The following is a 288,358-nucleotide window of genomic DNA, read 5'->3' as shown; positions in this document are numbered from 1 at the left end:
CTCCCTCACTCCCGCGGTCAGGGGCGCGGCGCGCGGCCGGGCTCCAGGCGCCCCGCCCCCGCGGGGAACAATGGGAGCGGGTTGAAGCGGCGCTGCAGCCGCGGCGCTCGGAAAACCGCTCCGGAGCGCAGAGCGCACGGCCAGCGCTCCTCTGGGGCGTGTGTCCCGCGGGCAGGCGGGCGGGCTGTCTGTCTGTTCCGCCGCCCGGGCTTTGTGGCCAGCAGCTCGCGAGCTCGCCTCGCTTCCTCTGGCCGAGACCGGCCAGCACGTCCCGGGGCTCCCGCTGCAGCCGAGCGGAGCCCAGCGGCCCGCCGGGCTTACATCAGCGGCCGCCTCCCCCGGAGCGCCCTCCGGCAGCCCTCGGCTCCCGCGCCCCGGAATATTCATGAAGCCGCCGCAGCTCGCGGGTTGCCATAGGAGCGGCTCCCGCAGCCCGGCCTGCCTACCTGGGCTTCTTAAAGGGGCAGTGGCGCGCGGGCCAGGGGCCGGGAGGGGGGCGGAGGCGGGCCCGGCGTGGGGCGCAGGGTGGACCCGTGCCGGACCTTAGGGGCCGAGGTGAGAGACGACCTTATTCCTCAACCCTCGAGTGTCTTTCCTTGGCCAAAGGCTGGGAGCGCGCCCAAGCCCAGGGCGCGGGCTTGGGTTGCTAATTCCCCACCCCAAGATAGGGGGGTGGGGCGGGGTTTCCCGGTCTCTCCTTCTCCGAGCTCCGGGCTCGCCTCTCCCCCGCGGTTATGCTTTTCAGCTGGGTCTCCGACCCTCCTCCGGGGAGGCGGGCCGTCTGTTGGCGGAGTCCCGGGCCTTCCCGCAGCGCGCCTGGAGAGGGGGTTTCCGGGAAATGCACTGCGTCGGGGCTGCTCCTGGGGTTTTCCTGTGACTCGGGCGGGGGCGAATCCCCCGCTGGTCTTTCCCTTGCGGAGCCTCGCGGCGACCCGGCCAGGAGGGCGTGGGGGAAACTCCAGGAGGCACAGGGCGCGCGGGTGCGACCCAAGCCCTTCGAGGTAAGACTTCGAGGAAATGCGCCTGCAGCAGTCACGGATGCGGGGTCGGATCACGCACTCCGGGGTGCTTCCGATGCGGGTTTCCGAGACTAGCTTGCTGCAGCGGGGAGCCAGCAAGCGGGCTCTCCTGGGCGACCTGGCATTCCGGGACTGGCTGTGGACCTCCTTCTCCCTGGGTTCTCCTGCAAATTGTGGCACCCCAACGCTAGGGGAGTTCCTGCTCCACCCCGGCCCCTACCCCTGAGCAGAGCTACACAGCCCCCACTCCCTCTGGGTCCGCTCCCCACCCCCACCCGCAGGCCCGCCGGCGATCCAGCTGTGCAGTCTCCGGGCTTATGGACAAATCCCACCAGCTCTGCCAGAGATACAGCGGTACTCCTCTCCAGCCCACTAAGAGAGCCTGACAGCCTGACCCCCATCCTCACAAGCCGGGCTGGCCAGACACCCCCCCTCCCCGGGGCGGGAGGTGGTTGCCGAGACGGCCCAGGGGTTACTTAGACCCTGTCAGGGCCAACGTGTCAGATTAGCTCAGAGATGAGATGGGAAGGGGTTGGCTGGCGAAGGCTGGAGGTCGTGTTAATGCTGAAGTGGATTCTCAGCACTGACAGGGGGGAGGCGAAAAGGTCCCCCAGCCCTGCCACCTCTCTAAAGAACAACATCAAGTTTTTCTTGAAAGAATTTTTTATTCTCATTCTTAGCTCACTTGTGACCATCTCTCGCACCCCATTCAGAGCAGAAATTTTCTGCAATCTGGCAGAAGCTTTTCTGCTCTCTACCCAGGACTACAGGACCTCCCAGGGGGAGAGGGAATGACTAGGGTGATGACATCACTGCTTGCTGGCATTTCTACTTTTGAGCGGTTCTGAGCTGACAGTTCTCTGCACAGATGCTGGGAGGCCTAATCCCTGAATGTCCTTGGGTCTCCTTGAGGAGGAGTGTTTTTATCCAGTGGTGAGCCCTGCCTGCCCTGGTGCGCCATTTAACTCACTTCTTTGGGTTTCTGTGTCAGCCGGGAGTTAGGCTGCCCTACCCCAGCTTCAGGAAGTCAACCCAAACCAGCTCCCCAGTGACCCATGGCAGGGACATCTCCTCATCTAGGAACCCCTTTCCTGACCACCCAAATCTTGGCCATGTCCCCACTTTTGGGTCCCATGTCCCAGGAGCTCCCATCAGCCTGACTATTGATTACACAGTACAGTCCGTGTCCCCTTTAGGGGTGAGTTCCCTAGGGGGAGGACAGGTCAGACTCGTCTCAGGGAACTCAGCACCAATTCGGAGTTGGGCTGGGGGGGGTGGGGCGGACAGAGAGCAGATCCATAATGTCAACTCAACACATGAGTGAGGGACCCTGGAAATTAGTTAATGTCACTGAAGGGGCTCTGTGTAGTAGATGGTGGATTCAATCAGGGTTCTGCTTCCTGGCACCCTGGTGTCACAGGCTGGCCAGGAGTCAGGGTCCCTTAATTCCTCCCCATCTAGCACCTCCCCTCCCCTCAATTTAATTAATACCACCCATTCAGGGCCGTCTAGGACCACCCTTGTGTTAAGAAATGACTGTTTATTAAAGCAGGTTCATGGAAACCCCTTGTGAAGCCTAGTCTTCTCCCTGTGAAAACTGTAATAGAGGATAGCTGTGGCATGCCAGCAATCTGAGGGAATTAGGAGGGGGAGACCCAGGTCTTGCCCTTGATGGGCTCCATGTTGTGGAGAATCTACATTCATGTTCCGGAAAGAGGAGAAAACTCAAGACAGAAAAGAAGTGTGTGCTAAATCATGCCTTGACCAGTGAGATTTGAGGAGGGGTACTTCACTGAGGCTTGGGGGTAGCTAGGGAGCACTTCCTGGAGGAGGTGTCGGATTTGGTGAAAGACCATGTATCCAGCACTTTACAGCTTACACTTCATTTATTAAACTGCACGAAATTTTTGTGGGCCAAATATGGTCAAAACTTTCCAGTTTCACCAAGCTCAGCCTAACATTCATACTCCCATTTGCAACCCAGAAAACTAAAGCACAGAGGCTTAAGTGACTTGCTAAACATCCCACAGCAAGAATATGATGGAACTGGAGCCACACCTAGGGCTCTACGGGTCAGCCTCTTCTCTGCTGAGCAGGTGACTCACACAGATGGGGGTGGGGGCAGGCCCAGGTACAGGAGGGAGAGGCAGATCTGAGTCTAGTGTGGCTAAAGCAGAGAGCAAGCAAAGAATGGAGCCCCCATATCTGTAGTCTCCCCACTGCTTCACTCAGGTCTCACACACTCTCCCTTCCAGCACTGCCTGGAAAGCCTGACATCTGCTCTGCACTGATCTGGTAACATAATACACAGGATCTGGGGACCCCAGCAAGGGGAAGGCCCTACCTCTGGACTGAGATAGGGAGGAGATCTCTGACTCTCCACTGCAGTGGAGGACTGAGTACCTCTGGGAGACAGATGTGTACCCTGCCAGGCTGCAGGGGGCCTGGGTATGCTCGGAATGCAAACCCAGAAAAAAATCTGGGTCCAAGAGAGCATGGGCTGGGGAGAATAGACTTCCTTCCCTAGAAGGAATGCTGAATATCAGAAGACCTGCTGGGGATAGGGTGGGGATGTAGCTGATTATATACATACCAACCGATCAGTGCCACAACAGTGGCAACCTGCATGGGCAGAGAGGAATGGAAAATTCTGGAAGTTTATTTGCTCACGGTCTGCTCTAGCTTAAAGGGGCAACTCTGGGATAGGGCAGTGGCTCCCACACTGTGTAATGCCAAGGTTTTGGCCAGTTCTGCTTGAAATTTAACCAGAAAAAGAAAGAACAATGGAGGATTTTTAGGGTAAGGTTGCCAACGTCCTTTCTTAAAAAGCTGTCTTTATCCTACCATTATATCCTTGTTGCATCTTCTGTGTTAAAATGCCCCTTTATGAAATCATAGTGCTGGGAGAGGGTATTTTTCATGTCCTTGGCTAAATAAAAAGTTGGCATAGGATTTTGTGTTTGTTCCCCAGAATCATTTTTGAAATGTTATTTGTGGATTCCAAAAGCCTGGAAGCCCCTGCTATAAACAATAGAGCGTGAGACTGGAAAACAGAAGCTGTAGAATGAAATACTGTCTTTTACTGCCCATGTATTCCTCAGTCTTCCTTGTGTATAAGATGGGTTTAATGATATATACTTCCTGGGACTTCCCTGGTGGTTCAGTGGTTAAGACTCTGCCCTTCCACGGCAAGGGGCACATGTTCAGTCCCTGGTCAGGGAATTAAGATCCTGCATGCTGAGTGGCATGGCCAAAAAGGGGGGGAAAAAAATGATGTGACTCTCCTAAATTATTTTGAAGACTACATGAGAAAACAAATGCAGTGGGCATGGCTTCTCATGTGTGGTCTGTTCTTAATAAACACTGAGTGGTAGAATGTTGAATGAAACCTGTGTTAGCCAACAGAGGGGGAGACACTTGGCCTTTGGAATTCAATTTAGGTCATATATTCATCTTAAAAATTGCTATTGCGATGAAAGGGATGTCTTGCTATACAGATTGCTTTTTTCTGAATTCTCCATCCTTGATATGGCCTGGCTAGGTGTCCAGAAGGCAGGCTTTCTTCTCTCTGGGGTAGGTGCTTGTTTAAGTGGGATCAGAGGGAACTGACTCAGAGGTCACACCCTTGAGCCTGTGCTCGAGACCGTGCCCCCAATACATGTACAATTGCATCTTTCTGTTTATCATAGATTCCATTCTCCCCATGCACCTTCTGCTCTCCTCTGAGGCAGGTCTGCACTGTGGGCTGGATCAGAGATGTATCAACTTCCTACCGAGAGTCCTGATCTGGGGGCTAGGCCCCCAAGAACCCATTATATTCCTTCAGGTTTCCTATCTTCAGGCTTCCTGGTGAAGAAATGGGAAGTGGCGGTGGGACACACAGGGAGCTGGCCAATTGGTTGTACATGTATGGAGAGAAGAAGTCACCCACCCCCAGTCTTGACCAAGCCCTTGGCTGTCCACCCCTGAGCATGGCCACAACATGGCTGGAGGCCAAGAAGGCAGACAGATTCCCTAGCTTGGGCAGTTCCTATCTGGTTGAAGCAGAGAAAGGCTATCCCACCCAGAGGTTTGTAATCAAGGATCAGAGTAAGTAGTTCAGAAGTGCAGAGCAATGGTGCTCCTGAGCATGTATGGTCCAGGTAGGCTTCCTGGAGGAGGTGGAAAGTAAACCAAGTTTTCTAGTAGGGTTTTCTACTGGTGTATGTTTCTTAGGGGAGAAACATGTTTCTAGTAAGTGGAGCAGCCTGGTAGGGGTGAGGCCTCTCTCAGCGGGGTAAACAAGGCAGGGTCAGAGTAAAGATCCAGTTTAAGGGGTCACTAACCTGTTGTCCTAAGCTTGTCTTAGGAGAAAGTCTGCTGTCCCCATAGAAAAAGGGTATTGAGTCCTTCCAATCCCCTCTTCCCAACAACCTCCCCCAGGAGCCCACATGCCTACCCTTTCCCAGTGATATTAAGGCACTAGTGAAAGATAGCCCCCTGCCAAGTTCAACTTCCTGTTGGCCTTGCCAACTGCTTTCTTCTCAGCTCTGCCTGGTTTCTTTAGGATCTGGGAGTGTGAACTCTCCTACTGTCCTCTTCTCCACCCTCACCTCTGTGCAGGACCCCACCTGGGAGTGCCCGGTGCCCAGCTGAGCCCAGAGGTCTTTCATCTGCAGGCCAGCCCCAGTCCCTTATCCTGCACTCCCAGCTGTTCCCCCAGTACTCTGCCAGAGCCCTGGCCAGGACACCAGGCCCCTCTCCTCCCAGGGAGGCAGAAGAAAGATGTGCTGACAGCTCGGCCAGGCCTGGACTGTGTCTCTGTGTCCTGCTGGGGCTCCAGGGCGTCTGGGCCACCTGGACTCAGAGCCAGGACAGAGAGTGAGGCACTTGGGGTGGGAGGAGGCCCCCGAGGTGCTGGCTGAGCCGAGCTGCCAAGAAGTAAGTACTAGAGACTCCTCTGCCCTATGTCTGGAATTCACAATCTATCAGGGCTGAAGTGAGTTTAGACAGGGGCCCTGGGGGTGGTTTCAGCAGCCTGGGCTGGAGGTGTCAGGGAGGGAAGGAAGAGACAGGATGGCCTGGGAGAGGGGGAAGAGTATGGGCAAATGGGGCGAGATGGAAGGGGTAGTGAGGAGAGCTGGGAAGGTGGAGCTCACCCAGGAACATGAGGTGGCCCAGGGAGTGGGCTCATAGCCCCCCACAAGCACTGGACTCCCCACTCCTAAGCTCTGCTCATGCGGTCCTCCCTGACATGCCCTCTGCCCACCCCCCCCAATGCCTCTGCATGTTCTCCTTCTCCCAATTTCACGTCACTCCTTTCATTTGTTTGGTCACCCACTGGTTTATTTATCTAGCCCAATGTAGAGAACCTCCTATATGATGCTAGAAGGTCCAGTCCCTGAGCTCTAGGCACCTCAGCTGTGGAAGGAATAAGACAGATACAGAAATTCCCATCTGGAAGCCAGGGACGAGGGTCATGTGATGTGGACAAGTGGCTGGAGAGCAGAGGAAGGAGGGGGGAGGGCATAGAGGAGGGGAACAGGGCAGACGGTCATGTTTGAATTGGTCTCTGAAGAAGTCATGTGTGGTTTGGAAGAGTGAAGGCAGAGTGGCGGGTGTACCAGGCACCAGGGACCCAGTGCACTGGGCTGGGTCTGGGAGACCTCAGCCCTGGTGTTGGGGAGCAGTGAGCAGCCATGGTGGGTTCATTCTGGAGGCAAACGGAAGCAACTGGAACCAATTCAAGACAAACGAGGACTTTGGGCGTGACCTTCAAGTTGTGCCCTGGGAGCCCAGCTGTGTGCTCAGCTCTGCCGTGAGGGAATGAGAAAAAAATGACAGTCTTCGCTCTTGAAAGCTCATAGTGGGATTGCAGAGACTGAAGGAAAACCACAAAACCATTTAGTCATCCTCCCAGAGACAGAGACATGGACCCCCTCCCCCATCCCAGCCCCTGGGTGCGGGGAATGTGCCACAGCCAGGGCCAGGAGGCTGATGGGGAGATCTGTTCTCCAGCTCCCTGCGAAGCACATCTTTTGTATGAGCCCCACGGCCCAACCTCCCTCCCACAAGCCCTGCACATCAGGATAACCTGCTATTACATGAGCCTTCTGCTGGATGCCTTCCAGGGAGAGACAGTTCCGCTGTGTAATGAAAGCGGCGCCCCACAGACTACCCTGCAGGGTCTAGAGCGGAGTCAGAGTCAAGGAGAGGGTGATAGAGACTGTGACAGAGACTGATGGGGGCTATTATAGACACTGTGAGAAGACTGTGACAGAGACTATGACAGCGGCAGTGACTGGGGTTGTGACAGAGACTGATGGGGGCTGTGACAGAGACTATGACACAAGGTGTAATAGAGACTGTGACAGGGGCTGTGACAGAGGCTATGACATAAAGTGTAATAGAGACTGACAGAGGTATGACACAAGATGTACTAGGGACTATGACAGAGGCTGTGACAGAAACTGACGGGGGCTGTGACAGAGACTATGACAGAGGCTGTGACAGAGACTGTGACAGAGACTCTGACACAAGGTGTAAGAGACTATGACAGGGGCTGTGACAGAGACTATGACATAAAGTGTAATAGAGACTGACAGAGATATGACACAAGATGTAATAGGGATTATGACAGAGGCTGTGACAGAGACTCTGACACAAGGTGTAAGAGACTATGACAGGGGCTGTGACAGAGACTATGACATAAAGTGTAATAGAGACAGAGGTATGACACAAGATGTAATAGGGACTATGACAGAGGCTGTGACAGAGACTATGACATAAAGTGTAATAGAGACTGACAGAGATATGACACAAGATGTAATAGGGATTATGACAGAGGCTGTGACAGAGACTCTGACACAAGGTGTAACAGAGACTGTGACAGGGGCTGTGACAGAGGCTATGACATAAAGTGTAATAGAGACTGACAGAGGTATGACACAAGATGTAATAGGGACTATGACAGAGGCTGTGACAGAGACTGTGACACAAGGTGTAAGAGACTATGACACACGGTGTAGTGGAGACTATGACAGGGCTGTGACAGAGGCTATGACATAAGACGTAATAGAGACTATGACAGGCGCTGTGACAGAGTCTATGACATAGGTATAATAGGGATTATGACAGGGACTGTGACAGAGGCTATGATAGAAGCTGTGACAGAGACTGACAGGGGCTTTGACAGAGACTATGATACAAGGTATAGTAGAAACTATGACAGGGGCTGTGACAGAGACTGTGATAGGGGCTGTAATAGAGATTGTGGCAGGGCTATGACAGGGGCTGTGACAGAGACTGTGATAGGGGCTGTGATAGAGACTATGACCAAGTCTATGATAGGGGTTGTGCCAAGAGCTGTGATAGAGACTTTATGACAGGGACTTTGATGGGCTGTGCAAGGGCTGTCACAGAGGCTGTGACAGAAGTTGGGACAGGAACTGTAATGGGCTTTGTCAGAGGCTGTGACAGAGGCAGTAACAGAGGCTCTGACAAGGGACTGTGACAGGAGCTATGAATGAGGCTGTGATAGAGATTGCGTCGGGGCTATGATAGACCCTGTAACGGAAACTATGATGGAGGCTGTGAGGCTGACAGGAACTATGACATGCTGTGGTAGAGACTGTGACAGGACTGTGATGGAGACTGTGTCAAAGGATGTGACACTGTGTCAGATGTTGTGACAGGGACTGGGCAGGGACTGAGACGGAAGTGTGACTAAGTCTGGAGCCACAGTCAGAGTTGGGACAACAGTTCCTGGAGCCCAGGCCCACACTCCCACGGCCGACAGCGCAGTTGGCGGTGACAGCAGCAACACTGCAAACACACAGGCCCAACCAGGCCCAGGCGTCTGTGGAACCGCCAACAGGCTGAAGCTGCCACAGGAAGAGAACGAGAGGGAGGTGAGTGAGACCGATTTCCACCAGCTCTTCTGAGCATTCCTGTTCGTCCTTCCAGGGGCAAGTTTCTGGGTTGCTGTTTCCTTACTATGCCTGCCTTGGGGAGAGTCAGATCACAGGGTGAGACAGGGGATAATGTGGACTGACCAAGGGGCCCTGAGAGACTTCGAGTTATTGCAAGGGGTCCCTGAATCTCCATGGCCTCCCCAAGCACAGGCTGCTGACTGAATAAGAAATGTGCCTTCCATGGATATGAACAACCATTTCCCCCGTGTGTGGGTGCTAGTGTGATGAGTAAAACAGAAATGTGTTTTAAAGCATAACTGAATTCATAGTCATGATAACTAACATTTAAGGAGTGCCAGGCGCTGCGCCAAATACTTAGCATGGATTAGCTTGTGTAATCCTTGCTAGAACCCTGCCAGGTAAGGGGTATTATCCCCATTTTACAGATGATTAAACTGAGACTGGAGAGGATGCCTGAGTTGCCTACCCTCCCATGGACAGAGGAAGATAGAGCCAGGGTTTGCGGGCAGTTACATCTGACCCAGTCTCTTACCCTCGCCTACCACTGGCAGGGTTCATTGCAGCTGCTCCCATGTCAGATATATTTTGAGGTTTCAAAGTCAGAATTCTTTTTTTTCGATGAAAAAGAGGCCCCTGTACTCCAACTGGACCTACTGGGAAGCATTCCTCCAGTCCATGGGCATTTCGGAGCTCATCTTGTCTCTGCCACTCCCTGTGGTGGTGGTTTAGTCACTAAGTCATGTCCAACAATTACGACTCCATGGACTGCAGACCATCAGGCTCCTCTGTCCCTGAGATTTCTCAGGCAAGAAGACTAGAGTGGGTTGCCATTTTCTTCCCTAGGGGATCTTCCTGAACCAGGAATTGAACCCAGGTCTCTAGCATTGCAGGGGATTGGTGATGAGCAGGACATGATTTTCTGCTCAAGGAGAGCACAGAATAGCTATAACGATTCCAAGGCTGTGGTGGTCATCACAGCTTTTGATCAGGCCCTCACTGACTAACGTGGGTCATACAGTTCTAGACGAGGAGTCACTGTCCTGTCTTGCTGTGCTAACTCTGCAATCTGTTCTGATGGCCCCTTGTCTCAACACCGTTCTGGAGTCATGTTCAGAAGGGAATTCTCAGTCAGGTCCCTTGAGAACACAGGTCTCTTCACAGAGACCACCCTCCTCTGCTGTCCTTGAGGGATGGATTACAGACCACCCCCAGCCCGAGGTCAGGGGTGGTGACAGGGCTAGTCCCTTTGGCTTCTCCCAGACCACCGCAGCTCTACCATCCACAACACTCTACCCACCTGCTCCTCTGAGGCTTGCAAGCCACACCCCGTCATGGCTGCCTCCAGGGTCATTCCCACCTGGCTTCCTACGCACCTGGAGAGGGCTCCACATGAACCATGGCCCTGACTCTGGATGTCCTGAGCCCTTCTCAACCTCAGTCACCCACTCCATGGCTATCACTTAGCACTGCTCCACCTTCTGCAATCTGAAGTTCAGGCTCCCCGGTCTGACCTCAGCCTCCAATCCTTCCACCTTCTCTGGATCTTCCCTTTACACCTGCTCTTCGATGGTACAGCGAGCTCTGTCCACCCACCTCCTGCCTCATCCCTTCCTTCCCCAGCTTCGACTTCAAGACCCACCAACCACCTCAACATTCACCTTCAGTGCCCTCTACTCTCTTGTTCCAGCTTCACAATCTTTTTTGATTGTCAAATTGGAAACACTAGCCCTGGGTCAGTGCAGCCACCCACCTTCTCTGAGGTTCATGGGCTACAGCAGCCCTGCCGAGGTGATCAGGGAAAAAGTCACACAGCCACTCAACTTTGTTCTCCCTCAAGTTCATAGTCTAGTGTGCCTCAGTGTGACCCGCCTGGCAGCCCCATTATGTTTTCCTATCTGCCTTGTCTTCATCCATCGGTTACCAATTCCCCACAGTGTTCAACTTCTTCCTGCAGGATCCTTCCCACCTACATTTAAACCTAAGCAAATCTTTTCTCTCCAAAAAAGGTCCTCCCTGAACCCCACTGTCACTTTCTGTCCTGTCCCTAATCTTCTTAAAGGGTGGCCTTCACTTGCCTTCCTTTCTCAACTGTCACTCATGCCAGGCGAGTTTGGCCTTGGAGTACAAAATTAAGCAGGGCAAAGGCTAACACAGTTTGGTCAAGAGAATGTGCACTGGTCATAGCAAACACCCTTTTCCAACAACATAAGTGATGACTCTACACATGGACATCACCAAATGGTCAATACTGAAATCAGATTGATTATATTCTTTGTAGCCAAAGATGGAGAAGCTCTATACAGCCAGCAAAAACAAGACTTGAATCTGACAGTGGCTCAGATCATGAGCTACATATTGCAAAATTCAGGCGTAAATTGAAGAAAGTAGGAAAAACCAATAGGTTATTCAGGTAGACCTAAATCAAATCCCTTATGTCTATATAGTGGAGGTGATGAAGAGATTCAAGGGATTAGATCTGGTAGACAGAATGCCTGAAGAGCTATGGACGAAGATTCGTAACATTGTACAGCAGGCAGTGACCAAAACCATCCCAAAGAAAAAGAAATGCAAGAAGGCAAAGTGGTTGTCTGAGGAAGATTTACAAATTGCTTAGGGAAGAAGAGAAGCAAAAGGCAAGGGAGAAAGGGAAAGATATACCCATCTGAATGCAGAGTTCCGGAGAATAGCAAGAATGGGAAAGACTAGAGTTCCCTTCAATAAAATTGGAGCTATCAAGGGAACATTTCATGCAAGGATGGGCACAATAAAGAACAGAAATGGTAAGGACCTTAGAGAAGCAGAAGAGATTAAGAAGAGGTGGCAAGAATGCACAGAAGAACTATACAGAAAAGTTCTTACTGACCTGGATAACCACAATGGTGTGGTCACTTACCTAGAGCCAGACATCCTGGAATATGAAGTCAAGTGAGCCTTAAGAAGTATTACTATGAACAAAGCTAGTGGAAGTAATAGAATTCCAGCTGAACTATTTCAAATCCTAAAAAGTGCTGTTAGAGTGTTGCACTCAATATGCCAGCAAATTTGGAAAACTCAGCAGTGGCCACAGGGCTGGAAAAGGTCAGTTTTCATTCCAATCCCAAAGAAAAGCAATGCCAAAGAATGTTCAAACTACCATACAATTGTGCTCATTTCACATGCTAGCAAAGTAACGCTCAAAATCCTTCAAACGAGGCTTCAGCAGTACATGAACCAAGAACTTCCACATGTACAAGCTGGGTTTCAAAGAGGCAGAGGCACCAGAGATCAAATTGCCAACATCCGCTGGATCATAGAGAAAGCAAGGGAATTTCAGAAAAGCATCTACTTCTGTTTCATTGACTACACTAAAGCCTTTGACTGTGTGGATCATGACAAACTGTGGAAAATTCCTAAAGAGATGGGAATACCAGACCACCTTACCTGTCTCCTGATTAACCTGAATGCAGGCCAAGAAGTAACAGAACCTTACATGGAACAACTGATTGGTTCCAAATTGGGAAAGGAGTACATTAAGGCTGTGTATTGTCACCCTGCTTGTTTAACTTCTAGGTAGAGTACATCATGAGAAATGCTGGGCTGGATGAAGCACAAGCTAGAAGCAAGATTTCTAGGAGAAATATCAACAACCTCAGATAGGCAGATGACACTACCCTAAAGGCAGAAAGTGAAGAGAAACTAAAGAGCCTCTTGATGAAGATGAAAAAGGAGAGTGAAAAAGCTGGCTTAAAACTTAACATTCAAAAGCACTAAGATCATGGCATCTGGTCCCATCACTTCACGGCAAATAGAAGGGGAAAAAATGGAAGCAGTGACAAATTTTATTTTCTTCTGCTCCAAAATCACTGCAGGCAGTGACTGCAACCTCAAAATTAAAAGGCGCTTCCTTCTTGGAAGGAAAGCTATGACAAACTTAGACACATATTAAAAAACAGAGATGTTACTTTGCCGACAAAGGTCCATATAGTCAAAGCTATGGTTTTTCCAGCAGTCATGTACAGATGTGAGAGTTGGAGCACTGAAGAATTGATGCTTTTGAATTGTGGTGCTTGAGAAAACTCTTGAGAGTCCCTTGGGCTGCAAGAAAATCAAACCAGTTAGTCCTAAAGGAAATCAACCCTGAGTATTCATTAGGAGGACTGATGCTGAAGCTCCAATATTTGGCCACCTGATATGAAGAGCTGACTCATTAGAAAAGACCCTGATGCTGGGAAAGATTGAGGGCAGGAGGAGAAGGGAATGACAGAGGATGAGATGGTTAGAAAACATCACTGACTCAATGGATGTGAAGTTTTGCAAACTCCAGGAGATAGTGAAGTACAGGGGAGCCTGGCACGCTGCAGTTGATGGGGTCACAAAGAGTCAGAAAGGACTCAGCGACTCAACAACAACTACTATTCATTCCTTAGCCCACAGACTGGGCTTCACTACACACTGTGTCTTCAGGAAGGCCAAATCCACATTTCATTGCTATTTCTATGTGGCCCCTGAGCATCATATGATGCTGCTGACCACTCGTCCTCCCCCATTCTTCTCCCTTGACTTCAGAAATACATACTCTTCTGATTTTCTTTCTATACATCTGGCCAGTCCTTGATTTCCCATGTGAGGGGAGGAAGGCCTCTTCTTCTGGCTCTCCACCTGTTGGCGTTTTTTCTGAGTCTGTTGCCAGCCCTTTATTCTCTCGTGTGATCTGTATCCCTGGACACTCACATCCAGGCCTTCCCATCCTTGCCTTCAGCCCAGACCACTCCCCTGGACTCCAGACCTGTTTGACCAATGGCCTCTTGAATGTCTTACAAGTACCCCTCCACATGCTCTTCTCCAAAGACCCCCTGTTCTTCCCACTCAGTGAATGATGCCAACATCCTTCCAGTGGGTAAAGCCAGAAACCTGGGCATCACTCCTGATGTCTTCCTCCACCCTCCACTTCCCATATCCAATCAATTCAAACATCTTGCTATTTTTCTGTTAGAAGTATCTCTCAAATATATCTACTTCTTACCATGCCCAGTGACACAACTTCAGATTACTTCTTGCCTAGGCTATGGCAACAGCCTCATAACTGTTCTCCCTGCATCCAGCCTTGTGTTATTAGAATCCATGATCCACAGTGCTGCCAGAGTGGTTTTCCAAAATGTAAAAATGGCCATGTCTACTGAAGACTCTTCAGTGACTTCCTCTGGAATTAGGATAAAACCCAAAGTCTCTAACTTGGTAAGCAAGCTGCTTTTTAGCCTGGCTGACAGTAATTCCCCAGACTTCCCTCTCAGCAGTGCCCTCCTTACCCTGGCACCCTCCACCCATGCACACTCATAGGCTTTCAGCTTGTGGTGATGGGGACTCTGTTGTTAATGGCTGAGCTGGTGATTATGGAGATGTCAGTTGTTGTTGATTATGGTGATAACTTTAAAACATTGCCCACCTCATTTCAAAGGCAATCCTTGGAGGCAGACCCCATTCCACAGTGCTCCCTTGCTCCTGTCTCCTGTTTGTTTATGGGTGCCTGTCGCAGGACCATCTCCCCAGGGATTATTTTAGGAGTCTCTGGTCAGGCCTGTTGTCCCATGTTGACTCTTAGATATCAGTCCGAGCCTACATCCAATGTGCATCTCTTTCCAGCCTTGAGTTGGGCTCAGCATGTTGTTGAAGGAGCAGCAATAGCAATGATGGTAGAGGAGCAAGGTGATACATGTAAAGATGCAGCTGCTGACAGGACTCGGTGGTGAGGCAGATAAGATCTGCCAGGGGACTGTAGAAAAGGGCTCCAGCCAGCTGGTGCCCCAAGCCCTGTCTCTGCTGTGACTCTGTGATCAGCCTGCGGGGTGCTTTGTCCTCAGAGGCTTCACTCTGTAGCCCTGACTATCCGACTACCCTCCATATACAGTCAGGACTGGTGGCCTAACCCGCTTCACGGGGCACTTGGTTTGTCAGGCTAGGGATCTGATACTCCTGGTGTGGACAACATTAGCATTTATTTGCATATCTAAATATGCATGAAGGTGATTTTCCTAAAGTGGGGAAGGTGGTTGGGGTTAGGAAGAAAGGCGATGATGAAAAGGCATCTGCCCCTTTGATGGTCTGAATAACGGTCCCCAAAGATAATTACGTCCTAATCCCTGGAACCTTGTGAATGTTACCTTACATGATAAAAGACACTTGGGAGATGTGATTAAGGATCTTGAATGTGGGGAGATTGATTTTTATTTTTTGGGCAGGCCCTAAAAGCACCTCTTATAGTGTCCTTATATAAGAGAGAGGCAGAAGGGGATTGACACAGAACAAAAAGACAACATGACCCCTGAAGTATGATGCTATGCTGCTGGCTTTGACTATGGAGGAAGGGACCACGAGCCAAGAAACACAATGTGGCACTAGAAGTTGGAAAAGGCAAGGATTCTCCACTAGAGCCTCTGGAGGGAGTGCAGCCCTGCCAACATCAGCCCAGGGAAACTGATTTTGGACTTCTGGCCTCCAGAGCTGTGAGAGAACAAAGGCGTATTATTTCAAGCCAGTAGGTTTGTGGTCATTTTTTACAGTGGTGATGGGAACCCTTTTCATCCTCCCTCTCTGCCCCCACCCCCCTCCCCCACGTCTTCCTCTCGAGTTGGGCTAATCCCCTTGGTGTTAGCTGGGAGGCCGGATACTGGGTGGTAGAGGATGCCCAGTGCACTCTGGCTCCAGGAATGGTGGCTTTGGGAACTTGGGAAGGGAGGTGCCTCCTCAGAGCAGTATCACACACAGGTCACTGTCGGAATGGCTTTGCTGGCAGCAGGCACTGAACTAGGACAGAAGAGGAAGAATTCTGAAGATGCCATATGGGGATTGTGGCTGCTGGGGTGATGCTTCAGCATATGTGGGCTCCCTTTTTGGAACTCCCAGAAATACTTGTGGCAGAGGAGGAAGAGGGCAGAGGTCCTGTAGGTGCCAGAAGAGAAACAGCAGGAACTCTGGGTGATGGATGTTAATGGAACTTTATTTATAGTCCCAGACGGGAGGGTTTGATAACATTTGTGTTCTGTCACTCTTCCAACAGACTACACCCTCCCTGCCTTTATCCAAGGTAGCTGATTAAGCAAATAATGACTTGCAAACCCTTCTCATCCCTTTCCCCCGCTTTCTATTTAGTTTTCGTCTTTTCTTTATAGAGTTGAAGAAATGCTTTCTATACTGGGGAGAATACTCCCTTTTTCTATCATTTATTGCTACAAATACTTATTCCCCATCACCCTGTTTGTTATTTAAGTTTTGTTATGGAGTGTTTGTCATGCAGAAATTTTCATTTTTATGAAGTGAAGCATATCAGACTTTGCTTTTATGATCTCTGACCTAGATAACATACTTAAAAAGCACCTCCCGACCTCAAGAAATATTCACTTACATTTTCTTGTCTGTAGATGCATTTTCATATACACATGTAATCCATCTTCCCCCATTAATTAGTAATGCCTCTTTTCTCATATACTACATTTCTATACACATTTCTGGAGTCTATACATGCTCCATGATTTCCTTTCCTTGTGCTATTCCTATATCACTTCTTGCCCACCCATTACTGTAATGTACTATTCTCTCTTTTTTTTTTTTAAAGGAATCTCTATCCTCTACTGCTCATCTCTTTTAGAATTCTCCTAACTATTTCTTTTACCAGATTAACCATAAAATTATTTGATTGTATTAAAAATCATGCTGGTACTTTGATTAGAATTGTGCTGAATTTATAAATTAATTTAGGGGGAATGTATCTATATATATCTTTATATCATGGCAAGAGGAAGGTCTGTCTCTATTTAAATCTTTTTTGTATCTGAGGAGCATCCTGCCATGGTTTCAGCCCTGGTGCAGCCTTTTCTCTCATTTTTGTTTCTTTTTGTTCATTTCTGTCAAGTTTGGGGTGGGTAGTTTTGTAAACCTGCATTTAAGCTACCATGATTCCAGAAGTCTTTAGATTTGCACTGAATTGAGGGCGAAGGCGGGGATGATGAGCTGAAGCTGTGGGTGTGGGTGAAATTCAGAAGGAGAGTAAATGCTAAATGAGAGCAGCAGAAGCTTGCAAGGCTCCAGCATTTATGGGAAAAGTGAAAGCGGTGGAAGTGAATGAGAGCAGACATGTGGAAAGGAGAGGTGAGAAACCAGCGGAGAGGTGTCAAGTAAGTCAGAGGAAGGGAAAATTTCAAGAATGGCATAGTCAGTAGAGGCCAGTGTTCTGGCAGATGGTGGAGAATGACTGGTGGAGCTGTCGGCTGTGTTGGTTGTAGTTGGTTACTGGTAAGGTAACCTTATCATTTAGTGTTTAAACTGGGACACTTGGAGAAGACTCTTGGACAACAGGAATAAACCAGGATTATTCCTGGCAAACTGGAACACATGGTGACCCTGGTTGGTGGTGACCTCTGAGAAAGTGGTCTCAGCTGATGATGGCCGAGGTGCCCAGGTGCATGGGTTGAAGAGTCAAGACAGTAAGAGTAGATTCTCACTTCTTTTCAGAGGTTTGGGTAATGACCTATATGCTATATGGAAAAGAATCTGAAAAAGAATGAATATGTATATGTATAACTGAGTCACTTTGCTACACACCGGAAATTAACACAACATTGTAAATCAACTGTACTCCAATAAATTTTTTTTTTAAGTTTGGCCAGAAAAGTTAGGAGAGAGTTGGGTCGTAGCTACAGGGAAATTAAGACTGGAAGAAGGTTCATTTGCTTGTTGGTTTTGGAGTCTTAAGGAATTTGTCTGTCTGGGTAGGAAAAGAACTTAGTAAAGAGGGAGAGATTGAAGATGCAAATATAGCCATGATAAATAATAAAGAGAAGACATATATGAGGGGATGGAAGGACTTTAACAGCCCATGCAAGACATGAGTTGAGCTTGGAAGAGAAGACAGTTCTGTTATATGAGAGGCAAATAAAATAGTGCATGACAAACCAGTGAAAAGTTGAGGTGCAGAGTGAGAATTTGAAGGAATTTATTTAACTTCTTAAGAGTAGTGGCTGAGAAGGAGGGGGGCCAATTGATATCAGACCAAAAGCCTCCAAGGTGGCACTAGCGGTAAAAAAAAACCTGCCTACCAGAGCAGGAGACATAAGAGACTTGGGTTTGACCCCTGACTGGGGAAGATCCCCTAGAGGAGGGTATGGCAACCCACTCCAGCGTTCTTGCCTGTCCACCCATGGACAGAAGAACCTAGCGGGCTCCAGTCCATAGGGCCGCAAACAGTTGGACATGACTGAAGTGATTTAGCATGCAAGCATGCATGCAAAAGCCTCCAAAAGGAAAGGACTGGAAGCATTTAACTTCTTCCCTTTCGAGATCAACAGGTCAGACTCTCTCTACTAGAAAAGGATTGTTCTGAAGGAGGTCCACTGGTGGTGGGAATTGATAGGCTGTCCAAACTCAGTGCCAGGCACTAAGTTGTCAGGGTTCTGACTTGTGTGTATAGAGCTGGGAGCCCACCCATTCTAGGTGCTTTGGCACACCGAGGGCCTACCTCCATTAGAGAATTACCTTAGCGATCTCTTAGAAATCTGGACAGTGAGGACATCACTGCGTTGGTGGACAAAGATGTTGAGACTCTACAGAACCACGTTATACAGGGACACGTTGGGAGTAGCAACAGAAGTCACAGGTAATCAAAGGCTCCAGCGCTCTTATCACCTGGTCTTTGGATGTACCACCCTTTCAAGGAAGCCATTGATTTGCTTGAGTAATTCAGGCTGGAGGATGAACTCAAGAGAGATACTGTATTTCTTTTTACTTCAGATGGGCTTACCTGGTTAATGAAAAAATGTTTATGAAATATTCATCTAATTTATACCCCAACTTGATAAAGCAGGTTCATGTAACAGAATGGTATGCATCCATTCAAAATGATATTAGAAAAAAATAAATGTATTTGATAAAGTGAAAAAATATTCAGGATGTGTGCATTGAAAAACTAGCATAAACACGACAATCTGATTTTTGAGAAGAATATGTAATAGGTGTAACTATGGACAGACATAAGATTGTAGGAATATACACCAGGTAGCAGTGTGTGTTTCTGGGTGGTGCAATGTGGAATCAAGGTGATTTTTCTTTGTATTTACCTTTATTTTCTAAATTTCCTATGATGTGCTTGTATTGTGTTTTTTTTGTGTTTGTTTGTTTGTTTTTTGGTCTTTCTTTTTTGGTAAATTAAATAGCATGGTTATTTTGTGAAAAAATTGCTAAGCAGCAATAGGGCCCCACCTGAGCCAGAGGGAGGAATCTGTTGAGGGGCTAGTGGATGCCATTGGAGGCACTCTGTCCAGCTGCCCTCAGCAGCTTCTCTTTCCGAAGGGGAAACAACCTAGCCAAATTTAGCAATGTACCCAGCCCAGTGCTGCTGGGTGTCACCCATGGGACACGTCCTAGAGGAGCTGTCCTACATTGCCCATCTGGGGCTCCACAGACAGCCCACCATCCTTAAGCCAGCATCTTCAATCCAGATGCCATAAATGAAATTTCCTCCCTCCTCCCACCGCTGCAGATGACTATGCTGAGCCCATGTGTGCCCAAGACCAAAGAGAGAGGAGGTTTTAGGAAAACTGAAATATCCAAGGGATTCTTGGAAGGAATAGACTGCTGTTTGCTGTGGCTGTGACTCTGATTACGTGAATGCTGTGTTCGTTCCATTGTACGAAGCTATGGTTGTACCGACAGACTGTGGACAGAGGAGCAAGAACTCTGTTAGAGTCAGATAGTTTCCACAGCTGTGTGGGGAAAAGACACATGGCCAGACCAGAACCCAGCACTCAGAGGAAAGGCCCTTTCAGTTTTAGCCAGAGTCCTTGGCGGGTCCTATTCAGCATCCATCCTTGCGTCGGATGGTGAGCATGCTTATTCTGCCTTGGGGTGTTGGCCCATCCTCCACATATCAATGACGTGACTCAGGAAAAGTCTTTGGGCAGTTGCTGGTCTCAGAGGCTTTGTTCCAAGTCAGCCTCATTGGAGGCACTTTGTACCTGTATCTGGCTAGTGTGTGTCATGGCATAGTTGATGGGTATGAGTGGGACTCTACTGGGCCATATGGAAAGGCCTGGGGGTTACCTGGCCCCCTGTTCTTTCCAGACTTCTGAGCTTTGGAACACAATCAGATGTCACCACCTGTCCCATAGAAAGACTGTGAGGCAGCCACAGACCTCTCCTTGGTGCAACAGGGCTTGTCTCCCAGGAAAAACACCTTTGCTGAACAACAGGAGGAGTGAAATGGGCAAGTGATGAGGGAGGGGCCTCCCCTGACCCACTCCGTGTGTGTGTGTGTGTGTGTGTGTGTGTGTGTGTGTGCGTGCACACATGCTCAGTTGTGTCCAACTCTCTGCAATCGCATCGACTGTAGCCCACCAGTCTCCTCTGTCCATGGGATTTCCCAGGTAAGAATACTGGAATGGGCTGCAGTTTCCTACTTCAGGGGATCTTCCTGACACAGGGATCAAACCTAAGTCTCTTGCATTTCCTGCATTGGCAGGCAGATTCTTTAGTCTGTGTCACCTGGGAAGCCCAAGCCACCTCCATGCCAATATGAAATTCTTTGTCATCTTTGTTAGCCGCTAGCTCTCTCTGAACTTCCCACAAAGGCAGTGAAGGAAATGGGCGATGCATCTGTGACTCATGACAGGCATTCCATAAATATTTGTTGAATAAATAAATGAGTGTGGTAGTGATTACCTAATTTCGTGGGCACAGAGGCCTTATGTGGATGGACAAGGAGATGTATTCTTTTTAGGACGGGGACAGTATATAAAAATACCTATGGTTTTTGGCCAGGATTAAAAAGAAAGACTCAGATAAGGTTTGTGACTGTGATTCAAAACTTTCCTGTATTAGTCATTTGTATGTATTAATCATGGTACTTTAAATAATCTTTCCTTGGCAGTAGAACCATAGATTATCACATCCAATCAAGTCTAAGTCTCAGATAAGAAAACTTAGGTCCAGAAAGAGAAGAGAATGTCCAAAGCCACCAGGCTGATGGAATGAAAGTGTGATTCAGGCCTCTTGGCTTCCACCTTGCAGGGCTCTTCCCACCCTTGATGCCTATGGGATTGGGGTCTTCTGCTCGGGAAGGCAGTTTCTCTTATGAATAAACGTTGGTTGAACCCTTACTAGATGTTGCATACCTACTGTATGTCAAGCAAGTCACTAGATACTAGTGATGTGATATAATAGTAACTAGATAGTGCCTTGATAAGAGAAAAGACAGGCAGCTATGATAAAGAAGGTGTACCCAGCAAGGGGAGCGTAGACTTGGGGTGATTGTTTGGGTTGGGGGAGCTTGGGGTGGGGAGCAGACAGTCCTGTTAGAAGGAGCCTGTCTAGGGCCACCTCCCTAGCAATCCAGCATCACTCTGCCCCCTGCTTCTCCGAGACGCCTGGCTCCACAAGCCCAGGCACCCAGATAAGAGTCACAGCTCAGAGTCTAAGGGGACAGATAAGTGGGGCAGGCTGCTCAGATGGCGGGGGGCCTCAGGCAGGGGTGTCAGGCTCCTGAAAAGGAAAGGACCTGCTGTCCTGTTTGAGGAGGCGTGGTGTGGGAGGTGTGGACCCCACAGTGGAGGCCTGAGCTCCACGGCCCTCTCAGCAGCCTCTTCCCACAGGCGGTCAAACTGGGTTCTACTCTTCAACCTCGAATCTGTTTTGTTTCGAAACTAAAACTTCTCTAGGAGGCCCTAGATGCTTCCTCATCTCTCTGCTCTCCTTTTTCACCTCCATCCTCCCACTTTCTGCCTCTCCCTCTCTCTGACAACTTACCTGCTCCTGCCTTATCAGCTCATCCTGAGCTGTTCCCTCCAGTCTTCTTAGCCTTCTTCGTTTGGATCACTCCTGGTACTCATTCTCTTCTGGGGAGGTTTGGAGGCAAAGACAGAGATGAAAAAGAGGAACACCCATGATTCCTCCTCCTCCTCCCAGCCCTAACAGGAGGGCTAGCCAAGGCAGGGGCCTTTGTGTCAGTTGGGTCCCCACAGGACAGGGAAAGCATATTCACACTAGGTCATGGTTTGTTGTTGTTTAGTCATTAAGTCGTGTCCGACTCTTTGCAACCCCATGAACTGTAGCCCACCAGGCTCCTCCGTCCATGGGATTTCCCAGGCAAAAATACTGGAATGGGTTGCTATTTCCTTCTCCAAGAGATCTTCCTGATCTAGGGATCAAACACACCTCTCCTGTATTGGCAGGCAGATTCTTTACTGCAGAGCCACCAGGGAAGGTCACGGATTAGAGGTTAATAAAGAACATTTATAGGGACTTCCCTGGTGGTCCAGTGGTTAAGACTCTGCACTTGCATTGCAGTAGGTGTGGGTCAATCCCTGGTTGGGGAACTAAGATCTTACATGCCTTGGAGTGCAGTCAAATATGTGTGTGTGTGTGTGTGTGTGTGTGTGTGTGTGTGTATAAATATATATATATATTTATTTAAAAAATATATATATTTATTTAAAAAAATATATATATATATATATTTATATTTATAAAGGGAAACCAACAAGGGACATTAAGAAACAGCATGAAGCAGCTTCCGCCCCAGGCCTGACGGGGCAAATGGAAGGAGCAGCTACTAAGCCTGGAGTGAGGATGTTTCCAAAGAGGGCCACTTGACGGAAGCTGTGGTCTCTCACAGAGGGACAGAGCCCACCCACAGTGGCTTGGCAGGGAGGATGCCCTGGAACAAATGCCCCAACCTGCCCTCTGGTCTTCTGTGGTCGCCTCCAATGAACAGATCCAACCAGAGGCCAGAGGGCAAGGAGATCCTCTGATGCAGTCCACAAGGTCAGCTTCTCAGACATGCCACAGTAGGGTGGAGAAGTCCGGAGAATGGGTCTGGAGGGACCAACTGAAGGTCTCCAGTTCATCTGACTATATGCAGGGCACACAGTGCCACATAGATCATCTCATTTAATGACCATGACAGTGCTCTGAGCTATGCATTATCCCCATTTTAGAGAAAAGGAATCTGAAGGTCAGAGAAATTAAGGAACTTACCCTGATCCTCAGCTAGAATACAGATTTGAACCAAGGCAGCTTGGCACCTAGACTGTGGTTCTGTCTATGTCTTTGCTCAAAATCTGTTGAAACCAGACAGAATTTTCCACAGTGATGGGAATATTCTATAACCATGCCACCCAATGCAGTAGCCAGTGGCCACATATGGCTATTGAGCATGTGAAATGTGGCTATGTGACTAAGTAAGAACCTGAGTTTTAAATTTCATTTCACTTTAATTCATTTTTGTTTACATGGCCACATGTGGCTACCGTGTTGGACCCAACAGGTCTAGACCTTACTCTGTGGATCTTTGGCTGTTGGACCCTGGAGGGAAGAATTGCTCCCCATGTCACTCTGCAGCTCGTAAGATTTTGGGGAGGGTGGATTGATTGTCAAAGTCATGGTGCTGCAGGTTGGGGTAGACATGGACCGAGAAAAGATGAGGAGGCATTCAACTGCGCTTTCCCATCTCAGGCTGAAGAAACTCATCAGATACATCCCTCCACCTTCCCCTGGCCGGGAACACTCTTGGAGGCAAGAAAACTGTGGGTCAGCAAGACACTGGGAGGCAGGGTTCTAAGGGAAAGGGGACTGTGGTAGGTCTGCTATTCTGAGATTTTACTGCTACTGCCACTTGGCCTGAGGCAGGCCCCTGAGCACTTTTCATGCTTCTTGATCAGGACTTCTTAACTAGGCTTCTAGGGTTCCATGCATTGTTCCAGGGGAGTCTCCTGAAATTGTGTTCAAAGATTCACAGACTTGCACATGTATCTCTGTCTCTAGGAGAAGGCCCACAGGTTCATTAGATTCCCAAAGGCATCTGAGACACACAGATAGGTGTGGAGCCCCTCATCCAGGTCTTTGCAGGGAGAAGTCCTCCTGCTGGCCGGCCACTTCCCTGGAGGCCCGCCCTCCCCTCTGTGTTTCTTCCACTCCTGTGGTTCCGCTGGCAGCCCGTCCCCAGAGCCAGCTGGGGCCGCGTGCCTCTCTGCTCACCTGGACACAGTGCAGTGCCTCTATCGACTGCCCTATTTAGGAGCTGCCGAACTGACTGCAGAAACCAGGTCTGCATCCGCCCCCTCCAGAGGTGGCCAGGCTTTGAGGTGGGGTGTGAGCAAAAGTCCTCTGAATCTCGGGGCTTATAGGAAGAAGCCTGAGTCCTAGAGTCAAAAAAAGAATTGCACTTCACCCTGGATCTGCGCCTCCTTGACTGACGAATTGATGAACCTCCCTCAAAACTCTGTTTCCTCATCTATAAAATGGGGGGAATAATGCCTCCCTACAGGGGCTGTTGTGAGAATTAGCTGAGGTAATGGTTCTATAGCGCCAGGCACTCGATAAATGTTAGCTGTTATCCGGCACAACTGGATCCAGAAATTTTCTCCACAGTATTCCTGGCAGAGGTTTGACCAGCTCTGCCCAGGGAGCTGCCGAGTCCTGCGGCAGCCCAGGCCCCATTTGGACAGCTCTGACTGTGAGAAAGTCCTTACGTCAGTCAGGAACTCTTTGAGTTGAAGTGACAGAAATTCAACTCAAATGGCTCACCAAAAAAAGGGAATTATTGTTTTAAGAAATCGGGAAGGATAGGAATGGAGGTGACCTCAAGGGCTCTAGAGAGCCGAATAACGTTGTCACGACTTTCCTTCTCTCCCTCTGCAGCTCTTGACTCTATTTTTCCATGTGACTGGGGAGAAGGCAGTCGACAACTCTCAGCATATATCATCACATCTTTGTGAACCAGAAGAGAGCTTCTTTCTCCCAGTGACCACACATCCATTCATAGGGAATGATTAAAACAGACCAGCCTTGCGTCACATGCCTATCCTGAGCCAATCACTGTGAGCAGTGTGTGTGCTGGTAGCCCAGTCATGTCCAACTCCTCGAGACCCCATGGACTGTAGCCCACCAGGTTCCTTTGCCCATGGAATTCTACAGGCGAGAATACTGGAGTAGGTAGCCAGTCCTTTTGCCAGGGGATCTTCCAAACTCAGGGACTGAACCTGGGTCACCTGTATTGCAGACAGATTCTTTACCATCTGAGCCACCAGGGAAGCCCCTGAGGGCAGGGCCATGGACAGTTATGATTGGACAGGCCCTGTCATGTGACTGAAGGATGGGAGACAGTGTATCTGTGTGGTAGCCATGTTGGAACTGTGTGGAATGTGGGAGGATAGGGTCCCCAACAGGAGGAATGCTGTTTCTAGAAACCTGTGGAAAATCAGTGGATGTTCACCACTCTTCCTTACATCGGGCTTGATCTTTGTCCTTCTGACAGCCTTCCGTTCAGCACCAGCCTTAGCTCTGTCCTCCTGTCCTGCATAAGGCAAGGCTGACAAGTTCCTCAGAGACACGAAGGGTCATTATGGGCTGCCCAGTCTTCTTTTCTCCAAGCATAGTTGTTCTAGCTCCTCCATCTCTACGAGTACAATGGGTTTCCAACCCCCTTCCTCCTCCACTCCTGGGCGGAAGGCAACAATCTGGTAGAATGGGGGCCAGGCTTGAGAAGTAGCTTTTGGAATACTGGTGAAAATAATGGGGACTTTACTATCCATTTGTGCAGGTCACTGCTGCTGCTGCTAAGTCACTTCAGTCGTGTCCAATTCTGTGCGACCCCATAGACGTCAGCCCACCAGGCTCCCCCATCCCTGGGATGCTCCAGGCAAGAACACTGGAGTGGGTTGCTATTTCCTCCTCCAATACATGAAAGTGAAAGTGAAGTTGCTCAGTCATGTCCAACTCCTAGTGACCCCGTGGACTGCAGCCCACCAGGTTCTTCCATCAATGGGATTTTCCAGGCAAGAGTACTAGAGTGGGGTGCCATTGCCTTCTCTGTGCAGGTCACTAGCATGATGTTGTCTTTAGCCGCACAAGGGCAGGAAGGACAATGAAGAGAGAGAAACTGGGTGAGCAGAGGGAGGAGGGTGAACAGGAGAAAAGAGAGGAGAGGAAGGAGGAGGGGAGGCAGAGGAAGGAGAAGGAAAGGACCTGGGGGGCGGGGAGGTGATGGGGAGGGAGCTTCAGCACTCTAGAAGCTCTCAGGCTGGAAAGGACCATCAATTCCTGTCAAAGGCACCCAGCTTGTGTGGCACAGACTGGAAATGGAGAAGGCTGGGAAGCATTCCCCTGACAATTTAAGGGAGGCTTCCTGAAAGAGGGAGCCTTGAAGAAAGACTGCCAAGCCTGAGCCTGGCTCTGGGAACCATCTCCTATTGCCCAAATAGAGAGAAGGGGGAAGGTGGCAGAAGGGGAAAGGGCTTCCTTCTCATTGCCCCCTCCCCACCGCCCGTTGTTCTCCCATTCCCAGTTGGGCTGCTCTGCAGAGGTCACCCTGAGGCTAATGAGAAATCTTCCTGAAGTTTAAAACCAATTAAGCAACAAACGTCTTCTGATTAGTTATTTCTCTTGATGTGAATTTTAAAGAAGCATCTTCTTTCCCCTCCCTCCCTCCCAAGCACCCTGGGGGTTAACCAGCCTTTGGTCTGCCTTGAAGAGCCCTCAGGGGTGTCTGAAAAGGCTAAAGAGGAACAGGAGAGGTGCTAGAATGGGGTCCAAACAGTTTTTCACAGCACAGCATGCTCCTCAGCCAGTCAGCCTGCCTTTCCCCTAACATTTCAGAGTTCCACTGTGTCCTAAGGCAGGGGCTGCTCTCAGAGGGGAAGGGGCAACAGGTGTGAGGGGGGCATCGAGAGACAGTGGGATAGACAGAGGGTGAGATACAGCCATGAACCTCTGCCAGCTAACTCTAGTCAGAGACTGAGCTCAACATGTAAAAAGTTAGCCCATGACAAAAGCTAGAAGCGCCCTGCGAAAGGCGTGTGACTAGGTGGGGAGTGCCAAGCTGCGGAGTGGCACAGAGGTGGGGCCGGGGCTGCAGGAGAGGGCAGAGTGGTGCAGTGGGCAGAACTCAGTTCTTTGGGGACATGCTGAGCAGCTCTGAACACGGGAACCTCCCATTCTGGCTGCTTATCCTTTTGGAAATGTAGAGATGTGAAGATGCTGGCTCTAGCTTGGCTTTCCCTTGGGGACTCCTGTGACCTTCCCATGAGAAAACCCAATGGAAAGTTTAGTGTAAGCCAAAAGGAGACTGGGGTAGGATGTGGGAGATGGCGGGGCATTTCTTCTTTTCTGCCCTGAACCCTTAGCAGGAGGACCCCCAGGACAGCATCTGTTGGACCCTATTCAGTTACACACACAGGCAGCAAACTGAGGCCCAAAAATGCAGTTCTGTCTTCAGTATGCAGGAGGGCCAGCTGCAGAGTCTCAGGGTCTAGCTCTCTCCATCCAAAAATGGGTATCCTTGAGGACAGCCATCCCCAATCTTTTTGGCACCAGGGATCAGTTTTGTGGAAGACAATTTTTCCATGGACTGGGGAGAGGAGGATGGTTTCAGGATGACTTAAGCACATTACATGTATTGTACACTTTCTTTCTATTATTATTACATTGGCTCCACTTCAGATCATCAGGTATTAGATCCCATAGGTTGGAGACCCCTGCTCTAGGATCCTTCCCTAGAACCTAAAGCCCCTGGGGGCAGCTGAGACCCAGAGGGGTGCTCAGGAGCCTTGCTGAGCCCGCCTGTTCAGCCCCATACTCCTGACCACTCCTTCGAGCTGAGCAGAAAAGCTCTTTCTTAAAGGGTGAATAAAGTTCATGGTGTCTGCTGAAGGAAGGAAAGGGGGAAGAACCTCTTGGGAGCTGCTGACAAAAGAAATAAAGATGGATTTTTCTGCAGATTCCTCTTCCCTATCTCCCTTTTCCTCTCACTTCTCAGAGTACCTCTCTCTCCTCTTCTTCTCCTCCCTGCCTCTCTCCCTCCCATCCTTTCTTTGCTCCCTAGCCATGTTGGCTTTGAGGAATGACTGGCTGAGGAGTTCTGAGGGATCTGAGTAGGCCCTGGACTCCCAGGGAAATTCTAGTGAATCTCACAGCGATTCCCTGAAAGTCAGCCCTGCTGCCTAGGTCAGAGGAAAGGTATCATTTCTGACTCAGGTATTGGAGTGATGACAAATTTAGAGTGGCCACCCCTAAGCCCAGCCCCTTTGGCTTCCGTCTTGGGTACCAGGAGCCAACCTAGCCCAGAAGTTTGGCTTCTGATCAGGGCTCTGCAGCCCAGAACTGGGGCCGGCTGTTCCAGGTCTGAGATTTCCCTGAACTTGGCCCCATGTCACCACCAAGCACCTGAGCCTCTCTGGTTGGCTTCACTGCCCCAGCTTTCTGGAACATGCTGGCTCTGTCCTCCTCATGCAAGTAGTGATGGATGAGGGGATGGATTGGTCAGGTCTCTTGGTGACAAGGGAACCCAGGTCATACTACCTTGGGCACAAAAGAGACTTTACTGGTAGATGGGCTGGTCCCAGATTGTCCCTCATGAAAAGCTGGCTGGAGTCACATATGGGATTCTGGTAAAATATTCCAACCTGAAGAAGCATTGCACAGTCAGCCTAGAGGGAGCAGGAATACCACTGGGCCTCTGGAACATTGAGCTCAAGTCTTGAATGATGCCAGGAATTGGGGGCCTTACATCTGCATTCCTGTCTCTGCTTCGATCTGACTATAGATCAACTTCCTATACCTCCCGAGCTTCATCCCTAACAGCCTTAGCTCCTTGAAGGAGGTGAGGTCTTTATCTCAGTACCAGTTCAAAAAGACCCAGAAAAGACATGAGACTGGCTCAGCTTGGGTGTTCCTGCCTCTGGAGCTCTCAACTGTGGCCAGTGGACTAAATATCAAAATGGCAGCTCCCATGGAAACCCTATGGTGGAAAGGGGGAAGGAGCAATTTACTAGAAGAGGTGGGGCTCTGCCCAGAAACTCAGAGGAGGAATGGAGAGTAAGTATCTGCTTCACCCGCCCTGTCACTAGCAGGCCTGTGGAATATATTTGCAGTTCCTGTTATAGAAGTTTTGTGAATATTACTCTCACCAGCTCTGGTTTGTTAGGGCCACAGACAAGCTGGATGTATTCCCTTCCCTCCTTCACAACCCCTAACTTGTCAACCAGCCTCATGGACTGCTCTCACCTGTCACCCCACATGTTGGCCCTGGTGACCCACACCTGCCATCTGCCCTGACATCCTCTCATCTTAGTCAGCTTTACTTGAAAGTGAAAGTGAAAGTACTTGCTCAGTAGTTGCTTAGTTGTTCAGTTGTGTCTGACTCTTTGCGACCCCACAGACTTTGTGACCCCATGGTCCATGAATTTCTCCAGGCAGGAATACTGAAGTGAGTTCCCAGTCCCTTCTCCAGGGGATCTTCTCAACCCAGGGATCAAAACGGGGTCTCCTGCATTGCAGGCAGATTCTTTACCAACTGAGCCACCAACAGTTGGGATAAAATCCAAAAATAGAAGCCTGGGATTTGAAGTTTGCTATACCTGAGTTTGAATTAAGTGTCACCATTTACTACCTATTGGATTTGTTTGTGGCAGTGCTGCATGGCTTGTGGGATCCTAGTTTCCTGACCAAGGATCGAACCTGGGTCCCTCTAGTGGAAAGGCAGAATACTAACCACTAGACCACCAGGGAATTCCCTACCTATTAGATCTTAATTTCCATGAGGTCCTGATTTCTCACCTGTAAAATGAAGAAGATAATATTACCTAATCAACGGGGTTATGGTACAGGTTACAAAAGGTAGTGGATGTAGGCTCTGGGCACCAAGTAGGCACTTAATAAGTGGTAGCCTGAAGAAAAGCCATGCCAAGGTATAGAGTCTTTTCAGCTCGTTTTTCAAATAGCAGGACCACTGTACCAGAGCAGGAGCGATTTGTGGCTGGTGGTAAGGCTGGCAGGATTATCTTCCAGTTCCAGGCTCCTGGAAGCAGGCTGGGGGAGGGAACTTCAATCCACCTCCCCAGCTGAGTCCACACACATCCCTTCAGGCCAACTCTGGGGAGCCCCTTGTTTGCTGAGAGAAGGCCAAAGCCAAGCTGATAGCTCTCAGGCCTGCCAGTGGCCTCAGGGAAAGGACTGATTCCCTGGAGTCTGGACTGAGAGCAGAGTGGATCAGGGGCCCTGGACACCTCTGTCCAGAGTAAGCTTCAACTTCCAAATGTTTCAGGCCACAGTGCGCGTGCATACTAAGTTGCTTCAGTCATGTACAACTCTTTGCAACTCTATGGACCGTAGCCCGCTAGGCCCTTCTGTCCATGGGATTCTCAAGGTAAGAATACTAGAGTGGGTTGCCATGCCCTCCTCCAGGGGATCTTCCTGACCTGTGTCTCTTATATCTGCTTCAGGCCACAGAGAAAACCCTGAACACAGGATCCCATGGGACCATGGTCTGCATCTGTGTTCAAAGCAGCCTTGTACATCAACACTAGCTGCCCCTTCTGAGGAGCTGTCCCTGACCAGGTATGGGGTATTGGCAAAATACATCACCCCCTCTTGCTTGGGCCAGCATCCTTGAGCTTCTCGATGGTAGGCATAGGAGTGACAGATGGCGGGGCGGGGTGAGGTGCAGCTAGAAGGATCAAAGACATGAGCACACACATGCACCCACACACTGCCGGCCCTGTGTGCAGAGGGAAACAGATGGCCAGGACCAGAAGCCCTACCTGAAGCCTCCCAGATGCCTAATAATAATAATTGAGCTGTATTTACAGGGCACTCACCATGTACGAGGCTCTGGGATAACCTCTTTGCCTTCATGATTTCCGTGAATACTTTCCATGACCCCTAGAAGTGGGCATTAATGTCTCTGTTTTACAGATGATGGAATAGAAGCTCAAGGGTTAAGTAACTTGCCCAAGGTCATATGGAATGTGGCAGGGCCAGCTTTCAACCTCAGATCTTTCTGATTTCATAGCTCTGTTATCTTACTGCCCACCCTGTATTTCAACAGACACAGTTTTCTGAAGGAGAGATTCAGAGGGGTCAGAGCATCCTCAGGGCAAATGCATGGTTTCTTAGAGGGAGATCTGGAGAGGACCAGCTTCAAAATCCTTGGAGGAAGTTGCTGAAAATGCAAATTTTGGGGTTCCATCCCCTCCCTCGAGGCACCCCCTTTCTCTGGGAATTGACTCAATGGAGTTGGGGGCCTGGGAATATGCATTTTAGCAAGCTGCCAACTCCCACAAAAATATCTTCCTGTCTCATTATAAAATACAGTGATACTGCTCACTGTAAGATCTCTGAGTCCAGTGGGGCTCAGGACTCTGCGTTTGCAATACATTCTCCAGGAGAGACCTATGTTCACTAAAAGTTTAAAAACGCTTGTTCAGGGATTTGAACACGTGGCCTTTCTTAGGTCAGTCCCAGGGATCTCTACAGTTTGGAATTTGGGAGGAGGGTGCTCCTCAGGCTCCAGTAGACACGGTTGTTTCTGTTCTTCAGTCACTAAGTCATGTCTGACTCTTTGTGACCCGTGGACTGTAGCCCACCAGGCTCCTCTGTCCTCCACTATCTCATGGAGTTTGCTCAGATTCATGTCCATTGAGTTGGTGATGCTATCTCACCATCTCACCCTCTGCTGCCCCGTTCTCCTTTTGCCTTCAGTCTTGCCCAGCCTCAGGGTCTTTTCCAATGAGTAGGCACTGTAGACCCAGGAGTACAAGAGGGGCAGAGAGAGTAGTGAGCTCTGCTTAGAAAAGGCAGCTCAATTGGGCTTCCTTGTCTATGAGCAGGAAAGAGCAGCAGTTTCTGCAGGAGCCCATCCTCCTCTGCTTCTCTGCCCAGGACCCTCTCCCTGGGAAGCCTAGGGCCATTCCGTGGATCCCTCCATACTGAGCTCCTCCCACACCATTCTGCTAGACTCACAAAGCATCTCTCCCAAGAATGTCCTCCCCTGGGTAATTGGACCCTCAGGCCATTGACATTTAAAGAAATGTTCTTGACCTTTTCAGCAGTTCCATAAAATCACAAAATAGAACTCTAAATATTACTGCAGACTCCTACTTGCCCAGACCCTGGCAAAGACTCATTTTCCAGGCCAACTCAAGAATAAGAGAAAATAGCAGAATTGCCCGGAAAAAAAAGGGGGGGCTCTTCTCAAAACATCTCCCATTTGGTAATCATCCCATTATGGACTGCTATTATCTGCATCGGAACTCCGTCCTCCCCTACCACCAGCACCATCAACACGCTCCCCCCACCATCACCACTCATGATCACCCTCACTCTGTTCCCATCAGCACCGTAATTACATTCCATTAAAATACAGAGGATTTATGCTCTTGAATCTCCACAGTGTGAAAAATCTGCTTGTCTTTTAGATATCTGATCCAGGACTTCTCCCCACTTCTCTTCTTCCTCCATTGATATGGAACCAGATGAAACAATGGATAGGGAAGGACCAACTACTGGCTTTAGAGGGAAACACAGGAGAGGACAGAACCTTGGGAGGAGAGAATGAATGTGTTAAACACATTTTGAAAAAATCAAAAAAGTTTAAAAATAGATTAGATATTAGATCAGGAACATCCCTTACATTTACACAGGTCAGACTAAGACCAGAAATATAAGTTATTTTTTCATATGTTTCAAAAAAAAGTTTTGTCATCTAAAAAGGAATCTGTAGGCTCCAGTCTGCAGGTCAGATTCAGCTCTTGGCCTGCTTTTGTATGGCCCTTGGACTTCCCCTGTGGCTCAGCTGGTAAAGAATCCGCCCGCAACTCGGGAGACCTGGGTTTGATCCCTGGATTGGGAAGATCTCCTGGAGAAGGGAAAGGCTACCCACTCCAGTATTCTGGCCTGGAGAATTCCATGGACTCTATAGTCCATAGGGTCGCAAAGAGTCGGACACAACTGAGCCACTTTCACTTCACTTTCACTTGAGTCCTTTTATATTTTTAAATAACAGCTCTGTTGAGATATAATTCACACACCATAAAGTTCACCTTCTTGGAGTGTTCAGTGGTTTTCAGTATAGTCACAAAATTATACAATCATGACCACTATTTAATTACAGACTATTATATTTTATCACCCCAAAAGAAATCTGTACCTATTAACAGTCACCTCCCATCCCCCATACCAGCAGTCCCTGACAACCAGTTATCTACTTTCTGTCTCTATGAATTTACTTATTCTTGACATTTCATCTAAGTGGAATTGCACAATATGTGACGTGCTCTACCTGAATTCTTTTACTTAGCATAATTTTTTTTAAATTTATTTTTTATTTGGAGGAAAACTGGTTTACAGTTTTGTGATGGTTTCTGCTATACAACAAAGCAAATTAGCTATAATTATATATGTTTTATTATATACAGCTATATAATGTATACATTATATATAATATAATATATAAACAGCTATATATATATTAGCTGTAATTACATATATGTCACTTCCCTCTTGAGCCTGCCTCACCTCCCTGAGTGGGATGAATGGAGAAAGTAGCATAGACTAGCATAGAAAGTAGCATACACTACCACGTGTAAAATAGATAACTGGTGAGAAGTTGCTGTATAACATAGGGGGCCAGCCTGGTGCTCTATGATGATCTAGAATGTAATGTTTTTAAGATTAATCCGTGCTGTAGCATGTGCCATATAAGTAGTGCATATGAATAATGCACTATCCATATCCATAGCCATAGCCATGCAAATATGCATATAGATGTCATGTTTTCTGAAGTCACTTCTGACACCACATGTGTGGTTTTTTTCTCGGATACCAAATACATGTCACTTTCCCACCCCAACAACAAACCATTCTTAGATACCAGCTGCAGGTCCAAACTTCAATTCAGTTCTGATGCTAACTATCTAGAGTTAGCACAGACCTCACAGTTTAAGGTCTCAGTCCCACAAGACCACCCCCATTTTATATTACTTTATTTTCAAAGATGTATTTATTTTTGACTGCACTGGTACTTCGTTGCTGCATTTGGGCTTTCTCTAGTGGCAGTGAGCAGGCCTCTCATTGTAGCAGCTTCTCTTGCTGTCGAGCACCAGCTCTAGGCGCACGGGCTTTAGTAGTTGCAGCTGTTAGACTTAGTTGCTCCTCAAGACTGCCTGCATTTTAGAGGCTGACCACAAATGAGGTGCCCGGGTTACTAACACTTCTGACTACAAATGCAGGAGCTGACCTCCCTCAGGTTTGGCAAGTCACCAGAACAACTCATAGAAGTCAGGAAAATGCTTTACTTATAATGACTGGCTTATTACAAAGGCTGCAAATGAACAGCCAATTGGAAAAAATGCATAGAACAAAGTGCAGAGTATAGGCAGTGAGGCATAGAGTTTCCATGCCCTCTCTAGGGGGTACCATCTTCCCAGTAGGTCATTGTATTCACCAACCCAGAAGCTCTCTGAATCTCCTGGCTCAAGAAATTTTACACTGAGATCTCTAGCTTGTCTCTCCTCCCCAGAGGTCAGAGGATGGGGCTGAAAGTTTTCCCTTTCTAACCATGTGTTAGGTCTTTTATGACTACCCCCCATCTTGAAACTATCTAGGGATTCCCACTTTGGGTCACCTCATTAGCATAAAATCATATGTGGTCTGAAAGGTCTACAAAGAACAACAAACTTCTATCACCCACGACATTCCAAGAGTTATAGGAGCTCTGTGCCAGGAACAGGGGACAAAGACCAAATGCATTTTTTATCATACCACAACATATCACATTTTGATTATCCATTCACCAGCAGATGGACATTTGGATTATTTCTGCCTTCTGACTATTATGAACAATGCTGCTGTAAATATTCACACGCAAGTTTTTGTGGGAACATATGTTTTCCATTTTCTTAGGTATACATCAAGGAATAGAATTGCTGGGTCATGTTTCACTTTTTGAGGAACTGCCAAATTGTTTTCCAAAGAATTTGTACCTTTTACATTCCAACCAGTAATGTGCGATGGTTCCAAATTCTCCACAGCCGTGTCAACACTTATTATTGTCTTTCTTATTTTAGCTATCCCAGTGGCTATAAAGTGGTATCTCTTTGTGGTTGGCTTTTAAATTTTTGAAGGGTTGTAAAAGCTACAACCCTAGTGGTTCAGTTGATAAATAATCTGTCTACAATGTGGGAGAGCCGGGTTCGATCCCTGGGTCAGGAGGATCCCCTGGAGAAGGAAGTGGCAACCCACTCCAGTGTTCTTGCCTGGAGAATTCCGTGGACAGAGGCGCCTGGCCGGCTACAGTCCATGAAGTTGCAAAGAGTCAGACACGACTGATTGACTAACACTTTAACTTTCAAAAGCAAGCAACAAAGACTATAGAACAGAAGCTGTATGCTATATGTAGGCCATTTTTTTATCTAGATTTTTACAGAAAAGGGTTGCACACCCTTCATCTGAAATATTCTAAGTTATCTATTGAACTTAAAAGGAAAAAGTACAAATATCAGGAATTTAAATCTAAATTATTTAGCTAAACTTGAAATTTTATTTTCAATATTCTATCTTAAGTATTTTTATAAAATATTCATAATTTTATACAGCAGAAATTAAAAACAATATTGTACTATACTTCAATAGAAATTTTTTTCAAAAAAAATTCATGAGAATTCCCTGGTGATCTAGTGCTTAGGACTCAGTGCTCTCACTGCTGGGGCCTGGGCTTGATCCCTGGTCCAGGGAACTAAGATCTCTCAAGTTGCAATGTACAGCAAAAAAAAAAAAAAAGAAAAAAATCACAATTTCAGCATTCATTGTTTTTCTAGGTGCTAAAGTTAAGAATCAACATCATATTTCAGGGCTATCACATCTAGATCTAACATAAAAATTTAAGAATAACACGAATTATTTAATTTTGCAAAATGTTCCTCAGTCATCATGTACAACTATTGCAACTACTGTGCAAATTCATGAGTGACTCCAGAACTGTGAACTAGAATATAAAGAGAAGCAAGAAAATGATCTCTTGGCACTACTAGGATGGATGTGCATTGTGTAAAATCTACCACATTCATGCTCTCTAAGAGGAAGGATTTGACAAGTTAATTAATTTGTCTTTACTTAAGTGCTTCTGCTGCTAAAATCCTGTGGGTTCTCAGCAGTGGACGCATCTCCAACCTTAAGAGCAGTATAGTTCAGATGGCTACTGAGTATTCAAATGCGAACATTTTACCTAGAGGTTCTAGGGCAAAAACATTCCCTGGGGCTTGAAATGTGTTAGTTATAAGAGTGGATGTTAGGGCTTTGGGTTACTTGTGCCAGACCACAGTGCTGTGTTTACAGGGGTAGAGGTGCCCATGCATTCCTTAATGAATTTATGTTCTGTGTGTTTGAAATATGTGGAAACCTCTAAAGAACAGGGACTAGTTCATATCTGAAAGTAATATTGTATTATTATATCAGAAGATATTGGGGTATTATTATTGATTTGGCTAGGTGTGATAAGGATCTCATGGTGATTTTTAAAAGTCATCTGCTAGCACAAGTATTTATGGATGAAATGAAATGATGTCTAGGATTTGCTGTATAATACTGCAGCAAAAAAAAAAAAATCAGGGAGATAGAGGAAATAAGATTGGCAAAGTATTAATATTAATCATTGTTGAACTGGGTGATAATGTGAGGATTCATTTTACCGTTCACTCTACCTTTATATGTTTGAGATCTTTCCTAATACAAAGTTAAAATAAGGACAGGAAGATTGTGGGGGAGAGGGGAGAGTGCAGAGAGGTTCCTGCCTCCTGGGTCACATGCTTCTCCCCAGAGTGGAGGGGGAAGGCAGCAGGGTCACCCAGGAAGGGGCCCAGATGCAAGTACCTTTCCTAACAACCAGCTTCATAAAAGTGGAATGATAGAACTTGAACCCAGTAAAGGACTAATTAATCCTTTCCAGTATTCCAGCGGTACATGCTACGACCTGACTGATGGTATGGTGATTTTGATGTACACTCCCTTCCACAAAGGGGGTTCTATTTAGGATCAGGTTACACCAAGAAGGGGCTTCCCAGATGGCTCAGATGGTAAAGAACCTGCCTGCAATGCAGGAGACCTTGGTTTAATGCCTGAGTCAGGAAGATCCCCTAGAGAAAGGAATGGCTACCCATTCCAGTGTTCTTGCCTGGAGAATTCCATGGACAGGGGAGCCTGGCAGGCTATAGTCCATGGGGTCGCAAAGAGTCAGACATGATTGAAGGACTAGACTTTCATTTTCTACACCAAGAAGACTGAGGATTAGGAGACCAAGTGTGCCTGGGGTGACAGATGACAGAAGAGTTCCTGAGAACTTAGGGATTGACCGCCTTGGTAGCTCTTTTCCATATAATGTTAAAAATTAGAGGACTCTTCTGGTGGTCCAGTGGTTGAGAATCCACTTTGCAATGCTGGGAACGCAGTTTTGATCCCTGGTCGGGAAACTAAGATGCTGTGCAGCAACTAAGCCTGAATACCACAACTAGAGATTGTGCGCTGCAGCGAAAGATCCCACATGCCACAACTAAGACCCAATGCAGCCACAAAAAAGAAAACAGGAGATAGTTCAGGAACCAAAAAAAGTATATAAAACAGTTTGAATTAATATCCATGCACCTACCACTCAGCGTGGCAAATCTTAACATTTTGCCATCTTTACTTGATATCTTTTTAATAAATTGAAATAAAATATTAAGGATACAGCTGAAGCCTTTATGAATTGTCTCCAATTCCCTTCTCTTCCCTTTCTCCTCCAAGGTAACCACTAGCTTGAATTTGGTGTCCATCATTCCTATGAAAGTTTTCATACCTAAACTATTTAGGTATGTATCTAGATGTAAATGATAATTAGCCTAGTTTTAAATTTTATATAAATGGTATCACACTCAAGTATCTTTTGGCAATTTGCTTTTTTTCCACTCACATTTTTACAAGATTTATCTGTGTGGATCCTGATTATATCACAATGTATTCAGTTATTCTTCTGTTGATGGGCATTTATGTCAACTTAAACATTCCTCTAACACAAACTATGCTAAAATGAAAATTGTTGTACATGTTTTCTCATGCACCTGTATGCAGCTTGGAATTCTATATTGTTGGTAGTAAAAGAACTGTTGATTTTTGTAGTGTACACATCTTATATTTAGTAACTTCTCTCCAAAGTAGATGTATGAGTCCATGTTGCATCAGACTTCTTAATTTTTGCCCTTCTGTTGAGTATGACATGGTATGCCATATTGTTTCAATTTTGTGTCACTGATTATTTGTGTGGTTGTGCACCTTTCCCCATGTATTGGTAACTGAAACTTCCTATTCTGTGAATTCTGTGTTCAGTCAGTTTTTCTCCATTGCATTATTAGTCCTTTACTCATTGATTTGTAGAAGTTCTTTGTATATTCTATACGTTGACCCTTGGTTGGTTTTATGTGTTACACAGATCTTCTCCCAGTCAATAACTTGACTTCTTAATAATCATAGCTCTTTTGTACAAAAGTTCTTAGTTTTTAATGTAGTTGAATTTATCTGATTTCCATTATTGTTAATGCATTCCTCCCCCCCAACTTCAGACGTGCTTTTCTGCTCCAAGGTCACAGATACTCTTTTATATTTCCTCTGAAAGTTTTGAGGTTTTGACTTTCAAAATTAGATCTTTAATCCACCTGGAATTTATTTTTGTGTATGGTATGAGCTACAGTTCTTTTATACGAATACAACCAATGTTTTCAACAGCACTTCTCATTCAAAATTCTACTTCTATCATATATCAAACATCCATTTAGGCACAGACATGTTGATGGGCTCTCTATTATGTAGGGTTTTCAATTTGTTAATGTTTATTCCAATAATACACTCTCTTAACCACAATGTGTGCATGCCAAATCGCTACGGACTGTAGCCTGCCAAGCTCCTCTGTCCATGGGATTCTCCAGGCAAGAACACTGGAGTGGGTTGCCATGCCCTGCTCCAGGGGATCCTCCTGAACCAGGGATGGAATTTGCATCTCCTGTGGCTCCTGCATTGCGGGCAGATTCTTTACCAGTGAGTCGTTGAGGAAGCCCCTTAACTACCATAGCTTTATACTAAATCTTGATACCTAGTTGGGGAGTTCTCTCCTTCAAAATTTTCTCAGCTGTTTTTTATCCTTCAACATTCCATGTAAATGTTAGGATCAGATTGTGTAGTTTCACTAAAAACCTTATTGAAATTTTGCCTTAAAGTATATTGATTATAGATAGTAAGTTTGAGATAACTGCCATCTTTATAATTTTGATTTTACCCAAATACAAATATTATTAATAATAAATATTGTTAACAAATTAATTGAATAAATATTATAATTATCCAAATATAAATATTATATATTTGTATATAAAAATATGTACACACACTTATTTAGGTCTGTTTTAAAAATCTTTCCAATAGTGTTTTATAATTTTCTCCATTAAAGGCCCTTAATATTTTGATTAAGTTTATTCTTAATTACTAGTTTTTGTTTTGTTTTGCTCTTTTACTTATATTTTTAAACAATATTTTATAAATATTAATGCTACTGTATATGACTGAAATTGATAATTGAGTATTTTCATTTTTCTTCTATTCTTAGTTCTAATAATTTAACTGTGGATTGTCTTGGATTTTTATATGAAAATAATTTTCCAATGCAAATTTCTCTGCCAAATAATGATAGCTTTGCTTCTTTATTTTTAATACATTTTGACAGCTCTGTTAAAGGTATCTTTTTTTTCTTTCCAAGATTTTTTTTCTTTTGCACTTGCTGGAACCTCACAGTACCTTATTGAAAAGAAGTCACGTTGGTGGCCCTGCTTGTCTTATTCCTAATTTTTAAAGGAACGCTTTTTGTGCATTTGCTCTAGTTTTTTTTTTTTTTAATTAATATCCTTTATCGGGTTGATGATGCTCCCTCCTAGACTTATTGTGCTAAGAGGGTTTTGGTTTTGTTTCTGTTTTTTTTTTTTTTTTTTGTAAATCACAAATGAGTGTTGAATCAACTGCTTTTTCTGCATCTCTTAAGAGAGTCATATGAATTTTCTCCCCTAATATGTTCACGGTTCTGAGTTTCAGAATTTTAGCATTGGCTTGTATGCATGCTAGATTCACCTGGCAAGGATGCTGGAGGATGGTGACCACCACTAATAGAACAGGGTGCATTTCCTCTTTCTCCAGTTCCAGTTAGAATTCGTGATAATATAGATCAGGCCTCACTGACTCAGGCAGTGTCCTCCGGCTTCACAGATGCCTCTCTGGAGAACCATTTTTCCTCTCACTCAGAAAATGGGAGAATCTCTCTGAGCAGCACTCACATATGCAGAAAACCCTTTGCCAGGGATCCTTCTGCAAGTGGAAGGCCCCAGTCTGTGGGGAGACATGCACCTTCAGAGCAGCAGGGCAAGCGGAGGTGGAGGAAGGCTGGCGTGGCCCGGGGTGGTGGTAGGCAGGTAGATGGCTCTAACGGGTGGGTCAGGACTCCGTAAAGACCAGAAGTGCAGGAGATTGTTGTTGTTCAGTCTCCAAGTCATGTCCGACTCTTTGCAACCCCATGGACTGTAGCACACCAGGCTTCCCTGGGGAGGAGATGGGGAACAGAAAAATATGCAAGAGGAACCATATTAACCACATGGGGCTAAAGACTGGACTCCAGATAAACCTTGGGATACAAATATGGCCCAATAGTGAGGGAGAAGGAGGCTGAGCCTTGGGGCAACATGGTGAGCATATTTTTATATGTTAAAGGGTCGAGGTGCTTCAGAGATTGCTTTATTTTGGCCTGTGAAAATAAATATATGTGAAAATTCCTGCCTCTGAAGGTCATGACTTTCATTTATATCTGTCATAAGGTCAGATAGTTTTGTTTCCTTTGATCACCTAGACCAGAACCTACTCCACGAAAGGCATGCTACCTTTCTGATATTTGTTAAATAGATGTTCATTGACAATTGAGTGAAACCTGTACACAAAGCAGCGCACAGCGATGCAGAAACCATCATGGCAACTCTGGGCGCTGGTTGGAGAGCTGTTAGGTGAGTAGAGACCCTGAATGACTTTTTAGCCAAGTCTCAGACAGAGAGTGTCTTCTTGACCAAGCCCAGGATGAGAGCATGGTGAAAGGGCAGCTCCAGCCTCTCTCCCCGCCCCTTCCCTGTGCACACCCTCTAAAGTGCAGTGGAGCCAGACAAAAGACAAGTGACAGGAGCATGTCAATTCACAGAGGCTGCTCTCCTCAGTCTGACTTCCCCCAGCTCATCCTTATTTATTTCTGTTTCACTAAGAAAATGAGACACATACGAGCATGTGGGCTGCTTTCTCCTTTCCCAGGAGCTGTCAGCTTGCCTGTCAGAACTTATTCTTGCAAAACCATCAGTGATTAGAAAATACCGTGGTTGATCCCCTTTCCTTGGTGCCTGCAACAGAACCGCAGGAAGACATGGATCACAATTTTCCCTCCCTCCCCTCGTTACCCATCTCCTCTCCATGTCCCTGCTGGGGAAGATTGGCCTCTCAACTTCCATTCTACCTTCTAGTTAGATTGATGAAAAAGCTAAAAGCTGTGTTTCTTAGACTACTTTGCAGCTAAGCTCCTGGATTCAAAGTAGCTATCACCAATAAATGCTCTCAAATTACATTTGGAAATAAGAAGTGAGGGGGAGGACTTCTTCCTGCTATGGCAGCAGCTAGACTCTGATTTCTTGTGTCCAGTGTCCATATTTGTGGGACTAAAGTCCAGTTGTGGTATCTGTAGAGGTGGCAGCAATAGCAGGTTGCTGATAACTTCAGTGATGTGTTCATTTATTCAGCAGTCTGGTGGCAGAACCCTGACTTCTATACCACAAATCTCTTCCCCAGACATACTTAATTCCTTGTATTAAATCTCCTTCTGGACAAAATACTTAGAGTGATTTCTGTTTATTGCACTGAACAGACTGATGCATCTGTCCTCTGCTAGATCCCCTAAGAACAGGCAGACCTCAGAAATACTGCAGGTTCAGTTTCAGACTACTGCAATAAAGCAAACGTGGCAATAAAGTGAATCACAACAATTTTTTGGTTCCCTGGTGCACATAAAAGTTATGTTGACACTATCGTCTATTAAGTGTACAATAGTATTATGTTTTTAAAAAATGTACACACCTTAATCAAAAATACCTGGGCTTCCCTCATGATCCAGTGGTTAGGAATCTGCCTTTCAATGCAAGGGACACCAGTTTGATCCCTGGTCAGGGAAGATCCCACATGCTGTGGGGCAACTAAGCCCATGCATGACAACTACTGAGCTTCTGTGCTACAGTTGCTGAAGCCTGTGTCCCTAGAGCCCATGCTCTGCAACAAGAGAAGCCACTGCAATGAGAAGCCCATGCAACACAACCAGAGAAAGCCTATGTGTAGCACTGAAGACCCAGCACAGCCAAAGATAAAACAAGTAAATAAACAGAAATTTGAAAAACACTTTATTGCTAAACATGCTAACCATCATCTAGCCTTCCAAGTTGTAATCTTTTGCAATAGTAACTCAAAGATCACTGACCATATATCACCATAAAAAATATAATAATAGTGAAAAATTTTGAAATATTGTAAGAATTACCAAAATATGACCCTGAAGACACTAAGTGAGCAAATGCTGTTGGAGAAATGGTCCCAATGGATTTCTTCAACGTAGAGTTACCACAAACCTGCAATTTGTAAAAAATATAATAAAGCAAAGGCTAAAATAGGTATGTCGGTATGAAACATTTTGCCCAGGAGAGAGCTCATTTCAGTTCAATTCAGTCTGTATTGACCTCCTCTCTGTGCTCAGTCCATTTTCTTGGCCCCTGTCTTTAGGAAGTATCTAGTCTGTCTAAAGAAGCAACAGGCTCACACACAGCCGTCTATAATAATAGCTGCAGAAGGTACTGTTGAGGTTTTCCATGCATTCTTCTTTATTTCTTATTACAACCTTGTCATGTAAGTGTATCAGGAATGCTTTTGGCCACAAGCATTAGAAAACCCTTCCACTTACTCAGACAAGTAAGGAGTTTATTTTTTCCCCACATGAATCGGTTTTCAAGTTAGGAAACTCAGCACTGTCTGGCTGGTTAAAGTCATTATGAAGAACTAATTTTCTTCTGAAAAGTGAAAGTGTTAGTCACTCAGCTGTGTCGGACTCTAAGACCTCATGGACTGTAGCCCGCCAGGCTCCTCTGTCCATGAGATTTCCCAGGCAAGGATACTAGAGTGGGTAGCCATTTCCTCCCTCAGGGGATCTTCCTGACGGATTGAACCTGGGTCTCCTGCATAGCAGGCAGATTCTTTACTGTCTGAGCCACCGGGGAAGCCCAATTTTCTTCTATCTACCTATTTTACCACCATTAGAGTGTTTTTCTTTCTTGAATAGAATAGAATGGATGCTGCCCCTCCAGACATCCCATCCACATTACAGACAGAAAGAAAGGGGATTGAGTGATACAAACTGTAACGGGTAAAGAGCAACAGCCTCCTCCTTGTCAGACATTGCCTTTTTTTGGAAGGAAAGGTCTCCCTGGGGTCTTCTGCCTGCATCTCATCAGTAGAGTTATGTCATGTCATGGCCATCTCTATCTGAAAATGAAACTAAAATGTAACTAATTCACTGACCAGTCTCTGTAGTAGAATAAGGCAGAAGATAATATGGTTGAGATGAATGCTGAATCAGCTAATCTACAGTAGCTGCCAGGGCAGGTGTTGTCTGGATTTTCCAGATAAGGAAACTAAGGCTGAAAGAAGTCACATGATAAGCCTGAGTGAACTAAGACAATGTGGACCACAGGCTGTATGTCAGTCTGTCCTGCAGAGATTTTGTGCATTGCTCAGAGAGAGGTGAAGGAGTACCCTTCATCAGTGTCTACCCCAGCCTCCTTGGTTCAATGTCCCTTGCAGTCATCCCCAGATCTTGGACAAGCAACATGGACTTGTAGAATTCTTGAGGCCACTGCATATCTCTTGAGAAACTGACCTTTCAGATGGTGGTGTTGGAGCATTACCATGGGGGTGTATGCTGCCAGCAGACCAAGGCCACATGCCAGTAAATTTGTGTGGCACCATCAGGGCTAACAGAGAATTTTGCTCATGGTCGAGTTGGTGTAGAGGTTGGTTACAGCATTTGGGATAACTTAAAAGAGAAATGGTGAAGAGGAAATGGCTTGAGGAGGTAGAGGTAGAAGAAGAGTCTTTGTCCCTGTTGGACTGGCTTGGGCTTGAGTGGATAGAGAGACCTGGGGTGAACGGTAGTGCTGGAGAGGAGCACTGAGGTAGTCCTGGGGTCTGTAGCTATTTGGATGGTCCACTACAAGACCTCAAGGAAGGTAACTATGAATTTTTGAGAGATTTAAGGAAGGCCTAAATAAAAAGATACATGCCATAGTCACAGACTGGAAGCCAATATTGTAAAAGTAGAAGTGCTGTCCCTAAACTGATCACTAGATTCAGTGCAATCCCAATTAAAATCACAAGATGCTTTTATGGAACATGACAAGATGATTCTAAAATTTGTGTGGAAATATAGAAAGTGAAGATTAAGACATTCATATAAAAGGACAAGATAAGGGAAATTGTTTGAGCAGATATCAAGATTTACTATGAAGTTACAGCAAGTAAGATAGTATGATCTTGGTGCCAAGATAGAAAATTGAGCCAGTGGAGTAGAATAGAGAACTCAGGAATAGCTTTTGCATGAATATATGAGAAAAATAATATTGCAGATTACTGGGGAAAACATGAGAAATGAGAGGTGACCATGTAGATAGGTATCCATGTGTGAAAAAAATCTGACCCTATTCCCATATCATCTATAAAAAAATTTTTTTTGATGAATTGGAACACTCTAGATAGATTGGAGTCCTAAAAAGTAAAGATAGAATAGTATTTAAAAGATAATATGGGAGAATACCTTCACGACCTTAGAAAAGGAAAAATTTTCATAAGAGATACAAAATGTACCAATCATAAAAGAGAAAATTATTCTACATTAAAAATTTCTGTTTATCAAATGCACTATTAAGAGGGTGAATAAACAAGACATAGAGTGGAGGGAGATATTTTCCACACTTATAACTGACATTATATAAAGAACACCTACAAATCAATAAGAGAAGACAACATAATTTAGAAGTAGGAAAGTACTCAGATACACTGTAAAAAGGAGGTCAAAATGGTGAATATACTTAAGGAAAGGAATTCAGTCTTGTTAGTAGTCAAAAAATACAAATTAAAGCCACAGTGAGATTCTGTTACACATCCATTAGATGGGTTAAAAAAAATTCTAAAGTCTGGCAGCACTAAGTATTGGCTAGGGTGGGGAACTCTCTTACACTGTTTTTATTTATTTATTATTTATTTTCCTTGGGGTATAGTTGCTTTACAATGTTGTGTTGGTTTCTGCTCTACAACGAAGTGAATGAGCTACATGTATACACACATCCTCTCCCTCTTGGATCACCTTCCCACCCTTCACCCCCCCCCCCCCCCACCCATCTAGATCACCACAGAGCACCAGGCTGAGTCCCTGTGCTATACGGCAGGTTCCCCCTAGCTATCTATTCCACATATGGCAGTGCGCAGACATCAGTCCCAGTCTCCCCGTCCATCCCCCATCACCGTGTCCACAAGTCTGTTCTCTATGTCTCTATTCCTGCCCTGCAAGGAGGTTCATCTGTACCCTTTTTCTAGATTCCACATATGAGAGCATAATTCTGGTGCAACCACTTTGGAAAACTGGCATATTTGAATAAAATTAAAGATTTGCTAACCCTGTGACTCAGAAGTTCCGGAATAAGAATGTACATGAGCAAGAATGTTCGTAGCAGTATTGCTTTCAAAAGTATCAAACTGGAAACAACCCACATGTCCATCAACAGTAAAATGGATAAACTGTATTATATATTCAATGCATACAAATGAATATTATACAGCAACAAAATGAACCCAGCTATTATATGCAACAACATAGATGAATCTCATGAACACAGTTTGACCAAAAAAGCCAGAAACAAAGGAATAAACACTACATGATTTCATCCATATGACATTTAAAAACCAGCAAAACTAAACTACCTCAATTTAGGCTTGCATACGTAGGTAGGATGTGATTATTGTACATATCATGATAGTGTACCCCTCTTGTGGAAAAAGGGGGGATAATTAGAAAGGGACATGTAAAGGTGCTCCAATGGTGTTAGATATAGTTTCTCTTGACCTGTGTTGATTATCTGGGTGGTCACTACTTGAGAATGATTAAAATCTACATTCATGTTTTATGTACTTCCCTGGGTATTACATTTCAGAATTATACTCAGAAAGACTTTAAGAGACCTTCTGATTTAAACCCACCCCCATTTTCTGATGAGGCAACTGAATCTGAGACCTTTAAATGGGTCATCTAAGGCCATTAATTAGTAACCATCAGAACCAGGAATACCCTCTTGTCTCCAGGGTAAAGACTTTTCCATCTACTTTACATTTGTCTCAACTCAAACATCAGTAGTTCGGTTCAGAAAGGGTTAGCCACACAGCTGAGAGAAGGGCACTTCTGGGTGACTTGGGTCATCACAAGGGCAGGTAAAAAATGCCTCATTCTTCTCCTAGGGTCCCAGCCCCATGCTGATGGTCCAGGCAGTATTAAGCTGGGACTCCAGTATTAAGCTGGAAGCTTCACCCTGGTGTACTTAAGGATTCCATCCATTTAAGTCATTCAGCCGTGTTCAACTCTTCGTGACCCCATGGACTGCAGCACACCAGGCTTCCCTATCCATCACCAACTCCCAGAGCTTGCTCAAACTCATCAAGTCGATGAAGCCATCCAACCATCTTAACCTCTGTCGTCCCCTTCTCCTCCTGCCTTCAGTCTTTTGCAAAAAGACCCATCAAGGTCTTTTCTGATGAGTCAGTTCTTTGCATCAGGTGGCCAAAGTATTGGAGCTTCAGCTTCAGCATCAGTACTTCCAATGAATGTTCAGGACTGATTTCCCTTAAGATTTACTGATTTGATCTCCTTGCAGTCCAAGGGACTCTCAAGAGTCTTCTCCAACAACACAGTTCAAAATCATCGATTCTTCAGTGCTCAGCTTTCTTTATGGTCCAACTTTCACATCCATGACTACTGGAAAAACCATAGCTTTGACTATGCAGTCCTTTGTCAGTAAAGTAATGCCTCTGCTTTTTAATATGGTGTCTAGGTTTGTCATAACTTTTCTTCCAAGGAGCAAGTGCCTTTTAATTTCATGGCTGCAGTCACCATCCACAGTGATTTTGGAGTCCAAGAAAATAAAGTCTGTCAGTGTTTCCCCATCTATTTGCCATGAAGTGATGAGACTGAATACCATGATCTTAGTTTTCTGAATGTTGAGTTTTAAGCCAACTTTTTCACTCTCCTCTTTCACTTTCATCAAGAGGCTCTTTAGTTCCTCTTCACTTTCTGCCATAAGGGTGGTGTCACCTGCATATCTGAGGTTATTTCTCCCTGAAATCTTGATTCCAGCTTGTGCTTCATCTAGTCTAGCATTTTGCATGATGTACTCTGCATATAAGCTAAATAAGCAGGGTGACAATGTACAGCCTTGACATACTCTTTTCTTAATTTGGAACCAGTCCGTTGTTCCACATCTGGTTCTAACTGTTTCCTCTTGACCTGCATATAGATTTCTCAGGAGGCAGGTAAGGTGGTCTGGTATTCCCATCTCTTTAAGAATTTTTCACAGTTTGTTGTGATCCACGCAGTTTTATTTCCCTGCCCTGCTCCACATTCCTTGGATGGCACTTTTGGACCTAAAAGATCTGGCTGGTGTAATCAGCTCTTGTGAATTATATGTTTTATTACCTCTCAGTCAAGAAGACAACAACCTAAGAGACATAGAGTATAAGCTCTGAGAGGACAAGAACCATATTAGACTTGTCCAAAAGGCACTGTATTCCCAGTGTCCAGCACAGGGACTGGCACAAAGAAAGAGCTCCAGCAATACTGATTGGTCATTTGTTAAATGAGGGTTGGGTGGTCATTAATTGAATGGCCAGCCTCGGATGGCTGTTGGGCAAGAAGGAGCTGGGAGTGAAATGGGGAGCTGAATAAAGGTCCCATTCCTTACCTAAGGCAGTCCATGGTCAGTATATGGGCTTTGTAAGTAAGCCACCAGTGCTTGGAGGAGGGAGAGATTAATGTAGGTTATCTGGTTGAAGAAATCACATTGGAACTGTCTTGAAGGATAAACAGAAATTGATAATTGGCAAAAAAGAGTGGAAGATATTATAGCATGGGCAATCGCAGTGATGTGGGGAAACTCCAGCCAATTTTGGAGACAACAATTGGTTTGCCCTCAGCAAATCATTCAGGTTGGGGAGTATCAATTCAGTCAGTGTGTCTCTCTGCCCTTTCTGACTTGGCATTCAGGAGAGCTTTGCCCCATGGCTCTCCCACATCACACCTAGCTTCTGCAGGGTGAGGTCATGCTTCCTCTATAGGGTCCAGCCCAGCCCTTGTTGATTCCCATCTACTCTGTACCTGGAACAATGGCTGCCGCCATTCTCAGTGCTGGCCCTTGATGCTCAATAACTAGTTCAGTGGCTTTGCCGAATCCCCCTTTGATCATCGGGTTCTCTGTCAGCAGTGTTTTTCCTTGTGACCATATGAATTCCAGATGACAGTTCTTCCAGATGTCCTGGATTGCTTTTTTAACAAGTTGAAGTACACAGTTCCATCCTGGCCGTCTCTAAGGCCCCAATCCTTCTGCATTTGGTCCCCTGGCCCCCCATATTTTCAGCAACCAACGTAATTAATGTGCTGTCTAATTTGTTTTCCCAGAACTGTGATTATGCTCAAGGTATCTCAAAGCTTTTTACAGTAATTACTGGGAAAAGGCTCAGAGAGTGTGAACTGTGCATGTGGAGTGAGCTGTCATCTGGCCCTTGGACACTTAGATATTAAAAATCTCTCCAACTGTGTCTGCCTTCATTTGCATTTCCAAATTTTTAGGTTAGAGGGCCTTTCAGTTGATTGAATAATGGGTTAATGGCATCCTCGCTCTAATTAAATCGAGATTGTCTCTTTGTGAAAGTGCACACTTGATAGTCTCTATCTGGATCATTCTAATTGCATTCTGAGAAGGTGCCATGGGGGCTCTGAAGAAGTGACTGTCCTGTGTGAGGGTAGAAACTCTGTGTAAGGGGAGAAGAGCAGGTCCAGGAACACTTACAGGCTCTCTAGTACTGTGTATTCAGTGTTGCTATAATACAAGACTTGGGAGAGCAGGGACCTGCTCTGTCATGTTGAATCCCATATATTCTGTACCTTGAACAATGACTGCCACTGTTCCCAATGCTGGTTCTTGATGCCTGATAACTAGATCTTTTTTCAATTTTTATTTATTTTTAATTTTTTGGTTATGCTGCATGGCATGCTGGATCTTAGTTCCCCAGCCAGGGATTGAACCTGTGTCCCCCGCAGTGGAAGCATGGAGTTCCAACCACTGGACTGCCAGGAAGTCCCATTGATGACTAGTTCTTAAATGAATGAATGAATGAATGATTTGCAGCTGTGTTGTCATACTAACAATCCAGTGGGGTAATCTGGATAGTCATTTGGATATAGTTTAAATCCCATATTTCAAGATATGATTTTCAGATCCAGAGCATGAGAAGGTTCTGGACATAGGAAAAACTGTTTGAGCAGTTTCTATATCTCTCCAAATATTGAATATATGAACATGGTCCCAAAATGAGCATTCTGTTATAACGGGAGAGGCAATCTCCTCAACAAACTCTTGCCTTGCTAATAGCCATCTCATTTCTATGCTAGTTATTCCATATGTCAAAATCTTTTATGTGAAATCCTATCCTGATACCAGTTCTAGCTAACTGAAAACACATTGTTCCCTCTAGCCGTTCATCTGTATACTTAACTCTAATCTGTTTTTCCCCTTAACCCTAATAATCCTTGACTGCAGAGAAAGACTCTGCTGTGGTGGGAAAAGTATTCTGGGTATGTCCACTACAAACACTTTGGCAAAAAATATAACAACCAGTATTATTTTTTAATGTGTGGTCTAGCTTACAAGAAAGAAAAGTGAATCTTTCGTTAGCCATCAGGGGAATTCAAACTAAAACCACAACGAGATACCATTTCACACCCACAAGGATGATTATTAAAAAAACAAATACAAAATAACAAGTGTTAGTGGGATGTAGAGAAATTGGAACACTTATACATAACTGGTGAGAGTATAAAATGGTGCAGCCACTGTGGGAAAGTTTGGCAATTTCCCCAAAAGTCAAACATAGCATTATTATATTACCCAGGAATTCCACCCGAGAGAATTAGAAAACATGTGTTCAAACAAAACCTTATGCACAGATGTTCTTAACAGTATTATGCATAATAGTCAAAAATTAGAAACCACCTAAATGTTAATCAACTCAAATGGATAAACAAAGGATAGTCATGCAATGAAATGTTAATACACTTTATCTCAGGTTGCTTTTTCCCTCCACAAAAGTTGATGACCAGATGTACCACATAGAGTTCTGTCTATTAGGAGGTTTATGGCCTTGAGTAGAGCCATAATGGGTCAGCAGTACATTTTTGGTTCACAGCAACAAATCATTCATGAATGAGAATCAGGTTTTTAAATTTTGTTATATTAGCTGGTCATACAGAACTCCCCATGAGGTCTTAGGTCTGAGATGAGGGAGACGTATTAGTACCACAGAAGGAGGTGGTGTGGGAATTTGGAACACCTGATAGTGTAAATTATTTGAACTCTCCAGTTTTGTTTGAACTCAGTTCCTTCATACAATTGATTACTGCTGTGCCTCTCAAGCTTGTGACTCAGTGGAAGTTACAGGATCCAACCTTCATAAGTTGCATTGTCATCTGGTGCCCCATGATCATACACTCCGTTTCTGCTAGGGCTCAATGGCATGCCAGGAGCTATTGCTTGAATGATGGATATCTCTCTGCTGCAGACAGCATCAGTTCAGTTCAGTTCAATGGCTCAGTCGTGTCCAACTCTTTGCGACCCCATGAACTGCAGCACTCCAGGCCTCTGTGTCTATCACCAACTCCTGGAGTTTACCCAAACTCATGTCCATTGAGTCGGTGATGCCATCCAACCATCTCATCCTCTGTTGTCCCCTTCTCCTCCTGCCCTCAATCTTTCCCAGCATCAGGGTCTTTTCCAATGAGTCAGCTCTTCGCATCAGGTGGCCAAAGTATTGGAGTTTCAGCTTCAACATCAGCCCTTACAATGAACACCCAGGACCAATCTCCTTTAGGATGGACTGGTTGGATCTCCTTGCAGTCCAAGGGACTTTCAAGACTCTTCTCCAACACCACAGTTCAAAAGCATCAATTCCTCTGCACTCAGCTTTCTTTATAGTCCAACTCTCACATCCATATATGACTACTGGAAAAACCATAGCCTTGACTAGATGGACCTTTGTTGACAAAGTAATGTCTCTGCTTTTTAATATGCTGTCTAGGTTGGTCATAACTTTCCTTCCAAGGAGTAAGTGTCTTTTAATATCATGGCTGTAATCACCATCTGCAGTGCTTTTGGAGCCCCCCAAAATAAAATCAGCCACTGTTTCCACTCTTTCCCCATCTATTTGCCATGAAGTGATAGGACTGGATGCCATCTTAGTTTTCTGAATATTGAGCTTTAAGCCAACTTTTTCAGTCTCCTCTCAGCATAGCTTTGAGTATTCCAGAACTCAAGAATTTGTACTGCTACTGTCTCCCAATAGAACTTGCCAGAGATTCCATGCAGCACATTTATCTACCACAGATACTTCTAGCCCCATTGACCTCTGCTGGGTTATATGAGCCCAGAGCCTTTTGTGACAGCCTGGACCTACTGAAGCACCCTGTCTGCCTCTAGGCTCCACTCAACACCCACAGTTTTCTGATTCATCTGATAAATGGGACTGAATGATATTCCCAACCATGGTATGTGTTATCTCTAAAATCCAAAGAGACCTATCAAGCACTGTGGCCCCTTTTCAATGCTGGGGGTATGAGGTGCTATAGTCTCTCCTTTATTTTGGAGGGGGGCATTCCAGCACACCCCAGACTATTGGACCCCCAAATACTTCACAGTGTGTTAGGCCTCCTAAATGTTTGTAGGATTTATCTCCTACCTTCTGGCACTCGGGTGCCTTACTAAGACTTCTAGAATACTTATCATTCCCACTTACCAGCTCTAAGTAGGATGATTTCATCAATAGGGTGGACCAACCACCATGAGGTTCTGTGGAATGTGGAGATTATCAAGGTGCCTCTGGACTACAATGAGACAGACCCTAGGAGAAGTAATCTAGCTCTAGGGCAAGACTATGAATGTGTTCTTCTCTCTGTTGGAGGTTAATGCAAACTGCTGTTGATTTGCTTTTCTGATGGAGATTAAAAATAACACCTTCACCATTTCAGTAGATGCTTTTCAAGTACCACAGGCTGTATTGATCTTCTCAGTAAAGATACTGTATCTGGCATAACAGCTGGGATTGGGATTATAATTTGTTTAGATTTATGGTAAAAGCAATGAATCATCTTTGCCCTGATTCATTTGATTTTTAGGTCTTTCAGGGTGGCACCATTCTCTGCTCTTCCATGCTGGATGCAGTGTTATTTCTGATTTACTATCATGCCCAGGAGGCAGTGGTTTAAACCTTCCTTACTATAATGACTCTTGCCCGGCAGGCCAGGGAACCAGATGCTAAGTATATCCATCTCAATTATGCAATCAGAGACTGAGAAAATGAACCTGGGCCAGGACTCCACGTAATGCCTGGCCTCCACATACCCCATCCCTAGGCACGGGGACCATAATGGCATTTTTGGGGTCCCCATGGTAGCAGTGTCAACTAAAATCCTATGTCCAGCAGCCTTCAAATATCCGGATATTCTCACTGCATCAGTGTGCAATTACACCAGTGACTGTAGGTCCCTTTGGAGGAAGGATTGGGAGAGTATCTGCTATATACTCTTGATGCAGCATTGCAGGGTTCCTCAACACAGCTCAGCCCCTTCGAACATGTGCTCTAAAATCTGGCTCAGATTTGGAAAACAGGTGAGAAATCATGACTTTTTTTCATTGCAATCAACCTGCTGCTCACCCTCTACTGATTTATTTTGATCACAGTAGTTAAGCAACATCTTCATTGGCTCTCCACTTCCTGCCCTTAGAAACATCAGTGTCTGTTAGCCATTGCCCTGATCCCCAAGGATCAAGGCCCTTGATTCCAACTGACTTTGATGTTCATTATGGTAATTACACCTGCATTGTCTCTGAAGTTAAGTGTTGCCTCCTGACCTCCCTATTCCAGAATTCTATCATCTCGTTGACACTAGGGACACCAGTTCTGCAGCAGCATCTCTTACCATCAGCCCTGGCCTCTACAGACAGCACTGAGCCCTCTCTCTAGCATATTCCTCATTGCCTTAATGAAGGAAGTGTCTTCTGGGCCTTCCCAAGGATCACAGTCAACTGGAGAGGTCTCTGGCATTACAAAAGAAGTCCATTCAAATGCTTACCTCTTTGAGGGTTTTGACCTCCTCCTTAACACTCTGCCAAGGCATCTCTACCTTATTTCCTGTAGACCATCATTGATTCCAAACTTCAAGGAGCCATTCCAACAGCTTATTTAGTGCCAGCTCCAGGCATCCTTGCCATGATATCAAAGACAAAGTAATTGAAGTGTCAGGGCTTCCCAGGTAGCTCTAGTGGTAAAGAACCCACCTGCCAATACAAGAGACATAAAAGACGTGGGTCTGATCCCTGGATCAGGAAGATCCCCTGGAGGAGGGCATGGCAACCCACTCCAGTATTCTTGCCTGGAAAATCCCATGGACAGAGGAGCCTGGCGGGCTACAGTCCACAGGGTCACACAGAGCCAGACACAACTAAAGCAAATTAGCACAGCATGGCACAATGGAAGTGTCTCCATATCATTAAATCTTCTGTTACCAGCCTTATATCAAATCTTTCTGTCCAGTAATCTTGAGATTCATCTCCATATATATATTTTGTCATATATTTGTCACAATCTGAAGCTCTTTTGGGGAATAATTTATTATGACACAAAAAAGACAATATTTACCCCCTAAAGCCATGCTGAAACCCAACCCCACTTATCAATCTAGGGGTGGTAATAGAAAGCTACTCTCCTAGAAATGTGGGGTACCTCTGCTGGTCCAGAGGATTCCAGGTTCTCAAAGGCATCTATCCAAATATGCCTATCCTGTGTGTCAGGATCCTGATTTTATCTTACCAGGGCTGTGATTTTAGCATAGATTTGTTAGGGCTATGAATTCATCTTCCTTCACAATCAGATCTTGGTATGATTTTTAGCACAATCTGTCCTCTTGCTAAAGGTAATGAGAATCACTTTAAATATTGCCATGCAGGCTTGATGGACTTCACAATGTGTCTTGATTTGAGAGTAGGCTGTCATGAGCTTGTTATTTATGTTCCTTCTAGATTTCTATGGCAGTTTACCAACCACCTCTGCTTTTAGTTGCAAGAAATGGAAAACCCAAATTGAGCTGGCTTGAAAAATAAAGGGGATCTATGGCTTCCCTGGTGGCTCAGAGGGTAAAGCATCTGTCTGCAATGCAGGAGACCTGGGTTTGATCCCTGGGTTGGGAACATCCCCTGCAGAAGGAAATGGCAGCTCACTCCAGTATTGTTGCCTGGAAAATCCCATGGATGGCGGAGCCTGGTAGGCTACCATCCATGGGGTCACAAAGAGTTGGACACTATTGAGCAACTTCACTTTCACTTTCACTTATGGGTTCACATAGATGAAAAGGACAGAGGTGAGTGGAACTTCAGGGCTTATTTGGTTCAGGGGTTCAGTGATGCTGTTCCCCTTCAGAGTCTGGTTTCCCTCCCTCTTTCTGCTCTGCCTTCCAAGGCTCCAGCTTTATCCCAAGACTGGCTCCCTTCATGGTGCCAAAGTGGCTACAGAAGTTCTGGGCTTTGCATCTGCTTACCATAATGTGGTGTTGGAGAAGACTCTTGAGAGTCCCCTGGACTGCAAGGAGATCCAACCAGTCCATCCTGAAGGAAATCAGTCCTGGGTGTTCATTGGAAGGACTGATGTTGAAGCTGAAACTCCAATACTTTGGCCACCTTATGCGAAGAGCTGACTCATTTGAAAAGACCCTGATGATGAGAAAGATTGAGGAGGGGAGGAGAAGGGGACGACAGAGGATGAGATGGTTGGATGGCATCAGCAACTCAATGGACATGGGTTTGGGTGGTCTCCAGGAGTTGGTGATGGACAGGGAGGCCTGGCGTGCTGTAGTTCATGGGGTCACAAAGAGTTGGACATGACTGAGTGACTGAACTGAACTGAACTGAACCGTAATGTCCCAGGGAGAAGATCCCTCTGCAGGTAGCGCTTTCAAAATAAAAGAGGAAGTTTCTTTCTCATATGGCCCAAACAGTTGACACTTGAATCTCGTTGGTCATATTGTGTCACATCTCCATTTCTGAGTCATTATCCTGATTATCCCCAAATAATCAGGACCCACCCAAAGGAGATGGGCTACCATCAGGAGGGCGAGATGTCTGAAAAAAAATGTTGGGTATTGCTAGAGTTGCTGGCTAGGCAGCTAACAGATAAAGATAGTTAAGTGTATTCCAAAATTTTACAAAGAAGTTGTATTTCTTTGGGAACTGAAGAAAACATAAATGTAAAAATGCTCTTTGATATTCATAATAATACTGTTCTATATGCAACAAAAAATATCAAACTCCTTTTACTAGCCTTTTTCATAGTAATGTACAGAATGAGGCCAGCATTCTAAAGTCAGACTTCACTTAATAATACAATTAGGGGTGATGTTCAAAATATTTAATGAACAGCATGGCACAATTATAAATCAGTCTGAGTGGTCACCCAATCAATCAGGGACCATTGGCTCTTAATACTGCATCAGTGATCTCAGCAACAATTGTAGTCATTATCACTTAGCAGTCACTGTCAACAGAGTACCACATCTAACCATCTGGTCTACCTTCAGTCACCGGTGCTGGGCACCTCATTGTAGCCCAGTGATCCTTACTGACACCCAGCCTTTCACCATACTTGGACAGAGGATCCCCACAGCCAGACACACACTTCAAGAGAGATCAGGACTGTTATTGTAAAACAGGAAGGGAAGTATGAGCTAAAGAGAATGAAAATAAAACTCAGAAAAGCCTTCCTGGTCCTCTGTTGGATTTAGTGAAGAAAGACAGCATCACAGTCAAGAAAAGCCAATGTCAAAATGAACCTGATCATTTGCAGCAGTGTCATCTTGGGTAAGCTACTCCACCTTGCCAAGCTTCAGTGTTCACATCTATAAGTAATACAGAATTGCCTTGAAAATTGGTTATGAACATTTCAGTTCAGTTCAGTCACTCAGTTGTGTCCAACTGTTTGCAACCTCATGGACTGCAGCCTGCCAGGCTTCCCTGTCCATCACCAACTCCCGGAACTTGCTCAAACTCATGTCCATCAAGTTGGTGATGGTCTAATGAACATTTAGAGGTAATGTAAATAAAAATGATCCTCTGGAGAAGGAAATGGCAATCCACTCCAGTATTCTTGCTGGGGAAATCCCATGGACAGAGGAGCCTGGCAGGCTCCATGGGGTGACAAAAGAATCGGACATGACTTAGCAACTAAACACACATGCACAAATAAAGTGTTTAGCTAAGTGCTAGACATTTTAATTAATCATTGAGTTAATCGAACATAAGTATCTGTTACTACCATCTCGAAGAGAATGGTTGGAAAACTTCAGACAACTCAGGGATTAATTGTAGGATTAGTCCTCTGATTTCTAAAGTAAAGGAAACTCAGGCACAGACCTCTCCATCATTTCACCCCCATTTTGGGCTTGAACCATCCACTCATCCACGCTGCCCTGTCTCTATAAATATAATGGGCTGACAGCCACTAGTGCTGGAAACAACTCTTCCTGAACTGGAATTTCTGACAGCTAACTTCCACAAGCTGTTCATGAGTTATTTCAAGGGACATTTTGCTGTCAATCACTTACCCCTGAAGTGGACTGCACAGCCTGCTCTGCACCCAGGATCATAAGAGGGGCGGGAGCAACATTTGTTTCTTGGAAATTAGAACACTAGTTCATGACCCATAAAAGGAAGTTGAGAAAAGGACTGTGATGCTAAACAAGAAAAGGAAACTATTCTCATCAGGAACTCCATATATGTGAAGCATTATGTTACCTTGCAGAATCCTCATAAGAATCCTGGGAGGCAGGTAATAGATTCCTATCTTACAGGTCGGGAAACTGAGGCTCAAAAATGATAATTTGCCCCACCTGGTAAAGGGAGGTGATAAGTTTCAAGTCTGGGACTTTTGGGGTACAAAGTTCTTCCAGTATTTCTCAGAGGTTGTGCTATGAGTACGATTCTGTTTTGCATGTTGTCTAGCACCTCTGGCCCCTGGGCATTAAAGGTCACCAGCATGACCAGGTCATTGTAACAATTAAGATTGCCTCCACACATTTTCAAACCTCCCTTTGTTGAGGGGTGGGATGCCCCAGGCTGAGAACCACGCAGATAGATAGATCTATGGTGAATTTATCTGTAATAAAACAGCATCAGATTTCAGAATGGGATCCTGACAGAGTCAGAGGAGGGAGGACAGTTGCAGACTCCCACAACTTGTGTGGAAACATATTTGTGAATCTGAGTGGGTGTCTTCCTACCTGGAGCCAGTAATGCTCCTCTAGGCATAGTGTGTGCATGCAAACCAATGTGCACATGTGTGAAGCATGCCCTTGACTATGGAGTGTCAAGTCCTAGTTTCCCAGGCCCCCTACTCTCTTCCTCCACATTCAATCAGTCTCTTCTGTCCTGTTGAGTCCCCCTCCTAAATACACTGCATACACATTCCTGCTACCCTACTCTTCTTCAAGCCTGATCATCTCTCATCTGGAACATTGCAATGGCCTTCCCTCTAGTTGTAGATACCACCCGTTCACTCTTCATACTGCTGCCAGCTTGATCTTTCTAAAAGGCAAATCAAAAGACCACATCACACTCTAACTCAAAATTCCTCAGTCACTGCCACTGCCTTTGCAGTTTTAGAAGCAGACCCTGTATCTAAATGAAATCTTCAAACAGAAGTGCAATATATAAAACAGATAAATGCAGGACTGCTCTGTTGAATTATGTAGACTCCTGGAGACTTCACTTTCACTTTAGCAAGGCATACAAGGTCTTTCATGATCTGTCCCCTGCATACCTCTACAGCAACATCTTTTAATTCTCTAGGATGGGTGTGGTTTGGTGGCTAAGTCAAACCACCTACATTCAAATTCTTTGCCACTTAATAGCTGTGCAAATTTGGATGTATTGTTTTACATCTCTGTCCCTGCATTTCCTTACTGGTAAATGGGCTAATAGCACTTCATGGAGCTCTTTTAAGAATTAGAAGAGTTTATATTTGTGAATCACTTGAAACAATCCTGGCACATAGTGAATACTCAGTAAACATGCACTCTTATGACTTTCTTCTTTTAATTTTAAAAAATTTCATTCATTTATTAGGTGCGTTGGGTCTTATTTGCTGGCATTTAGGACCTTTTAGTTATGGCACATGGGGGATCTTTAGTTGCAGCATGAAGACTCTTAGTTGTGGCATGTGGGACCTAGTTCCCTGACCATAGATTAAACCCAAGGCCTCTGCATTGGGAGCATGGAGTCTTAGCTACTGGCCCACCAGGAATTCTCTGACCTTTCTTATATCTTACCCGGAATTACCCTAGATTCCAAATTCCCTGGTGGCTCAGACAGTAAAGAACCTGCCCGCAATGGGGAGACCAGGGTTTGATCCCTGGATCAGAAGGAAATGACTACCCACTCCAGTTTCTTGCCTGGAGAATTCTATGGACAGAGGAGCCTGGTGAGCTATAGTCCATGGGGTCCCAAACAGTTGGACATGACTGAGTGACTAAAACTTTCATTTTTCACAAGTTCCCTAAAATGTCTTACCCACTCTATTACTTTGTACACTGTATATGAGTGTGAGCAGTTGTGCGGGGCTTGACTATAAGACCTAGAGTCATGAGGCCACACGTGGACTGATATAGCATCAAAAAGCTCTCCAAGACTTGAGGGGACTCCAGCCACCAGAGGCTTTAACCAGGTGCCCTCTTCTCTCTGAGCACAGGCTTCTACTCTGACTGGACAGCCCACTCTGTATTCTCTAAATTCTTATGGAATTCAGTCTGATTGAATTCAGTTTCCAGTGCCTGCTAATTGTGCAAAGCCCTTTGCGCCCAGTTACTTCATTAGACATTAGACATTATCTACTTGTCAGGAGGTCATCTCTTGTGCAATCAGTGGCCACAGCACTTCAGAGAATGGCTTTGCTTTTCTTCTCTGAGGCAGATCTATGGATGAGGCAGTATAGCTGGTAGGGAGGTTGTGATCAGGCTTCCCACATTATATCCTACAACCTCCACGGAACGGACACCTTTCCACCTTTCTGCCTGGCAAACTTTGCATTCACCTATCAAGTTTGAACCCAAGGACCACATATTTCTTCGGCCCCTCTTCTCTGATTCTCCCAGACAGTACTGGGTGCTGTTTTTATACATGCTGGACCTTGGTACAACTCTCCATTGAAGGATCTGTCTTATCAACCTCTGTACTCCTCTCTGCCCGTTTTTCCTCAGATACAATTCATATGTAACATTGTATTAGTTTTAGGTATGCATGATCCTCTTTTCACAAGAATTCCTCCTGTGTCTCTACTACCTGGCACACAGTAGGTGCTTAACTAAAAACTTTATTAGTGAATGAAAGAAATTTAGGTATTCATGCAAAAGAAGGTAAATTTCAGCCCATGTTTGTTCCATTTGCTTCATGTGTTGTTGGTCATGTGTTAGCTTCTCCAGGAACATGTCTTTGATCTCCTGCCTTCCCGGACCTGAAAACAGCATTCCTCTGTGCTCTATGTTAAGTTTGTGTGGTACCCTGTAGTTTGTCTGTTTGTTTTTTCACATTTATCACCTAGGATGGAGACTTATTTCCTTATATATTTGTCTTTTTGCCTAGAAGGGAGCTCACTGAGGGCAAGAAGTGGGACTTATTCATCTCTAAAGCTCCTGTGTCCTCAAGATACACAGGAGTATCTTGTGTACCCAAGATACTTCTTGAAATAGAGCAGGTGATCAATACATGTGTTTTGAATGCATGAATGAATATAGGCTTCAAAGCTATTCCAAAATAGCAGAAAATTCCCAACCCATTAGCTTAGTCTTTGCAATGTGATCTTCTTGCTGCAGACCTCCTTTTTTCATTGTGTTTGGTTCAGAGTAAAACTACTTATTTTCTTTTCTCATAGTTTTCACAATGTCCCAGAACATATTTCAACTGACTAGAGGGGGTGAAGGGATGGAAAAATATCATCAGTGTTCCACTGTAAACAACTGAAATCCACTATAAACCTCTTCAAAGTGGTTTTTGTATGATTGCTTTGCCTACACAAAGTCACAGCGCTCACAACTGAACGATATGTGGAATTCCTCTACTATCCCTAGTTTCTTCCTGCTTCCTCCCTCCTTTGCAAACTCTCTGCCATTTCTAGTCTGACACATGTGCATTATGCAAAATGCCAAGATGTTTTTGAAAAAAAAAAAAAAGCTTCTTCTCAATGCCTATTAGCTCAAAAACACCTCAAAAATTCCTCATACCATGCATGAAAATAAATTTCAGATGTATTAGACCTAAATGTGAAACCAAACTGTAAAACTGTGAGAAGGGAAAATAAGTTAATATCATTATGAGTTTCTAAGAAAAAGAGGATTTCTTAAATAAGGCACAAAAATTATGAACAATAAAAGAAAAAATAGATTTGAATCCATTAAAAATAAAAACTAATTATCATAGACAAAGTTAGAACACAACTAAAACACCAGTAAAAATACGTGCAACATATTTAACAGACAAAGGAAGAGTATCTAGAATATATGAAGAATTGCTAAAAATTAATAACAAAAAGACACACTCAATATAAAATAGGCAAAGGAGCTGAACAAGGAATTCACATAAGAAGAAAACAAAATGGGCAGTGAGCTTATGAAGAGCTGCTTAATTTCACTAGTGATCAAGGAAATGGATATCTAAACAATAATGACTATTTGCAAAAATTAGAATCAGACAACATCAATATTGAAGAAGATGTGGGGAAATGTGAATTTTCAACAGTATGGACAATGTTTTAAATTAGTACAACTACGTGAGAAAATAACTTGACAATTGTTAATAAAATTGGAAATGCACACATGTGATTGAGCAATAATATTTTTAGGTTTATACCCTAGAGAATAAATTACACATGGTTACATGGAAACACATAAAAGAATAAAGGATTTTTTTTTTGGTAATCTTGATAAATTTGGGAACCTTTGATGTAACAGTGTAGCTCTCTGTGAAAGTCGCTCCGTTGTGTCTGACTTTTTGTGATCCCATAGACTATATCATCCATGGAATTCTCCAGGCCACAATACTGGAGTGGATATAGCCATTCCCTTCTCCAGGGGTTCTTCCCAACCCAGGGATCAAACCTCGGTCTCCGAATTGCAGGCAGATTCCTTACCATCTGAGTCAGCAGTGAAGCCCGTCATAGTGTAGACTGACCCGCAGAGCAGAGACAAGGAAAATGACTTGCTTGCAGGTTTTTTATTTGTTGATTCATTAACATAGAACTCAAATCCCACAACACTATAACTCATGTCTGAAGGATGCTTATCTGTGCTTAGTCACTCAGCTGCATCCGACTCTTTGCAACCCCACAGACTGTAGCCCACCAGGCTCCTAGGTCCGTGGAGATTCTCCAGGTAAGAATACTGGAATGGGTTGCCATGCCCTCCTCCAGGGGATCTTCCCAACCCAGGTCTCCTGCATTGCAGGCAGGTTCTTTACTGTCTAAGCCACCAGGAAAGCCCAAACACACTTACTTTCTTCATAAGGCACATCTCTTCCTGAGCTCAGGAACACCAGCCAGCACTTCAACATCATGCTTGGGAGTCATTTTAAACAGTGAAATCACCAACAAAGGGCATGTAAATGTGAAAAACGTCACAGTAGGTAGACTACAAAAAGTACCCTAATTTATGATATGAGAGTTGAAACAAGAAGGCCGAGTGTTGCCTTGTTCCATCTTTGGTGAGACTACAAGGATCTGATGACTCAGAATTTTCCCCTCAATGTGTATCTATGAAGGACCATAAAGGGGAGGTATATATTGATTGGGGGAGTTACAAGGAAAGTTTAATGAGTAGCCAAATTTGCAAATATAAAATCTTCAAATAAAGAGGATTGACTATATATGTAACAGTGGCTTTTCATGAAATGAAGACATTCATGTAACAAGCACCCAAGTTAAGAAATGAAACATTTAGCCCCCCTTTGGGCTCTCTTTCAAGGACAACCACTCTCCTGACTTCTAACATCATAGATTAGTTTGTAGTATGGTTTGTTTTTTCTTTCACATTATATCAGTTTAAGCATGTATTGTGTACTCTTGTGTCCAGCTTTTTTCAGTATTATATTATCTGTATTGTTAGACAAGTCTTCCCTGGTGGCTCAGCTGGTAAAGAATCTGCCTCCAATGCAGGAGTAGGAGTTCCCTGCATTGGTTTGATCCCTGGGTTGGGAAGATCCCCTGGAGATGGGAAAGGCTACTCACTCCAGTATTCTGGCCTAGAGAATTCCACGGACTGTATAGACCATGGGGTGGCAAAGAGTTGGACACAACTGAGCGACTTTCACTTTCAATACAACTTTAATTGTTACATACGATTTATAATATAATCTATGAATCATATTCATCCATGTTGTATTTATCATTTTAAAACATCTTTGTCAGTCTGTGTTATTCGATTAATTTTTTTCAGAAGTGAGTTTATATTCTTATTGTTGCTTCTGTTGTCTTTCTTAGAACTAGATTTCCTCATGTGTTTTACACTTTTGATTTTTAAGGTCATTTTAAGTGACCTTTAAGCAGGGAAATTCTCTGCTTCTTCACCTTTCCTTTTTTTTAAATAAAAAAAAATTTATTGGAGCATAGTTGATTTATAATCTTGTGTTACTTTCTGCCATACAAAGCGAATCAGTTATACATGACTCTTTCCTTTACTTTCTAGTAGTGGAAGGGGTGTGCTCCTGCCTTCCTCTAACTCCCCAAGTTCCAGTTCAGAACTGATAATAGGCATGTTTCAGCACCCCTCTTCTGCTGCAACTTGGGGCTATTCAGTCTCAGAGCCTGCAGGAGACTTGGCTCAGGTCCTGGTTGTGATGTTGTATCTGTTCTGCTGTCTCCTTAGGTTCCTACTGACCTGGAAACAGTTACACCAAGAGGTAGGGTGGCAGCCTTGCTAGTGAAAAGTGAAGTCGCTCAGTCATGTCTGACTTTTTGCGACCCCATGGACTGTAGCCTACCAGGCTTCTCCGTCCATGGGATTTTCCAGGCAAGAATACTGGAGTGGGTTGCCATTTCCTTCTCCAGGAGATCTTCCCGTCCCAGGGACTGAACCCCGGTCTCCTGCATTGTAGGCAGACGCTTTACCGTCTGAGCCACCAGGGAAGGCCTTGCTAAGCCCCCCTCAAAGAAGGGGCACTGACTCCTACTCCTGGCTTCATGCGGGGAGCCTGACTCTCTTCCGGCCTTGTGTGGAGCTCTTTGGCTCTTGTCTCTCTTTTGGAATGGGTCTCCTGCCACCATTGTCTGGATCCAGACTTGGAGACCAGCATGCCCCTGGCTTTCACCCTTGCTTGCTATTGCGAATTCCTGGTCCCAGAGATGCTTCCCTTGTCTTTGATCCCAGTTATCTCTTTTTGGTTATCTTTTAATATTGGACCTGTCCTTGCTATATTTCTGGAGATGGAAGAAGTTGTAGAGCAATAAACAACTATATACTATGGTGCCTAGAAGTCTGTGTTGCTTTGCTTTACAAGGATAGCAAAGCCATTTTTATTCAGCTCAATAAAGCACTGTTCAAGAGTCTCCACCTAGGTGGAAACACCCCAAATGTCCATCAACTGATGAACAGTAAACAAAATGTGGTATACTTATATAATGGAGTATTAGTCAACCATTAAAGAGAATGAAGTACCAATGATACACGCAATTACATGGACAGACATTGGAAATATACTAAGTAAAAGAAGCCAAACATGAAAGGCTGTCTATTGTATAATGCTATTTATAGGAAATATCCAGGACAGGCAAATCCATAGAGACAGAAAGCAGACTGATGGCTTCCAGGAACTGGGGGAGCAGAAAAGGGGGAATGACTGCTAGGAGGTATGGTGTTTCATTTTGGGGTGATGAGAATATCCCAAAACTAGATAGTAGTGATGGTTTTACAACATTGTAAATGGACTAAATGCCACTGAATCGCACACTTTATAATGGCTAAAATAATGAATTTTGTGTTATGTGACTTTTACCACAAGACAAAAAAAGAGTCTCTATTCTGCACAACTTTCCTACTGCTTCCATTTGAATGTATCACTCCTTAATTGCACCAGCACAATACCTGGTCTGTCCCTTTAGTGCGTATCTTCCACATTACATTGCAAATTACCTGTGTCTGTCCCTCTGTCAGACTATAAGCATTTTCAATAGAAGAGCTGTGTCCAATTCAGATTTGTTTCTCTGTTACCTTGCTTAGTGTCTGACACAGAGAAAGCCCAACAAATGCTTGCTGAATCAATGAATGAACAAATTAGCTGAACTCAAACACAACCACTCAAAAAAAAAAAAAAATCACCCTTCCTCAGGGTCTGTCAATTTATTGTTAGAATGCTCCCCTGGGGAAAGGATTTTCATTCAGAAACATATTGTGACACTCTCATGGCTGAAGCCTTTGGTGTGAGAAAACAGTGCAAAGGGCCCTGACCATTCCCTGGGGTCCCCTGAAAATGTTGACCTCCTAGCTTCTGCCAGCCCTGACCTATCATCTGCTGGAGGTGCAACTGCAATGGCTGCAGGCTCAAATATTCAAAATATTCTCAATAACAAAGCTCAGAAATGCTTCTGCTGAGTCATTCTCCAGCACAAAGCATTTTCTTTATGAGGCTCTCATCTGTCCTCTGAGGCGTAAATTGCAAATATCGCAGCCTCATTCTTCAGAGGTGCGTTAAATGACTTCTCCTGGGTCAGGCAACAAATGATGAAATAAGTGATGCATCAAATTGGGAAAGACTTCAAGGGGGTCTTCCTGTCTATGCTCCTATATATGATTACATATTTGTAGGCTTTAGGGTTATAAATTTCCTGAATACACAGCTCTGAGACTGAAATTTTGAGGTACAAAAATTTCTTCCTCAACTTTAGCTTCAGTTCTTTATGATATGGCTGAAGATGTTTCTTCTTGTTCCAACTTGTGTGGAGAGGAAGATAGGAAAGGGTTATTAACCACCTCCCCCACATCAGTGCTTTATATCCTCAAGTGACTTTTAAATTATCCCTTTCACTCTTCCATATTAAAATGTGCAATCTTTTTGTTAAAAATAATTGGGGACCTACCATGTGCCAGGAACTCTGGATTCCAACCTAAGTAAAATATAAACCCGCCCTTCAAAGTGGAAATTCAGTCTTTCTTTAGGGTTTGCTTGAAGTTCCTCTTTCTGACTCTAATCCAACTTGCTAAAATGTGCCCCTAGATCTACCAGCAGGCAAACATTTTACTAGCTTATTATTCTTCTCTGTGTGTTTAATAAATGGAAAGAGTCTGTGTTAATCTCTCTTCATGTTGTGCCAATGATCAGCAACCTGTGGACAGGTTGGGATTGTCTGTGCCCAGTCACATTGAAATCCCTTCAATTACCTGAAATGGAGCAGTTAGTTTTTGCCTGTGAAAGAAACAGAGCAGAAACCTGAAAATAATTGCTTTTTACCAGTGAGTGTAGAGTTCCATGGAAACATCCCCTTCTTACACATCATCCCCAGGTCTGACATCACGGAGACACCTCACCTGGCTTGACTTATGCAAACAGGGCTCTTCTGGGAAACCCCACAGACACCAGCAGTGCCCTGCAGTTTCCAATCCCTGTGTGGTTCCTGGAGCTGTGGCTGAGACACAGCAGGCACAGTCAAGATGTGTATTTCTCTGTCATCTAGGAGACTGAAGCCATCGTTTTCTTTGCTGTCTCATCCTCCTAGCAAGAAGGGATACATGGGGCCCCTAGCCTGCTTTGAAAAAGACATGCTAGGATTCTGAAACTAGCCCTGCAGCTTGCCTCCAGCATGATGCTAACTACTCATGAGACAAGCATCTCTGTCATTGTGCCACCTACAAAATAGAGTTACACAGTAAAAGGATTTGGGATTTAAAAAAAATGTTTAAAAAAGCTGGTAACAGTCTCCTAAGAGGGGGTCTGAGTAGCTCATAGTCACCTGTCATTCATGAGTCCGGACCACAAATACTGTTGTCCTACTGCTGTTGGTCAGCAAGGTATTGAAGGGTCTGCTTTGGATGTGGCTTCTCTCCCCTCTCAATGCCTGTTGTACCATCTTCTTGCGTGTGCCTAAATTATAGCTAAATATACGAAGGCAGGGGACTGTCTGCCTTGTTTGTCACTCTCTTAGTTTGGCTTCCCCGAGAAACAGATGCTGGGACAAAAATTTAAGTGCAAGCAATTTATTTGAGAGGAGATTACAGGAAACACTGGTAGGAAAGGCAGGCAGGGAAGCCAAAAAAAGAATCATTACCAAGAAGTTATATCAGGGGTAACTGGAGCCTGATCCCACGGGTGAAGCCTGGGAAATGGGATATTATACAAATCTCAGAGTTGTCCTACCTGAGGAGTGAGGAAACTGGGGTATTTATATCCCAGTTTCCATCAGTCATTGGTTGAGGGCAGGTCCTGTATAATAGTAATTGTATATCAATGCAAAAAAAAGAAGAACCTTAATTCTTACTTCACTTCATGCAAACAATTTAATGCAAGGAGGGTCATATGTCTAGATGTAAAAGACAGAACTATAAAGTTTTCAGATGAAAACATAGGAGAATATATGTACAACCTCAGAGTAGTCAGAGATTTCTTAGGCAGGACACAAAAAGCACTAAAAAAAAAAAAAAAAACCCTTAAAAATTAATAAAATTGACTTCATTCAGAATTAAATACTTCTGCTCTTTGGAAAACATTGTTAAGAAAACAAAAAGGCAAGTAATAGAATGGGAAGAGTATTTTCAATACATATATCTAACAACAAACTTGTATCCAGAATATATAAAGAACCCCCTAAAAATCAGTAATGATAAAGATTTGAACACATACTTCATGAAATAAAATATACAAATGGCCAGTAAGCTGTTTGAAATGGGGCTCAACATCATTTGGTATCTGGGAAAGCAAATTAAAACCACAGTGAGATGTTACTATAGATCCACTAGAGTTGCTAAAACTGAAAGGACTTGACATGCAAATGTCAGCATGGATAACTGGAACTCCCATATTTTGCTGGTAGGAGTACAAAATGGTACAACCCCTGTGGAGAACTCTTCGGCAGTTTTTTATGGGGTTAAACATATCTATCTCTAGAAACCAGCAATTCCACTCCCTTGGTATTTAATGAAGATAAATGACAGCACATCTCTACAAAAAGACTAATACAAAAAATGTTTACAACAGCTTAAAAAGCCAAGCAAACAGAAAACAATTCAAATGCCTATCAACAAGTGAGGAACAAATCATGATATAATCATGCAACAGAATGCTATTCATCACTAAAAAGAAATGAACTACTGGTTTATACAACATGGATGAAGCTAAAAGACAAAATTACACTGAACAAAAGAAGATATAAAAGAATATATCCTGTGGTTTTATATATAGCTCTCTATATAAATATATATATATATATATATATATTTGTGGCTTCTCAGGTAGCTCAGTGGTAAAGAATCTGGCTGTCAATACAGGAGGTCCAGGAGATGCAGGTTCAGTCCCTGGGTTGGGAAGATCCCTTGGAGGAGGAAATGGCAACCCACTCCAGTATTCTTCCCTGGAAAATCCCATGGACAGAGGAATCTGGTGGACTGTAGTCCATGGGGTACAAAGAGTTGGACACAATAGAGTGACTGAGCACATACATACATACATACATATATATATATATATAAAGTCCAGAAACAAAAAAGCTTATCTACAGTGATTAAAGTCAGATCAGTGGAAAAATTCAGACCAATGGTTGCCCCTGGGAGTTGGAGACTGACCGGAGGGAGGCACTCCTAAGGGAACTTGGTGTTCCAAGTTTGGAAATGTTCCATATCTTTTTTGGATGGTGCTTACATGAATGTATACAGGTGTTAAAACTTGCCTAATTGAATATATAAGATCTGTGTTTTTTATTGTATAAAATTTTTATACCTGAATAAATATTACAGACATATCTTTAAAAATGAAAACACAATGGCCATTAAAAACATGGATTAATTTGTGTTCTGTCTACCCCACCCCGTCAGCCACCCGGTCGTAAGCTTCAGGTGGACAGAACATCTGTTTTATCTTCTGTATTCCCAGCACCTACTACAGTGTCTGGGATCTCTTGGATGCTCAAGTCACATTTGTTAATATCAGAGGTTTTTAAGAGCCTCTGTGCATTGAGCTGTGGCTTTGTATCGAGCTGTGGCTTTGTATCTCTCTCTGCAGACATGATCCATTCTTGGCAGACACTGGTGGCTCCAGAAACTCAAGCACAGGTGCATTGTCTAGGAAGGGAGCTTGCAGGTGGGAGCCCAGCAGGGCCCTGGGTGTCCTTGGGCACTGACAGGGTCCCAACTGTGAGCACCATCTGCTCCTGTGAAGGGTGTCTGACAGCATCCACAGCCAGGGACCTGGAAGGTGAGCGCCTCTGAGACTGAATATCAGGCTCCCATCCCCATCCTCCTGCCTATGGGGGTGCATGGAAAGTCACTTTAACCCCACAAACAGAAAGTACCCACACATGTGCTGCTTTGTAATTTACCAAGAATTTTCCCACAGATGATCTTACTTTATACTCCCTAAGACCCTGGAAGATTGGTATTGGCTAACTCTGTTTCACAGAGAGGTTAAGTGACATCCCAAGGTCACATAGCTGGCAAGTGGTGAAATTGGGATTCAAACCAAGTTTCTAACCATTTACTACTATATTAAATGCAGTACTGCTGTGTCATTTAAGGAACTTCGGAAGCCATTTCTCAAATCTGACCCCTTCAAGCTCTACTGGACTAATGGAAAGATAACTAACAAATACCCCTTATCTTGAATACAAGTTATTCTACATGCCCCTCAAAGATGAGCCTGCCTGGACCACCACTGTGATAGTGTCACTTCTCTACGTCAATTTTCCATACTCTTCACCATCTACCAAGTAAGATTCACTCTCCTTAGCTACTGTTCAGTACTCTTCTGCCTAACTCATCTTTGTGGCCTCATCTTCCTTAAAACCCCTTGCATTCTAGCTGGTTATGTCACTATCCTCATTTCTGCAACTTTACTCTTCAACTTGCCCTCCACCTGGAATACCAGTTTCATCCATCTTCCCTTGGGATGCTTTTACTGACCTTTCAAGTTGGGACTGAAATGCCACTGCCATTCCAGATTGTAGAGTTTCACATTACCTGAATCCTTAAAGCACCTTTCACTTGGCATTAACGTCATATATCATGGGTACCTCTCTTTGTCTTCTTTATTAGATCCTAAGGTCCTAGAAGGCTATATTCATGCCTAACATATTTCCATAATCCCTGTAGTTACTAACATAACTATATACTGTAGACATTTAAAGGTGTTTTGTTGAGTGAATAAATGACCCCTTCTCCAACCATGGCCTATGCATTTAATACCCTTTGAAATGCATGGTTTTAAAAATTGTTTGCATTTTAACTTTATGTGTTGGATTAACACAGCTTCCATCTTCCACACACAATGCTTCCAATTTGACCCAGCCTGCACAGATACCCAAATTCTTTGCAAGTGGGGTAGACTCAAGGAGAGATTGCAGAGTCCACAGTCCTACACCGGCTGCACAAATTGCTTCTACTCTCAGGACACTATTTTGCACCTCCATCTATTCAATGAGGGTAATAATCTCTGTTTTGCTTTAATTTACCACAAGGTTGTTGAGAGAACAAATAACAGATGTAGAAGTGCTTTGTTGATTATAAATCATTCAGACCTGTTACTGAGTTGCACCTGCTGTTTGAGCCTCATCCCATCGTTGGCAACATCCCACCCATTTGCTCCTCTCTTTTAAAGAGAACTGGACCATCTGGAGGGAATATGTCTAGGGTTTCCTGAATGGTGGGTAGAATTGGGGCTGTGTTTTGGTGGGGTTGAGGTGGGCAGGGCTGTTGTCATCTGAAAGGCTGCTGTGAAAAAGGAAACCACACTTGTCCACATAGCGCAGAGACGTAGCCTAGTCCCAATGTGTAGAAATCTCAAGGCCAGTTACCAGAAAGGTCTCAGAGCGGCAGATGTCCTGGGCTTCCTGACGGAAGTTGAGGGCCGGAACTACTGAAAGGCCAACTACCATTTATAAGCGTCACAGTCCCACTTGAAGGTGGAAGTTACCAACACCACTTTGCCCACCAAGATGAGATGCCCAAGGTCCAGAACTACGCCCTTAACCAGAGGACAAACGCAACTCCCTACTCGCCCCACCCTCACGCGAGTCTCTGGGGTTTGTCCATTGGCTTCCACTCTGGGGGAGGGTGGGTCTTGGGTCATTTCGCTTTCTGATTGGCTAGCTGCACCGATTGACAGGCGTGCTGCGGCTGCCCAAGCCAGGAAGAGAAACATGGCGGAGGCGGGAAAAGAGCACGCGAGTCTCGGGTTACGAGCAGGAGACGCGGCACAGTGGCCTTTGCAGCGGTATGGCCGCTTCATGCCCTCCGGCACTGGGGAGCCGCCTGGGCCTGGCCAGGAAGCTGGGATGGCTTCTTCCCCGACATGGAAGGTGAGGCCTGAGGGCGGAAAGGGTTGGGGGGCTCTCACCCGACAGGGAAGGAGGGACGACTGCAGCCTGGTTCCTGAGGGACTGGGATTCTTAACCACTGAGCCACCTAGGAAACCCCTACCTTGTTACCTTATCTTAAATTAGAGATAATAATGGTACCCACTGGGTGGTATGGTTGTGAACTCTAAGTTAATATATATGAATCACTCAAACAGTGCCTCGTATAAAGTTATAGAAGGGTTTTCTGATAAAGTTATATAAGTGTTTATTTTGTCCTGGTGATATGTTTTAATGCCACGGGTTGCTGATCATTCACTTCCTTTTGGTCTGGTTTCACTGCTGGATGTGGACCCTGGGGTTTTGGATTGTGCCTGTGTATGTATGTTGGTATGATTTGGGCAGCAGTGGGTAGGAAGAAAGTAAAAGAGAATGCAAATTTCAGATAAAGGATACAACATGTGCAAAGGCCCTGCACCTGTACAACCTCAGAGAGTGTAATGTACAGACAAAAAGAGTGAGTCTGGTGCTTAGACAACAAGGAGTCAGATACCATGGGATGAGATTGTCTAGAGAGGTAGGCAGGTACCTTATGAACAATGTCCTAAAACCAATAGGAAGCCACTAAAGGGTTTTAAGTTGGAGCATGTTCATCTTTGAAAGATCACTCTGGTTGAAGAGTGGAGATAGAATTGGAGAGGAATACGAGTAGAGTTCAGAAGATTCCCTGGAGAAGGGCTAGGTTACCCATTCCAGTGTTCTTGGGCTTCCCTGGTGGCTGAGATGGTAAAGAATCTGCCTGCAATACAGGAGACCTGGGTTTGATCCCTTGGTTGGGAAGATCACCTGGAGGAGGACATGGCAACCCTCTCCAGAATTCTTGCCTGGAGAATCCCCATGGACAGAGGAGCCTGGTGGGCTACAGTCCATGGGGTCTCGAAAGTGGCGGACATGATTTAGCAACTAAATAACAACAACAGGTAGAGTCAGGAAGATCACTTAAAATGCTTTTGCAGTGTGGTGGGCAATAGCTGATAATGACTTAGGAGGGCAAGGGTGGGAGGATAGGGAGGGAGAATGGCAGTAGAGATGGGGAGACCAGGCATGTTACAGCTATGTTTTGGAGGCCAAAATGACCGGACTTGGAGATTGACTGGATATGAGTGGTGAGAATAAAGAGCTCCTGGGTTTCTGGCAGGAGCAACTGGATTGGGAAACATTGGAGGAAGAATAGTGAAGGAAGGATCCAAGACTTCAGTTTCAGATGTATTGGGTTTAAATGCATTTATGCAGCATCCAAGTGGAGATGTTGAATGGAAAAACATCTGGGCTGGAGATGTAAATGTGTCATCAACATGAAGGTGACATTCATAGTTAAGAGATGATACAAGATTTCAGGACCAAGCTTCAAGGTAGGTCAGGACAGGTAGAGGGGACCGAGTCCCTAAAGCAGATTGCCAAGGGTCAGAGAGTTGGGAGATACCAGGAGAAGGCAAATCCATCAAAGCTACAAAAGATTATTACAAGAGGGAGAGAACAATTAACTTTGTTGAATGATGCTGCAGAGTGAAGAATAATGATGACTAAGGTGTGTCCTTTGGATTTAGCAACATGAAGATCCTTAATGGTTTTTACCAAGAGAAGTTACAGTAGAATGAAGGGGGTGGAAGCCAGATAGGGGTGGGCTGAAGAGTAACTAGTAAGTGAGAAAGTGTGACCAATGTGTGTGGACAATTCTTCTGAGAGATTTGACTGTAAATGTGAGTAGAGATGGGGCATAACGAATTGTTCACCAATTTCTAGACTGTTAGAGCTAAGACCATTAAAAAAGGCATTAACTACTTAGTTGTATTCTGTAGAGCACATCCTGAGAAATTGTAATAGTTATTGTTCAGTCGCTAAGTCGTGTCTGACTCTTCACAACCCCATGGACTGTGGCACTGCAGTCTCCTTTGTCCTCCACTTTCTCCTGGAGCTTGCTCAGATTCATGTCCACTGAGTTGGTGATGCTATCTAACCATCTCATCCTCTGCCCCACCCCCACCCCCCTTTTCCTTTTGCCTTCGGTCTCTCCCAGCATCAGGGTCTTTTCTTCCAGCATATCTTTTTGCCTTTAATACTGTCTATGGGGTTCTCCAGGAAAGAATACTGGAATGGGTTGCCTTTTCCTTCTCCAGTGGACCATGTTTTGTCAGAACTCATTATGACCTGTTCGTCTTGGGTGGTCCTTCAGGGTATGGCTCATAGCGTCATTGAGTTATGGAAGCCACTTCTCCATAACAAAGCTGTGATCCATGAAGGGGAAGTTGTAGTATAGCTTGCAAATGCAAAATTGAATGAATAGCATTAAATTGAAGAATCACTAATCTATCATAGGATCTTGAAAGAATGGAAACGTTTGAGGACAATTAATTATTGAAATTGCCCAGCAGGTTCCTTGATACCATCTCTTCACACCCTTATAATTCTTTCTCCTCAAGCATCTTTGTTGGGTGCACAGCCTCAGATGCAACTGGGTAACTATTAGACTCCTATCTTGCAACCTGGAGGTCAGGGACATTAGACCATTCTAAGGAGTTATTACATTTCTTTCCTCTTCTTTGCAAGGCTCTTCATAATTGCTTATAAGGAGCAACACTTTTCAACAGTTTTCAAATGTTTGGCATAAAGCCACAGCTACAGTGACAAGAGATGAGGTTTGCTTTTGCAGTGCTTTTGAAAACTGAACATTTGTACTTTTCTTTGAATCTGTGCCGAACCATCCTACCTGCTGTGATCAGTTTCAGCCTAGGTCTGTCATTTTGGGAGGGAAAAACGAAAGAGAAAACAAGATTTGTTCTATTTTATGTGTTCTGTGACTATTGTGCAATAGTAATGATAAAAGATGAGCCATCTAAAGAACTGCACTAAGTCCCATGTGAATTTCTTATTTTAAAAATGTGGTACCTCTGCAGTAAGAAAAAAAAATGTGTGTTAAGTAAAGCATAAAAATATATTATTTTGGAGAATAGAGTCATTCTGGTCTTTTTTTCTCTAGGGGACTTTTTAAGTTCAACCTTGGTTGAATCTGTTTTGAGTTTTTTCATTTTTTCTTAAAATTGTGGGGAGAATCTGATTTCCTGCTCCTGTTCTATATAGTTGTTTAATGACAAAGAAGACTTTCATCACAATGGCCACAATGCTAAGGCAAAAATGTTGATTAAGAGAAAAAAATGAATAGTACAACAAGTGTAGTACTTCTAAGACTTGGAGTCCTGGTTGAGAGGTAAGGTCAAGTCTGAGACATCTTATATAGAGACTATGGAATGTATATGTATATTGATTTATTTGTCTGAATTGAATTATTCTTATGAAAAGTTATTATCTGTAGATAAGTTAGCTACAGTTTGGAAGCAGATAAACTTTATTTTTAATTGAAGGATAATTGTTTCACAGAATTGTGTTGTTTTCTGTCAAACCTCAACATGAATCAGCCATAGATATACATATGTCCCCTCCCTTTTGAACCCCCTCCCATCTCCTTCCCCACCCCGCCCCTCTAGGTTGATTCAGAGCCCCTATTTGAGTTTCCTGAGCCAGACAGCAAATTCCCTTTGGCTATCTACTTTACATATGGTAATGTAAGTTTCCATGTTATTCTTTCCATATATCTCACCCTCTCCTCCCCTCTCCCCATGTCCATAAGTGTATTCTCTATGTCTGTTTCTCCATTGCTGCCCTGTAAATAAATTCTTCAGTACCATTTCTCTATATTCCATATATATGCATTAGAATATGATGATTATCTTTCTCTTTCTGATTCACTTCACTCTGTATAATAGGTTCTAGGTTCATTCACCTCATCAGAACTGACTCAAATGAGGTCCTTTTTCTGGCTGAGTAATATTCCATTGTGTATATGTACCGCAACTTCTTTATCCATTCGTCTATCGATCGGCATCTAGGTTGCTTCCATGTTCTAGTTATAAATAGTGGTGCAGTGAACAATGGTATACATGTGTCTTTTTCAATCCTGGTTTCCTCAGGGTATATGCCTAGGAGTGGGATTGCTGGATCATATGGTGGTTTTATTCCTAGTTTTTTAAGGAATCTCCATACCGTCTTCCATAGTGGCTGTATCAATTTACATTCCCACCAACAGTGCAAGAGTGCAAATAAACTTTTTGTAATACTGCAAAAAAAAGTGTGAAAAAAATCAACAATTCAGAGACTTACTTGGTGGACCAGTGGCTAAGTCTCCACACTCCCAATGCAGGGAACCCAGGTTCAATCCATGGTCAGGGAACTAGCTCTCACATGCCGCAACATGCCAGAGATTGAAGATTCTGCATGCCACAACTAAGACCCAGTGCAGTTAAATAAATAAATATTTAAAAAATCAACAGTTTGGGACTGTGCTACTCAGATGTCAATGTGCATATCCGTCATTTTGTAAATCCTGACTTAGTAGGTCTGATGTGAGCAGTGAAATCCTGTAGTTCTAACAAACTTCCAGGTGATACGGGCTGTTGGTTCAAGGACCATACTTTGCAGAGCAAGAGTTTAGAAGACCTTGAATGAAATGGCAACCCTATAGTAAAATTAATAAAAATGGATTTGTGGGGTTATGAGGTAAGGCAATCAGATTAATAATGAATATGCAAGTGTTTTATTAGTAGGGTTAATATTTAAACCATCTGTCATTTAAGTGGAATAAGCAAATGAAACACATCTTGAACTTGATTTTAATTCCTTACATCTGTTAGCCCAGCCTTTCTGAAAGAATTATCATAAATAATAACAGATTGGTCCATTTTATGTATTTTATGCTTGAATGTAATTTAGTCTACTAATTTGAGAATAATTTTGAAAGGTGATGTTAATTGCAAGTTGCTTTTAAATTAAAGTTATACCACATTTTCCACACTCCAAGGATTTCTCAGACATGCCCTAATTGGTTGAACCTGACAGTGTCTTGTTTTTTTCCTTTCAAAAGGGGGGAAAAATCCTTTAGTTTTTATAGAAGGAACTTAATATAATTGCCCTACTTAGAAATTAAGAAATAGAAAATGAAGTTTGTACTTAAAATGAAATTTTTAAATGCAGATTCAACATAAGATATACTTTGGGTCCTCTTAACAGCATCCTTTGTATTTCATGTGCCTGCATATTACCTAGCATATGATAGGTGCTCAGTAAACATTTGACTGTGTGGTAGCTTACTTTTCTTAAGATAGTGTGATAATTATGATGTGATGATTTAGTTGCTCAGTTTCGCTGACTCTTGTGACCCCATGGACTGTAGCCTGCCTGGTTCCTCTATCTGTGGAATTTTTTAGGCAAGAATACTGGAGTGGGTTGCGATTTCCTTTTCCAGAATCTTCCTGACCCAGGATCAAACCTGGATCTCCTACACTGCTGGTAGTCTCCTGCGTGGCAGGCAGTTTCTTTACTGACTGATCCACCAGGGAAGATATTTCTACTATTTATTGTTTATTTTGGTATGTTTCTTACAGCAGTCCTATGAAGCAAATATTATTATACCATTGTATAGATAAGGGAACTAAAACTCAGAGAGGTTCAGTGACTTGCCCAGGAACACAGAGAACTTAAAGAGAGAATTCACACCCTGGTTTTCATGCCTCTAAAACTTGTCCCTTTAACCACTATGCCGTTTGTCTTAGAACTGTTAATATTTCATATGAGGACTAGCTGTTCAGTAATATAGATGAGGAATTTTGAGATTAACACACAGGGTGAAAAATGATAAAAATGATTGTAGCTTTTTTTTTTTTTTTAAGGAAAATTTAAGATTCAATAAAACCCCAAGAAAATTATTTTTTAAAATAGTGAAGTAGTAGTTCTTCTTTGCCTACCTGGTAATTTTTGATTGGATGCCTGATGTGAATTTTGCCCTATTCGGTGCAGGATATTTTTGGATTCCTATAAATACTCTTTGAGCTTTTTGCTGGGATAAGTTATTTGGAAGCAGTGTGATCCTTTCAAGTCTTGCTTTTGAGGTTTGTCAGGTGTGACCAGAGCAGCATTTGATCTGGAGATTTTTTTTTTCCCCCTCCCAAGGTGAAACTCTTGAACATACATGCTCTACCCAATGCCTTTACACTGTGAGGTTTCTCTCTCTGGCTGATAAGAACAGACCCTGTTCCCTGCTCTGTGTGAGCACTCAGGATTGTTCCTGAAGTCCTTCCCGGTGGTTCTTGGCCCAGACTCTGGGCCTTTGCTCCCACACGTGTATGCGCTGAAGATTTGAGGAGGGGTCTCTCTTGGCGTGGCGCTCTACTCTCTGGTATTCCAGCTTGCAGACTCACCCTGACCTTCCTGGACTTGAGGCTGCGTCCCCCCCACTTAGGGACAGCTAGCCAGGTTCTGCCCGTGCTGCTTCTTGTAGCTTGGCCTGGAAACTTTCTCCAAGAAGTATTCTAGGTCAATGGTAAGACTCACTTCCTTTTTTTCTGTTATTTCTCAGGAATCATGTCCTTTAAAAACTGTTGTTTCCTCTAATTTGTGCAGCTTTTTAGTTGTTTCAGGCAGGAAGGCCTGTTACATACATTAGTTTGACCAGAAGTGGACATCCATAGTGGGTCATTTGATTCAGCCCCATTTTGTCATTTTTCAATTCAGTTCATCAGTTCAACAAAAATTACTGATTTATCTACCGGGTACTTGTCATTTACTTAGGCACTAGAGGGGCTATGGAATTATCCTTGTGTTTCGTCACAGTCTTCAAATATTGGGGCACTTGAATACAGGATTCCACGTAAGGTCTGATCACTGAAGTGGTGTTTCTCAAGGTGTAATAGGCAGACTATTTTCACCAGTCCCTTGAGGTGCTGGTTGAAGATGCAGATTCATGGTTCCTGCACCAGGCCTAATGAATCAGAATCTCTAAGGATGGCTCTCCAAGTGATCCTTATGTACTGCAGTCTGTCTTCATGCCCCAATTCTGAAGGAAAGGTGAGGGAGAGGGAACAGTTGATAAAGTAGTACTGATATTGTTTAATTATTTATAATTTATGTAGTAATTTCATAAACCTCTTCCCACTAATTCTCACATTTAATATCTCTATTTAAATCTTATTACCCTTTTATACACAAGAAGCTGAGCTGGGCTAGGTTAAATAGCTTGCCAGAGGTTTACAAAGAAATGGAAGAACTGATTGTAAAACTCTTGTCTTCTTCAAGCCATTCTGCTGTATACTGCTGCTTCCTTCAGTGGTACCTCCTTTTATGAAGATGTAGGGGGGATGGTCATCAAGAGTTGTTATTCTTTCATGTAGGTTGCTTTTTTAAAAAGTTGACAGATTATGTTGCTTTATAATTTGTATTAAGATTGGCTGTGAATAACAGAAAATGCAAAATAACAATGGATTAAATAAAGTTTATTTTTTACATGACAGCACAGGGCTGGTATGATACTCCATAGTGTCAGGAAATGAGAATCCTTCTATTTTGTTCCTGCCATGTCTCTGTCTCACAGTCCGCAATAGAACTGATATTCTGAATGGCCTGGTGGAGGAAGGGATGAGAAAGTAGACAAAGGAAGTAGACTGCTGTCCCGTAAGGAAGTTTCTGGTTAGTTGCCACATGACACTTTCTGCTGTAGCCAGAATTTAGACCTATGGTCGTCTTAACTGTATGAACAGTTGGCATATGTAGTCTGAATTCCATGAGATCATATGTCCAGTGAGAATCAGGGGCTCTCTTACCATATAAGGAAGAAAATGGCTATTGGAAAACAACTGGAAGTCTCCGCTAAGAAGTGACAACTCATTCCTGGTTGGAACTCAAAAAGCATTTCTAATAACAACAGCAACAAGCAAAAAAACTTATTTAGTACATAATTACTATATGTCAGTACCTAGAAAGGTGATTGACAGACATCCCCCAAATATTTATTGAATCAATGAATCAAGGTCAGGTATTCTGGTAAATATCTTATCTTACATGACATCATTTAATCTTTTGATGACCCTATAAGGTAGTTATTACTGTTTGTATTTTATAGATGAGGAAGTAAGTGTACTTGTAAGTTGCAAAACAAGGATTTGATCCTAAATCTTTCTATTCCAGATAGTAGTAGTCATTAGTGTTGTTCACCAGATTTTACTAAGATTGCATATCCCTGGTCTCTTTTAAGTTGTGTGTCATGTGACTGGTTTTGACTAGTTAAAGGTGAGCAGATGAGCAGAAGGTGCCTATGGAATATGCAGGAGCTTTAAGAGCCAGTGGATGATTCATCATCTTTCTCTTTGCTTCAGTATGGCAAGTATTGGCTGCCCTAAGTCCTATAGTGAAAATGATAGGCAGTGTGAGGTAGGGTGGGAAGACAGGTAGAAGGATGCATGGGTACTGTGAGTGAGAAATAAAACCTTTGCTTTGGGGAGTTGTTAATTTCTACAGCACATTCTAGCCTACATCTGACTGATACAGAAATAATTTTTATAATTGTGGTTGTTTAATTGAATTGTATGTCACATACAGCGTACATTGTAGATTGCTTAGGCTTTTCTGGAAGGATCTTCTAACAGATGTTCTAACATTTTTTTTTTTCTTTTGACAAAATCATCACTTGTTCCAAAGTACCAGATTATAAATACATATTTCCAACTCTATTCTCCTTAAAAAACAAAAAGTTAATTTGATTGTATAACAGGCATAGTTTTCATAGAGGCTATGGCTTGTTTGCAAACATGGTTTAAGGTAGAGTTTATCTAGACAAATATTTTGAAGAATTTTTTTCAGTTTAGTGGTTGAAGAAGTCTCAGAAGTTATAGTTTAAAATGAGGCCTGAGAAAATAAAAATTCATTTATGTTTAGGATTTGTTCCCTGCCTGCTTTGTGCTGGACACTGTTCAGCGCTCTGTTTAGAGATGATTAAGGCATCACCATTGGGAAATACAGCCAGTTAAGCTCAAGTACCTGCTTATTTGGAATATAGGGTGCTTTTCACCTAAAAATGACATTATGGCATCTGAGAAATAAATTAGAGTGTTTCTTTAACTAGATTTAGAAATACAGTTTGGATATTGGAACTGTTATAGTTGTGAATGAACCTTGTTAGTGAATAAATAGAAGATAGTGACTATGAAGATAGCAAGGCAGGTGCAGAGGCCTAGGATAGGTGTGCCAGTGGGAGGCACTACTTTCTAGTATGCTGCTGCTAAAGTCGCTTCAGTCGTTTCCAGTTCTTGGCAACCCTATGGACCATAGCCCACCTGTCCGTGGGATTCTCCAGACAAGAATACTGGAATGGATTGCCATTCCCTCCTCCAGAGGATCTTCCCAACCCAAGGATGGAACCTGCATCTCTTATGTTTCCTGCATTGGCAGGCAGTTCTTTACCACTAGCGCCACCTGGGAAACCCTTCTTTCTAGTATAATTGGTGATTTTTATAGTATTTATTAGTTTGGGAGATTTTCAAGGATTTCTAAATGTATTGGAGAAATGTCCTATAACTGTGTTTTATAGAAAGATCAATAACCAGAGGGACCTTGATTGGTAATCCGGCCATAAAGTCATAAAGATCTTATTCCTCTGTTGGAAGGTAGGTATTTTGAGTAAATATATTCCACTTATGGCTAGTAATCAAGGTGAACAATTTAACTTCAATAGCTAGGTTTAAAAGCACTTGAAAATTTTACAGTCATTTATTTTATTGGATATATGTGGTAAAAAGAAGGGGAATCACATCTCTTGCTCTGATGCATGAGATCATATTTTTAGATTCTAAAGAAAAAACAAATTGCCCAGGTAGTTTTTTTTGGTTTGGGTGTTATGCTCTTAATAATTGTATGTGTTTTTGTTATTGTTAACACTTTACATTTCTGTGAAACATCAGAAGCAAAATACTGAATTTTACAGTTTGGTAATGGTTGTATAGCAGGACCACTTTTATTAGCATAATATACCCTACAAGTTTGTTGAAATAATTTATGAGTCTCTTTAGCTACCAAGAGTGAGTAAGGAGGCAGCTAATAGTCTACTTAGCAATTTCACACATTTCCATATTTTATGATGCATAAATCAGCAGTTTGGGCCAGTATATAGAGCTGTGACACTTTCTAAGGGGTCTTAAAAGCAGGAAGAAACTCAAGTACATAATTTAGTTTGTCCCATCTGACAGGTAATGCTAGCCTTTTGTGTAAATATATTTTAAGTACATTTGAAGTACTTTTCTATATTTCCATATATTTCTTTTAATCTTTTTGATAGTTTTAGATTAGTCCTATAGTACATTCTTGCACAAATACATGAATTTAAAATAGAAGACTCTCTGATCATTTCACCAATATATTAATAGAAGCTGTGCCTGAAAAGCCTGCTTGTGATAGGCACGCTCTGTATCTCAGTGTGTGCTACTGTGTTGATGGCAAAATACTGCATAGCCAGAGGTCAGGTTGATGTAGATCTTTCTTTCCCCAGTTTTATTGCAATATAATTGACATTTAACAGTGTATAAACTTAAGATGTACAAAATAATGATTTTATATATATATGTATATATATACGTGTATATGTATATATGTATATATATATGTGTATATGTATATATATATATATATATAGTGAAATGAAAGGTTAAGTTTAGTTAACCTCCATCACCTCACACAGTTACACGTTTTTCCCTTGTGATGAGAACTTTTAAAATCTGTCAGCAACTTTCAAATACACAATACAGTATTGCTAGTGTAGTCATGATGTTGTACATCTCCAGAACTTATTTATCATATAACTGGAAGTTTGCACCTTTTGACCACCCCTACCCATGTAGCTCACCGCCCTCTTTTTTTTCCACCAGTCTGTCCTGTTGCTATGAATTTGTTTTTTTCTTTTTTAATTCCACTGTGATATCATCCAGTATTTGTCTTTTTCTGACTTATTTCACTTAGCATAATACTCTCAGGGTTCATTCATGTTGTCACAAATGGCAGGATTTGTTTCCTTTTTTTTAAAGGCCCAATAATGTTCTATTGTGTATATGTGTATCCACACACCATATTATTTTTTACCCATTCATCTGTTGATGGACACTTAAACAATTAAATAATGCTCCATGAACATGGGGTACAGATACCTCTTTGAAATAGTGATTTTGTTTCCTTATGATGTATTCCACACAGAAGTGGAGTTGCTAGACCACGTGGTAGTTCTACTTTTAACTCTTTTTTTTTTTTTAGGAAGCTCAATACCGTTTTCCATGGCGGCTGTCCCAGTTTACATTACCACCAGCAGTGCACAAGGGTTCCCTTTCTCTACACCTACCAGCACTCATTACCGCTTGTCTTTTTGATAATATTAATAGCCATTCTGACAAATGTGAGGTGTATCTTATTGTGGTTTAGATTTTATTTCTCTGATGGTTAGTGATGTTGAGCACTTGTATCTGTTGGACTTGAACTAGTTCTTTAGAAAAATGTCTTTTCAGATCCCTTTCCCATTTTAAAATTGGATTAATTGGTTTTATGCTATTGATTGGTATGAACTCCTTGTATATTTTTTTAATATTAACCCCATGTAAGATAGGTGGTGAGCAGATATTTTCATCCAGAGCTTGTCTTTTCATTTTGTTGGTCATTTTTTGATGTACAGAAGTTTGTTGGTTTGATGTAGTTCCAGTTGTTTATTTTTGCTTTTGTTGCTTGTGCTTTTTTTTTTCCATTTATTTTTATTAGTTGGAGGCTAATTACTTTACAGTATTGTAGTGGTTTTTGCCATACATTGACATGAATCAGCCATGTATTTACATGTGTTCCCCATCCCAATCCCCCCTCCCGTCTCCCTCTCCATCCCATTCCTCTGGGTCTTCCCAGTGCAACATCCAAAAAAAATCATTGCTGAGACCAGTGTCAAGGAGCTTTTTCCCATTGTTTTCTTTGAGAAGTTTTATGGTATCAGGTCTTACATTTAAGTCTTTAACTCATTTTGAGTTAAATTTGTGAGTGATGTAAAATAGGGATCTAGTTTCATTATTTTACATGTGAGTATCTGATTTTCCCAGTATCATTTATTGAAGAGACTGTCTTTTCTCCATTGAGTATTCTTGGCTCCCTTGTCAAATATTTGTTGATCTGTATATACCTGTGTTTTTTCCTGGATTCTCTATTGTGTTCCATTGGCTTATGTGTCTTTTTTTTTTTTTTGCCTGTACCATAATACTGTTTTGATGACCTAAATCTTAAGCCACTAGAAAGAGAAGATATGAATGTGATGTTCTGACACATTAAAATGATCTTTTTTTGCGAAAACTTTGTCATTAAAAATAGCTTTTTAAAAAATTTTCTGTTGTGCTAAAGTGAACATTCCAGCAAAATGCTAAATTTTCACCCATTAAAAATATTTCCCAAGAGCCATAAATAAGTAATTTTTTTCTCAGATTCCTAGATTGTATTAGGCATTATGATATTTGGAATTTCTTGGATGGGTTAGGATATTTCATGTAGTACTCTACTACATGTAAGCTGAATGCTTTTCTTTACCCTTTACTTAATCAACAAAAAATCTTTAGTAAAACTTTTGATTATGCTTGAATTTCTTTAATAAAGGTAAATAGAAGAGTATAGTAGACTCACACGTCCATATTAACAGCTTCGACAGTTACCAACTCATGGTCAATCTAGCTTCATTGATACTCTTTCCATGTCCATCATGTTTGACTGTACATGGTCTTAGTTGCAGCATATGGGATCTAGTTCCCTGACCAGAGATGGAACCTGGGCCCTCTGCACTGGGAGCACGGACTCTTAGCCACTGGACCACCAGGGAAGTCCCCACTATGTTATTTTGAAGCACATCTCAGCCATCTTAGCATTTTATCAATATTTTAGTTTGTATCTCTAAAAGATAGAAACTTAAAAAACCCCACAATCATAAAACCATTTTTTACCCCCCCCAAAAAATAACAGTTCCTTGATACTATCAAATAGTTCATGCTCAAATTTCTAATAGTTTCATAAGTTTAATAATTCTTTTAAACAGGACCATACATGGTGATTGATTAGTATTTGTTTTAATCTTTAAAGTTTCTTCCATATGTTTCCCTGATCTACCCCTCTTCCTTCCTTGCAATTTATTTGTTGAAGAAACTGAGTTCTGAAGAGTTTCTGACTATATGATTTTGTGACTGCATCTCTGGAGTGCAATTAATGCGATCCTTAGTCCTCTGTATTTCTTGTGAATTGATAGCTGAATCCAGAGGCTTGATAAAATTCAGACTCAGTTCTTTTGTTTTGGGGGGTTATGGCTAGACTGCCTGGTAGGCACCACCTATTGGAAGTGTGTAGTGCCTGTTCACGTCTCTGGAGTTGCAGCTGTTGCAGCACAATGCCTTTTTTGTTGTTCAGTCTCTCAGTCATGTCCTCTCTTTGCGACCCCGTGGACTGCAGCACACCAGGCTTCCCTGTCTTTCACCATCTCCTGGAGCCTGCTCAAACTCATGTCCATTCAGTCGGTGAGGCCATCCAACCATCTCGTCCTCTGTCGTCCCCTTCTCCTCCTGCCTTCAATCTTTCCCAGCATCAGGGTCTTTTATAATGAGTTGGCTCTTCACATCAAGTGGCCAGAGTATTGGAGCTTCAGCATCAGTCTTTCCAATGAATATTCAGGGTTGATTTTCTTTAGGTATGATTGGTTTGATCTCCTTACTGTCCAAGGGCCTCTCAAGAGTCTTCTCCAACACCACAGTTCAAAGGCATGAATTCTTGGGTGTTCAACCTTCTTTATGATCCAAATGTCACATCCGTACATGACTACTGGAAAAACCATAGCTTTGACTATAAGACCTTTGTCAGCAAAGTAGTGTTTCTGCTTTTTAATATGCTATCTAGGTTGGTCACGGCTTTTCTTCCAAGGAGCAAGTGTCTTTTAATTTCATGGCTGCAGTCACCATCTGCAGTCATTTTGGAGCCAAAGAAAATACTCTGCTACTGTTTCCATTGTTTCCCCATCTATTTGCTATGAAGTGATGGGACCAGATGCCATGATCTTCGTTTTTTGAATGTTGAGTTGTAAGCCAGCTTTTTCACTCTCCTCTTTCACTTTATCAAGAGGCTGTTTAGCTCCTCTTCACTTTCTGCTGTAAGGGTGGTGTCATCTGTGTATCTGAGGTTATTGATATTTCTCCCTGCAATCTTGTTTCCAGCTTATGCTTCATCCAGTCCAACATTTTGTTTGATGTACTCTGCGTATAAGTTAAATAAGCACGGTGACAGTATACAGCCTTAATGTACTGCTTTCTCAATTTGGAACCAGTCTGTTGTTCCATGTCCAGTTCTGTTGCTTCTTGACCTGCATACACATTTCTCAGGAGGCAGGTCCAGTGGTCTGGTATTCCCATCTCTTGAAGAATTTTCCACAGGTTGTTGTGATCCACACAGTCAAAGGCTGTAGCATAGTCAATGAAGTAGAAGTAGGTAATTGTTTTGCTATTTGTTTAATCATTGCCTTTACTCTGTTTCTCTTCTTCCACTTTTGCTCCTGTTTTTAAGATTTGTTCTCCTGTGGCTGAGTATTTGTTTCACATTATCTTGTACATGTGATTTCTTCCTCTTTGTAGTTATGCTCTGTGTTTCTGAATATTTCTCCTACTTGATCATTCAGACCATTAATTTGATCTCACCAGTGTCCATCCAGTTCTTCAGTTAAGCTACTGAATTTTTATATTTGTAAAGCATGTTTTTAGCTCCAAGGCGCATTAAATGTTATTTATAATAATAGTTGTTATTTTTTGGCTCAAGTTGCTGTTGATCTCCTCCTGCAGTGTGTTTACTGCTCAGAGCTACGTGTTCTGTGTGTTCTGTTTGTTCTTTGTCTCTTTAGCCTATTTGATATGTTGTTATTTTCCTTTAACTTATGCCTCTTCTTACCTTTGGGGCTCAAGCCCAGTATACCTTAAATGTTAAGTGTTGGAGTGTGCGTGAGTCTCACCTTCTAGGTCTTCTGTAGAGGAGTACAAAGGACTCAGCTGAGTAAGTTGCCCAGCTCCACTATGACTCCCTAAAGGCTGGGAGAGCACTCAGAATTTCAGAATACACAGGCTAATCTTCCTGGCATAGTCGACCAATTTCTGTGAAGCCCCAAATGGATAATTTTTAACACTTTGCTCTCCTAAATGATGAAATTATATATCACAAAAATTTCATAAAGAAAATTATTTATTATGCAAACAGCAAAAGTTCTTTTATTGAGATTCATTATTATAAGCATGGCAGTGAGATAATTAAGGAAAAGGAAATGCACACAATAGTGTAAGGCAGGAAGTAAAAGCACAAATGCTTAGCCAGTTGTTTTTATATCTATTGAACAGCTAAATGTTTGAACTTTGCTTCTTTGGTTAGAGGCTGATACTTTATGTAATTAATTTCTTTGAGAAGTGATTTAAAAAGGTAAAATTGAAAATCTCCACAGGTACAGTTTAGGCAACTGATGATAAAATTGCTGATATGTTTTATTCTCTTTTTGTTATTTAGTTTGGAAACATTTAATGTTGTAAAAGAATAATGTTTTAATATTAAAAGTATTATTCAAATTTAGTAAAATATTTTGAGTGTGAACTAAAATTTTCACTTGCCAAACAAAAACATTCCATCTTGTTGCTTGCACTTTGGTTGTTTTAAAATTTCCAACACAAATATAAATGCCAAAGAGAAGGTTCCATGAAATGACAGCTTTGTAGTAACTTAAGTTCTGTTTCCTAGTCTTTATAATCCCTGTGCTGTCACTGTTTATTTTGAATCTATGATTTAAATGTAGAAGAATGTTGTACCACAGGGTTCAAATCAAGTGCATCCTAAGAAAGGGTTTGAGACAAGAACTTTGCAGCAAGCTTGAAGTATATCAAAGCCTTGTGAACTTCTCTTGAGGCAGATATATGTGGTTAAGTCTGCATATATGTGTGCCAACTTTATAATTGGGAGTTTTCCAGATGAATGTCTATGTAGGAAACAAAGTTTATTAAAGAATAAATAATAATAATCTGAAAATTTGAATCTTAGGTAATGTATTGTTTATTTATTTATTTTTTGTAATGTATTGTTTAAACTCAGCAGTATGTATTGTTTAAACTCAGCAGTTGTTTTGAACTTAGATCAACAAAAGATTTTTTTCAGGGAGGGGTATTTCATCGGTGACATTGATTAGAATTGCTAGCACTTGGTGGTAATAAAGAGCAGCTACTTTTTAGTGAGTTCAGCTATTGTTTATAAATTCTCAGCAAAGCATTCACTTATTGCCTGCACCAGGGTTGACTGCTCTCACCATCCCACTCTTGGTATGCCACTAATTATATTTATTGTTTACTGGTGTCTATACCTTGTCTTGCATCTCATTCCGCATTAGATCCACGAGGGCAGCTAATGTTTTGTTCAGTGATGTATCCCATCTAAAAAATGCTTCTGAGCGTCAGTTAGGTGCTCAGTAAATATTTGTTGAATGAGCAAATGAATCAATGAAGCGGTCAAGGACATTCCTTTCTATGTTTTTTTTTCTTTCCCAAACACTTATAAGAGAGAGCAATACATAGTGGGTACGTTGTTAATGTTAACTGACTGACCTAAACACTTGGTTTATGGCCTCTTCTTTGGACTCTTGAGTTTCCAAATGAATTCTAGAATCAGCTTGTTAATTTCTTCAAAAGAATTTAAAGTTTTATTATTGCTGTAACAAATTGCTACAGACTTAGTGACTTAAAAAAAAAAACACCCAAACTTAGTTTGCTTACACTTTACTTACAGTTCTGGAGGTCAGAAGTCTAAAACAGGTCTTAAAAGGCTAAAATTAGGGTGTCAGCAGGACTGCATTTCTTCTGGAGGCTTTAGGGGAGACTTATTTCTTCCCTGTTCCAGCTTCCAGAGGCTACCTGAGTTTCTTGCCTTCTCCTACCCTTCCCTCTTCAAAGCCAGCAGTCACGTTTCCTTCTCTGACGGACTCTTCTGCCTCCTCCTTTCCCTTACAGGGACCGTTAGGATTCCACTGGGCCCATCTGGGTAATCCAGAATACTCTCTTGTCTCTAGATCCTTAACTTAATCACATCTGCAAAGTCCCCTTTGCCATGTAAGATAAGATATTTACAGATTCCAGGGATAATGACAGGAAGCTTTGGGTGGGGATTATTATTCTGCCTATGTCAGCATTTGACGGCATTTAACAATATTAAATTTTCCTACGTGTGGACAAAGTGTCTCTCTCCATATATTTACTGTATATTTCTATCAGTTTTCAGCTTGTAGATCTTTTACTCCTTTTGTCATATTTATATTAATACCTAACTAGTTCATATTTTTCATGCTGTTGTAAATTTTGATGTTTTTAAAATCCCAGATTCCAGTTGTTCTTTACTAGTTTGTATATATTTAGTTTTCATGTATTGATCTTGTATCCTGCAGTTGTTCTAAAATTCATTTGTTAGTTCTAGGGAAGTAAATTTGATTTTCTATATAAATGATCTTGTTATCTGTGAATTAAGATAGTTAAGACAGTTTTTCATCTTTCTTTCTAGTCTGAGTGCTTTTTCATTTTCTTGCCTAATTTCAGTGGTTAGAACTTCCAGTACAGTGTTGAATAGAAGTGATATTCTTGTCCCTTATCTTAGAGAGAAAGCTTTTAGTCTTTCACTGTTAAGCATGATGTTAACTGTAGTTTTTTCATAAATGCCCTTCATCAACTTGAGGAAGTTCCTTCTATTCCTGGTTTGCTGATTTTTTTTTTTTTTAACTCAGGAATGGATACTGAATATAGTCAAATGTCTTTTATATATTCTTCCATTTATTGAGCAGTGATCCTATGATTTTTCTTTTTTAGTTTATTAACATGGTGAATTACATTCAGTTCAAAATACTTCCTAATTTCTCTCTTAATTTCTTATTTACCCATGGGTTATTTAGAAGTTCAGTTCAGTCACTCAGTCGTGTCCCACTCTTTGCAACCCCATGGACTGTAGCACGCCAGGCTTCCTGTCCATCACCAACTCCTGGAGCTTACTCAAACTCATGTCCATCGAGTCAGTGATGCCATCCAAACATCTCATCCCCTTCTCCTCCTGCCTTCAATCTTTCTCAGTATCAGGGTCTTTTCCAGTGAGTTGGTTCTTCACATCAAGTGGCCAAAGTATTGGAGTTTCAGCTTCAACATCAGTGCTTCCAGTGAATATCCAGGACTGATTTCCTTTAGGATGGACTGGTTGGATCTCCTTGCAGTCCAAGAGATTCTCAAGAGTCTTCGGCAACACCACAGTTCAAAAGCATCAATTCTTCAGCGCTCAGCTTTCTTTATAGCCCAGCTTTATAGTATTTAGAAGTGCATTGTCTAGTTCCAAAATATTTGGGAACCTTTTCAGAGATCTTTCTGTTTCTGATTTCTAACTTAATTTGTGCTCAGAGAACATACTTTAAAATTTACTAAGACTTGTTTTATGGCCCAGAGTTTGGCCCGTGTCAGTAAATGCTCTGTGTACACTTGAGAGGAATATATATTTTGCTGATATTGAGTGGTGCCCTGCTGTGCTTAGTCAGGGTCATGTCTGACTCTCTGTAACCCCATGGACTGTAGCCCGCCAGGCTCCTCTGCCCATGGAGATTCTCCAGGTAAGAATATTGGAGTGGGTTGCCATGCTCTCCTCCAGGGGATCGTCCCAACCCAGGAATCAAACCCAGGTCTCCCACATTGCAGGCGGATTCTTTACCATTTGAGCCACCAAAGAAGTACAAAAATACTGGAGTGGGTAGCCTGTCCCTTCTCCACAGGATCTTCTCGATCCAGGAATTGAACCAGGGTCTCCTGCATTGCAGGCGGATTCTTTACCAGCCAAGCTACCAGGGAAGCCCATTGATATTGAGAGGAGTGTTGTGTAAATGTCAGTCAGGTCATGTTGGTTGGTAGTGTTGTTCAAGTCTACTGTATGCTTGCTAATTTTCTGTGTACTTGTCAGTTACTGAGAGTGGGTATTGAAGTCTGACTATAATTGTGGATTTGTTTACTTTTCCTTACAGTTCTGTCAATTATCGCTTAATGTATTTTTATGTTTTTTTTTTTTTACAAATATTTATTTTAATGAAGCTGGTACAGATGATGTCCATTTAAAACCTATGTATCCCAGGCCAAAAAGTATAAATAAAGCGTTCTGTTATATATACTTCTGCATGAATAACGTTAACTGCTAATGAAAATTAGAACTTTTCTGGAATCTTTTGACAAGATTTTTCTTTCATCTTAAAATGCTTTCTTTCAGTGAAGCCATCTTTGGTCATTATTCTCACCACCTCTGTCATCTTGATGCCAACTGGGTATTCCACTTCTTTTGGTCCAGACCCTCAGATGTTACCCTGGAGAAGGAAATGGCAACCCACATTTTTGCTGGGAAAATTCCATGGACAGAGGAGCCTAGTAGGCTGCAGTCCATGGGGTCACAAAGAGTCGGACACGACTGAGCGACTTCACTTTCTTCTTTTTCAGATGTTAAAAGTAGCTTCAAGTTAAGGAAAGGTCATTTTTCCACAGTTCAGTTCTCTGAAAGACTTCCGACTCCAGCTGAAAGTCACAGACCGGGAGTGAAGCAGTCACATGCTGCAGGGCTGATTGGAAAGTCATTATATAACAATCATTATATAGCACTTGCAATGGGTGATCTTATTATCACAAGCCTGCAAATCCACGGTTCTGGGAAAGGTGGCCTCTCTGTGCACACATGTAGTTTTTAAAAAGGAGAGTGCAGTATGAAGGGGGCTGAGATTTGATCGGGCTTCCCAGGTGGTGCAGTGGTAAAGAACCCGCCTGCCAATGCAGGAGACGCTGGTTCTGTCCTTGGGTCAGGAGTATCCGCTGAAGTAGGAAATGGCAAGCCATTCCAATATTCTTGCCTGGAAACTTCCATGGACAGAGGAGCCTGGGGGGCTATAGTCCATGGAGTTGCAAAGAGTGGTTAGACACGACTGAGCATGCATGCATGCATGAGGTTTGATCACCAAATCAGCACGATTAAAATAAGCGATAACAAATAATAGACACTAGAATTCAAATTACTAGATATTTTACAGAGAGGGGGTGCCACTTTTCAATTCTGTTTTAAACACCACATTATAGAAGCACTATTTTAAAAAAGAATTAAGGGAAAAGAAAAAAAAAAAAACCTAAACCATTGAATGACCCCCTGTTTGTTCCTGATAAACTTCAATCACATCTCCCTTCAATCCCAGGTCTTTTGGAGTATGACTGTCACCAGTGCTCTGGCCTTCAAAGAGAAACCTGGTTGAATTCATGTGAATTCCCTGTCTTTGACAGTTGCTTCTTTGAGTTTCTTGAGATATGTCATCATTTTCACTTTGAAGTGAATCTCACTGCTATCCTGTCCAGAAACTTTGAGTTTAATATGTTCTTCTCTCTTCTTATCCCCCAAGTCCTCAATTGAAGATCTTGCCTACTGGTCAGACATGATGATGGTGGCGTCCCTTGCTGTCTCTGCACAGCAGTGGCCTGGCTAGGCAGAACCTTGCCTGCTTCATGTATTTTTAAGTTCTTGTTGGTGATGTAAATGTTTAGGATAATTATGTCTCTTGACTAATTGACTCGTTATCATTATGAGATGATCTTTTCTATACCTTTTGATGGTCTTGCCTTAAATTAATATAGCTATTCCAGCTTTCTTTTGACTAGTATTCAGTTCAGTTCAGTTGCTCAGTCGTGTCCGACTCTTTGCGACCCCATGGACTGCAGCACGCCAGGCCTCCCTGTCCATCACCAACTCTTGGAGCCTACCCAAACTCATTTCCATTGAGTTGGTGATGCCATCCAACCATTTCATCCTCTGTTGTCCCCTTCTCCTCCTGCCCTCAGTCTTTCCCAGCATCAGGGTCTTTCCAAATGAGTGAGCCCTTCGCATCAGGTGGCCAAAGTATTGGAGTTTCAGCTTCAACATCAGTCCTTCCAATGAACACCTAGGACTGATCTCCTTTAGGATGGACTGGTTGGATCTCCTTGCAGTCCAAGGGACTCTCAAGAGTCTTCTCCAACACCACAGTGTTAGCAGTGTGTATTTTTCTCACCCTTTTGTTTTTTACATGTTTGTATGTTTATATTCATATATAGTTGTGCCTTGTCGTCTCATCTTGTTGTCAGATTGTCTTTTATTGAAATGTCTAAACCATTTACATTTAATGTGGTCATTGAGAGGGTTAGGTGTAAGTAGTCTTGGTATTTTCTTTGTCTTTGTCCCACCTGTTCTTCCTTTTATATTCTTATTATTTTGGATTCATTAAATATTGTTTTTAGTCACTTATATCCATCTTCTTTTAAAGAAGATACATAGACAGATAAATAAGTAAATATAAAAAACAGAATTGGTAAGAATTGGTGTGATTGGGCATAGTCGTGGAGAAGAATTGGACCCATTCTGTTGACCAGTGCCAGCTGCAGGCATTGCAGTTTTCGGTGTATCTCATCAATTTGCTGAGCATACCTCTCAGATATTATGGCTTCGCCAGTATTCAGAATTCAGTCTGTAGTAGGTCAGACCGGCAGCAGACTACCACATGGTGACCACAGTCTTTTTGGTGCAAGTTTGGCCTTGCACCAAATACTTCAGAGCTTCTTAGTCCAGCCATTGACCTGGTCATCGCTGGTTGTCATTTAACATCTACTTTTCGTGGCACATTACAGTCCAATTGAGAAATGGTTCATTGTTATTGTGTAGAATAAGAGAAGATGACACTTCAAAATGATGATTATTTTGATTTTCAGTGAGCTCGCGAGGCACCCACTTACCAAGCTTTTTCACCTTTCCAATTTGCTTCAAATGGTTGACGTTGAGTTCTTCAACAACTTCTTGCGTAGTTGTAAGAGGATCAGCTTCTATGATTCTCTCAATTGGTCACTATCAACTTCTGATGGCTGGCCACTGCACTTCTGATTTTCAAGGCTCTCATCTTTGCAAAACTTCTTGAACCACCACTGCACTGTACTTTCTTTAGCAGTTCCTGAGCCAAATGCTTTGTTGATGTTGTAAGTTGTCCCCACTGCTTTATGACCAATTTTGAGCATAAATAAGAAAATCACTTGAATTTACTTTTTGTCTAACATCGTTTCCTTAGTTTTAAAATAAATATAAAATGAACAGTAATAACTCTTTAGCAAAAAAAATAGTGATAAATGTGCATTAAAATGATGTATAATATAATCACATTTAAGAATATATTGCAGTATCAAATGGTAAAGTTCAACTGTGCAAAACTGCAATTACTTTTGCACCAACCTAATACCTGATTTGGATAATGGGGCAGGGAGTTGTTGGCAGTTTTCGGTAGGATGGTCCGGAAAGATGTTACTTGGAAATATGATATTTAAGCAAAGGCCTGAAAAAGATCAAAGAATGAGTCATGTGGATCTAGGAGGAGACAATTTCAGATAGAACAGCAATTGTAAAATCCCTGAGCTTTATAATCATAAATGTGCCTAGCAGGTTCAAGGAGCAGCAAAGAGGCCAGTGCAGCCAGAGCAGCATGGCCAAAGAGACAATGAGAGCAGAGAGGTCATGGAGGGCTAGATTGTGGAGCACCTTGCATGAGTCTCTGAAAGAGATGGAAAGCTGATATTGGGTTTTGAGCTAGAAATGACATGACCTGACTTAGGTTTTAAAAGGATCACTCTGGAAGATGGTACTTTAGGACATTAGTCCGCCATCTTCTTGGATCCCTGGCTTGCTGAATAAAGTCTCTATTCCTTGCCATAAAAAGGACCACTCTGGCTACTGTAATGAGAATAAAATGTGTTGGAAAGGGAGAGCAAGAATAGAAACTGGAAAGCCAGTTAGGAGGTTATTATAATAAGCCAGCTAGAGATGATGCTAACTCAGGCCAGACTTGTGAGAAGTGGTTAGACTCTGCATATTTTGAAGGACTTGTTCTTGGATGTGGGTATGCAAAAAGTAGAGGATTCAAGAATGATTCCAAAAAAAAAAAAGAATGATCCCACAGTTTGACCTAACAAAATGGAAGTATAGAATTATATTCTGAGGTAGGAGGTGGGAAAATTGTGGGAGTCAGAAACCTCCAGCAGTCTGGTCCATGGTCGATGTCTTGTGCATGCAGCCTTGCCGCCCCCTGTTTTGGCTCTGAAGAGTGGGCCTTGGACCTGGAACACTTACTTAGCAAGAGAGAGAGTCCTCACAGCCTGTGCTTCTGTGTTCTGCTGAAGCATCATATGGCACCTGGCCAGCTGCATTGCTGTATCTGTCACCTGGGGGGAGAAGGCGGAGTCGTTTTGCTACAGCCCTGAGGGGTGAGTACCGGCCAGCTGCCCTCCATGGCCGCCTAGAGGGATTTGCTGGCCATGGGGGAACCAGCCTCCGGTACTAAGCTTGATCAAGAACTGTTTCCTCCACTGCTTGACTGTTGTTTTCCATGGACTCCAGTACCACGATACAGTGAGCAGAAGTGTTTGGACTTCTACTTCTGGTGACAGGCAACAGATGCCACTTGCTTGACAGTTTGTGAATATTGAATGAATGGGAAGATTTGGATGTCAAGTTAGGGGCTGCTAATTTTGAGGTGATGGACTGTTAAGTAGAGATGTTGAGTGGCCAATTAGGTGTAAAAGTTTGGGGATTTCCCTGGTGATCCAGTGGTTAAGACTCTGTAATTCTTACTGCTTGAGGAGCTAAGAGCCTACATGCCACATGGCACAGTCAAGTAAAAAAGATGTAAAAGTTTGAAGGTCAGGGGAGAAAATATGATATAATTATTTGGAAAGAATTGTCATCTCCATAAATGAGCATTTCTAACAAGAAATGTATATAAAAATATTCTAAACAGCATTATTTGCAGTAGATTTACACTAGAAAACAATATTCATCAACAGAAGACATAAAAGAATTCTCTATGATTCCATTCATATAAATAAAACTAAACCATGGTGTTAGAAGTCAGGATAAATATTATCTTAGGGAAAGGAGGGAGCAGGTAGTGATTGGGAGATAGCACTAGAGTAATTTCTAGATGTTTGTATGTGTTAGTTGCTCAGTCATGTCTGACTCTTTGCAATCCCATGGAGTGTAGCCTGCAAGGCTCCTCCTTCCATGGGATTTTCCAGGCAAGAATATTGGAGTGGGTTGCCATTTCCTGCTCCAGGGGATCTTCACCACCCAGGGATTGAACCCGAATCTCCTGCATTGCAGGCAGACTCTTTATCGTCTGAGCCACCATCTCAGTAGCGATTGTGTGTTTGCTTTATCATCCCTCATTGAACTGTTCATTTAAGTGTTGAGCACCTTTTGGGACATATGTTATAGTTATTTAAAAAAAAAAGTCTAACTGTCATGTTAGAATATTGGCTTCCAAAGAATTTGTTTCAGGCTCCAGTTTCAATAGCTGTGCTTGATTGCTAGCTGTCCTTGCCCTTTTAAGTGTTCATGAAAATTACAAGGTAGTCTGTTTAAAACTATGATGGAAAAGCATTGTACAAATAATTGAACTCCTAATATTGGGAAAGAGGCTGAATAACAACCACTGAGGGAAATAGTGCAGGGCTTAGCATACCTCCTTTGACATCCAGAATATTACTTGATTTTTAAATTTGGAATTTAAAGTGAATTAGAGAAAAGTCTAATTTTCCCCCTCAGTCTTTCCCATCAGAAAGTTTCCATAAGCCTCTTACCCTTACCCATCAGAGAGCAGACAGAATTAAAATCACAATCATAGAAAACTAACCAAACTGATCACATGGATCACAGCCTGTCTAATTCAATGAAACTATGAGCCATACCTGGTAGGGCCACCCAAGATGGACGGGTCATGATGGAGAGTTCTGACAAAACGTGGTCCCCTGGAGAAGGGAATGGCAAACCACTTCAGTATTCTCCTTGAGAACCCCATGGACAGCATGAAAAGGCAAAAAGATAGGACACTGAAAGATGAACTCCCCAGGTTGGTAGGTGCCCAGTATACTACTGGAGCTCGGTGGAGAAATAACTCCAGAAAGAATGAAGAGATGGAGCCAAAGCAAAAACTATACCCAATTGCGGGTGTGACTGGTGATGGAAGTAAAGTCTGATGCTGTAAAGAGCAATATTGCATAGGAACCTGGAATGTTAGGTCCATAAATCAAGGCAGATTGGCAGTGGTCAAACAGGAGATGGCAAGAGTGAACATCGATGTTTTAGGAATCAGTGAACTAAAATGGACTGGAATGGATGAATTTGACTCAGATGACCATTATATCTACTACTGTGGGCAGGAATCCCTTAGAAGAAATGGAGTAGCCATCATAGTAAGCAAAAGAGCCTGAAATGCACTACTTGGATGCAGTCTCAAAAATGACAAATGATCTCTGTTCATTTCCAAGGCAAACCATTCAGTATCACAGTAATCCAAGTCTATGCCCCGACCAGTAATGCTGAAGAAGCTGAAGTTGAATGGTTCTATGAATACCTACAAGACCTTCTAGAACTAACACCTAAAAAGATGTCCTTTTCATTATTGGGGACTGGAATACAAAAGTAGGAAGTCAAGAGATACCTGGAGTAATGGGCAGATTTGGCCCTGGAATACAAAACGAAGCAGGGCAAAGGCTAACAGAGGTTTGCCAAGAGAATGCACTGGTCAAACACCCTCTTCCAGCAACATAAGAGAAGACTCTACACATGGACACCACCAGATGGTCAATACAGAAATCAGATTGATTATATTCTTTGCAGCCAAAGATGGGGAAGCTCTATACAGTTAGCAAAAACAAGGCCAGGAGCTGACTGTGGCTCAGATCATGAACTCCTGATTGCAAAATTCAGACTTAAATTGAAGAAAGTAGGGAAAACCACTGGATCATTCAAGCATGACCTAAATCAAATCCCTTACGATTATACAGTGGAAGTGACAAATAGATTCAAGGGATTAGATCTGATAGACAGAGTGCCTGAAGAACTATGGACGGAGGTTCGTGATATTGTACAGGAGGCAGTGATGAAGACCATCCCCAAGAAAAAGAAATGCAAAAAGGCAAAATGGTTGTCTGAGGAGGCCTTGCAAATAGCTATGAAAAGAAGAGAAGCAAAAGGCAAAGGAGAAAAGGAAAGATATACCCATTTGAGTGCAGAGTTCCAAAGAATAGCAAGGAGAGATAAGAAAGCCTTCCTCAGTGATCAAAGTAAAGAAATAGGAAAAAATAGAATGGGAAAGATTAGAGAGCTCTTCATGAAAATTAAAGATACCAAGGGAATATTTCATGCAAAGATGGGCTCAGTAAAGGACAGATATGGTATGGACTTAACAGAAGCAGATGCAATTAAGAAGAGGTGGCCAGAATACACAGAAGAACTATACAAAAAAGATCTTCATGACCCAGATAACCACGATGGTGTGATCACTCACCTAGAGCCAGACATCCTGGAATGCGAAGTCAAGTGGGCCTTAAGAAACATCACTGTGAACAAAGCTAGTGGAGATGATGGAATTCCAGTTGAGCTATTTCAAATCCTAAAAGATGATGCTGTGAAAATGCTGCACTCAATATGTAAGCAAATTTGGAAAACTGAGCAATGGCCACAGGACTGGAAAAGGTCAGTTTTCATTCCAATCCCAAAGAAAGGCAATCCCAGAGAATGTTCAAACTACTGCACAGTTGCCCTCATCTCACATGCTAGCAAGTAATGTTCAAAATTCCCCAAGCAAGGCTTCAGTAGTACATGAACTGTGAACTTCCAGATGTTCAAGCTGGATTTAGAAAAGGCAGAGGAACCAGAGATCAAATTGCCAACATCCACTGGATCATAGAAAAAGCAAGAGAGTTCCAGAAAAACATCTACTTCCACTTTCTTGACTATGCCAAAGCCTTTGACTGTGTGGATCACAACAAACTGTGGGAAATTCTTGAAGAGGTGGGAATACCAGACACCTGACCTGCCTCCTGAGAAATCTGTATACAGGTTAAGAAGCAACAGTTAGAACTGGATTTGGAGCAACAGACTGGTTCCAAATCAGGAAAGGAGTACATCAAGGCTGTATATTGTCACCCTGCTTATTTAACTTATATGCAGTGTACATCATGCAAAATGCCGGGCTGGATGAAGTACAAGCTGGAATCAAGATTGCCAGGAGAAATAGCAACAACCTCATATATGCAGATGACACCCCCCTTAAAGCAAAGAAGAACTAAAGAGCCTCTTGATGAAAGTGAAAGAAGAGAGTGAAAAGATTGGCTTAAAACTCAACATACAGAAAGCGAAGATCATGGCTCCAGTCCCATCACTTCATGGCAAATAGATGAGGAAACAGTGGAAACAGTGACAGACTTTATTTTCTTGAGCTCCAAAATCACTGCATATGGTGACTGCAGCCATGAAATTAAAAGACGCTTGCTTCTTGGAAGGAAAGCTATGACCAACCTAGACAACATATTAAAAAGCAGAGACATTACTTTGCCAACAAAGGTCTGTCTAGTCAAAGGTATGGTTTTTCCAATAGTCGTGTATGGATGTAAGAGTTGGACTATAAAGAAAGCTGATGGTGAAGAACTGATGTTTTTGAACTGTGGTGTTGGAGAAGACTCTTTTGTGTTCCTGCACTGCAAGGAGATCCAACCAGTCTATCCTAAAGGAAATCAGTCCTGAAAATTCATTATAAGGACTGATGCTGAAGTTGAAACTCCAATACTTTGGCCACTGATGTGAAGAATTGACTCACTAGAAAAGACCCTGATGCTGGAAAAGATTGAAGGCAGGAGAAGAAGGGGACGACAGAGGATGAGATGATTGGATGGCATCACTGACTCAGTGGACATGAGTTTGAGTAAGCTCTACGAGTTGGTGATGGACAGGGAAGCCTGGTGTACTGCAGTCCATGGGGTCGCAAAGAATCGGACATAACTGAGCAACTGAACTGAACTGAGAGAAAAGTCGGTAGGAAATCTTGAGTATCTATGAGTTATTTTGCTTTAATTATCTCAGCTCTCTACCACAACTGTAGAATATATCTAGCAATATAAAATATAATGAGAGTAAATGCATGGTCTTATGTTTAGGTTCAGATGAAGAAAGTGAAAGTGTGATTTACCAACATAGATGATGAAGTTTCAGGAGGTTTTGTTGATAGGATCACTCTTCAGTGGGATTACCCCTCCCAAGATTAATGTGAAATACTAGGCTTCATTATGCAAGTAATGGGAGATGATGAAATCACACCAAGAGTATTATGGTCAGTTTGGGGTACCCTGTTTTTAAGAGTGACATTACAAATTAAATCTCATCTCAAGAAAAACACCAGATTTTGAGGGGTTATGAAAATGGAGTATATGGCTGAAAAAACAGACAACAACTTGTATTCTGACAACAACTTGTAAGGTATTATTCCCATGTTACAGAAAGGAAATTCAGGCTCAAAGATAATGATTTATTAAAATGTAACTCAAAAGTGGTTGTCTCAGGCACCATATCTCTCAATTCCTGATTTAGTATTGTTATTTCAAAATATTGGTTTTTGTTGTATTTTTTAAAAAGCTTGGTTATTAACCCCTGTACGAGGAGAAACTTGAAACTATAGGGGAATGATTACACATTAAATGAGGTTGAAAGGGAACATTTAGATTGGAAGATCAATGTGAGAAGATAGTTTGGTTTTAACTATCAGAACTAACTAACAGAAACATCTTAAATACATTTTTCTCTTTCTTTTTCAAGGTTTTTGACTCCAGTGAAGAATCTGGGCATCTTGTTCTCACCATAGTTATATCGGGGCATTTCTTCATTTCCCAAGGACAGACACTGTTGGTAGGTTTTATGCATATAATATGCATATATTTCTTTGTAAGCTTAACATTAATTTTGTATCCTTAAGGTTCTTCAGTCTCATTGAAATTTATCAGGTTCAACAAATTAAGCATTTATTGAATGTTCTATAACAGAAATAAAAAGACATAGTATTTCCTGCCATTAAAGGGATTTTAGGGTTTTCTTGGGAGTCAAAGTGGATCAAAGGGTTAAGATTAATCAGTATTATAAAGGATTCTTCATTGGGGAGATTGGGTTGAAGACAGTTTAGACTTATAGAGAAATGGATGGAGAGTTTTCTAGATAAAGAACATGTGCAGAGGAATTGTTGTTTAGTAACCGACTTGCTCTCAGTTGGTTGTTGTCGACTTCTGATGGCCTGCTGCTATGCTTCTCATCTTCAAGGCTCTTATCTCCTTTGCCGAACTTCTTGAACCACCAGTGCATCAGGCTAAATGCGTTGTTGATGTTTCAAGTTGTCTCTGCTGTTTTACAACCCATTTTGAACTCAAATAATTTGCTCGAATTTGCTTTTTGTCTTACATCATTTCTATAGTCTAAAATAAATAGAAAAAAAAACAAATAATAAGTCACTGAAAAATGAAAGTGAAAGTTGCTCAGTCATGTCCGACTCTGCTACACCATGCACTGTAGCCCACCAGACTCCTCTGTCCAGGGAATTCTCCAGGCAAGAATACTTGCCTGGTAGCTCAGACAGTAAGGAATCTGCCTACAATGCAGGAGACCCAGGTTCAATCCCTTGATCAGGAAGATCCCCTGAAGAAGGGAAAGGCCACCCATGCCAGCATTCTTGTCTGGAGAATTCACTGGACAGAGGAGCCTGGCAGGCTACAGTCTATGGAGTTGCAAAGAGTCAGACATGACCAAGTGACTAACACTTTCACTTCCACTTCAGTAAGTCATTAGCAAAAAAACTTGAAGCAAGAAATGCACATTAAAATGATGTATAACATAACCACATTTACTTAAGAATGTATTCCAATATCAAATGGCAAATTTCAGTAGTGCACAACTGCAGTTACTTTTGCACCAACCTAATAATTCCCTGTGCTATACAATAAATCTTTGTTCTTTATCTGTTTTATATATTGTAGTTTTATCTGCTAATCCCAAACTCCTAATTTATCCTCTCATCTTTCCCATTTGGTAACCATGAGTTTGTTTTCTATGTCTGTGAGTCTGTTTTGTAAGTAAGTTCATTTATATCATATTTTAGATTCAACATGTAAGTGATTTATGATATTTGATTTACTTCACTTAGTATATTAATCTCTAGATTCATCCATGTTGCTGCAAATGGCATAATTTCATTCTTATGGCTGAGTAATACTCTGTTATGTCTTGGCTGCTATGAACATAGAGGTGCAAGTACCCTTTAGTAGAATTGCTAGATCATATGGTAGTTCTATATTTTAGGTTTCTGAGGAACCTCCATACTGTTTTCCTTAGTAGTTGCACCAACTTACATTCCCACCAACAGTGCAGGAAGATTCCCTTTACTCCACACTCTCTCTTGCATTTGTTATTTGTTGACTTTTTAATGATGGCCATTCTGACCAGTGTGAAGTGATACCTCACTGTAGTTTTGCTTTGGCATTTCTCTAATAAGTAGTGATGCTGAGCATCTTTTTCATGTGTCTGGCTATCTGTCTGTCTTCTTTGGTGAAATGTCTGTTTTTAAATTGGGTCGTTTGGTTTTTTGTTGTTGTTGAGTTATATTATCTGTTGGTAGATTTTGGAGATTAAGCCCTTGTTGGTTACATCATTTGAAAATATTTTCTCCCACTCCGTAGGTTGTGTTTTCATTTTTTAATGCTTTGATTCAGTCCCATTTGTTTATTTTTATTGCCTTAGGAGACTGACCTAAGAAAACATTGCTACAATTTATGTCAGAGAATATTTTGCCTGTGCTGTCTTCTAGGAGTTTTATGGTGTCATATCTGATGTTTAAGTCTTTTAACGGCCTTTGTTTTAAAGTCTGTTTTGTCTGATGTGAATATTGCTACCCCTGCTTTCCTGTCATTTCCATTTGCATGAAATATATCTTTTTCTATTTCCTCACTTTCAATCTATGGGTTTCCTTCACCCTAAAATGGGTCTCTAATAGGCAACATATTGTAGGCTTTTATTTTATATCCAGCCTGCCACTCTGTATCTTTTATTGGAGCACTTAGTTCATTGAAATTTAAAGTAATTATTGATAGATATGTATTTATTAACATTTAAAATATTGTTTTCCAAAAGCTCTAATTTTATAAAAATGCATAACATTAAAAATGTTTTTTATTCTGAATACACATAAACACAGACATACTGTAGAAAACTTATGGAATAAAGAAAAATATAAAGGAGAAATAAAACTCTCCTTGTTTGAAAGTTCATTTTTTTAAAATTGAAGCACACTTGATTTACAGTATCATGTTAGTTTCAGGTATATGACAAAGTGATTCAGTTATATATATATTTTTCAGATTATCTTCCCATTACAGGTTATTACAAGATAATGAATATAGTTCCCTGTGCTATGCAGTAAATCCTTGTTGCTTTTCTGTTTTAAATGTGGTAGTGTGTATATGCTAATCTCGTACTCCTAATTTATCCTTCTCTCCCCCTTCACCTTTCGTAACCAAAAGTTTGTTTTCTGTGTCTGTTAGTGTCTGTCTGTTTTGTGAATAAATTCATTTAATTGTCTTTCTCTATCTGACTTACTTCACTTGGTATGATAACTTTTATGTCTAGTCATGTTGCTGCAAATGGAAAAAATTCATTCTTTGTATGGGCCAAGTAACATCCATTGGGCGTACCAGATCTTTATCCATTCATGTGTCAATGGACGTTTAGGTTGTTTTCATGTCTTGGCTGTTGCAAATAGTGTTGCTATGACCACTGGTGTACATACATCTTTTCAAATTAAAGTTTTCATCTTTTCTGGATATATGCCCAGGAGTGTGATTGCTGGATCATATGATAACTATTTTTAGTTTTTTAAGGAATCTCTATATTGTTTTCCATAGTGGCTGTACCACTTTACATTCTCACCAACAGTGCAGGAGTGTTCCCTTTTCCCCACATCCTCTACAGTATTTATTATTTGTAGGTTGAAAGTTTATGTTTGAATTGGTATTTAGAAACAAAATGAGTAAAGAAACAAGATAGTTATTAATTTCCAGTCAAATTGTACAAGAAAAGAAATGTAAGAGAAGGCTATTACATCAATTAGCTGTGATTGGTATCTATATTGACATAATAAATTTGTATAGATATTTACTGACTACATAGGCATAATATATTCATTTAACAAATGTTTATTGAGCAATTACTGTATGCTGGGCATTGTTCTAGATGCTAGGAATACAGCAGTGAACAGCAAAAACAAAAATCCCTGTCATGATGGAGTGTCATTGTTCTAGTGGGGACAAGCAGTAATAAATAGATCAAATATATTTAAAAGATATGAATTTTTAGTGAATCTCTTACATGTTCTGTTATGGCAGCATCCCACAGTTGTATGCTGTGACAATTCATCCCTCCACTCTAGTGGAAGATAGCTTTATCTTTGAATGCGAGATGACCTGCAAAGGCATCTTTGTGTTCCTTGTTACTTTTAAAATTGTAGCACTACTTGGACAGTTGTGCTTTATCTGCCGCTATTAGGGCTTGTATCAGTTGCCAAGAGACAAGATTTCTTGTTTAACTTCGAAAGTAGGATATTCCAGATGATGAACTGATGGATGTCGAGCACAAACTAATTCTCCTTGTCAGTATCATGGATCTTTGCTGAATGGTGACATTAATGCTGTTTGACTTCCTCAGACATAGGGTCCCATCCTGTTCTTATCTCTGCTCCATTCTTTTGCACCAATAGTAGTTGTTGTTACAAACTTTACATCATACATGGAATGATTTTTGCACGGCAGTAACAAGACCCAAGTTTATAAAATTCTAAGACATCACTGTTGAGATGTCTACAGCTTGGTACATGTTGCACATACGTGTATAACTTGGTTAATATTTTTAAAAATCTTCTTTAAACACTTTTTTAAAAGATACCTTTATTAAGTTATAATTTACATAAAATAAAATTCACTAATTTTGAGTGTTCAGTTGATGTGTTTTGATAAGCATATATATTTGTATAACTACCACACGATCATGATATAGGACATTTCAGTTAATACAGAAAGTTTCCTTGTGTGTCCTTATAACTCGTTCCCTCTGCCCAGCATTGGCATCTAGCAAAACCACTGATCTGCTTTCTGTCACCATAGATTTGCCTTTTCTAGAATTTCATATAAATAAAATCATACAATATGTAGTCCTTTTGTGTCCAGCTTCTTGCACTTAGTATAATACTTTTGAAAGTCATCCATATCGTTCATTCTTTTCGTTACTGAATAGTATTCTGTTATGTGGATAACAGAATTTGTTTATCCATTTGATTTTTGATAGACATTGCGTTGTTTCCATTTTTTTTACTATTATGAATGATGCTGGTATAAACATTTGCATACAGCCTTTTTTTTTTTTTTCATTTTTCTTTAGTAAATTCCCAAGAGAGGAACTGTTGCTGGATCATATGGTACATCTGTGTTTAACTTTATGAGAAACTGCAAAGCTGTTTTTCAGAGTTGCATTCCTACAAGCAGTGTATGAGGGTTCTGGTTGTTCCATGTCCTCACCGACACTTGGTATTGTCAAGTTTAACTATTTTAACTGTTCTTGTACATATGTAGTGGTATCTCATGGTGGTTTTAATTTTAATTTCCTTAAAGGCTAATGAAATTGACCATCTTTTTGTGTGTATTTACCATCTGTGTATTTTTTTTTTCCATCTGTGTATTTTATTGAAGTGTCTTGTTTCTATCTTATTACCATGTTTAATTGAACTGTTTGTCTTTTCATACTGAATTATAAGTTCTTATTTGTTCCTTTTTTTGCATTTCTTTTTTAAAATTTTATATCGGAGATAGTTGATTAACAATGTTGTGTTAGTTTCAGGGGTACAGCAAAGTTATTCAGTTATCCATATATATCATCTATTCCTTTTTCAGATTCTTTTCCCATTTTAGGTTGTTATACAATATTGAGCAGCATCCCCTGTGCTATACAGTAGGTCCTTGTTGGTTATCTGTTCTAAATGTAGCGGTGAGGACATGCCAATCCCAAACTCCCAATCTGCCTCTCCCTGCCACAGTTCCCCCCTGGTAACCGTAAGTTTTTCCCAAGTCTGTGAGTATGTTTATGTTTTGTAAACAAATTCACATGTATCATTTTTTTACATTCTGCATGTAAGTGATATCATACGGTATTTGTCTTCTCTGTCTGACTTCACTTAGTATGATTATCTCCAGGTCCACCATCTGTGTTGCTGCAGATAGTGTGATTTCTTCTTTCAGTGGCTGATTTTCATTCTTTTATTCCATTGTGCATACGTACCACATCCCCTTTATCTGTCAGTGGACTTATGGGTTGCTTCCATGTCTTGGCTATTTGTAATCAGTGCTGCAGTGCACATTATGGTGCATGTATCCTTTCAAACCATGTTCTCTGGATATATGTTCAGGAGTGCGATTGCTAGATCATTTGGTAGCTCTATTTTTAGTTTTCCAAGGAACCTCCATACTGCTCTCCATAGTGGCTGTACCAATTTGTGTTGTCACCAACAGTGTCAGAGGGTCCCCTTTTCTCCCCACCCTCTCCAGTATTTATTGTTTGTAGATTTTTTGACAATGGCAATTCTGACTGATGTGAGGTGATATCTCATGGTAGTTTTGATTTGCATTTCTCAGTTCTTATTCTGATGATAGCTGTTTTATCAGAAGTGGGTTCTGCAAATATTTCATCCAGTCTGTGACTTACCTTTTCATTTCTTAACAGTGTCTTTTGATGAGCCAAAGCCTAAAATTTTAACAAAGTCCTGTTTTTTTTTTCTTTGTATGCTATGTAAGAAATTTCCATCTACTCTGAGATTGTGATGATATTTTTCTATGTTTTCTTCTGGAAATTTTATGATTTTAGCCCTTACATTTAGACGTATAGTCCATTATTTGTTGTAACATAACATTAATGTTTATTATTATTTTGTATAGTATCCTTTCTTCTCTTCAATTAAAGCAATATTGTATTGAAAACTACTGTTATGGAACATAATCATGGATCTTAGGGAACCTACTTCTGGAACCTTTGAATTAATGTTTAATATATAGTGAGGGATAAGGGTCTGGGTTAATTTTTTCACACATATATAACAATTGTCCCAGCATCATTTATTGCAAAGTCTATTTGTCATTGAAATTACCTTGGCACCTTTTTAAAAAATTGGTCTGCTGTGTATATGTGGGTCTATTTCTAGACTTTCTTTTCTCTTCTGTTGACCTAAATGTCTATTCTTACTCCAATAACATACTGTCTTGATTACTTTAGCTTTGTTGTAATTTTTGAAATTAGTAATGTAATTCCTCCATGTTCTTTCTCTAAGTTGTTCTGTTACTTGCATTTCTGTTTAAATTTTAGAGTCCGCCTTCCTGCAAAAAAGCCTGCTGGGTTTTTGATTGGAATTCCTTTGAATCTATAAATCATCTTGGGGAGAATTGACATCTTAATAGAGTCTTCTGACCCATGAACATGTTATAACTCTCCATTTATTTATATCTTTTATTTATTCCATTTATTCATAAACTCTCTCAGCAGTGAATTTGTAGTTTTCACAATAGGTCTTATACATATTTAGTTAAATTTGTCCACAAATACTTTATAGTTAGGTTAAAATAGAATTTTAAAAATCTCAATGTCTAATAATTTGTTGCTAATGAGTAAAAATATATTTGAATTTTTTCATGTTGACCTTATATCCTGTGATCTTGGCTGAATTCATTTATTCTTCAGCTTTTTTTGTAGGTGTTTTGTAGTTTTTTCTACATAGGTGATCTGTTGTCTGAATAGACAGTTGTACATTCCTCCTTTCAGTCTACATACTCTGCCCACCTCCCTGCTGTTTCCCCCCAGGATTGCACTGAGTGGGGTATCCTTTATGATGTTGAATAGAAATAGTGGGAGTTGGCACCCTTGTCTTGTTCCTGGTCTTGGGAGAAAAGCCTTCAGTCTTCACCAGTAAGCATAGTGTTAGCTGTAGGGTTTTTGTCAATCACCCTTTATGAGATTGGGGAAGTTACCTTCTGTTTCAGGTTGCTGAGAGTTTTCAGTCATGAATAGGAGTTGAATTTTGCTGAGTGATGTTTCTTTATCTATTGAGACGTTTTTTTCCTTTTTTAGTTCTGTTGATGTTAACAACTTTAAAAATATTTAGTTCTTACAGATCAATGTTTATTATAGAAATTTTATTTTTAGATTATGTGTATGTGTGTGATAAAATAAAAGCACACATTTTTTAAATCTTTTTGGAAAAGATCTTTTTTTTTTTTTTTTTTTAAATCTTTTTGGAAAAGATCTTGATGCTGAGAAAGAGTGAAGGCACAAGGAGAAGAGGGCAGCAGAGGATGAGATGGTTAAGCTGCATTACCAACTCAATGGACATGAATTGTAGCAAACTCTGGAGATAGTGAAGGACAGAGAAGCCTGGTGTGCTGCAGTCCTTGGAGAGGGGGTCACAAAGAGTCAGACACAACTTAGCAACTGAACCACAACACTTAAAAAACATTTTGCCCCTAAATCAAGGGACAGTTTTGTCAGTTTATGCAGTGTAGTCAGTATTTTCTGGATTCCACAAGAACCAACACATAGAAGAGGAAACATTTTTAGATTATAGCACATTTCAGTTGCAATTTTGTGTTGGTATTACATTTACATGCCCTCTCCCTTCATACTAATCTGGATTGTGATATATTTTTAGCATTTTTCCCATAAAAGGTAGGGACAGGATAGCCATGGAAAGTTTTAGCCACTTCCATTTTAGTATGAGAATCTAATTATTGGCATGGATTAAAATGTGCTGTATTTATACTATCAAATTTTATAGAAGCTGCACAACCACCCCCACCCCCCAATCCCGAGAAAGTACAAAGTCACTTTTTTCAGAAAGATTAATTGCTCAGGCTTGGTAACAGCTCCCTCTGTGATGTTATTTTATCGAAATCCAAACAGGTTTTGGGCTCTCTGCTTGGACCTGGGCAGCTATTTAGATTTGATTTCCCTAAAACTTCATAGTTCTTTGCCACCTCCTGTGAGGTCCATGGGAACTTAATGCTTCAGATTAAACTGTAGCTTGGTACAGTAGTACCATAGGTTTCCATTTTGCCTGTTAAATTAGCAACTGCATCCATGTAAGAACATTATTGCCAAAAGACTCCATGCAGAACCACCACTAGGCCATTCTGTTGTTATTTATTTCAAAGGGTTGCTACAACCAAAGGGCTGGGAGACCTTGGCTCCATCTTTAGGCTACCCCTTTCCAATCTGGGATTTTGAACAGATTCTCTCTTACATATTGTGGGCTTTAAAACTGTCTTTAATCCTGATAAATTACACACACATGAAACTTAACCTCTTCACCATTTTTAAGTGTAAATGAAGTACTTCCACATTTTGTGCAGTCATCACCTATGTCTGTCTCCAGAATTCATCTTGAAAAAGTGAAACTCCACACTCATTAAATAGCTCCTTATCGCTCCTCTCCCAGCTGAGCCCCTGGCAACAACCAGTCTACTTTCTGTCTCTGAATGTGACTACTCTAGCTGCCTCATGCAAGTAGAATCATACAGTGTTTGTCATTTTGTGACTGGCTTATGTCACTGAGTACAGTGTCCTCAAGATTCATTTGGTTAAAGTGTGTGTCAGAATTTTCTTCTTTTTTAAGGCTGAATAATATTCCATTGCATGTATATACCACATGTTTTTTATCCATTTTTCTGTTGATGGACACTAGGTTTGTTTCCACCTTTTGCCTATTGTGAGTAATGCTGCTATGAACATGGGTGTATAAATATTTCTTTGAGACGCTGATTTCAATTCTTTTGGGTATATACCCAGAAGGGTTACTGGAACATAGGGTAATTCTATTTTTTGAGGAACTACCTTACTTTTTTCCCACAGTGGCTACCATATTTTACACTCCCATCAACAGTGCACAAAGTTCCAGTATCTCTACATCCTCACTAACGGTTGCTATTTTCTTGTTTTTTTTTTAATTGTAGTATGTATAATTGACATATACCATTATTAGTTACAGGCATACAGTGGTTCAATATTTGTGTACATTGCAAAATGATCACCACAGTAATCTAGTTAACATCCAAACCTTCCATAGTTAACAAATTTTTTTTCTTATGATGAGAACTTTTAAGATCTAGTCTATTATAGTAACTTTTGAATATGCAGTGTAGCACAGATCTTCGTTAATATGTGATTATGTCCTGATAAACCCATCATAAATTTAAAATATTAATTTAAAAAATTGATTTAATCACCTGGCCTACTAAACATCATGGCTTAGCTTTGTTGTTGTTCAGCCACTCAGTCATGTCCAACTCTTTGTGACCCATGGACTGCAGCACGCCAGGCTTCCCTGTCCTTCACCATCTCCTGGAGCTTGCTTAAACTCATGTCCATTGAGTCAGTGATGCCATCCAACCATCTCATCCTGTGTTGTCCCCTTCTCCTGCCTTCAGTCTTTCCCAGCATTGGTCACCCAGTGAGTTGGCTCTTCACATCAGGTGGCCAAGTATCGGAGCTTCAGCATCAGTCCTTCCAATAAATATGCAGGGTTTAGGATTCACTGGTTTGATCTGCTTGCTGTCCAAGGGACTCTCAAGAGTCTTCTCGAACACCACAGTTCAAAAGCATCAATTATTTGGTGCTCAGCCTTCTTTATGGTCCTACTCTCACATCCATACACAACTACTGGAAAAACCAGAGTTTTGACTAGATGGACCTTTGTCCGCAAAGTAATGTCTCTGCTTTTTATTATGCTGTCTAGGTTTGTCATAGTTTTTCTTCCAAGGAGTCATAGCTTTCTTCCAAGGAGCACACATCTTTTAATTTCAGTAGCTTAGCCTAGCCTATCTTAAATGTGCTCAGAACATTTACATTTGCCTACAGCTGGGGAAAATCATCTAACACAAAGCATATTTTGTAAAGTGTTGAATATCTCATGTAATTTATTGAAATCTGCCCTGAAAGTGAAAAACAGAACGATTTTAAGTGTATTGGTTGTTTATCCCCATGATCAAGTAGTAATTGGGGGAGCTCAGCTTACTGTCGCTGCCAAGCATCACGAGAGAGTACTGTATAGCATATTGGTAGCACGGGGGGAAAGATCAAAATTCAAAGTACAGTTTTACTGGATTTATATTGCTTTTGTACCATCATAAAGTCAAATTGTTAAATTGAATCATCATAAGTTGGCAACTGTCTTTATTATTAACTATTGTCACCTCGGTATACCTTTCACCCCCAGGACTTCGGTTCAGTTTAGTCGCTCAGTCGTGTCTGACTCTTTGCGACCCCATGGCCTGCAGCATGCCAGGCCTCCCTGTCCATCACCAGTTCCCAGAGTTTACTCAAACTCATATCCATTGAGTCAGTGATGTCATCCAACTATCTGATCCTCTGTCGTCCCCTTCTCCTGCCTTCAATCTTTCCCAGCATCAGGGTCTTTTCAGATGAGTCATCTCTTCACATCTGGTGGCCAAAGTATTAGAGTTTCAGCTTCAACATCAGTCAGCATCCCCAGGACTTACTTATTTTATAACTGGAAGTTTGTGTCTTTTGATCCCTTTCACAACCCTGGCAATTGCTAATTTAGTCTCTGTATCTATAAGCTTGTTCCTTTGTTTTTATTTTTAGATTCCACGTATAAGTAAGATCATACAGTATTTGTCTTGGTCTGAATTAATTCACTTAGCATGATGCCCTCAAGGTGCTTTCACATTGTCACATGACAAGATTTCATTTATTTTATGGACTGAGTAATAGTCCATTGTATATGTAAACCACATCTTCTTTATTAATTCGTTGATGGACACTTGAGGTTGTTTCCATATCTTGGCTGTTAAAAATAATGCTGCAGTGAACATGGGGTACATATGTCTTTTTCAAGATAGAATTTTAATTTTCTTCAAAAAAGTACTCTGTGGGATTGCTGAAGCATATGCTTCTATTTTTAATTTTAAAATTCTATTTTTAGATTTTTGAGGAAACTCCATAGTGTTTTCCTCATCAATTCACACTTCCACCAACAGTGCACAAAGGTTTCCTTTTCTCCACATCATTGCTAACACTTGTTATTTCTTGTCTTTTTCATTATAGACATTCTAACAGGTATGAGTTGATACCTCACTGTGGTTTTGATTTGCATTTTCCTATTGATTAGTATTGTTGGGAGTCATTTAATATACCTGTTGGCCATCTGTATGTCCTCTTGGGAAATATTTCTGTTCAGATCTCTGCTTATTTCTTAATGAGATTGTTTGGGGTTTTTTGCTATTGAGTTGTAGGAGTTCTTTATATGTTTGGGTATTAACCTTTATTAGATGCATGATTTGCAAATATTTTCTCCTATTAGTATGTTACCTTTTCATTTTGTTGATGGTTTCCTTTGTTGTGAAGAAGCTTTTTAGTTTGATGATATAGCCATACTTGTTTATTTTTACTTTTGTTGCTTTTGCTTTTGATGTCAGATTCAAAAAATTATCACCAAGACCTTTGTCAAGGAGCTTACTATAAATATCTGTTTTCTTCTTGGAGTTTTATGGTATCAGGCCTTATATTCAAGTCTTTAATCCATTTTAAGTTATTTTTTGTTTATGGTGTAAAATAGTGGTCCAGTTTCATTCTTTTGCATGTGGCTGTCCAGTTTTCCAAACACCAATTATTAAAGGGACTGTCCTTTCCCCATTGTGTATTCTTGGCTCGTTTGTGGTAAATTGAAAGTGAAGTCGTTCAGTCATGTCTGACCCTTTGCGACCCCATGGACTGTAGCCCCCAGGCTCCTTGGTCCATGGGAGTTTCCAGGCATGAATACTGGAGTGGGTTGCTATTTCCTTCTCCAGGGCGTGTGGTAAATTAGCTGATCATATATGCTGGGTTTGTTTCTGAGCTTACTATTCTGTTCCATTGATCTATGTATCTTTTTTATGCCAATATCATACTGTTTAATTATTATAGCTTTGTAGTATAGTTCAAAATCAAGGTGCATGGTGCCTCTAGCTTTGACCTTCTTTCTCAAGATTGCTTTGGCTATTCAGGGTATTTTGTGGTTCCATTAAAATTTGGAGATTGTTTGTTCTACTTAAATAAAAAATGCCACTAGAATTTTGATAGGGATTGCATTGAATATGTAGATTGCTTTTTGTACTGTGGACATTTTAACACTTTTGGTTCTTTCAATCCATGAGCATGGACTCTTTGCATTATTTATGTGTTCTTTTACATTAATGTCTTACAGTTTTCAGTATACATGTCTTTAACCTCCTTGGTTCAGTTTATTCCTAGGTATTTTATTCTTTTTGATGCAATTGTAAATGAGTTTTGTAATTTCTTTTTCTGGTAGTTTATTATTAGCATATAGAAATGAGCAAATTTTTATATGCTGATTTTGTATCCTCCAGTTTTATTGGATTAATTTACTAGTTTTTTGGTGGAGTCTTGAGGGTTTTCTATACAATATCATGTCATCTGCCAACAGAGATAATTTTTTTACTTCTTCCTTTCCAAGATGGATGCCTTTTTCTTTTTGTTGCCTAACTGATCAGGCTAGGACTTCCACTACAATAAGTCCGCTACATATGAACCTTCAAGTTGTGAACTTCCAAAGATGCACATGTGTGTTGCATCAACATCAGGAATGAGTGAAATCACAGCTCGCTGCCCCCCCGCCCCAGCTCCTAGTGCTGAGGATGCTTCAGCTCTGCCATCTCCCACCTTGTCTCATTCCTCCAGTCAGTGACTCTTCTTGCCTGTTCACGTGATGCCAGCCCCTCTGTGCCAGCTATTGTACTGTACTGCTGTGCTTTTCAATGTACTATAAGGTTAAAAAAATTCTTTTTTTAATTTTTGTGTTTATTTTTTTATGTATTATTTCTGTGAAAAGTATTATAAACCTATTACAGTGCAATACTATATAGCTGATTATGTTAGTTGGGTATCTAGGCTAACTTTGTTGGACTTACAAACAAATTGGACTTACAAAGGTACTCTCAGAACAGAATGTGTTCATAAGTAGGGGATTTACTATACTATGTTGAATAAAAGTGGCTATAGAGTGGACACCCTTGTGTTGTTCCTAACCTTAGATGGGAAGTTTTCAGCTTTTATCATTGAGTATGATGTTAGCTGTGGGTTTGTCATATTTGCCCTTTATTACGTTGAAGAATATTCTTTCTATACCCACTTTGTTGAGAATTTTTTTTAAAGTCATAAATGGATGTCGAATTTTGTCAAATGCTTTTTCTGGATACATTGAAATGATCTGTTGATTTTTATCCTTCATTTTAATGTGGTGTATCACATTGCTTTGCAGATGTTGAACCATCCTTGCATCCCTAAAATAAATCCCTCTTGATCGTGATGTATGATCCTTTTAATGTATTATTGAATTAGGCTTGGCTAATATTTTGTTGAGGATGTTTATGTCTCCATTTATCGGGGTTATTACCCTGTGATTTTCTTTTCTTGTGGCATCCTTGTCTGGTTTTGGTAGCAGGATAATGCTAGCCTCATAAAACGAGTCTGCAAACATTGCCTTTTTGATTTTTGGAAACTCTTCTTCTCTTTTCTGGAAGAGTTTGGGAAGGTTTGATATTAATTATTTAAATGTTTGATAGAATTCACCAGTGAAGCCATGTGATCCTAATGGATTATTTTTTACTGATTTGATCTCACTAGTAGCTGATTTGTTCAGATTTTCTATTTTTTCATGACTCAGTATTGGTAGGTTGTCTAGAAATTCTCCTCTAGGTTGTCCAGTTTGTTGGCATATAACTGTTCATTACATTGTTCAAATGTAGTTCTTATGATCGTTTGTATTTCTGTGGTGTATTTGTATTCTGTATTTTGTATTCTATATTTTGTATAAATATTCTGTATTTCAGTTGTCTCTTACATTTCTCATTTTCTTTGATTCCTCTTTTTCTTGTTGAGTGTTGAGTCCAGCTACAGGTTTGTTGATTTTGTGTGTCTTTTCAAAGAACCAGCCCTTAGTTTCATTGATATTTTTTCCTGTTGTCTTCTTAGTCTCTCCTTTTTCAGTTATTTTTAATAGTAGCCATTATAATGGGTGTAAGGTCATACCTCATTGCATTTCCTTAATAATTGGTGATATTGAATATCTTTTCATTTGCTAGCTTGCAATTCATTTATCTTCTTGGGAGAAATGCTTATTCTGGTCTTTGCCTGTTTTCTGATTGGGTTTTTGTTATTGTTGAACTAACTGTGGGATTAAGTTCTTAAAACTATGATATGTCTCCAAACATACACACACACACACACACATACAGTTAAGCTGGTGAATGCAGGTGTTTTTTATTTTTGTTTTTTGCTAGGTTTCCCATGATTTTCTTCTTCTTTTAGCTTGCATTAAGGGCAGGATGAGGCCTGTGAGCCTTTTTAAGGCTAGGGACATGGAGGTGTGGCTTTTCTGGGGCACGGGGTTCTGTACCGTGCTCAGGCAGCCACCCTTAAGTATCAGATTGCTCTTGCCACCTGCTTCTTTGCTACCCTCTCAGTCCTGCTTGGCTCCTCCTGTCCAGGTGCTGGAGTTACTGATCATGGTGAACTTACCCTTCAGTGAGCTGCCATCTGTTTCCTTTCTCTCAAACCACTTTTTAAAAATGTGGACTTCATAACTTCTTTTGGAATAGTTCTCTAAGTTTAAAAACATATTCTGGACTTCGCTGGTGGTCCAGTGGCAAAGAATTTACCTGCCAATGGAGAGGACATGGGTTCGAGCCCTGGTCCAGGAAGATCCCAGGTACCATGGGGCAGCTAAGCCCGTGTGCCACAACTGCTGAGGCCTGTGTACCCTGTTGCCCATGCCCCGCAGCAGGAGAAGCCGCTCCAGTGAAAAGTCTGTGCCACAACTAGAAAGTAGTTTCCACTCACCACAACTAGAGAAAGCCCGTGTGCAGCCCCGAAGACCCAGCACAGCTAAACAGATAAATAATAAATAAATAAAATTCTATAAAACCTATTCTGTTTATAATTATAAATCTTTAAAGATCTGCCTTTATCAGCATCTCCCTTCTCAACTCAGAAGTTGCAGAACCCAGAGTCTTAAGCTAAAGTTCTTAAAGATAGCCAAAGAGAAAGTCACTCAGTCGTGCCCAACTCTTTGTGAGCCCATGGACTCTCCAGCCCATGGAATTCTCCAGGCCAGAAGACTGGAGTGGGTCGCCTTTCCCTTCTCCAGGGGGTCTTCCCAGTCCAGGTATCAAATCCAGGTCTCCCACATTGCAGGCGGTTTCTTTACCAGCTGAGACACAAGGGAAGCCCAAGAATACTGGAGTGGGTAGCCTGTCCCTTCTCCAAGGGATCTTCCTGACCAAGGAATTGAACTGGGGTCTCCTGCATTGCAGGCTGAGTCTTTACCAACTGAGCTATCAGGGAAGCAAAGAGAGCCAAATGGGGGAAATTATTCTCTAATACTTTAGCCTCTGTTTCCAAGCATTCCTTTTTATCTCAGTTGGTTCTGATCCAGCCCAAGTGTCTTCACCTAAGCAAAATTATGTCTGTAACAAGAAGTTAAATGGCCTTGAGACAATTTTAGTTCTATTTTCTTGGGAAATACGGGTCATCCTGGAAATGGGGTTCATAATTTTTGGTTTGCCTTACTTTTCACATTCAGCTCAAATATTCTTCCCAAAGGAATAGATTGTTTACCAGTGAAAATGTTATATTCCTATTTAAGTGAGCTCTGGAACTGTCAAACATTAGTTTTAACTCAGTTAATTTTACAAAATATTTGTCCAGTCTCTTTAACAAGTGGTGCTGGGAAAACTGGTCAACCACTTGTGAAAGAATGAAACTGGAACACTTTCTAACACCATACACAAAAATAAACTCAAAATGAATTAAAGATCTAAATGTAAGACCAGAAACTATAAAGCTCCTAGAGGAAAACATAGGCAAAACACTCTAACATAAATTACAACAGGAACCTCTATGACCCACCTCCCAGAGTAATGGAAATAAAAGCAAAAATAAACAAATGGGACCTAATTAAACTTGAAAGCTTTTGCACAATGAGGGAAACTACAAGCAAGGTGAAAAGACAGCCTTCAGAATGGGAGAAAATAATAGCAAAGGAACTGACAAAGAATTAATCTCAAAAATATACAAGCAACTCATGCAGCTCAATTCCAGAAAAATAAATGACCCAATAAAAAAATGGGCCAAAGAACTAAACAGACATTTCTACAAATAAGACATACAGATGACTAACAGACACATGAAAAGATGCTCAACATCACTCATTAGCAGAGAAATGCAAATCAAAACCACAATGAGGTACCATCTCACGCCAGTCAGAATGGCTGCTATCAAAAAGCCTACAAACAATAAATGCTGGAGAGGGTGTGGAGAAAAGGGAACCCTCTTACACTGTTGGTGGGAATGCAAACTAGTGCAGCCACTATGGAGAACAGTGTGGAGATCCTTAAAAAACTGGAAATAGAACTGCCATATGACCCAGCAGTCTCACTACTGGGCATACACACCAAGGAAACCAAAATTGAAAGAGACATGTGTACCCCTGTGTTCATTGCAGCGCTGTTTACAATAGCTAGGACATGGAAGCAACCTAGATGTCCATCAACAGACAAATGGATAAGAAAGCTGTGGTACATATACACAATGGAGTATTACTCAGCTATTTAGAAGAATGCATTTGAATCAGTTCTAATGAGATGGATAAAACTGGAGCCTATTATACAGAGTGAAGTAAGTCAGAAAGAAAAACACCAAAACAGTATATTAACACATATGTATGGAATTCAGAAAGATGGTAACGATGACCCTGTATGCAAGACGGCAAAAGAGACACAGATGTAAAGAACAGACTTTTAGACTCTGTGGAAGAAGGCGAGGGTGGGATGATTTGAGAGAATAGCATTGAAACGTGCATGTTACCATATGGAAATAGATCACGAGTCCAGATTGGATGCATGAGACAGGGTGCTCAGGGCTGGTGCACTGGGATGACCCTGAGGGATGGGATGGGGAGGGAGGAGGGAGGGAGATTCAGGATGGGGAACACATGTACACCCATGGCTGATTCATGTCAATGTATGGCAAATACCACTACAATATTGTAAAGTAATTAGCCTCCAATTAAGATAAATTAATTAAAAAAAATATTTGTCCAAATCACAGTCTCAATTTCAAAATTTTCTGAGAGGAAAAATTTGGCACAAACTTTTAAAATCAAGTACATTCTTTAAATTAGAACCAGTCTTTGGTCACTTTTTCAGGAAGGATCAAGGAAGACTAAGTCCTTCATAACTTTATTATTACCCACTTCTCACATTTAAAACTACTGGCATCAATTAATACCAGGTTTTTTTGTGTTTTGTTATTTCTCCTACAGAAAGAGTTGGGCTAGCAAGAGTTAATAAAGCATTTTGCTGCTCTGTTTTTATACTTTCCCACATTAAATAAATTTCAGCTCTTATGCATTCCTGGTCTGAAGAGTTGCTGACTACCCATCCCAGAGACATGTGAGAGCATCCTCTATCGAATTTCCTCCACCTCCCCTGGCTTTTCAGCTTCCTCTGGGGATATGTGATCATCCTCCCCACCTTAGTGAGGTGCCAGGTGAATTAGGCCTTAGACTATCTTGTCTTTCCTCTTTTCAATTATCCGTTGGGCTCAACTCTTCAGAGAAAAAGAGAACAGTCTGTGGACTCCACTCTGTGACTACTCCAGGGAAAAACATAAGTGCTCTCATCTCTCTTGTCTCCACCCATATTTTCTTCACTTGTCTTCCCAGTATTCCTTCCAAACTTTTAATGAGGGTGGTGGTATGTCTGTGCCAGTCCAGTCTCACTTCTGATGCCAACTGATGTATTTCAGATGAATGGAGGGAGAAAGCACATTCATACACAGTGGAGTTACATTAATTTCCTTAATTAATTGGCAAAGGCAGTAGAATCTTATTAAAAGCAAGGTGACCACTCATGGCAGCAGTAGATACAGTGAATCTCAGCAGAGCTTTCCTTGACCCTGTTGTCTGATGACACCATTTTTGCCAGGCTCTGAAAAAACCTCTTTCCTAAGCCATAGCCTCTTTATACTTGGGATTCATGTTGTTGATGTTCAGTCACTAAGTAATGATCAACTCTTTGCAACCCCATGGACTATAGCATTCCGGGCTCCTCTGTCCTCCACTATCTCTTGGATTTTGTTCACATTCATGTTCATTGAGTCAGTGATGCTATCTAACCATCAGGTGACCAAAGTATTGGAGCTTCAGCTTCAGCAACAGTCCTTCCAGTGAATATTCAGGATTGATTTTCTTTAGGATTGACTGATTCGATCTTCCTGCAGTCCAACGGACTCTTAGGAGTCTTCTTTAACACCACAGTTTGAAAGCATCAATTCTTTGGCACTCAGCCTTCTTTATGGTCCCATTCTCACATCCGTACATGACTACTGGAAAAACCATAGCTTTGTCTATATGGACCTTTGTTAGCAAAGTGATGTCTCTGATTTTTAATACCCTGTCTAAGTTCACCATAGCTTTCCTTCCAGTGAGCAAGCATCTTTTAATTTCGTGGCTGCAGTTACCATCTGCAGTAATTTTGGAGCCCAAGAAAATAAATCCTGTCACTCCTTCTATTTTTTCCCCTTCTATTTGCCATGAAGTGATGGGACCAGATGCCATGATCTTAGTTTTTTGAATGTTGAGTTTTAAGCCAGCTTTTTCACTCTTCTCTTTCACCCTTACCAAAAGACTCTTTAGTTCCTCTTTACTTTCTGCCATTAAAGAGATATCATCTGCATATCTGAGGTTGTTAATATTTCTCCTGGCAGTCTTGATTCCAGCTTGTGATTCATCCAGCCCAGCATTTCACATGTTGTACTCTGCATATAAGTTCAATAAGCAGGGTGACAATATATAGCCTTGACGTACTCCTTTCCTGATTTGGAACCAATCAGTTGTTTCGTGTCCAGTTCTAACTGTTGTTTCTTGACCTGTGTATAGGTTTCTCAGGAAGACTGGAAAGGTGGTCTATCTAGTACTCCCGTCTGCTTAAAAATTTTCCACTGCTTGTTTTGACCCACACAGTCAAAGGCCTTAGTGCAGTCAATGAAGCAGAGGTAGATGTTTATCTGGAACCCTTGCTTTCTCCGTGATCCAGTGAATGTTGGCAGTTTTAATTTCTCTGCCTCTTGGAAACCCAGCTTGTACATCTAGAAGTTCTCAGTTCACATACTGCTGAAGCCTAACTTGAAGGACTTTGAGCATAACCTTGCTAGCATGTGAAATGAGAACAATTGTATGGTAATTCAAACATTCTTTGGCATTGCCTTTCTTTGGAATTGGAATGAAAACTGACCTTTTCCAGTCATGTGGCCACTGCTGAATTTTCCAAATTTGCTGGCATATTGAGTGCAGCACTTTATTTATTTATTTTCATTTATTTTTATTAGTTGGAGGCTAATTACTTTATAGTATTATAGTGGTTTTTGCCATACATTGACATGAATCAGCCATGGATTTACATGTGTTCCCCATCCCGATCCCCCCTCCCGCCTCCCTCCCCACCCCATCCCTCTGAGTCTTCCCAGTGCACCAGCCCCAAGCACTTGTCTCATGCATCCAACCTGGGCTGGTGGTCTGTTTCACCCTTGATAATATACATGTTTCAATGCTGTTGTCTCAAAACATCCCACCCTCACCTTCTCCCACAGAGTCTAAAAGTCTGTTCTGTACATCTGTGTCTCTTTTTCTGTTTTGCACATAGTGTTATCGTTACCATCTTTCTAAATTCCATATATATGCATTAGTATACTGTATTGGTCTTTATCTTTCTGGCTTACTTCACTCTGTATAATGGGCTCCAGTTTCATCCATCTCATTAGAACTGATTCAGATGAATTCTTTTTAATGGCTGAGTAATATTCCATGGTGTATATGTACCACAGCTTCCTTATCCATTCGTCTGCTGATGGGCATCCAGGTTGCTTCCATGTCCTGGCTCATAAACAGTATGGTGCAGCACTTTAATAGTGTCATCTTTAGGATTTTAAATAGCTCAACTGGAATTCCATCACCTCCAGTAGTTTTATTCATAGTAATGCTTCCTAAGGCCTACTTGACTTTACACTCCATGATGTCTTACTCTAGCTGAGTGACCACACCATCATGGTTATCTGGATCATTAGGACCTTTTTATATAGTTCTTCTCTGTATTCTTGCCACCTCTTCTTAATCTCTTCTGCTTCTGTTAGGTCCTTACCATTTCTGTTCTTTATTGTAGCCATTCTTACATGAATTGTTCGCTTGATATCCCGTTTTCTTGGAGAGACCACTAGTCTTTCCCAGTCTATTGTTTTCCGCTGTTTCTTTGCAGTGTTCATTTAAGAAGGCCTTCTTCTCTCCCCTTGCTTTTCTCTGAAACTCTGCATCCAGTTGGGTATGTCTTTCCCTTTCTCCTTTGCCTTTCACTTTTCTGCCTCAGCTGTTTGTAAAGCCCCCTCAGACAGTCACTTTACCTTCTTGCATTTCTTTTTTCAGGGGATGGTTTTGGTCACTGCCTTCTGTACAGTGTTACCAACCTCTGTCCATAGTTATTCAGTAAAAAGACGTGGAGCTGACTATGGCTCACCTCATGAGCTCCTTATTGCAAAATTCAGGCTTAAATTGAAGAAAGTAGGGATTCCTGTTACCATTCCAGAAAAATGTATCCATTAGCTTCTGACTAAAAGGATGTTTGCAAGCATTGAGTTCACATCTAAATCATTTTCTAAAGTTGAAAGCTGTCAGTCCTCAGGTGTTTCTTCAAGTTTTTAAGCATCCTGGAAATCCAGTGTCCTTCACATTATTGAGTTACTAGGGTTTTGTCGTTGGTATTATTGGCATTATCTCTCTAGAGTAAGAATATTCTATCTTTAAATGTATGTTGAAATGTTTTTTTCTTGATTTGTCATTGGCTTTTTTAAAAATGAGTTTTGTTGGAACATAACTTATACACATTAAATGTACTAATTGAATTCATTGAGTATTGATCAATGTATACAACAACAGAAACCACCATCACAATCATGATATGAAACATTTCTTTCATCACCAAAAACTTCATATCCTCTCATCCCTAGATCCAGGCAACTGTTTTGTCTTTTTCCTTGCTTTCTGTCACTACAGATTAGTTTTGCCTTTGCTAACAATTGATATAAACAGAACTATATAGTGCATACCCTTTTGTGTCTGGCTTCTTTTATACAACACAGCGTTTCCGAGACTTGTCCATGCTGTTGTGTGTAGCGTGTTCTCTCTTGTTGCTGATGAGAATGTCATTTTATGAGTGGTATCACCTTTGTTTATCCATTCACCTGTTGATGGATTACTCTGTACTTTTGCTAGCAAGCACTTTGTGTTATCAATTTTTATAGCTTTAGGTATTCTAGTGTCTGGGTAATGGTATGTCATTGTGGTTTAATTATCATTTTCTGGATGACTAATGAAGCACATCTTTCTTTTTTTTTTTTTTTAATTTATTTATTTATTTTTTTCAGTGGGTTTTGTCATACATTGACATGAATCAGCAATAGATTTACACGTATTCCCCATCCCGATCCCCCCTCCCCCCTCCCTCTCCACCCGATTCCTCTGGGTCTTCCCAGTGTACCAGGCCCGAGCACTTGTCTCATGCATCCCACCTGGGCTGGTGACCTGTTTCACCATAGATAATATACATGCTGTTCTTTCGCAACATCCCACCCTCACCTTCTCCCACAGAGTTCAAAAGTCTGTTCTGTACTTCTGTGTCTCTTTTTCTGTTTTGCATATAGGGTTGTCGTTACCATCTTTCTAAATTCCATATATATGTGTTAGTATGCTGTAATGTTCTTTATCTTTCTGGCTTACTTCACTCTGTATAAGGGGCTCCAGTTTCATCCATCTCATTAGAACTGGTTCAAATGAATTCTTTTTAACGGCTGAGTAATATTCCATGGTGTATATGTACCACAGCTTCTTTATCCATTCATCTGCTGATGGGCATCTAGGTTGCTTCCATGTCCTGGCTATTATAAACAGTGAAGCACATCTTTCATATGCTTGTTTGCCAGATTAAGAAACAAAACATTTTATTGAGGTATAGTTGACATTGTAACATGATATCAGTTTCAGATATGCAACATAATGTTTTGATATTTGTATGTATTGTCTAATAATCACCACAATAAGTCTAGTTAACATCTCTAACTCTACATGGTTATAAAATTTGTTCCTTATGATAAGAACTTTTAAGATAGCAACTCTTAGCAACTTTCACATTCTCAATACAGCATTGTTTAACTGTAGTCATCATGCTGTATGTTACATCCCCATCAGTTATTTCTTCTATAACTGGAAATTTGTACCTAAGAAACAGAACATTTTGAGAAACCCCAAAACCTCTCTTGTGTTCCCTTCCAGTCACTGTTGTAGACCACCACTTTCCCAAAGGCTAACCACCATTCTGACCTCTAACATAACAGATTACTTTTGCCTGTTTTTGGACTTTGTATAAAGTGAATAATACAGGACTCTCCTCTGTCTGGGTTCTTTCACTCTTTGTTATATATATGAGACTTGTTCTTGTTATTGTTTTCATTTATAGTTTGTCCATTCTCATTTTGGAATATATCACAATTTGCTTATAAGTTGTATTGTTGATGATGTTTGAGTTACTTCCAATTTTTAGCTATTAGAAGTATACTGCTGTGAACATCTTAGTATATCTCTTTTGGTGAACACTTGTTGGAGAAGACTCTTGAGAGTCCCTTGGACTGCAAGGAGATCCAACCAGTCCATCCTAAAGGAAATCAGTCCTGGGTGTTCATTGGAAGGACTGATGTTGAAGCTGAAACTCCAGTATTTGGGCCACCTGATGCAAAGAGCTGACTCATTTGAAAAGACCCTGATGTTGGGAAAGATTGAGGGCAGGAGGAGAGGGGGATGACAAAGGATGAGATTAGATGGCATCACGGACTCAATGAACATGAGTCTGGGTAAACTCCGGGAGTTGGTGATGGACAGGGAGGCCTGGCGTGCTGCAGTTCATGGGGTTGCAAAGAGTCAGACTTGACTGAGCGACTGAACTGACTGACTACATATTTTTGTCGGGCATATATGACCAGGAGCAAAATGGATGAGTTTGAAGCAAAATGGATGAGTTACAGAACACTTCTCAAACTTTAATGTTCGTAATAATTACCTGAACTCGTAGTAAAATGCTGAATATGAATCAGCGGGTTTGGGGTGTGGTCTGAGATTTTGGTATTTCTAACAAATTCCTAGGTGATGTGTTGTTTACTAGTCCATGGACATCCTCAGAGGGAAAGTTCAGAGAGTATGCCTGTATTCAGCCTTGGTAGATACTGCCAAAGAGCTTCCCAAGGTGATTATGCCAGTTTACACTCCCACTAATAGTGTATGAAGGAGAAGGCAATGGCACCCCACTCCACTACTCTTGCCTGGAACTTAATGTATGAAAGCACTCCACGTTCTTGACAAAACTTGGTATTCTTTTTTTTTAATTTTGGCAATTTGAGTAGGTGTGTAGTGATATCTCATTTTGGATTGAATTTGTATTTTCTTATGACAAATGAAATTATGTTTTTTCTTACGTTTATTGGTCATCTGGATATTATCTTTTGTCAAGTATCTGTTGAAATCCTCTCATTTTTCTATTCGGTTATCACTGATACAGTTCTTGCTTCTGTTACTATGTTTTTATTCCCCTTTTATGCATTTTAGTATTCTGTGATCACATTTTTATTCTTATTATGACATATTTCTTCCAACTCTCACTGATTTTTGTCTTAGTCTTAGCCAAACCTCAGCTTGTTATTCCAATATCGGATCTTTCATCTCTTGTCTCAAAAAAAAACCAGTTTTTAAGAATTTTGTTAAATTTCACACAGGCGGTTTTAATTAAAATTTACTTCTGTTTCTCGATTTTTTTTTTTTAATTTTATTTTTTCCCCAGTGGGTGTTTTGCTAGCCCCAGGCCGGTGGTATGCTATAGTTACTCATCCACCTTCCTGCTCTTTCTGCCTGCTGTTTATGGGAGAAATTCTTAAATTTCCTAGATCATCATTTGGTATACTGCAGTGCATGTCCTGGGGCAGTTGTTTTCAGTGCCCTTGGTTGGTAGTGGTAAAATGGATTCCAGCTGGGGGGATTCTTATTTTTTCCCTGTGGACCACCTTTTCCCTAGCTCTTGTCCTTCTTAATGGTGTTTTTGCCAGTATTGCTTCTGCTTTCCCTCTGAGTCACCGCACTTCTTTTCAGGAAGATAAGTCACTAGTTGACTCTTGACATTGTTCTTCCATCCGAATCTATCTAACATGTCTTACAGAAATTCTTCAACAGTTTCATCATGTGAGTGGCATCCATTCCTAGCTTCCAGTGTGGATGTAGTTCTCTCCTATTTTAGACTTGTTTTGGCATTTTAAATGTGCTGGGGTGAAAGTGTGAGTTCAGTGCCCATATTCAAGAGGTTCTCATCCCTAGAAGTATAAAACCTTTTAGATAATTTTTAATTTCTTCCCACTAAAACAGTTAGTATTCTGCCAAAGTATACCTTTTCTCTTTTGCATTTTTCTGTGAGATTTGGTTGTTCATGGCACTTTAGATGAGGTTATGTCTTAGTAGTTGGGTGATCTATTGTCAGTGGGCTGGAATATCCAAATACAAATCAAGAACATTTATGTAGATAAAAGTAATTCGCTTATTATAGTGGATCTGACAAATGAGGCACTCTAATTGGGTGATCTTTGACCTAAGCCTGAGCTACTTTGTTATACTAAGTGTTTTGTGGAAAGTGTGTATCTCTAGCTTCACTGATATGGTAATGGCTCTGATAGGGAATTTAAGGGCTTATCTAGCCTGCTTTGCTTTTAAAACTATAATTATACTTTTGTTCTGTAGCACATAGTTGTGGTTTCTATTTTTTATCCTTTCTTCAGAGACTAATTATTGACAATTTTAAAAAGTGCTTCTATTTTGTATTTAGTATGAAAATCCTAAGCATACAAAGCCACAAATACTGACCATTTCTTCTTTTTCTCATCTTTTCTCTAAGTGAGTCATAAGTTGGGAATAATACTTTTGAAAAACATTAGCTACTCACAATGAGTTATTTTGGCACTTAAAACCCAAGTGCCTTCCCCTCCTCCTTTTTTCATTTCCTAATATCTCAGAGTCAAATTTGCCAGATTTCATAGATTGTGTCTTTATTTTTAGAGCTCCTTTTTAGTTTACAAGATTTGTAGTTTGGAAGGAAAAGTGCCTCTTGGGGGCTAAACTCTGGTTGATTCTTATTGCGTAATGTTGAAAGTCTGCATCAATGTGTAGCTCTCCAGATATCTGTGATATGTTTTACTATCAACGTCATAAGTTCAATCAGAACATTGTAAATACCACGGTCTTAAATTTTCTTTTACAGTACAAAAAAAAGTCTTTAAAAAGTTTCCTTCTTATCATTTTTGAATGCAACAAAATAATTCTTGTATGTTCCTATTACCCTCTTATCAAATTATGTGGCATAAGTTTGGTCATAGTCCTCAGCTAGGCTTTTGGATTTCCTTATCTTGTTAAAACTTTATAGAATTTAGTCTTTCTGAAAACACATCTTTGGTATAAATTTTTTCCCCACATTGTTCAAGTCTACACTAGTTTCAGTGGAACCAACTCTAGTTGGATTCCTTTAAAATAGCAAATCTTAAAAAAAATAAAAAATAAAATAAAATAGCAAATCTTTTATTATTATTATTGGAGACCAGTCGTAATTTTTTAGATCACTAATATTAGCTTCCCTGGTAGCTGGGTTTTCCTGGTAGCTCAGCTGGTTAAGAATCTGCCTGCAATGCAGGAGACCCTGGTTTGATTCCTGGGTTGGGAAGATCCCCTGGAGGAGGGCATGGCAGCCCACTCCAGTATTCTTGCCTGGAAAATCCTATGGACAGAGGAGGCTGGCGGGCTGCAGTCCCTGGGGTCACAGAGAGTTGGACACAACTGAGTGACTAAACACAGCAATATTAGCAAAGAAACAATGAGCAGATTTTACTTTGACTGTTACTGTTAATACTTAAACTCTTCTTTTTAAACCTTTAAAGCAGTTAAATACTTGTGAATGTTTAATACTTTGGTGGAACTTGTTAAGGAGGCACAAATTTATATACTTGAAGCCAAGAAAATGTAGTCGGTTCCAAATGATGAGGTTTAGATTATAAGCACCAGCACCATAATCTTAAAAAAAAAATGTTTTTATTTGGAAATAATTTCAGACTTACAGAAAAGTTGCAGAAATACTACATGGAATTCCCATATACCTTTCACCCAGCTTCCCCTTAACATTTAACATTTGTTGTTTAGTCACTAAGTCGTGTCCAACTCTTTTTCGACCACATGAACTGTAGCCCTCTGTCCATGGGACTTGCTAGGCAAGTATACTGGAGTGGGTTGCCATTTCCTTCTCCAGGGAATTTTTCTGACCCAGAAAAAATTTTTGCATCTCCTGCATTGGCAGGCAGATTCTTTACCACTGAGCCACCTGGGAAGCCCACATTTAACATAGGACAGTGACCAAAAGCAGGAAGTTGACTTTGACACACAATACCGTTAATTAACAGATCTCGTTCTTATTTCGCCAGCTGTCCCACCGTCCTTTTGTTGGCCCAGGATCTAACCCAAGATCCCACAGTGCATTTAGTTGTCATGTCTCCTTGAGCTCCTCTAGTCTGGGGCAGTTCTTCAGTCTTTGTCATTTATGATTTCTACTGGACAGTTATTTTGTAGAATGTCTCTGAAAGACAGAGATGTTTGACCTTTATCAGTTCAACATCCTAGACAGTACATGATGTTGATATGTCTCATTACCAGTGATGGTAACCTTGATTACTTGGTTAAGGTGGTATACCAGCTTTCTCCATTGTAATGTAATTTTAACATTATTGTTTCTCCCTTTAGAGTTAATAAATGTCTTTTGGAGAGACATTCTGAGGTACCCAGGTTTCCTGTTTCTCATCGTACTTCTGTCCACTCATTTTAGCATCCTTCGATGATTCTTGCTTGCAGTGGTTATTTCTCTGGTGTTTGTCAAATGGTAACTTTATGATTTTTTTCTACACTTACTAGTTGAAATTCCCTTATTTTTAAAAAATGCTTTCCCTTATTTATTTATTCGTTTGATTATATCAGTATAGACTCGTGGATATTCACTTTATTCCATAGATTGCTGTTTATTTTGTCAGTAACACCATTTTATGAGTTAGACTATCAGGATTTTTAAATTTCCTCATGAACAATAAAATTCAACTTTAGGCAAAATATCCAACTATTCTTACCCTCAGTGCCTTGAGTCATAAAATGGAAATACTATCTGCTCTGCTGTATATAAAATAGTTTTCCAAACTGTAAAATGTGATACAAATGGTAATAGTGTCAATTATTTTAAATGCCTGTGGTTATTTAGAGATCAAAGGCTGTTTTCAGGGGCAGACTTGAGAGTTAATTCTTTTCGACTGTTCACTTATTTCTAGAGGGAGGACCAGGAATGAAGGTGACCAGAAGAAAGCCAAAAATAAATCATAGAAATACAGAGCAGCAAGTATTCTCACATTCGGCTATACAGTAAATGCCTTCTCACTTCCCTAGAATATTATGCAAATAGTGTATTTCTTTGACTTTTAGTTTTGAAAACTCCCTTGTTTCATATAACAGAATATATCACCAACTTAAACGTGGCTTATAAAAACAACATTAACTTAATTTTTCCTGTACCTCAAACTGTTGTTTGGTTTGGGAAAGTTATCTCTCATATACTTTGTTAATGGATGTATGAAGCACACAGAGCCATAAGGTATTGTGCATGTTACTGCTTTTGGCTTTTTCCCCCCCCAATTTGTTTTGTGAGTCTTTTTAGATAGTGATGACAATACTGTGTGCAGAAGTCCTTGATGTGACTTTCTGTTATTTAGTTTCTGAATCAATATATATGTCCGATGCCCAGGATCATTCATTCCTCCATCCTGTTTGCTCTAGGTGTTTGGAGGATCTATTGAATGCTAAATTTGTGGTTTAAGATTTTATTTTTTTTTTGTCTTTGGGGATGAAGGTTTTATTTCCTCCTGTCACAACAATCAGGCAAAAAATAGTAGACAAAGCTGCTAAGTAGGTCGACTTGCCTGAGCTTGGTGAGGTGGCAAATTCTAATGAGATTTCCTGACTTCAGCAGTTACTAGTGCTGGGAACAGAGAGAAGAAATAGCAGTATTTGGACTGCAAATAGTCAAGGAAGAATAAATGAGTTTCCACTTTGTTCAACATTTGTAACTGAGGAAACAGAAGATTTCACACCATGGAGTGTTTTGTTTTGTTTTCTATTTCATGTTAACAAACATGGCCAAATAAAGGCATGGAACCAGAATGAAATAAAGAGATCACAGCAAATGATTACATTAGTGGGCATTGGCTATTTCAGTTGCCATCTTCTGTGTTCTTGTGCAGTAGACTGGACTTGCCACCTTGTTGTAGGTGTATGTTTATGAGAGCTGGAAGGAAGTACAGAAGCTATCAAAGGTTGCTGTTTTCTGCCAGTTATTGTAGGATGGATGTTTTATAAAATCCACAGAGACCTCAAAATCAACAGTAAGTGCTGTGAACTTCAAACTTTGTGGTTTAGCTTAGCTTTTGGTTTTAGCTTGGAGTTTCAGCTTTATTTTTTTAAAGATTGGTTTTTGGCTGTTTATGTGTTTGCGTGGTGGCACGCAGCTGAGTTCTCCCCACGTCACCGCCATCCTAACCTGGTCTACACAGTGAGGACGTCAGGCTCTCTCATGGAACACCTGCTAGGGTGTTGACACTCCTAAGTCAGTTTACTCCGATTCTTTTCATTGAGTGGAACTGAAACCTCTTATGAGGAGGAAGTACTGTGGGAAAATATTTTTTAATTGCTGCAAGGCCATGTGGAAAAATTTTAAATAGAAATATTAAATATTCACACAAAAATTCAGTTTGTTGCTGTGAAATTCAGCCCTTCATGCTGAATCATTGGCTTGGTTGACAAAGAATCACTGGATACTTTTTAACAAATTATATTTAAAAACAAAATATCTTTAACACTTGTGTTCCCCTCATCTTTACTACCACTAATTCAAGTTTAGGCCCTCATTATTGCTCTTGTTTTTTAATTAAAAGTTTATTTTGAAATAATTATAGATATTAGGCCCTACTTATCTCCTGCCAGGGTTATTTCAGTAACCTTCCACTGATCACTTTTCATCTCTTATTTAGTGTCTGTACTGTTATCTGAGTGATCATTCTACAACCCAAGTCTGATCAGATCTTTCTCTTCCTTATGGTTGCTTCAGTGGCTTGCAGTTGCCTTAGATAAAACTTCTTTGGGTAGAATGCAAGGACTTTAATGGTCTGGACTCTGCCTGAATTTTCTGTCTTTAACTCTTGCACTTCCTCAAATGACTTCTGATTCCACGGAAACTGTAGTTTTACTTGTCACCTTTGCCTTTTAAATTTCTCTGCCTGACATGCTTTTGTTTAATTGTCTCACTGATTAGCTCTTATTCATGCTTCAAGATACAAGTTAAACTTTTTATTCTAGATATTGTCAAACATACACAAAAGTAAAGAGGATAGTATAATGAACACCCATGCATCCATCACCGAGCTGCAGATTATTAACAGCAAATCTTTCAACTTTGTTTTTCCAACTCAGTCTTTATTGAAGCCTTCCATGACCTCCCTTGGCAGCAGAACTACCCCTGTCCTGCGTTCTCCTTGGCACCAAGGCCCTTCTGCTCTTAGACGCCTTCTAAGTTGGTGTAATCGTGCCATGCCATGCTGAGTCCCTGAGTCGTGTTCGTCTCTCTGCAGCCCCATCAACTGTAGCCCACCAGGCTCCTCTCTCCGTGGGATTCTCCAGGCAAGAATTCTGGAATGGGTTGCCATTCCCTTCTCCAAGGCATCTTCCCAACCCAGGGACTGAACCTGCGTCTCCTGCATTGCAGAAACCCCTTGTATTTCCAGGTTATGGCTGAAAATGTGAAAAGCATAAAAATTTATAGGAAGGTCCAAAGTAAACGATGAAAGTTTACCCTATGAATCTTTCCAGTCTTATTGAGGAAGGACAGCATTGATTCACTTTTAAGAAAGCTGATTTCATGGTTTATTTTTCAAAATAAATGTTTCATTTAATGGAGGGTAGATGCAAAGATGCAGCGTAATCATCAGAGCAGTAAATACTTAAATATATACAGTTCAGGAATAGAGTTTATTTTCTTGTGAAATGAGTTTTATTAATATCATATTCTGTAGATGCGCTCAACAAGATTTGAGAGAGTTCTGTTGTGAAAAGTGTGACACTAAGAGCGGTATTAGTGGGGAGAGAAGGTGATTCTGATTTACACGGGCTGCGTGCTTGTATGCTCAGTCTCTTCAGTCGGGTCCGGCTCTTTGCAACGCTGTGGGCTCCTCTGTCCATGGGATTCTCCAGGCCAGAATACTGAAGTGGGTTGCCATGCCCTCTGCCAGGGGATCTCCCCCACCCAGGGATTGAACCCACATCTCCTGTGTCTCCTGCACTGCAGGTGGGTTCTTTCCTCACTGAGCCACCTGGGAAGCCCATACAGACTGTAACATTCTATGCACTTTGTGGACTCCATGTCATTATTAATAAACAAAATGTTATGGAAAAAATGCAAATAAAATAGCAAGCTGAAGACTCAGTTTCCACAGTAACATTTTATCCCACTAATTAAGGTTAGATTCCACTTAAAGTTTTAGTACTGAAAATCTGTCAGAGAATTAAAAATATTGAAAATTTTGTGTTGATTTTATGAAATTCTGGCCAGTTCTTTAGATTACCGTTACCTCCCTCCCAAAACTATTTGCAGACTATTATTTGAAAAAGGATGATCTCTCCAAGGCATGTGTTGGTAGTGAAATTAAGTAATTTTTCTTTTTTCTTTTTTTTTTTTTTTTGCTTTTTTCATTTACAAGGAATTACAGAAGATTTAAGGGTTATTTAAAGATACTTTGTTATGAAAATAGTTCAAATAGAAAAATGTAGGGAAAAAATAAAATACTTTGCACCCAGCTTCAAGCAGTCTAATATTTTTCTACATTTCCATCAATTCTTACTGAAATTGATTACATTGACTAGAGAAATGCAAACTTAAACACCAGTGACACACCATTATATGTCTATTAGAATGGCCAAGATCAAACAAAAACTACAATAGGAACTACTTGTAAGGATGCAGAGTAGATGGAGTTCTCCCACTTTGCTGTTGGGAATTCAAAATCATGCAGGCGCTTAGGCAGAGTCGGGCAGTTTCTTGTAAAGTTAAATATATACTTACTGTATGACCTAATTGAAGGCCCTTAGATATTTACTCAAGTGAAATGAAAACCTATTTTCACATGAAAATTGGTTCACAAATGCTTACAGCAGCTTTATTTATCACCCTAAACTGGAAAGAACACAGTCTCAATCACTGAATGTATAAACAAAACTGTGGTCCATCCAGGTAGTCCTCTCAGCTGATGGACACAGCACCATAGGTGAATCTTGAGTGCATTTTGCAAGTGAAAGAAGCCAGCAAAGGGGAGGGCCTACTGTGTCGTTCCCGCTACCTGACATTTGCTGTGGTTGTTTGTCAAGCTCAAAGAACTGTAAATTTTAAAATGTAGATTTTGCTGTATGTGAATTACAACTTAATAGATATGACTTAATTTTCTCCCATCTTTTAAGGGTATAACAAAAACATTTATAGAAAAAAGTGCTAGAATGCCTGGAATTCACTTCAGATTTGGCAGTTGAACTATAGATTAAATAAAATTGTCTGTGAATGAGTTGTTGTTGGATTGGAGGATGAGTGCATGAATTGTTAGTTTTACTGTTCTCTCTACTTTTATATGTGCTTGAAATGCCCTGTAATAAAAATTTTTAGTGTTGCTTATCTGATAGATGTGGAATGGGATCTCATGTGTAAAATTTTTATTTTCCTAATTATAGTGAGCTTTAGCATTTTTTTAGATTAGCAATTCAGGATTCCTCATCTGTGAATTGCCTTTTTTTGGTGCCGTGTCCATTTTCACATTAGCTTGCTTGTCTTTTACTTGTCAGTGTTAGACTTGTCCGTATTCTGGATATCAGTCCTCTGACATGGGCTAGTATATGGGTTGCAGACTGCTTTTCCCAATGTGTCATTCAGTTCAGTTCAGTCGCTCAGCTGTGTCCAACTGTTTGCGACCCTTTGGACTGCAGCACACTAGGCTTTCCTGTCCATCACCAACTCCCAGAGCTTGCTCCAAACTCATATCCATGGAGTCAGTGATGCCATCCAACCATCTCATCTTCTGTCATCCCCTTCTCCTCCTGCCTTCAATCTTTCCCAGCATCAGGGTCTTTTCTAAGGAGTCAGCTCTTCACATCAGGTGGCCAAAATATTGGAGTTTCAGCTTCAGCATCAGTCCTTACAATGAACACCCAGGACTGATCTCCTTTAGGATGGGCTGGTTGGATCTCCTTGCAGTTCAAGGGACTCTCAAGAGTCTTCTCCAACACCACAGTTCAAAAGCACAATTCTTTGGCGCTCAGCTTTCTTTATAGTTCAACTCTCACATCCATACATGACAACTGGAAAAACCATAACTTTGACTAGACGACCTTTGTCGGCAAGGTAATGTCTCTGCTTTTTAATATGCTGTCTAGGTTGGTCATGGCTTTTCTTCCAAGGACCAAGCGTCTTTTAGTTTCATGGTTGCAGTCACCATCTGCAGTCATTTTGGAGCCCAAGAAAATAAAGTCTGTCACTGTTTCCATTGTTTCCTCATCTATTTGCCATGAATTGATGGGACCGGATGCTATGAACTTCGTTTTTTGAACGTTGAATTTTAAGCCAACTTTTTTAGTCTCCTCTTTCACTTTCATCAAGAACCTGTTTAGTTCTTCTTCATTTTCTGCCATAAGGGTGGTCTCATCTGCATATCTGAGGTTATTGTTATTTCGCCCAGCAATCTTGATTCCAGCTTGTGCTTCATCCAGCCCGGCATTGCATGATGTATTCTGCATATAAGTTAAATAAACAGGGTGACAATATACAGCCTTGATGTCCTCCTTTCCCGATTTGGAACCAGTCCATTGTTCCATGTCCGGTTCTAACTGTTGCATCTTGACCTGCATACAGACTTAGAAGGCAGATCAGATGGTCTGATATTCCCATCTCTTTAAGAATTTTCCACAGTTTATTGTGATCCACACAGTCAAAGGCTTTTGCATGGTCAATAAAACAGAAGTAGATGTTTTTCTTTGTAGCCAAAGATGGAGAAGCTCTATACAATCAGCAAAGACAAGACTGGGAGCTAACTATCGCTCAGATCACGAACTCCTTATTGCCAAATTCAGACTTAAATTGAAGAAAGTAGGGAAAACCACTAGACCATTTAGGTCTCCTACAGTGTAGTAGGAGCCCCTGAGTGAATGATCCTATATTCACTGTTTGTGGTATTCTTCATGTATCAAAGTTTTAAATTTCTCTATAATTTGATTTGGCATTTGGTCAGTTTGTTTACCAGTTAAATATGTATGACCTAAATCAAATCCCTACGATTATACAGTGAAAGTGACAAATACATTCAAGGGATTAGATCTGATTACAGAGTGCCTGAAAAACTACGGACGGAGATTCATGACGTTGTACAGGAGGCAGTGATCAAGACCATCCCCAAGAAAAGCGTGTCACTGGTGTGTTCTGATTAGTTTATGGTGGCTTTACCTGCACGTTAAGTTTCTAGTTTTTACATAGGTGGATTTATCAATGTATTTGTGTTTTGTGCTATTATATCTTGCTTTATTCATAAATGCTTCTGCAGAAATATTTTCATATCCATTTGTTTTTCAGTCTTTCTGGAATTTCTCTTTGTGTACAGTGTGTTGTAGGAACACAGAGTTTTTTTTTTTTTTTTTTTTTCTTATATGGATGACCAGTTGTCCTTACACTGTCCTTTTCTTACTGTTCATCCCTGGGCTGCCCACTGACGTTGGTTACCTTGCTGGGCTATGGTCCTGCTTGGCAGGAAGAATCCTAGCCTTACCCTCCCGCTCACAACTAGCAGTTGTTTCCCTTTCCCTTGAGTTTCTTTAGATAGCTTGAGATTTATGCTCTTTAGCTTTGTTTCCCTTCAAAGTTTGGAAATCAGTCATTTAAAATTCTTCCTCAGAAATATGTTTTTGGAGGAAGGCAGGGAGAGGAGCAGATTACTGCTGATTTTACACATTGGGCTGCCCTGGAATGATCTGTTTACATTGTTTTTTGTTATTTATTGAAGCATTAATTGTACATATACACAGCATAAAAAATATGGATTTTGCTAGAGACTATAAACCTTTTATTGTATTCTATTTTAATTTGGATTAAGAAACCCTGGACCTTGGGCTGTCTAAATTTCTACAACAGAATTTCATTCTTTTCTGTAACCAGTCTAAATTACGTTGTATTCTTTGGTCCCGCCATATTCCGTTGCTCCTCTGTACATCTGTGTCTGCGGTCCCCATTTTCTCCGGTGACTTGTTGCGCCCCCCCTGCTTCACGTTACCTTGCTCACTAGTGTGTGAGTTCTCACTGTCGTATTTACCTTTTAACTGCACGCACCTGGCACTGCTCCTACAGTGCAGTAGGAGCCCCTGAGTGAACGACCCCACATTCACTGTTTGTGGTATTCTTCATGTATCAGAGTTTTAAGTTTCTCTATAATTTGATTTGGTCAGTTTGTTTACCAGTTAAATATGTATGTATTATTAGTCAGGTCCTACTATGTATACTTAACCTATTTATCTCAAATTTGCTAGATCCACCGAGATTCGTATGGAAATAGTTTTTTGCTTCCTGATGCTGTGTGTACAAATTTTCTGACCATCTCTTTGGTACAAGCTGGTTGGGATCCTTTTACAATTATTTTTTTTTAACCAATGCCCTTTTCCCTAAATAGAGCCATTTCTTATCCAATGTTCAGCTCTGGTTCTCTGTCTTAACCTGGTTATAGTTCATAGAAAAATTCTGATTACATCTTGCTTACTGTAGCTCTTTAACATTGTACTCCTTAATTTGAAAAGGGTTTCTTTTTATTTTTATTCCTAGTGATGGAGCATTTGAGGAGGGCATGCCTGAGAAATGTGGTTTGTATAGAGAACATCCTTTCAAAACTGAAAAGAATTAATGCCCCACTGCTGTTTTTTTTTCTTTTCATGAATAAATGTTTTTGTATTGATTTAGTCTTTTTATGCAGAAAACTTATAGTAGGCCCATAAATTAAAGTTAAGGAAAGCTTTGTTATTTCTTAGAAACTAAAAGCGTTCCTTTTTGCATTTGGTCTTTTGTCACACACATTTTCTAATAATGGAAGATAGAGAACTGAGTAATAGGACTCTGAATTGTGACCCTTCTCTTTTTGAAAAAGCTTTGCCACATTGTCTTGTTCTGTTTTTAATGTCACTTAGTATTATCTAAGCTGTACTGAAATAGCAAGAGGTGGCATTATACCTAGCTCAGCTGGTTCACTGCCCTGTTATAATTACTACTACTTGTGAAATCTAAAACTTAAAAGTTTAAAAAGATGCCATGGTGCTGATATAACATAGCTGAAGTGCCACTAGGAATGATTTCAACAGAAGTGCTGTATGTAATTCTTTAGGAACTAGATCAGATATTAATATCAGCAGTGAATAATGTGGATGTACTTGGTTATAGTTTAATTCAGCCATATTTATTTCTATATCAAAACTAAATCCATTCATTTGTAGAATCATTGTTACAGCAGTAAATCTTTGAGGATATAAATGTAAATGAATAAAAATGAAAGAAAGTGAAGTCGCTCAGTTATGTCTGAACTCTTTGCGACCCCATGGACTGTAGCCTACCAGGGTCCTCTGTCCATGGGGTTTTCCAGGCAAGAGTGCTGGAGTGGGTTGCCATTTCCTTCTCCAGAGGATGTTCCCGACCCAGGGAATAAATGAAGGGGTTTTGTAAATCCTGTCTTTCTTATATGCCTGAGAAACCGATGACCGTGTCAAACTTACGTGCCCCTTAGGAAATCAAAAGCAATACAGGTCTAAGAGAAGGTACTTATATAAATTTCTGTGCTGACTTCATAAATTAGAAACTTAGAAAGGATTTTCTAAATTACCAAGGAAAAGATTCAAGAGATACTGACTGTACAAATGTGGAAAACTTTGGCATGTCCAATAAAATCCATTGTTGCTCAATTCCCTAGTCGTGTCCAGCTCTATGCAACCTCATGGACTGCAGCATGCCAGGCCTTCCTGTCCCTCACCATCTGCCAGAGTTTGCCCAAGTTCATGTCATTGCATCAGTGATGTCATCCAGTCATCTCATTCTCTGACACCCTCCTCTCCTTCTGCTCCTAATCTTCCCCAGCATCAGGGTCTTTTCCACTGAGTCGCCTCTTCACATCAGGTAACCAAAATATTGGAGCTTCAGCTTCAGCCTCAATCCTTCCAATGAGTATTCAGGGTTGATTTCCTTTAAGATGGAATGGTTTGATCTCCTTGTTCTCACAGCAAGTATACTGGGGTGGTTTGCCATTCCCTTCTCTAGTTGATCATGTTTTGTCAGACCTCTCTACTGTGACCTGTCCGTCTTGGGGTGGCCCTATAGGGCCATAGCTTCACTGAGTTACACAAGCCCCTTTGCCTCAACAAGGCAGTGATCCATGAAGGAGATATAATCCATAACCAAACCAAAAAAAATTTAAAGTGGTGTAAGGAAGGCCACTCTAAATCAGATATAGAAACCCAGAATCTATAAAAAATTGATTAAGTTTTGCTGTATTAAAAAAATAAAAATTTTCTGCATGGATAAAATGGCCATAAAGTTTTTGAAATAGAAGAAGAAAAATGACAAACTAAAAAAAAAAATTTTTTTCAAGTTAAGACCAAGTGTTCATTTCTTGGATTATATAAAGAATGTCTGCAGTTCATTTAATAATAAATTATAACCCCATTTGAAATGGGCAAAGGATATAAAAAGATTATCCACAGAAATGGAGACTGTGTACACTTTAGATAAAATATATCATGTATGTATATCTGCTTACTTATCTAGAGGTTTTATAAAAACTTGGTCTCAATGGTTGCTCAGGGAGGTGAACTGGGTGGCTGAGGACAGAGAAGAGAAGAGGACTTAACTAATTTTTAATTTCCCATTTTTTAAAATTGGTTTTAAATGAGTATTACCATAGATACGCACAGTCCAATAGAAATACTTCTGATGATGAAAATTCTTACTGTCCAGTATGGTAATAGCCATATGTGCCTTTGGAATCAACTTTTGGCATGTGATTAGTTTAACTGAGGAGCTGAGTTTTTAATCTCATTAAATTTATTATTTTTAATTGAAGTGTAGTTACTATACTTTAGGGGCTTCCCTGGTGACTTAGAGGGTAAAGCGTCTGCCTGCAATTCAGGACACCAGGGTTCAATCCCTGGGTCAGGAAGATCCCCTGGAGAAGGAAATGGCAACCCACTCCAGTACTCTTGCCTGAAAAATCCCATAAATGGAGGAGCCTGGTAGGCTGTAGTCCATGGGGTCGCTAAGGGTCAGACACAACTGAGTGACTTCACTTTCCTTTTCCTTTAGAGTTACTATATTATGAAAAAGGTATACAATATAGTGGTTCACAATTTTTAAAGGTTATACTCCATTTTTAGTTATTATAAAATATTGGCTGTGTTCTGTGTTGTACAATATATCCTTGTAGCTTACTTAAACTTGATAGTTTGTACCTCCCACCCCTAAGACGTGTAACCGCCTCCTCCCCTCCCTATTGGTAACTGTTAGTTTGTTCTCCGTATCTTAGAGTCTGCTTGTTTACTGTTATGTTCACCAATTTCTTGTACTTTTTAGATTGCACATGTAGGTGATAATCATGCAGAATTTGTCTTTCTCTGACTTTATTTCACTTAGCATAATACCATCCACATCCATCCTTTCCTTGCTGCAGATGACAGAATTTCATTCTTTTTTATAGCTGAGTAGTACTCTGTTGTATATATATACCACATTCTCTTTATCCATTTGTCTTTTGATGGATACTTAGATTGCTTCCATATCTTAGTGATTGTAAATAATGCTGCTGTGAACATTGGGGAACATGTATCTTTTCGAATTAGTGCTTTGGGTTTTGTTGTGGTTTTTTTTTTTTTTTTTTGAGATATACACCCAGGAGTAGAATTGCTGGGTCTTACAGTAGTTCTCTTAGTATTTCATGAAATCTCCATACTGTTTTTTACAGTTGCTGTGCCAATTTACATTCCCACCAAGTGTATGAGGGTTCCTTTTTCTCCACATCTCACCAGTATTTGTTATGTATGTTCTTCTTGATGATACCTATTCTGACAGGTGTGAGGTGATATCTCATGGTGGTTTCGTGTTTCCCTGATGATTAGTAATGTTGAGCCTCTTCTCACGTGCCAGTTGGCCATCTGCATTTCGAAGAGGATGCAGATTATTTGAAATGCTTTTTAACATTTTGACTTTTTTCCATTATATATTACTCTTATCTGTATGTATACATATGCATATGTGTATTTTTTATGTTAAAATAGAGAAACATTTCCCAGGGAGACAAGATTGCTTCCAGGCTGAGTCCTAAGAAAAAGTAAATTAAGGTAGACCAGCAAAACTTTGGAGAATATATTGATGAATGAAGTACCCCATGCCCTGGAAATGAGACAGCATTCTGGGCCAAGCCTTACTTAAAGAGATGTTGTGAAGGATTTGTATAAGCCCCCAAGATGCTATAGTTGTCTGAGACCACACCTATGGATTCCACTGCTCCCAACAGTTTTTTGGGGGCGGGGGTTGAGAGAACTTCACCAGAGCAGAGGTGTCTTCTATGTCTTTAGACCTTTGTCTTAAGAGATTTCAGGTCCTTAATAGTCCTTAGGATTTCTTGGCAGTTTATGACTTTCAAACGTCTTCTGTTTATAAACTAGATATGTAGGTGTTCATATACTTCACCCTCCCCACTTATTTCTTTGCACACCATATAAAAGAGCTGGTTTTTATCCTGGGATAAATAGTGTTACCAAATTCTCAAGCCTGTATGCCTGACTCACTGTGAGGCCCATCAATACTAAACACTAGAGTTTGGAACAGAGAACGATTGCTCCAAGGAGATGAGTGGCTCATGCCCTAAGAACCCCAAAGTTACTGAAAGCTTTCAGCAAAGCCCCTTCGAAAGCAAAAGGTGAGGGAGGGGCGTGGTTGGTTGTTGCAGACTTCTTGAGGTCAGGTCATGGTCAGGTAAGGATGTTCCTGTAAATCTCTACCAGATGAATGTTATTCTCTGTTCTGACCAGAAAGGGCAAAGTCCCCTGCTTTCACCCTCCAAGGTCCTGGTCCTGACTAAGAGGAGGCAGAGCTCAGTTGGCAGCTCCTTCAGGGCCAGGTTCCCACATCCTGCCCAGCTGTTGTCCCTGAGGGAGCCAGGCACCCAACCCAAACTGGCCCTCAGTGTCCTCAGGCTGCGCAAATGGGAGACCCCAGGTATCATAGACTGCAGCCCAGGCCACTGCTCGTAGGTCGCAGAGACAGGGATGAGACGGTCACTGCTCCTCAAGGCCTGGGTCATGGCTAATGGAGGGCCTTAGTGAGGGCTCTGGAGCTCTGCAGGATATAGTCCCCAGTTTGTTTCCTGGGCCCTCCAACTCACCCACTGGCCCAAGGCTGGGTGAGCAGGAGGGGCCTCCAGGAAAAGACCTGAATCCGCCTCTTACCTCACTAATGACCACCACGCCGCTAAGCCTTGAGTGAATCACTTCCCCAGTGGTCACTCATTGACGGTTGCCAGTGGGCAGGGCCACTGTGGCGCTGACCAGTAGCTGAGCAGGACACTAGCAGTCGCTGACTGACAGTTGGTTGCTCGCGGGTGGGGCCCACTGAGGCATGAGCAATGGCTTAGCAAGACGTGTTCCCTAGTAACAGGGTGCAGTCACGAGGCACAGCGGTGGCCGCCTGCTGAGGGCTGTGCTTGTCCTGCTCTGTTACAGTAGGACATTTTTGAAGGATTCTACGCAGGGGAGTGACAGTTGTATTTTTTTAAATGAAAATGATCTTCTCACAGTTGTGCAGCAAAAAGGCTGGATGGGCAAGAAGATGCTTTAGGAAGCTAGTTACTAAATCAAGAAAATGGTGGCTCATACTCAGATGCTTGGAGTTGATTCAGTGGGTTGATTGAGGAGATATTAAAGGTAGAATCAGTAACTAGTGGCAGATTGGAAATGGCAGTGGTAGAGAGGAGAGTGATGGGGAACATCTAGGTTTCTGGCTCAGCTGAAGGTGGCATCCTTCGTTCTGGTTAGGGGACTCCAGAGGAGAGCCAGCCTGGCAGCGAGTGTGTGTGATTACTACAGCTCTGGTTCTGGACAGTTGGAATTTGAGGTGTCTTTGAGACACTCAAGCAGAGATGTCAGTTCCACAGGTTCTCTTTACTGTTTAACAGTTAAACGTAACAGTTAAACGGGTTCTTTGAAGGTCAGAGAGAGGTCTGCGCTAGAGATAAGATTTAGGAATCACAGGCATTTAAATAGTAATTGAGGCTGTGGATGTGGTGAGAATATCCTGGGGAGGGGATAAAAAAAATGAACAATGGAAAGAGGAGGTTGAGGAGATTAAGATAGCAAAGGAGGTGGCAGAGAAGGAGCTGTCAAGGATAGGAGGAAAGCTGGGAGAGTGTGGGGTCATAGAAGCCAAGGCAGTCATGTTTCAAAAAGGAAAGGGGGTCAGCTATGGTGAATACTGCTAAGACATTGAGTAGGAGCAAGATTTTTAAAAATGAGTTAATCAGTGTGGAGTTAAACAAGAAGATGTGGAGTTTTGAAAATGGTGTGACAATTGGACAGGGAAATCTGGATAGATAATTGAACTCTTAAAAAGAGAATTATGTTTGCTTTAATCCATGTATTAATTAAATTCTTTGGGTTGCAAATAACAGAAACCCAGCTCAATTTCCTTTAAACAAAATGACTTATTGCCCTGTGGAACTCTCATGTCCAAGGATAGGAGTGGCCCCTGGGACCTTGAACCTAGGGGCTCCAACAGTATCATTAGCTGTGTAGCTGTGTGTCTCTGTCTCTATCTTTCTCTCTCAACTCTGCTTTCCTCTAAGGGAGGATTTCTCCTGGTGGTCCCTGGCAACTTAAGGCCTTTTTTTTAATCCTTACAATTCTAATGGGAAGAGTGTCCCTCCTTCCCAGTTTTGGCAACAACCTCAGGGTTTACTTGGATTTTTCTCATTTATATCACAGGCTTATCCATAAACTAATCACCTTGGTCAGAAGCAGATAGATATGCTGACAGGTGAGGCCTGAGTCACCTGCTCACCCCTGGATCTGGGCCAGATAAGAAAGTCAGTCTTGTCTTAATCACATGGGTTATAAATAAGGTGATTTTCTAAAGGAAGATCAAGATGTGTTCCCTGAAGAAGGAAGAAGGTATGCTGGGCAGATGGAAACAACAGACATCTATTTCAACTGTAAAATAAGCCTTTGGCTCAATATATTAGAATACCCTCTTCTGCAATGTATTTTGTAGGCAACTTTTCAGCATAAAGGATGACTAGATTTCTCTGTTATTATAACTTATAGAAAGAGCCTCTGGGTCTGATTCTTATGGCTAGAGAAAGGTAATTATTTTTGTTCCATGTACTGCTACCCGTTTGGGATGCTAAATAATAACTAATCTTCACCAAGTATTTGAGTAGATACTTAATATCACCAGTCATTAGAGAAATGCAGATCAAAACCATGAGGACAATCACCTCACATAAGTCAGGATGACCACTATAAAACAACAAACAGAAAATAATAATGTTTATGAGGATTTGGAAAAATTGGAACCCTGGTGCACTGTTGGTGGGGTTGTAAAATGGTGACTGCAGCTGTGAAATTAAAAGATGCTTGCTCCTTGAAGAAAAGCTATGACAAACCTAGATAGCATATTAAAAAGCAGAGACACTACTTTGCTGACAAAGGTCTGTATGTATACTCAAAGCTATGGTTTTTCCGGTAGTTGTGTCTGAATGTGAGAGTTGGACCATAAAGAAGGTTGAACGCCAAAGAATTCATGCCTTTGAACTGTGGTGTTGGAGAAGACTCTTGAGAGTCCCTTGGACTGCAAGGAGATCCAACCAGTCCATCCTAAAGGAGATCTGTCCTGAATAGTCATTAGAAGGACTGATGCTGAAGCTGAACCTCTGATACTTTGGCCACCTAACTCGAAGAGCTGACTCATTAGAAAAGACCCTGATGCTAGGAGAGATTGAAGGCAGGAGGAAAAGGGGACGACAGAGGATGAGGTGGTTGGATGATATTACTGACTTGGTGGACTTGAGTTTGAGCAAGCTCTGGGAGATGGTGAAGGACAGGGAAGCCTGGAGTGCTGCAGTCATGGGGTCGCAAAGAGTCGGACACGACTGAACGATTGAGCAGCAGCAGCAGCCTATGACCCAGCAGCTCCACTTCTGTGTATACGTCTGAAAGAATTGAAAGCAGGGGGTCTCAGAGATGTTTGTACACCCATGTTTTATCAGCATTATTCACAGTAGATAGGCAGAAGGTGGAAGCAACCCATGTACCCATCAACAAATGAATGGATAAATGAAAATGTGGTGTATCTGACAATGGAATAATATTCATCCTTAGAAAGGTAGGGAAGTCTGACACATGCTACAACAGGAATGAACCTCAAACATCATGCTAAGTGAAACACGCCTGTCCCAGTAAGACAAACACTATATGATTCCACTTCTGTGAGGTCCTCAGGGTAGTCAAATTTATGGAGACAGAAAGGAAAATGGTGGTTTCCTGGGGGAGGGGGAGATGAGGATCTATTGTTTAAAGGGTACAGAATTTCAGTTTTGTAAGATGAGAAGTTTCTGGGGATATGTTGTACAACAGTGTGAATGTACTTGGTACCACTTGACCATACACTTAAAAATGATTGTGATGGTTAAGTTTTATGTATTTTTTAATCACAATTAAAAAAAATTCTAAAGACATACTGACTAAATAAGCCAGTTATACAGATTTCCTTAAGGACTAGTTTATTACACTTTGCACTAAGGATGGGTGCCTGTAGCCAAAGCCATGGAAATGTTAGGGGTTCAATTTACCGGAAGCTGCATGTAGCACACCACTGCTACCACCTCGTTCCCTTTTGTGCTGGATGTACGTCTGAACCAAACAGTAGTTTTACTTTGCAATGGCTTTGATAGGTTTGTATGATCCACTTGCCCTCATTTTCCTAGCCTTGCATAGTTCAGTTGTGTTATGTGTTATCTGTAACTACCTTTTTTAAAAGAGTACTTCTAATCTAGTTCCCAGGAGTTTGTAATCATCATCATATTTGTTTATAAGAAGTCAATCCATGACTTCTTTTATGTCATTGGACATTTTTATTCATTCAGTAATAAATGCCTACTGAATATCACTCTTTTTAAAATTTTACTTTTATTGAGGTGTAAATAGCATTAACATTTTATTAGTTTCAGGTATATGATGTACTGATCTGATGTTTGTATACACTGAGAAATGATCACCACAATAATCTGGTTAGCGTCTGTCATCTTACATAGTTAAATTATTTTTTCTTCTGATGCGAACTTTCAAGATCTACTATCCTAGCAACTCTCAAACATACTATAGAACATGATTAACTATAGTTACCGTGGTATATAGTACATCTTCATGACTTGTTTTATAGCTAGAAATTTGTGCCTTTTGACCCTCTTCAGCATTTGAATGTTATTCTTGAGCTAAGAGATAGAAGTGTGCATACAGCCCTTGCTCTCAAGGGACTCAGACCAGAAAGCTACATAGGACAGATGGTGTGTGCTGCAGCGACAGTGTGCTCAAGGTATAGGCGCCTTGGGGATGGGCCAAGGTATAAAGAAAGTCTTCTTAGCAGAGCTAAATGACTGGGATAAACTTAAAAATTGTTTTAGCATACAAAAAAAATACTTAAGAGAAAGTAGACAAATCCAGTCTTGGTGGGAAATTTTAATACACCTCTCTTTTTTTTCTTATTTATTTATTTATTTTTTATTTTTATTAGTTGGAGGCTAATTACTTTACAATATTGTAGTGGTTTTTGTCATACATTGACATGAATCAGCCATGGATTTACATGTAATACACCTCTCTTAATAGCAAATAGTAGAGCAGATAAAAGTCAGTAAGCACTAGAGGATAAAACAATGAACAGTCTTGACCTTGTGAACATACATACAACACTGTACCCAGAATGATTGAATGCACATTTTAAAGTATGTATAAGTGCCAAAGTCAAGTATTTGTTAGTCTAAGGGGTGCTTAGAGGACATTTTGTAGTCATTATAAAAGTATATTGTTGTTCAGCTGCTCAGTTATGTCTGACTCTGTGACACCATAGAATGCAGCATGCCACGCTTCCCTGTCCTTCACTATCTCCTGGAGCTTGCTCAAACTCATGTCCATTGAGTCAACGATGCCATCCAACCATCTCATCCTCTGTCATCTCCTTCTCCTCCTGCCTTTAATCTTTCCCAGCATCAGGGTCTTTTCCAATGAGTCAGCTTTTCATATCAGGTGGCCAAAGTATTGGAGCTTCAGCATCAGTCCTTCTAATGAATATTCAGGATTGATTTCCTTTAGGATTGACTGGTTTGATCTCCTTGCAGTCCAAGGGACTCTCAAGAGTCTTCTCCAGCACCACAGTTTGAAAGCAACAGTTCTTCGGCTCTCAGCCTTCTTTATGGCCCAGCTCTCTGTGATTAGTCAGTTAGTGCAGTCCCTCAGTCCTGCGCAACTCTTTATGACCCTGTGGACTGCAGCACGCCAGGCTTCCCTGTCCATCACCAACACCTGGAGCTTGCTCAGACTCATGTCTGTCAATTCAGTGATGCCATTCAGCCATCCTATCCTCTGTCATCCCCTTCTCCTCCTGCCTTCAGTCTTTCCCAGCTTCAGGTTCTTTTCTAATGAGTCAGTTCTTCATATTAGGTGACCAAAGTATTTGAGCTACAGCTTCAGCATCTCCTTTCTGTCCAAGGGACTCTCAAGAGTCTTCTCCAATACCACAGTTCAAAAGCATCAGTTCTTTGACGCTCAGCTTTCTTTATAGTCTAATTCTCACATCCAAACATGACAACTGGAAAAACCATAGCTTTGACTGTAAGGACCTTTGTTGGCAAGGTAATGTCTTTTTTATTATGCTGTCTAGGTTGGTTATGGCTTTTCTTCCAAAGAGCAAGTGTCTTTTAATTTCATGGCTGCAGTCACCGTCTGCAGTCATTTTGGAGCCCAAGAAAATAGTCTGTTACTGTTTCCATTGTTTCCTCATCTATTTGCCATGAAGTGATGGGACCAGATGCCATGATCTTTGTTTCTTGAATGTTGAGCTTTAAGCCAGCTTTTTCACTCTCCTCTTTCACTTTCATCAAGAGACTCTTTAGTTCTTCGTCGTTTTCTGCCATAAGGGTGGTGTCATCTGCATATCTGAGGTTATTGATATTTCTCCCAGCAATCTTGATTCCAGCTTGTGCTTCATCCAGCCCAGCATTTTGCATGATGTACTCTGCATATAAGTTAAATAAGCACGGTGACAGTATACAGCCTTGATGTACTCCCTTCCTGATTTGGAACCAGTCCATTGTTCCATGTCTGGTTCTAACTGCTGGTTCTTGACCTGCATACAGATTTCTCAAGAGGCAGGTCAGGTCGTCTGGTATTCCCATCTCTTGAAGAATTTTCCATAGTGTTGTGATCCACACAGTCAAGAGCTTTAGTGTAGATGATGAATCAGAAGTAGATGTTTTTCTGAAACTCTCTTGCTTTTTCTATGATCCAGTGGATATTAGCAATTTGATCTCTGTTTCCTCTGCCTTTTCTAAATCCAGCTTGAACATCTGCAAGTTCACAGTTCACATATTGCTGAAACCTGGCCTGAAGAATTTTGGGCATTACTTTACTAGCGTATGAGATGAGTGCAATTGGGCGGTAGTTTGAACATTCTTTGGCATTGCCTTTCTTTGGGATTGGAATGAAAACTGACCTTTTCCAGTCCTGTGGCCATTGCTCAGTTTTCCAAATTTGCTGTCATATTGAGTGCAGCACTTTCACAGCATGATCTTTTAGGATTTGAAATAGCTCAACTGGAATTCCATCACCTCCAGTACCTTTGTTCGTAGTGATGCTTCCTAAGGCCCACTTGACTTCACCTTCCAGGATGTCTGGCTCTAGGTGAGTGATCACACCATCGTGGTTATCTGGGTCATGAAGATCTTTTTTGTATAGTTCTTCTATGTATTCTTGCCACCTCTTCTTAATATCTTCTGCTTCTGTTAGGTCCATACCATTTCTGTCCTTTATTGAGCCCATCTTTGCATGAAATGTTCCCTTGGTATCTCTAATTTTCTTGAAGAGATCTCTAGTCTTTCCCATTCTATTGTTTTCCTCTATTTCTTTGCATTGATCACTGAGGATCACTTTCTTATCTCTCCTTGCTATTCTTTGGACTTTGTGCATTCAGTTTAGTATATCTTTCCTTTTCTCCTTTGCCTTTCACTTTTCTTCTCCTCAGCTATTTGTAAGGCCTTCTCAGACAACCATTTTGCCTTTTTGCATTTCCTTTTCTTGGGGATGGTCTTGGTCACTGCCTCCTATACAGTGTCACGAACCTCTGTCCATAGTTCTTCAGGCACTTTATTTATCAGATCTAATCTCCATGATAAGAAAAGATGAAAGACTGAAAATCAGTGATTTAAACTTAGAGCTTAAATCGATGGAAAAATAGCACATCAAGTGTAAAGAAAACAGAAGGGAAGAAACAGAGAAGAAATCAATGAATTAGAAAGCAAATATAGAAAAATAACCAACAAAGCCAAAAATAAGTGCTTTGAAAAGATTAACAAAATTGATGAACCCTAACAAAAATTGATTTTTCAAAAAATAGAGAAGATGTAATACTAAGAATGAAAAGGGAGATACCACTTGAACCGCATTAAACATTAAAGAAATTAAAAGAAGATACTTTTAACATCTTTATATCATGCGATTTGGTTGTTTGGATGAAATGTACAAATTTCTTGAAAAATACAACTTACCAAAACAGAAAAAAAGAATAGAAAATCTAAGTAATACAATATTTATTAAGAAATTCCATTATTTAAGACCTTCCCATGAAGAAAACCTCAAGGCCCATAATTTGTCTGGCGAATTCTTTCAGACATTTAAGGAAGAACCAATACTAGTCTTGCACAAACTCTTGCAGACAACAGAAGAAGAAGGACTTTCCTAATTTTTCTTATAAGAAAGATATCAAAAGAATAATATAGAAGGATCTCTCTTACTGACCTTTTATTAATGTAAAAGTCTTTAATGTAACATTAGCAAATTGAATACAGAAAAAGGATAATATGTTATAGCAAAGTAGGTTTTTTCTTTTTTTTAATTAATTTATTTATTTTAATCGGAGGCTAATTACTTTACAATATTGTAGTGGTTTTTGCCAAACATTGACATGAATCAGCCACATTCGCACATGTGTTCCCCATCCAGAACCCCCCTCCCACCTCCCTCCCCATCCCATCCCCCAGGGTCATCCCAGTGCACCAGCCAAAAGTAGGTTTTTTCAAGTATGCAAGAATAGCTTAATATTTTAAAAAATCAATGTATTTAACCACATTGACAGGAACTAGAAGAATTATGTGAACATTTTGATAGATATAAACTTTTTGACCCAGCAGAAAAGGGCCCTTTCAAAGACTCTACTTGTCTTCCCAGCCTCCTATCCTAGTGTTGTTATCTGTGTACACATTCCTTCAGCCATATGTGGAGCAGTTTGTATTTCCTGAATCCTAAGTTATTTTTTTGCCTCTATCTTTGCTCGTGTTGTACTACCTCTTCTTAATCCAGTGATTTAGACTTGTCCTTCAGGAGTCAGCCCAGGATCCTGGGAAGATGTTGGCGGCACAGTCTCCCCTCCCCTTATATACAGTAAAAGGCCTTTGGATAACTTCTACCTCCACAGTCGATATGTAGAACATTTTTATGACCCTTAAAGGGAGAAAACTTTTCTGTAAATATCCTAATTACTGACCTATCTGCTTTCTGTAGAAAATACAGATTAAATTTGTATTTTCTAGAGTTTCACATAATCAGAATCGTATAATATGAACTCTTATATGTATGACTTTTTTCACTTAGCATGTTTTTGAGATTCACCCATGTCATTGTAGCTCATTCTCTCTTCCTGCATAGTCGTATTCCATCTTATGAATATTCCATAGATTATCCAATTACATGTTCCTGAACATTGAGTTGATTCTGATTTGAGACTTTTATGAATAAAACTATCATGAACATTACTGTACAAGTTTCCCTTTTTTTTTCTTTTTAGTGTATAAGGTTTTGTGTATGTATGTATTTTCTTTTTCCCTGGGAAAATTCCTAAGAGTGAAATTGCTGGATAGTATGGTAAGTATGTTTTATACTTTATAAGAAACTGCCAAATTGTTTTCCAAAGTAGTTGTGGACCATTATAAACTGACCAGCAATGCATGAGTATTCCAGCTGCTTCTTATCCTAGGCAACACTTGGTATTGTTAATCTTTTTAATTTTAGCTTACCTGTTGGGTTTGTAATGGTATCTCATTGTGATTTTAATTTACGTTTCTCTGATAATGAATGTTGAGTATACTTTAAGGTGTTTATTAGCCATTAATAGCTCCTCTTTTGTATTAGAATGATCAAAAGGTAACACTTCATTTGTTACCTTTTTATCAATTTTATCTTTTTCCTATTGAGTTGTTTGTCAGAAGTTTTTATTTTTTAAATTAATTGTTGTTTTGGAGTATAGTTGCTTTAGTGTTGTGTTAGTTTCTGCTGTAGAGCAGAATGAATCAACCGTAGGTGTACACATATCTCCTCCCTTCTGGACTTCCTTCCCATTCAGGTCCCCACAGAACATTGAGTAGAGTTCCCTGTGCTATACAGTATGTTCTCATTGGTTATTTTATACATAGTATCCATAGTGTACATGTGTTAAGTCTCAATCTCCCAAATCATCCCCCCCCCCCCCCCCTTGATATCCATATATTCGTTCTCTACGTCTGTGTCTGTTTCTGCTTTGCAAATAAGATCATCTATACCATTCTTCTAGATTTGACATATATGTGTTAATATATATTTGTTTTTCTCTTTCTGACTTACTTCACCCTGTATGACACTTTCTAGGTTCATTCATGTCTCTACAAATAACCCAGTTTCATACCATTTTATGGCTGAGTAATATTCCATTGTATGTGTGTACCACACTTTCTTTATCCGTTCCTCTACTGATGGACATGCAGGTTGCTTCCATGTCCTGGCTATTGTAAAGAGTGCTGCTGTGAACATTGGGGTGCATATGTCTTTTTGAATTATGGTTTTTCTCTGGATACTCTGTCAGAGGTTTTTAAAATATATATATTCTGAATTTTAAGACCTTTATCTGATGTGTGCACTGTGAACATTTTCTTCCATACTGTGGTTTACTTTTTGGCTTACTTTTTCATCTTCTTATTATTGTCTTTTGAAGAGCTAAAGATTTAAATTTTTCAGTTCAGTTTATGAAATGTTGCCTCATGGTTCATACTTTTTGTGTCCTGTAAAAGAAATCTTTGCCTGTAATTAATTTATTAGGCCTGAATTTATTTTCAGTTAATTTTTATACATGGTGTGAGGTAAGGGTCAAGGGTTTTTTCCCCCATATTAATAATTTAGTTGTCCCAATACCATTTGTTTGAAAGGCTATATACTTTGTTCATTGAACTAATGTGGCACTTTTATTGAAATTAATTGCCCATGTATGTGAGGGTATGTTTTTGGAGTCTGTTCTGTGACATGACATGCCTATTCTTATGCCAAAACCATACTGTCTTGATTACCCTAATTTTATAGTGCTCTTGAAACTAGTGGTGTAATTCTTTCCATCCTGCCATTTTCAAGCTTACTCTAGGTCTTTTGTGTGTTCATATGAATTTTAAAGTCTGATCTATAAATTTCTACAAGGTTTTAACTGGGATTTCCTCAAGTCTGTATGTCACCTTGGAGAGAGTTCAGTCTTAACACTATCATAGTCTAGTCTGTGAACATGTATATCCCTCCCTTTGTTTAGGGCTCACTTCACTTGTTACCTTTTTATCAAGTATCACAGTCCTGCACCACCTGCTTTCCATTGTCTGACCTCAGTTGTTGCCAGGAGTTTGTCCAGGTTTCTCGTTGTTTATGACAGAAGTATAATTTTTGACTCTCATATTCCTTCTTGGCCAGAAATGGCATCATAGCTTTTGAATCTTCTCAAAGTGTTAGTCAGTTGTATCCAACTCTTTGTGACCCCATGGACTGTGTAGCCCACCAGGCTCCTCTGTCCATGGCGTTTTCCAGGCAAGAATACTAGAGTGGGTTGCCATTCCCTTCTCCAGGGGAATCTTCCCGACCCAGGGATCGAACCTCGGTCTCCTGTGTTGCAGGCAGATTCTTTACCATCTGAACCACCATGGAAGCCCTGAATCTCCTCAGATCTCTCCATAAAAATAAATGAAATAGGAAGGCAAAGCCAGTTGCCCATGAATGTCATCTACAACACAACCAGAAGACGAGGCATCTCTTTGACCCTCAGAATATATGAGGCTAAATCACTGACAGCTGAAGACCTGTGTGATTTCATCTTCCGTACAGGAAGAAACAAGGAATCAGCCGAGCTTCTGATGCCTTGAGATTAGTAAAGGCTTTTCAGAATTCAGAAGTCAACTTGAGAAGGTTCCCACTAACAAAGAGGATCAATAACTGCAATGGATTGAAGCAGCAAATACATTTTAATTTGTGAGTTTCAAATGATACTTCAAAAAATACCCTCATTGTCATCATTGGAGTGTACTAGGGAACCACCTCATTATTTTGAAAGCTGGCAAATATAAGAAAAAAATCAAGTATTTATCCTGTTTCCTATTTTTACCTAGAGTAACAAAGTAGTTGAGGAAACAGTTTCTCTTTATAGATATATTTTAGCTCATAAATGAAGAATGAATGAGGGGCTTCCCTGGTGGTCCAGTGGTTAAGAATTTGCCTTGCAATGCAGGGGAACACCGGTTTGACCCCTGGTTCCATGAGGCAACTGAGCCTGTGTGCAACAACTCCTGGGCCCATGCACCCTAGCGCCTGTGCTCTGCACCAGGAGAGGCCACCGCAGTGAGACGCCTGCTCACTGCAACCAGAGAGTAGCCCCCACTCGCTGCAACTAGAGAAAGCCTGCACATAGCCGTGAAGACCCAGCACAGCCAAAACCAAAAATAAATATATTAAAAAAAAAAAATGAATGAAAAAACTAAAACCTTGTTTTGCAACCACTGATGAAATCAGTGGGTCTTGGCAAAGATGATCAATGGCTGCTAGCTTCGCCAAAAAAGGCCTAAAAGAGATTTCTGTGGAATCATTCATGACCACATAGGAAGTAGGTACAAAAATCTAAGGGAAAAAAATCAAACCTGAACTGATCTAGCTTCTTGATCTGATTACCAGTCTATAAGAATTGAGACAGAGGTATCTATTAAAAAACAATAAGGATACAATTACAAAAGTTAGCAAGGATAACTGTAGAGTAGGGATCAGCAAAGTATAGCCCATGGGACAGACCTGCCTCACCGCCTGGTTTTGTGTGTGTGTGTGTGGTGTGTGTGTGTGTGTGGTGTGTGTGTGTGACTTGTGATAACAGTTTTTACATTATTTAAATGGTTGGGAAAAAAACAAAAGAACAATATTGTGGAAGATGTGAAAATTATATGAAATTCAAATCCCAATGTCCACAAACAAAGTTTTGTTGAAACACCGTCACGCTCAGCGGCTGTGGCTGTCCTCATGCTACAGAGGGCAGCCATAGACTTAAATACTTGTAACAGAGACTACAGATTCCACAAAACCTAAAATATTTACTCACTGGCCCTCTACAGTTAGAAGAAAAAAAACAACCCAGCTAATCTCTCATTTAGAGGATTAATGACCCAGTTTCTTCAAAAAAAGAGAGAAAAGTAAGGAGAAAAAAAGAGATGAAAGAAAGAACCAGTAGTTTACCAGATTTATGTGACATATTAATTGTCATAGTATATAGATCATATTTGGACCCCTATTCAAAAAAAATGAAGCAGTGTAAAATAAAATCAGAAACATGAACAGTGATAAAGACCTGTGATGCTATTATGGAGTTGTGAAATAAGATTGACCACATTATGAAAATTGTGACCGGAAGATGGGTGCATGGCAGTTCATTACACTATTTTCTGTATTGACATAGATGTTTGAAAATCTATTTTGCAAACCTAAAAATAAATTGTTTCAAAATAAGTTTTCTTAAAAACCACTTTGGGGTTATTTCCTCTGGACCTGATAATCGAATGCCTCTTTGCTGTGCTTCTGAAGAAACATGAACTTGCCACGTTTGTTTTGCTTGTTCCTGCTGAATGGTTCGTTTGATTGATTTCCTCAAACTATTGGTCCCTGGGGGTGGGGCCATGTGTTATTTGACTTTGAATCATAGAATCTGGTACATAACTGGCACATGTTAGATCCTTAATAAATATTTTTGGAACAAATTGTGACTTTTCATGGCATACTGTGATTTCTAGATGTTAAACATTCTAAAATGTAGTCTTTGTTTTGTTGACATTATTCACTAGTATTTATTTATCTTACACCTTCAAAACAGCCTGTATTTCAGCATGAAGCCAAATTGTTTATATACCTCTTACAAATCAGGAAAATATAACTCTAAATTGAGGCAGGTTATTGAATGGGTGTGTTAGTTTGAACTGAGATAGCATGGTGTTTATCTGCATGGTAAGTGTGGTGTAGTTCTTTCCAAGTAAGACAGTTATTCTTCAAGTACAATAATGTGTATTTCTAAATGTAGTGAAAAATGTCCATATTCAAATCTAAGATCAAAATCTATCCTCATACCAACTATAAATTATTTTTGTTACTTAGTTTTTGTTCATTTGCTTAATAAATAGCAATTGGTTGTGATTGTTGACATTTTAAGATTAAAAAATCCAACTCTTTTGCTTTCTTTCTTCATTCTGCACATCACCTTCATATTCTGTAGCAGCTCCTTTATCATGGATATTTTCTTTCCTGTTTTCAGTGTAATTTGAACCTCACAAATGCTGAGCTGCAAGGAAAGTGAGTTAGAAAAACAATCATGATGGTTAAGTCAGAGTCTACTTTTCAAATAAGTCACCTGGCATGTCAGTGCTTCACGTTCATGGTACCTTTTGGTACCCTGGGCTTGGGCTGTCACTCATATTGTGAATTGTCAGATGGTTAGTCATCAAGTTATTTTTGTAACCATATTCTCCTGTGCTCTTTTCCTCTCAGTCAGGGTATTTGTAGCAAATGTGAGCACTTTCTCTTGTTATTTCCATAAAAGTTAAATGCTCTGTTTTCTTTAGGGCCCTTATAATCATATCTAGCATGGTTTTAAAGCTAATTTACCTAGCTAAAAGCCAGCGAACACTATGATACCCTCTTGGCTTGCTTGCTTAAACTAGTAGGTGAAGTCAGACCTGAGAGGTTTCTAAAGCACTCGAGAAACTGGCTCAATGACAGTATCAACACCAAGGGAAACAGGCTTGGTTAGGGTGAGGACGCAGGTAGTTTTTCCCACCAGCCTTGGACGTTAGATTATCTACATCTAACCTCTGTGTCCGTTTGTTTAGGTCCTTTTCTCTCTTACTTTGTTGGCTTCGTTTTGGTTTATCTTTATAGTAACTTGTAACTCCTACTTATAATGACAGGGACCAAGGAGAACATGGATAACTAAAATCTGGAAATGAAGTTCATAATTTATAATACTTGAAAGTCAAAGCCTGAGGCTCTCTTTATATAAAAGTGCAGTGTGACCCCAACTTGGAGTTGTGTGGGGTTCTGGCCACTGTACCTCAAGGAGACTGCAGAGCTGGACAGCATGAGGGGATGGGCCAAAGTATGATGGGAGGAAATAGGGGGTGTCAAAGTATGATGGGAGGAAATAGGGGGTGTCAGCGATTGGCATTCTTTTTTTATTCAACAGATATGCAAGATACAAAGATGAATGTTCTTTGGAGTTTTCGCTAAAGGGGGAACTAGAGGGGAAGGACAGAATGACAGGTACACAGACATTACAGTGCACAGCGCCTCCTGACTGCTGATTTCAGTGCATATTTTTAGCCCTATTTTTACGCTATCCCTGGACATCACCTGACACTGTTGACCATTCTTCACTAGAGTCTCACTCCTCTAGGCTTCCACACTCCTCTGTCCTAGACTCGAGTTCTTAATATTGGCTTCTGTTCTTTCTTATAGTAAATTTGGTATTTCCTGGAGTATTCCTCTTCTCTTCCTTCCCATTATCCACACCAAACCATTTTTCTACCCCAGAACTTTGAGGGCATTTGGCAGACTCTTCAGTTAACAGTGGGTTCCTTAGCCAGTGATGTTTGGCTGGGTGAGGGGACAGCATCGCAGGCCCCAGGGAGGGAAGCTCCCTGGATGAGTGTGATGCATTCTCCCTTCCTTTTGGGCAGCCTCTGTGTCTTTTTTAAACCCTAGCACAGTGGCTGGCCATGGCAGGAGCTCAGAGACGGTGTGTGTTTCAGTGGCATCAGGTACAGTGTGCTGTGGGAGCGCAGAGCAAGTCACTTAACTGAGAAAGTTAGAAAAGGTGGCACAGAGGAGCCATCTCCTTAAAGGAGACTCCAAGAGGTGGACTTTCAAAGATAAGGAGATCAACTATTAAAATGTAGGAATGTATGAATGGCAAGTGGTTAGGTATACAGACTTCTTTTTACTAAATCCCAAAACATTAGAAACATTGGCATGAAATATTTTGTTGATTTTCATGAAATTTCATTGACACTTAAAGATGCTTCAGCAAGGTTTAGTGAATGAAAGAATGAAATTTCATGAAAATCAACAAAATATTTCATTCTTTCATTCACTAAACCTTGCTGAAGCATCTTTAAGTGTCAAAGATTGTGTGTTGTATGTATTGTTGTTTTCATTGTTTAGTTATTAAGCCATGTCCGATTCTTTGCAACCCCATGGACTGTAACCCTCCAGGCTCCTCTGTCCACAGGATTCTCCAGGCAAGAACACCAGAGTGGGTTGCCATTTTCTTCTGCAGGGGATCTTCCTGACCCAGGGATTGAACCCAAGTCTCCTGCCTTGGCAGGCATATTCTTTACCACTGAGCCACCAAGATTGCCCATTGTATGTATAATAGTAAGCAAAACAAACATAGCCCCTGCCTGTCTGGGCTAATAGTGTAGTGAAAAAATAGACATTAAACAATGAACACACACACACATACACACAAACTGATAAATGCTATGAAAGAAAAAAGTACGGTGCTATTGGAAAGTATAGAAGAGTTACCCAGTTGAGATTTGGGTTAGGGTGAAACGAACAGTGGTTAGAGGTTAACTAGGTAAAAAGCCGGGGAGAAGAGGCAGAGGGAAGAGATGTGTGACGTTCTAAGGAAGGGTGGTTTGGCTAAGTTGAAGAGTAAGAGCCATAAAATGGCTCATCTCAAAGGTGTTGTCAGGGAAGAAGGCCATTCCTGTTCTGGCACAGCCACGCCAGAGCCCTGAACTGAGGGGCTGCAGGATCTAATCTAGTGACATTTGCTAAACATCGTGATAGTTCCCAAGGATCCAAGGGGTAATAAGACACACTCTAGAACCTGCCTTGCACTGCCTAGGGATTCCACCTCATTCTTATCAGGGACAAAGAAATGTGGCTGATTACAATAGAGCATGCTGAGTACCGGATCCTGAGAGAGCATGGAATTCTGGGAGGTCAGCCAGCTTTGCCTTGTGGGGTTTGGTTGGGATAAAGTGGGGGTTTAAAACGCCAGTGAAAAAGGAAGGCCACTTCAGGAACAAGCTCTGCAGCAAAGCCAATGTGTGAGGAGCCGCCTGCCGCAGCAGTGGCAGTGTAAGTCAGCAGGGTGGTGGGATGAGACAGCCGTTCGGGGACTGGCTCTCTGAGAGCTGGGGGTTGACTGGTTTTGAGGGAGGAGTAAGGAGAGGAGCCCAGGGGGATCCTGGTTGATCCCTCAGGGTGGTGACTGACTGGGATGTGTGATGCCATCCATGGAGGCAGCCGCCTCTGGGAATGGCAGTGTCTGTGGAGAAAACTCTTCCAATCTGGCCGAGCTGACATGGAGGGATGTGTGAGCTAGCCAAGTGATGGCTCAGGGGACCCACAGTGGACTAGAGGTGGGAAGTCAGAGGACCAGAGGAAGTCAGGCCAGGGCCAGGAACCGCTCATTTATTTTCTAATAAACTTTTTATTCTAGAATAGCTTTGGATTTACAGAATAGTTGTAAAGATAGTACAGAGTTCCCATAGACGGATTTATTTAGGTCCTGCTCTCATCTCTTCCTTGAGTTTATGCCATGTTGGAATAGGAATTCTTGTTTACTCAAATATTCCCACATGCATGCATATGAGGCTTAATGTGGTTAAAAATCAAAGCAGTATAAAAAGATATATAGTAAAAAGTCTTACTTCAACCTCTGCCCCATCTGTACTGTTCACTCTCACTCCCGACAGATAATGACTTTTATTAGTCTCTTGTGTACTCATCCTTCCAGTTTTTAAAATGTTGTTGTTATTGTTTAGTCGCTAAGTTGTGACTGACTCTTGCGATCCCATGGATGGTAGCCCGCCAGCCTTCACTGTCCCCGGAATTTTCCAGGTAAGAATACCGCAGTAGGTTGCCATTTCCTTCTCCCTGACTCAGGGATCAGATCTAGACTCCTGCATTGGCAGGCAGATTCTTTACCACTGAGTCACCAGGGAAGCCCTTTTAAAATGTAAATACAAGCAAATAATAAGAATATACCTTGTATGTTCCCTCCTTTCCTTATACAAAGATAACATTGTCTTGGACATTGTTCTGTAGCTTGCTTTTCAGCACAACAGTGTACCTCACAGATCAATACATAAAGACCTGCATTGTCCGGGAAGGGAGCTGTAGGCCATACGTGGCTACGGAGCACTTGAAATGTGACTGGTGCAACTGAAAAACAGAATTTTAACTTTTATTTAAAAGTTAGGTTTAAAAATTAAAGCACTGTAAAATATTTTCCCACTAAACTCTGTTGATTTGGTAGAATTTCATTTCACATTAACCATTTAAAATACAGCATCTCAACTGAGATGTAGTATAAGTGTGAATCACACACTGGGTTTCAAAGAGTACCAAAAAAAAAGAGAACATAAACTATCTTAAAAATGTTTTACAGTGTTTGCCTGTTGATCATGTTTTGATACATTAGTCGCTCAGTCATGTCTGACTCTTTATGACCCCATAGACTAGCCCACTAGGCTCCTCTGTCTATGGGATTCTCCAGGCCAAGAATACTGGAGTGGGTTGCCATTTCCTACTCCATTTTGATGTATTAAATTAAATACTAAAAATTTACCAGTTTATTTATGCCTTTAAAATGTAGCTAGTAGACAGTTTAAAATTACATAGGTGGTTCAAATCATACTTCTACTGGACAGCACTGACATAGAGCATCATGGTTTGTTGTTTTTTTCCCACAGTTGTATAGTATTTCATTACATAGCGTATCATACTTTATTTAACCAGTCCACTGTTGATGTATACTTGAGTTGTTTCTAATCTTTTACCATTGAAAATATGGAGATGCTTAACCCTATCCATGCATCACTTCATATGTGCAAGTTGATCTATGAAGGGAATCCTCAGTCCAGCAGAGGTTGCTGGGTTAAAGAGTAAAAGCATTCATAGTTCTGATGACACCATGTTGCCCTCCATGAGAGTGTACCAGTTTGCACTCCTCCTAGCAATGTATGTGTGCACCAGTTTCCCACATACTTCCATTTTAAACAAGTTTCTACATGTTGGGGATAATAATGAATACGTTTCTTTTTGCTGATTCTGAGAGAGTTTTAAGAAGAAATCACAAATGGTTTGCCTGACTTGTTTTTTCATTAAAAAAAAAAAAAGACTCCTATTAATGATAGAATTCTTAGAATCAACATTTTAGAATGGTCTCTTTTTTTTTTTTCCTCCTTTTAAAAAAAAAAAAAAAAACTCAAGAAATTAACCCACAGTTTCCTGAACAACAAATTTCCTTGCAGGTTGTAGCTTTCATCATATTCAAATCTAGGAAGAGAAAGTTGATGAGAGTTCAGAAAACGTTTTTATAAAGAGCTGGAGACGTCTCATGTCCCTCCAGCGCCCCCACTGGCTGTGGTAGACTAACACTGTAAGGCAAACGCAGTTGCACGATTCTGTGTACTGTCAGCTCATCAGTTCCCTGAGGGAGTTAGGACTAAATGCCAAGCACCTCTCCTGAGCGGCCATAATCATTAGGCAGCCCACTCTATTTACAGAAAAGCTTATCTTTACACCTTTAGGCTCCAGCAGTTGTCTCTCCCTTGAGATTTATGTGCCCGCCCTCTACTGCTCTCTTTGCCTGTTTTGTTTTTTCAGATTGAAATAAAGAACTAGACATTCAGCATCCAAAACCGAATTGCTTTCATTCTTCCATTCATAGGAATCGAAAATAAGATTCTCATGTAGAGAAATCTCACTATGTAGTTGGGATGTGGCAGATAACTTAATTAGTATAATGGAAACCTTTGGCTTCCAGGAATTATAAACTCGTATTTTGCCAAATCCTAGAGGTGTAACATTGTATTTTATAGCAAATAGGACTATAGGCATTTGCTATCTTTAAAATAGTTTGTTGATTTTCTATATGAGAAGGTTAAGAAAAGCAATACAGGCTGAGACTGTTAATGTTGACCGTGACTCAGGAAGAGCACTGAGGTACTGGGACCCTTGGAAGTGCCGTCCTTGGCAGTTGGTGATATTGCGTCATTTCTGTTGTGCTTAAGTTCTAGAATAACTACATAGACAACTTTCTAATAGGAAGGAGCGGCATCACAGCTATTCTTCCTGTCTCTTTTGCTTCTGTTGCTAATTTTGCTTAATTATTTTGTTTCAGGAGGGGTTTTCACTCATTGGTAGCAAGAACTGGTTGAAGATTGTAAGACGCATGGATTGTCTGTTGTTTGGAACAACAATAAAGGTAAGATTCTGCGTGGCCAACTGTTTTTAAGCAACTGTTCATACACTTCTCATCTGCTAAGTGTGTATGGGAGTGGGTGCAGGAGCTTCTCTTTGCAGGTGAATTGGTACTGGGAAGAACACATTTGTTTAAGAAAGGTTTGCATTCTGAGCAAAACATGAAACAAGGACTATTGAGAGGCAGAAGCATAGTTACTAAGGGGATGTTGCTGAAGAACCAGGGCTTTGACTGATCTGTCAATACCTGTCTGACAGAGCTCTGCGACCAGTCTCCATCTCCCAGCACAAATTGGGAGAAGGTGGAGTTACATCATTGTTTGTCTTGCTATTTAGATTTTGAAAGGGGTGTGCTTTCAAATGCTTCACTGAATGTCTTTTCATTTTTCTCTTTAATACTAAATAACAAAATTCCTTTTTATTTGCTTACTTGGCTGTATTAAACATACAGAATGATCCTCATGAAAGCAACATGAAAACTAATCACCTGTATTATTTTCTTTCAGAAATAACTGTAAAAACCAATCTGTTAACATTCACTGACTAGATAATACTGAAGTTCAGGTAAAAGATCCTAATTTTTATTGGGCTCATAGACTGAGAGTTGAAAGAGGTCTTCAGAGCACCAGCCACTCCAGAGGATCCCCAGAGAATTCAGAGGGTCCATGAACTGCATGGATTTTCACTGACCTAAAGGTCACTGAAATTTATAATTTTGTTCAACAATGCCTGTTGGCATCAGACCACATTTGCACCAGTAGAAATCAAATGTCATCATATCACTTTTTAGCTGTTTCAGATATCTTCAATGTCATTTACGCTCATCATACCCCAATGTTATGGTGGTGGTTAGTCCTGCTGCTGGATCTTTTTATTGAGTACATTAATAAGGAAGCATATATCTTATTAGAGTATAAATTACTGCTAATAGTGTGATAAATTATTTAAGTATACTTCAGTATAATTGGGCTTCCCTGGTGGCTCAGACGGTAAAGCGTCTGCCTACAATGCTGGAGAGCTGGGTTCGATCCCTGGGTCAGGAAGATCCCCTGGAGAAGGAAATGGCAACCTACTCCGGTAGTCCATGGGGTCGCAAAGAGTCAGACATGACTGAGCGACTTCACTTCACTTCACTTCTTCAGTATAATTGGTTTCCTTTGAACTCATATATTTTATGTGATTAAAAACATTGTTCTGAGAAGGGATCCTCTGGCTTCATCTGACTGCCAAAGGGGTCTGGAGCACGTACTCAAAACATTCAGGAGCCCCTGTTTTCATTTTACATGTGAGGGGACTGAATTCAACATAAGCCAGTAGCCAGCTAGCTATCAGAAAACTGGACCACCCATTGGTCTCCTGACTCCTATCGATGGTGTCACATTGAATGAGTATATGTGTCTTCTAAAAAGTTATACTATGCCATGTGTCTGATATTTGAGTTTTAATTTTTTTTCTGATTGTTATTAAATTTTTTAAAAAATAACTGTAAAGGGGAAATAATTTGACTGCTCAAAAGTACTAGGCATGTGTATTGTATCAGTCAGGACAATGTTCAGATGCATGTGACTGAAAATCCAGGTGTAATGGCCCCCCGCAAAATAAAGGGTTATTGTTCTCACCAAGTGGACGAGCCAGAAGCAGGCGGCTGCCGGCAGTTGGCTCCGCAGCTCCACTGTGCCCGAGTCAGTGCCTCTGCGGGTCCGTTGGCCTCTCCCTCACAGTTTCAAAATGGCTGCCGCAGCCCTGTCATGTTTCCATTCATGGGAAACCAGCTTCACCTGTTCCTTTTGTGAGGAAAGCATAAACTTCCCTGTAAGGCTGTCTACTTCCCACAGTCCCCGAAAGATGTCTCCTTCTGTCTCAGGGACCAAAACGGCATAATGTGGTCATCCCGATCTGCCAAGATTAGCCAGTGAATGTTTTGGCTTTTCCAGCCTCTGGTATGGATTGCCTCATGCAGTGAACAGTGTCTGCCATATAGATAATTTATAATTTGGGGATTGTGGTATACAGAGGGCTTTGTATCCTGCTTTCCTCACTTAACATTATATCTGGAACATTATACCAAGGCATTTCTTAGTCTTTGAAACATGATTTTCTGTGACTACCTAGTATTTTTGTTGTTTCGATGCACCGTGAATAGGTTAACAAATTCCTGATTTTTCACTATTGTAAAAATGTTTTGATTTTCATTAGGATTTATTTACAGAGTTCTTGAGATAAAAGTACTAGAAGTATGAATGTTTATTTTGTAAATGTGCCCTCCAGATAGGTTGTTCCTGTTTCTTACAGCACTGACGATCTGTAAAAATGCCTATTTGTCCACATCCTCTCCAACAGGGTGATGTAATTTAAAAACTAATTTCTAATTTGATAAGCAAAAATGAGCATCTTCCTTTAATTTGCATTTCTTTGGTAACTAGTGAGAATGAATGTTTTTTTGTGTGTTTGTTAGCCAGCCATCTGTATTTCTTCTGTGAATCACCGTCTATTGCTTTTGCCTAATTTCCCTCTTCAAAATCTTTAGACTCTCTATGTATAGAGATTGCATGTTAAATGCTTGTATTTTGTGTAGTTATATAATTTTAAAGGTGATTATTTGTGTATATACCATGTACTTTATATGTAGATTTTTAAATATTCAAGTTTAGGATCCTTTTGCCTGTTGTTATTGGAATGGTATTCTTTATCCAAAGATAGCTGCCTATTACTAGATTTTTTCTGAAGTATTTTAAATTTAGCCTCCTTACTAAACTATTGTTAGCTTTGATAATTTAATTTCTAGGAAAGTAATTTTATAATCTGCAAACAATGATAATTTTCTTCCCATAATTTATACTTACTACTTTTCTCACCTTACTGGATTATCTAGACCTTCCAGAACACTGTAATTTGACAGTTATACAGTCATCCTTGACATCTTGCTGATTTGAATGGGAACAAGTGTGTAGACATTAAGAATATTTCTGGCTGTTGATTGGATATTCTTTACCATGTTAGGGAGATACTCTTTCAACTATAGTTTATTTACTAAAACTTTTATCAGGGTTACATATTAAATTTTAACTCCTATCAAGATCATTATTTGTTTTACTTTTTTAATCCTTCATTATATTAATACTGAGCCAACAGATTGTTATTTTTGCCTTACTTGGCAAAGGGTACACAACTTTTTTGCTTCTTGACTTGGATAACTTGTAGTTAGACAAGTATTGCAAAACAAACATTTTTTTCTGTAAATTGATAAATAAAAGTATTTAGAAATAAAATGTTTGTTCCTTTAACAGAAATTTAACATAACTTAAATTCAAGGGGCAATAAACATTATGTTTCTTTTCTCTTTGGCTGAAATAAGTAGATTGTAAAAGATGTGCCTACTTGTAATATGGGCTTCTTTTTCTTTTTCAGTAATTGTAATCAAAATGATCTTGGCTGATTGGCTAACAGTCAACATGTAATTCCCTATGTGAAAAGACTGATTCAAAGGAATAATCCTAAACCCACTGTCTTGACTCACCTCCCGTAACTCACTGAAGAATATTTTCATGGTTTTCTCTGGCCTCAGCCTTGAGTATCATCTCTTGGTTTCAAAGCAGTGTTGAAGTCCTTTGTCCATACTCTCCCACCCCCAATTTCTGCTTAGAGGAATTCACTGCTAGTGGTGGGGAGATTCTCACATCTCCTCGGCTGTCTTCCTGCGTGGTGCTGACTGGGCCCATGTCTTCGCGTTGCTGATACCCTGTAACATTAGCTACAGAGCCTGCAGCTTAAGATCTCTGCATGGAGATGCCATTCACACTTGTGAGTCAGTATTTAATGGACCCAACGCTTCCCTGAAGGTGAAACCTCATTTTCTTGTGTGTACATAAAGATAAGTATAAAGAGACAGGCACTTATCCTTACCATTCGTTTCTTCAAGGAGTTTTCTATTAGTTGTAAGAACTTGAAATTAAGTATTTTGAAGGAGGGTAGGAACACTTTAACATATAAGTCACCACTTTTGTCATTGTTCGTCATCACTAAGTTGTGTCCGACTCTTTGCGACCCCACGGACTGCAGCACGTCAGGCTTCCCTCTCCTTCACTATCTCCTGGAGTTTCCCCAAACTCATGTCCATCGAGCCATCCAACTGTCTCATCCTCTGTCGCACCCTTTTCCTCATGCCCTCAATCTTTCCTAGCATCAGGGTCTTTTCCAGTGAGTTGGCTCTTTTCATCAGGTGGCCAGAGTATTGAGGTTTGGCTTCAGCATCAGCCCTTCAAATGAATATTCAGGGTTGATTTCCTCTAGGATTGACGGTTTGATCTCCTTGCTGTCCAAGGGACTCTCAAGAGTCTTCTCCAGTACCGCAGTTTGAAAGCATCAATTTTTTGGTGCTCAGCATTCTTTATGGTCCAACTCTCACATCTGTACATGACTGCTGGAAAAATCATAGCTTCAACTATGTGGGCCTGTGTCGGCAAAGTGATGTCTGATGTCTCTACTTTTTAATACACTGTCTAGTTCTGTCATAGCTTTTCTTCCGAGGAACAAGCGTCTTTTAATTTCATGGCTGCAGTCACCATCTGCAGTTATTTTGGAACCCAAGAAAATAAAATCTTATCACTGTTTCCATTTTTTCTGCACCTGTTTGCTATGAAGTGATGGCATTGGATGCCATGATCCTCATTTTTTGAATGTTGAGTTTCAAGCCAGCTTTTTTGCTCTCCTCTTTCATCTTCATCAAGTGGCTCTTCAGTTCCTCTTTGCTTTCTGCCATTAAGATGGTGCCATCTGCATATCTGAGATTATTGATATTTCTCCTGGCAGTCTTGATTCCAGCTTGTGATTCATCCAGCCCAGCATTTCACATGATGTACTCTGCATATAAATTAAATAAGCAGGGTGACAATACACAGCCTTGGCATACTCCTTTCCCAATTTTGAACCAGCTGTTCCATGTCTGGTTCTAACTGTTGCCTCTTGACCTGTGTACAGGTTTCTCAGGAGGTAGGTAATGTAGTCTGGTATTCCCAATTCTTTCAGAATTTTCCACAGTTTGTTTTGATTCCCACAGTCAAAGGCTTTAGTGTAGTCAATGAAGCAGAAGTAGATTTTTTCTGGAATTAGCTTGCTTTTTCTATGACTCAGTGGATGTTGGCAATTTGATCTCCGGTTCCTCTGCCTTTTCTAAATCCAGCTTGTACATCTGGGAGTTCTTGGTTCACGTACTGCCAAAGCCTGACTTGAAGAATTTTGAGCATTACCTTGCTAGCATGGGAAATGAGCGCAGTTGTGCAGTAGTTTGAACATTCTTTGGCACTGTCCTTCTTATGATTGGAATGAAAATTGACCTTTTCCAGTCCTGTGGCCATTGCTCTTTTTTCCAAATTTGCTAGCATATTGAATGCAACACTTTCACAGCATCATCTTTTAGTATTGGAAATAGCTCAGCTGGAATTCTGTCACTTCCATTAGCTTTATTCGTAATAATGCTTCCTAAGCCCTGCTTGACTTCACATTCCAGGATGTCTGGCTCTAGGTGAGTGATCACACCATTGTGATTATCTGAGTCATGAAGATCTTTTTTGTACAGTTCTTCTGTGTATTCTTGCCACCTCTTCTTCTGCTTCTGTTAGGTCCATACCATTTCTGTCCTTTATTTAACCCACCTTTGCATGGAATGTTCCCTTGGTATCTCTAATTTTCTTGAAGAGATCTCTCGTCTTTCCCATTCTGTTGTTTTCCTCTATTTCTTTGCATTGATCACTGAGGAAGGCTTTCTTATCTCTCCTGGCTATTCTTTGGAACTCTGCATTCAGATGGGAATATCTTTTCTTTTCTCCTTTGCTTTTCACTTCTCTTATTTTCACAGCTATTTGTAAGTCCTCCTCAGACAGTCATTTTGCCTTTTTGCATTTCTTTTCCGTGGGGATGGTCTTGATCCCTGTCTCCTGTACAATGTCATGAACCTCCGTCCATAGTTCATCAGGCACTCCATCAGATCTGGTCCCTTAAATCTATTTCTCACTTCCACTGTATAAACATTTTCCAGTTAGCAACGTGATTTGTGTATTTAAAAAATACAAAATACTGTTACTATGTTAGCATCTGAATTTCTTTACAGAAGAAATTGAATAAAGGTACACAATACATATCGCCTATTTGGGGTGGCTTTTGGGTAAACTGAGTCTTCTAAAACTAGAGAAGAGATTGGACTAGAAAAAAGGAAACTAATTCTGTTAAAATAATAGGCTTATTGTTATTGTTACAATTTAGTTCTTTTTTTAAACTTACAGTAAAATAAATTTGATGTAGTTGCCACTTAAAAATTTTAATTGCATCTCTCCCACATTTGCTGGTTTGCCAGGGGATATAAATCATACAGCTAATTAAAGGCAGCACGTGATTGATTTGTCTGTGATTTGTAGGTAAGTCTGGCCTCTTTAAGGATAAAAGGGCACTGCAAATTAATGAGATACATTGGCTGTCAGCATTTGCCTGTCCCCAGATCCCCCATTTTGTTTTTCAGATTCACTGGCTTGTTTAACGTGGTGTCTATTTGGCTAGCTCTTTTATATACTCAGGTTTGGAAAATTTTGTTCAGCCAGGATTGTTAGCTTCACTGATGCTCCACCTAAGCAATTAGACGGTATGAAATCTTTGTTCCAAAGTAAGATGAAACATGAATCTTTTACTGCAGTCAGTATAGTGACCTTCCTAATCTTTATGATGGGCTTTTCCATTTTTGCTGATGTCAGTCCCCTGAAGGAAGTGAATATATTATGAGGCACAGCTCCCAAAAGGGAAAAGAAAACTAATTACTGGCTTTTCTATGTGCACATTGACAATCTAGGGTAACTGCTCCCTTACTGACACCCCTTCCCCTTCAAACAAAGGGAAGACCCCACAGTAGAAGTAAAGTGATATGACGAGGGTTGCTGAGGATAACTTTTGATTTGTCATACAGAACAAGAGTCGTATGTTCCGGGTACAGTTCAGTGGAGGCTCCAGAGAGCAGGCACTGGAACACTGCTACAGCTGCGTGCAGAACCTAGCCCAGTACATCACCGTCCAGGTGCCCGACGGAATCAGCCAGGAGTTCAGGCCAAGTCCTGGCCAGGGGAAGGGCTGTGTGCAAAGCATCCCACCACAGTATGGCGTAAGTAGGCAAGTAGGTGGATGAGAAACCTGAGAAGGTAATGCTGTGGGGGCCAAAATCACAGTGGAATTTGCCACGTCCACCACATTTGTAGCTTAAAGATATCTAATGTTGAGTGACTTACTTTTATTGACATATATATAATCATAGTGTTAGTTTCATGTATACAATAGTGATTTGATATTTTTATACAAAATGACCACATTTAATTACCATCTGTCACCATACAAAAGTATTACAATATTATTGACTATATTCCCTGTGCTGTACATTATATCCCTGTGACTCATTTGTTTTTACTTTTTTAAAAAAGACTTATTTTTGGCTGCACTGGGTCTTCACTGCTGTGCGGACTTGTTTTCTCTGGTTGCAGTTAGTGGGGCTGCTCTGGTTGCAGTGTGTGGGCTTCTCATTGCAGTGGCTTCTCTTGTTGCAGAGCACAGCCTCTAGGCGCGGGGGCTTCAGTAGTTGGGGCACATGGGCTTGCTTAGTTGCTCCACCGCATGTGGGTCCCATGCCAGGGACCGAAGCCATGTCCCTTGAATTGGCAGGGGGATTCTTAACCACTGGATCACTAGGGAAGCCCATTCACTTATAATGGGAAGTTTGTGCTTCATAATCTCATTCACCTGGTGTGCCTTTCCCCCCCCAGTTCTGCAGCCATGTTTGTTCTCTGTGTTTATGAGTCATTTTATATTTGTTTTTAGATACTACATATTTTATTGTGTATATATTGGGTGGGCTAAAAAGTTCATGCAGGTTTTTCTAACATCATAGGGAAAAACCCAAACGAACTTTTTGGCCCACCCTACACACACACACACACACCCCTCATTTTTGTATCTATTCCAGTGTGTGTGTGTACGAACTTTCTGGCCCACCCTACACACACACACACACACCCCTCATTTTTGTATCTATTCCAGTGTGTGTGTGTACGAACTTTCTGGCCCACCCTACACACACCCCCCCCCCCCCCCTCATTTTTGTATCTATTCCAGTGTGTGTGTGTATGAACTTTCTGGCCCACCCTACACACACACACACACACACACACACACACACACACACACACCCCTCATTTTTGTATCTATTCCAGTCTGGCCCACCCTACACACACACACACACACACACACACACCCCTCATTTTTGTATCTATTCCAGTCTGGCCCACCCTACACACACACACACACACACACACACACACACACACACACACACACCCCTCATTTTTGTATCTATTCCAGTGTGTGTGTGTACGAACTTTCTGGCCCACCCTACACACACACACACACACACACACCCCTCATTTTTGTATCTATTCCAGTGTGTGTGTGTATGTACTTTCTGGCCCACCCTACACACACACACACACACACACACACACACACACACACACACACCCCTCATTTTTGTATCTATTCCAGTGTGTGTGTGTATGAACTTTCTGGCCCACCCTACACACACACACACACACACACACACACCCCTCATTTTTGTATCTATTCCAGTCTGGCCCACCCTACACACACACACACACACACACACACACACACACACACACCCCTCATTTTTGTATCTATTCCAGTGTGTGTGTGTACGAACTTTCTGGCCCACCCTACACACACACACACACACACACACACCCCCCTCATTTTTGTATCTATTCCAGTGTGTGTGTGTATGAACTTTCTGGCCCACCCTACACACACACACACACACACACACCCCTCATTTTTGTATCTATTCCAGTGTGTGTGTGTATGAACTTTCTGGCCCACCCTACACACACACACACACACACACACGCCCCTCATTTTTGTATCTATTCCAGTGTGTGTGTGTACGAACTTTCTGGCCCACCCTACACACACACACACACACACACACCCCTCATTTTTGTATCTATTCCAGTGTGTGTGTGTATGAACTTTCTGGCCCACCCTACACACACACACACACACACACACACACACCCCTCATTTTTGTATCTATTCCAGTGTGTGTGTGTACGAACTTTCTGGCCCACCCTACACACACACACACACACACACACCCCTCATTTTTGTATCTATTCCAGTGTGTGTGTGTATGAACTTTCTGGCCCACCCTACACACACACACACACACACACACACACACACCCCTCATTTTTGTATCTATTCCAGTGTGTGTGTGTACGAACTTTCTGGCCCACCCTACACACACACACACACACACACACCCCTCATTTTTGTATCTATTCCAGTGTGTGTGTGTATGAACTTTCTGGCCCACCCTACACACACACACACACACACACACACACACACACACACACACACCCCTCATTTTTGTATCTATTCCAGTGTGTGTGTGTATGAACTTTCTGGCCCACCCTACACACACACACACACACACACACACACACACCCCTCATTTTTGTATCTATTCCAGTGTGTGTGTGTATGAACTTTCTGGCCCCCCCCACACACACACACACACACACACACACACACACACACACACACCTTTCTGGCCCACCCTACACACACACACACACACCCCTCATTTTTGTATCTATTCCAGTGTGTGTGTGTACGAACTTTCTGGCCCACCCTACACACACACACACACACACACACATATTTTTGTATCTATTCCAGTGTGTGTGTGTACGAACTTTTTGGCCCACCCTATACACACACACACACCCCTCATTTTTGTATCTATTCCAGTGTGTGTGGGTGTATACATATACACACACATACCTCATCTATGGCCACTGTAAATAATGCTTCAGTAATCATAGGGGGGAAAATATCTTTTTGAATTAGTTTTTGTTTTATTTGGATAAATACCCAGAAGTGGAATTACTAGATCATATGATAATTGTTTTTAATTTTTAGAGAAACCACCGTACTGTTTTCCATAGTAGCTACCAATTTACATTCCCACCAGTAGTGCATAAGCATTCCCTTTTCTCCACATTCTCACCAACACTTTACTACTTGTCTTTCTGATAGCCATTCTGACAGTTGTGAGGTATCATCTTGTGGTTTGATTTGCAGTTCTCTGATGATGAGTGATGCTGAGTATCTTTTCCTGTGCCTCAGGCAAGGGCAACAAAAGCAAAAAACAAACAAATGGACTAAATCCAACTAAAAAGCTTTGCATAGTAAAGAAAAGGATCAACAAAACAAAAAGACAACCTATTGAGTGGGAGGAGGTATTTTCAAATGATACATCCAGTAAAGGGTTAATACCCAAAATAACAAGAACTGATATAACTCAGTATCATATAAAACAATCTGATTAAAAAATGGGCAGAGGACTTGAATAGACATTATTCCAAAGAAAACACTGAGTTATTTTTTTAATTCAAGGTTGATTCTCACTATAGTTACCTATAAGGCTAGAAATTAGATTAGCTGGGAGTTTCAGGTGTATCATGGGTGTTAACTATAGTACAGTGGTTCTCAGAGTATGATGCATGGACCCTTCCCTGAGACCTTTTCAGGAGTCCAGAAAGTCCATATTATTTCTGCAATAATATTAACAGATTATTTGTCCTTTTCCTGTATTGATACTTGTTATTTAATGGGACAAAAGCATTGTGAGCAAAGCTCCTGTCACCTTAGCATAGATCAAGGCGGTGGCATCTAGCCGTTCCAGTAGTCGTGTTCTTTCTTCACTGTCACTGCAGTAAGAACCAACTAACAAAACCATCTGTGTTCTGAAGCACGACGGCTTTCTCCTGGGAAAGCACCCGCATGGCAGCACTGGGTGCCGAACCAGCCTCTCTTTATGGAACACCATTACCACTTAACAACAGACGAACTACAATTATTCAGATTTGGGTGGCTGGTGGCCATTTTCTCAAGTGAATGTAGTAATCCTATTACTTCAAGAAGACAATTTATAGTATTTGACAATGATCAAATAACCTTTCCAAGTGAAAATTAGAATCTTGGAAAACTTGTATCTGCCACTTGAGCTTCACAGCTTCCTAACCCAGAAGACTTTCTTGACGGTACTGGTAATGAACATGATTTTTAAAATAACTACCTCACAAAATGTTTCAACATGTGGAAGATCTGTACACGCCAGTGAACCAGTATTTTTCAAATAGCAAATACATGGTGCTACAAAACCATGCATGGATGAAAGATCTGAAGTATGAACTAGATCAATGGATTGTTTGTTTTTGTACCTGTTAACTTCCCTCCACCTATTTCTCTATTTTACTGTCCCATTCCCCTCTCCTCTAGCAACCATCTGTTTATTCTCTGTATCTATGAGTCTAGTTGCTTATTCATGCCTTTTAATTTCCACATATAAGTGAAATCATACAGTACTTGTCTTTCCCTGATTTACTTCATTTAGCATTCAGTTCAGTCAGTTAAGTTGCTCAGTCGTGTCCGACTCTTTGCGACCCCATGAATCGCAGCACGCCAGGCCTCCCTGTCCATCACCAACTCCCGGAGTTTCCTCAAACTCATGTCCATCGAGTCAGTGATGCCATCCAGCCATCTCATCCTCTGTCATCCCCTTCTCTCCTGCCCCCAATCATCAGGGTCTTTTCCAATGAGTCAACTCTTCACATGAGATGGCCAAAGTATTGGAGTTTCAGCTTCAGCATCAGTCCTTCCAATGAACACCCAGGACTGACGTCCTTCAGGATGGACTGGTTGGATCTCCTTGCAGTCCAAGGGACTCTCAAGAGTCTTCTCCAACACCACAGTTCAAAATTTTTGGTCAATTTCTCGGCACTCAGCTTTCTTCACAGTCCAAGTCTCATATCCATACATGACCACTGGAAAAACCATAGCCTTGACTAGATGGACCTTTGTTGGCAAAGTAATGTCTCTACTTTTTAATATGCTAATCTAGGTTGGTCATAACTTTCCTTCCAAGGAGTAAGTGTCTTTTAATTTCATGGCTGCAGTCACCATCCACAGTGATTTTGCAGCCCCCAAAAATAAAGTCTGACACTATTTCCACTGTTTCCCCATCTATTTCCCATGAAGTGATGGGACCAGATGCCATGATCTTAGTTTTCTCAATGTTAAGCTTTAAGCCAACTTTTTCACTCTCCTCTTTCACTTTCATCAAGAGGTTTTTTTAGTTCCTCTTCACTCTCTGCCATAAGGGTGGTGTCATCTGCATATCTGAGGTTATTGATATCTCTCATTTAGCATAATACCTTCTAAGTCCATCCATTTTGTCACAAGTGACAAGATGTTTTTTATGGCTGAATAATATCATATTCTCTTTATCCAGTCATCTATCAACAAACACTTAGGGTTAATTTGCTCCCGTATCCGGGCTACTGTGAATATTGCTGCAGTGAACACAGGGGTGCAAATATCTTTTTGAATGTTTTTGTTTTCTTTGGAAAAATACCCAGAAGTGGGATTACTGTATCATATGCTAGTCCTGTGGGGTTTTTTTAAATTTCTCTTCAATAAATGGTGTTGGGAAAACTGGACTTCCTCATACCATATAAAATCATACAAAAATAAAATCAAAAGGGATTAAACACTTAAATGTAAGGCCTGAAACCATAAAACTCCTAGAAGAAAACATAGGCAGTACACTTTTTGACATCAGTCTTGGCAATATTTTTATGGATCTCAAGCAAGGGAAATACAAGCAAAACTAAAAAAAAAAAAATCACTGTTTTTTGTGATCACGGTTGCACAACAAGGGAGGCTATTAACAAAATAAAAAGGCTGCCTACTGAATGGGAGAAGATATTTGCAAATGGTATATCTGATAAAGGGTTACTATTCAACATACTGAAAAGAACTCATACAAATCAACATAAAAAAAATTATAAAATGGGCGGAGGGCCTGAATAGACATTTTTCTAAAGACATACAGATAGCTAACAGACACATGAAAAGATGCTTAGCGTCACGTATCAGGGAAATGCAAATCAAAACCACAGTGAGATATCCTCACACCTATTAGAATGGCTGTTGTCAAAAAGTCAAGGTATGGAGAAAAGGGAACCCTTGGTACACTCTTGATGGGAATGTAAACTGGCACAGCTGCTATGGAACAGTCCAGAGATTCCTCAGACCAAAGGATTTTAATATAATAATTTAAAAGTTCATTGCTATGATTTAAGATTGTGTTGAAACTAGCCTTTAAGAAACTATCACTTGTTGAATTTTGATGTCAGATCAGAGTATCCATAATTACCTGAAAAACATTTTTAAAAAATAACTTTTTCCATCTATATATCTGTATGAAGCCAGATTTTATGTACTTCAACCAAAGCAATATGTTGTCAGATTGAGTGCAGAAGTAAATATGAGAGTCCAGCTAGATATTAAAAGAGAATTGCAAAAATCATTGTATTTTTGTGTTAGGAAAGTTATTTTCATTAAAATGTTTTTAATACTAACATATAATGGATTTATAATTTTAAATGAATAGTTAAAATTTGTTTTAATTCCTAACATATAAATATCAGATAGATGTAATTCAAAAGCTGAGGGCCTCAGTGGTTTGTAGGAATGTAAAGGAGTCTTGTGATAAAACTTTTGAGAATCAATTCTAGAATTTCTCCTGCAGGTACATCTTCAAGCATTTCGTTGGCATAGTCCCACATGCTGCTAGCATAGGTTACCTCTGCTCTTAGGATGAAATTCCAGTTTCAGGCTGGGTTTTTTATTTATTTTGAGCAATGACTTTCCAAACCTGGCTTTCCATTACTTCATCCTGTAAGTTCCCCTTAAACTAACTGGGCCAAGACAATTCATTTTTACTGTTTTATCACCAACTTTCTTTTTATAGTGTATCTGGGGCAAACAGATTTTATATTTATCATAAAATGTTTTTCTTTAAACAAGTACTGTACAGTTTCCCTTTGATTACATTTAGTTTGCCATATCATATTTTAATGTTTTAGAATTCTTCCCATTTGTTTCTGCATGACTTTTTGTGAACATGTCTTAACACTAAAGCTGGTTTTCTTACAAATCTTGGATCTAATTTAAAACATTTTGCCTCATCAGCTTCTGTTTTATTAAGAATCCCCTCTCTAAAAATGGAATGATATGGCTTATTATAAGATACTTTGATGCTTACGATCCTTTACCCCTTAAATAGATTGCCTTTCTTTGTAGGTGTCACTGACCAGCTATTAATAGATTGAGATTATAGTACCCAGTGCATGCATGGGGTGCAACAAGAACCAAATAAGGTCCCAGCATTTGGGAACTAGGTCTGGAATGCCTCATAAAGGTAATGATATAGAGGACATACATATAGTAAAGACATACACACGTCAGGGTAGAACCCAAATACAATTATCTAAAAAAAGAAAAACTGAGACAGTACCTTAAAGAGGCTGTGGGTCTTTTAACTACAGTGGCAGATGAAGGCCCTGGCCCTCTATTTAAGCTCATCCCAAATACCTAGGTAGAAATATCCCCAAAGCGGCTAGAAAATGTTCATATCTTTTCTTGATTCTGTATTCAAGGCCTCCTTGGATCTGTAGTTTGGTGTTCTGGGTAGATGAGATGTAGAGTGTTGTGCAAAAGACTATAGACTTTGGAATCCACATGGATCTAGGTTGGAATCCTTGCCTGTTAGTAGCTGTGTGTTCTCAAGCAAGTCACTTACCACGTGGTGAGACTGCAATTCTGTCTATAAAGCACCTAGGACAATACCTGGCAGATATCTAAATAAGATGATTCATTATTACTGCCAGTGCTGTTACCTTTTCAGATCTGCCTTGCTTTGCAGGTGAACAAATAAGCATACCAGTTATTTATTATGAAGAGTCAGCACTCACCAGTCAGTAGGGCCATAGTGAGATGGAGTGTCTGAGGCTGCAGAGCAGGAGACAAAAACTCCCTAAGGCCTGCCCTTAGCTTCCGCTGTTCAAATTTGGTATTGTGCTCCCTTTTTCACAATCCAGCTCCAGAGGTGCAAACTCTGGCCAGGCTTTAGTTATCTTGCAGCTCTCCTCATTCAGGTATCTTTTTCCCAGTCCCTGTATTACTTTTGTCTAAAATGGTTTTTTTTTTTTTTGCAAATTAGAGGTAATTCCGTATCTCTTTTTTTTTTTTTTTTTTCAGGTTCTTGAGTCACTTCCTGGCTTATATTTTTACTTTTCCTCTGCCTTGTAATTTTGCTAATTGTGGCCTAACCAGGTGTTTCTCAACCTGAGGGCTTGAGGCAACCCAGCCCACGGCAGCTCCTAGATGAACTCTTCCTCCGCTAGCACTAGGAGTCCAGGAAGGGGCGGCCAAGGGCTTGTCACTGCGTGCGCAGAACCTGCCGTCTGCGTGCACTCAGATGGAGCACTGTCCAGTCCTTAGAGCCATCCTTCTGACTTCCGCTGCTTCCATCACACTTGGCTGTAGATCAGTGTACGTGGCATATGAGTTTTGGTTAGTCTTCCCTAGTTGTTTGAAGAACATGGTGTGAGCTGAGCTGATGTCTCCTAGGAAAACCTCAGAGCTGGAAGAAACACTAAGCAGTGGAATCTGACTTTTCTGGATGAGGAAAAATGGGGTTTGCCTAAGGATTCCAGACTCATTAAAGCCCCTTACCTTTTAGCTCACTTTTATTTAGTATTTCTAACTAGTTTTCTTTCCTTTGTTCTTTTCTTCCTCTGTCCCACCACCCCATTTTTGATGCTTCAGATATACATTTCTGCCAACACCCACTGAAATTAGCAGGACATTTACTTTGGCAGTCAGAACATACTGATACACACCTTCCAGGCAGGGCCTTGGGTTCTCCCTGTGATACCACCAGCTCGCAACTGTCTGGAGATGATTAGTACTCCAAGTGCCACTGCTATCCAGAACACAACTAAGCCTGCAGGCATGTGGCGAGGAAGGAAGGGTGGTGGGGCTCTTGGAGAAGTTTTTGTTTTTAGGTAGAAGCAGCCTCTAATGCCTCCAGGCTTCCTCCTACACCTTGTTCATTTTATTTGCCTAGAAAACATCCCCAGTTCTGCTTAAGAACAGCCCCTCCGGTAAGAAGTAGCTTAGGCTCTGGAGCATTCCTACCCCTCATGCTTATTAGCATACACACCCTTCCTGTACTGCCCTCCACTACAAGCCTGAAGTCTTACACTCCCCTCCATGCCAGCACTTCCTCAGTTTCATTCAAGTTGTTTTACTTGTTAGTTTCTTACTGGGTTGTGGGTTCTTGCAGGTTTCCTGTGGCTCCCTTCCTTTGTTCATCCCAATGTCTAGTGCACAGTATACACAAACATTGTTGAATGAATATATCTAGGAATTGTACTAACAGAAGAACTTAATCATAACCTCAGAATGTCTAAAATGAGATTTTTTTAAAAGTTACAACATTTGGTTATCTTGCAACTATAGTGTTCCCCCTGACCCCATTTTGCTTTTCTACAAGGAACATGTATATTACCCGAGTAATAATCATGGTTTGTCACCTTCTATAAATTATCAGAAGCTGGGCAATGTCCACTGCCCTCCAGTACCAGCACATGGTCCTGGGCTGGGCCTCTTAAGACAGAAGTGTGCCACGGTGTCAGGCAGGAAAAGGCACTACCAGCCTGTGAGACGTAAGGACGGCAGGCACAGGGCGGTGCCTCAGATTTCCTCTCTGTGTCTCTGCTGTGGTAAATCAAGTAACAGCCAAGCTTAAACCAGGACAGACTACACCGACAAAGACTTTAGTACCTTTACTGATTTTCTTTAACATTTTAATGCATGTGTTCCACTTCTTTAATGGCCTAGGGTATTTATGATTATGTTCAGCCAGTCTAACTGCATGCTGTTTCACTGCAGAACTCAGAGCAGCAGCAGAGGGTGCCGGCTGACACAAGCAGTCCAGGAGGAAGGACCTCAGTGGCCTGGTTAGCTCAGGTAGGGCCTATTTCCACATTCAGTTTTCATGTCAGGAAAACAGTGATCCCGAAGAACTTGGTATTCCTCTGTTCAATCCTCTGTTCTAGAACAGTAACTTAAAGTGTTACTGTATAAGATGGTAAAGACAGAGACAGGCCACTTCCACCTATCCTTGTTGTGAGGTTAGACATGATGGCACATACTGAAGAACTATCTTCCTGAGGAAATAAAAGACAGAAAGTGGTCTCTAATGTTAGCCTTTAAATATGTGAGATAAGCAATTTATTCACCACCATCCTAATAGAGGAATAAAGGTAAGAATTTCAGTTTAACTTTGGACATGAAATTTGGAAACTCTTCTAAGACAGATACCAATATGAATCTGAAATCGGATCAACCATGGTTTCTGTAGGGGCAGATCTTCAGTGTGAGGATCTCAGGTTAAGGATGTATGGAGCCCTGGGAAGACTCCACTCTGTTACCACAGAACTGCTTTTGGACGTGGCCCCTCCACTTGAATTTTGCTGTTACCAAACACTCTTGCAGAACTATTCATTCAGGCTCAGGGTTCCTGAGGCTGGTCGTCTCCTCAGTGCGTGCATTCCCTGCTGTGCTTGACAGCAGGTTCTCAGCCAACAGTTCATGCTTTCCCTAAAATTCTGCATGGAATTCATCAATATCCAATTTTCCTAAGTTTTCTTTTTACGTTATCTATTAACCTGTGCTAACAGTGGTGTAAGAAAGAAGATAGGGGTGTTTCTCCACCTGGCACACCACTCACGCAAAATAAATGGGCAGTCACAGATTTTAAAACCTGAAAATTAAGACTAAATAAGAATTCATGTCTATTTCTTTTAGTAAGTCAGAACTATGACAAAATTTAGAAACCTTGTTTTCGAGCAGCAGGGCAGTTTGTAGCCTTGTATGTGCACCAGGATTATAGGTTAACTGAATCAGAGTGACTAAGCCACAGAAAAACATGAGCAGAGTAGGGTGCGATATCCTTATTCAGGAAGTATCAGTTACTATAAAAGATGAACCTCGGTCCAATTTATTTACAGCATATAGAAGAGCCACGTATAAAGAAAAAGCATCAGGCTAGCTCAGATATGTTACTTGTTTGCTATAACCTTCTAGACAAGTCATTCTTTGAATATAAATTGGTAAAATTCTTGAAAGCCATTTAGCAATGTAGATAAAATTTAATATCTTATTACCTATAATACCATTTCATCTACACAAATATACATACAAAGATGTTTTTCAGTAATTTTAATAGTAACAAAATAGGAACAATTATTCACTAATGGGATACCAAGTGGTTAAAAAGTGCCATAACCATAAGCGGGATAAAATGTAGTCAATAAAAAGTGACATCTGTCTTAATCTGTTGACATTGGAAGATATTCATAGTACATTGTTTTTTAAAGGCTACAAAACAGCACACATGATTTGACTTTTGTAGTAAAGACACACGCACGAAATAAATTTGGAAGGAGATACTACTACCATGTTAATAGTGGCTCTCACTGGAGAACAGGGAGGGCTTCATTTGACTTTCATTTTCTTCTTTCTACCTTTAGATAGTCTGAAAAGCTGGTTTGAATTTAGAAAAGTCAGTTTCTATTATAGATAGTTCCTTGAGAAATGTCAACTGTATACATATACACCAAACCATGCAATCCATGGAAAGGGTAGAAAACCTACCTATCTAGCAGAATTAACATGAGGAGTGAATAAGGCTAAGTCAAGGCTCAGAGGTAGGTGGACCACACACAGAGCTGAAGCCATCTTCGTTGCTTGGGTCAGTGCATCTTTTGTGTAATCTTCCAAATTGCCAAGCACAGTCACAGACTTTTTTTTTTTTAAAAACTCTCATGTTTAAATATTGGCAGCTTAGTCAACTGACTTTAAAATACTACAGGTTACCAAAGACGACAGAGAGATGACAAATAAGCATGTGAAAAACGTGCAGTATTATATGACATCATTTGTATGACATTCCAGAAAAGGCAAAACTATATACAGTATGGAGGACAGATCATAGTTGCTAAGAGTTGAGGGTTTGACAATAAGAGCAGATAGCAATGAGGGAATTTTTGGGGGTGATGGTAATGTTCTGCCTTCATTTAGCAATGGACACATGCCTCTACTTGTCAAGCCTCATGGACAGAACCAGAGAAAGACACAGCAAGCTGTGTCCTTGGGATAGTCAGTTTGTAACCTTTATTACATTCAGAACCCAATTTCCATATGATGAACAGCTCACATCCATTCTTCCACCTATTAGGCGGGAAGGATGAACTAAGTGGAGTTCATTCATTGATAGACTTCTCAATCCACAAACTTAATCAGCACTGTACTCTTCATTAAAGCAGTCAGTATCTTTGCAAATCACTTTTGGTATACTTGAAATACTAAGGATACCAGTTTATCTCACTCTGTATGTATATTTAGAAACATTATGTAAAGGAACACTGACTTTTGGTGTCTCACTTCCCGAATCTTACCTTAAGACAGTTTTCCTGTGTTCTAGTATTCAGGCTGTTGCTTTCCCCTGTACTCTCTAATAAACTACTCTTTTGGAATCCCCACAGTCTCTCATGGCATCAGAGGAGCTGCCACTTGTCTATGAACAATCTGCATGGAATGCACAAGGGTTAGGCCCCTTTCTACGCTTGTGCCTCATGGATCAGAACTTCCCGGCATTTGTGGAAGAAGTGGAAAAGGAACTAAAAAAGCTGACAGGGCCGAGTGATTAACAGTCTGTGTACATACAGAAATTGGGAGCAATGGGGAAAAATGCTTCCTCCTAAGATTATAGAGAATAAAGAGTATTATTCCAACACCTTTTATCAGTTTTATTTTTAAAAACAGGTGAATCCACTTTTTTTTTTTACATCATTGCACTTCAGCAATTACACAAAACACAAGTACATGCATCTACCAATTACGCACCGCGTGGGAACCCTGCTGGGCGTGAAAATCTACACCCGAATCAATGAAAAAATACAGTGTCAACCTCAAAGAATAACTAGTTGCATAGAATACCATGCTATAACATTTCAAGATCATTGAAAACAAAAGGTAAATTATAAAAGTTTGCCTTAACTGAATGTACAATTAGGTTTTAACACATCAGTGCAAAAGGATTTAGGAATTTACATGATTTAACAAAAGAAAAAATAATCACTTTAAAAGCAATCATACATATATACTGTAATTCATTATATCCATTCAGTGAATTGTTCCAGCTTCTCATCAAAGTCATAGGTTAAGCCCTTAAAATTATAGATTTCAGTTTATATTACTCATCTTTATGTACCAGAACTGAACAATTTCCTCATCTGACAACATACAATAAGGAATGAGTATCAGCAGCTTAAAAATGAAACAAGCATTTATTTTGGATTTCTCCCACCCCAAAAAATATAAATATATATATATATATTTATATACTGTATATATCTGTATGTTTTGCTGTACTTTACAAAAATGTATCACTAGATGGCAGCAGTGCATTTTAGAGCTTTGCCAATTTAACAGCTGCATTAAGTAAAAAATGGCGCATGCATGATCTGACCCTCAGAGATCACCTTTTCACTTCTATTTAAATATTTTAACAAAAAATAAAAAATAAAAGCAACATTCACAGCACATCAAGCCCAAAATAGTTTACACCTTCTACACTGAAGCATTGTTTAAAATGTACCTGGCTAGATCACCCTTACAGGAGAGGCTAAATAAGGCATGCTTTAGACAGTCATCATGGTGCTGCTCACTTGAAAGGGGAAAGAACCAAAGAGGTCCAAGCAGAAAATTTAGCAGGTCATGTTGCCACCAGTTTCAGGAACCTAAAGATCTGTGAAGAAAGTATTCAGAAATTAAAAGGGAACATGCACTGTCACTGAATAGGACACCAAGCACCACAGAAAGCTTTGGTTCAAACAGCATGCTCAGGGATGTGGTGTGAAATTCTGATCTCCATGTGCCTAAGCAGGAGGCACTCTGGCCCAGCTGTGCCTGGCCCGGAAGCAAAGTGGGACCAACTGGCCTCCAGAATAATCCACCTAAGAAGGTGACAATTTAACTTTTACCTCTTTTTAAAGAAGTAAAGGGGTAAGGTGATGCTTTGAAACATCATACACACTCTGAAAAGCATCTATGTTTTACAACTCAGCTGAAAATGTTCCTTTCCAGCTGCTTCACTGGACAGACAACTTGTTCCATCAGTATTGGAAGCTCTGAAATCAACTGAAAGATCTTGCAACATAACATCAGCTATTGAAGACTTTGTGAAAAAGTCAAAAGAGGCACATTCATTTGAATATAACTTAAAACTTCTAAAGAAGTCCATACTTACATTATAAGTAGTATTTAATTTGTGTTTCTCTGGCGCAAGTTTTTATCTTTGTGATTGTTGGTAGAGTTGGTTTTCCTTTGGAGGAAAAATTGCATTACAAGAGTTAAGCTCAAGGTCAGTAGCAACTTTTCAAAGTATAACACATGGAAATACAGGGACTCTTTCACTTACTGCCATCCCCGGTATAGTAAGAAATTTTACTGCATGATATTAATACACAATTAATACACCCTGTGTAAAGTGCCTACAACCTTAATCGATCCTTTTGACTCCCAAGGCAGATAATACCCAGGTAACATGGGCTTTGATTTATAAACTATAATTACGACAAAAGTGAGTTAGTTAGTAGCTTTTTCTCTACTCAACACCACTGTCTCGTCTCTTCTTAATTATATTCAGGCAGGGCTGTGCTCTCTGGCACTGAACTAATTTGAGCACGCTTCTGCCTCTGACTTCTTAGTCCCCAGCTCTAGGAAAGAGTGCAAATCTTGGATTGATTTGAAATTTGTAGTTTTGTCTCTCTTGAATACCCACAATTTAATGGAGCCAGGCAGTTTATCCATGCTATAGTCTAGCTTGAAATGAACAAAACCTGAAGCCTCAGACACACTGGTCATTTCCCCCACAGTATCAATTTAAACATATGGGGTGTGCAGAATTTTAAACATTTTTTTTTTTTGCATGGTATTCCACTTTATATTGCTGCTAAGGACAAAACTGTACCGCCTGTCCTGGGAATCAAAGGGCTATCAGTCAGCTCCATGTCCAGCTAAGAAGTCTACACTGCAACACTGCTTTCCATTCACTGTCTTCCCCTACAATCTTAGCTATGCCCTTTAGTTAAACTGCAAATACAAAATAACCCAACCAGAAACTACTGAACCAAAGTCCAACAAAGTACTTACATTGGCCCAGCTGGTTCATCGTCTACACAGGTATTCAGGTTTTAATAATCCATTGAGAGACAGGAGAAGAAGGGAGAAAACTGTGAGACTCTGCATCAGGGTTAATAGAACAGCAAACGGCAAGTGGCAAACATGGCTATTCATAGCATTTATTCAAGGCCATTCCATCTGGAGGTGCAAAACACTCATGGAGTTATTATTTCTAGATTCAGGTTTTTAATGGCAGGTATGTTGTTTCAATGGTTTTAGTTAACACTTTGAATGCTTGTCATGAAAAACTGCAACTGGAGCGGACAGATAGGCTGCAATATTATTATACTCATCTTGTCCCCAAGTTCCAGTGGTTCACTCTTAAATAATGAGAAGACAGACCAACATTTCAGTTGTAAAATCCTGCTGTTTGTTTTCTTGTGGTGAATGCATGCATAGTTTTGACTCAATCCTGCAATGTAAGATGGATGTGTATGTGCCATATGTTTAGCCACACATCCTCTCTTCCCCACAGGACACTGTTCCTGCTGTTCTGTAATCTTTACGAGAGTCTGTAGTCTGGAGAATAAGATAGAGGAAGCCACAATAGTTCAACCTAATAGTGGGCCAGTCAGGCTGGGCTGTGCCAGCAGCAAGTGTATGCAGACCAGAGGATGTTCTGTGACAGACCAGAGAAAGCTGAGTAGTGCTGACGTCCCTCTAGGAAAGACTTCAGACAGAAAAACAGGCTCATTCTTGTGCCCTGGCCAAAACCAGAACCTGAACCCAGATGAGCCATGAGTTATCTCTTTTTTTTTTTTTAATCAAACACTTACATTATCTGAGTTTAGGTGCCTTCTTAAATTGGTATTTTCTGATTCTGATTTATGAAGTTTTTCTTTCCTGTTTCAACTAAGGGCAACTTGGTCCCCTTTAATCAGGGTTATATGTATGTGTGTATATATGTGTGTGTGCGTGTATACATATATACACAGACACACAAGAATTTTTTAAAGGCCCATAAAGGTGGGGGAACAAGTTAAGTGCTCTTAGTTTCTTTTTATTTTACAAAAGTCAGGTAGACTAAATGATTCAGAACTGAAGGCTTCTAGAAAAACTCTCAGCAGGATTCCACAAGGGGGCTTGGTGCACATGAAGCAGTTATGGAGATTACAGTCTCAGTGTAGGCATCTGCAGGAGCACACGTCAGGAGTAATGTCTGTCAGAGGGAGACATTGCTCCACCTGTTCCTTCGAGGCAACGGAGAGGCAAAGCCACCGCCAGCACACACAGTGACTGGAGCAAAAAAGATTTCAAAAAAAAAAACAAAAAGAAAAAAAAACAAAAACGGAAACAAAACTAACCACAAACCAATGACTTATCAGCCAAAACAATAGGCTAGCGACACACCAGTGTCCACAGGATTCTACTACTGAACAGTACAGAGAACGAACTAGGACTCAGACACCCAAGACCCCTGGGTGCTGTCGCACAGTGGAATGATACAGAGACGTACCAGGCACTGAGACACACGAGCCTGGCCTGCATCCTCCCTCACCGCAACAACCTAACATGCTCAGCATCCCGGCCAAGCCAACCCAGCTACATGCTAGGAACTCAGCACTGCAGGGACTGACAGGAGCAAACTTAAGAGTATTTTTAGTGCTCTGGCTGTGTACCCGAAAATACAAAATTCTGAAGCAAGATAGCTGATTCAAGAATATCACCAATCTACTCCCAATTTTAAGAGAAAAAAAAGCAGGGGAGAGGGAATCGCGATCGCCAAGCTCATCTTTTCAAAGCATGACACTGTCAGCACCAACCCAAGCACTTCACACCATGAGCTTTTCTTTCTTCAGTAATGTGGATGTATGTACACCCTGGTGCCTGACTAATAATGTCATTTCCCAGCCCAACAAGCCGATTAACGTGCAAAGGGCTGCATGAAGGGGTTTTAGCAAGAGTGGCTCTGGTGTCGCTGCCATGCCTGCAAGTGGGAGCAGCTGCTGTACACAACAGTGTCTACATCTCACAGCCCCTTCATCTCTCTCCCCAAATTCACTTTCACATTTACAAGGAACAAAGAGCCTCAGGTCTCCCATTTCCCTAACCTGAACCACTATCTGCAGCACCACTCTCTTTACAGGTCAAACAAAACAACAACTTGACCCCTAACAGGGAAATCAGGAGAGAGGGAAAGAACAGAACTACAGAAAAAAGGTACAAAAATTAAAGTAAATGAGGATTAAACAGCAAACTTAAATCCAAATTAGTTGTGAAAGTGAATGAAGTAAACTTGAAGAAAAGTGTTAACATTATGAACTGTGCATCGTATAGACTGAAGCGGAGATTAAACAAACTCCAAAAGCATGCATATCACTCACTTACCACCATGTTTTAAGGGTTTGATGCAATTGAGGGGGGAAAAAAAAGAAGTCATAGTAACCGACAAGTATCAACATACCCCCAAACCCTCAGGCCAAAAGACAGCCACTTAAACAATGACTATTCTCTCCAGCTGGGTATTACTCACAGCCACTGACTAGATGAGAAGAGGAGGGCTGGGGAATAATGGAAACAAGATGCTTCTGGAATCCATCTTTGAGTGAAGTTCCTGGTGGGGCTGTTGCAAACACTGATTCAGCTGAATGTTGTCTACCCAATCAAATGCACTAGAACCCTCACTCCCCTTCCCCTACATTGACCCAGAATCTGGAAGGGTGCTCTGCAATGCCTAGTAAATAGCAGCTTACTTGATATACCACCACCTCAAAAAAGATGGCTTTAATGTCAAAATGAGTTGACTGGTCAAAGCTCCTTTTTCACTGCCTCATCTCACTGAGGATGAGTTTTTATGGTTTCTAAAACCACTTAAATTTTGCCAGATCTCAGCAGAGTAGCACAAAATCCAAGAAAGATTAACAATTACTTCCAATTTGCTTCCTTGTTCAGTTCTATTATATTTTCCTCATAAGGTAGCTTGTTACTGGCTCAGATGACCCCTGGTTAAGAGACAACACATGTGTTTCGTGTATCATTTTTAAAATTCGTATTTCTTTCCCAACATTCCTGGCCTTTGTAAAGCTTCATATGCTACCAATGTTTTGATCATCTAATTGATTTTGGCACATTAGACTAGCTCTTAATTCTGAAGTGTCAAAAAGAGTTTGGATACATCACAGCCACTAAAAATGGTTCCCACAAAACTGCAAATATCTTTTCTACCAGTATCTTAAAGGAAAAGTGCCTATACTTGCTTATAAAGGTTATCTCCCTAATGGTGAATGTAGAAAACTCTTTGATGCCAGCACTTTTCTTAAATCAGCTTCTGTTTTCATTCAAGGTCAGTAAAATGTGCAATAGAACGGAAGGCCCCAACAACTGAGCAGGCTCATTCCCCATCTCCTCAGGGTACTGGGGAGAGATCTGAAAGCTTACTCTGATCACTCTCTGGGTTCAGTCAGCAGGGAACCAACACAGCAGGTGTGCTCCAAACATGTGTCCAGCAGTAAGGTGGATGGAAGACTAGAGGGATGCTAGTTGTATCTAGTCTTTTTAGAGAAATAGCATTTAACATTTTCAAAGAATGTAGTCAGGAGGTGAGTAAAAAAAAACAAAGCCCCCACTTGGCTCCATGATTCATCTGTTACTAAAAATGTTGACAGCAAAAGGTGACAAGCAGATAATCCTCAAAGACACCGTAATAGGGACCTAAGGGATTTAGATATAAGTTTCACTTACAAAATGTCCTAAAAATACTCTACTTTTTCTAGTAAACAAAAAGTCATGGGCCTTTTTCTTTACCTAAAAAGCAGCTAAACCTTAACACCCTAACTATTTTCTACGTGAGAAATCTAAAGCAGTATTTGCTTTTCTAGTGAAACACAGGCTGAACTATGTAAGTTGAAATTTGTGTGTTTTTATACTTTTGTATTATTCCCTTAGTGCTTTTCTAATATAGTGGTGAGTTACCAAAAACTCACAAACTGCCCAAACTTTATATATGACTTTTACATAAACTTTTTTCATATAAAAAAGGTTGAGTTAGAAATGCATTATTGTTGTATTTTGATAATAGTATACCCACTGGCAGAGAAAAAGCATGTCAGGCCTCTTTAAAAAAAAGAAACAATTTTCACAATGGTATAAATAAGTCAACACAGAGCTATGAACGGTCATTTGATAGGTAAAAAATTTATCACCTCTAAAATTCCAAATCTGTATCAGGTATAATGTACCTCTTCATTCATTCCCAAAAGGAGTATATGCATATATCTGTATGTAAATCTGAGGCAGGGCAGATGGGAGGAAAGCACATGAGGTGAGTTTGCTCTTGTGAATTGCACAGGAGTTGAGGGGAAACTGGCTAAAGAAGAAAAAGACACAGCATAAGGAAAACTCATGGAGGAACTTTTTTAAAAAAATTACTTCCAGAAGAAAAGAAACAAGGGGAGGGCAGGAATAGGGAGGAGTCTGAGAAAAGGAGGAAGACAAAGGAGAAAACTATGGGATGGAAATGTTCAAGCAAGGGCAAGGGGATGACAGAGAATGGAGCCTGGACCGTGCTGGCCGTCAGGAGGGGAATGGAGAGCAGGCAAACTGCAATAATCCCAGTATCCCAGATTTTTCACACCAGTTCAACAACAACAACAACAACAAAGTAAAAGCTGCTTGCATTACAGCATTTTTCTAAGACACTAGAGCAAGACGGTTTTACTTTGCACTTACCCTGCAGTCCTCTTTTATACAGGATTCACTCACTCTCCATAATAATTTATCTTAAAAGAAGTACTTTCCCCTTAGGAAGCTGTTCATGAGTTTTGCTGGCCACAGATGTCTCTTATTAGAAACTCGTCCCCATTTGTGTTCAACAGCCATAGAGCTCTTAAAAAAAAGATAGCTGCTACCTTGGACAGGTGCTTGCAGTTGTCAGAATCAATACTAACCATTCCTCATGTTAGCACTGAGGTCTTCCATACATACTGGGACAGCAACCTGGTAAGTGAAATGGCTTCCTGCAAAAACCACTAGAATCTCTGACAGGGACAGGCTAAGCCAATGTGTCACTCTGCCAACAGAGGAGCAGCCAGCCTTGTCTTAAAAGTTAAAAAATAAAGTTTGGAAGCTCATTTTTACCTTTTTCTAACTGACTTTTTGCATCTCAACCTTTCCAAAACAGAAGCCAAGAAAGGTGATATTTAACAAAGCAAAACCATTCAGAGGGAATGAAAAAGCTCTTTTCAGGAGTGAGAGAAAACCACTCCTAGTAAGCCAACACTGAAAACACACTGGCAGGCAACTCTTCCCCTTTACTCTCAGATCTAAACATAGGTACTCTGCTTTGGAAGTCCTAATTTGCACTAAGAAAGAGAAATTTTGAGAAACAAGCATTACTCATACATGATAAGCCTAAGAAAGCAGTTTTACTTCATAGAATAGCAGTTCTGTGGACCCAAGAGAAGGAAAGTAAAAAATCCCAGGAAACGCTGAGTCGCACAGAACAAGCCCAGGAATTTGCACAGGCCCGTCTGCTTCCAGCTGTGTCCATCCCGTTCCTCCATCTAGTTCATTGCTCAACGTACCCTTGGATGGACGTCCAAATACATTATTAGTTTCAACAAAAAACCTTGTCACCAACCTCACTACAATCCTCCCTCTACCAAGTGCAAGCAAAGAGACTGAGGAGCTGCTGAGAAAAGAGGAAAAGAAGGGGAGGTGGCTGCTGCCCTCAAACGCGTCCTTCCAGAGAATCTGAAGCCACTGGCATGCCCTCAGGGCCGCACTCCTTCTAAGGGAGCACCAGATGTCCCTGAGCATTCTCCACTGACACACATGGCAGGCAGCGCATCCCGCTGGCCAGCCACAAGAACACAGACCGCTCTCTGGGGCAGGGCACAGCACTCCAGTACACAAGCATGGGCCCAGAACGGCCAGACTGGAGTTGACATCCTCCCTGTCACCCAGAGCTGGCCCCCGCTGAGCCTAGGGGCACACTCTTCCAGTCCAATCAGTGACAGGCAAAGGGTGATCATGGCTGGCTGGTCAATTATTTGTTTTTGCTGACAATATTATAGGGCTGGAGGATGGAGCTGGGGGAGCTAGTTAGGAATCTGAAGTACCATGGGTGCGAGTCTCAATCAGCAGTCTCCCCCGCCAATTACAATCAGAGAGTTAGAAATGAAACATCCATAACAAAAACACAGACACTTCCAGAACCTTCTCTGACTCTAGGTATGTCTATCAATCTAAGATTCTTGTTCTTTCCAATGCCTAACAATTGGCTGTCGTTCTGCTGCTCTTATTCACTTACTTCTCTGACCCTGGGCCAGTCTGAGAGTCCTGCTCAGGCTGGGACGCCAGACAGTACTGCTTTGCTATTTGTTTTAACTGGGGGTGGTGATGCGTCAGATGCTCTCCACCATTCTTTGTGAGACAGACAAAAAGCCAAATGGCAGGGGCCTGCTTCACCAGGAACCTTGAAAACCTTCTGAAGAGGCCAACCAAGGGAACCAAAGGGTGGCCTGTTCCCATGGCTTATCCCAAGAACAGTTTGACTAGACTGGTGCAGTTACCTATAGGGGCTACACCAGGCAACCATGTGACAACCAATCAGATACCTTAAATCTGCCTGAAAAGGCCAGGTGGCCTGCGATCTTGGGGTGGCTTCTAGGCTTGACTTGGATTCTCCTCAAGCTCAATCTGCCTGATGATCTGTATTGGAGGAGGACAGAGCTGAACAAAGAGACTGACCACTGCCCATTCCCCACAAGGGGCCTGAAGGGCAGAAGGGACTGGGGTTTGAGAACACCCACATGGAAGGACAGAGCTAACAATTATAGCTCGAAGTGGCTAATCTTAGGGGTAGGGGATGAGGAACCAGTATAAGAATTTTTCCTTCTCTCCTTTTGGGACTGAATCCCAATATCCTTATAGTCCTCTTTGGGTGCTTGGAAACCACCCCCAAGGAACCAGCCCCAACATTACAGCTATTTTGTAGGGATGCTCTTACCGTCAGGAACTTCATCTGGCCTCTTCCTCTTTTCATATACAACAATGATCACCACAAGGATGATGATTTCTGCCAGAATTCCCAAGAAAGGCCAGAGTGGGGCCAGGTGGCTCCGTACCCTGAGGATGGTGACCATGGAGGAAGAGCCAATGGAGTTGGTAGCATTACATTCATACTCGCCAGGGTCTTCTGTGATCTGCAGGTTCGTGATGCTCAGCTCAGTGTAATTTTCCCTGTTGATGATGATGAAGCGGCCAGAGGTATTGACAATATCCTACTCAGGAGCAAAAAAGTGAGAACACACAAAGATCAGAGTAGGTGAATTAGTGCCCAACACAGGGTGACACTTTTCTCCATCCTAAGCAAAACACTGAACTGGATCAGGAAGCAGTGTCTAGTGTCATTTTTGTCCAAGCAACTTTGAACACTTGATCACTGACTTCCCTTCAATCTCAACAACAACCAATCAATAAGCTTCCAGCAGAATGAGGACTTCTCCAATTTTAATGAAGTGAAGGGACATCCTTCCCTGCAGACCCAGAAAAGATGACTTAATCTGGAAGATGTTGCTCCAAACACCAGGAAAGAACTCCGTAACCAGAAAGAGGATGGAGAAAGGGTGTGAGCTCCATGGTCAGGTATGTATCTGGTAACATCAGGCCTATTTGATGACTTCAGATTCAGCACATCTACCTCACACTTGGTGAATTCTGGAAAGTTTCCCTAAACTTCCCCTACAAACAATGCCAAGAACTTGCTCCTAGTCAGAATGGAGGAAATTCATAACTTCCACTTCCTTTCAGAATTACAAGGTTAAAGGAAGGTTTAGTTAAGAGATATTTACTAATATATGCTACATGTTTTATATCCAACCTAAGAGGAAGGTGAGAAAGGGAGAGCATGACACAAAAATGACCTCCAGAGGGAACCAGACCTCCAAAGAGATGGTCCCAGGAACGTGCAAGAAGCGCCAACAGAGGGCATGTATAGAGCCACACTGCACTGAGTGGACACTGCTAGGAAGAGTCACGGAAACTTGGAGAAGAGCCAACATTTGAACTAGACTGTGGGAGAGGAGAGCTGACCAAGCAAGACAGGAATGCTCCAGGCATGTGTGGGAAGACAGGGGTGAGAGTATGACCAGGGGTTTGGGTGGAGCTGGAACAGGTTTGCAGCTCTGGTCTCCTGGGATACTAGCAGGGGAAAAATTTGACTCTGTGTCAGTTCACATGCAGCAACTGAAGGATAATCAGAAACAGTAGAGAAGAAAGGTAAATATAATCTCCAGAATGATGTCTAGCTATAGCATAAATCATGTCTGCATTTAAGTATGGGTTTGGCTAAAATGAGATATTCATAGCCTTCAAAATTAAGAGTTATTCTGTGAAAACTTCAACCCTAGGATTTGAAAAGCTGCCAACTCCTCTAACTCCTGCTCTACTCATTCACTAATTCCACATTTCTCACTTATGATCTTTGGTCCACAAGCCTTCAAAGGGTTTTTAAAATTTTATTTTATTTTCAATTGGAGGATAGTTACTTTACAATATTGTGATGGTTTCTGCCATACATCAACATGAATTAGTCACTGGTGTACACATGTCCCCTCCTTCTTAAGCCATCCTCCCACCTCCCTCTGCATCCTACCCCCTCTAGGCTGTCACAGAGCACCAGCGTTTGGATTTCCTGCATCATACAGCGAATTCCCACTGGCTATCTATTTTACATAATGTATATATTTCAATACTACTCTCTCAAGTCATCCCATCCTCTCCCTCCCCCTCTGTGACCGTAAGTCTGTTCTTTATGTCTGTGTCTCCACTGCTGTCCTGCAATAGGATCATCAGTATCATCTTTCTAGATTCCATATATACATGTTAATATATGATATTTGTCTTTCTCTTTCTGACTGACTTCACTCTGTATAATAGGCTCTAGGTTCATCCACCTCATTAGAACTGATTCAAGTGTATTCCTTTTTATAGCTGAGTAATATTCCATTGTGTATATGTACCACAGTTTCTTTATCCATTCATCTGTTGATGGACATCTAAGTTGCTTCCATGTCTTAGCTATTGTAAATAGTGCTGCAATGAACACTGGGGTACATGTGTCTTTTTCAATTACTGTTTCCTGAGGGTACATGCCCAGTAGTGGGATTGCTAGGTAATATGACAGTTTTATTCCTAGTTTTTTAAGGAATCTCCATGCTGTTTTCCATAGTGGCTGTATCAGTTTGCATCCCCATGAACAGTGCAAGAGGGTTCTCTTTTGTCCATACCCTCTCCAGCATTTACTGCCTGTAGACTTTTTTGATGATGGCCATTCTGACCAGTGTGAGATGATACCTCAGTGTAGTTTTGATTTGCATTTCTCTAGTACAAGGTTGAGCACTTTTTCATGTGTTCTTTAGCCATCTTTATGTCTTCTTTAGAGAAATGTCTGTCTAGTTCTTCCTCCCACTTTTTGATTGGGTTGTTTTTCTGATACTGAGCTGCATAAGCTGCCATGTGTATTTTGGAGATTAATCCTTTATTAGTTGTTTCATTTCCTATTTTCTCCCATTCTGAGGGCTGTCTTTTCACCTTGCTTATAGTTTCAAAGGGTATTTTTAAAGTACTATCATATGCAAGAAACGTTTGTGGTCCGCCACCAATTTACCTTGGTTAATATTTATAACCTTTCTAAGGAACCTGGATTACATGATCTCTAGGGTCCCTTCTGATTCTAAAGACTGACAATCAAAGAGGATGCCTGAAAAGTATAGTTCTAGGCATACAAAGCCTGGAGAGTAATGTATGACATCCCATCTGAGAGAATAGGAGATTGGTCAAGCGTTAATCAAGAGTCTAAAGTTTTGACTCTCCCAATACCATCAGGAGTCATCCGACAGATTGGAAAAGATGTTTTCTTTGAACTTTTCTGGAGCAGATACTGCCAGATTTCCAATGCCTAAGGCTGCCAGTGGGCCTCCTTAGATTGTCTCAATTCCTAATCAGTAATTTAATATGTTTCAGGAATATATAATACTATTAACTGCTCTTACTGCCTTGCCTTCCCTAAAAAATGAGAAAAATACATGAAGACCACTTCAAGAACAATATTTTCTCTAGGATAAATGGACTAGAATAATAGTAAAATTTTAAGACTGGGGTTAGCTCTTCTCGGGTGTCTTATCTTGAAGGCAAACAGCCAAGCCTTTTACCAGACAGTTTTAATAAATTCATATGTAGGGATTCCATGCTGAGCAGAGACTATCAGTGCCCTTCAAATTCATGGTATAACCATGACCCCAGAAAGGGTGACCCAAGCCACGGCAGCTAGGATGGCAGGTTGCAGAGACTTGTCCCGATGTCTGGAGCGCCCCAGGAGAACTCCAGCAACCACAGACACCCACACACAGAGGGCCAGGGCTGCCTCCTACTCACCACGAGCATACCATTCTCCTTCTTGTGCCATGTCCACTCTGGGTGGGGGTAGCCAACTGATTTGCAGTACATCATGGCATCCTGCCCTTCATTCTTGTTCTCACTCCGTTTGTGGCCAGTGATGTCAGGAGCAGCTGTGACAAAGTGTTGAATACCGTTACCATGGGAGCCTATGCTGAACAGGATACAAGGCCCCAGCTACTGGCTCAGAGCCCTGCTTCTTAGTCAGTCTTTAGACCCACCCTCATATTCAGCTTCGATAACATGCATTTCAGGTCAGAACAGAGCAATGGAACCAATCCCATGCCCTAACCTCCCACCCACCAAAGCAGGCACAAGGATTACTATATGTGAAGCTCTACTAATAATATGGGTGGTTCTACAACCTACTGGAAGACAACAGAGGTGCAACTGTATAAATTAAGCCATCCTTTAAAGAAATGTAAACAGAAGCTATTATCTTCTCTGCCAGTCATGGTTTTTTTCTCACAACACCTGCATTAGCAGTAATTATGTATTATATCAAATGCCATATATTATGTTAAGGAAATGAGAGAGCCCTGAGATCAAACACCTAAAATCAAGTCCTATTGTAAGGTATATAAAAACAATGAATGATAAATGCTTGGAGAAGCTACCCAAGGAATATCAATAGCCAAGCTTCTCCCAGAAAATAGGGAATCCAGCAAACCAGTCTTCACAAGAGAAGAAAGAAATGAACAGGAAATTCAACCAGTGTCTCACACGGTTGTTTTAATGACTTAAGAATCTGATTTATACACCTGATTTGCAGTTATCTCAATGAACCAAATCTTCAGGAAATTTCTAGACATGCTGGAAGCTGTTGGTCTCTGCTTTTCATGATCATTTAGGAAAAAATAAGCAGCATATGTGGCTTAAATATTAGATAAAGTTCAAGGACCCAAGAAGCCTGAGATGAGAGCTAATTCTTTGAATTTGGCCTTCTTTTATCTTAACTATAAATTTCCACCTTACCACATCAGTTCTACTAATCTGAAAGCAATAAAACTCAAAGTAGGCCAGACATCGCTTTGTTGGCCAAAATGGGAAAGAGAATCAACAGGCCTGGTCCAAATTCCAGTTTTGCGAGTTATTTAATTATTCTATGCTTGAATTTTATACCCATCATCAGATGGAGTTATTTCTAGCCCCTGCCTATATGCAGTGTCTTACATAGACAGATAAATGTCATTTTGAGACTGTAAAAGCCTGTATAATTATACCATGGGCTGAATCCCATGTTTTCCTTCTGATTGGCTTGGTTTTTCTTGGCTTAAAAATCCCATGTCCTGCTCCTCTCACACTGTGCTTCCTAAGACCACCTCCTGAGGCACCTGGATAGGAAAAGAATGATCAAGGCCCCAAGCCACCTCTACAACCTGCCAAATGAAAACCTGGTCATTACCACTCAGTGTGAGGTGTTTTCCAGATAGGATATTATAAAGGAAATGTCTTTTTGTTTTCCCAGCCACAACTCCTCACTACAGAAGGGAATGAGTCAGGCTGGCTCAAGTTCTCCACATGCCAAATTTCTTCCACAGTGGATCAATCACCTCTCAGGCCTAATGTTTAACCTGGTCACTCTTCCTCAGAGCTTTCTGCAGTCAGTAAATATTAAGAACTACTTAAGCACTCCAAGGAGCAAGCTCCACAGCATACTAACACGCCATCATGGGGGAGCAGGGAGACACAACAAGCAGAAGAGCTACCACACTGTACCTCTAGTATGTTTCATTCATTGGACAAACATTTGTTGAGCACTCATCATGTGCCAAATTCGTCACAGAGTGGCAGGAGAAGGCCTTTCTGATAAAGTGAATTTTAGCACAGTCATGAAGAAAATAAAAGAGTAAGCCACATGTATCTGCAGGAGGAACACTCCAAGTAGAGGGAAAGGCAAAAGCTTTGGGGCAGAAATGTGCTTGTTATGTGTAACGAACAGCATGGAGGAATTTGGCTGAAACAGTAACCAAGGGGATGATGGTAAGAGATTAAATCAGAGAATGGAGCCTAGACATGATAGGATTTTGTAGGACGTACATTGTCCGACAATTGCTTTGGCATTTACTCTAAGTCAGCTGGGAAGCCACTGGTGAATACTAAGCGTAGGTATGAAATTATCTCTATGTTTTAACAGGCTCCCTCTGGCTACTATGTGGACAACAATTGTAGAGAGAGAATAGTGGAAGTAAGATCAATTAGGAGGTTCTGAGAACAATCCAGAAAGGGGGAGGGGGAGGTTTGGATGAGGGCAGCAGCAGTAAAAGTGAGGAATTCTGGATATTTTATAGGTTAATATATTTGTTAATGGACTGAAGGTAGAACGTGAGAGAAAAAGGAGCCAAGCATGACCCCAAGGTTTCTGGTCTGAGTAACTTCAAGAATGGAATTGCCAGTTACTGAGATGAGGAAGACTGAAGAAGAATTAGCATGGCTATTTTTTTTGTCGTTGGTTTGTTTTATTTTGTTTTGCTTAGGGATAAAGCAATGATGGTAATAAAAAACCAGGAGTTCAAAGTTTAGGAAATGTTAAGTTTAGGACTTAATTTAACATCCAAGTAAAGTTGTCAAGTAGGCAGTTGAATATCAAGTCCAGAGCTCAGGGAAATGGTTGAGATATAACTTTCAGAAATTGGCTTACATGTGATGTTTTTTTCCCACTTTCATTCTCCTTTGCCCCACAGAGAATACTCAACTCTATTTACTCTGGCCCAGTTAAGTGCTTCCCTGTTAGGTCAGTTGATAAACAATCCGCCTGCAATGCAGCAGACCCCAATTCGACTCCTGGGTCAGGAAGAGTCACTGGAGAAAGGATAGGCTACCCACTCTGTAGTTTGGCCTGGAGAATTTCATGGACTCAATAGTCCATGGGGTCACAAAGAGTCGGTCACGATTGAGTGACTTTCACTTTCAGTTACTTGACTAATTCCAGTAGTGCTGTGAATTCAGCAACATCAGATTTTGCCTTGGAGACTCATCCCCAAGATTATACATAAGAACCACTTAGAAGACTAAAACCTGAGTTGGTTTATGGCTATACAGTCTCTAAAAAGCTACTACTCTTGAAGACCAAGACCTGGGTTTTGGTCTTTCAGTCCTACCTACCTCGGTGCTCAGGTTGAAAACACCACACCCTCCTTTCATTCATCTACTCCAGTTTCTATGGAGGCTTCTATTTACAGACAGGAAGGTGCCTAAAAGGCTATTAGATGCAGAGACAACAGGAACTTATTGCGCCCCCCCCGCCCCACCCCCACCCTTTGTTGGCCATGTTTACATAGTAAAGCCTACAAGTTTTCATGGTTAGATCTACTGCTGCTTTCTCAACTCGGCAAAGAATACTGAGTGAAGCTTAGGAATAATATCCCCTCTTCCTAATGTACTCAAAAGAAAATGCCCTGATTATTCACCCTTGGATTGGTGGAAGTATCACTAGTATACTAGGCAGACAGGAAATTAACGCAGGTTACATCACTTTACCCTTATAAGGAATGATTATAACAACTATCACTTCAGCCTTTGCGTCAATGAAGTAGGTCACTTCTCTCTGTTCTTTAGGGGAGCTGCTCAATCAGAAAACCTGTTCTTGCCCCACCAGCTGAGCTAGATGGCAGACTAACAGCAAGAAAGGTAACTGAACTCTCAGAACACGTCAGCAGTGGTCAAAGAAGGGGACTCTTAGGGCACAGAGGCTACCTTTTAAATAATCCACAAATTATTTGATATTCTTCCCTTCATGAGGTGGAGCCCAATTTCCCTCCCCTTGAGTGTGGGCTGGACTTAGTGACCTGATTCTAAAGAATAAAATATAGCATATGTTATACATACACGTATTTATAAAATGTTTTTTCTGTATGTATGTATATATATAAAAAGGCGTACAACTTTGGAAACTAGTTTACAAAATACAAAGTGGCTTTCTGTGCATGCATATGCTGTTTCTCTCTTTCTCCCAATCACACACTCTGGGGGAGGTTAGCTGCCATACTAGGAAGACACTCAAACAGGCCATGGAGAGGCCCACAAAGTGAGGAATTAAGGCCTTCTGCACAGTCACTGAGGCAGTCATCTAGGAAACAGATCCTCCAGCCCCAGCCAACAACCTGAGAGACCCTGAGTCAGAAGCACCCCACTAACCTGCTCCAGAATTCCTGACCCACAGAAACAGTGAGGTAGTATTTGTTGTTTTAAGCCACTGATTTTGGGGATAACTTATTATGCAGCAACAGATTAATATAATCACCCAATGATGCAGATATTACCCCATTTTTATAGATTAGAAAACTCAAGTTTGGTAAAGTTTTTAAGAACTAAAATTATACTGCTAATAAAAGGTAAAGCCAAAATCCAAGTTCAGGAATTTCTGATTCCAGAGGCCATGTTCTTTGTTCTTTACCAAACAGAAAGGGAAATAAACCAAACTAGAACAGAGTCCACAAACAATAAAAATATACAACATGCATTACTGGTAACTGCAAAGCAAACTGCCCAAATGTTATCTTTGCTTGCAGATGTATTAGAACACTCTAGACCAGAGGAGGGACTGATCTATCTGCTATAATTTAACTACTGTACTTCATATATTATAATGTAAAGCATCTTGGACTTCAAGCAGAGAAATTTGGCTCTACTGAGACTCTATTACTCACTGAGTAACCCAAGGTGGGTCATTTAAAATCCTTTGAGTTTCAGTATTTACTTCTGTAAAATGGGAATAAAATACTCACAATTCACAGAGGTCTTATGAGGATTAATTTACATCTCTCTATTAATCTAGCACACTCTTGGAGCCCAGTGTCAAAAATAAATATTTAAATTTCATTTTCAGTCAGGGAAAGTTTAGGCTAAGGCAGGTGTTTGAGTTCTAAGAAATCAAAGAGATGCTGAATATTATGTCTTCTCCCTGTTTGCTGATATAAACAGGACTCTCGTTTATAGCTCTAATAAAGTTTACTTATGTCAGATACTGACAAATTATATTGAATAATGGCCTATTTATACTGATTATGGTACCTTGCCTTATATGGGCTTGCCATTTAATAAGGAGCTACTTAAACAGGTCCTGTTGGTCTGCAGGTAGGTCTGAGGAGTTGAACAGAGTAAATACTGCTTACTTCCCTTTACCTTCTCAGGAAGGCACAGATGAGGTAGCAAAGAAGTAGTAAAGATCTTTAAAAGAGATCACAGACCCACTTGGAAATTAACTCATGATCTGGCCTTATTAGCTACATACTCTAAATCCCATGAATTATTGGATGGACCCTTCTAGGGTCCTGATGAATGCAACACTGGGCCCACCATGTGGCCCTCTCCAAGTCTTGGGTTGCCCACCGATACCTGACCCGATCTCATTATCTGGGCCTTTGGCTGAGGACAAAGGCATGTTCCTCAGGACCTTCTGCTGCCTAAGCTGCAGGCACTTAGAGAAAAACATCCAGCTTCTCTGCTAGGCTGGTGGATGTACAGAGTGTCAGCTTAGGCAATGGAGGTATTTTTAGTTGAAGTGAAGAACTGACTCGTCGAAAAAGACCCTGATGCTGGGAAAGATTGAAGGCAGGAGGAGAAGGGAACAACAGAGGATGAGATGAATGGATGGCATCACCGACTTAATGGACATGAGTTTGAGTGAGCTCCGGGAGTTGGTAATGAACGGGGAAACCTGGCGTGCTGTAGTCCACGGGGTCGCAAAGAGTTGGACACGACTGAGCAACTGAACTGAACTGAAGGTTAAATAAAGTTAACACAACAGAGCTGAGATAGGGATCAAGGTATGGGGCCCCTTACCTGCGCTGCTCATTTTTCAAAGCAAATTCATAATCGTGCAACTAATTTTCAAAGAAACTCCACCCTTAAAAGATACTGTACAGTGTCTCATCATATAACACACTGATAATGTAGAGATGGTCTCTCTGCTTCCTTCAGGCAACCTATCAAATCCCAGAGACAAATTTTCTATAGGCAAAAATATAAGTTTGGCTGAAGGTAGACGGAGAGTTAAGATATACTGCTAGCCAAGGGCCAAGCCCAAGAAGCAATACAAGACGGCCAAGACAGAAGCAAGAAAGATGTTGGCTTTTTGGCTCAGTAATTATACAGAGTAGATTCACCACTGATGTGAGGACTAGAGCAGTCTGGGACTAGTGCTGCCTTCCACGGATGAGGCCTTTTCTTTTCCTGCAGGTGAAACCACTGGGCAGGGGGCACTGAAGTCTCCACTAAGACACTATACTCATCTGGAGTGCTTTTAATAAGCCTGATGCCTAGGGCACATTTCATATACCTTAAAATCAAGTTTGAGAACCGCTGCTCTGACACCTTTCCTGGCATCAGTGTCTGAGGGGATTAGAGGGAGTGTCTGAGACAGGGAGATGAATGTTTCAAAGTACAGGGGGCACTGAGGTGACAGTCTCAAGGTTAAGAACTTGACAGTCACTACTATTAGGAAAAGAAGCTTAAAAATCACTTCCTTCACTAACCCAGCCTCTCATCTGTGTCCATATAAGGAAACCACAGACCTTTAGAGCCTTATAGAACCTTCAAGATCATCTATCTCAGCCTACTTCATCGTATACTTGGAGAGTCTGAGGCCCAACAAAGGAATGTGACTAGTCAGGATCATGGCAAGTTTTTAACAGCAGGGTCAGGATTAGAACCCATTTCTTCTCTCAGTCAACTCCTTTACATTGTTATTTAATATGTTCTGAACACAGCAGTGTGGCGTAGTGCTTAGGAATATGTGCTGTGGCACAAGGGTGCTTGAGTGAGGACGCTGGCTCCACTGGTGGACTCTGTCACACTGAGCACGTCATTCAATGCCCTTGAGCCTCAATTTTCTCACCTGGAAAGTAGAGAGAATAATGGCATTTACCTCAGAGTGCTGTGAAGACTACAAGAGAGGAGCCACACAAGTAATGTACTTGGCACAGTGCCTAACACACAGTAAGCAAGCAGTAACGTTAGCTGTTCTTATTCTTGTAACAATGAAGTAGGTGAGGGCAGCACCCTGAAGATAGGAAAAGAAGGAACAGGTATGGCTGTGGTTGATGTCCAAAATGTTCAAGCAGCTCTGCTTTCAGACTTTTCAAGTCAGGGCAATTCTGAGACAACCGGCTTTGACATCAGCTTTAACTTAACCATGACACAACCTCAAAGCATCTTCACCTGTCAAACTAGCTGCCCATCAAACAAATAAATGAGCACAAAAACACTCTGCATGCGGAAAGTGCTGTACAAATGTGAGAGATGTATTACTACTCTTAATAATGATATTTGTCACCATCACCATACAGTCTGCCTCAACCAGTTTGAACGTTGATGTATCAGTCATAAGTCCATGCAACGAAGTAAGAAGCAGGGAGTCAGGACAAGGTCACTCACAGAAGCCCTAACATTTAGTCATAATATTCAAACAGAAAGAAAGCTAATGAGTAGGGACAAGTAAAACAAGATCAATCTTGGCTCTCATTGTCACCAAAAGATTGAACTCATTTAAAATGCCCAACGAGCAGCAAGACAGAATGATGGGCTTAATAAGACACCAGACCCAAACCTTCTCAGTGCTGGGATGGACCTTTCACAAGAGGTGATGGCATGTCTGTTGCAGAGGATTTGAAGACCACCAAAATCCTTTTCCAAAAACAGCAATAAAACTCAAACTCATTGTTTGTTGGATTAATAAAAATGATTAAAGGGTGAGGATAGGGTCTGGGAGTCATGAGAAGTGTTTTTTCAACTTTGTAAACTACATAGAAAATTTTAACTTGCTTTTATGAGCACATTTTTTAGTTTTAGAAAAGCAAGTAAGATGAAAAGAGAGGGAGCAAGGGCTAGAAAAGCTGAAAATTTTCAGGGACAGAAAATTCAACATCTATTCATTCACAAATGCTGTATGGGTAAGGCGTGGAGTCTCTGGAAGACACAAGACTCTGAGGAGTCGAAAGGCTCAAAAAGGAAGACGATCCCAAGAGAGGCTGTTTATGGGACAGAGGTCCTACAAGGTCTAGTTATCACTGTTCCCTCTCCCCCTGGCCAGCCCTGCTCCATCTTCCTCCCCCAGCATCTGCTCGGGTCACCTGCCAAATACCTAAGAAATGTAATCCTCAACAGTAATAGTATCTTCTTGTTTACACTGTGCCTCATGCTTGTCCTTTGAAAAAAGAGAAAGAACAAACCCTACTTCAGGTGCAAGGCCTTCCCTGCTGCTGCTGCTGCTGCTAAGTCACTTCAGTCGTGTCCGACTCTGTGCGACACCATCCCTGGGATTCTCCAGGCAAGAACACTGGAGTGGGTTGCCATTTCCTTCTCCAGTGCACGAAAGTGAAATGTGAAAGTGAAGTCGCTCAGTCGTGTCTGACTCTTCGCGACCCCATGGACTGCAGCCTACCAGGCTCCTCCGTCCATGGGATTTTCCAGGCAAGAGCACTGGAGTGGGGTGCCATTGCCTTCTCCAAGGCCTTCCCTACTACATGTATATACAATCATCCCCAAAATTCCTTTCTCAACAGGGATCTACAGATTAGGGTGGAAAAGCACTGCCACCTCAGGTCTGTTTCCAAATATGTGTCCCTCCCTGTGGTTCCTTCAGCCTTTTCTTTTGTACATAACAAGTAACTCAAGATTTGGTCATGTGACACACAATGCCTTGTCCCTGGCTAGTCTAAGTCCTTAACTCCCCACAGGGCTGAGGCCAAACAAACACCTTGGGAAGTTCTCAACTGCAGGGAAAGCCAGATGGGGAAGAAGGGGTCTGAGTGTAGAGTAATGGGCTGAATTATATTGCCCTTAAGTGCCAATTTAGTTAAAACCACAAATGAAGATTATGAGTCTCCTTTCGGCAGAGGTCACTTACGTTTCCTGAAAATCCCCTGAACTTCTCTGTTCTTGAGTGCCACCACCTCTTGCCTATTACTTAGTAGGGTTTTTATAAATCATTATAGCTATAAAAAGATAACTTGTCTCTTATCCCACCCTAGTGGAGCTGAGGAAAAAAAAAATAAGAGTTTACATGAAAATGCTTTGGGAATAACACACACACTGGTCTAAATTCAAGGCAATTTTCTACCCCAACCACAATCAGGAGCTAGTTTCGAATATGATCCTGGGTCTATGGAAAACCTTTTTAAATTTACACAAGAAAAGTCAAATGTTCAGGCTTTATCAGACCAAACTATCCCTAACCCGAAAGACATTAAGTGTTCAGCTGTTTTCTATCCAGGTGTCAGGGGAGAGTAGGAAGAGAGGATAACTAGAATTCCATATGCATTTTCTTGACAGATTAACATACCTGCCCAAGCTAGTTACAGAATATGTTTTAGCATTATACAAAAACAGAATTCTCTTAAGGTCTACTTCTTTAAAATTAGGATGTTTAACACCACCTGCCCAATCCTCCTCACAGGACTATTGTACAGTACAAATGCAATAGAGCACAGTACATGCCTTCGCTATGGTGAGATACTGTGTATGCTGTAACTTCCTCAGAAGACACTCCTGCCTGAAGCTTCCAGACCACTTCCCTGCCAAAGAGAATGTGAGGAAAGATGCCTCTGGGGCACCTGAACCCCACCTTCTCAAGCAGCCAACCAATGGAAAAATAACCCCTCTCCACTCTTGAAATGCTGCACAGAAATCATTAACTCCTAATCAATATGATCAGAGTTAGTCAGGACTTGCAATTGTATGTAATTTATTCTTTAGGCTTGGAGAGCTTGATTAACTAGACACACCACTTTCCCTCCCTCACCTGTCCTAATCTGTTTCCTCTGCACTTGAACTTTGTGCCAAAGGCTCAGTCTGGAATGTTGCAGGGCTTTAACTCTCATACGGAGGAGTCAAATATCTACTCATGTAGCTCAGCTCATCTGGGTGGGGAAGGGCCCTTGGCTGGTTTAGAGAAAATGTTTTCTCATACCTTCATCCTATGCTGAACAAATATGGCATTCTTTAAAAACAGAGATAAACCCAGATCTCTGGAAGAAAAACCACAGAGTTAATCAAATCCTAGGTTCTCTGGTTTGCGTGAGCTGTAACCAAGCCACTGTGACTCAATCCCTGCAGGCATTTAGAATTCAATCTTAGCTGCTAGAGGCACTACCCATCCTTACGTCAACAAGGACACAAGTCAGGGCAAGTGTCACCAAGACACTACTTTCATTTAGTAACACCATGTAATAGAAACTTTCACTATGTCCAAGCTTTTTTTTTTTTTTGAGTCCAAATTTTTAGTCTTCCAAATATTTTAAGGAAAATCTGAATACCTGCTATAAATTAAGGAAAATCTTAATACCTGCTATATATAGGCCATTCCCGTTTCCTAAATTTATCCTTCCAGTTTCTAGAAATCACCCTATAGATTTAGACAACAAGTTTGTGTCCTTTCTAAGCAAAAATGAAAAGGCCTGGAAAACACCCTCATCTCTTCAGTCTGACCTCGAACAGTAGCCCTGCCTCTCCATGGTCATTTTATAAAATGGAAAAACGTGGTGATGGGAGTCAAGACTTAAGTTCCATGCTATCATAGCGTTGTCACAAACTGATGGTAGGACAAGAGAGCCAATGGTTTTCACTTTTCTGGGTCTCAGTTGCTTCTTTGAAATAATACAGGCAAGTTGGGTTAAATGTTAGTTAGCTCTAACTCTTACAGTTCTATTGGCCTTCCTTGAAACTTCCAACTACAATCTCATCTTTAAGATGCCATGCACCCAGAGGTTCTTTTAAAATTCTAATGAATTACCTACAAATAGTTTAAGTTCATTGGAGAACTTAACTGGCACACTGGAGATAACTACACAATAATACTTAAAAGGCACTATTCTAAGAACTTTACCTAAGGATGAACCATATGAAGCTGCCAACACTGAAGTATTTTTTGAACTACAAAAACAGCAACTTCAACTTATTTATTCCCTCTAACCAACCCATGTGCCATGTGGTAGGTTTTACAAAAGATGAAAACAGAAGCATAGAGAAGTTAAATAACTTGCCACAGTCATACAGCTAGATGATGGGGTTTGGATTTAAACCCAGGCAGTTGGGCTCCTGAGCCTTCAGTCCTAACCATAACATTACATACTGCCTCCCATAATGAAAACAAGAAAAGCCTGAAGACTGGAAGCCCAAGCCAAGATAGTGTCTCAGAAGGAGAGTGAGAGGCTTACGCCGCAGCCTCTGTTGGGTTGTACCTTTTACTTCAATGGTGGCATTTGCTTTAGGAGCACTGAGAAACTGATATACACAGTGGTATTCGCCTGAATCCTCAGCTCTCGGCTTATTGATCCTGCAGAGATGAGAAGAAAAATAAAGTGAGGAAGCTGGGAACAGTCAAAATACACAACAAAAGGAGAATCAGGGGCAACCAGGGACCCTGCTCTCCGAATTGTGCCCCTGCATGCAACTCACTTCCTTCTAACTATAAGCAAAAACCTCTCTCTGTGTATTAATGACTTACTCCCTACTAGGTGCCAGGAATACAGAGATGGTCCCTAACCTTAAGATATTTCAGTCTATTGGAGAAATACATTACAAAAAAAGTAACCAAAAGAGTTGTACAAAGTACTAAAATCTACACTTAGATACAAAGGATGGGCCCATCACCAAAAAGTTCTTGCTCACCTTGTGGTTCCAGTCAAATAAATAAGAGCAGAAAGAAAGCATCTTTTTCTGCACTTTACTGAAGAGTTTGTTTTAGTGGTACTGTTCTTCCTACCCTGTATTTTAGTAGCATGCTTTTCTGTAAATCTAATAACAGAATAGGATCAGTTGGGGGTGGGGGGAATCTGCCATCAGAGCATCAGCCACAGAGATGCAGCTCAACTCTTAGGTACAGCTAGAACTCCAGGGCCGTGCATGATCTGGCCCTTCCCGAGTGTCATCTCAGCCACTTTCTAGCCCTGCAGGTCTCTTTTCAGTTTTTCCCCATCCACCTGCTGAACTTGTTCCTAGCTCAAAACTCTGACAAAAGATGTTCTGTTCTATAGAAGGCTCGTCCCATTATTCTTCATCTCCCTAACTCCTTTTCCATCAGTCTTGGCTTACATGTCATTTCCTCCCACCCCCAATCTAAATGACATCCCTCTCCCTGACATTCTCTCATACTACACTGTAACCCTTCACAGCACTTATCACAATGTCTAATTATTTATGTGATTGCTTGATGAATGTCTGTTTCCTCAATAGACCAAGTTCTATGTGGACAGGCATTGTTAATTTGGTGCACAATTCTATACCCAGCACATACCCCAATGCTTGGAATATAGTAGAAAAATGAGTGAACACAAACAAGAGTGAACAACTATGCACAGATCCAGACCAAGTTAAGCAGAGTGAAAGGAAGGACTGTGAAAAGTGTGTGTGATGAGAACAGTACTTCTGAATTCTAAAGGGTGATCCTAAACAAGCTTTCTTGGACCTGAAAGTCAGCTTCTTATCAGCTAACTGCACACTGGCCTACATAAACCACGAGCTCAAACATGTGCAGAAAGGCTAGTGTGTAATTACAGTAAACAGAGAAACATCAGCTTCCAAATTAAATATTATTTCACTCCTACTTTTCTGCTGAACAGTTAAAACATACTTGTGATGACCAAATCTCCACTGCACTAGTTAACATCTGAGAAAAACTCCTAACCTCAAAACACTGGCTAAACGCATTTATCCATCTTACTGTTCATCTCAAAAAAGAAACAAGAGACTATGGATGAGGAAAGACACAGCCCACTCACAGGACTGTCTCAGCATACCCATGGCAGCATAAGATTCTAAGAGGAGCCGTCAACAGTCTACTCAAATTGACACAAATGACCCGTGAACAGTCTACTCAAATTGACACAAATGACTCTTCTTACATCAATATGCTCCCAACAAGAAAACAGAGGCAAGTCAGTTGCTCTTAGTAATGTTCCAGAGTTAGGAAGGGGAGGAGGAGAAGCAGCAGCAATATCTTCAGGGTTTAGATTTACTGTAGTAACTTGAGAAGACGACTCCCAAACTAGGGGCCATGCCAGTGGGCTCAAAATCTCCCCACAACATTTCCTTCAACTAGCTGCTGGGAAGTAACTGAAGCAAATCAAAAATGTCCCCTGCAGGCTAAGCACAAGCACAGTTTGTGACGGGCTCCATGGCTGACTTACGAGGTGGCCCAAGGGTCTCCTCAGCTGTTACTCTACAAAATGTGAGTTGTTACTCTACAGATTTCCCAAAACACTTGTGACAATGCAGAACACCCTGGAAAGCCTCAAACAGGCTGAGGAAAAGAGAAGAGGCATTCTATAAAATCAGGTTCAAACTTTATATAAAGTTACAGCTCAAAGCTTTAGGGGTAACATAGTGCAAGACAAGAGAAATACAATTGGATACCTGGTATCTTTGAAGAGGTATTATAAAAAAACAAACTTGCAAAACTAATGGACAGACCAAGAATAGATGCCTTTTATTCCACCCAATATCACTATTCAATTAACCTTTTCCAAACTATGAGGACATATCTCAGGCTATATTTCAAATTTTATATCAGAAGAAACTACAGTGGAAACAGATTAACTACCTTGCCACAAAATGGTATAGTACAATAGAAAAACAAACAGAAATCCTCAATGATCTAGATTCTAAAGAGTCAGAAGACCTGGAACCTAGGCTTGGTTCTGCAACTTATTAGACACAGTATGTGGCCTTGAAAGGAGTCAAGCGTTATTACTCTTTGAGTCTCAATTTTCTTACCTGAAAAAAGAGGAAGAGGATCCACAAATTAATGTGAGTCAATTAAATAAGGGATAGGAAATGATCTCAATTCTGCAAAATACTGCAGAATGTCCTTGCTATCACTGGGTACAAAGGTTTTCCTGGTCTCACTCCAGTGCACTCTTTAGTCGCACTGCATCATCCTGCCAAATAGGATTAGCTGATCCTTTTCAACTAGGAACAAACTATCCTCAAAGGTGAGGTGCCATGTGTTCTAAATATTTCAAAATATACCAAATCTTTGGGTGCTGGATAACTTCAGCCAGCAAATATTCCCCTTTCACCAAAGGGTAATTACAGGGTACCATCCTTTTCCAGATCACTAATGAGCCCTATATACACTGGGCCTGATCAGGTTATGGTCATAATAAAACACTCCTAAAAGCTAACTCACTAGGAAATCTACTCAGTGGGAAGAATACTTATGGTGATCTTGCTCTAAGAATCCAAGATCAGATTTCAATCTGATTCCTCAAACTACTGGATTAAGTCAAGAGACCTGCATTCTAATTGTGGCTTTTTTATTGACTAGCATTACTACCTCAAGCAAATCACTCCTAATGCCCTCAGTTGCTGTTATCATAATGAAGAGATCTTTTATGGCTCTCAAACCTGGTTGCTCATTAGAAATTACTTGGAAATCCTTGGAAATTCTAGCCTCACCCCAGATATACTCTGGATTAGACTCTCTCTCGAGGACCATATATATATATATATATGTATGTATGTATGTATACATATCTCTCATGGCTCTCCCACATAGCTTAATTACAGGTTATGAATGTGAAGTAAATTCAACCACGTACCCTCTCATCTTCCCAGGAGCTGCTAGTCCCTCTCACCTGTATTCCATGTTGCTGGCATTCTTACGAGTGGCAGTCAGTTCTACCCCATTCTTTGTCCAGTAGCTGTATGTAAGGGTGTGAGAGTTGGAGGTGAGGTTACACTGCAGGGTAACAGAGGGCGGAGAGCTTTCTCGAATAATGACTTCTTCACTGGTGACAATCCTTGGTTCTGTAATAAGAGTGCACAATGATAGGAAGCCATAGTTCCATTCTCCGTAGCCCTGGCCTGAGAGTAGGACGGGGTAGGTTGGGGAGACTAGAAGAGGGAGGGCAGACAGGACCACACGAGGAATTTCACTTTACCACTTTGGAGGAAGTCAATAAAGGAAAAACAATGATTATAAGCAAATGATCACTAGCGCAGACAACAGCCTGAAGACCAGCTGGCCTAGACGTGAAAAGAATGGGAATATTATGGATGCTTGTACTGGCAACAATTCACTTACGCATTTGAATACCATCATTTTTTGAGATAAGAACCACCAACCAATTCGGCTTCAATTAGAAAATCAGGCTCCACCTTGCAATTCTGAAGACAAAGGCAGTATCATTTAGATAACTAATAAACTTCCTATGGCGTCACTAGGCCTTGAAACAGTAATAGTTGTAATTAGGTAATACATGTATGGCTTTTCCCACATTTAAATCTGAAATCTATGGCAAACCAGCCATGGCCATTAACTATGCAGAAAAAGACAATATATATCTTAAAGGCAAATTTCCTACTGAAAGTCTATTGCATTTTCCAAATTTTGCCGAGAGAAAATTCCTAAGGAACCATCAGTTCTTCTCTCCAGCCCATATTTTACTTCAAAGACAAAATATTTTCAGAATTGCACTTTAAAATATTTTTCAATCTAAGATAATCATAACTAGAATGTAGTATATGCTGGTATTATGGGCTCCTAGAATTTTAGAGCTGAAAGGCTCTTAGGATTCAATGAATCCCAGTCTTTAAGAGCTAGAAAGGTAAAATGACTTGTGCAAGGCCATAATTATTATTAGTGACAAAGCTGGGCCTAGAAAACACATCTGACCAAATTCTTTATCCCTCCCCCTCCAAGCCAAAAGTACCCCCATAACACTTTCCACCCTAGAGAAAGTTATATACTTCATCTTTGGGTTCTACCTGGGCTTACATAACCTGGGATCACTCATCTAGTATCTACAAAAATAACCTGTGTCAAATGTTATAATACATTGAGCAGAAATATTTTAAGGCACACTGTATCAATACCATTCCTGAAAGGTTCATCTTTAAAGCACTTTGAATTCCATCACTATATTAAAGTCAAGAAGTCTATTTGCTGTCTTTTCTTGTTCTTATTTTTAATCATTTCCCAAGGTTAGTTCTTTTTCTACTTTAGGTCGATCATTCTCCAGTAAAGTTAAAATCTTTTCCAATCCACAATCAGAGGTATTTGCTCTTTTTTTCCCAATTATTTCCTAGAAATCCTTGACTAACTTTCCATTTTCCTGCACCTGGCTACTTCCTGTCTACAACTCTCTAGCAGCTCCCTGACACCATTTTATACACGTATAGTGCTGACTCTATAATTCTTAAAGACAAAACTCTCTCTCTTCACTTGAACCAAGCTTTGTTCATTTTGCAGGAAGGGGGAGAGGATGGAGAAGTCATGGGACACTTGAAAAGTGTAATGCCCAAGCACCTCCTAATCAATGTAACATTTCTGACTGTAGAGCTCATATTGTCAAAGAAACTTGTGATAAATAAAGCAAATCCTCAAGTTTGCTCAAGTAAATCGGTTCTTATTATTTTCCAACTTTGGCAAAAAGATAGTGGTTATCTTCCAATCAGCATTGGTCCTTATCGGTAACACCAAACAGGGTCTCTATGTACAGATAATGGAGGCATAGCAGCCACTAAGACAGAAGCAGATGCATGTAAACACATTAGCGCAGTGGTGTCCCATGGTTTCCAAAACACACTGGACAGAAGCCAAATCCCTGGGCCTTAAGTCGAGCAGAACAGCTGCAAACCCTGCAATGGAAGGCGCACATACACCATCAGCAGAAAGCATCACAATTCCAGGAAAATCAAAACCAAGCAAAAACAAAAGAGATAAAGAGAACCAGTACTCCACAGAAATTAAAAAATATAAAGGCAACATTAAAACCCAAACACACTTTTAGTTTTTTACTGAATTTTTATTATCCAATTTTATTTTCTGTCCCATTTGGGACTCGTCTTCTGGTTCTTCCTCTCAGACTGCACTGAGAAAAGGTAAACTTTGAGGCCAAGAGCTTCAAGATGGTTAAATTATAAGGAGGCCAAAGTAAATGCTACTCTTACCTGTGGTGATGCAAATGACCACTGCAGCTCAGGGAGATTAAGAAGTTGATGAAAGCAACCTGGTGAACTTTCTGCCATGAATTCTCAGAAGGCAAAGGAAAGCACATTTTCCCTTAGGTGTTAAAGATCCAGGAGAGAGTCAGCAGGGAGCAAGTCGATAATTTTAACAGGTTTAAATATGATTCTGCACCATAGGAGGGTTGTGGGGTGGCATAACCTCCCTCCTATAATCACTATATATGGAAACCGGTACTAGACCAAGTTCTTTGCTCACAGTGCCACAACTGCATTCTGCACCAGGATGAAGGTGGGGCTTTTATTTCTGACCAAATATTGGTGGTCAAGCATTACTCATGACAGTCCAAGAGAGATGAACATTTAGGAGAGGCTCAAAATTCTTACCTGCCACTTATTCCTATTTAGAAGCACTGGTTCAGAGACCCTTACCCTAGTCACCATTCATATGTAGAACATGCTATGGACAGAGAGAGAACCTACAAACTGGGCATACTTCTCCTACTGCCAGGAGGTCATCCTTAGAAAATTTCAACTTCCCCTTGGAGACAAATATCATTGAGGATGCTGAAATCATAAAACAGTCCAATTAGAGTGGAATTCAGGGTGTTTAAAAAATGAAGAAGATTGGCGCTCTAAATCAATTAACTAGGATTAACTGATTGATAGGGAAGTCTGGGGAGAATCTAAACTAGCCAAGGTTTGGTTCAACCACATGCAGACACCCTTAAGTTAGGAAACTTATTTCTAAGTAAACTGGGAGACTGCTATATACTCTCGAGAATGAGAGGCAGGTACCCCAAAGACTCATCTTCTTTCAGCCCCAAGGCATGACCTTTTAACTATGAGTCTACTTGAGTCAGGCTCCTACAAGTACAAGAACCAAATGCCCAGCCCAGTCCATGCCTACAAACTTCTGCAGACCTTTGTGGCCATTTGGGTAACTCTGCTTTTACAAGGAAAGGAGCAATGGGGGCAGGAGAAGGAGGCGTGCAAAGGGAAAAAAAAAATCATTAAATAAAAGAAAAAGCACTGGGTTAATGTTCCCCGTTTTCACATAAACAAAGTTTTCTTTTTCCCTTTCCAGAAGCAGGTTCTCTGATGCAACAGTGCCAACTGCAGCAGTCTCTGCTACCTCTCCTCAAAGTCCTCTTCACAGGCATCTACTGAGTTGCTATAAAGGACAACTAACTTGCTAGTTTCCACAGAAGTATATAGATCCAAGGCCCATTTCAGACGACCTCCTGTGTTATTACCAATATCCTCATAAATGCATTTTACTGTTTTTATTTAATCTCTCTAAATCGATCAGTTCTTTAAACCAGAATTGGCTCTAGGGGCTCTTATTGAATCCCTGAAAAGAAGGTGAAAAGCCCAGAGGATCTTTCCATTAAATGGAGAATGCTTCCTCAATTACAATTGGGACAGATGTGGGCTAGAACTCCTGGCCAGAAGCACTGGCTCTGTGGTAGCTTCTCCCTCCCTCTCCTTCCCACCATTAAAGCAGGAAACACTATTCAGAAAGAGAAGGCCACAAAAGCTCCTGTGTCTGATGTCTCACTTGTACCTGCTACTACAGATGAAGAGAAGGGTTCTGAGTAAACTGCTCCCCTCACTCTTACCACTCAGAGGAACAGGGCTAGAATTTAGTTTCCTCTTTTTCTTTTTTCAAGAGACAAGAAAAGGCCAGTATGAATGGCTTCCAAACTACTTCTGGGGTTGCCAGCCTCTGGGATGGTAGTGTGGCACTGACCACTGTGCCAACAGTCAGTCATCAAACTATCTGTCAGCAGAGCCAACTCTGACCTTGAAACAGTACGATGGGATTTAAAAGAAAAATACTTTGCAGCTTAGTGTCACCTGGTTCCTAACAGCAAGATCTATGGAGAAAATCTAAGGCTGCTGCTCTTTAGAGAATAGGAGACTAGATGAGCAGGACCATGAGGAATACACTGCTGCAGTGGAGGGCTGTTATCAGAGAAGCACATGCCACTGCTTTAGAAAAGAAAAAGAGCTAGAACTATGGAAATATCCAAGCTTACATGCCACCCAACAACCAAAACACATCACCACACCACACCCATGGCAACATTCCCATCATAGACAGGATGACACCAAGTCACAGTGAGGGAAGAGGCTGGGCAGACACAAACTTAAAACCATAGAGGTGAAGGCAGCTACTCAGAGAGCTTCAAACAGATGAATAGAGAAATAAAAAAAATAGTTAGATTGGGGAGAGAAATAAAAATAGAAAGGCACCAGATAATAAATCAGCAAAAGGATAGCAGGAAACCTACTACAAAATTAAAGGGGAGGGAAAGAAACAATTCAACACTACCCTGGTTTGACTGTCTGGTTTTGTGAGTTTTTAGAGTTTTTTTGTTGTTGTTGTTGTTAGCCTCCCCAGTTCTCCCTCCCCACCTCTTCCCAATGCAGATGATTTTGGACAATCACAGATTTCCTCAAGTTCTTTGTTCCTGAGGAGAGAGACACAGAGAAGGGTTGGGGGATAAGGGAGGTAAAGAGGACAGCAAAGAAGATACAAAAAAAAAAAAGTTGCCACAGATATTTTCATACACTACAACCAGAGGGTCGTGGGTTTGAAAAAACGAAGACAAGGGGTGGGGTGAGTGATCATACTGGGGAAGAGGGAAAGGAAGCAGAAGGGAGGGTCATCGGGCCACCTCTAACGACTACAGTACTACTACTGTAGGGTGCTGGACTCACTCTGAAGGACGCTTATGGTAGCCTGGGCTCGAATCCATGTTATGGAAGGGTTTTGCCTCAAGTCATTCCTCTTGGGGTCGTTGCTGGCCCTGCACTCGTAAGTCCCAGAGTCCTCCAAGGTGAGCCGGGTTATTCTCAGCACACTCACGCCGTTTGACCCGTAGGCGGTGTTTACGGTGACACGGCGCTTCCGAGCACCGTCCCACAGCTGTCTGAAAGACTCTGCCCGGTTGACTTCTGCGTACCACCACTGGATCTCTGGCGTGGGGCTCCCGACCACGTCACAGTACAGCTCAAAGGCGTCCCCAGTGAGCTTAGTTTCTGACATGGGCGACTTGACAAACCCAGCTAGAGGGAGGGGGAGCAGGAATGCAGTGACAGGCCAATCAGAAAAAAAGAAGAATCAACAGGTGTTAATAGTAATTTAAAGAAAAGAAAAGAAAAAAAGCAAATGAGTTGCAAAGAACAAAAAGGATTCATTTTTAAACTATAAAGAGACAGTAAATAGCATTTCATACAAGCTTTCAGAAGAAGAACCACCCTGGGAAGCTTATGAAGCAAAGGCAGGCTAATTACAAGCTGGGGCAGCCCAGGTGCTGGCCAGGCAGAAGCAAGCCCACTGGAAAGCATTTTAGCAATGGGCCCAGCCGGTAGGAATGAGAAAGCCTCAGGTTTCAGGGAAGTCTCTTTCCATAGAACACAAACCATTACCTTTTCAAACTCAGGCAAGTGATGAAAGATAACCGAAGTGGCAATAGGTTTACATGCCAAGTCAGGATCTCTCTTTTGGATGGGTGAACACTTGGTTAGAAATGCAATGTCTTTTATAGGTCACAACAAGAAGCATTAATGACCTATGACATCTTCTTTTGGGAGTCAGAGTCCACATCTCACCTGAAAGGCTAGCAAACTTCTCACTCATGCAGGATCCTATCCTGAATTCAGGCTAGACTTTCCCCGCATCTGCTTCTTCGGTGGACCCACGGCAAACAAATAACCCCGTTGTTTGTGAAGCAGCCTCTATCTGAAAGCAAACCCTCTGGTACAGGAGAGCAAGACAGTCTGTACTTCAGAGTGAGAATCACTATGGGGGTCAGCTCAGTAGTGGAAACAACAGTAACTCAACTTATTGCCAGTGTCTGGAGGGACTATTTCCTCCACAATCCCATAAATTTATAAACCAGAAAAATCTCCTGAAAAGTCAGTCTTAAAAATAACCATGACACAAAAACAAAAATCAAACCAGAACAACAACAAAAAAAACCCATGGCGTCTGACAGGCTCTCTTCACATTCTTTAGTTGCCTGGTTCCCAGAGGCCAGCTCAAAAAGAATGAAAACTGTACAATGATGTATTAAACTAAACTCTATGGTAAAGGCTAGACCTCACCAACATTGCCAGGCATTGCACAGGAACTAAAAGTTGATGTCTACTTTCACGTGCCCATAATTTGTTTGAGGTTACACTTGCATAAGACAAGGTGGCAATGGCAAAGAGAAAAAAAATAAATAAATAAAATCCAGACTTATTGGAAGAACTTGGAATGGAGTCCATATCACAGTGTAAGCATACTCTCTCTCACCCATTTACTCCAGCAAGGGTCTATTCGGCATTTCTACCAATTCAGGCTAAAAGGTACTAATAATTCAGTATCTAAAGTACAGGCAAGAAGCTAAAACAGGGTACTCTGAGTCACTGGGCAATTTCTCTTGGGCCCAAGCCAGATCCTCTGCAATGAGCAGAGTAAGGCCAGCATTTACCAACATCAGGCTAAGAACATTTCAGAGAAGTATGAATTAAATGGAACAGTTTCCCTATAGACCAAAAGCCAAGGATATAATGGGACTGCTGAAAATGGAAGTTGCTAAGTGGAAATTTTTCTGTTTACATCCACAGCATATTTGTCTTTGGAGATAAACTCTACACCATGGACCTCAGAACCCTATGGGAAATACTACACTTACTCAAGTAGAGGTCAAGAACTCCAAATTCATACTAGTCTTTCAAATGATAAAAGATTCAGAATCTGGGAAGGATAGGAAAGCAGTCATTAATAGCCTCAGATGAACTGTTCCGCCTTCAAAATGACACGCCTAAACTACCTTTTGAGACCGGGTATCTGTTCCTTGAAAGGAACTAGTTATGAGAGGCCCCAAGAAGCCAAAAATATATCATTCTCAGGTGCAGGGGAAGTTTCAGAATTCCAGAAAGAAGACACCAAGCCATGGCATGAAAAGCTGAGCTCACTTCCAGATAAAAGGGTACCCAAGGAGCTTATGTTTTAGCTTTCACACTATCTTTTCATTCATTTTACTACTGGCTCAATCACTGAAGAAAACTGCTTATCAGTAAATCCCTAGAAAGCAAGGAAAAAAGTATTATTCCCCTTTAATCATACTCTTGATCATTAACTGGAATTCACAAATGCTCTTATTCTCACATTCTCTGTGAACTGGGGGAGTTTATGTCCACTTGAATGATGTGATAATGTGCCTAATTATGCTCTAGAAATATGTTGTTAGTGGATGTCTGTCTTTTTTCTCCCTTCTTCTGAATTGCGCTTCAAAACAAGCTTAGATCTAAGCCTATTCAATCTACTGACCATGCTATGTAGAAGGAATGCCTGCAAGTATGTCCAGAACCACCAAGAACCCATCCAATTTCAAAATAATCACAAATCCCAAGACACCACAATTCAAAGACAGTGGAGAAACAGTCTGAACACAATTCTCCACTGCCCAGAACGAAGAAAGTCACTCAAACCAACACTGCGACTTCTGGACAAGACTTACTTCTAAGGAAGTGCTGATCTGATTTAGTTTAGTTTTCTACTCATATACAGGGAAGGGGACCAAGTCGATAATGTTCCTTGAATTAGTAAATTATATGATATATATTTAGGGCTTCCCCTGTGGCTCAGCGATAGAGAATCTGCCTGCAATGCAGGAGACACGGGTTTAATCCCTGGGTCAAAAGATCCCCTGGAGAAGAAGTGGCAACCCACTCCAGTACTGGGAAATCCCATGGACAGAGGAGCCTGAAGGGCTACAGTACATGAGGTTGCAAGAGAGTCGGCTAAACAAAAACAACAATGATACATATTTAAGCAAACTTATCTAAAAAAAAAAGGGTAGAAATCCCTTAAAACAATGACAACAGACATCTGTCTGTGCTCTGAGGGCTATTATTATTTTTTATTATTATTAGACATGTATATCAATAGATAACATTTTCTAAGTATATGTTATGTGTTAGACAATGTGCTACACACTTTTATACTACCTCATTTAATCTTCACAACATAACATAGATGCAATTATAATCCCCTTAAAAGATGTGGAAACTAAGGTCCAAAAAAGTTGAGTACTTCTCCCACAGCTACAAGCTAATAGTGAAAGAGTCTAGACTGGAATTCAGGTGTGTCCAAAGCCAAAGTACGGTCTCTTAACACCACAACTGCAGTCAATGTGTCTCCCTGGGCCAGAAAAGTTATAGATATTTTGGTCACCACTTAAATATAATTGATTAATTCTGGCTATGAAAAGTCAAGACTCCTCCACTGGAACGTGCAGCACACTATGACGACTAACTCCTTAAAATTATAATCCTATTGAAGATTGGAGACAGAATAGCACAAGGATCAAAGTCCTAAAGCAATTATGCGAATGTGAGTGAGTGGGGGGTGGAGGGTGGATGGTGGGAAGCCGGAGAGAAGAGTGAGAAAACAAAAGATGGTTCAGGAGCAAGACTTTCCCCACAGTTCTGATGATTCTACCACTCTGCTCTTGAGAAGCCTAGCTTCGTAGGAAGGAGCTTAAAAGACATTAAAGGCATTTCTCTAGTGTTGTAGTTAGTGGCCAAATTACTAAAGGGCAAGCACCTGAAATTTTTATAAAACAACAGTTTACAAAGTGCTTTCACACATATCACATCTCGTTTTGTTCACATAAATTCACAAGGTTCATAGATCAAGCGCAGAGATAGGTTCATGATTTGATCAAGATCACTTAGGTAGCTAATTCTTAGTGGAGCGGGGATCAAAACACAGGTCTTCAGCTTTTAGTGTACATTTCTTTCCCCAAAAAACACACTGCCTCTAAATAAAACAAGTAGGGAATTCCTTGATAGCTGAACACTCATCAAAAATCATGAAAACAGATCTATTTCTCCTCCTAGCAGTAGGGAAAAGAAAAAACAAAAACAAAAAAAACCACTCTCTCTACACAGTACTGTGGAATCACAGCAAGGCAAAGTTATTAGCTACCTCATTATCCGTCCAAATTTAGCTCCAATTCAGGAGAAAAGAACCAGCTCTCAGCAACAGCAGGCGGCAAGGCAGTTCACAGTCTGACTCACTGCCCTGCCTTTCATTACCAAGGGCTTTTAAACAAATACATGCCCTCAACATGAGAGCACACACTGCTGAAAGTCAGGAGACCAGGAAAAGCATCTGTTTGATTTCCAGGTCAAAGCTCATCCAGTATTTTGGAAAACCCCTAATTTCAGAAAAATACCTCCGGCCCCCTCTCCACCATCATCTCCATCCACTGTAATAGGTAACTGGGCTCAGAACTCAAACAGGTTTGACAAAGTACTAATATCAGTTCCTCCAGTTCAACAATGATAAAGAGGGAAGCCAAAGAGTGGTCACTAGCTTTGTGGGAGGGAGGAACTAGAAGCTGAGGGTGGAGGAGGGTGGCAGGCATAGTATTAAAAAATGAAGACAGTAAAACCAGGAAAAGCCTAAAGTAAAACTGTAACTGGGGATGGGATGAGAAGATGACAGCTGGGGCTAGCAGCCGGAGAAAAGGAGGAGCTCTCTGGCAGGGAAAACTGAATGTGTAGATATGTAGCAGAGGGTGAGAAGAAAAAGGGAACACAGAGGAACAAGTTGAGCCCAATCCCAAGAAAACTGCTTTTACATATGCCCTAAGGAAGCAAAAATGCTATCCCAGCCCCATACATGAGGAACCATCAGTGATTTTTTTACAGTCAATATTCTCATTTTTCTCCAGGGCTATCAGTGAACAGATAGTAAGACTCACTTATATTCCTCTCTCAGCTGACTACTGCCAAGGCCAGGCCTTTAAATTTAGCCTGTTTTTGTCACCTTTAAAAAAAAAACAAAACAGCTGTTCCCTTCAAGCCCCTCTCCACTACTAATTCCCTGTGGGTGGCTCATGCTGTTCTTTCCTTCGTGCCTCATAATAAAGAGGAAATGACAGCCAAGGACACAGGAGAACTTCTCTCCCCCTCCCCCATTCACTCATATCATGCACCTCAAAAAGAAGACAGACTCTGAGCAAGACAAACTGATATCTAACTCCTATCATAGGTATGGTATTTCAAATCTAAGTGACTCTTAACTGCAATAAGCCTGCCTATTCTTACTGCTTATTTTAATCCTTAACACTATCCCTCAACACCAAAGATAGGTCCTAAGTCCACAAGCACTCATTCTGTGTGTTAAAACCACGTGTAAGGCAGGCCTGAGGCCCTGAGAGTGGATGAAAATGGGGTAACCTCATTCTCCACAGGAGAAAGGAGGTATATGGGTCTCATCTCATGGACCAGTCTGATCTGCAGGTAAGGGACAGCAGCAATTACAAAGCATTTTCCAAAGTCACATCTATTCCTTTCACAGCTACCTCTATCAGGGAGTCACGACAAAGGTTTAGAAACTAAGATCTTCTCCATTAACCAGCTTCTTTTTCAGGGCCATCCTTTATTCTGAAATTATAGCATCCAAATGGCTAAAACAATCTGTTTTGGCATATTTTAGTCAGCCTTGTTTTGAGAAATAGGAGACTACGTAGTTTAGTGGATAAAAGTAGCAAACTCTAAATCTGGATTACTTGGAAGTGCTGTCACTAATTGTATGACCTTAGGCAAGTGACCTAACCTCTGAGCTTCTCCCTAATCTGTAGGCTGGGCTAATAATAGTAGCAACCTCAAAGAATTATTGTGAGGATTACATGAAATTGACATACAGCTTAAAACAGTACCTGGCACCTAGTAAGCACTCAATAATGTTAGCCATTATTCTATGTCTCCACAGAAATTATGCTGAACAAGCCAGATGCAGCAGCCTTCAGCACTGTTCCAACGACAGTCTGGGAAGTAGAAACTTTGTCTTAAAGGAGCTCCAACTTAGAATCCAACTTCATCAATAAACAGCAAAAAAATTATTTTAATTAAAAATAAGAACCAGAATGGAAACATTAATTGCAGAAGGCAATGAAAAGTTGGGAATTCTTCATTCCTTCCTATCCTTGAAGCAAACTAAAAATAAAGTGAGTGGTAACAGCAGTATGGACTCAAGGTATTAGCAAATGTTATTACAGAGTTACAAGTCATTCAATCTAAAATAATGTGAACAATATGGAAAGCCCAAAAGTAATGAGAATAAAGAGAGGCAGTACAAGAGTCTCCTTTAAAAAAACAAAAAGTAAATTAGCCTACTAATTATAAATTAAGCTGCTTGGCAATGATATATGGGAAGATACTGGATATCACGCAAACTGTAAATTCACAAAAATGTCAAATAAAATGGTAGTTACAGGATTTTGATCACATCAGGTTATTTTTTAAGAAGAGTCAGTTTTTGAGTCAGTACCTCCACAACTTAAATTCTCTTAACTTTGAGCAGTTTCTTCAAGTGGGAATGATGCCACTTAAGGTAGCTGGAGAAGTCATGTGACATATATGGAAGAGTTCTGTAAGTTCTACAAATGTTAAGTTACTTTAGGATAGACAAGAAATAGGCATTCAATATGACTGATCTTCATTCAACACAAATTTTCATTCAGTCCTGCTGTCAATTCCCTTTCATAGGCTAAACAAGCATGACCTATCAAGATCCATGGGACTAAAGCAGACACACACACACACACACACACACACACACACACACACACGCTTAAGTATGATTAAAAGGGCCTTTCCTGGGGGCTCAGCAGTAAAGAATCTGCCTGCAATGCAGGAGACGTGGGTTCCATCCCTTGGTCAGAAAGATCTCCTAGAGAAGGAAATGACAACCTATTCCAGTATTCTTGCCTGGGAAATCCCATGGACAGAGGAGTCTGGAGGGCCACAGTCCATGAGGTCGCAGAGAGTCAAACACTACTTAGCAACTAAACAACAATGATTTAAAAAAAAAAAAGTCACAGGCTTGTCTCTTACCAGAAAATACACACAAAAATTTGCATACGATATAGGGAGAGATGTCCCAGACACCAGGTTAAACACTGAGTTTTGACTGTATTGCTACTGGATGTGTGGACAGATAAGGGTCTCTCTATTTAAATTGAGAGCTCACCTTATAAGGATATGAGCCATGGTTTACAACATCTGGGTTGGCTTCTTCAACTTCTTCAAACTCAGTCTCCTCATCTGAAAAATGGGGATAATAATTCCTACCTTCTTCATAAGGTCATGGTGAGGTTCATATGAACAATGTAAGTAAAGTTACTTTGTAACCTATAGAGCTAAAAATGTAATAATATAAGATGGCTGTTTTATGCAAGCAATCTACTTTGTAATTTAAAGGATGACCTAAATCATTTCTGGGTATTCTACTGAAGTACCTCAAAAACACTGTGGGTTGAGAAAGTTGGGGGGACAGAACTCAAAGACTCACCCAGGATGAATGGGAGTTGTTCATTACACTTTTTCTGAATTTTTCAATTTTCCAGACGAAAGAAGTATGAAAACCAATAACCCAGAGAATTTCAACATGTTTTAAATAGAAAGGGACATTAAATAAAGTAAGACTGCCAGAATTAAATTTTTAAAAATTAGAATACTAGTTTAAGAAAAAAGAGGGTCTTATAAAAACAGAACTTGACACCAAATCTAAGGAATAAGAAGGACTGGAAATTTTTAACAGCAGAGTGAACAATCAGCTCAGAACTCACCCCTCCTGCATTTCTTCATGCTTATCTAGCATGCTCCAGGAAGGGGCTCAGTAACACTCACCTATGTCCCAGAATATCCTCAAATGGGCAATAAGAGATTGAAAACTCTGCTTATAGGCTATCTATCATAAAATTCTAGCCACTGAGTCTATGCTTTTACTAATAATGCAGTAAACAGCTTCATTATTATAGACATTCCGTGAGACTAACAACACTTCTTCCTCACATCAGGGAGGAAAGAGGCATTTTAACTTAATCTTGAGCAAAGAAAGTGAAGTGAAATATAGATAAGGACCAATCTGACTGTGACATCAAAATGACCATAACCTTAGTTTTCAACTAAGGATGTGTCCAAGGGGAAAAACACAGTAGCCACAAACTGCTGTCAAGCTAGTCTTTTCAGGAACTTTAGAAAATCTACTTTTTAACTCTACAAACAGTATTCAAACTGTTAATACACAAAGGAAAAAAGCTAGTTTTGCTAGCCATTAAAAACCACAGATGTTTCATCCAAAGGAAACAGACAATGCATACAAACCAGCAGTATCTCAAAGAACATTCTTAATGAAAGCTCTGGTTTCGAACAATGAAACCCTTACATATTTAAGCAAACACTAACAAAAGCTCTTATCCCAGGAGACTGTCAAAACTACCTATGGGCCAACAGAAACACACCCAAATGGAACTTTGAAGCCAGAAACAATTTTTTTGGAGAAGAGACACAGTAACAGAGTATTTGAAGAGTATACCTCAACTGACCCTTCATTTAGGATTTATTAAAGACAAAATGAAAACAATATTCTGGAAAGGTTGAATATTCCAGTTAAATAAACCATTCTCAAAAGCAAAGAGGGAGTGGAGGGGAATTCCCTGACATTCTAGTGGTTAGGACTCCATGCTTTCACTGCTAAGATTTCAATATCTGGTCAGGGAACTAAGATCCCACAAGACTTGCAGCCACAACCAAAAACAAAAACAAACTAGTAAAACTAAGAGAAAAATAGATTATGTAATCCTTACACCACTCAAAAGCCATGGGCAATTAGTAATCTCCACTAATTACTTTCTTTGCAAATTTCTGTATTAGACAAGTGAAATTCGCAGAAAAAGTAATTAAGTAAAGATTACACAATTTATTTTTCTTTTAGTTTTACCAGTTTTTCCTTCCCAAATGGCACAGCGGTAAAGTATCTGCCTGTCAATGCAGGAGACGCGGGTTCAATCCCTGGGTCAGGACGATCCCTTGGAGAAGAAAATGCCGCGCCAGTACTCTTGCCTAGGAAACCCCATGGACAGAGAAGTCTGGTGGGTTACAGTCCAGGAGGTCTCAAGAGTGAGTCACGACTGAGCATGTATATCACCATCACAGATTCAATATAACTTTTGATAACGAGCTCACTTTCTTGTCCCTGACAACATACCAACAACCAGGATTTAAATATTAAAAATAACACAATTCAGCACATTCTTCCAGAGGATAATACAGTTTATCTCATTCTTTCATCCTCATATATCCCATGAGAATGACAGGAAATACAAGTAGTTGGAGCTGATAGTGTGAATTTAATCTAGAAGATATTTTAACTGAAGAGGTAAAAAGTCCCTCTCCCACCTTCTTTTAAATAGCCAATCCCAGAAGCCAGAATCAAACACTTTGCACACAGGGAAATTCAATCTTTGAATCACATCCCAAGATGTTAGGTAATATAGTCAGTTACAGTCTTCCCAGCTGATGAATTATTTCCAAGGTATAAATAGTTTATAGTGGAAATCACACTGGGAACTTCGTTATTATATATAAAGGCAACACTTTCTTTAGATGGGAAAATCCTAGAGCAGTGATTTTTAAACTATCATGCATCAGAATCACCTGTTAAAACACAGATTGTTGGGCCCCGTTCCTGGAAATTCTGATTCAGTAGATCTGGAATGGGGCTTAGGAATAGGCATTTTTAACAAGTTCTCAGATGATGCTGGTATTGCTGGTTCACAGACCACACATCAACAACTACTGTCTTACAGAGTCTGAAACTGCTAAATTTTTAGCTTTTCCAAAAAGAAGAAAATAGGGGTAAAGGAACCACACAGATGTTTCTGAAACCATATAAAGACTCTCCTAGTAATGAGTCTGATTCATAACCAAAAGAAGGAATGTGGGCAAAATGGTTTCTAAAAAAGTGTCACTCACTATGACTTCATAATAATGACTTTTATCTAATAATTGTTCAAGTTATCTATAAGCTGAGAGAAAGTTACTGAGGGCTTACTTAGCAAGGACTGTGCATAGGGACTATTAAAATAAACCTTGCTCCTAAAGGGACTCAATTTTGTATAACTTGAGACAGGAAAACAATTACAATACAATTGGCAACGGCCACTTTTATAACAGACTTGTGAAAGACAACAAAAACATAAAAGAAGTTACTAATTTTGCTGAGCGGAGAGGGCCGACATATGCATAGAAACCTCAGGCATACAATCTGAAAGTAGCCTTGTCAGCTGGGGGACAAGGCCTTGCTCTAGGCAAGAGGAAACAGTTTTGAATACAGTACTGAGAAGTGGCAGAAATAATTAGTTCTAAACAAAGCTAAAAAAATTCAACATTTTTTGAGTCATTTTACATGCCAAGCACTTGTCAAATGTTCATGCTACTCATAAAAATAAGACATCTATAGCCTCAAGACCTCACAATTTAGGGAAAGTGACAAGCATCCTACAGGCTAAGAGCTTGGACTTCTTTCAACAGAATAAGTGATATGACAGATCTGACTAGTGGTTGTATGAAGGATGGATCCAAACGGGGAAAGGAGTTAGGAAACTCATTCACTAATCCAAACGAAAAATGAGTCTGAACTAGTTTAGAGAAGCTGTAGAAATGGTGAGAAGATGACGGATGTAAGACATGTTTACAGGATAGAATTAACTGAAACTGACTATGGAGTGGAGAGTGATACTATAAATGGAATAAAGGAAGGCAAGCTGAGAATTGGCTTTGGAGGCACATACAGGATGGGCTATGCTGGTGAGATGTTCAGATATTATAATAGAAAACATATACATGGATCTGGTATTTAGGAGAGAATCGGAGACTAGAAATACACAGTTGGGAATTATCAGCTTAGCTGGAAGTTGAAGCCATGGGAAGAGATGAGATCACTCAGAGGATGAAAAAGGAACTGAGGATGGAACTTTCTACATTATTAACAGTTCTTTCCAAATGATTCATCACTGAATGTAATGAACTTTTACTAGGATAAAACACACCAAAATAGGAATTAATCCCTTCCTGTTATCTGGACAATACTTCGTAACCTCAGGTAAATAATTTATTATTCTGCTTTGAAAAATTAAGAAGAAAGGTCTTTTCATGGTTCTGCTGTCAGGGTCTCAGACTGACACAGTATCCATGCCAGAAGCTCTCACAGCAGCATTAGACTTTACTTGAGTAGACTATGTAATGCTATTAGCCTTAACAAAGAATCCTTAAACTTTCATAAAAATAGCACCTATCTGGTTCCAAAGATTATCCTGGGAAATGCTTTTTCTCTGAAAAAGCTACCACTTAATCACAACCAAATTTTCTCAACTTTTAAAAAAAGAAAATGTACAGAATCTCAGCCTAAACCCCAAGGCTAAACAAACTCTCACCGTGCACTCTGCAATAGAGACTGAAATGAAACAAAGCCAAGATGCCACAGACCAAGTGATTCCAGAGGAAAAGAAAAAACCAATGAGAATTATAGCTCCTATTTAACGTTGTGATAAAAATTCATTAAGTTTGTGATGTCTATGTCCTTTTTCCTGCCTTCTAGTCCTCCTCAATGTTTCTTTAAATATTAACCAGATATGACTTTGGAAAATAAGGACTGTAACACACAAGCAAAAGAGTTTCTTCACTTCAACAATGGCACCGAATGGGAAATTTTCTCCCCCACTCTGGGCCCCAATGGTCCCTAAATTTAAAATTTTGAGGATACTGAATAAACTACACTGAGTTTTATTTTCACATTTTTTTACAAGGATTTATGAAAACAGACAAATTTTACTCCTTTAACTATGGACCGTATTAACAATATGTTGAAACTGCAACTTTCCCATTACTTAAATTGTGACGGTGGCAAAATTTATACAAGTCCAAGCAATGTTTATGTTCTTTTTCCTGCCATCTGGTCAGCTTCAATATTTCTGCACCTATTAACCAGATATGATTTTGGAAAATAAAGACAACACAGGCAAGCGACCAAGAGATGCTCTACTTCAACAAAGGCACACAATGTCTCTAATTTTGTATCCCCACAATACCTTGCTGTACATACTACACTCAATAATATTTGTTAAATGAATGGTGAGAAACACAATTCTCACTCACCAGGAATTAACCTTAAAATTCTTTCATTAAATTTCAACCTATTAACAACTTAAAATGTACCAGTAATTATGTTAATGAACAGTAAAATAAATAAAACTGTCTTTCTTTGATTAGCGGAGTTTTTCATATCAGAGCCATTTTTCTGAGTGTCAACAGAATCATAAATTCTAGGAGATTAGGCTATGGCATATTTGAATTTATCAGAGAGTCCCTAGAAGTTAATTAGAAAAAAAAAAATCCCTAATGTCAGTTTGTTTTGTTGCTGTACATCCATTAATCCTAATTTTTTGTTGTTGTTCAGTTGCTAAGTCATGTCTGACTCTTTATGACCCCATTAACTACAGCACACCAGGCTTCTCTGTCCTTCACTATCTCCCTGAGTTTGCTCAAACTCATGTCCATTGAGTCAATCTCTGAGTTACATCCCAAGATGTCAGGTAACATAGTCAGTTACAATCAAAGATCTATTAATCCTAGTAGGCAAGGAAATAAAAATTGAGTGTAAAAGATTTCTGATTTGAGATTTTACTTTACAGTTAGACTGCAACTTTTGTATTCTTTTTCAAATTAGGTTGATGATGCTGCCTATCATCAATTCTAAAAAAGAAGGAAGTTCTTCTAGAATCAAAAACAGCCTAGAAAGCTCCTTCTTTGAAATGATAACCTTTAAGAAAAACATCTGTGGGGAAGGGTCAGGGAGTAGGACGTTTTCTAACTATTCTTTTTTCTGTTTTAAGAACACTCTAAAAAGATTACTGAACACATAACTGAACATCTCTGAAACCAAATTATTATACCAGGAGCTAAGCTTTACTGATGTTCATATATGTCAGGCACAGGGCAAAGTATATCATATAATTTAATTCACTACCCCTTAAGATTGTACTGTCATTCTACAAATGTGCAGAGGCAGGATGCATGCTCTGGCAGTTACAAATTAATAAAAATGTTTCATTTACTACGAACAATTAGAACTAACATCCTACATACATTATTTAATTAAAAAACATTTTATCTTAGAATGACTATCACACAGTATTTTCTACTTCTTTCTCATCGATATTACCATTTCAGGCTTTTATCACTACACAGCCATCTCCAATTATCTATTATCTCTGTGGAAATTGTGTGGGCCTATTAGCTTAAAAAGTATTTGACATTACTGTGACTTACTGTTTTAGGCTGGCACTCCTAAATAGTAAACTGGAACTCAGTGGTAGATCTCCAGTTCTTACTGGCAGATCTTCAAGGTGGTTGCTACGACTAAGATTTTCTTCCCACTAAGGGATGAAAAGGAGTAGCACTTTCAATCCTTTTCCAAGCAGAGTCTCAACAGCACACCTCTGTATTCTCCTATTTGAATTTGGATTTCAGGACAAATGACAGGTAGCTCTTTCTCATAAAGAAGCTTACAAACCTTGCAATAAAAATTATTTTACCAAGTACACTTTGCATAGGATGATTATCGTTGTGCTGTCTGATAAGACTGTATTAAAAGGATCATCTTTTCTTTTGGTCTTATTTCAACTGTGGACACATGTAATAGTAAAAATATTTCAATCGTCTACTTTGCAAAGTATCCACAGATACCAAGACTGCCCAAGCAGACTGTAAACCAAAGGTAAGAAACATCCTTGTGCAAAAACTTCAGAAGTAGGTTTACAAAGGGGTCATCCATTTCAATAATTTTAAAACCCAGCTCCTCGGGCCCAAAGGATTCTTTGGAACAGGTTAGCGGATTTCTTCTTCCCCCAATAGTTCTACATTTATCTAATTAAATATTAAGATTCTATTTTTTTAAATAAGAAAAAACTTGCTACAGGTTGAAAATTCCTAAATCTGATTCTCACCCCAATCTAACACTTAAATATCATAGTCCAAAGAGGCTTAGAATGTAACTGAAAACCCTTACTAGAATCCAAAATTTCTGATTCCTGTTCACTACTACTATCTCCTCCCTCCTCAATTCCTCAGGAAATCCCAATATTCAGTCAAGAATCCAAAACTATTCTTTCATAATTACTTCTCAATTATACTCTTAATCATTTTGTTTCAGGTCTTCATTATCTCATAACTCCACAGTTAGGTACTATCTACAACTCCACAATGAGGGGAAGGATCAGGTTAAATTACTTACCTACTGCCCCAAACATAGGCAGTATGCTTCTCTTGAAAAGGGATAGCAAAACTGGATACAGTACACTTCCATTAAAAATTAGCAGAGTGGTCCCAGGAATTATTTACATGCCAAATAGTAAATGTATAAACATTTAATATTTTCACCAAAAAAATACGACTGAGTATAAAAATACAGCAATATATTGTTCTTTTTTCATTTAATGAAGCTTTTTCTTGTTTGGAATGAGAAAGGTCTGCTCAGTGAGCCAATTTCTTATAAAGAATTCAGTCATCATCAACATAATTCCCTTCAGTGACAATAACAACAGATGCATCCTAGAGGCTCCATACATTAATATGAATGAAAGGATCTGTCACTCCAATTACTATACTTAAAAAATGAAGGCTATAAATATCAAAATGAATTATAACATAATTAATACAGGGGCTTCCCAGGTGGCTCAGTGGTAAAGAATTCGCCTGCAATGTAGGAGACCCAGGCTGGATCCCTGGGTTGGAAAGATCCCCTAGAAGAGTGCATGGCAATCCACTCTGGTATTCTTCCCTGAGAAATCCCATGGACAGAAAAGCCTGGGCTACAGTGCATGGGGTCGCAAAGAGATGGACACAATTTAGTGACTAAACAATGACAACAAAGCATTACAGCCTGTAAATGCTCATGTTTTTAAAGAACAAGCTTTTAAAAGAAACACAACTACTAATAGCGCTTATCCTGAGGAATGGGAATCGAGGGGTCAAAGGAAGAACTTTAATATTTTACCTGTAATACCTAAGTATTATTTGAAATTATGTTAAGCAAATCCTTTCCTAATTTTCCAATAACTTTCCTTTTTCAAAATTTTAAGTTAAATAATTTCATGTCAAAATGTTGTTTAATCACTATTCAAAGTAGGAAGAGTCAGCCTCTCTGCCTCTAATACTACCTCCTATAGTTAGCCATATTTATTCTTTGAAACTTCAACCTGATGAAAGCTTCATTACCTTTTAGGCAGGGATAGCTCACAAGCTTATATATCTGGTTACTGCAGGCTCACCTGGTACTACTGGGCTTTTTCAGGTTTTTCCAATGGTGTATTTTGAGAGTTTAAGATGATACACTTCTTGAGCTTTTTCAGTGACAAACGGATAGTGTTACAGAATGGTAAGGTGACACTCTTAAAACATTACTAAAAACATGTTCCACTCAAATTCTTTCCCATGAGTTTAAACAGCCAGTAAAATATACATACCTGTTACTGAAATACAAATGCCAGCAAGCTCATACTTTTGGCTATTTCTGAGCAGTTTTCTCTTACTAATCTGTATACTCTAATTTTTTTTTCCTTTAATGCACATAAAAATTTGCCTTTTCATCCTACAGCTGTAAAATCCGATTACCCCTAACACTACCCCCACCCCATAATTGAATTTTAATGTCTACCTGCCACTGAGTAGCAAATTATATGCTCCATGGGCAAACATTTCAGAATGTTTCATGTGTACTCCACAGTTAAGAGGCAGTCTTGCAGGGAAGCACTAAAATTTACCAGCCCACAGCAAGTACCTCACAGGTTACAATCAATATTCATTACCAGCTGCCTGCCTGAAGTTCCTTCTGCCTTAATGTCCCCAGTTCCTTCAGGAATTAATTTCCTTTGTAACTGGCCTCAAAGACTACCTAAGCTGTTTCTGAAAAATATGAACTTTATACAACCCTGTGGGGATTAAAAAAGCATGTTAGAAAAATCTCAGTAAACATCTACTAGGAAAAGCAAAAATACCCCAAAGTCAGTATGCAAACATATCAGCTCAAAATATCAGTAAACTAAACAAACTTTTGTGTATTAGAAGTATAATAGAATTTGCTACCCTTCTGTCTCAAAGGGATTCAAATAAGAGAGGACAAAGAGTTTAAAAGTGACAAATGTTTATCTAGAAACAACTGAAAATACCAGAAAGGACAGGACCAAGTAGAGATGGGTAAAAAACACTAAAGTAAGATGTGTGTGCCAGTCGCTCAGTCGTATCTGACTCTTTGCAGCCCCATGGACTGTAGCCTGCCAGGCTCCTTTGTCCATGAAATTCTCCAGGCCAGAATACTGCAATGGGTTGCCAGGGGGGAGAGGGGGACTTATAAAAAATAATATATACTTATCACTATAACGTAAGGCTCAAAATAATATTGTGAAGGAAAACAAAGATGAACAATACAAGTATGAAGAACAGGAACAAGGAAATAAAGCACAAGTATTGCTTTAACCATTTAGGTTACTGTGTTAATTACTAAAGAAAAATAAAAGTTTAAAAAATTTCTGCTGTTAAAGTATGAAAACAAGATATACAACAAGATGTATATGCCTCTAAAGGTTTTTACACGAACCAAGAAAATGTAAAGCTTTCAAGACATTTACTGGGCAAATGAAAGAAAATCATAAATCAGTTTCCTAGTAAAAATCATGTTGCTAAATTTCTAGCTCAAGCAATAAATATAAAAGTATGTCACTTCTATGGCATAATCTAATTTTGAAGGTACAATAAGGTACTGCAATACTAGCAAAATTACTTGCTCCAATATTACTTCAAAAATAAGTATCATGCTAAATAAAGATCATTGCTCTGCTAAGACTGAAAGCTAACTTGAAACACTAAGGACGCTAATCTACTGAAATAGTTTGGAATCTGCACATTTAGTGTTATAAGCATCAGGCTCCAAACAGCTTTAAATAATCAGGCTTCAAATACCTTAAGTGGTAGGTAAGTTGTGTTATTAACCCAAAATTTCATTTTAATTACTTCCCTGTTTCTGTTGAAAGTAAGAAGTCTAATATCTCACATTATCAGAGATTTCAAATTTCTTAACCATTTCACTATAAGTACAGCTAGCTTTCAAAAAGATTAAAAAGTAAAGCAAGATTCCATATATATGCATTAATATATATGTTTTTCTCTTTCTGACTTACTTCACTCTATGTAACAGGCTCTATAATATCCAACTCACTAGAACTGACTCAAATGTGTTCCTTTTTATGGCTGAGTAATATTCCATTGTATATATGTACTACAACTTCTTTATCCATTCATTTGTCAATGGGCATCTAGTGGATGTCTTAGTGGACACAGCAGAGGAAGGAGAGGGTGGGACAGATCAAGAGTGCGCCATTGAAACATATACACTATCATATATAAATAAAGTGAAAGTCGCTCAGTTGTGTCCAACTCTTTGTGGCCCCATGGACTATACAGTCCATGGAATTCTCCAGGCAAGAATACTGGAATATTCCAGTATGCCAGAATACTGGAAGAGCCTTTCCCTTCTCCAGGAGACCTTCCCAACCCAGGGATCGAACCCAGGTCTCCTGCATTGCAGGTAGATTCTTTACCAGAGAAGCCCAATCATATGTAAAATAGATAGCTAAGGGGAAGTTGTTGTATAACACAGGGAGCTCAACCTGATACTCTGTGACAACCTAGAGGGGAGATGGGGTGGGGGGGTAGGAGGGAGGCTCAAGAGGGAAGGGATATACTTATACTATGGCTGATTCACCCTGTTGTATGGCAGAAATCAACAATGTAAAGCAATTATCTTTCAATTAAAAATAAAAATTTTAAAAGTAAACCAAGATAACTGAAGGCTATTAGTGACAGGAAATCTTATCAAGCACATTCCTTTGTCAGCTATCATGCTAGCTGATTTATGCAAGCCTTTCATTTTAACCTGTGAGGTGTGTATTACTCCAAATAAACAGATGAGGAAACAGAGTAAGAGACTTAGCAAAAATCAAGACTCCAATCCAGTCTCTTAGGCTCCAAAATCTGTTAACATAATTCTTTGGTGAAGAGGACGCAAAACAGGGGGCCACTGACAGTTTTACTTGACCAGCACAGTATTTTTTAATTTTTTAAAACCATGGAATTTTTTTTTTAAAAAGAAACTTATTTTGTATTGGGGTATAGCCAATTAACAATGTTGTGATAGTTTCAGGTGAACTGCAAAGCCACTAAGCCATACATATGCTGTTGTTCAGTCACTAAGTTACGCCCAACTGTTTGCAACACCATGGACTGCAGCAAGCCAGGTGTCCCTGTTCCTCACTATCTCCCGGACTTTACCAGAGTTCATGTTCATACATATATATGTATCCATTCTCCCCCAAACTCCCTTCCCATCCAGGATGCCACATAACATTGAGCAGAGTTCCATGTTCTACACTATAGGACCCGCACAGTACTTTTAAATGTCCAGTATTCAGTCAAAGCATGTATCATATTCTCCACTTCAGCAAACAGTACTTGCCTAGCTCCTATGGTAAACAAGTTTGCATCCCTGCTTTAATACATGTCAACAAAGACAATAAAAACAAGTGAAGAGCTGCTCTCCTTGCCTTTCCATTCCTAGAAGAGGTGTGGTTTTGACCAGAGGTTGTCTCAGGAACTAGGCACTATAACCCATTATCAGAGGATACTTAAGTGCAGGCACAAAACGGAGATGTTCTCAACTGAAGCTGCTGACTTTTACAAAGCATGTAAAGTTGAAGGTGTATTTTTGGTTAACACAGTAATTTGGATATCATTAATAGCCTGGGCTAGGACCAGGGATGGAGATGGAAATGGCAAACCACTCCAGTGTTCTTGCCTTCAGAATACCAGGGACAGGGGAGCCTCGTGGGCTGCTGTCTATGGGGTCGCACAGGGTCGGACACGACTGAAGTGACTTAGCAGGACCAGGGATCTTCAATATCCCACAAAGTGTCTTACACAACAAAGAACTATCCCTTTTTCTACACAACTTTCAAACGCCATTCAAGATGAACACTTAGTCTGAGCCTAGAATCTCTTTTCTAAATACACCACAAAGTATTCTTGCACGGTTTTTATCAATTTTCCAGGAATGAAGTTACTATGTAAAGTGAGGATGGCTGCTCTATGCTTAGTCACTCAGTCATGTCCAACTCTTTGCAACCACAAGGACTGTAGCTGCCAGGTTCCTCTGTCCATGGAAAATTTCCAGGCCAGAATACAAGAGTGAGTTGCCATTTCCTACTCCAGGCTATCTTTCTGACTCAAAGATTGAACCTGTGTCTCTTGCCTCTACTGCAATGGCAGGATTCTTTACCACTGCGCCACCTGGGAAGTCTATCAAGGATTATAAGAAATTCAATATTGACCTTCCCTAGCAGAGGGGGATACTTCAGTGAAAAGGCTAGTCTGGTAACAATCATCTAAAAACAAATATTTTATGATATGATAGAATCATAACCAAACCTGAAATAATCTGGCCCTTCTCACTAGAACTTTATTTTCCTCTTCACTTTCCTATGAACTACAAGAGTTGAAGTTAGCATATTAAAAGTAAACATAAAAGTACCACCCTTATAGTTCAAAGCTATCCCTACATGACTCTCTACAGTAAAGCAGCTTATAAAGCATTTTCCATATGTTACTATCTTATCTCATAAAACCCCTACAGATTAAGTATTACACTAATTTTAAAAAGAGAAACCACAGGAATTTAAACAGAAGTAGAATCCAGAGCTACTGCCAAATTGAGCACCCTTTTCCATTCAACTACACTGTCCCAGAAGACGACCTAATAGGTTTTATCTACATTTCACGTTTACAACGGTGACAGATTATCAATTTACTTACCCAGTACTACAGTCTCCAACTCAGTTTAGGCATCAAATTTAAAATATACTAATGTTCTAGTTTCATAAAAACCATGGATTATTTTTAATACTTTGTTAAACTGCCTTAAATATATTTCAAATAAATGTGTAAGAATAGTTATGATGATCTTTATACTACTTAATACTTAATATCATTAACTCTGGAGGCTAGTACACAGTTCAATTCTTATCATTCTTACAGCCACCTCACCCCAGTCCACACCAAAAGGACAGGAAGTAGATCTCTTATACTGAATGACTAATACACAGCAACACACCTCCAATCAAAAGACTTTATAATAAAGCTCATGAAACCATGATTTTTTCTTAGTACTGAAATTTAACTATAAAGAAATTACATCCCACATACACGTTCCCTGATTCTCTAAATCAGGTGGTTATAATTAAGCAAGTTAAAATTATTCTGAACCCACTAAGAAGAAAAGGGTGTGGGCAGTCATATCTTCATTCATTTCTTTTCTTCTTCCAAGACAAGAAAGCAAATATGTTCCAAGACCCTAAGGAAAAACTGTAAAGGACAATCCTTGAACCAAGAGCCCCATCTTTATCATATACCCTCAAACAATAGTGTCCTAAATTTTAAAATACTCTAGCTAAGGAGGGGCTTCCCTGGTAGCTCAGCTAGTAAAGAATCTGCCTGCAATGCAGGAGACCCAGGTTCCATTCCTGGGTCAGGAAGATCTGCAGGAGAAGGGATAGACTACCCACTCCAGTAATCTTGGGCTTCCCTGGTGGCTCAGCTGGTAAAGAATCCACCTGCAATGATGGAGACCTGGGTTTGATCCCTGGGTTGGGAAGTTCCCCTGGAGAAGGGAAAGGCTACCCACTCTGCCTGGAGAATTTCATGGACTACATATATAGTCCATGGGGTCACAGAGTCAGACACTACTGAGTGACTTTCACTTTTCACTTAGGTAAGGAGAGAAATGGGGAACTGCAGGAAAAAAAAAAAAACAGCCTGAGACCCTAACTTCACCTTAAAATAGCTTTAATTTTTAAAAGAATAAATGAAAAACTCTGTCAAATATAAGATGGCAGAATTGAAAAAACATATATATAGAAATGTGATGTAACAATAAAATAATACTATCCTAAACTACATTTACGCATACAGAATTTGCAATGTAACATGATTTTGCTCATATTAAATCTACTTTTTAAAGGTTTCTTTGAATACACAATACAGGTCTTTCCTGTAGCTCAAAGCCTGCAATGCAGGAGACCCAGGTTCAATCTCTGGGTCGGGAAGATCCCCTGGAGAAGAGAATAGCAATCTACTCCAGGATTCTTGCCTGGAGAATTCCATCGACAGAGGAGCCTGGGGATCTCTGGTCTGTGCAACTGCAAAGAGTTGGACACAACTGAGTTACTCTAACACTGCTTTAATACACAAAAACTTATCAAATTACGAGATGGAAGATCCCCTGGAGAAGGAAATGGCAACCCACTCCAGTACTCTTGCCTGGAAAATCCCATGGACGGAGGAGCCTGGTAGGCTGCAGTCCATGGGGTCGCTACGAATCGGACATGACTGAGCGACTTCACTTTTTTTCTATTGTTTAAGTTCTAAATAGAAGATAAAAATAGCAAAAAAGACATTCTTCTAGGATCACCAGATGTGCCAAATAAAAATTCCTCATTATTTTGCTGAAATTCAAATACAACTGGGCATCCCGCATTTTGATCTGGCAACCCTACACTCTTCAAGATAATTAAAATGAGCTCCCATCTCCACCAAAGTATTGCAGCACCATCTCCACTCATAAAACAGGCTGGGGTTTCTATCACAGCAGTATTTTGACTGATGAAGCCTTAAGAATTAATCTGAAGTGCTCATTTCCTGATAAGCCTTTCTTAACACCTAAAATGGACCTAAATTCTAAGAGCCAAAGGTTAAACTTTTACTAGGCTCCATCCAGTCTAATGAATGAACTCTTACGAAGCTTATGCTTCTATGTGTTAAACAGACATTGGGAAAATTTCGGTGTCCATTTTTTATAACTAAACAAAAAGAAGTTGCTTATGAAGGTTATAATAAACAGAATTCTGTTTAAAGTATTACAGGCAGGTCTTAAAAGCTACTTTAATGGATTCCAAAATTAATCTACTGTTTTTCTTGAATCATAACCACAGAAATTTAAAGCTAAAAACAAACTAATTTCTGATCCTTAAAAACTTCTGGAAAGGGAATTTCCTGGCATGCCAGGAGTTAGGACTCTGCATTTTCACCACAGAAGGCCTGGGTTCAATTCCAGGTGGAGGAGACATCCCCAAGCCAAAGGGCATGGTCAAAAAAAAACCCAAAAAACAAAAACCTTTCTGCAAAATCCATCTCATTGCCTTTTCATTCCCAGAGATTTTTTTCTCCTACTGGGCTCCTAAACAAGTACTAGATATAACAAAAAGAAATATTCTATTTTATGAGGTCCCTATCAACCCGTTCTCTGCCCTACTTATAATGGCTCTGATTATGAGTGAGTGCAAATAACTCTATTCTGCTAGTTGCATTTAAATCATCTTAATACTAAACCTATGCTTTTTCTTCCCAGTGGTCTAGGACACTGCTCTTTGATACAGCCCATCCATCTTTGGAGACTACCTAATTCCCTTACTTCATTTACACTGCTACCTTGAAGGTATTAATAGATAATCACATCCCCCTGGTGCTCCCTTTTCCTAAATTTAGCTCCTTCAGGTTTTTCTCCTAAGTCTTATGCTACCATCAGCATAGAACTATCTGCATCTTTTCCTAAATGTGGTTGGAAAGGGTTGAAAATTATTTGGACTTCAATCCTAGTAAGAAAATAGAAACCATAATTTTGATATGTGATCATTATCTTATTTGTCTAAGAGTAATTCAATGACATTTCACTGCACTTGAAACCTCTTTATACTTGCTCTTTTCCAGGTAGCAGCCCTTTCTGGTTTGCATTAAAGCCACTTAGTTCATCTTTCTTGATGAATTATTTGAGAGTCAGGATTAATGATATAATTTCAATGCTGGAGCTGCTTAGCTATTTCTTTCCACTTGGTCCACAATGGCTTCCAACCTGTTAAACTTATAAAATTGAAAAATCCTAAATTAAATTTAACATTTTCATTTAACATTTTCAATATGGATTGAAAATTATTTCACAAGTAGTTGCCAACACAGGACAAGACATCTTGCCTTTTTTTCCTTCAAGCAGCAGTGATATCTAAAAACAAGAAAATAAACTTGCTACTCTAGTATCTTACACATGAAAGGCAAATAATTCTTCAGTGATGGTTCTGCTTCCCCTCTCCCTTCCTTCCCTTGGCCAGTGTTCAAGTTATTCTGTACTCACCAGAAATGTGTCTCAAACAACAGCATCAGAGTAAGCATTCCACTCGGAATAAACAGCAGCATTCCAGTCTTGTACTCAACCAATAACTCAAAGGTAGGGCTAGGGAATAATGACTATAAGCGCTAATTTAAAAGAAAGGACAACTAAACATACTGGAAAATTTGTGCTTTGATTAGGATATTCAAATTATTATAGCCTTCCCTTTCTCGGAAATTCAAATGGGATGGAAGAATCAATATTATATAAGTAATGGATAATGTATTGTTAAACAATGCTGTATTCTCTTTACTAATAATGACTAATAACAGTACATGTTGATATTACAAATAAATAAATGCCTTGTGAAAATCCTTATTATATTTATAAAAATCATATTGCTCCACAGTACATGGTATATGTAAATAAAACAAAACTACTCCATACATGACAATGCTCTGTCTTTCAAACATGAATCTCAGAGCCTGTTAATAAATTATGAAATCAATTTAGAACGTAACAATAATTTCCTTTAAATACATTACAGAGTAAGGAAAGGTACTGTTTCACAAAACATCACATATTTCTGCATATACTTAGTCACAAATAAGACCTATTTATCTGGGTCAAAAGTTGGAAAGTCTTCTTCCAATGAGCTTTTATATTTTTAAAGTCATTACAACATGATTGTATATAAACCAAATTATTTCTATGTTATTAATATAAGCTAATCCCTAACTACATTTCAACATCTAGGAAATTTTAATTTGTAATGTTAATTTTTCAGGTTATTTTTAAATTATTCAGCAGCAAGGATGTGGCTGATAACTACTGACACTAGATGATGACTATATGGAAGTTTACTACATTATTCATTCTACTTTTTGAAGTTTGAAATTCTGACAAAAATGTGAAAAAGAAAAAATAGGAAATGGACCTAACCAATTTATAGTAAAATAATGAATAAATTTGTAATCTGAGACTTTGACACTCTGATTCTAAGGAATATCAATCTAAAAACTTCCTCAGACTTAATTCAAGTAATGCTTGGGTTTCCCCATTCAACTATAATGAACAGATTTAAAGGCCTTTAAAAAATGCATAAGGGACAGGAGAAATTAATTCAAAAACAGAAAGCAAAGCTCCTCAAATGATAACATAAAAATACAATTAGTTAAGTGTGCTTCACTGTCTTTTCATTGCCTCTTCAATAGTCAACTACTTTTCAACCAACAGAAAAAACACAAGATATCTACCTACCAGGGAGTGATTTTCATTTCTTAATTGTTTCATTCAGACTGGCAATTTTCCCAGCAAGTTTAATATGAGATCTCTATAACAGACACCATTCTGCCGTCACTGAAACATGAACTACAAGTGTCATCTGAAATAGGTTTACAGGCAGTTGGATTTCAAAACAGTGGATGCCTCAAAGTCAGTTTTCCTTAATATCAAAAAAGTTAAATTTCTAAACTTCATTAAAACAAAGCATTCTCTCTCTAGGCCTTCTAAACTGTAAGGTTAATAGAACTGTGTGATTTTAGAACCAGAAGGGAATTTAGACATCACCTAGTCTAGTGGTTTACAAATACTGTCATTAGCAAAAAAACAGTGACATAATTTATATATGCAAGCACACTCTCTACTGCATATGAAACATTTTGCCTTGTTAGTATTCTATCAGAAAGGACTTGACACTGTCTTGTATTTTATATTTAATCACTTCTAGATTATGAGTATACATTTGAAATTGATTAAAACTATTGGTACAGATTAGAACTTAATGCTTTCTAATAATAGTCTCACATATAGAATCCTGACACCTTCAGAGTGACTTCAAATCATTTCATTATGTTTCGCTGTCTAGTTAATTTGAAGCAATACTTGGGTGTAACAATGATATAAATCAAGACAAAGCAAAAGGAAGCAAAGCACATCCAAACTGACATACTTCTGCAAAAAACCATTACCATACTGTAAGGTTTCAGTATGTGGAAAGAAGGTTAGTGTTAAAACATTCCATAATTGTTTTCAGAAAGGTAAAAGAACACCATTCAGTACTTTTTAGTACAAGGAACTTAATACAGCTTTAATGAAAAGGTAAGACTGGGTTTTTTAATTTGAAACACAACAGAAACAAGAAACAAAACAAAAAACCAGTAGATGTCTGAGGGACATCAAATAAATCTACTACTAACTTACTGTATGCAAATAAGCTAGATACTTAGGGGAACTCTTTAAATATTTAGTAAACCCCGTTTCCACATAGACCAATTAAAAGTTCTCAATGATAAGGAAAAAATAACCTCACGTTAATTAGGTTTGACTAATAAACATAATGTCTTTGCATATATACAAAAACAATAAAAACTTAGGCCTACTTTCAATTTTAGATTACACAGTAAACCTGAATTGTACAAATCTTGACTCTTGAATAAACTCTTGAAAAACATAAAATTTACTTGTGTATTCAACTTTTTTAATGTACACATCAATACCTCTGGAATAATGCTTTTACATAGGATCACTACAATATTTTACTTTAAATTCAGTGAGAAGTTTACTTTTCTATATATAAGCTTATAGAATGTAATAGTTTATTTTCAACTAGTTTTACTGGAGAGGTTTCCTGCCTTTACAAAGCTAATCCTTATCAACTAAAATTAGGAATTCAGGGGAAAAAAAATCCATCAAAACCTCACAATTTAAAAATGCATTATCTAAGGTGCTTAAAATTAAGCTCCATATCATCAATGGCATTTATAAAAAATCGTGTAAAACGACAGTGTTTTGTTTAAAGAGGCACACTGAAAGCAAGGCCAACTGTTCCCAGGAGATGATTTTTCATCATTACATATTTTAATTTTGATGTATGGATTTACTCCAGAGGACCTTGGTCTTTTCTGACAGATTCTATTTATCCAGATGCTCATCAAAGGAAGATTCATTTCTCATTCTTGCTTCCTGTTTCTTCCTTGTACTAGAACTACAGCCTTTCTTCTTTTTCTCGCAGAACTTCATTCTCTACCTCTGATCCTGTCCAGAATGTACTCACTGTAAACAGTATAAGAGACTGCCTCAGACACTTTTTCACAGAATTCTCTTTTCCAAAATTTCTTCGCAAAATTTTATTCAAGCTTTCATTGAACATCTCCTGTGTGATATCCCAATCATTTTTCTACATGCTTCATTTGTACAGATATGAACACCTTATCTTTTTCCCAAATTGTCTTGTAAAAACACCTTTACATAGACCCAGCAAAAATTTCAGATTTTAAATATGAAATATCTTAACTTTGAAAAAACAGCTCAAACTAAATAAATGAAAAACAATGTCCAATGTCCAAACTGCCAGAGCACTTTTCTAATCATATCTGGTTATCTTTGCAGCCCCGTTAGATATTTATTTTAAAAATATGAATAAAGACAACACAATGACATTTTGCCTTTTATTAATGTCTAAATGTATACTCCACAGGAGAAAATGTTTCCCATCAAAATTGTATTAATGAGAAAAATCAAGGAATTACTTTAAGACAAAACAGTCTAATTTTTCATGAGGATCTGTATGACTCACACAAAATCAGACCTGTAATGAACTTCAATCTTAATTTATGCCAAATGTTTGGACTGTGGGGCGCATTTACATGTAAAGGCTTTTATTGTCTTTTGTTGTTTTAAACCATGATATACTAACAGGGTAAGCTCTGTTGTGTCAGGCAACACAAAAACCTACCTGCATCTCTTTTCTAATTTGAATCCAGGAACCCTGAAAAGCAAAGACTAACAGCCCAGAAACAGATCCTGATGTTGTAACATGGCCTTTCCACCCTGGTCCCCTGACCAGTTTCTCGTGCCTGGGTGCTTCATTACATCAGTAGTGACACTGTTGTCAGTTGCATGAGAGTCTGGAGGCTTGTGATCTCCTTAGGAAATGCTAATGAATTTCAAGGCAAACAATTTCTTCTGGTCATTTAAAATCTTTTTTTGGACTAATTACGTTAAGATTTGTTGCTTGATATTTGGCATGTCATTTGTGCCACAGCTGCCATAGATACCATGTCTTCCATTGCTCATTTTAGTTCACGCAAAGGAGAGATGCACAATCAACAGCAAATGTCTAAAAACATACTCAAGGAGAGAAAACTGCCAAACCACTGAAGCAAACAGCACTCGACAGAAAAGAAAAAGAGTCATGAATCATCTCATGCAAATACTGGCATTTTTACAAAGCACAATGTTCACAACTATCTAGTAGCATCCAAGCAAAACCGTTTCTTAAAATTTAGATCATTAATAAAATTCATTAGATTCATTTTCTCCCACTAAACAGTGTTATTTATTTTTATATTTTCAATATAAATATATTACATTTTTACACTTCACATGCACTCATCAGCTAACACCTCCAACACTTCACTGTGGTCCAGGCACTACATTCTATTTCTCTTATTCACAACAAGATATTCAGTTCACTGAAACAAAACAAAAACATGAAATCTCCCAGACAATGAAATGGAAATATGAACTTCCTCACCAGAATCTACAAATGCAGACGCAACACAGCTGGTCACTTTTCTAAAAAAAGTTACATAAGCAAAAAGCACAAATCTGGGGCCTTCAAATGCCCTATTTAACTTTACTCAAGATGACAGTGAGCAGCATTAACAAAGCTCAATATATACACAAAGTAAATTAAGTAATTAAAAATAGCATTTCTAAAGGATAATAATAGTAAGTAGCTAACATTTACTCACTATATTAAGCAAACAGTACATATAGTACTGTTATGCTACACTTAGTACATATAGTACTGTTATGCTACATATAGTAATGTAGCATATGTTACATATAGTAACATATGTTACATATAGTAACAAGTGTTACATATAGTAAAACTTTACTCCCCAAAACTAATTATATGCCAGGCAGAAATCTAAGTGCTTTAAGACTGTTTCATTTAATTCTCATATCATCCCTAGGGGAGTGGATTATTATAAACCCCATTTTACAGATGATAAAACTGAGACTTAGAAGTATTAAGCATATTACTCAAGGTCAGTCAGTCCAAGAGATGGGGCTCAAACCCAGGTCTATCAGGATCCAAAGTCTGTGCTCTTGACCATCATATAATACTGCCTGGTTTACACTAAACTCAATTTTAATTTCAGTCTAAAGCTTTCAAAGTCTTACCAGGAAGTTTATTTTTTAGGACAGGTTTTTTCCTTTAAAATGACACCTTAAATAAGCATTTTACTTGAAACTAACTATGATCCTACAAGTCTAAATATCTGGATGGGAAACAAATTCTATCTGAATGAAAAGCCCTGAATCTCTCTGGTAATGTATCACAGCTAGGGGAGACCTTAAGGGTCATCTAATTAAAATTCTTCACTTTTTCTTCACTTTAGGAATACTGAAACAGACCTTTTGAAAAACATCTATACTCAATCTAAACTACCACACACTTAAACCAGAAATACTTTGGTTTGGGGAGGTTCTTTTTTAAAGTCATCATTTTAAATGGATAATCCAACTTTTCAAGATCGTCTAGAATACAATATCGACTTCTGAAACACTATAAGAAAATACAAACCCCAAGACATGAGGTCAGACTACTGAAGAGCTATTACCAACAGAAAACTTTAATCTTACAGACATGTCATAAAAAGCTATAAAATGGCATCCTCACCTCTATGGACTCAAACTCAAAATACAGCCTTTCTTTTCTTGAATTAAATTTACATTCATTTGGGTCAACTACAAGCTCAGCTTCACTTCACCAGTCACGTGACTGAATTCAAGCTCATTTCAAGGAAAAGGCTGCACTATGCTGTATTTAGAACACATATCACTGAGAATAACCAGATGAGTCTTTGTAGGCCTATGCAAAAGCCTTGCTTTAGTTGCTAAGAAACTACAATTTCACTGTATTATAAATTTTCTAAGAAGCTGTGTGCCAGTACAGAGATTAAACATGTTAAGATCAAAAATCTCTCAGCTATTGTGCCTAATGAAACCTTGCTTTTCCCACAAATTGAATAGCTGAAATTATTGTTAACACAGACTAAAAACTGATAAGACAAATCAGTTTTGTCTTAACTCTACCTTGCCTTCCACAGTGGCCTCATGCTTTGAAGGAAAACGGGGAAAATACCCAATATGCTTCACATATTCAATGCTAGAAATAGGAAAAATGTTTCCTTCCTGACCCCTGCAGTGATCATTGGAAGCCATGAAGCATACATAAGATTTTATTTGTATGATTTGGTGCAACAAACACTTACATTTAACTGATGCTTTTTTGATCTTTAGGAATATATTTTCATTGTAACCTTCAGCATTTTAAGCCTGCATTCTCCTTAGAATGGTTAACTCCATTAGCTTTATCATTGATTTTATTTTTTAATGAAAGCCATTTTAATTTAAGCTCTTCCAACAAGAGTAATTTTAAACTGTTCTAGCATAACAATAAAGAAACACCAAAGAATTAGCAAAAAGAATTTACAGTTCACTCTCCAGTAAAGTCATGAATGAGTTCAACCTCATAATTTTTTTTCCTAGAAAAATATTTTTGAAATCTCTTAAAGGCTCTCTCCACAAGGGCAGAAACTGTTCACAATACTTCTCTCATCTCTAAAAGATCGATTCAGCAGCTGAATTTTAACACATACCTTTAACAATCAGAATCTTTTTTGTCTAGATCCTCCATCACCATGCTTCCCCACCACGTCTCCATCTTCTCTAAAGAATTTCAGTTCAAAACCCAGTTCAATTATCTCCTTTCCATCGTACCCTGAACACATCCCAGGGACTACTTTTATGTTCCTCAGAAATAATGTCTCTTCAGTTTTTGAAACTTTTCGATCTTAAAAACACATTTCCCTCCATCTCCCTCTCTCCAGTGCCGGCCCTCAATCCCACCACTGCAGTTTCAGCTGTGTGAAAGGCCCAACCAATATCATACAGCACTTGCCAAAACTCAGCTCCTCCCTTCCCTAATATATCCTCCACACTGCAAACCAACATTACACCCCCGGCTTCCTGCATTTTACTCCCTTCCCTTATTTTCTGTCTTCCCCCACTTCCATTTCTATAGTCAGGCACCCTTATTTCTCTAACAAATAATTCCCCCTACCCCAGTTTCAACCCTTTCTCCCCATCCTCTGCTCGTTTCTCCTCTCCTTATTTAGAAACTCCTTTTTGCTCTCCCAACCACTACCCTAGAATGCCCAACACTCCACCCTCCTCAGCAAACCCAGCCCTCTTCCCCCACTTCGTTTAGAGCTTCTGCTGCTCCTCTTTCCAGATCCCCTACTGCAGTCAACCCACTACCTCGGCTTGCCACCCACCTTCCCTCCACCTCCACAGCCAAGGCTCCCGGATTCCTTACCCCCGCCTTAGGGCTCTAGTACTCTCCTCAGTGTTCTTCAGGACTCCCTTCCCCCAACGTCTCTTATTTTTTTTAAGGATGTCACCAGTCTTACAGGGCCCCAGAAGAACCTTGGACGACCCCAGCGCCTGGGACCCCCGTTCATCTGTGGAGCCTAATACCACTATCTGTCACCTTAAACACAAATGTTTGTCTCGTGCAGCCTTCTATAAACGCTGCACCCCTTCCTTATCCGCCCCCGCTACTCCAGCTCCTCAGGTAGGCTTCTTCGGGCACCCCTCCCCGACTCGGAGCGACGAGCCCCAAGATATGGAGCCTCTAAACCAGCAACACCTCAAGCTCTTATCGGACGCCCCCACCTCTCGGACAGGCGCCTCCGGTTCTCACACCCGCGCGCCTCTTCGAACTCGCGACCGGCATTTGGTCCTGTCGGGCCCGCAGCACCTCAGACTCCGACGAGCCCCCTTCCCCGGACTCCGCCACCTCCTCCGGCCCCGAAATGCCCTCTCCGGCCGCCACCGTCCCTCAGCCCCCGCCCGGCCGGCCCCCGGCGCCCCGCTTACCGTTCTGAGCGGCGCCTGGCCCTGGGAGGAGGGAGCCAGAAACCAGCAACAGCGAGAGGGCCAGGGCACTGGGGAGCGACGAGCCCGACATCCTCCCTGCAGAAGACGGAGCGGCGAATGGGCCGGGGCCGGAGCCGGGGCCGGGGAAGGGAGGGGAGGGAGGGAGGGGGCGGGCGAGTGCGCGAGGGAGAGAGCGAGGGAGGCAGCCGTGGCAGGGCTCCGTCCTTCCCCGTCCTCCTCCTACCGCCGCAGCGCCCAAGCCTCGCGAGACCTTCGCTCCGGGCCGTGGGCGGCTGAGGAGCGACAGCATCAAGGCTCGCGAGAAGAGGCAGGTTCACTCGATCCTCCCGCCCCTCGGACTCCGCGTCCCCGCCCCTCGGACTCCGCGTCCCCGCCCCTGCAGAGGCTGATTGGCCTAGCGCGAGGTGGGTCACGTGCCAAGGGCGCTTCTGGCCACGTGACGGTTCGAGGCGGGGCTCCTCCGGCTTTCTTGGCCCTGGGGAACCGAGAGGTCTGTGTTTTGCTGATTCCTCTGTGAAGTTGGAGCTCCCATAAATAAGAGGAAGCTTTGAGAGTATATTTCCTCCGCCCATCCTGCCTTTCATTAGTTGGCGCTCTTGGCTGCAAAATTTAATGCACCACCGACTCTTTTAAGCCTTACTCTTATTGTTCCCTATCAAACTTCTATTATTTCTTCCTTCTGGACTTTAACCTTAGACCCATTCCTGGCATCTGGCTTCAGCCTCCCACTTTAACCCCCTGTATTAACCTTCTAGGCTAAATGGCGCACTCCCCGTGCCTGGTATTACCTTGTGCTTTACTGCTTCTACATCGCCCTCTGTGTGAAATGTCCTCCTTTTCCTCGCCCTTCTATTCCCCCGCCCCCATTTTGGCCTTATTTTAACTACCTAGAATCTCAGGCCTGAAAATCAACTAGACTAATTGCTCGTTAGACAGTTTGGGCACTAAATTCTACAAGGAAGTCAACATGTATTAACTATACGAAAAATCTTCGGAAGTATTTTTGTGCAGCAAACATTTATTGAGTACTTACTGTGTGCCGGCTTTTCACATTCGATGTGAAACCTACCTGAAAAAGTGGTCCCTACTATCACGAAGTTCACAACCTAGCTTATTAGAAGAGCGAGGAAGAGGACAAATGACTACACACCCATTGGAAAGGAGCCAGCTGGGTGCTCTGGCAGTGTCGCTACTGTTTGCATGGAAGTTTGCGGAATGCCCTTTTTAAGGGTATTTTTGGTACAACCAGAGCATCATCAGTCCTTGGTTGCTAAAGGAGTTTCTGGGTCTTAGCTCATCCCTGACTCAGAGCAGACATCCGAGGGAATGTCTGTGGAATGAAACTAAGAGGGGCCAAGTAAGCAGTCCTGGTGACCTGACTCAATTTGAAGTGAAAACTTGAAAAATCTGGAAGAAGGAGCATTCACCATGACCTTCACTCAAGCCAAAGTGGTTTCCAGCTTTCAGTGTGAACCAGACACCTGGTGGTTCCAGCCTGAGCTTTCTAGCAAGCTACAACTATGGCGTATTGTTGACTGAAATGAAGCATTATCCTTCAAGACCTCAGGTGAGTGAGTGATAAAAAGCTTGGCATGTGTCTTTGGACAAAGGCCATTGTGCACACAGCTTTGGATGGAGGGCTACAGGGCTCCTGGTGAGACCAGGACTTTCAACTGATGGGAGTTTTCATGGTATGCAACCATCCTGCCTCGTCATCAAAATCTGCATCTGATGGGGAGACTTACAACAAGGAATCCTTACGAAATAATGGTGCTCATTTAGTGGGTTGGGACATTGAGGCTGAGAGAGGCATAAATTACCCAGGATCTGAATGGTTTTGGTGATCATTACTGCCAAAAAAATCTGGTTTGTCTCCTTCTAGGGACACAGCAGGGGTGCCTTTCCTTTCCCTCTTGAAGCGGGAATGGCATGTGACTTGCTTCCACCAGGCCAGTGAAAGTGACATGCATCATTTTTAAGCAGAAGGATTTCTTTTCAGTTGAAGACACCAGAGCATACTCTCTTCCCTGCATGGAGATCAGTGATCATGATCACTGGCATGTGTCAAAAATGAAGCTTATGTCAGCCTGGGTTCCTAAGTTAGCATGAAAAGCCCAGACCTTCTGCCAAACTGACAGTTCCTATTGACTTAAGCTACTGAGATTCAGAGGTGTTTTCTCTTGCCTAACTTGGATTGTGCTGGTTAGGGAAAACAAGTCCACCCCCCTACTACCACCACCATCTACTAACTGTGACTTGGACAAGTGACCTGTCCCGCTGGATCCTATTTTTCTGTCAAATGATGTTAACAATAGTATTGATACATACTTAATTCATATGATTTAAGAGCAGTAAATGACTAAATTTATGTACAATGTTTAGATCAGTTTCTGGTTCATGTAAACACTCAAATGTTGGTGATAATGATCAATGTTATTGCTGCTGCTGCTACAATTTTAACTCCAGCCCTGTGCTCTTCCTACTATGTCATGCTTCTTACAAAAAGTGATTCAGGAAGAAAATGTTTAAGTACAGTGTTACCATCAACTCTAAAAACCTGCAGTTATGAGGAATCTTTTTACCTAGAAGAAAATGTCATCAAATCCCATGATAGTAGCTGTACTTTCAGACCTCCTTTTAGGGGAAAAAAAAAAAATCTTATAACTCAGTACCTTTTTTAAAGGAACCTAGGACTGATGCTGAAGCTGAAGCTCCAATACTTTGGGTACCTGATGCAAAGAGCCAACTCAATTAGAAAAGACTCTGATTTGGGGAAAGATGGAGGACAGGAGGAGAAGAGGGCGAGAGAGGATGAGATGTTGAATGGCATCACCGACTCGATGGACATGAGTCTGAGGAAATTCCGAGAGATAGTGAAGGACAGGGAAACCTGGCATGCTGAAGTCTGTGGGGTTACAAAGAATTGGATACAGCTGAGCTACTGAACAACAAGGAATTTAACTTTTTCCTCTTTTTTAAGGTTTGTATTACACGTAAACATTCTCTTTACAGGTATGTGCAGGTGTGTGGGAGGATGGCTGAACTCCTTGTAGTATCTCATAAGAGACTTAGAGGTCCTCAGTGCTCAGACTAAAACACATTTTCCTGGCCTCCAGGGACTGCTTGAAGTGAAGTGAAGTGAAGTGAAGTGAAAGTCGCTCAGTCGTGTCTGACTCTTTGTGACCCCATGGACCACAGTCCATGGAATTCTCTACGCCAAAAATACTGGAGTGGCTAGCCTTTCCCTTCTCCAGGGGATCTTCCCAACCCAGGGACTGCTTGGAGATCTGGTTTTCCAGTATTGATAGCACCTCTTAATCGCAAGATAGAGCATTCCCAGTTGAAAAGCTTTCCTGGTTTGGTTGCTTGGTTGGTTGGTTGATTTGTTTTTGGTGTGGTTCATTGTCTTTGGAAGGATGCCAGTGTTAATAAAGTTTGACATTGAACTTCTTTATGGTTTCCCTACTCCTTTCTCTGCAAAGATTTGCTCTTTCCATTCAGATATACTACCCTGCCCATCTTGATTGCTGTCATCTTCTGACCCACCAAAGTAATTTTTCCCCTGCTCCTTCCAACTGTTAGCACCATCATTGAACTCCGGGTGAGTTCAGTATTCATGTTTATGATCTAGTCAATACCTTGGTCTCTTATCTCCAAAAACCACCTCAACTGAGCCACCACTTCCAAGGTTACACCCTCAACATTTTAATCATCCATAAAAGGCTCCATCTTTGGAATATGAAAATATAATAGATCTCACTTTCCATTTACTCTCCTATCTTTTCAGTTCCATGTTCTAGGACCTCATTTGCTGTCATTCTTCAATCTCATTGAGACCACTAATCCATTAATCCCACAAACTCCTGTTGTCCATTCTTCACTTCCCTTCTGGTCCAGTTTAGAGCCCAAGATTCATCATTATAATTGTTTCCTTACTCACCTTAATCTCCACCATTCTTTCCTAGAAAAACCACAACCTGGCTAAGCACTACACTCTGAGATGAGGTTTCACACTATGTGCTTGAGCAGCTGAATGTCGCCTGAAAAAAAAATCATATAGAGAATGACATCATTTTAAATTCATGGTCTCAAACCTCAAATGCATACTCAACACCACCCAGAAATCCTACTCTTTCATTTGAAGTAAGCATGAATTTGCCACTGCAATGGTCACATGCAAGAAATGCTCATTTCTTTCACTCCTTTGAACGAAATTTAATCCATTCTGAGCACCTTTCTGCCAAGAAGACAAGAAATTCAATTTTGGTCATAATGAGCCTCCCTCTCTACTTCCCAGAATAATGGGAAATTCCTAGGGATTTATGCAGTCCAGGACATTATTGAGTTTTTTGGTGTGACTTTTTTTTTTTTTGAAGTTCACTCTGGTGGCTCACTGCTGGTGTCTGCATGGCCCAGACCCACATGATCCCTTGAAAGTGAATGGTTTGATACTTCCCATCACTCCCCTCACCAGCCTCACCCTACACCCCACTCCTTTTCTGTTCTTTATGATTGCTCTGCTCCCTTAGAGCCTTTGTACATTCTGTTCTCTTTGCCTAGAATGCTCAACCCCCATCCTGTTTACCTGGTCTACTTCTCATCCTTCAGATGTCAGCCTCAAATCATCCCTCCTTAATATGAAAAATTAAAACCATAATGAGATACCACTTCACAAACATTCAAATTTAATAATTTTCTGAAAACTAACAGTACCAAGTGTTGGTGGGGATATAAAGCAACTGGAACTCCCATACATATACTGCTGGTATTCATACAAAAATAGCAGAACGACTTTGGAGAACTATTTGGCAGCTTCCCATGAAGTATATATATCTAATCTGTGACCAGGAATTCTATTCTTGTATCCCTACTGCCTAAAAAAAAGAAAATATATTCTCACAAAATAATTTAAACAGGAATGTTCATAGCAGCTTCATTCATAGTACCCAAAACAAGAAACAATCCAAATATTCATCAACAGGGTGACTGGATAAACAAACTATGGTATATTCATACAATGGAGTACTATTCACCAATTAAAAAAGAATGAACCTCATGCAATAAAAAGAATTTTAAAAATGAAATAATAAAAAAGATTAATAAAAGAATAATAATAAAAAGAATAAAAAAGAATGATACATGCAATTATATGGATGAATTCAGAAGTGTAATACTGAGAGAAATGAGACCCAAAAAAGTATATACTGTATAATTCTACTTATATAAAATTCTGCAGTAGGCAAAACTAATGTATATTAATAGAAATTGAATCAGTTTCAGTGTTTTCCTGGGTGACTGACTGGAAAGGATCATGTGGGAATTTTCCATTGATGGAAACTTTCTATGTCTTGAAGTGGGTGATGATTTCACTGGGTGTGCATTTGTCAAAATTCATTGAAATTATACCTCAGTCAAAAATGTGCAAAACAAAACTGTCCATTGTTAAGGAAGACTTTTCTGGGCTCCATAACTCAATTAAGCCTTGGTATAATATACACCCATTGCTCCATTTGCCTCTTTTGATATCGCTTATCACAGTTAGAATTTTACATTTATTTGTGTGGTCATTAGACTCACACCTGGCTCAGTTTCTACACTTCCAGGAGGAGGAAACCATGACCAACTTATCCACCGCTGACTCTCCAGTTCCTAACATGGTATTTGCCATTCAGAGGGTATTTAGTGACTAGCTCATGAGTGAATAGATGAGTCACATAGCTGGACCCAGAATCTGAGACTCCTCTATCTCAGTCCAGCGCTCCTTCCACTCTGCCATTCCAAAGAGACTCCAGCGATTACCAAGGATGACCAGCTCTCAGTGCTTCCTTTCTTTGTGTCATTAAAAACTGTTATCAAACCTTGTGTGATGAGTTAATTTAACATATCTCCATATCCAATCTCCCCATCTAGAACATGAGCTCATTTAAAACCCTTCTAAAGTTTTTCACAGCTTACAAGGCATTTCCACATTGGATATCCCATAATTTTACTTGGTCACCAAAACTCCATTTCATAAGCAAGATGACTAAGGCTCAGAAAGGAGAACAACTTATTCAATATCCTCAGTTGGCAGGTAATAAAACCAAATGGAATTTGAACCCAGATCTTTTGGACTGACTCCAAAGGGAAAATGCTGAGGGTGGCTATTATCATCTTGAAGAAGTCAGTCTCCTAAGATGACCCTCTTCAGATTCATGAATCTTGTCTGAGGATGAAGTAATATCCTTGGGCAAGGTCTGCTGAGGTTAGCATAAGATTGACTCATCTCCTGGCCTGGAATTTGGGCTGCTCATCATTTCTTCAGAAGGCACTTCGGGTACCACCTCTACTATGATGACCAGTGCTAGGACAGGACAGGGCAACTTAACAGCTTGTGTTAAAGATGGGCTTTAGGGGTCAATATATAAGCCCCTTTTAATCCCTGCTCAAGTATGGACACAACTAAAACAGACATAGGAGTCTGTGTCCCCCTTTATTTTATATATATAAACGAGTCAGACACGATGGAGCACACACATGCACATATATGTATATATAATTATGTATATGTAGTTAAAATCTCTGGACTGTATAATACTATATTATATATTATACATACATATATGCAAATAGATAAATATCCGGTTCCCATCTTCAGAGATTTCAACTTAATTGATCTGGAGTGAGGCCCAGCATGTGTAGCCGCGCGTTGTGCTTTAATGTGCTATAATGCCTGCTTCTCAAACTTTGATATGCATTAGGTCACCTGGGAACTCTAAGAAAATCCCAGTGCTTAGACTGCACCAATTAATTCAGAATCTCTGGAGGGGTGATCCAAGCGTCAGTTTTAAGAATCCACAGATGATGCCAATATGCAGCTAAAATTAAGAACAAGTGTTCAAATGCAATCCTGAAAAAAAAAAAAAAGTATATAGCAGAATGACAAAGAAGACTTAAAACACAGATTTCGGGCCCCACTGTCTTGAGGGGGTCATAGCTGGCTTATTAAACTAAGAAATGCAGATTATGACCTGTGACTGAGGAGGCAAAAACCACCCACACAGGGGCAGCAGGCAGCTCCCTCAGTATCTGAGCTCCACTTTGAGGAAGTGAAAATCCTGGATAGTTTTGATTGAAAGCACACTTTCAATATATTCACACAAAGGAAGTCAAGTTACAAGATTTAGTACTTAACAAGTTCCAGAAACAGGGATGGGGGAAATGATGAGTGGGAGGAAGGACACTTCTCCATCTCAGGACATGAGGGAGCAGGAGACAGAGAGCAGGGTAGCAAGCACTTACTCTGTACAAGGTGGTTGGGGCAGGGGTCACTAACTTTTCTCGGCCTCAACTCTTAAGTGGTTATTTTAAAAGGTGCCCCAGGAAAAGTAAAGTGGGAATTCATGGTGGGGATCCTAAACTCAAGTCCTTATCTTAATGTTCAGAGTCTAAGTGTGAGAACAGTTGTTATACTGTAAAACGCTTAGATAACAGTTCACAGTAGCTGTTTTCTCATCACACCCTCAGAGGTTCAGAGTCAGTAGGCCTGGGGGCATGGGGTGCTGACAATTTGCATTTCTAACAAACTCTCAGGTGATGATGGTGCTCTAGGTTTGGAGACCACACGTTGAGACTGGCCTCCACAAGACAAAGTGGACTCCCTTGGTGGTCCAGTGGTAAGAATTTGCCTTGCAATGCAGGTGACACAGAGTTGATCCCTGCTCCCGGAAGATCCCACATCCTGTGGAACAGGTAAGCCCATGCCATGCTAGAGCCCATGGGCCACAAGTATTGAGCCAGAGCACTGAGAGCCCATGCTCTGCAGCTAGAAGCCACGGCAATGAGAAGCCCATGCACCGCAACCAGAGAGTAGCCCCCACTTGCCCCAACTAGAGAAAGCCCACGCGCAGCAAGGAAGACCCAGTGCAGCCAAAATATAAATACATAAAAAAGTTTTTAAACATTTTTTTAAAGGAGGATTATTAGGTTCTGGTTTTAAAGGGGATAGAGTCTGCAACACTGTTGCTGGTATCAGAATGTCCAAGTTGCTTCTAGGTCCCTGATCTTCCCACTGTTGGGAATGGATTGGGAAACATGTCCAGTGTCTCCATGTTAATAATTATAGTGGTAACAGTGTGTCTCCTTGGTATTGTCCCTTTCTCCTAAGAAATGCTCTGATCCACTTGACTCTAATCAGACCACTTCTTTCTTGCAAGACCCTTTCGCCCTGTTTTGTTCAAGGGAGCTCTCTAGACTCCAGTGAGGCCACTCAGAAGTCCTGGGAAATTTTTGGATTAAAATTTAGGAAGGACAGTATCTCACTTATATCCTCAGTGATGTGAACAACAAGATGTGAGACTTGAGGTGTCAGTGGCTAGAAGTCCTGTCACGTGTAAGTCTGCAGAAAGAGGATGAAGCTGACAAACAAGAACTAAGGATGTTCCCTTTCCACTGTGAGTTCATGGAGGGGCATTATTTACTGTTTTATTCCCCAGTATCTAGAATGGTAAAAATGGGCTTCCCTGGTGGCTCAGATGGTAAAGAATCTGCCTGCAATGTAGGAGACCAAACTTGGATCCCTGGCTTGGGAAGTTCCCCTGAAGAAGGCAATGGCTACCCACTCCAGTATTCTTGCCTGGAGAATTCCATGAACGGAGTAGCCTGGCGGGCTACAGTCCATGAGGTCACAGAGTCAGACAGGACTGAACAACTAACAGACCAGTATACCAGCATAGTAAATGGCACAAAAAAGCATGTTATTAAATGTTATAAACAGTTTTATTAAGGCATAATTAACAGACAACAAATTGCATATATTTAAAGTATACCATTTGATAAGTTTTGGCATATTTATACACCAGTGAAATCACTATCATTTGTCACCCCCAGAAGTTTCCATGTGCCTCTTTACAGTCCCTCCTCCCACCTCTCCCCACCTACCCAGATAACCACTGATCTCTCTGTCACTGTAAGTTTGCTTCTTTTAGAGTTTTGTATAAGTGGAACCATATGATATGTATTATTTTTTGACAGCTGCATAATTATTTCAAGATTCACCCATATTGTTATGTGTCAGTAGTTTTCTTTCTTTTTATTTTTGTCTGCACTGGGTTTTCGTTGATGTGCAGACTCCTCTCTAGTTGCAGCAAGTGGGGGCTACTCTCTAGTTGCAGTGCACGGGCTTCTCATTCCAGGGGCTTCTCCTTTTGCAGAGCATAGGCTCTAGGGCCCTGGCTTCAGTAGTCGCGGTGCATGAACTCTAGAGCACCGGCTCAGTAGTTGTGGCACACAGGCTTAGTTGCTCTGCAGCATGTGGGATCTTCTCTGACCAAGGATTGGATCTATGTCTCCTGCATTGGCAAGTGGATTCTTTAGCACTGAGCCACCAGGGAAGCCCAATACTTCCTTCTTTATTGTGAGTAGTATTTCACTGTATAGATAAATCACAATTGGTTTATCCAGTCACCTGTTGATGAACTATTGGGTTGTTACCAGGTAATGCCTATTACAAATAAAGCTGCATGAACATTTATGCAAGACTCTGGACATATGCTTTCATTTCTCTTGGGTAAATGCCTAGGTGTGGAATGATTGGATCATATGGTAGGTGTATGATTAACTTTTAAGAAACTGCCAAACTGCTGTCCAAAGTTGGTTATACCACTATGTTCCCAGTGGCATTTGAGACTTCTGGTTCTTTTATACTAACACTTCACAAAGTCAGTCTCTTACGTTTTAGTCATTCTAATGGGCATGTGGTAAACCATGTGGCTTTAGTTTGCATTTCCCTCATTATTAATGACATTGAACATCTTTTAATGTACTTATTGACAACTCATTTATCTTCTTTGATGAAATGTTTACTAACATCTTTTGCCCATTTTTAATTGAGTTTTCTTATCATTTAGTGCTAAGAATTCTCTATATATTCCAAACATAAATCAGATGTACATTTTACATTTTCTTCCATTTTGTACCCTGCTTTTCATTTTCATAATAGTGCCTTTTGAAGAGCAAAAGTTTTTAATTTTGATCAAACCCATTTATCAACTTATTCTTTTAATGTTTATTTTTTCATGCCCTATCTAAGAAATCTTTGCCCAACCCAAAGACATAAAGATTTTCTCCTGTGTTTTGTTCTGGAAGCCTTAAGTTTTAGCTCTTACATTTATGTCTATGATCCATTCAGAATTAATTTTTGTATATAGTAGGAGGTAAAGGTCAAGATTTCTTTTTTTTAAGGCAGTTGTTGAAAATACTATCCTATCCCCATTGAATTACCTCGGCATCTTTGTTGTGAATCAGTTGTCCATATATGTGTTGGCTATTTCTGGTTTCTACTGTGCTCCACTGATCTATGTGTGTAGCCTTCTACCAAACCATGTCTCAACTCCTATAAGTTTATTCCAAGCCTTAAAATTAGATAGAGAAAATCCTTTGGAAATAATAAATAAGTAAATATTAAAAGTTTTTTCTCATTTTTAAATAAATATAAATAAATATAATTTATTTTCTTTAAAATATAATTGACTATTTAAAGCAAAAATAATAATGTATTATGGGGTTTATTACTTTTGTAGAAGTGAAATGTATGACAACAATAATATAAAGGGCTTGGGTGGGGAAAAAGGAGTATACTGATTTAAGGTTTTTCACACTTTAAATATGAAGTGATATAATATTGTTTGGAGGAAATCTGTTATCACCTAAAAATTTTGTGGAGCAACTACTAAAAAATAAAAGAGATAGGGTTAACAAACAATAGTGAGAATAAAATAGAATCTTAAAATATACTCAATTAATTCAAAAGAAGACAGGAAAGAAGGAAAATTAACAAAGAAAAAATGGGTCAAAGAAAAAACAAATAGTAATATGATAGATTAAAACCCATTCAAATTAACAGTTATATTAAAGGTATATACTCCAGTTAGAAGACAGAGATTGTCAGATTAAATAAAACAAAAAACAAGACTCAACTATATGCTATCTATAAGAAAGCCACTTCAAATATAAAGACACAGGTAAGTTTAAAGTAAAAGAATTTAAAAAATATCCTATGCAAACAAGAATTAAAGGAAAATTAGAATGGTTATGTTAATATCAGACAAAGTAGACTTCAGAAGGATAAATGATACTAAGGAGTAATAGAAACATTGCATAATAATAATGGAGTCATCACCCAGAGCACATAATCTGAGATGGTATGTACATGAAAATAGAGCTTTGTAATACATGAAATAAAATCTGATAAAACTGAAGGATGAAAGACAAGTCCAAGATTATAGTTAGAGATTTCAACACTTCTCTTTCAGTGATCGATAGAACAAGTAGATAGAAAAATCTATAAGCATATAGAAAACTTGTGTAACACTATCCATCTACTGGACCTAATGGTTTTCCTACGACACTTTACCTAAAAGAGCAGAATATGCATTCTTTCCAAGTACACATCACTAAGATGGCCTATGTTTGAGGCTATAAAACACATCTCAACAAATTTAAAAGTATTGAAATCACACAAACTATGGTGGTGGTGGTGGTTTCGTCACTAAGTTGTGCCCGACTCTTGCGACCCCATGGCCTGTAGCCCACTAGGCTCTTCTGTACATGGGATCTTCCAGGCAAAAATACTGGAGTTGGTTGCCATTTCCTTCTCCCGGGGATCTTTCCAACCCAAGGATCAAATCTGTATCTCCTGCATTGCAGGTGGATTCTTTAGTAACTGAGCCACCAAGCCATAAAGGAATATATTACAAGTGGATGAGACAAAGATATCTGGAAAATTCTCCAAATAGTTGGAAATTGAACAATATACTTCTAAAATAACACAGGAAGAAATTATAATGGAAATTTAAAATATGTTTGAATGGTCTATTACATTTTTAAAAGGCTTAAAAATAAGAAAAAGTATTTATTATATTTATACTGACATGTTTACCATTTCTAGAACTCTCCATTCTTATGTAAAAGTCCAAATTTCCATATGATATCATTTTTTTTCCTGCCTAATAAACTTTAACATTTGTTACAGTGGTGATTTGCTGGTGATGAATTTTCCAGGCTTTTGTTTGTCTCTTTTGGAAAGTATTTTTGTCAGGTACAAAATTCCAAATCGACAGGTTTTTTTTTCAATCCATGAAAGATGTCATTGCATATGTTCTAGTTTGCAAAGTTTCTGATGAGAAATCTGTAATTCTTGCTATTGTTCCTCTAAACATATGTGTCTTTTTGTTTCTGGATGCTCTTAAAATTTTCTCTTTATCACTGTTTCTTCAGCAATTCAATTATATTGTGCCTTGCTGTTTGTGGGTTTGTTTCTTTATACTTGGAGTTCATTGAGCTTCTTAGCTTTGTAGGTTTATAGCTTTCATCAAATTTGGAAAATAAGCCATTATTTCTTCTAATAAATTTCTTTCTCCCTTCCCTCTGCAACTCAGATTATACCTACTTTAGATCACTTAATAGCATCTTATAGGATTACTAGGCTCTGTTCATTTTTTCCCCAGTCTTTTCTCTTTGTGCTTAATTCTGGATAGCTTTTGTTCTTTTGTCTTCGCATTTGCTGATCTCTTTTTTTCTTCAGTATTAAATTTGCTCTTAATCCAATCCTAGACAGATTTCATTTCAGATCATTGTGTTTTTCATCTGCAGAAGCTCCACTTGGGTCTTTATATATTTTTCATTTGTCTCCTCATTATTTTTGTATTTTACTTCCCATATTGAACATATTTATAAGATTTACAATAGCCATTTTAATGTCCTTGTCTACTAATTCCATCATCTCTGTCTTTTCTGAGTTTGTTTCTATCGAACATTTTTCCTCCTGGCTTTGTGTCATTGTTTTCCTGCTAATTTGCATACCTGTTCACTTTCCTTACATGCGCTACATGATAACTTGTTTTATGTTGCATTTTGTTGTATTTTTTTAAAGCATGTTGGGCTCCGTTTAAATTGGTAACTAATGACAACCTACTGTATAGTACAAGGAACCCTACTCAGTGCTCTATAATAACCTAAATGGGAAAGAAATCTGAAAAAGAGGATTATGTATGTATAGCTGACTCACTTTTCTGTACAGGAGAAACTAACACAACATAGTAAAGCAACTGTAATCCAAAAAAAATTTTTTTTTAATTATTGTGGATCAATTTGATCATTCTGAGGCTTGCTTTTCTGATCATAACATCAGAGCAGCTGATGTTTATTCCCCAGGTTTATTAAAACCCTCTGTTAAGGTGTTCTTCTTCTTCTGAGGATGCCTCTCATTTTACAGTCTTTTCATTCTGGCTGGAGAGAACAAAAACTAGTCCCAGCTGTGTGTGAGCTCCAGGAACTATTCAGCATATTGTTTTCCAGTGGTTCTTTTACCAACCTTCTGATTTCACCCCAGTCATGTACAGCTTAGACTCAGCCAGAGACTAGTCTCAACTATCCTTCTGCTGATCCTAGAGCAGCAGTCCCCAACTTTTTTGATACCAGGGACAGGTTTTATGGAAAACAGCTGGGGACCAGTGTTCAGGTGGTAATGCGAATGATGGGGAGCAATGGGGAGCAGCATATGAAGCTTCACTCCCTCACCCACCACTCACCTTCTGCTATGCAGCCCAGTTCCTAACAGGCCTCAGACCAGTACTGGTCTGCAGACTGAAGTTTAGGGCTCCCTGCTCTAGAGCTTTCTGTTTGCTCTAGAGGAGGAACAGAAATGTTCCTCCTTTCCAGTATAGTACCCCACAAATTCTAGCCATGACAGCCTTTCCAAATTCAAATCTCTGACTCTTCAATTTGGCAATACCAATTCTGGTTGAGTCCTCCCTTCCTGCACTCAGAAAATTTCATCAGGGCAGTAAGCTGGGGAAATTTTAGGACTCACAATGTTTGTTTCCCTTCTCTCAGTCCTATGCTGTGTGTTCAACTTATATTTCCTTCTTTACAAGATCAGTGATACAAACCATAAAGAAGGTTGAGCACTAAAGAATTGATGCTTTCAAATTGCGGTGCCAGAGAAGACTCTTGAGAGTCCCTTGGACTGCAAGGAGATCAAACAAGTCAATTCTAAAGGAAATCAACCCTGAATATTCATTGAAAGGACTGATGCTGAAGTTGAAGCTCCAATACTTTGGCCACCTGATACAAAGAGCTGACTCATTGGTAAAGACCCTGATGCCAGGGAAGATTGAAGACAAAAGGAGAAGAGGGCAGTAGACAGCATCACCAACTCAATGGGCATGAATGTGAGCAAACTCCTGGAGATAGCAAAGGACAAAGAAGACTGGCATGCTGCAGTCCATGGGGTCACAAAGAGTCAGACATAACTTAGCTAGTGAATAACAATGACCCAGCAATCCCACTGTTGAGCATATACCCTGAGAAAACCACAATTCAAAAACATACATGTACCCCAAATGTTCGTTGCAGCATTATATACAATAGCCAGGATGTGGAAGCAACCCAGATGTCCACTGACAGATGAATGGATAAAGAAGTTGTGGTACATGTATACAATGGAATATTACTCATCCATAAAAAAGAACGAATTTGAGTCAGCTGTAGTGAGGTGGATGAACTTAGAGCCTGTTATACAGAGTGAAGTAAGTCAGAAAGAGAAAAACAAATATTGCATATTAACGTATATATAGGGAATCTAGAAAAATAGGACTGATGAATGTATTTGCAGGCATGGAACGGAGACACAGATATAGAGAATGGACTTGTGTACACAGCAGGGGAAGGAGAGGATGGGACAAACTGAGAAAGTAGCAGTGACGTATATACACTATCATGTGTAAAATAGATAGCTAGTAGGAAGCTGCTATATTACACAGAGAGCCCACCCTCGTGCTCTGTGACAACCTAGAGGGGTGGGATGGTGGGGTGGTGAGAGAGGCTTCAGAGGAGGGCATATATATAATTCTGACTGTTTCACATTGTTGTATGGCGAAACCAACACAACGTTGTAAAGCAATTTTCCTCTATTAAAAAAAGAAATGTTGGTTAGTTAAGCATTAGCAGGTGAAAAAATAATAATCTCTTTCATTTTGCTAGTGATTGGCTCAGAAATGTGACTCAGTTTTGGGAAATGAAACATAAGGATAAATTAATGAAAGGTTTCTGGTAAAGATTTTCTTATTCCTAAGAGGAAAGAAACACAGGAAAACATCTAAAATTGTGGCAGTCATCTTGCTATCAGTTTGAGACGAAGAGATGGAAGAACACAGATATGGAAAGAACCTGGGCTCTAGATGGTGTCATGTAGTTAATAAATCAACTAATTCTGGAACCCCTACATCTGGACTTTCTGTTTCCTTATTGCTTAAGCCCATTTCTGTTTCTTAGAAATGAAATAATGTTTTATATGGAAAACAACATTGGATGCCTGCCTGATATTTTTTTTCTGTTTTTTAATGCATGTCAGTAATACTGTTTTGTTCTTCTATTGCCACCTTTTCATAGCCACATATTCTTACTTTATAGATGCAGTTTGCTTGACTGTCTTCGAGAACAGTAATTTACTTAAAATTTTTTTTAAGTTCTGTTTCCTAAATTAACTTTGTTTCTTCTAGGGTTGAATGTCCTATTTGTTCATCTTGGTTCTTCTCTTCCATGCTGTTGGTTTTCCTAATGTCTAATGATTCTTAATTATCTATTTATATTTTTAATGCAAGACTAGGTTAATATATAGCTTATAGTCATTCTCTTAATAATTGAAGCTATATTTCCACAACTGCTATCTCTCCTTCACTGCAGGACTGATGAAAGGCTCTAGGTAAGAAACAGTCAGAAAAGTTTATAAAGTGGCTAAAAAAGGAAAGACTTTACTCAAGGTGAGTGCTTTATTTTAATCATGAGTGGACTGCATTTAAAATTTTCTTCTTTCCTCCATTTATGTTGTGAATTTAAAGAATTGTCTTCCACGTAATCTGATTCTCTGATCCCAAGACCCGACTGGGAGTCCCCTTCAGGCAGATTTTCCATTTTGATTAGAGAGTGGTAATCATGGCTTTATCCTGAGGCCAAACACTGCAGCCGGCTGCTCTATATATAGAGGAGATGATGACTGGCTGAGTTTTCCAGGGCAGACCTTTAATTAGTTATCCATGGTCCACTCATGCTCTCTGCCCTTGTTAACTCCTTGAAGCTTTTTGAGAAAAACACATCTCTAACTTATGTCTTCAATCACTGCTAGATTTGCTTAGCATGTGATTTTCTGTGCTGTGCTTTCTCCATCAATTGCATGCCATCTTCGTTAACTGAGCTTTTCTTTCATGGGCCTTTGGTGCATCAGACTGAATTAATCCTCAGTTCACAGTAACCAGTTATCATCAGTCTACAATATTGCATCATCATCATCTATTGGTACTACTATTGGTACTACTATTACTATTATTTATTTTGGTCTTCATGCAATATTCCAACTTTTTTTCTTTTTTAATTTTTTGGTCATTCCAGGCAGCATGCAGGACCTTAGTTCCTCCACTAGGGGTCAAACCCACACCCCCTGCAGTGGAAGAATAGAGTGTTAACCACTGGAACACCAGGGAAGTCCCATCAACGCCTATTCTTTACAGGAAGAATGTATTTTTACTTCATATATTTTTAGGGCTTCCCTGATGGCTCAGGGGGTAAAGAAACCACCTGCAATGCAGGAAACATAGAAGACATGAGTTTGATCCCTGGGTCAGGAAGATCCCCTGGAGGAGGAAAATGGCAACCCATTCCAGAATTCTTACCTGAAAAATTCCATAGACAGAGGAGCCTGGCAGGTTACAATCCAAAGGGTCTCAAAGAGTCAGACAGGAATGAATGACTAAGCGCTTATGTATTTTTAACTTACGTAAATGGTACTAAAAAGATTTGTTTCTTTTTTCAGTCAACACTGTTTTAAATATATACCCACCCTATTCTATAAATATACAATTAATTCTTTAGAATGCAATCTGGTAGTCCAGCAAATGCTTCACTCCATTTGTTTATTTATTCTTTAATGTTGAATACCTAGGTTCCCTCCAACTGTCTACTTCCACAAATACCTCATAGGGATTATTTCCCCATGTATTTCAATATTTGCTATTTTTATATTTTCTAATTTTTGCCCATTGAGGGACATGAAGTAGTATTTCATTGCTGTTTTAATTTATGTTTCTTGAGCATCTCTTCCCATCTACAGGTTAACCACTTGGATTTTCCCATCTGCAAATTGCCTGTTCATCAGGATATCCTAGATTATGATACTCAAAAAATTTTGTTGGCTTAAAAAAAGAAATGTTTATTATCTGTCTTCGCTACCTGTCCATAGTGGTTGTCAGAGGAGCTCTAGTCCTTAGCCACTCGGGGACCAGGGGTGTTGAAGCAGTCATAATCTTGGACACTGCCAGTCATTATCCTAGAGGAAAAGAGAACATGATGAATCATGCATTGGCTTTGGAGCGTCCACCCAGAAATGATACAAATCATTTCCACTCACATTTCTTGGCCATAACTAGTTACATGACCACATTTAACTTCAAGAATATGGGAAAGTACAATCCTACTGTCCAGAAGGAGAACTGAAAATATTTTGTAACCAAGCATCATCTGTCCTTCTAGTCAACAAATATTCAGTGGGGTTTTTTTTTCTCTTCATAAGATACACCGCTCTCAACCTAAGGGAATTGTCTAAATATTGTTAAGTAGGGAAATTTTTTCCATCTACTCTTTTAGGTTCTCGCTGGGGCCCCTGTAACAAAAGACGGATTAACAAAAGAAAAACAAATAGAAGGTTATTCCCATGAATATTTCATACATATACATGGGAGAAACTCAGAGTAACTCAGGGAGGGGGCTTAGAAGTTCAGCTTATATAGCATCTTCAGCAAAGAACAATAAATTCATAGAAAAATGACAGAACAAAGGAAGTAATTTCTTAGGCTTCCCAGAGAAAACTGCAGGAAGGTAAATATACAGGGAATTAATGGTAGGCAGAGGCTAGTTAGTAAATTTATTATGTAGATTCCTCTGGTGTTTCCAGACTGATAGGATCTAAAGTTACCTCTGGTGATTAATTTTTGTTCTTATTCATAAAGAAGGAGAGGGGACACCACTGAAAATTTATATCCTGCTTTAAGGCAAGTAGAAAGAGGGCAGGGAACTATTTTTGTATTTGCTTCTTCTCCACTGACTTCAGCTCAATTCAGTCCTTTTGCCAAAGTGGCATGTTTTGGGGTAACATATTTTGGTTTTCTGTATATTCCATACAGTCATACCCACCTTCTATTCCAGGGATGCATATGTTCCTTGTTTTGACCCTGGTTTCCTTCCATGAGGGTAGCTACCTTGTCCTTTACTCTTTGCAACCCCTGGTTCTACCTTCTGGAAGATTCTTCCCTCTCCATCATCTTCTTTGGCCTTATCTGATGTAGGCATCAACACATTTCCATTGATGGTTGCAGGCCCTAGAGTCATTTTAAGGTTCAAAGGGTCACAGACTTTTAAAGTTTACACTTAAATTTTTTTGGCAATAAAATGCTTTGTAAAACTTAGTAGCCTTAATATTTATTTGATTCCAGTCAGTTCCATATGACAGAGCTCATCCATAGTTATTTTCTAAATGAACTTGGATTTGCTACATTATTTTTTTCTCATCCAGTTCCCCATCCCTTCCCTTTCACTTAATTGCAAATAAGGTATTCAGCTTTTGTGGAAGAGCTGCACATTTAGACTCTTTCCTGAGACCTCTTTTGTCCAATCAGAAGGAGTTACTGGACACCTCTCCTTTAGTTAGACCCTCAAATTGATACATCTTCATCCATTCAAAAGTTTTTATCACTGGATGAAATGGCCATAAACTTGACTTGATCCTTGACCAAAAGATGAGCTTTTTTTTTTTTTAATTGTTTATCTGGTTGTGCAGTATTTATGATCTAGTTTCCTGACCAGGGATCAAACCTGGGCCCCCTGCATTGGAAGCTCAGAGTCTTAGCCACTGGACCACCAGGAAAGTCCCAATAGTGAGTTGTTAATTGGCTTTTGACCTGTCAAGTCCTTCTCATTTTCCTTTTACTTGTTAGGATTGAGAAGCAGTTATCACTTCCAACTGCACAAGAGCCCAATTTTCTGACCCCCCTCAATTTCCTTCCATTCCTGCTTAGAAATATGTCAATTATTTTCTGAGATTATTTCAAACGCAGTCAACAGAAACTAATGCTTGCTACTATCTTCTTTTCCCCTCAGGTTAAAAGTATATTAGGTGTAAGGACCTACCTTCCAAGTTATTGCAGGTAGCAATTTTACCCAATAGTTTGCCACAAAATAACACAAACTGCTATCTTCAAACACGTGCTCACAGTGTCCTCACCATCTGTTGACCAGTTTCTAAGTTTTTGCACAAATTTTAGCTAATATTGTTTGGTAGGACCCCACTTCTGTATCAGTCAGGATAAACTAAATTACGCTGATATGACAGACAACCATGAAATCTTAACAGTTCCAAGCTACAAAGCAGTATTTCTGGGTCACTGCGAGTCAGCAGGAGTCTCCACTTATCAGAGCAGCTCAGAAACCCAGGCTAGTGGAATCACCACCATCACTAATATTGCCTGTCACGACACCAAAGGGGGAAAAAATATGGTAAACACAACAGCTCTGCTTCTGAAGAACCATTTAAGGACTTTAAGTTTCTGCTTAAGTTTCTGCTAAGTGACACTCGTCACTTCCAAAGAAATTTTACCGAAACTAAGCAAGTTACATGTCACACCTAACTTCTTGGAGACAGGAAAGTGTAATCATACCACAAACCCAGGAGGAAAATGAGAAACATTTGGTGAAAAACTGTTCACCAGACTTATCTCTAAGAAGTCATTTCCTCCTTTGCATCTGTTCTTCACCTTCCAACTTTTCTCACAAAACTATTGCTTCAATAATTAGAACTTTTTTTTTTTTTAAGGGCCCATTGGTTCAGGTAGAAATGAAGGTTTTTGTAAAAGTTGACAGAAATGTATTGGCACTGACATACATACACTACTATATATAAAATAGATAATTAATAAAAATACCTTGGCCACCTGATGCAAAGAACTGACATTGGAAAAGACCCAGATGCTGGGAAAGATTGAAGGCAGGAGAAGGGAACAACAGAGGATGAGGTGGTTGGATGGCATCACCAACTCGATGGACGTGAGTTTGAGCAAGCTCTGGGAGTTATGATGGACAGGGAAGCCTGGCGTGCTGCAGTCCATGGGGTCTCAAAGAGTCAGACATGACTTAGTGACTGGACTGACTGAACTGAATAAGAGCCTACTGTATAGCACAGGGAACTCAATACTCTGTAATGATCTATATGGGAAAAGTGTCTAAATAGAGTGGATATATGTATAACTGATTCACTTTGCTGTATAGCAGAAACTAACACAACAATGTAAATCAACTATACTCCAATAAAAATTAATAAAAAATAAACAACAAAAAAAGAAAAATATTTGGTGAATGGAACTAATGACTAACAATCTCACGTACTTTGTCCATTTTTATTCTGGTTCCTATTATTTTCTTGTTACTTGTTAGAGGTCCTGGTAGGGTCTAGAAGATATTGCTGCCTCATCAGTTTTAAATGTTGAAATGATCTTCTCTCCATGACTCCGCTGTTAACTTTGTTGATGGTGTCCTTCACTGAGCAGAAATCCTTTATGCTGATGTAGATAAGTCATCAATTTTTTCCAGATTAAATTTTCTACCTTGGGGATCTTGTTTAAGTTTCCCATCCCAAGGTCACAAGATGTGGTATATATATTATACTTTCCACACTTAGATTTTATATATATCTAAATAATTCATCTTTAGAGGTATAGAGATCTTTTATTATAATCCTCAAAATGAGTCAATATTCTCAAAATTCATTACTTTTTCACTGATTTCTGATTCCATCTTTGTCATACTTAAAATTTATTGACATCCATTTCTGTTCCATTGACCTATTTATTTGCCTCCACTCCAGTTCTACAATGGTACTACAGTTTTGTATAATACGTAAATATACATTAGGGAGAATCTGTGCTTTTCCTCAAAGTTTTTTTAGTTACCTATGATCTTCTAGTCTTTCCTATACATTTCAGAGTCAATATGTTAAGTTTCTAGATTATTTCTGATAGAAATTATACTCAAAGTATTGATTAATTTGAAGGATAATTTACATCTTTGTGGTGTTAAAATATCCCCCTCTTTAACATGGTATATCTTTCCAAACATCCTGGTCTTTATTTATGTCCTTCATTAGAGATTTAAAGCTTTTCTTGTACATTCTTTGATAGACTAATTTCTATAAATATTATATAGTTTTTATTGCTACTGTGAATGTTATCTAAGTTTGTATTACATAGTCAGATTGTTAACAAATGATATAGAGGAATGCTACTGACTTTAAAATTTTGTTATTATTCCAACCAAAAGACAAAGACTGGCTGAATGGATACAAAAACAAGACCCCTATATATGTTATCTACAAGAGACCCACCTCAAAACAAGGGACACATACAGACTGAAAGTGAAGGGCTGGAAAAAGATATTCCATGCAAATAGAGACCAAAAGAAAGCAGGAGTAGCAATACTCATATTAGATAAAATAGACTTTAAACAACGGCTGTGAAAAGAGACAAAGATGGACACTACATAATGATCAAAGGATCAATCCAAGAAGAAGATACAACAATCATAAATATATATGCACCCAACATAGGTGCACCACAATATGTAAGAAAAATGCTAACAGGTATGAAAGGGCAAATTAACAATAACACAATAATAGTGGGAGACTTTAATACTCCACTCACACCTATGGATAGATAAACTAAACATAAAATTAACAAGGAAACACAAACTTTAAATGACACAATGGTCCAGCTAGACCTAATTGATCTCTATAGGACATTTCACCCCAAAACAATGAATTTCACCTTTTTCTCAAGCGCACACGGAACTTCTCCAGGATAGATCACATCCTGGGCCATATATCTAGCCTTGGTAAATTCAAAAAAATTGAAATCATTCCAAGCATCTTTTCTGACCACAATGCACTAAGATTAGATGTCAATTACAGGAGAAAAACTATTAAAAATCCCAACATATGGAGGCTGAACAACACGCTGCTGAACAACCAATAAATCACAGAAGAAATCAAAAAAGAAATCAAAATATGCATAGAAATGAATGAAAATGAAAACACAACAACCCCAAACCAATGGGACACTGTAAAAGCAGTGCTAAGGGGAAGGTTCATAGCAATACAGGCTTACCTCAAGAAACAAGAAAAAAGTCAAATAAATAACTTAACTCTATACCTAAAGCAACTTGAAAAGGAAGAAATTATGAACCCCAGGGTTAGTAGAACAAAAGAAATCTTAAAAATTAGGGCAGAAATAAATGCTAAAGAAGCAAAAGAGACCATAGCAAAAATCAACAAAACCAAAAGCTGGTTCTTTGAGAAGGTAAATAAAATTGACAAACCATTAGCCAGACTCATCAAGAAACAAAGGAAGAAAAATCAAATCAACAAAATTAGAAATGAAAATGGATAGATCACAACAGACAACACAGAAATACAAAGAATCATAAGAGACTATTATCAGTAACTATATGCAAATAAAATGGACAACTTGGAAGGAATGGACAAATTCTTAGAAAAGTACAACTTTCCAAAATTGAACCAGGAAGAAATAGAAAATCTCAACAGACCCATCACAAGCACAGAAATTGAAACTGTAATCAGAACTCTTCCAACAAACAAAAGCCCAGGACCAGACGGCTTCACAGCTGAATTCTACCAAAAATTTAGAAAAGAACTAACACCTATCTCACTCAAACTCTTCCAGAAAATTGCAGAGAAAGTTAAACTTCCAAACTCATTCTATGAGGCCACCATCACCTTAATACCAAAACCAGACAAAGATGCCACAAAAAAAGAAAACTATAGGCCAATATCACTGATGAACATAGATGCAAAAATCCTTAACAAAATTCTAGCAAACAGAATCCAACAACGTATTAAAAAGATCATATATCATGACCAAGTGGGCTTTATCCCAGGGATGCAAGGATTCTTCAATATCTGCAAACCAATCAATGTAATACACCACATTAACAAATTGAAAGGTAAAAAACATATGATTATCTCAATAGATGCAGAGAAAGACTTTGACAAAATTCAACATCCATTTATGATAAAAACCCTCCAGAAAGCAGGAATAGAAGGAGCATACCTCAAATTAATAAAAGCTATATATGACAAACCCTCAGCAAACATTATCCTCAATGGTGGAAAATTGAAAGCATTTCCCCTAAAGTCAGGAACAAGACAAGGGTGCCCACTCTCACCACTACTATTCAGCATAGTTTTGGAAGTTTTGGCCACAGCAATCAGAGTAGAAAAAGAAATAAAAGGAATACAGATTGGAAAAGAAGAAGTAAAACTCTCCCTGTTTGCAGAGTTTAAAGACTCTTCCAGAAAATTACTAGAGCTAATCAATTAATATAGTAAAGTTGCAGGATATAAAATTAACACACAGAAATCCCTTGCATTCCTATACATTAACAATGAGAAAACAGAAATTAAGGAAACAATTCCATTCACCATTGCAATGAAAAGAATGAAATACTTAGGAATAAATCTACCTAAAGAAACAAAAGACCTATATATAGAAAACTACAAAACACTGATGAAAGAAATCAAAGAGGACACAAATAGATGGAGAAATATACCGTGTTCGTGGACTGGAAGAATCAATACAGTGAAAATGAGTATACTACCCAAAGCAATCGATAGATTCAATGCAATCCCTATCAAGTTACCAACGGTATTTTTCAGAGAACTAGAACAAATAATTCCACAATTTGTATGGAAATACAAAAAACCTCAAATAGCCAAAGCAATCTTGAGAAAGAAGAATGGAACTGGAGGAATCAACCTGCCTGACTTCAGTCTCTACTACAAAGCCACAGTCATCAAGACAGTGTGGTACTGGCACAAAGACAGAAATATAGATCAATGGAACAAAATAGAAAGCCCAGAGATAAATCCATGCACCTATGGACACCTTATCTTTGACAAAGGAGGCAAGAATATACAATGGAGAAAAGACAATCTCTTTAACAAGTGGTGCTGGGAAAACTGGTCAACCACTTTTAAAAGAATGAAACTAGGACACTTTCTAACATCATACACAAAAATAAACTCAAAATGGATTAAAGATCTAAATGTAAGACCAGAAACTATAAAACTCCTAGGGGAAAACATAGGCAAAATACTCTCCAACATAAACCACAGCAGGATCCTCTATGACCCACCTCCCAGAATATTGGAAATAAAAGCAAAAATAAACAAATGGGACCTAATTAAAATTAAAAGCTTCTGCACAACAAAGGAAACTATAAGCAAGGTGAAAAGACAGCCTTCAGAATGGGAGAAAATAATAGCAAATGAAGCAACAGGCAAATAATTAATCTCAAAAATATACAAGCAACTCCTGCAGCTCAGTTCCAGAAAAATAAATGACCCAATCAAAAAGTGGGCCAAAGAACTAAACAGACATTTCTCCAAAGAAGACATACAGATGACTAACAAACACATGAAAAGATGCTCAACATCACTCATTATCAGAGAAATGCAAATCAAAACCACAATGAGGTACCAGCTCATGCCGATCAGAATGGCTGCTATCCAAAAGTCTATAAGCAATAAATGCTGGAGAGGGTGTGGAAAAGAGGGAACTCTCTTACACTGTTGGTGGGAATGCAAACTAGTACAGCCACTATGGAGAACAGTGTGGAGATTCCTTAAAAAACTGGAAATAGAACTGCCATATGACCCAGCAATCCCACTGCTGGGCATACACACTGAGGAAACCAGAATTTAAAGAGACACTTGTACCCCAATGTTCATCGCAGCACTGTTTATAATAGCCAGGACATGGGAGCAACCTAGATGTCCATCAGCAAATGAATGGATAAGAAAGCTATGGTACATATACACAATGGAATATTAATCAGCCATTAAAGAGAATACATTTGAATCAGTTCTAATGAGGTGGATGAAACTGGAGCCTATTATACAGAGTGAAGTAAGTCAGAAAGAAAAACACCAATACAGTATACTAATGCATATATATGGAATTTAGAAGATGGTAATGATAACCCTGTATGCGAGATAGCAAGAGAGACACAGATGTATTGAACAGTCTCTTGGACTCTGTGGGAGAGGGCGAGGGCAGGATGATATGGGAAAATGGCATTGAAACATGTAAATTATCATATGTGAACCGAATCTCCAATCCAGGTTCGATGTATGATACAGGGCTGGTGCACTGGGAAGACCCAGAGGGATGGGATGGGGGAGGGAGGTGGGAGGAGGATTCAGGATGGGGAACACATGTACACCCATGGAGGATTCAAGTCAATGTATGACAAAACCAATACAATGTTGTAAAGTAAAATAAATAAATTAATTAATTAAAAAATAAATAAAAATTAAAGAAATTTTGTTATTATTGCAACTGGGTTTACTAATGTAAAAAATTATCAGATATTCTGTTGAGTTTTCTATGCATATGATCACATTTATCCTTTGAAAATAATTATATTTTTTCTCTTCTTCTCCAAACCTTAAATCTCTTTCTTCACTTTTTAATTTGTATTATCCTAATGCTAAGGTTGAACAGAGGTGTGGATATTATTCATCCTTGGCTTGTTCATAATTTTAAATGCCTTCAATAAGCATGTTTTTTGAGGTATAAATTATATTTAGTGAAAATCATAGATCTTCAATGGGCTCTTTAATCAGTTTTGTTGGAAACAGACATTTGTTCGCCTCAGAATGTCCCCTGTGCTCCTTCATAATCTCTCGCCTCTCCAGAAGCAACTACAGTTCCAATTTTTATAATTATGTTAATTTTGTCTATTCTAGAATTTCATATGAATGGAATAATAATAGAATGTGTTTTTATGTGCCTGGCTTCTTTCAATCAGAATAAAATTTTTGAGATTCATCTGTGTTATCACTTGTATCCTTTTTAGTGCTCAATAGTATTTCATAGTATGACTATAACACAGCTTGTTTATTCTCCTTTTGATGGGCATCTGGGTTACTTCCAGTTTGGGACTTTTAAGACTAAAACTGCTATGAACATTCTTATACTAGACTTTTTGTGGACACAGGCTTTTTTATTTTTCTAGGAGTAGAATTGTTGAGTCATAAGGTAGTTGTATCCTTAACTTTTTAGGAAACCATCAGTTTTCCAATGTTATTGCTACATTTTAGACTTCCAGCAGCAATATGTGAGAGACCTAGTTGCTCCACATCTTATACTTTAGTATTGTAAACTATTGTAAATCTATTTCATTTTACCCATTGTATCAGGTATGTATGATTTCCCTTATTGTGTTGGTGCCTAATTGCTTTAATTAGCATTTCCATGATGACTAATGTTTTTGAGCACTTTTTCATCTAAGTTGACTAGCTGTATTTCACTATGTTTGGTGAAATGTTTTGAATTTTTTACCCATTTAAAAAAATTGTGTTGTTGCTTTTATTTTTATCATTGTGTTGTAAGAATTTTTGTACACTGTGGATAAAAAAGCCCTTTATCATAATTTTTTATTTATTTATTTATTTTTTTATTAGTTGGAGGCTAATTACTTCACAACATTTCAGTGGGTTTTGTCATACATTGACATGAATCAGCCCCTTTATCATATATATGTATTGTGAATATTACTCCCAATTTGGCTTGCCTATTTTTCTTTAATTTTTGTTGTCCACTGCCCCCAGCTTTTTTTTTTGAGACTGTCAAGATAATTTAAATATTTCATTAATCAAAGTTGTACCCAAAATTGTGCTTCATTTTTTCACTATATACTTTAACTTAAGGAAATCTGTAAAATCAGTACATTTGAGAAATCCTGAAAATTCCAGTAGCTATAAGCTATTTAAATATTGCTTACAGAAAGTATTTAAACAGGAGTGGGGGACACTATAAAAGTTTATTTACAAAACAAAAGTAGAGTCGTAGATGTAGAAAACAAGCTTATGGCTACCAGGTGATAAGGAGGGAGGGATAAATTGGGAGGTTGAGACTGACATATACACTACTATATATAAATTAGATAACTAATAAGAACCTGCTATATAGCACAGAGAACTCCACTCGGTACTCTGTAATGGCCTATACGGGAAAAGACTCTTTAAAAAGAAGTGGACATATATGTAACTGATTCACTTCGCGGTACACCTGGAACTAACACAACATTGTAAATCAACTATAATCTAACAAAAAATTTAAAAGTATTAAAGTAAAGCCAGCACCGTATAAACAATATACACTTAAGGACCTGAATGCTTCACATACAGAGTCATGTTTTTTTATTCACTGATAAACTAAAGGTCCATTTCAAGATGCTTCTCTTGTAGGTTTCATTTATTTTTTTTTAGCAAGAAAAGCCCTATAAAGGATGGCTTCATCTAGTCTTCACAGTCAGATTCATCTTCATCTTGACTAATCTGGAAGTAACAAAGTTCATAAGTCTCCTTCTCAGATGCAACCACATGAAACCAATCACGAAGATTGTTCTTTTTTAAGGTATTTCTTGGTAAAGTATTATAAATTCCTTTTAGAGAACTGTTTCTGAGAAACAACTGTGATTTTATTCTTGAAGGATTCAATGTGAGTAACATTCCCAAGATCTCTAATCTTTCCATTCACTTTAACCTTCTCCTATAGAAACGTTCAAAATTTCCAGAGTCAAAAGTTCTATCTTTTGACTCTGTGAGTAAGGTTCAAATTAAATTTCCAGGTTGACTTTCTTGGGCTTCTTGTCTTTCTTCGGCACCATCTTGGAGACTGGCCTCTTGATCTTCCCCTGGCTTTTTTCACTAATATTTATTTTATTTTATTTGGCTGGATCAGGTTTTAGTTGCAGCATGCAGGATCTTCAATCTTCCTTGTGGCATGTGGACTCTTAGTTTCAGCATGTGGGACCTAGTTCCTGGTCCAGGGAACCGAACTCAGGCCCCCTGCATTGGGAGCTTGGAGTCCTAGTCACTGGACCACCATGGAAGTCCCTTGCCTATTTTCTTCATGGTGCTTCGATGAATAGAAATTTTTAATTTTGATGAAGTCCAATTAATCAATCTTTTATGGTTTATACTTTCTGGATACTCCCTAAGAATTCTCTGCATACTCAGAGGTCACAAAAATATTCTCCTAGCACTTCTAGTAGTTTTATTATTTTAGCTCTTAAGTCTCAACCTATGAAGTGAAGTGAAGTCGCTCAGTCGTGTCCGACTCTTTGCAACCCCATGGGCTGTAGCCCACCAGGCTTCTCCATCCATGGGATCCAGGCAAGAATACTGGAGTGGGTTGCCATTTCCTTCTCCAGGGGATCTTCCCAACCCAGGGATCAAACCCAGGTCTCCCACATTGCAGGCAGCCGCTTTAACCCTCTGAGCCACCAAGGAAGCCCTGACTCAAATTGAGTTTTGTGTGTAGTGTGAGGTAGGGATTGAGGTCCTTTACTTCTCATATGGATATCCAATTTTTCTAGCACCATTTATTGAGGATATTTTCCTTTCCCCATTGAATATGCTTTGTCATTTTAATAAAAATCAGTTGTTTGTATATATGTGGGTCTATATGTGGACTCTCTATTTGATTCCATTAGTTTATTTGACCATCCATCTCCAGTAGGATAATATTTTGGCTGCAGTTTGGGTTTTTCTTTTTTCCTTTTTTTGTCTGAAAAATGTCATTATTTTGCTTTCATATTTTCAAAAGTTTTTACTGGAGTATAGTTGATTTACAATGTTGTGCTAGTTTTGGGTGTAGAGCAAAGTGAATCAGTTATACATATATATATACCCATTCTTTTTAAGATTCTTTTCCCATATAGGCCATTACAAAGTTTTGAGTAGAGTTCCCTGTGCTATACAGTAGGATCTCATTAATTATCTATTTTATATATAAAAGTGTTTATATGTCAATCCCAGTCTCCCATTTTACCCTCCCTGCTTTTGTATTTTAAAGGGTATTTTTGTTGGAGATAGATTGACATTTGCAGGTTTTTTTTTTCTTTCACCACCTTAATGAAGGTCATTCAATGTCTGCAGCTTCCAGAATTTTGATGCAAAATAATCAAATCTTACTGTTGCTCCTTTGAAAGTATATAATGCATCTTTATTCTTTGGCTACTTTTTGTTACTTAGCTTTGGTTTTCAGCCATTTGATTAAATATTTAGGCATTATTTTCTTTGTATCTATCCTACTTGGGTTTTATCAAGCATCTTGAATCTACACATTGATATCTTTGATCAGTTTTGGAAAGTTCTTGATCTTTCTCTCTTCCAACTTTGCTTCTAACTCATTCTCTCCATCCTCTCTGCTTGGATTCCAGTTTCACTATGTGTAAACCTTTTATTGTGTCTTGCATGTCTCTTCTTTCCATTGTTTTTTCTCTGTGGGCTTCAGTTTGGATAATTTATATTGAACTTTGGGTTTACCAATTCTGTTTGTTGCTTGTAAATCCATCAGTGAGTTTGTAATTTCCAGAAATTGTACTTTGCAGCTCCAGAAAAAGTCCATTTGATATTTTTACAGATTACAATTCTCTGCTAAAGTATTCTTTTTAACAATTTTGTCATATTTTCCATCTTCCCCTTCAACATATTTGAAATAGTTTTTTAAAAATGCCTTGTCTGAGGCAATTGAAATACATGCAAAAATAAACAAATGGGACCTAATCAAACTTACAAGCTTTTGTACAACAAAGGAAACCACAGACAAAATGAAAAAGATGACCTACAGAATGGGAGAAAATATTTGCTAATGATGAAACCAGTAAGTGCTTAATTTCCAAAACATACAAGCAGCTCATACATTTCAATAACAAACAAAAAAAACCCAAGCAAAAAATGGGCAGCAACTTCCCTGGTGGTCCGGTGGCTGGGACTCTGTATCCCAATGTCTGGCAAGGTGGTGGCAGCAGTGACCTTCCTCTGGCTGCTAGACCAGGGCAGCCTGGTGGCAGGGAGCCCGCCCAGGGGCACCAGGTGCTTCCCTGTGCAGTCCTCACTAGCTGGTGAGGAGGTCACGCACCCTGGACAGTTCTATGATCATAACAACTATAGGCAACTTCCATTTGTAGGTTGTCAGAAAGAAGTGAATGAAAACTTTACCACTGATCTGATAGCAGAGCAGCCTGTGAGTGAAGTCAGGAGGCAAGTGGCATCTTGTGACAGGAATGAAGGGGTCCAAGGCCAGCCATGGTGTACATAAACTCGGACAAAGAAACAAAGGGGGCAACATGTAGCTTCTGTGGACTAGGGTTCAGACAGCACCATCACGAGGGGGATGCATGGGGGTACTTCAGTGATGGAGTGAATCAGGAGACCCTTAGCGCTGTATGTATTGCTTCACTAGTGTTGAATAAAGGGTGTTGTTCTCAAAGAAAAAAATAATAAAAATCCTGTGTAACCTTGAAAATATGGGTCAACTGTGGGTCTTCTTCTATTATCTTTTTTTCTCCTGAGCACATATGATCACATTTTCCTGCCTTTTCACATGCCTTATAATTCTTTACTGTACACTAGAGATCTGCCAGGTGGCGCTAGTGGTAAAGAACCCACCTGACAATGCAGGAGACCTAAAAGATGCAGGTTCGATTCCTGGATGGGGAAGATCCCCTGGAGGAGGACATGGCAATCCACTCCAGTTTTCTTGCCTGAAGAATCCCATGGACAGAGGAGCCTGGTGGGATACAGTCCATACGGTCACAAAGAGTTGGACAGGATGGTAGCAACTTAGCATGCATGCAGAGATCTTACATATATGAACTAAGGCTGAAGAATTTTCCCTAGATAGGTTTTACCCTTTCTATATTACGTAGATAAGATATGGTGCCAATCACAACAATGTGATTAGGAAATAAACTAGATTGAGGCTGGGTTCTAGTTCTTTTTGACTCAGTCCCCTCTGGTTTGATTGAGAGCTAGTCACGTCTTTATTTCCATAGTCATAAGACACAGTGGGGAATTTGTTTATGCCTTTAAGAGATTTGATTGGCCTCTAAATCAATACAGCTTCAAATTTTGGCAAATATCAAGACTAGCTGTGTGTTTGACACAACCACCACCTTCCTCTAGCGGGACTTTGTCTCCTAAGCACTATGAATCTGTGAGGAAATTTCACTTTCTCATTCTACACCCTTCCTGCTACACACACTTCCCTCAGCCTCCTGTGTCACTTATAGAAAAGTGAAAACGTTAGTCGCTCAGTCATGTCTGACTCTTTGTGACACCATGGACTGTAGCCCTCAAGGCTCCTCTGTCGCTGGAATTCTCCAGGCAAGAATACTGGAGTGGATAGCCATTCCCTTCTCCAGGGGATCTTCCTGATCCAGGGATCTAGCCTGGGTCTCCTGTAGCAAATGTTCTGTGAAAGAAGATTGGCTATGCTGCAAAGGTGCTTTTCAATCAAAGGCCCCATATTTTTAATTATGGAAAATAATTTGACATTGTGTCTTGAAACACTTTATCTTGTTTCCTTTTCTGAGACTTCAGTTGAATGCATGTCATCCACTCCACTTTTGTCGTCCATACCTCTTAATTTCTCTATATCCTTTGTGATACATTTTATGTTGACTTTTGTACTCTGCCTAATCTTTCAACACTCTCATCTGTTCTTTGGCCAGATATATTCTGCTGCTCACCCCAGTTATTTCTTTCAATGATTACATTTGTCATTCCCAATATTCCTAGTTTTTTAAATAATTGCTCTTCTTGCTTTATATTTACAATGCTTCTCTTATGCCTTGAAAGGATATATGTATTGTTCTTAATGTAAATTCTTCTTTTACCCAGTCTGTTCATTTCACTTCTCTGGTAGTCATTCGTTTGTTGGTTGTTTTTGGCTCAGAGCTTATGTTTCCTTGGAAGTGTCAGCTCTCTCAGCCAATAATGTGTACTTTGGAAGGAGGAGTGAGATTAAAGACCAGATTCCTGCTTTGACTCCTCCTGCTGAAGATATGAGGCGAGCGCCTCAGGGTGCAGAGCCTCTGAGCATCTGTTTCCTGTTTCAGAACCCCGCCTTTCAAAGAACATGTTCGAACTCTGCCCTAGTCACTCCTCTTTCCTAAGAGCTGCCTCTCTGTACAGTCATTTTTCCCAATCAAGGTGTGGGGGAAGAAGGAGAGACTGCTCAGTGGCTGCCTGCCAGCCTTTGTTTGTTGAATCTATTTCTCACCCCTCGTTGTTGTTTAGTCACTAAGTTGTGTCCAACTCATTGGAACCCCATTGACTGTAGCCTGCCAGGCTCTTCTGTCCATGGGATTTTCTAGGCAAGAATACTGGAGTGGGTTGCCATTCCCTTCTCCAGGGGATCTTCCTGACCCAGAGATGGAACCTCCATCTCCTGCGTTGTCAGGTGGATTTTTTACCACTGAGCTGCCAGGGAAGCCCATTTCTCACCCTAGCTGGCTCCAAAAGGTTGCCTTTGAGGTTACCTTGGCATTTGCTGCTGGTGTTATATTGGTGTTTTCTGCCCACAGAAGTGGAAAGGCAGATTATTGTGGAGGAGAGAAAATCCACAACTAGAAAGTCTTCCCCTACATTCTCATCCATCCATGATATCTGACTTTCTCCACCTCTAATTTGCATATCCACACAGATTGGGACCTGTCTGACTTCTGTTTCTCCAAGTTCGATTCTGGGATACTTCACTCCTCTTTCATTATACAGTGTCTTCAGGGCTGAATTTGGGGGAGGAAATCCTCAGTTTACTTAATTCAGCATCAAGATGGAAATCTGAAACCTCCTTCTGCTTTCCATTATCTAGAAATTTCCCAATATTTTTGGTCTGCCAATGGCTCTTCATCTTATTTTCTATTTCTATTATGTATTGGTTACTTTAAAAATTGTTTGTATATCTGCTCTGTCATTTCAAATGCAAGGCTATGTTCTGAAAGTCTTCCTCCTCTTATTTTGAAGGATCTCCTACTTGTTTAGAAGCTGGGGTCTCATCTTCCCTCTCCCTAGCTTTCCCATCTGTAACACGGGAGCAAATGGACTAGGTGGTATTTGAGGGCCTTCCCCTTCTCTTGTGCTATGACTTAAGGATCATGCCTGGCTATTGTTTGGCTTGTCTCCTTCTTTACATTCCACTTTAGTTTAGAAATGTGGGTGGGGGTGCCACATTCTCCCTGATCTCACTCTGGTCATGAGAAGTCAAAATGGAGAGCTGAGAAATGAAGGCAGTTTCCTCTTAGAAGAAAAGCATAAACCATCTACAAAAACAATTCCAAAATGAATAACCAAGCTAGATGAACAGAGGACTATCCTGAGAAATGTAAAACTGGTGGCAGGGGGATAATTTAAGGATTTATTATTCCCAAAGCAAAAGCAGACTTCCAAATTACCTTTTACCTTTTTCTGTTTTTTTCCAAAAGCCCCACTGAGAGCCCCCAGGAGCTGCTAATAACTAATGTGAGATCATAACTCCCTAGAAGATAGATGTCTCTGTGTGACTTGTGATGTCAGAAAACAGGGTGGTAATTTGAATGACCTCCAAGTATCTCGCATATCAAATACTCAGTGGTATCCCTTTGTAAGGGCAGAAACCATGAATATTGGGAAGAGCTAAAATCCATTCTGGGAAGGTTTGGGGGAGTTGGGAAAAGCTCACTGCCTTTTAGATCTAATTTTGACTTATATTTGGTTATTCAACCTGTAGTCCCTGCCCATAAAAACATGAGTCTGACAGTTCAAAAAGTGAGAGGGCTGGGGTGGTGGTGTGGGCTTTGAGGTACAAGAATGAGGCACAGGCAGCCTTCACTCCTTGCCATCCATGGTTTTAGGCATCATATGGCCACAAACTATTGACCAAGGACCTCAGCTCAACCCTCATAGACATATGGGGAAACTGAGGCTAAGAGAGGTCAAGGACTTGCCTGATGTCACAAAGAGAGTCAGTAGCTGACTTAGAACTCAAGGCCTCTTATTCCCATGCAGGAGTCCAATACCTGTACCTAGGTGCCTTAGGTAAGTTTCTGAAGCTTCCAAGACCCCATTGAGTTTGAGGGAGACCCTGAGTCAGGCCTAGAACAAGGGCTAATTAAACATGTATCACTACTACTACATGGATGCTATGCTGTGCTGCAGGAATCCTCATTCATGACTGAAGAACTTGTTCCCAACACTCATGGCATTTCTGCAGGAAGATAGCTCTCAGTTGTAAGTCTTCTTTGGGAATTGCTTCTGCCAAAGAAAGTAACCTGGATCAGGCCATTCCCCCTTCCCAGGAGACCCACATCCAATGGTTGAACAGTGCTTGGATACAAAAGACCAGCCCTGGCCCTAACACAAGACAATGCTAAAGAGGTCATCCCAGCTTCAGAGTGCCTTATGGCGTTGGCTGAGGCCATTCTTGAGACTGTATTGTAGCCCAACATCTCTCTCTGCCCACTTTTCTTCTTCTGGTGTTGAGCACAGAGCATCCCTAATGAACTTCCTGGGTGCTAATCTCCATATTAGAGTCTACTTCCCAGGAACCTGTCCTGTCACACTTGGGTTGAATTACAATCATACAGAAGCCAGACCTTGAGAAGGAGCTGAGGTCAGGTGGCTTCAGTCATGTCAGGGGAGCAGCTGAAATGAGATGGGCCAGCAGGTGCAGCACAGACTCTGAACCTAGAGGTCTGGATTCCTCCGCATAGCAGCCATCTGCCCTGCTGTAATCTTGCCTGCAAACCCCTAAGTAGATAAGGGGTGGGGGGTGGGTGGAGAGTATATGTGATTTTTGCTGTTCCAAACTGTCATCTTTCATCCCTATTTAAAAACCATGCTGGACTTCCTGGTGGCCCAGTGATTAGGAATCTGCCTGCCAACACAGGGAACATGGGTTCGATCCCTGGCCCAGGAAGATTCCACATGCTGCAGGTGAACAACTGAGCCCAAGTGTGCTACAACTGTTGAGGTGATGCACCTACAGCTTAGGCTCCACAACAAGCGAAGCCACCACAATGAGAAGCCCATGCACCACAACAAAGAATAGCCCCCGCCCCTGCAACTAGAGAAAGCCTAGTCAAAGACGCAGAAATCCTGGGTCAGACTCAGCTTTTACCCTGGAGAATTCTGAGCAGAGGAATGACTTAACTTGCCTGTCTTTAAAAGGATTACTCTGGACCCTTCCCTGACCTCCACAGCCCCAGTCCACACTGCTTTCCCATCTTCTCTCCTCCCACTTCCTCCTCCAGCTCCAAGTATTGAGGAGTATCCTTGCGGACCTGGGATGGGGGTGGGGGTGGGGGCGTGGGATCTTTCCACTTATCACCAGAAGGGGGCGCAGGGTAGCAAATGCTATGTCACCCATGGAGGGAAAAACTTGGGGTGGTGGGGGAAGCGGGGAATTTGGAGGCAAACTTAGTTCCTTCTTAGGGTTTCCCTCGTAGCTCAGTTGGTAAAGAATCTGCCTGCAATGCAGGAGACCCGGATTTGATTCCTGGGTGGGGAAAATTCCCCTGGAGAAGGAAATGGCAACCCACTCCAGTATTCTTGCCTGGAGAATCCCATGGACAAAGCAACCCAGCAGGCTACAGTCCATGGGGTTGCAAGATTCTGACATGACTTAACAACCACCATCATTAGTCCCTTCTTGGCTTTGCAGACCATTTGTCTGTGGCAATAGCTTCATTAGTCCTGCCTGCTACAGGGCTAAGGGGGAAATTCTCCTGATGCTCTCAGAAGTGGCTGGCTGCAGGAGAGCCTGAGTGGATTCTTTTGGAGGAAAAAGAGACAGAGACCCTGAACAGATGACACACTCTTCCCCTACCCCTGCCACCACATGGCCAGTCCCTGGCAGGGCTGTGAGGTGAGCCTTGGTGTCCTGGCTTCCAGCCTATTATACTGTCTACACCCGAGTCCTGCCAGCCAGGGTTAAGGCATCTGCTCCAGAGTTCAATGATTCTTTCAGCTACAAGATGTAGGGCGGGTACAGGGGGAGCAGGGGTGAGGAACCTGGAGGCGAATAAGCCTGGGTTCCTGCCCCGAGGGAGCTCTCAAATGCTTATGGAGATAAAGCTTGAGACAAGCAGAGAACACTGTGGGCAACGCACATCAGATCCGATCAGGGTTGAAGTTGGCACCTGCATCCTGAGGGGGACTTGCGGGAGGAAGTAACCGATTTGTCCAGTTTGAGAGAACCATTTCTGATAGACTTCCTTTCCCTGAGGGGAGGGAGTACTTAGGGTGGAGGGTGTGGAGTGATGGAGAGGAACACATTTTGACAGCGATGCTGACCCCATCAGAATGATGAAGGGCTGGTGGAGAAACTTCTAGGGTGAGGGGAGGAACTTTTTGGCTGGTGTCATTCCTCAGAGGTATCACCCCTCTCCCTGAATGGACAGTCCTTGCTGCTGCTAAAGCTGCTAATTGAAAACCTGAGGCCGATCACCATTTGTCTGTGGAGGTGTCGGGTTTCCTCGGAAAGTCTGGTTGTAGAGATTTCTTTAGAAGTTGTGTTTGTGATGATCTCCTTTTGGGAAATGAGGAAAGGAGAAGAGATGCCAAATACGTTATTGTGCTGAAAGTCCTGTTTTAAGAAAACAAATGCAAGATTGAATGCATTAGCCACTGCCAGCCACAAATGTGGAAAAAGCAGTTAAGCCAGTAAGGAGTAGTACCCCACATTTGATGTGGGAATCTTGGGTGAGGTGGGAGGAAAGTCTGGTTTCCAGTCAGTGGTATGAGTGGGGAGGGAGGGGCCCAGTAAGAGGACTGACCCACCAGGGTGACTTTCCTGGTGGTCCAGTGAGTAAGAGTCTGTGTTCCCAGTGCAGCGGGTCCTGGTTCCATCCACCGTCAGGGAGCTAGATCCCACACACCAAAACAAGGAACCTCACATGCCACATCCAAGATCCCATGTTCCCACAACTAAGACCCAGTGCAGTCAAAATAAATAAAGGGGACGTCCCTGGTGGGACAATGGATGGGAATCTGCTTGCCAATGCAGGGGACACAGGTTCCATTCCTGATCTGGGAAGATTCCATATGCCACAGAGCAACGAGACCCACAGGCCACAACTACTGAAGCCCATGCACCTAGAGTCTATGCTCTGCAACTGGAGAGACACCACAATGAGAAACCCTGTGCACGGCAACTAGAGAAAGCAACAAAGACCCCCCACAACCAAAAATTAAATAAATAAAAAAAGTTTTTTAAAAGGAAGGACTCATCAAGGAGGATTGAATGAATCATTCTCATCACTGGGGCAGTGATGCTTTTCCTTGTGTCCCCGCCAGGACTGGGACTATGATAAGATGTCCTGATGATGCCCAGGCACACTGTCTCAAGCCCAACTAAAACCAAACAGCAATGTTAATAAACCCAAGGTTTAACACCTGTATTAACATAAGGACTTTTGGATTTCAAGAGGTTTATCCACTGTCTTCCTTACAAGAATCTCCATTGCTGACTTCGGATGCTGGACCTTTCATTCTCTGTGCCTTATTCTTCCAGCTGGAACTCTTTATCTTCCTCTTCTGTGCTCTCTTCTCTGAATGTCACAGGTCAAACCTAACAGCGGGGCCAGGGTGAGGGCGCTGTATATGAGGCACCTATGACGCAACTTGAAGGAGGTGCTCGCTTTCAGGGTCATGCAAGTGCGAAGTGATCTGAAGTTATTAGAACAAAACAACTCCCAATGTGATGACAGATTTCCCCTGGCATTGTGGTGCAGTTTTTAATGTTCTTGTTTTGTTCTTTAATTCTGGCCCAAACCTCCTGTTGGGAGGATGACCCTGACCCTCCAGCAGTAGAACACAGAATCTGAGATAGATTCCTAGGACTGGGAGCACTGTAAGCCTGGGCTATGAAGAAGGAAGAGGGGGCTGAATGGCTCTACCTAGGACAGATAATGAAGAAGGGATGGTAGGTTGGGTGAAGGCAGATGGTTATACAAGCCTGGTTAGGGTATGTTTGTGTGTGTGTGTGTGTGTGTGTTGGGGGAGAAGTGTTCCTGGATGATCCTCCAGCGAGGAGAAGCTTCCAGCTGGAAGTATTTGAATCTAGACACCCGAAAAGTGAAAGTGTTAGTAGCTCAGTTATGTCTGACTCTTTGCGACCCCATGGATTATAGCCCGCCAGGCCCCTCTGTCCATGGCATTCTCCAGGCAAGAATACTGGAGTGGGTTGTCATTCCCTTCTCCAGGGGATCTTCCCAACCCAGGGATCTAACCCAGGTCTCCTGCATTGCCAGCAGATTCTTTACCGTCTAAGTCACCAGGGAAGCCCAGACACCTGAAGTCCACTCTAATACCCAAGTGCCAGGAATAAGAAACTTTCTAGCAGGAACCTGCAGTGGTCACTATGCACCATGTTCAACCCCAAACTGGATCTACTCATTCAAGGAAATGGAGTTGACTTAGTCTGGGCTGGCTGGCCTGCTCCAGATGGCAGCCCTGGGAGCACTAAATGAGTGGGCGGGACGGGTTGTGGGATATGGCCTTTGCCAAGATATCAAGCACTTGAGGCCTGAAAACGCAGACGACTCAGGGGGTGATGTGCAACAACTAGCCTGAGTGGAGGGAGGCCAATGAGAAGACACTGGTGTCACAGGGATCCTCAAGGAAAAATTGCTGAATGGGGCCTTAAACCTCCACTTCAAAGCCATGTTAAGGAATCCAGTTGCTGGACTTAAGAGTGTTCAAACAGATAAGGAAGACATCTGTCCTTTTGTATGTCAAAGGAGCAAAAGGAAGTTGTCTCTGAATTTCACCATGAACTCAGAATTTCTGTCCTGGGGAAACTAATATGAAGGTCAGAACACCCCCTCCCTTTGTCAGAATGGTGGTCTGATGTTCTTTACAGGTATCCTGGGGAGGAGAAGATTATGGAAGGTCACCATTCCTTTGTTACTGAGCATGGCCCCACCCATCAGAATAAGACCCAGTTTCCCCCTCAGTCAGTCCCTCCCATCAGGAAGCTTCCATAAGCCTCTTATCCTTACCCATCAGACAGCAGACAGAATGCAAACTACAATCACAGAAAACCAACCAAACTGATCAACTCAATGAAACTATGAGCCATACTGTGTAGGACCACCCAAGATGGACAGGTCATGGTGGAGAGTTCTGACAAAACATGGTCCCCTGGAGAAGGGAATGGCAAACCACTTCAGTATTATTGCCTTGAGAGCCCCATGAACAGCACGAAAAGGCAAAAAGATAGGACACTGAAAGATGAACTCCCCAGGTTGGTAGGTGCCCAGTATGCTATGGGAGATCAGTGGAGAAATAACTCTACGAAGAATGAAGAGACAGAGCCAAAGCAAAAATAACACCCAGCTGTGGATGTGACTGGTGATAGATGTAAAGTCTGATACTTTAAAGAGCAATACTGCATAGGAACCTGGGATGTTAGGTCCATGGATCAAGGCAAATTGGAAGGGGTCAAACAGGAGATGGCAAGAGTGAACATGAACATTGACATTTTAGGAATCAATGAACTAAAATGGACTGGAATGGATGAATTTGACTCAGATGACCATTATATCTGCTACTATGGGCAAGAATCCCTTAGAAGAAATGGAGTAGCCATCATAGTAAACAAAAGAGTCCAAAATGTAGTACTTGGATGCAATCTCAAAAATGACAGAATGATCTCTGTTCATCTCCAAGGCAAGCCATTCAATATCACAGTAATGCAAGTCTATGCCCTGACCAGTAATGCTGAAGAAGCTGAAGTTGAATGGTTCTATGAAGACCTACAAAACCTTTTAGAACTAATGCCCAAAAAAGATGTCCCTTTCATTATAGGAGACTGGAATGCAAAAGTAGGAAGTTAAGAGATACCTGGAGTAACAGGCAAATTTGGTCTTGGAGTACAAAATGAAGCAAGTCAAAGGCTAAAAGTGCTTTGCCAAGACAATGCACTGGTCACAGAAAACACCCTCTTCCAACAACACAAGAGAAGACTCTACACATGGACATTACCAGATGGTCAATACCAAAATCAGACTGATTATATTCTTTGCAGCCAAAGATGGAGAAGCTCTATACAGTCAGCAAAAACAAGACCAGGAGCTGACTGTGGCTCAGATCATGAACTCCTGATTGCAAAATTCAGACTTAAATTGAAGAAAGTAGGGAAAACCACTGGACCATTCAGGCATGACCTAAATCAAATCCCTTACGATTATACAGTGGAAGTGACAAATAGATTCAAGGGATTAGATCTGATAGACAGAGTGCCTGAAGAACTATGGACGGACATTCTGACATTGTACAGGAAGCAGTGATGAAGAGCATCCCCAAGAAAAAGAAATGCAAAAAGGCAAAATGGTTGTCTGAGTAGGCCTTACAGACAGCTGAGAAAAGAAGAGAAATGAAAGGCAAAGGAGAAAAGGAAAGATATGCCCATTTGAGTGCAGAGTTCCAAAGAATAGCAAGGAGAGATAAGAAAGCCTTCCTCAGTGATCAGTCAAAGAAATAGAGGACAACAATAGAATGAGAAAGACTAGAGATCTCCTCAAGAAAATTAGAGATACCAAGGGAACATTTCATGCAAAGATGGGCTCAATAAAGGACAGAAATGGTATGGACCTAACAGAAGCAGAAGATATTAAGAAGAGGTGGCAAGCATACACAGAAGAACTATACTAAAAAGATCTTCATGACCCAGATATCCACGATGGTTATCACTCACCTAGAGCCAGACATCCTGGAATGCGAAGTCAAGTGGGCCTTAGGAAGCATCACTATGAACAAAGGTAGTGGAGGTGATGGAATTCCAGTTGAGCTATTTCAAATCCTAAGAGATGATGCTGTGAAAGTGCTGCACTCAATATGCCAACAAATTTAGAAAACTCAGCAATGGCCACAGGACTGGGAAAGGTCAGTTTTCATTCCAATCCCTAAGGAAGACAATGCCAAAGAATGTTCAAACCACTGCCCAATTGCAGTCATCTCATACGTTAGCAAAGTAATGCTCAAAATTCTTCAAGCCAGGCTTCAACAGTATGTGAACCATGAACTTGCAGATGTTCAAGCTGGATTTAGAAAAGGCAGAGGAACCAGAGATCAAATTGCCAACATCTGTTGGACCATTGAAAAAGCAAGAGAGTCCCAAAAAAATATCTACTTCTGCTTTCTTGACTATGCCAAAGCCTTTGACTGTGTGGATCACAACAAACTGTGGAAAATTTTTCAAGAGATGGGAATACCAAACCACCTGACCTGCCTCCTGAGAAATCTGTATGCAGGTCAAGAAGCAACAGCTAGAATTGGACATGGAAAAACAGACTGGTTCCAAATCAGGAAATGAGTATGTCAAGGCTGTATATTGTCACCCTGCTTATTTAACTTATATGCAGAACACATCATGAGAAATGCCAGGCTGGATGAAGCACAAGCTGGAATCAAGATTGCCAAGAGAAATATCAATAACCTCAGATTTGCAGATGATACCACCTTTATGGCAGAAAGCAAAGAAGAACTAAAGAGCCTCTTGATGAAAGTGAAATAGGAGAGTGAAAAAGTTGGCTTAAAGCTCAACATTCAGGAAACTAAGATCATAGCATTCAGTCACATCACTTCATGGCAAATAGATGGGGAAACAATGGAAACAGTGACAGACAACTTTTTTTTCGACTTCAAAATGACTGCAGATGGTGAATGCAGCCATGAAATGAAAAGATGCTTACTCCTTGGAAGAAAAGTTATGATCAACCTAGATAGCATATTAAAAAACAGACATTACTTTGCCAACAAAGGTCCATCTAGTCAAAGCTATGGAATTTCCAGTAGTCATGTATGGATGTTAAGAGTTGGACTATAAAGAAAGCTGAGCACCGAAGAATTGATGCTTTTGAACTGAGGTGTTGGATAAGACTCTTGAGAATCCCTTGGACTGCAAGGAGATCCAACCAGTCAATCCTAAAGGAAATCAGTCCTGAAAATTCATTGGAAGGACTAATACTGAAGCTGAAACTCCAATACTTTGGCCACCTGATGCAAAGAACTGACTCCTTGGAAAAGACCCTGTTACTGGGAAAGATTGAAGGTGGGAGGAGAAGGGGACGACAGAGGATGAGATGGTTGGATGGCATCACTGAGTCGATGAACATGAGCTTGCGTAAACTCCTGGAGGTGGTGATGGACAGGGAAGCCTGGCGTGCTGCAGTCCACGGCGTCGCAGAGAGCCAGACGTGACTGAACTGGACGGACTGGCCGTTCTTCCCTCATCAGCGCTGAGTAAGCAGTGGCAGCTCGAGCGCCAGGCCAAGCACTGGGGCAATCTGGGGTCAGGGTGGCTGCTCCGCAATGCCTTCAGGAGCCAGGTTCCTTCTGCCTTTCTCCTGTGCCTCCCTTACTTAGCTTCTGTCTGCATAGTTGCAAGACGGTTGCTTTACTGTTTGGTTTTATGTCTGCATTTCAGGCACAGGAGAGAAAGAAGAAGAATAAAGGCAAAAGGCAAGGTTCGTGCCAGCTAAAACTGTTTTTTTCTATTTTTTTTAATTGTGGAAAAATATACATAAAAATTATCTTAGTCACTTTTAAGTGTATAGTTCAGTAGTCAGTACACTCACATTGTTATGTAGTCAATCTCCAGTCTCGGAACTTCCCTGGTTGTCCTGTGGCTAAGGCTCTCCACTCCCAATGCAGGGGGTCAGAGTTTGATCCCTGGTCAGGGAACTAGATCCCATATGCAGCAACTAAGAGTTCAAATGCCATAACTAAAGATCCTGCATCCTGCAACTAAGATCTGATACAGTCAAATAAATAAATATTTTTAAAAATCTCCAGTCTTTTTTTGTCTTGAAAAACTGAAACTCTGTACCCATTAAACAATAACTCCCCATTCTCCCTTTCCCAGTCTCTGGTAACCACCATTTTGCTTTGTTTCTATGAACTGGACCACATTAATACCTCATATAAGCAGACTTATACAATATTTGTCTGTGACTGGCCTTTTTCACTTAGCACAATATCCTCAAGGTTCATCCATGTTGTATCATATGTCAGAATTTCCTTCCTTTTTAAAGGCTGAATAATATTCCATTATACACATTACCAGGCTTCCCTGGTAGCTCAGCTGGTAAAGAATCTACCTGCAATGCAGGAGACCTTGGTTCGATCCCTGGGTTGGGATGATCCCCTGGATGAAGGGAACGGCTACCCATGCCAGTATTCTGGTCTTGAGAATTCCATGGACAGAGCAGCCTGGCAGGCTACAATCTATGGGGTCCCAAAGAATTGAACACAACTGTTCGTGATTTTCACTTTAATTTAGTGAAAGAGCAACTTTCACTAAATACGCATTACCACATTTTATTTATCCATTTATCCATCAAAGGACACTTGCATTGCTTCCACCCTTTGGCTATTGTGAATAATGCTGCTATGATCATGGGGATGCAAATATCTCTGAGACCCTAATTTCAATTCTTTGTGAATATATACCGAGATTTAAAATGTTGGATTCTATGGTAATTATATCTTTAGTTTTTTGAGGACCCACCATACTGTCTTCCATAGTCCCAGCCCTTTAACAAAGGGCTTTCCCTGAAGCTCCAAGTGAGTTTCACTTTCACCTCATTGGCCATCTTAGATCATGTGACCACCTCTAGCTGCAAAGGAGTCTGAGAAAGGATTATTTTTAACTAGGCACAGAACAAACATTCCATGACCTGAGGAGATTCCTCTGTGCTGAGATGGTCCAGGTGTTTATGTCCAGGAGCAAGTGTCCAAGTTACAGCTGAGCCTGTCCTACAGACACTCCGCCTATCCCCTGCCCACAGTGTTTGCCCTTTCTGGGGGAAATCAACACCCTCTTAAGGCACTGCTTTGGGAATGTCAGCCAGTACTTGTTTCTGTCCCTCCTGAGCTGTTCTCTCAAACAACAATTAAAGTCTCCCCACAAACCCCTACCAAGTGTAAACTGCTCTGTGCTATTCCTTCACTGCCCATCACAGCTAAGTTGTGCCTTCCCTGCCAGACTATAAGTCCTCTGGGACAGGACCTGTGTTACCACCTTGGGGCATAAAGCACAGGGCTGACTCCTGGTGGAGGGATGGACAGTGAATTCCTCCAGACCAGTTCTAAGTTCTGCTGCAGGGCTCCTGGATCTCACAGCTCAGGGGCACCTCTCCATGGGATGCTTCTCCCCTAGATTTTGGGGCCTAGTAAGGGCTACTCATCTTGAGAATCATGAAGTCAGGCCCAGGCTAGACAGGACCTGACAGGGTAGGGAGGAGCAGGGAGGGGAGGCTGATGACCTTCAAGCACTCTGGACCAGATGGCCTGGTCCTTGATCCCCCAATCTCTGCCCCATCTCTAGAAGCAGTCATACAGACACCAACACAGACACAGCCACTATGAAACTTACTTTCAGATCACATGTGCACTTAGGTGCAGAGTTACAGATGTTCACAAATACACACACCCATGCATCACTCATACACACACACACACACACACACACACACACACACACTACAATTAAGTTTGAATTCAGCACTTAAATTCAAGGGGGAAAAATCTTAGTTCCTCTACTTATGGTTGGATATCCTTAAGTTACCTCTCTCCTTGTGCCTTAACTTCCATATTTGTGAACATGAGGATAATATTAATGATAGCATTTACCTCACTGAGTTGTGGGCTTTCCTGGTGGCTCAGATGGTAAAGATCTACTGCAATGCTGGAGATCTGGGTTTGATTCCTGGGTTGGGAAGATCCCCTGGAGGAGGGCATGACAACCCACTCCATTACTCTTGCCTGGAGAATCCCATGGACAGAGGAGTCTGGCAGGCTACAGTCTCTGGGGTCACAAAGAGTCGGACATGACTGAGCGACTAAGCATAGCACTGAGTTGTGAAGATGAAATGAGACAAAGCGGTAAAGTGCTTAAAACAGTGGCTGACAGAGATGCACATATATTCAAACACATTTCCTAAACCCTCTCCCATCTTGCTGCTGCCACTTGGTGGTGGACCTAGCTGCAATACAACATCAGTTCAGTTCAGTCGCTCAGTCGTGTCCGCCTCTTTGCGACCCCATGAATCACAGCACGCCAGGCTTCCCTGTCCATCACCAACTCGCGGAGTTTACTCAAACTCATATCCATTGAGTCGGTGATTCCATCCAGCCATCTCAGCCTCTGTCATCCCCTTCTCCTCCTGCCCCCAAGCCCTCCCAGCATCAGGGTCTTTTCCACTGAGTCAACTCTTCCCATGAGGTGGCCAAAGTATTGGAGTTTCAGCTTCAACATCAGTCATTCCAATGAATATTCAGGATTGATCTCCTTTAGGATGGACTGGTTGGATCTCCTTGTGTCCAAGGTACTCTCAAGAGTCTTCTCCAACACCACAGTTCAAAAGCGTCAATTTTTCGGTGCTCAGCTTTCTTCACCGTCCAACTCTCACATCCATACATGACCACTGGAAAAACCATAGCCTTGACTAGATGGACCTTTGTTGGCAAAGTAATGTCTCTGCTTTTTAACATGCTATCTAGGTTGGTCATAACTTTCCTTCCAGGGAGTAAGCGTCTTTTAATTTCATGGCTGCAACCACCGTCTGCAGTGATTTTGGAGCCCAAAAAAATAAAGTCTGACAGCATAGGAGTCCTTTTATCTCTCAATTTTCCTACCTGTAAAACAGGGATAATATTATCTTCCTGGTCCAGGTGCTTTGAGGATCTAAACAGGCCCAACATGGAAAACTCCTAGCCTCCTCTCTGCACAGAAGTCTGCTGCACCTTAGCTATTACTGTCTGTAACTGATGGAGAACAGGTCAGAGAACAGGTGCAGGGGTGGGATGTGCCAAGGC

General features: G+C 40.7%; 2 protein-coding genes and 3 pseudogenes across 8 annotated transcripts; 2 read left to right on the top strand and 3 right to left on the bottom strand.

Moving 5' to 3' along the window:
• The first annotated feature begins 68,616 nt into the window (after positions 1-68,616).
• REC114 (REC114 meiotic recombination protein) lies at positions 68,617-178,701 on the top strand. Of its 2 annotated transcripts, none has more exons than XM_043919665.1 (7): positions 68,617-68,652; positions 70,558-70,750; positions 99,395-99,484; positions 158,800-158,883; positions 165,829-166,020; positions 175,794-175,871; positions 178,451-178,701. In XM_043919665.1, the coding sequence occupies exons 2-7, from the start codon at positions 70,592-70,594 to the stop codon at positions 178,613-178,615; spliced, it is 768 nt and encodes a 255-aa protein (XP_043775600.1). In that variant the 5' UTR covers positions 68,617-68,652; positions 70,558-70,591; the 3' UTR covers positions 178,616-178,701. The 2 variants fall into 2 exon arrangements, with proteins under 2 accessions (XP_043775600.1, XP_043775601.1); XM_043919666.1 differs by lacking the exon at positions 68,617-68,652 and adding an exon at positions 70,444-70,474.
• LOC122704739 lies at positions 90,867-91,168 on the bottom strand (annotated as a pseudogene).
• NPTN (neuroplastin) lies at positions 175,673-242,810 on the bottom strand. Of its 6 annotated transcripts, none has more exons than XM_043919660.1 (9): positions 242,533-242,810; positions 211,185-211,532; positions 206,126-206,297; positions 202,730-202,824; positions 191,529-191,662; positions 188,101-188,374; positions 181,122-181,143; positions 180,217-180,291; positions 175,673-176,071 (listed from the first exon to the last, which is right to left on the bottom strand). In XM_043919660.1, exons 1-8 carry the CDS (start codon positions 242,621-242,623, stop codon positions 180,231-180,233), a joined length of 1,197 nt encoding a protein of 398 aa, XP_043775595.1. In that variant the 5' UTR covers positions 242,624-242,810; the 3' UTR covers positions 175,673-176,071; positions 180,217-180,230. The 6 variants fall into 6 exon arrangements, with proteins under 6 accessions (XP_043775595.1, XP_043775597.1, XP_043775594.1 ...); XM_043919662.1 differs by having other exon boundaries at positions 181,122-181,131; XM_043919659.1 differs by lacking the exon at positions 175,673-176,071 and adding an exon at positions 178,700-179,715.
• Positions 242,811-270,007: 27,197 nt separating this feature from the next.
• Positions 270,008-270,378, bottom strand: LOC122704429 (annotated as a pseudogene).
• A 2,123-nt stretch (positions 270,379-272,501) lies between these two features.
• On the top strand, positions 272,502-280,127 carry LOC122705853 (annotated as a pseudogene).
• The last annotated feature ends 8,231 nt before the right edge of the window (positions 280,128-288,358 follow it).

The sequence above is a fragment of the Cervus elaphus genome, chromosome 12 (genome assembly GCF_910594005.1).
Source record: "Cervus elaphus chromosome 12, mCerEla1.1, whole genome shotgun sequence".
Classification (NCBI taxonomy): Eukaryota; Metazoa; Chordata; class Mammalia; order Artiodactyla; family Cervidae; genus Cervus; species Cervus elaphus.
Note: the sequence above shows the minus strand (reverse complement) of the source record. Positions and strands in the feature narration are given on the sequence as shown.

What these genes read in the sequence shown, in the direction of transcription:
- REC114 (XM_043919665.1), top strand. Translation starts at nt 70,592, where the DNA reads ATGGCGGAGGCGGGAAAAGAGCACGCGAGTCTCGGGTTACGAGCAGGA. An exon ending in TGTTTGGAACAACAATAAAG is followed by an intron (nt 158,884 to 165,828) that starts GTAAGATTCTGC and finishes TTTGTCATACAG; the next exon opens with AACAAGAGTCGTATGTTCCG. An exon ending in GCATCCCACCACAGTATGGC is followed by an intron (nt 166,021 to 175,793) that starts GTAAGTAGGCAA and finishes GTTTCACTGCAG; the next exon opens with AACTCAGAGCAGCAGCAGAG.
- NPTN (XM_043919660.1), bottom strand. Translation starts at nt 242,623, where the DNA reads ATGTCGGGCTCGTCGCTCCCCAGTGCCCTGGCCCTCTCGCTGTTGCTG. An exon ending in TACCATAAGCGTCCTTCAGA is followed by an intron (nt 206,298 to 211,184) that starts GTGAGTCCAGCA and finishes CTCTTATTACAG; the next exon opens with AACCAAGGATTGTCACCAGT. An exon ending in GCCAGATGAAGTTCCTGACG is followed by an intron (nt 181,144 to 188,100) that starts GTAAGAGCATCC and finishes ATACCTGTGTAG; the next exon opens with ACGATGAACCAGCTGGGCCA.